The following is a 245,000-nucleotide window of genomic DNA, read 5'->3' on the forward strand; positions in this document are numbered from 1 at the left end:
AACCCCTTCAACTCTAGTGTCCCTATTCTGGGTAAGTCTTAATAGCTGAATATTCTGTGAAAATAAGCAAACATTTGGCAAAAATAGCAAGCTCACAACACGCGATATGTCCAAGGTTATTGCAGTTTGGCATTTTTTATTAGGTTTTATTTTTATGAATTTTTAAAAGTGGGGTTGCTAGTTTAGTTTATTTTTGAAAAGGCTTAGTTTCAGTTTAGTTTTTATTAGTTGTAGTGTTAAATGTATTTTTTTAAATTGTATATGGGGTAGTTGTGCGCTTGTAGATCAGGTATTTCTGCTATTTTCTGAACATTTTATCCACCCAAAATATTAGGCTTATGTATGAAGTTTTGACAAAGACAACCAAGTGCATTTTTTGGGTGTGTTTTTATTTTTATTTCAGTTAACTAAAATGTTTTTGTCATTTCGTTAGTTTTAGTTAACTATAATAGCTCTGGACACAAGCTTGTAGATCGGTTATATTCGGCAAAGAGATTTGGTATTGAGGGAAAAAAGGTACCAAGTATAGACCCGTGGGGGACCCCGGTCAACAAAGTATACACTGGATGCTCATAGGGGGCCAACTCTCCAGGCAAGACCCCAGCCCGGTCCAACACACTTCTCCAGCACTGCCTGGGATCGCTTCTTTCACTTCTGTCCGTAGTAATGAGACCAACTCACTGAGCACACGCCTAATGGGGATACCAAGCAAACACTTTATAAAAATGCCCATCATTTATCATCTGCTACACGCGTACAAACACTCTCAGTTTCAGACCACTTTCCACTGCCAGTGCCGTAAAAAACTTGAATGTGTTCTTTTCTCATGCAGCTGAAGCGTTACGAACGCTGCAATCAGCGACTGCGAGCTTGCGCCTAATGTGGCCAGAGAGGATGTGAGGCCAGGCCAAAACATGCGCGAGGCAGACCATATCGAATTAATGTTCATTAAATGTTAAAGCAGGGGAAACGGCCAGGTTAATTCCTGCTACTGCGTTCTTAAAGCCTGATTAGTCTGACGAAGCCACACGAGGCCTCTTGTTTTAAAGCCAAGTGCGGTGTAAGATGTGGTGTGGGGTGTTCGTGTCAGTGCAAAAGAGAAGACCGCTCAAACAGGCTTCGCCAAACCAGACCACATGCCCATAAGCTCCACACATCACTAGTCATCAATCATAGTCTCGTTAGAGAGACTTTCAGACAGAATATTATAGCAACATATTGCATAGAAATACCATCATATGTATTGATAGGCCAAAGGTATATTGTTGCAGATTTAGATTTCAGGCTCATATGGCTCGCTATTGTGATACCGTGAGATGTCTGGACCTCTGTATGTCCTGCCTGACCATCTGTGGACCTCTTTCACCTTTGGCCTTTAGCAAAGGTCAACATAGGTCATGCTTCTCAGGTTTGACCTATTCTTTCAGGCGAGTCAATGGCTTCTGTCCAGTTCTCTATCTCAGAAGCACATAGAAAGAACATTCACAGCCTTATGCCTAATTTATGTGGTATGACGTTGTCCTGTGCCGAAAAATAACAGATCTACAAGCTCACAAGGCGTTGCACCGCAATGCACTGTGAGCTTATAGAACGGGAGTAAAAATCTGCCTTTACCCTAACTTGTTAAAAATTTGATGAAATTCACACTTCATAAACTTTTCTTTGTTTTGTTTTGCACCGACAGAATGGCCGGCCTGTACTCGATAATAATTAGACAACTGCAAACATTTCATACTGCCGTGTTCTAGTGCAATCCCAATAGGAAAAAAAGAACAGAGAATTACATAGTAGAGCTGAATCTATTCAGAAAGATATCGCGCAATATGTAGATCACACTACGAGAGGGGTGGCAAGGGGCCACGGAGTCTGAGAGTGTTATACAACAACCAAGCAGAAACCAAAACAACTCAGCAAAACCATGCCAAAGTTGTCCGTGGAAATTAGACAAACAAGCAACCCAGACGACAGCTAGGGGAAAACACTCAAGGTTTTCCCTTCCTCACTTCGGTTTCTCTCTCTCTTCCCTTTCTTTCTCTCACCCTTACTATTTTTTTTCCCCTTTAGCCTTAATTGCAGTTTACAGGGAAGGGGGAGGGGGGGGGTAATCACTTGTGAAACAGGGCGTGTTATTTTCTTGCCCAGAGTGTGAATCCTAAGCAGGCCAATCGCCCAGGTCTTTCGCTCCATCTCTCCGCCGGCGGAATCCTAATGGCTGGCTGGATGGATGGAGAGAAGGAAGGAAGGAAGGAAGGAAGGAAGGAAGGCAGGAGAGCGAGGGAGAGAGAGAGAGAGAGAGAGAGAGAGAGAGAGAGAGAGAGAGAGAGAGAGGTGGGGGGAGAGAGAGGGAGAGGATGGCTGACAGCGGGGCTTGACATGGGCATTAAATCATGCCCCGAGGAATCCTCCATCCACGGGCTCCTGACAGCCTCGCTGTCATCACGGCCAGGCTACTTCCTATGCCTCTTGACAACACTGGAGCAGAATTAGTCGCAGCATCAGATGTAAATTGGCGCTGTTCAAGGATGATAATGAGCACCAAGATACATGTCGGTGTCGCTGACGGAACGCCACAGTGATTGGCTGTCCCTAACACAACACCCCTGCCGTTCCATTAGGTCCTAATGGTATTCAGGCCAGGTGAGGGAGAGAGCTGGGAGGGCGAGGGAGGGGGGGGGGTGGGGTGGCGGGTATGGATGGTCGCGCTAGAGGATGGACAGAGAGAAAGTTTCCATGCTGTGTTGATCAGTTTGTTCCTATGTGTGTGTGTTTGTGCTGTGACAGTGGGGTTTGTGCAAAGGGCCCTGTGGCCAGAATGGAGGACATTTACAGAAGGGTGAGGCAGTCACAACACCTTAGCTGTCCACTCGCTGATATGCTGTCTACAACTCTCATCTCTCTCTCTCTCTCTTATCCACCCGTGCACTTTCTCTCTCTTTCCCTCTCTCTCTTTCCCTCTCTCTCTCTCTATCGCTCTCTCTCTCTCTCTCTCTCTCTCACACACACACACACACACACACACACGCACACACGCAGACACCAAACACAAAGAAATCACTCTTCTAGTATCAACTTTAGGATAATGCACCTTCTCTTACTAAGTTTGAAAGCTCATACAGAGCTTTTGCACATTTCTTTTAGTACATAAAGGTATATACTGTATATATAATTCCCCCCGATTTTGGTTTTGGTCCAACGGATCAGATGAAAACAAAGCATGGTTATCACATCAACATTGTGTGGCACGTCGTATTCTAGTGTCACACACTAGAACAGTGCACATGACGTGCCTGTCCTTGAGAGTGGCATCAAACGGCATCGTCCCCCTCTGACCTTGTATGAGGAACGAGCCTGAACGACACCCAATGAGCCACCTTGCTATTTCTCAGCAGAGCCCCATTCAGTAAATCTGCACCAGCCACCTTCCAGCACCACCCCCCCCCCCCCGCCCCCCCCCGTCACTGCGGCACACATGCATGCCGGTGTGTAGCTTGCTAACATAATGCAGTAATAGTTGCCAACGTGCCATTTCCCCTGCCCATGCTGTGGATAAGCCAGCGAGAGCCTGCCCTAGATGCATACATTTCCCATAATGAGGCAGGTGGCCTCGACAGACGGCTCGGTCGTGTGGGTGACACGGCGTACACCGCGGCTCTGGGCATCTGACTGACAGACAGTGCCAGTCCCTTCCCTCTTGCTCTCTCTCTCTCTCTCTCTCTCTCTCTCTCTCTCTCTCTCTCTCTCTCTCTGTCTACCTATCTCTCGCTCTTTCTCTCTCTTTCCATTTCTTTTCTCGAATTTGTGCAAGGGTGTGTGTGTGTGTGTGTGTGTGTGTGTGTGTGTGTGTGTGTGTGTGTGTGTGTGTGTGTGTGTGTGTGTGTGTGTGTGTGTGTGTGTGTGTGTGTGTGTGTGTGTGTGTGTGTGTGTGTGTGTGTGTGTGAGTGTGCCTGTGTGTACGTGAGTGCAAATATGTGTCTATATGCGGGTACTTGTGGGTATGTGTACTACATGCTACATCTGTGTGTAATGTTGTGTATTAAACTGTATCTGCAAAATGTGTCCATCGGTAAGTGTGTGTGTGTGTGCGTGTGTGTGTGTGTGTGTGTGTGTGTGTGTGTGTGTGTGTGTGTGTGTGTGTGTGTGTGTGTGTGTGTGTGTGTGTGTGCGTGCGTGTGTGTGTGTGTGTATTTCAGCTTCTCAGCAGCTTCTCTATGGGGTTTGGGTAAATTCCTTCGCTCCACAGCAATTTCACATGAAGATAGCTGAAGGTCATTAATTGAACTGCCGCTGCTCTAACTGGGTAAAACACACTGTAATTAAGAGCGGATAAATAATTGATAATGTATTTTTTTTTCTGTAATTGGCCTCCTCGTTACCATTCTACGTACTGAATGCTAATTGATGCTGGGAGTTAATTATAATTTCACTAAGAAGTGAACAGGCTTGCCAGAGAGACACACCTACGGTTCTCCCATGGCCAATTCCTATAAACAACAAGGTCGGCCCCCCCCCCCCAAAAAAACACAAAACAGTGGAAAGAGAAGTGGACAGTACGTGGGGCAATGACAGATGCCCTACTAGCTGCCTAATTGGAGTATTTATCAAGCTAGTGTAGGAAGTACTAAATGGCAAGGATTAAGCCAGAGGCCCCAAGCAAGAGGAATCATTAACAAGGATTCCCCAAGGCCCAACTAAAGACTCAGAATTAAGTCTCCAATCTAAATGTACTGTAGTACGTCTAGTCACGGCAGTCTCTTACAGTTTAGCCGATAGCTGTTAAAAAACATACCATGCAGCTGTGTGGATAAAATGAAGGGTAGCAGCACACTACAGATAGTGACGTAAAAATGTGTTTCTGCAAATGCTTTATAAACCCAAAAGCTGCTCAATCTGTTTTTTTGTATGTTGCAAATGAGAATGTACGTGTGAAAGACATACACAGATAGATAGAGAGAGAGAGAGAGAGAGAGAGAGAGAGAGAGAGAGCACGAGAGAGAGAGAGCCAAAGAGCAAAACTCCCCATCTACTCCTTGCACAGTCAGAACAGAGAAAGTCATATTCTTGTGTCAGGCTCCCTAATGGAGTCCTAATGTGTCCAGCAGGGAACAAAGACTAGAGAATCTACTCCTTTTCTCATACTGCCTAACAGGACCCCTTCTGTCTGTCTGTCTCACTGACTGAGGCGTCCTCTTACATGCCTGAATTAATTTACTACAACAGGCCAGTCACGGGGCAGCTGTGTCAGCGTTTCATGAGGATTGTAAGAATTGTGGATTGTAGAAGTGGTGGCCTATGGGGCCCGCATGTAGTCTGACATCCCTGTCAAGGAACCAGTAGCTGAAGGAGATGCTCCTCCGCTCTTCTCATAAAAGCCTGTGTGATCTATGTGATCCATGATGACTATCTGAGATGGCTTTCAGAGCATGGAAACGCTAGGAAACATGGAGTTTTGCTATGGCAAGCATTGTCGCCACATCGCAGTGCAGAAATAGACTCGTCTAACGCCAGGGAAAATAACAGGGGGGCCTTGTTATGGAGCAGTTAGCAGGAGAGAATTAATCGACAAATTTACAAGTTAAATTCCGGGGGGGGGGGGGGGGTTATTCTTGGTGACTGATTTTGCCTCTATCTTACCTTACTGTCTGTACATGATAAAATACCATCTCTGTTCCTGGAAAGGGCTCTGTTCCAGCATTGGTGTTTCAGCGCTTAGACAGCTGCATATCGTTGCCACACTGTAATGCATGTTTTTTTATTTCTTTATTTTTTTTTGCATGATGTTGTTTGTGTCTTTGAACATTCCCTCCCCAGCGTTCCCCCCGCTGATTTCTGCATGTTTAATGTATCAGTCATTCAGTTGGGGAGTGACTGGGATGGCGCCGTCTTTTAGAAGGGAAGAGCTCTCTCTCTCTCTCCCCCAACCGCCTCGCCAGGTGTAAATGAAATTGACACGCCTTTCGATCTGTGCAGGAAATATGTTATTGGAAGAGACATCTCTTATTCTCCAGAACTTTACATCACACGCCATCTTGGCCAAGCGCTCTGATCGAGATCCCTCAGTGGGGTAAAAGGGGAGGGGAGACATGTGCGCGCGCGTGTGTGCGTGCGTGTGCGCGCGCGTGTGTGTGTGTGTGTGTTACTGTGTCTTTGTCTTTGTGTATGCAAGTGCATTGGTGTGTGTAGAACTGTATGTTTGAATAAGTCAAGACAAATCGATTGACATGGGAGAGTGGAAATTTATGGAAAAAACAGGAGAAGTAAACTTCTGTGGAGTTTGGACCAAGATGGTATCACTATTATGTAAATGGTAGAATTGTGGGGTGTGTATATTATAATATCATACAAGTCACACTTGCATAGACAACAAAAGAAAAACAAGTGATATTAAGGGGCTAATAGCACCAGATCAGGTCTGGACTTTTATCATTTTAGGGGAAAGGCCACTTGGCTTTTGTTTTTGATTTTTTTAGGGCAGAAAGGCCAAATGCCTGGGCAGCAAGGCCATCAAATAAAACAATGATTTTAAGTGCATGGACATAATTCATTTATTTTAGTGTTAAGGGTTAACGGTTGAGGATAATTTTATGTTTAATTCATAGTATAACAATATCAGTGAAATAAATAAATGAAAACGCTTTTTATTGGGGCGGCCAGATAGCCGAGTGGTTATAGGGCGTGTACCGGGCTCAAGTGGGCTCAAGTGCCTGACAGCGAGTTCCCAGTTCGATTCCCTGCCAGCTGGACATTTTCCGCATGTCACTCCCCTTCTCTCTCTCCGTGTTTACCGTTCCTAGGCTTAAGAATTGAGCCTAAATTACCCCACCCGAAAAACAACAACAACAACCACATGACAGTATACATGATCAGTAACAGTAAAGGCAGAGTCTGTGTTTCCTTATTTGTCAGAAATCTGTTAGAGGAGGAGAAAATGGTCAAATCAGCTAGGACAGCGCAGGCGTGGCATCAAGGCCACTGTGGCCACATGGCATATAATTGTTAGAAGGGCAATTGGCCAAACTGATTCCTGCCCTGAACCAGATAATAATACGACTTCAGTCAGATAATATGGTGCTTACATCAGTAGTAGTTGCGTGGCTCACACATCCTGAAAAGCAACATCCTTGCAGCCAGACTGAGGTCTCTCATACTCTATAGTGTTGTGACCCTGGACTCTGGATCTCCAGCCAACCCACCTGAGATCTTGGCCAGAGGCCTGAACAGTCCTGTGGGGAACAGGCAGGGAGGCAGGTGAGTTAGGCAGGACATGAGAGAACTGTGGCCTTGGAAGAGAGACACTAGCTTGGCCCCAGTCAGGGTGTTTTGGCCCAGGACGTTTGAATACAGGCTCTTTCATCCTGCACATCGTCTGTGTCAGTCCAAAACCGTTACTTTTCAGGAAATGGAAAAAATGAATGTGTTCCAATGGATCCAATGGATGTATTATTTAGTAGTCACAAGCTCTTGTTAATACTTTTCAATGGTTATAAATACTTATATAATACTTATTTCAACCTGGCGTTCCTAATTTGGGCAAGTCAATATCAGAATTGTTCAAAATTAGCTACTTTTTACAACAAAGTATAAAATAGGGCAATAAAACATAAAAAGAGGAAATATGGAGATACAAGGTTTCTACCCGACAGCGACGACATATTGGCCCCTAATACAAACACTTCTTCTTTTGGAACCTATCAAGGCTCTTCGAGATGGTTTCTGGCCCCGTTCATCCAGTTTAGATGTGTTCTTTCAGGCCTGCTGCATGTGAGTTTATCTTGGACCAGCTTGATACATTTGAACGCAAGCCTGGCCTGTTTGAATTTGAATGCAACTTGGCTCAATCCAAGGCCTCAGCCTAAGCCCCCCCATACACACACACACACACACACACACACACACACACACACACACACACACATCACCCGCACACTCTCTCTCTCTCCCCCCCCTCCCTCCCTCCACTAAGGGACTGCCAAACTGGGCTGATTCAGAGATGCTGATACAGTAGAAACCAGCGTTGTGACTTTAATGAGCACACACACACACACCACACACACACACACACACACACACACACACACACACACACACACACACACACACACACACACACACACACACACTTCCACGGAGTGGCTATTAGGCACACAAAAAAGGGGGAAACTATTTGAAAGTGAATTTTAGATATCCGGTCCATGATGCTTTGCCTGGGAGTGGCAGTCGAGTCGTGGTGCAAGCATTGCACCCACGCTTACAATCACACACACACACACACACACACACACACACACACACACACACACACACACACACACACACACACACACACACACACACACACACACACACACACACACACACACACACACACACACACACCTCACACACCTCGCTGTCTCGGCTCCGGTTACTCTCGCACACAGCATGAATGATCAAAAGAGGCCAGCGGCTGCCGACCATTATGCCAATGACACTTTGAGTAAGAGTCCAGAGAGCGCAGCGACATGACAGCCATTAGGGATTGAAAGTGGGACTTTAAAGGAGGGCTGAAGGATAACTGTCAGTGAGGAATCAAAGGCAGAAAGTGAAATCTTCATAATATATCACACCAGAACAGCGAGTGAGTGAGTGAGCAGATGCTCTCTCTGTCTCTCTCTCTCTCTCTCATTCTCTCTCTCTCTCTCCGCTGCATACACACAAAAGTTTCCACATAGGCCGCTCTACCATTCACCCCCCTATCCCACACCGGGAAAAAAAACACACACACATGAAACGGGCCAGGAACAAAGGGCTGATGATGTGAGTTCAGAGAGCGCCGAGTCTGTAAATGAAAGCGAGTGGCGGTGTGGGGCCATTGTGCTGGTGGTAGATGGATCATTAGGGACCTAACGGGGTTACAGTCAGAAAACTGAGGACTATCGATGGCTAACAACTGCACCCAGCTCAGATCCAGCTGACAAATGTGACTGAAACAGTATGGAGGTTCAATTCCAACTCGTGGAACATTCTCTGTGGCAGTTACAAAAGCAGAACAAGACTCAAAAAACTTTTTTTCTTCTTCGAAAAAGTGCCAGCAAATCTTTTACTGCGACCGGTCCTATCTTGCAGTGTATCTGACAATGTTTGAAATTGGAACACTAATTTGAGAATCAATTTATCGGAAAATGAAGCCTTCCGACTTTGATTTGCAGAGTAATCCTTAAAGTTGATCAAATCTACAGCGAGTTTGTGTGTGTGTGTGTGTGTGTGTGTGTGTGTGTGTGTGTGTGTGTGTGTGTGTGCGTGCGTGCGTGCGTGCGTGCGTGCGTGCGTGCGTGCGTGCGTGCGGTCTTAGTCCTTCTCCAGTCAGACCGCTATCTGTGCAAGACTGTTGCTGGCATTGACCAAACAGCTCAGCCTGGCAGAAAACTGCCTCTAATGTGTCTCTCTGTCACATAATCAAGGATTTTACCCTCTAAATCTTTGATCTGGGAGAGACCTCTCTGATGGGATAACCCTCCACTCTCACTCACACACACACACACACACACACACACACACACACACACACACACACACACACACGACACATGCATTACATGCACTCTTCTTGGATAGGCCCCTGTGATCTCGCTCCAATTAATGATGTCAAATGAGTGTGTTTACAGGCTCATTAGATCACTGCCGCAGAAGCGGAGCACCGCCCTGCATCAGCCTTCACACACCCACACGCACAAGCACACACACACACACACCACCCAGACCAAGGCTTTCACCATCTTGACATGGCCCTTGGAGGGAGGCCTGATGGCAAAGCACCAAAGCACTACTGCCACCACGGTTAGAGCTAGTGGCTGTGTGGGAACACCGCAATGATGGCACACATCCACACACACACACACACACACACACACACACACACACACACACACACACACACACACACACACACACACACACACACACACACACACACACACACACACACACACACACACACACACACAGTCCAATCTGGGCCAGATTGGAGACCACTCAAAGCATGTTAGGCTGCGGCCAAACAGAGTCTCTGGAGACCTCTGTATTCCAGGGAAATAGGCTGAGGCAAAGGCCTGGGGACAGACTGACAGGTGGGTGAGCTAGCACACAATGAAGAGGATGGATGGATGGATGGATGGATGGATGGATGGATGGATGGATGGATGGATGGATGGATGGAAGGATGGAGAGGGAGAGAGGGATGGAGTGATGGAAGGGTAGAGGAAGGGATGGATGAATGAATAGAGATGGGTGGCTCATGGATGGATGGATGAGGAAGGGAGGGATGAATGGAGGTTTGGATGGAGAGAGGGATAGATGGATGGATGTATGGAGGGACGGATGGATGGAATAAGCAATGGATGGATGAGGAAGAGAGAGATGAATGGAGGGATGAATGGAGGGGTGTATGGATGTATGTATGACTAGAAGGGTGGCTAGGTGGATGGAAGGATAAAGGGATTGGATCAATTGATGAATAGACAAATAGATGACAGGGAAAGAGGGAGAGAAAAGGAGAAAGAGAGAGAGAGAAAGAGGGGATAAAAGAGAGATGCTTATCCTGCCAGGGCACACCAGAGCCCATCGCCCTCCAATCCAACCCTTCTGTATGATTTATTTATGAACCAATCAGTTTTTGCCTTCACAGTAGCTTGTTACCATGCAAAGCAGCATCTAGCCCCTCACACGGCCCCTCGTCGACATCTCCCGCGCAGAGATGCCGACTCTGTATGGACCGAGATCAGTGTGATCCACTGCCCCCTGCAGGGCTGGAGGTCAGCCTCTGGCTGAGAGCACCGGGGCCTGGGACCTTCACCCCAGCCTGACGCCGACACTCCACCAGCGGTAATTATGACACTAATGAGAAGCGTGTGAATCAGAGGCTTACAAGCGGACTGAGAAAAGAGCTTTGACACCCGTCCTCAATTACAGAACACACCGTCTTTGTTGAGCCCAGAGACGAAGGGATTTGAGAGGAGGAGGGCAGAGGATGAGATGAGCGGGGGCTTGTGTGTGTGTGTGTGTGTGTGTGTGTGTGTGTGTGTGTGTGTGTGTGTGTGTGTGTGTGTGTGTGTGTGTGTGTGTGTGTGTGTGTGTGTGTGTGGGGGTGTGTGTGGGGGTGTGTGTGTGTGTGTGTGTGTGTGTGTGTGTGTGTGTGTGTGTGTGTGTGTGTGTGTGTGTGTGTGTGTGCATGTATGTGGGGGGCTGGATACAGCCTCTGTAATTCATATTTAATATCTGCATCTGTGTTCTGCAGCACCTAGCAGGCCACTGGTGATGCAATTGTCCCCTTAATTGGATAGTGATGATTGTTAATGCATGAATCACGCAGAGATACATTTCCCATTCAGAGCTGTACCGCACCAACGAATGCGAGTGCGACTAGATCTGAAATAATAGGTGTGCAGGGCACACAGAATATAGTTTTGTAAGTCCTATATGGCTTTTGTCTTTCAAGAAAAACCTGCCGTGAACCCATGTGTGTTTCTTGCTATTGTTACTTGCAGGGAGAAACATTCCACCTGACAGTGCATGTCTGTTGGAGAAGTCAAGCAGGTGGCTGGAGGAGTGAGTGGTGCGTCTCACTGCAGAGTGTCATCTCCTGACAGCGTATGTGACATGGTGACCTCAGCTAGAGTGACATAACCTGTGGCAGAGATCGCTGGCTCAGCATGCCCTCAACCATACAGTCACTCGACACATCACAACACACCCCCTGGGGAAAACATACACACGCATGTGTGTGCGAACACGCACGCACGCACGCACGCACGCACGCACGCACGCACGCACGCACGCACGCACGCACGCACGCACGCACGCACGCACGCACGCACACACACACACACACACACACACACACACACACACACACACACACACACACACACACACACACACACACACACACACACACACACACACACACACACACACACACACACACACACACACACACACACACACACACACACACACACACCAAGAAGTGACAGTGACAAATACCTCACTCAGACATCATACTTGGCTCCACCACACACACACACACACACACACACACACACACACACACACACACACACACACACACACACACACACACACACACACACACACACACACACACACACACACACACACACACACACACACACACACACACACACACACACACACTTGTACATACAGTACACACACACGCGCACACATTCACATGTACAGTTGCACACATATACAGAAATGCAGTTACAGTAGGAGGAGTACGTGCAAAACCACGTGCACACTGCACACACTGCACACACAGAAAAGCACACTGGCAGCATATTACTACTCTATTGAGATTTAGTAGCACTATTTTCTCCTTCCGCTGGGAATTTGATAAGCAGGGAAATCTCTGCATTTTTCTCATTTGCACAACCCCCCCTTTCTGCCACACACACACACACACACACACACACACACACACACACACACACACACACACACACACACACACACACACACACACACACACACACACACACACACACACACACACACACACACACACACACACACACACACACACACACACACACACAGCTATAATTCTCCTTTGTCTTCACATACTTCACAGCCAAATCCAGTGTTGGTTTAACAAAATTGAAATTGAAATCTGAGTAAAATTATCACTCAGGATTTTGCTGTGTATTCTTCACCAGTCCTCTTTGCATCGTTTCTTCAATGTAAAACGTACAATTTTGAAATATATAAATAAATAACAAGAACCCAAACCCTTAACAGTGGCAAATGTCCCATCACAGTTCTTTCAAGCTGTGACTGGCAAGCACAGATAGATCTCACATGAGTCCCATTAACAGATATAGTGCCGGGATATTTTTATTTATTTATTCTTTTTTTTGTGTGTGTGTGCGCGCATATATAGCCTGCATGTGTATGCTTTAGCCTGGACGCCTTTTTTTTCTCTCTCTCTCTATCCTGTGGTCCTCTCTTATCTCGTTACACACTCTTCGGGCTTTGTGGTTAAATTATGTATTAAGGTCAATGTCAAAACATGGAAGATGTGTAATCTGTAGGGAGTTTCCTTTTATTCATTATTACAGTGAAGGCTGAACACAACTGTCAGGCAGCCATGGATGTGCGCAGCATGGAAGCTTGTGTGCTCAGCAGGGCCCCCACCAAGCCTCTCTCTCTCTCCCTCTCCCTCTCGCTCTCCTCCTCTCTCCACCTCTCCCTGGGCTCAGCAACCACCACCCCCCCCCCCCTCCCCTCCCCCCTCCTCCTCCTCCCGGACGGACCCCTGATAGATTTACACAGCTAACCCGTCTCACTTAAGGAGCTCTCTCTTCTACAGTGCCAATCTGAGAGCTGTCAAGTGCACCTATACGGCAATGTCATAAATCTGAAGGAGAAACGTGTACGCCAGAGACCAAGGGGGAGAGCGAGAGAGAGAGAGAGAGAGAGCTAGAGAGAGAGAGAGAGAGAGAGAGAGAGAGAGAGAGAGAGAGAGAGAGAGAGAGAGAGAGAATGGGTGGAGGAGGGGGGGGGGGATGTCATGCCATCCACTTGTAGTTTAGGGAGTTTGTCTAATCCAGAATCATGTCAGGATACAGTGAGGCCTAGGCAAGCACTCCTTCTCTCCCTCCCTCGTGTATTTGTGTGTGTATGAGACCAAAAAGTGTGTGTGTGTGTGTGTGTGTGTGTGTGTGTGTGTGTGTGTGTGTGTGTGTGTGTGTGTGTGTGTGTGTGTGTGTGTGTGTGTGTGTGTGTGTGTGTGTGTGTGTGACAGAGAGAGAGAGAGGATGTCAATGTCTCATGTCTGCACTCTTTGTTTTAATTCAAGGTAAACTGACATTATGCATTGACAGGACAAGCTATCATCTCCTTGGATTCTGCTGAACTCCAATGGGATTTGGAATCTGGGGGAGGGATGGGGTTCTCTCTCTCTCTCTCTCTCTCTCTCTCTCTCTCATGATCTCTCTTCCATCTCACAACACCTCAACGCTTGACCCCTTGTTTTCTCAATTGCTGTCAATCAACGTCACAGGTCCTTTAGCACGGCAGACGTGCACTGACAGCCGTGGCGGAGCTGGCTTTGAGGTGTGTTGTTGGTCGCCGTTAGCCTCTACAGGGTTTGTGGATCGCTGCCTGTTACGGCTCACGGGGGCAGCAAACAGTTTGATGAATCTGGCCGAGCCTCCTTGCAGCCTGTGTAATTATTTTCCGATTAGATTAATTTGGTTAGGCTTTAGTCGGCTTTTGCAACACCAACAGCGTACCTGGGAGGGTACCACTCAGTCATGTTAACCCTTTACACAATTATCTTAGTAATGTCTCGCTAAGTGCCGTTATTATCAACCATGCTACCCATGCAGTCATGCGCCAATGAAGCAAGCACATTTACAACACAATCGCACGCATCAGCAAACACCTGCAAATTAACCTACACAGCGAAGAGTGTTAAAGGGACACGAAACCCTAGGCCGATTTTGTAGTTTGTTTTCCTGTACAGGTTAAAAACCACATAAGTGAAAAAACATGGAAGGTTAGTGAGCTAATTAAATTAACAATGGGTTTTTTACTGTAGATTTATGTGTGCCCAGAGCCATGGGTGTGCCAATGCGCAAGCATAGACAGTAGTCAGCAGTATTGTTTATCCACCTAAATCTAATACACCCATTATTAATCATATTAGCTGCAGTTGTGTTGCATTACAGTGTAACTGCCATTAGCCTCCAGTAGTTTTTAACCTGAATCAGAAAACAAACGACAAAATCAGTCTAGGATTTCATGCCCCTTTAAAGGACGATTTCGTTTTCTATTCTTAAAAAAAAAAGAAAAAAGCCAAACGATGATGTCACTGGTAGGCGGGTTTCTGAAGACACAGACCGAGTAGAATTCTTTTTTACCATTTTATCATGAGCATTCGTGAGGGCCAATTATACGAAGATAGGTTGAAAATGGGTGAAGTCGTCCTTTAATTTAACTCTGAAAGTGTACACTCTGGATTTTGGTGAGTACACAATATTATACTGTACAATTGCAATGGATAGAATGACATAGGGGTTTGGGGAAATACGATGGGAGAAGAGGAAAGGCAATTTCAGAGAACAGAGGACAGCGGTTCTGTGTACACTCAGTGCAAGAAAATGTAAACATATATAAAAGCTGAAAAAAGGTGCACAGAGTTAAAGAAACAGACTGCAGGTTTTACAGTAAGGTATTGTTCAGAGGAAGGCCAAGGTTAGAGTGAATATTTTGTGGTGATGATGATACAGATTCAGAATGAGAGAAAGATCGAGGAAGAGAGGTTAAGGGTGCATGGAGGGCAAGGTTGCATCGCTTTTGAAATCCGCTCCCCCTATACTCTCTCTCTCTCTCTTGCTTTCCCTGTTGCCTCTCTCTCCCGGCGACTACATCTCCCCGCTCTTAACCTCACGTGTTGTGGCAAGGAAAATGCCTCCTGACTGGTGGGGCCTAATTACTGGCTCCTTGCTGACCCGCGCCGGGCCAGGGCCTCATCAGAACACTGATTCAACATGAGCCCTGCGCCGGGCATCACCTCACACTAATGAATACTAATGAATAATTATCACTTGGCCGGCTGGCACGCCGGCCCACTGCAGGGACACATGCTAATACGCCCTCTTGTCGAGGCCCTTACCCAGAAAACAAACATACACCCCCCCCCCCTTACAAGGCTACGCAAGGATACATGCCTCCGTCCATGGGGACACTGGGGTGAAACTGAGGAGCGGCTCAAGGTTAAATAAAAGTAACGTTAGAACGCTGTGGTTATGCGGTTTTAACCTCAGCAAGGACTGGCGTGAACTGTCATAGTCTGTTATAGCATACGCCTGGACTGGCAATGTCGCAGTTAGCATATGGTAGGTTATTCAAATATTTACTGTGAATTGCCTTGACATGGCGGCCATTTTGCTCTTCCAGTACTTCATAATTGGGGTGGGGTTTCACACACCCCAGGTATGATGTAAGAGCAAAATGGCCGCCGTGCGAATATGGTCAATGGGAGCCCAAGTATGTAATAATAATAATATGTAATGTTGTGGTGATATTATCAGGCATGTCAGTTAAAAATGCAGTGTAAACAACTGGAGTTTATACATCATTCGTTCTCCTTAATGCAAAATGGTTGTGGCAGGTTGGTTATTGGATGTCAACTCAATGGCTCAGTATAAATATTAGTATCTGACAGATTTGATAAAATTAACCTATATTACATAGCAGAGGTGTGTCTGGGTTGTGTTTGTGCGAATGCACAAGTGTGTGACGTGCGCGTGTGCACGTCATGTCTGTTTGTGTGTGCAAATGTGCTTGAATGCAGAGTGCATGCTTTCAAAAAGGCTTTTGTATGGGTTCTCCTTGTGTGAGAAAATGTAAAACTTCTTGGTGTGTTATTTTTCTCTCCCCGCCGTTTGTTCTTTTGATCTGTGTGTACATTATCTCCAGCTCTTTGAATTTCAATTTCCCTGTCATGTAAGCTCTTTTCATCACAGCCGACGGTTGCATCTCTAATAATATTCAACTTTTGGGTCACAGTGGAATGCTAATTAGATTGCTATTTTAATTAATATGTCCCTGCAGGTTTCCATATCAAATCAGTTTTAACAGTGGATCGTGCACTTTGAGCCAATAAATTACAATAACACCCCAAAATAAAACCACTTCAAAAAAGGGGGGGATTCTTAAGGTGTACAGCAGCAGCACTCGTTTGAACTGTGTTTACATAAATTTCTTATTGTTGCCTAATAAACTGCATAATATTAACCGCATTGGGATGCAACTGAAAGTCTTTCAATGAGCCATAATGGATGTTTCTATTTCTGCTAATACATCCATACATGAACCTGCAAGCTAGATAAAAGCTACAGCTTTGCTGGGTATTTTCAATGGCAGTATGGTGTTAAATGGTGGTAAAGATAAGTGCAGGTGTGTGGTAACATTAGAAACCACGTTTAAGTGCTGCTGGTAGCATTTCAGTGCTTATAAGTATTTGGCTCTGTATCAAAGTGTATGAGGAAAGTGATTTGTCTGTCTGTGTGTGTGTGTGTGTGTGTGTGTGTGTGTGTGTGTGTGTGTGTGTGTGTGTGTGTGTGTGTGTGTGTGTGTGTGTGTGTGTGTGTGTGTGTGTGTGTGTGTCCGCAGCCTACGCTTGTTTTGTCCTGCAGCTCTGTGTCCCATTCATCATGTTGAGTGGGAATGGAGAGGCCTGGGATATGAGCACTGCTGTATTCCTCTCATAATCAAAGGTCACACTGGGGGCCCTGTGTTGAAATTGCTTTACTTCACACAGCAAAGAAGATGCTTATGTGTGCATGCCAGCCACACACACCCACACAACACACAACACACACACACACACACACACACACACACACACACACACACACACACACACACACACACACACACACTCAAATTACATGCCTTGCCAAAAAGCCACGGCAAAAATATTGTCTTAATGGAAAGGCTAAACTTGCTAAACTGTGTGTGTGTGTGTGTGTGTGTGTGTGTGTGTGTGTGTGTGTGTGTGTGTGCGCGTGTGCGTGTGCGTGTGCGTGTGCGTGTGTGTGTGTATATGTACAGTATAGTATGTATATATATATATTTGTTTTTAATTCATACAATTCATCACCACATCTTTTTTGTCTCTTCATTCACATGTTGTTTTTATATTTTTGACTTTAAATACTTTTTTGCATGGCATTGCACAAATCTATCAAGTCAATAAGAATTAAAAACTGCTCCCTCAACTACATATCCCCCAAAACACACTCAGTTTTAAAGTAGACCAGTGTGCCTCCTTTAGTACAGGAGAGAGACTGCCATCAGCTCCTCGCTCAGGAAATTTGATATTCATGGATGGATAGGGAGGGGGCAGAAAACTATTTGGATGTTTATTATACTTTAAAATGAAGTGATCCGCATTTGGCTGCCTGCGAGGTAATTATGTGAGGGAAATCTTGAATTAAAGATGTAAATCTTGACACTTTAGCAAGGGGTGGGGTGGTAGGGGCGGTGGTAAGGGACAGTAGTCTCCCAGGCCTGGATTATTCTTAGCGTATACCAATTAACACCATGTATCTTCTTTTATGTTCACTTCAATTAAGAGCCTTTACAATTTCCTCTAACAAAGTTCTTTTCTTCTTCGTAGTTAGAGAATGTCAGAGATTCTGATCAAAGGCGTGCGCCGCTGTCCGCGCACGCAGGTAACGCTGCTTTGCATAAAGAAATCTGCATCTCGTTAAGAAGGTTTTCATTTCATTTTGCATGCATTAGAATGCAAGGGAGGTGCCGAGAGCCCAAAATGGGGAGTATGCGTGGCACGTGAACCTAGGCTACACAAGCACAGCACAACATTCAGTGCTACGGTAAATTGTAACATTGAACTGTCTATTAAATCTTGGAACATTTGAACTTGGCAACATGATGATGATCTATTTTAATGATTTTTTCCCCCAGTTGTTGGCCGTTCGGTTGAGGAGCGAAAATAGAAGGACGAGCTATGCAGAATCGGACAGTGCAAGATTTCAGAAGTCTTCTGTTACAAGCCGTCGTTGGCTATTAAAAGTGTTAATAACATTAAAGATTGCACACAGCAGATTTAGCACCCAATAACTCTGGCGCTTGAAGTAATCGGCCTGATTTATGTGGGTGATTTTCCGTGCAAGCGCCCACAAAAGCTGTGTTTGTTTTCCACATCTCCATCTTTTAATGGGCCTGCTGGCCAGACCTGGCCTAATAGCCCTCTCCTCTCCGCCCGCTGTCGCTCTCATTTGTTCCTCAGCTTTTTCTACCTTTGTAATCCTTGCCTTCACCGACAGGTCTTACTGTTCACAATGGATGCCAGGGTTGATTGAGAAATTACCCGCTGCAGGCTCAACTCTGCATCTGTTATTTTCTTATAACTATTAAGAAGTGTGTGGGCGTACGTGCCTGTGAGTGTATCTGCCTTTACAGAGCAGGTGTTGAAGGTATTTTATGCCATAGGGATAAATGGTCTCAGTATTGCACTCTATAAAGTACACGGTATACGGTATAAAACCTGTTTACTTGCGTGGGAATCACTGCCACTTAATTACATTACACAGCCAACTATCAATAAATCAATGAGCAAATGAACTGACCAGCTATGAGGAATCACCATTCAGTGTGTTTCTGTATTATTCTATTGATGTCCCACTAACGGCTGTCCTGGAGATATTGAATGCTATTTAAGTGATGTGCTGACATCATAATAAAGGGCCACCACCACGCGCTGGCCGGCTGTGCGGTTTGTGAGCTTCAGGCTATAGAGACAGACGGCCTCCAAAGAAGAAAAGGAGAGGCAATCCTCAAAGTCAATACTACGACCAAGTGCTCTATGTGGTCGCATCTACTAAGCATAATAGCACTACAAATGGCCTGCTATACAATTTGGGCCTACACATACTTGTACACAACACAATGGCATGGGAATAGCTACCATTTAGAATTGTGATGTAATTACAAAACATTATTATACAGGGTGAGAATTTGTATACAAACTATTAGCTATCTATTTTTGTTTTTGTATGTTTTTAATAAAAATCTATGTAATATTGGTCTTATTTGGCCCACACAGGAATCCCAGATTTGTCTATAATGGAATAAAATTAGCAATGCATAAAGTGTATTTTTAAATCTACACCAGTGAACGTTCACCTCAGTGTAGGTATATCTGACAATGCCAGAATTTATCCATCCACAAAAGTTGGAACTGTTGACTAATTTAAACATCAAAACATTTCCTTTGCTGCTCTGCCTTTGTAGCTGTGTTTTCATAACCCCAGTGTCTCACAGCATTATTAACAAAAATCTTTTGCACAGCCTTGCATTTCCAGTGCCAATAGTACAACGTGAAGACGCCACACGGCAGAGAACATATAGGAGAGAAAGCCATCTAGTGTTGAAAACAGGCAGATGCACTAGGAAACTGCAAGACCTTACACTCTACTATAGCCTTTGCACACCATCTTCATTTGATTTTAAGGACCACCGATGAGGCATGTTTCAGTTCAAAAACAATGAACAGAAAGACCAAGAAAGTCTTGATTAACAACAGTTATTCGTGGTGCCATCATTAAAAACAAGTTCTCCTCAGATGCTTTTGTTCTGTGGGACCAGACGTAGGAGGAACACTAATGGTCAGTGTTCAGAATGCGTCGTTTCAACCCACACAGAGCATACAGTAATAATCACGCCCTGGTTTAGCCTAATAGCTATCCTGCTGTGAGAGCTTAACCTCTCCCAGGGACACTACTGAAATAACAAGACAGCTCAGCTGCTGGAGACGGGGGTCCGCCACTTCTACGCTAAATCTTTCTTCGCTATTTTCACTGTACCCCATTTACAGTTCAATTGCAGAACATTGTGTTTGCGCTAATATATGCAACCTAAATAAACAAAGATAATAAACAAATGGTGTGCTTTTGTGTGCATAGTGGGAACATGAATATGTATTTGCTGAGTGCTCAAACAAAGACACAAAGGGAGGCCCAACCTGTTGTTGGCTCAGCCCCCTTTACGCCTGCTGTGAAAACCCTGCTCCCTTAATAATCCTACATCATTATGACAATAGATGTTAGGCATAAGCCAAGCACATATACAGTTGCACACGCACATGTGGATACACCATGCATGCACTGCATCACATCTTGGTAGCATTTCACCTGCATTTCACCTGCAAGTTCGACTAATTATTTTAGAACTGCGCCATCCCAAAATGAATGATAAAAAAAAGGCAAATCTAGAAATATGGTACAACAAAAATACAAATTATTCAGCAGCAGTATCAGTCCGATTTTGCAAAATGTATCCTATCAGACTCTCTTGCAGGAGACTTATCTTCTAAATTCTGTGCAGGTATCAGCCCCTGTAGCTGTGGCTCAGACCCTGTGAGGCAGTGCGTGCACGCACGCACGCACGCACGCACGCACGCACGCACGCACGCACGCACGCACGCACGCACGCACGCACGCACGCACGCACGCACGCACGCACGCACGCACGCACGCACGCACGCACGCACGCACGCACGCACGCACGCACACACGCACACACACAAGCACACACGCACACACACACACACACATCCCCAGCCTTATAACCTAATTGCTTTTCATTGATCCTGTCCATTCAGGTGGCCACTGTTCATCCTTTTCCAGGGGTGTCTCCCGAGTGCTCACGTCTGCTCTAAGGTGAGAAGTGTGCCCTACGTTTCATTGCACGTATAACAATTTTTTTCATGAAGCAAGGCAGAGACGTGAACAGGAGCAGGCCTTGTTCCAACTCTCCATGAAAAGGTGCCATCAAAAATGTTATATGAATACATGAGGGTGTAGAGGTACGTATAAGCGTGTACTGAAAATGTACATAGGGCTCTGAGTACTAATGCAGTCACCTATACCGCTAAATCCTGAGGGTTACTTTAACTCTGAGGACGGGTCCATTTTTGTACTCTCACTTCTACAGTGCTTTGTAAATATTTTACAGATATCTTTTCTAGGCTGTTGTAACTTCCTATGCACCCAGGAAAGGTTTGTGTTCCCCCCATAGTATGAACCACAGGGCCGGAGCTGTGGTTGGGCCGCAAGACAGGCATTCTTCATTAACCAATAAGAGAGACAAGCGGACAGTCAGTGTCTTGGACGGGAGACAGTGAAGTAGTCAGCCGTTGTTTGGGTTGGAGGACAGACAGTAAAAAGCTCATCCTGTAAGGTGAGCCAGTCCAAGGATTCGGGGCTGAAACCCAAAACTGTTCCTGCAGATCGTGTGATGTCACATGAGAAGTGAGGGCCAGGCCAGTGTGTGTTGGCAGGCGCACAGGCTGGAAGGGTTCTGAAGGATATTTCATTTTTCTTTGACTAAGACCGCAGAGCATATACCTACTACAATACATTTATTAGGCCTTTTTTTCCTTTCTTCTTCAACGTACCCTGGACCTGACCGGTCCACAGCTATTAAGCCCGAGTTATACTTCGTTGTATGACGGTGCTGTGAGCATAAATTAGGAATTAGCCTCACACACACACACACACACACACACACACACACACACACACACACACACACACACACACACACACACACACACACACACACACACACACACACACACACACACACACACACACACACACACACACACACACACACACACACACACACACACACACGTATCATAATGTCAGTTTAATATGCAGTCCATGGTTGATGGTGGTATCAGATCAACGGAGAGGGTTTCAAATAAGACATGGCTGCCGAGACAGACAGAAGAACGCTCTCTTGCGCACATTAAGAGAACGCTTCCCTTCCCCTTAAGATCATAGTTATTCCTTTTTGATGGAGCCATTTAAAAAATAATCAATTGTCTTGTGATGCTCATTAGAAATATTAACTTTAAATGTTGAGTGGGTTGCTTTTTTTTTTGCTCTAACTTGTGGGACTGGACTGCTTTGAACGTAATGGCCTCATTTCAGTAACTTAATGTGTTATTATACTAACCCGGTCTCTGGAAAGAACTCTGAATTGTAACCTTGACTACGACTTGTCTGATAGCTAAGTTGTTCACTTTCTCTCTCTCTCTCTCTCTCTCTCTCAGGAAGAGTGAAGCGAGTATCTGCTGTTCAGACTTTCCATTTTTCTCTTATAAAGTAATTATCATTAGAGGCTGTGACTAAGGTCAGTCAGTTATTTTATTGATAGTATTATCTAGAATTTGAGAAATGTTGTGCAAAGATTTAAGGAGGCCAAATATGATTGTGTCAGTTACAAACGTATGAAGTTCAATCATCACATTATGCCTTTCAAAAGAAAACTTGACAAGTGAGATTAAAAAAAGACCTCTAGAATCCTTACCTAGTAGCATAGACTTTTAGATCTGCCTTGTAGAGTGACTTCTCGCCTAGCTCCATTAACATCAAATAATGTACAGATATTACATACTGTATATACACACAGACACATATATACTGTGGTGTGTGTGTGTGTGTGTGTGTGTGTGTGTGTGTGTGTGTGTGTGTGTGTGTGTGTGTGTGTGTGTGTGTGTGTGTGTGTGTGTGTGTACCACTTTTTTTACAGAAATAATGTTATATCTGTTGTACACTGTAAGTAGGTAATCCTCAGCGTAGCTTCCTGACATTCTCCTGCTTTATACAGCTCCATTCCTGAAGTAACAGCCTTCCTACATGCAGACATGCCGAGTGCCGACCACTATCACATCACGCTAATGTGATGTAAAAATTGAATGATGAAATTCAAGGAGGCCAAATGAAAGAGAAGCCGGTGAGCGTGTGCATCTTTGACAAAGTATAGTATGCGTGTGTGTGTGTGTGTGTGTGTGTGTGTGTGTGTGTGTGTGTGTGTGTGTGTGTGTGTGTGTGTGTGTGTGTGTGTGTGTGTGTGTGTGTGTGTGTGTGTGTGTGTGTGTGTGTGTGCGTGTGTGTGCACTCTACAGGCCTGCACGTGAGCTCATGTGTGTTCAAAGGTGAGGCCTTGGGTGATAGAGCATAGGCTTCTTTTACCTCCTATAAGTACAGACGAGGATAAAAGCCAGCTGTAATGACCTTGGTATAATGAAGGCCTGCTGATTTCCATGATTTTCCTGCTTTCATGCCACAAATTTGCTATTCCATGGGAGGGTAAAAAAATAAAACGAGGGGTCTTTGTCTGGCAAAACTTTAGCGACCGACAACATTAGCTCAGAATTGAACACAACCTCTGGTTCCCATGTTCAAGTCATTAAAGAAAAGATTATTATCTCCAGGCAAATTAATAGATGAAACACATTTTTCTAAATGGATTGCTCTTTTTTTTTTAAGTTGACCAATTTAAGTGCAATTTCCCTAATTCGTGAAATTATTTTTGAAAGTGATGTAATGCCTGTTCCTTTTTATCTTGAAAGCAAAGGCTGCATCTAGTCTAGGGCCTCTCAGTACAGCTAATATGGCAAAACGAAATGAAAGGGCTTCAAAAGAGGCTTTTCCACTTGGAGCTCATGTGGTGCTGTGGCCGACCTCCAAATATGATTAGACTGTGGTAAATACAACAATAGAAAACAATAAACAAGTGGTAATTGGAGTGATCTTCGGTTCCGACAAAAAGCTCCCTTGATTTTCCGTGAATTGTGAGCAGTATTAGTGTTTGTGCACACTCTGCCTTTTTTGAGGATATCAAAAAAGGTCCAGCTCATGCCTGACAGGACCGTCTCATAAAGGCAGAAATTAAGGTCTATGGCCTGATTAATACTTTGTCATAAGATGGTGTCACTCACCGAAAACAGCCGATCTACAAACTCACAACACGACCATGTATAAATTAAGCATATCAGGGAAATTCACATCCATTCAGCTTACTAACCGACATGACCTCACTTCTAATTCATGCTTGCTGTGTGCATGAAGTGAGGTTAATATGGTTTTAATAGGCTTACGTGGTGGAGTGAGTGTGTGCATTTCTCCATGCAAGTGTGTGTGTGTGTGTGTGTGTGTGTGTGTGTGTGTGTGTGTGTGTGTGTGTGTGTGTGTGTGTGTGTGTGTGTGTGTGTGTGTGTGTGTGTGTGTGTGTGTGTGTGTGAGAGAGAGAGAACATTTATGTGTATGGTAGTGTAGAGAGAGCTTGAGAGAGAGAGAGAGTGAATGAGAGGCGTAATGTTAACGCATCCCAGGTGAAGTGTGCCCCCTACAGGTAGTAGTTTATATCTCCACATTTTCATATCCTATCCAAGGCAGTGCAGTACAAAAAGCATGGATTTCAAACAGTGTTATCAACGTCTAGGTTAAGCTGTATCGTGAAACGACATATTCCGCATCACATGTGAATTGTGCAGGAATGTCTCTTGAGCATACAATAACATTGTGATGTGGGGGGGAAAGAAGAGCATAGGTTGGCACACTTGCATCCAGGAGGTTTTCCTGCTTGGCTCTCCATCTCCACAACCAGCACATACTACCTCTTTCATTAATATCACTCCCGACCCAGCCCCCCCCCCCCCCCCCCCCATGCCCTAAGTTATACTTTATCGTATGAGTGTCACGCAAAAGTAGAGGAAAATGGCTGATCTATAAGCTCACAACATGTCACATTGCAATGTGTTGTGAGCTTGGAGATCTGTTATTTTTGATTTTTTTTTTAAAGGTCTGTCTGTGGGTTTTTATAAATGATTAACTAATGAAAAGTATTAACAAGACAACACTGGATCCATTGCAGGTTATTTTTTTCTACTTTCTGTAGCCGGTTTTGGACATACAAGGTTTCTGCCCGACAGAGACGATATGTGATAAGAGAGAGAGAGAGAGAGAGAGAGAGAGAGAGAGAGAGAGAGAGAGAGAGAGAGAGAGAGAGAGAGAGAGAGAGAGAGAGAGAGAAAAACGAAAACTCTCCTAAGACCTCAATAGGCTGAGGCATTGTTTCTCTTTTAAAATCCTCTCAGATGGAAGAATCAAACTTCAGAGAGCCAGTGATGTGTCTAATGAAAGTGTCTCCTCCTCATGCCGCGTCTCCATTTCGCACAGTATATTAGGAATCTAAATGTTGACTGAAGAGGGTTTTGATTCTTTCCCTGTGATTAGCTTAAGGAATAAAAACAGCATAGCATGTTTACAGTGTAAGCCATGAAAGTGCCATGAGAGGGCTCATCACTATCCTGTGCCATCTTGGGAAGCAGAAAGTGAGGTTCTGTGTTTCGTACCACAGTTCAGTTGAAAGACATATCAAACGGAAAATGTTTAAGGCTGGAATCAAAGCAAATTCATGGTCAAAAATATCCTTAGTTAGACCGGCATTGTTCTTGTAAATGTATTACTATTACTTTTTCATTTCAACCATGCTTGGCTAATATTATAATTTGGAGACATGGGAGAATATTTTTATTATTATTTTTTTTTCCTTGAAAAATATGATGGCTCATAATTTATGAAGCAGGTATGACACATGACCTTGTCCTTGCAATGTGCATGTACCAAAATAGTAATTGTTATTTTTGTACAACATATATGGAGCTATCAAATCACTAAAATCTAACAGATCTAACAGATTACAGTATATGGAAAGTTGTTTCATGAGGAGACGAGTATCAACACTTCCACTTCACACAGCCTAATATACTGCCATACTCATATGCTACAGTATGAGCTTTAATATTACTACAATCTTTATTGTTTCAGATTTTAAGTCGTTCCATACTCCTCCACAATAATGGATACGCAGACAAAAAGTTAACTACAGATACATCAATTACATCAAACAACCAATCCCATAAACTTCAGTTAAAACTGTTAATTAATTAATTATTTCTCTGCCATAGTAGATAATCAAATCACAATGTTTATGTGTGAGCTTGTGCTTATGTGTGTATTCTTTACACTGAAATTTGAAAGAAAGAAACAAGTATTGAATTACATTTGTGTAAAATTAGCTGCCATTTCTTTAACTTGTATAATGTATTAAAAAAATATATATATATATATATATATATATATATATATATATATATATATATATATATATATATATATATATATATATGGGGGGTGGGGGGGGGGGAAACTGAGACACATATTGGCGTTATTTTGCTCAGAGATCAAACGTTGCAAAGCTCAAAGAAAAGGAAGTTATACGTACACTTATAAAACCTGGCACAACCTAGAATCCAACCATAACCTATTGCCTATTCTACTGTACACAGAACATGATCCAGTCTAAATAACTCTCTACAGTAACAGAGCAGCAACACAACACTTTCAACTTTACTCACTCTCCTTATTAGAGCCGATTGCTTATTGCCTACTTCACAGAGAGTCCATATAGCATAGCTGACAGCAGTAAGGCAGAGCTGCACATATGAACTCCTCACTAACACTTTCCTACGCTAACCAGCTGTCCCCCTGTGGTTTCAGCCTCGGCCAAACCTTTGAAATGTCCTTCAAGGCGTGAAAAAAAAAAACATGCACACAGCTTTGGGTAAAATCCTATTTGTACACTGTAATTACACTTTGAAAAGTTGCAAAGTTTAAAGTTTCAAGACCTTCACTTTTTCTCCTCGCATTTCTGATATTGATTAGGGTCTAAAATACATGTAAGGCTCGCTGTTGCAAAGTACAAAGAGGTTTCTGATTACGTTCTGTGCCTCGGAAAACTTTGAATGTTTCAGATTTTGCTTACTGCTGTTATCAAGGGAAGCAATCAGGAGAGTTCAGTCGATAATTTTCACAACCGTTGCAGACAGTGTTCATTTGCTCTTAACACAAAAAGCTACAGGCACTTTTTGAGCATAATATGTACGTGTGAGAGACCTTGGGTGATAAGCATTCTTTAAGACTAAACAACATACAAATGAACAGAACATAATCTATTTATGGTATACTGTATTGCATAAATTGATTTGTGGCAGATAATCAATTCAATCAGTAGCCTATAATAAAGATTTATGTTTTTGATTGGGCAATTTGTATTAATTAAAACATTTAAACAAACCCATTTTGGGGGAAATAAACTGAAAATGTAATGTAAGTAATAAAAAAATCCTTCAGCAATATGTAATACTGTGTTCCTCTTTCTTGCTAGCAATTATTTTTGTCAGAGCCAGTGTCACAGTTTTTAAAATGCTGGACATCTAATTTAGGAGCGACGCTATTTAATTTGAAATGGACTTAATGCTGTACAATTAACACCTGAGTGTGTGACAACAAACCCTGCTCCACAAAATGTAGCCACCACAACTGACTCTCAAAAATATTATTAATCATGAATAATGAATAAAGCAAAAAATATATATGTCTACAACCTTTCAAAATGAATTGAATGAATCTATGAGTGATGTATGTATATATGCTGCTGTTGAGGTATCAGACCCGGTATGACGTGTCGTGAACAAAGGAAAAATCCTTTCCTCTTGCTAGCAGAAAAGATACGACTGTGAGTGTCATGTATGGTGCCCATTATTTGAACTGACCTCTCACGGTGAAGCTGTCTATGGGATGCAGTGGGGGAGACACGATGTCTGGGCCCTCTCCTCTCTACGGTAATCAATAAGACTGTCCAGCTCCATACTCACTAACCAATTCTAGCTGCCTCAATGTGGGGAGAATAAGAGAGAAGAGAAGAGAAAAGAGAGAGTGGGAATCAAGCACAGATGTATCATTGTTATTCATGCAAAGAGAAGCAGGATCAAGTTTATAAGAGGCTAAATTGAACACACAGGACTAGTTTCCAGGAAAATAACTACTTCAATGAGTTGCAATTAGGGTATAACTTAAATCTGGATAATGGATGGCATAAAACAAACCATGCTAACAGAGGAATGCAGATGACATTTGAAATTTTCAGGAATAAAGGAAAACATGGGTGCATCCAATTGTGTAAATTAAAATGAGGTGTGTGCGTGCGTGCGTGCGTGTCTGTGAGAGAGAGAACTGTGTTCCAGTATTGCCTTCTAAAACTTTTCTGCGCCCAGTACAGTACTTGACTACACACTGGTCTATGTTAACTATCCCATGGGCGTTTGGAACCATAAACACATGTACACTTTGGTCTCTGAACTAACCTTACATGGTCCTTCAATGTTACTGAGCTGAGGATGGATGTCCCTTGTTTTGACTGCAGGAGGGGAGGCTTCTTCCACTAACAGACAGACAGGACTCCAGCTGTAATCTGTAACAAAAATACACGCTGCAAATATTACAGCTTTATGACATGAAGCGGTAATGCTGACAGCCGACTAGGTATATAATTCAACAACAAAAAAAACAAACAAACAAACAAACCAACAGCAACAGGAACAAGGTGAGCCTGGAGGAAGTGTGCACTGCACCATCCATCCATGTGGGGGAGGTCTCCAGTGTTGCAAAGTCTACTTATTATGACATTTTCTTTTCTTTCTGTAAAGTCGCTTGTAAATATTGGTAGTTACGGTTTTTTTGGGCTTGTTTCTAAAGGTAAGTGTTTAAACCAGTGGTTCTAAAACATGTTTGACGACCCCCCCCCCCCCCCCCCCCTACACACACATACAAGATTTGAGTTGTTAAAATGTTTCAAATATATTCTACATATTCCACTTTTTTCCAAGATTAATTTTGAAAATAGCAGATCTACAAGCTATTATTTTAAAATAGCCGATGTATTTAGGTTACATCGCTTCTTTTGGGCTTGTTTTCAAAGCTTTGATTGATTGATTGAATACTTTATTAGCAGTTTGCAAAAAAACAAAGCACAGGAAAGTACAGTTCAATACAATGTCTGCTAAGAGGATTTTAAAAACCAAGAAAGCCTATGGCTTGTTTCCATTGGGGTCCTTTGAACTCAATTCATCGAAACATTTAATGACAGACACATATGGTATAATTAATGGTATAATTCATCATCAACAACAACAACAACAACAAACAAACAAACCAACCAACAACAACAGGAACAAGGTGAGCTTGGAGGAAGTGTGCAGCATCCATCCATGTGGGCGGGGCAGGTCTCGCGTTAGTAGCGCTTTGGTTACCAAGGGAACGAAAACTTGAAAATGTGCGCCTCACTCACATCAGTGTTGCCAGGTCGGCTTATTATAAGCGACTTTGGGCTTCTTTTTCTGTAAAGTTGCTGATAAAAATTGGTAGTTGCGGATTGCATTTGTTTTGCTTGTTTCTAAAGTGTACTTGCTTATTTGGGCTTCCTTCCAAAAAAAATATCTAAACCAGTGGTTCTCAAATATTTTCATGAAAATGTTTTGTGACAGGGAGCATTTGTGTTGTTACTAGAATGTTAAAAAAAGAAAAATCCAAATATTCCACACTTTATTGCAAGAGTTTTTGAAAATAGCCCATCTACAAGCTCCGTTGTGAGCTTGTGGATTGGCTATTTTCAAGTGGCCGATGGTTTAAAGTGCTCATGTGGCCTAGTTGCTTCTTTTGGGCTTGTTTTCCTAGACCTGGTTGCTTATTTGTCTCACAAGATATGGCAACACTGCTTGAAACCTTGCGCCTCACATCCGTTAAACCGGTAAAAGGAAGAACGTACCGCCGCCACAAAGAACCTGCTGACATGATATACAGGTATTTACAGTCATTGGCGACATTAAGGCTATACGTGACTGGACTGTATATGTATGAACATGCATGTGAATAAAGTCACTAGCTTGCGTTACTCGCTCTTCGCTGTGTTCTGGAGTTGATGCACCATTAGCCCGCTAACGTGCTAAGTTTGCTAGCGTTAATAGCCTACTGTAACTGTAAACATTGCAGTCAGACTGTTGTTGTTGTGGCTCCCGTGGTGTCAGACTGTCAGTGTCCACCTTGTGTGGTCCGTGGACCCCCCGGTACAAGTGGTTATTATAACCGAACCGCTGAAGGGAGGTAATATTGTGCTTTCTATTTAATTGAATACACAGGACCACAATGGAAACAAGCCCCGATTTTACAATGATGTTAAAATGTGTTGTTATCCTTTTAGCATCATTGTAAAATCGTACCTCGTACCATCGATCAGGAAAGCCAGTGTGTTAACGTTAATGTAGTTATTTAACAAGACAATCCAGCAGACAGCCACATTCAAGAATTGAGCCCAGACATGTTTTAATTTAAACCAACTGGATCACATACAAAATACCGAGTTGTCTTTTATTCAATGGATTTGCTTGATGCGTGCATATTGTTATATCGTGTGTATTTTCAAGATGTAGTATATTCTGCAGAAGGTGGTGAACCATTATGGCTAGATTGCTTAAGTTGAGAATCGTTGTGTTCTTTCCACAGGTGCTTCTTTGGTCCTACGTGATTTTCTCTCAACATGCCATCACCACAAGTCCTCCAGCCAGTTGTTAAGATGAAGGTGGATGAACTCTTCCTCAACTGGTTGTCTGAACCAGACACGCAGGCCGTCCTCACGGGATACCTCCACCTCATCAAGACTGGACAAAAGGTTGATTTAAGCGGCGGTGAAGCCAAGGACAAAGGGTCGGGGACCTTCGGTGAGAACAACAATGTGGCCACCTTGAGGGGCCTGGCAGAGAGGAAGTCCACCGCTACGAGCCCCACCTCTGCCCACACACTGCCCTCTGGGAGCAGCAGCAATGCCAGGGTGATGGGACCCAATGGCAGAGCTCTACGGAGGTCCGTCAGCACGGTCACCCCAAAGAAGGTAGAACTGTCCAGATTATAAACGGGGGGGGGGGGGAGTGGATGGAATGATGTAAACACGTTTTTATGTGGTAGTGATCAGATCCTTATCCATTGTAAATTGGCTTTCAAAAGGAAAAAACAAACATACATGATATACAAGTGTACTATCATACATGATACAAGTGTATCATCACACAATCAAGATATAATCACAGCAAACTACACCTGAAGGGCAGGGCAAGAACTTGAAACAAGGATAAAGGGAATATAGCAGACAGAGCATTACACAATACACAATACATATTCTGGAACATACAGTATGTACCAGATAGTACAACATAATTATGTAGACTTACGAGGCTAAACCTTATACAAACTGTTATGAGACCGCTTCACAGGTTTAAACAAGATTCCAGAGAGCTTATGCCACAGAGAGGGCTTATTATACACCTGAGTTGCACTTGATAATAAAAGCGACAGGGTGTGGCTAACTGTCAGTTTGTGCCTGCTGGGACGGGTGTGCTGTCGCCGGTGGAAGTGGCTGCGACTCAAGGCATGTGGAGAGATCTCCCACTGTGTGTATAATGTGTCATCACAATCTGTTGATGCTAAAGTACTGTATTGTGCACACAGTGCATAGGTAAGAGAGAACACCGTCTCTCACCTTCAGACGAGCCACCTTTTTGACTTTGAAACGGGAATGGGTTTTGAAAACAAACACCATTATCTGCCAACTACTTGGCAGCTATGCTGAGATATCATGGTCTGTTGTTCCCTCACTCCTGCCAGTCAACCCATTTAGACCTGGAAAAGCCTATGTTGTTATACCTTTTCAATCCGGGGAAAGCATCCGTGTTGTTTTAGATATCGCTGCTGTCGGGCAGAAACCTCTTATCTCCATATTCTTAACTTTTTGTGTTTTTTTCGTAAATTAACGCCCTACTTGATCATCCTACAGCGTAACACAAAAACATCAAAAAGTAGCAGATCCGCAAGCTCGAAAACGTGGCACAAAGCGACGAGTTTTGAGCTTGTGGATCTGCTACTTGTGCTGCTTTTGAATTTGAATCCTGAAAAGTTAACAGTTTTGGACATACTGTATGAGGGTTTTTCAGAAAAAATAGGTTAGGATTTAGAAGGCGTTTTTAAAAAATCGGCCTCAAGTCTAAATGGGTTAATCCAATCAAGCATTGCAGACCAAGTGGTGCGAGAGATACAGAGTCGATAATTAGCCTTTCCGCTTTAGTTAATTAAATCAATTGAATGATTTAGCTGTTTGTGTTTATAGTCAGCAGATTCCAGCTGTAAATGCTCTTGTCAAACTATATATTTCCCCTATCTTGCCACAAGGGGCTGCTGAGTCACTTATAGCAAGCAAAGGGTGGTAGATGGCCATCCACGCCTTCCCACCAATGGCCTGGATGGAGCCTTCATGTCTGTAAGCATATGTAGAGAGACTGACAAATACTTTCCATATGCTTTGGATACACCCATGAATCAATGTGGTTCTGTATGGGAGGAGGGAGCACATGAACGCAGGCTATCCCTGGCACTCTAATAACTCCCCTTATTCTTTTGCACATGGTCTGGGGCCAGCAGGACCAACCAAGCCTGCTCTGATCAGGGTTCTCCAGAGGTAAATGGGATTTTGTCAGGGACAGCTTCAATTATAGACTGTTAGAAAACCATTAAATGCTCAGTATGATTTGTACTGCTTTGTGTGCATGGTCCTCCAAGCTGGGAGAGAAGGCTATCAGTGTGGTCTGGTGGAGGTTGGTGAAGGCCTACTGTACTGTATGTGATGACAGTGAGACAGCCAGGCAGCTGGTGGCATGCGCCCTCTGCCTCCTCCTCACATTCTACATGTTGTTGACACGTTGAGGGCAGGCCAGAGGAGGTGTTGGGCTGGTCACCGGTTCTCCTCCGCTCTTTCTCAGACCCCCAACACCACAGCTTGGAGAACCGGAGTTTGGCTGTCAGCAACAGTGCTTATCCGAGTGTCACATGAGACCCGCAGATCGAGTGTACAGACCAGTGTCTAGTTTTTGTGTATGTAAAATAAGAAAAGTGTCTATTGTATTTGTATGTATAATAAGACACTTGTATGTATAATAGACCAGTGTCTATTTTATGTTTGTAAATTAAGATCAGTGTGTATTTATTTGTGTGTAAAATAGACCAGTGTTTTTTTTTATGCATGTAAAGTAGCTCACAAACGTAGTTGAACCCACTAGTCTTTTTGCATGCCGTTTTCACTTTGAAAAAGAAATGGCCACCATCATTAGCTCATCAAAGTCTAGGGGGTGGTGGTGGTGGGGGGGGGGGATTCTCAGAAGATCCCCTGTTGAATGAGTGACAGCCATAATAGCCTGACCACAGAAGTCAGAGAAACGTAACAGAAGACCAGTGAATTGCTACAGCGTCATTCAGACTCTGTCTGTGGATTTCAGATCGCTGTCTTTCTCATGAGGGACATCTGTTGGCAATGAATCTCTTGTCATGAGCTGTCTCACTTTATGTCTGTCTGCTTAATGTGCGTCCTCATGGTGAAACGATAAGAGCTTTGACAGATGCAAGAGAGCTTTTTGATTTCCATGTCCCCTTCTTTTCCTCCGGGCTCCTCACTGATCTTTGGCCCCATTCACTGTCATATGGAGAAACTGCTGGACAGTTTGTGTATTCCGCTGTGGCGGGCAACGGTATGTGCCCACACTGTGTCACTTCATATTAAAGGGATCGTGATCTAGCATAAAGTAAATGTTCCTATTTAAAGACAGCCAAAGGAATTCCTGAATACAAATGCATTCTTCAAAGGATTAGTTAAAAATTCAATTAACGTCATACTGATGCTGCCGGGAACAGCTGGTCCGACTTTGACACCAGACACCGATATAGATAGCCTTCGTTCCCTTGTGTTGGAATTATATACTCAGAACTGAGCCAGAGAGATGAGGTGTGGCATCACATTCATCCTCTGTGTGCTTCAGTGAAAACTACTCCAATCAGATGCTCTCGTCTGAATAATTAACCCATTAACACATTTACCGCCGGGCCCGTAGTTCTACGGGCCGTTAAATCCAACGGTTAAGCGCCGAGCCCGTAGTCCTACGGGCTGCGGTCTTTTCGCGCATGCGCGGTCCGGGTGCACTTTCGGAATTTTTTTGATCCACTTCCGTTTCCGGTTTGATGACAGGAAATAGAATTATTTGGGACGATCACGCCCGCTCCCATTCTACAGACGAAACTGAAACTCAATTCTCTTCCTGTAGTTTTTTCTCCTCGCATTTCACTGTTTAACGTAATCCGCTCTAACTCAAACATGGATGCCCCGTTTGACACGCGATCTTCACTGGGAGATACAGGGAGATCTCGCGGATGTAAACAGACCGTTCACGGCTCAATCTTAAAGGAGAATTCCGGACATTTTAAGTGTTATCTTTGATGTGTCGTTACTCACCTACCGACGTAAACAGTGGCATTGTTTATTTCCAGATATTCCCCTGTCGTCATATTTTCAACCTCCTCCGTTGTCATAATGGGAGCGCGTGTCATAGGGAAATTCGTCTATTATAACCGATGCAAAGTTATTTTTTTCTCTACTACTACTCATTGTGGAGTCTGATGATAGTCAAACATGCAGTGAAAGTTCCTGAGAGGCTACCGCTAATGACGAACGAGCTAACGCTAGTTGCTTGTTTCTCTCCCAGAACCTGGCAACTTGGTGTTGCCATGTTGAGAAACAAGCAACTAGCGTTAGCTGTGTTATGACAACGGAGGAGGTTGAAAATATGACGACAGGGGAATATCTGGAAATAAACAATGCCACTGTTTACGTCGGTAGGTGAGTAACGACACATCAAAGATAACACTTAAAATGTCCGGAATTCTCCTTTAAGGATTTTAACAAGATCTATGGCGACATGAAAAAAACAAAAAAACAACAAAAACACCTTGGCACTGGTGAGTACATTATGAGATTAACCTCTGGCGGTGGATGTGTTAAGACCTGAGGCCGATTCTACAAATGCCTTTTTAAATCAGTGTTTTTTTTTTAATTACAAAAATAGCAGATGTACAAGCTCGCAGCACGGCACAAAGTGACGAGGTGTAAGCTTGTATATCTGCTATCTTTTTAACGCAAAAAAAATTAGGATATTTCACTTTCAAAACATTGTTGTGTCATTTTATCGTCTACTCAGGCTTTTGTGAGCCTAAAGGTCCTTACACACCGGCGAATATGCGAATATACGCAAAATTCAGACTCGTTCCGAATAATTAAAAGACGCTTTTTCGCTTCGCGAAACTGATGTGGACGCTTGCATTGACATTATAAGGTTTTAAAAAAAAACGTATTTATTCGCATGAAGAATTCGCCCCGGTGTGTAAGGACCTTAAGAGTTGCTAAATTCTTAGTATTTAGATATTTCATATTCATTTTATCAGACACGCCCCCTTCCTATACAAACCCATTATAACCTCAAACTCCATTTTTAACATGTCATATTCATCAAAAACACCCGTCCTTGGTTCTGGTGACTCACCCTGCCCTCACCCTGCCCCCTAATACGCGAGGGGGCCGTATTTTTTCCATTACTTTTTAAATTTATTTTATTTAATCTTTTTCATTTTCCAAAAAGAGTGTTAAAAATAAATGAAAAAAGTAATCGAAAAAACGTATTACGTATTAGAAAGACAATATCAGTCACCAGAACCAAGAACGGGTGTTTCCGATTAATCTATCATGGATAAAATGGAGTTTGAAGTTACAAGTTGTATAGGAAGGGGACTGATAAAATGAATATCAAATATCTAAATACTGACTCAAGCAACTTAAAAACTGTCCGGGGTGCTCCCAAAAACCTGAGTAGATGATAAAATGACCAAATTATTTTTTTGAAAGTGAAATATCCCTTTAAGGGCTGATCAATCACTCTTGATAGGGTCAAATCGGTTACTAACTAATGATGGTTTTCAGGGCTGCCTGCTATGCAGATCGACAACACTTACAGTATGACTGGCTCTGTGCTGATTGCAATAGGTCACACATAGAAACACGGTAGACCTTGACCTATAGTTCTTTGATTGCATTTCTAAGAAGATTGACCTTGATCTTTTAATTAAAGAACACACTTTAGGGCTCATCACACCATCCTGGAAACCGTAATCTAAGTGTAATGACATTGTAAAATCCCTGTCGTTAATTTAAGGACCTACAGGTGAATTCTTACACTCTGTGTTAAATTAACACTGAGCATGTGGAACCTACAGTATGGACCTACAAGTCCATTTTTACACTCTGTGTTACATTAACAGTGAACTTTGGGAACCTATGGACCTACACGTCCATTTTTACACTCTGTGTTAAATTAACACTGACCACGGGGGACCTAATTAACACTGAGCATGGGGAACCTAATTAAAGACATTATGAAAAATGTCCTTGTATCCTCCTGTGTGGATTTCGCATCCCAGGCTATTTTCTCAAGGTGGCTTTTTATAACATGCTCGCTTTGTCGGGCTCAGCAACCTTGAAGCTATTTGAAGCTGGGGTTAAGGGTCACAGTTGCCTGACCTATCAGAGACACAGAAGTGCTAAACTGTTTCCCGCAAGTGTTTTTTATTAGGGCGCCTTGTTCACTTGTGAGTGCAAAATAAGCTTTGTCTTTCAGCAGCACCTCAGCAGACAAATCACAGTATGCTGTTAGCCGACAATCTAGGTATATTACAGATATTTTGGTTGTCTACTTTTGTTGTTCCACCAGATAAGAAAAGATAAGATTTCAACATCTTGACTTGCTGAGTTTTCACATGTACTGAAACTGAACACCCTCTACAAGAAGGATTATGTATTCACAAAATCCCAGTGTGTCTCAATGCTTATTGATAATATGCTATTGTTGCCTCCACCAGTCTGTACGGCCAAAGGCTGGAGACTATATGTTTTTGTCCCTGTCTGTCCCTGTCTGTCCGTGTGTGTGTGTCTGTGCGGAGCTTATATCCTGCACCGTTGGACTGCCTTCCAAAGTTTGCGGGCCCTGGTAGGCAACCCAACCTGCACTCTGAGGAACGCACTTTTCTAGCATTGTATTTCTTATTAGTATTTGATTATTCATTTATTGTTTCGGCCTGGCGAGAGAGTATGTTTTTCATCCTGTCCGTCCGTCCATGTGTCCGTGTGTCCATCTGTCTGTGAACAGCTAATCTCCGGCACCGTTGGCCCGGTCGCTGTGAAACTGTGCACACACACTCCCTGGATCCCAATTCAGAACCTCTGTCCCAAATTTCTCACATGGGCCTGTTATAGCGCCACCAGGAGGCCGATTTGTGCTAAACACATTTTCTGATATTACTCCCACAGATTTTGTCCAAACATCACGCAAATCGTTACACAGTATCTCTATAGTCATGTGATCAAGATGGAAGTGTCCGATATTTCATATTCCATCCTGATTGGCTAATATTGGCTTCCAAAGTTTGCAGGATAGGTCCGTTTGAACAAAATGCCTCAAATCATGAACGCAATGTGCGATTTCCGTGAAATTTTGCATGCACATTCCCACTAAGCCGAAGAAGAAATGCTACCCTTTTCACATTGGCCTATTATAGCGCCACCAGGAGGCCACAATAACCTACCTGACCTGGCGGAGACCTGTGCTCCGAGGAGCACTTTTTCTAGTTATTCATCTGTGATTGGAATTGGACCGAAAACGTATAATGTCCAAATATGGGGACACGGGTGGAAGGTGGTTTAAACATTTCTGCCTCCATGTATCTGTATACTGGACACATTTTATAGCCAACCTCATGGTACCTGTGTTAGGTGGCTATGATCTTGCATGGTCACTCATATGCAAACCAGCTGATCTGCTCACATCATGTTGTACTCACTGGCCTTTACTCTAAGCCCGCGATGTTGCCAGTGAAGTAGACCCTATTTTTGGCCTGAGTTCGTATGTATTCCAAATCCCTATCTCAGACATCAGATTGGGAAGGATTGAGACAGAGCTCTCTGGATTTCAGTATTGTACTAGTGTGCCCATGTTGTTTACCAGCTCTCTGTCTCTCTCGAAGTACTGTCGGACTGCCTACATAGTCTCTTATTCTTAATAGTTATGCTGCAATGCGATTGCAACACTAGAATCAAGAATCAAGAGGGGTTTGTATTGTCAGAAAATTTAAGAAAATAAAGTTCAAAGTAATTGTAGAACGGCAGGTACGGAATCTGTAGAAATGGGGAATGTGCAAGAAGGCAGAAGAGATAAATAATGTACATTCATTTCACTAGTCTATTTCACTTGTCTATGTAAATTCTACATGTAACATTTTGAGCAGCTGCTCAGGATTCTTACAGATTGAATGCCATTTGTGTTTTTTTTGTTTTGTTCTTTTGTTTTTGATCATGTCCTCATTCAGGTTTCTGACGGGGGGAAAAAAAACAGTTCTTGAGCCCCAGGCTGTGAGACACCTCCAGTGCTTTCCACTGGTCCAACAGTCCATTACTGGGGTGGTGCTTGCTTGTCCTTCATACAGTAATCCTTTTTGCCCTCTTCTCAAGCAGCTGCTGTCGTATGTGTCCTGCAGGGACATAGACTAGAGAGCTCCTGGTGGTGCGCTCGGCCGACCTCACCACCTTCCGCAGCACTCGCAGATCCTGGGAAGAGCTATTTCTATACCATATAGTGATGGCCCCTGTCAGGATGCTCTGGGTTGTAGCAGAGTAGAAGCATTTCAGGACTAACGTAATGAGGCTGTCTACTGTATGTCACTCTGTGTCGACAATGACTCGATACACTGCAGCAGCATCATTTCAACTCAATATCTGACACATGGGGCAATTTGGTGGTCAAAGGTCAACAACACTGAGGTCATCTGGCAAAGAGCTCAACTATGCACGCCTCTTTTGTTGTTATTTGGAGTTTTATTGATGATTTGGGAAAAGCCCGGCTGGGGGACAACTTGTATTGGGTTTCTCCCACCCATCTATAGTGTATTTATTTCAGCTTTAGCTGTCTATCTGGACTGTACTATACTGTACTATACTGTGTGATATCCATTGATGCTAGGCAAGCTGGATTGAATCTGTACTTCTGTTCCTTACTTCCTTTATTCTCTGTGAACTGGGGTTTCTGCAAATAGCTCTCTGGGTCTGGCTGCTGGAAAAATTACATCTAGATGTGCTGCTGGTCACCAAAACCAGACAGTCAATTTCATAATCTCATCTGTTATGTAATAAACTGACACATGGCTGCACTCAAATCAGATTTGGAGTGTTCGGCTTAGACACATTGCGAGATCACACACTCAAACGTCATATTTTCTTGTGCTTTTACAGTGAATGCTTTGGAGTCTGGCCTGTACATCTACGTAGATTGATAGTGGCCTCTTAGCATGCTGTTGTTTGGATATAGCCTGTCAACAATGACCAGTGAATCACAAACAAATCAGACAACAATTTAATCGTGAGCGTGATGCTTGTTGGAGTTTGTCCAGTATGTCTTTTTTTAAGGGCACATGATTCATACCATCCTCTTCCTAGGAGGAGTTTCATCTCAAAATCAGAACCTTTGTGTGTGTGCGCACGCTTGTGTGTGTGCATGTATGTTTGTGTGTCAGTCGGTCGGCTGGCCTCTTCCACAATGATCTCCAATTCACAGCCCAGAATGCTGCTCATATGATGTGCACTCGTGTTTGAATCCACAGAGAGTTATTATGTAAACCAGCACATCATTATCCCTGTTGTGTGATGACGCCTTGCTATTTTCATGGAATAAACCTCATATTTTCTTTAGTCTAACAAACACAGACTGAAGGGTGTTACGGCACATGATCTTCCAGGTTTACTTTGACCCCCAAGCAGCTTGCTTTTCATGGAACCGACGAGCTTTGAGGGCTGTTGGACAACAAAAGGCAGATGGCGTGAAAAAGACGTCACACATATAGCTTATCAAGCATGTGCAGTATCCTGCATGGGGGGATAACAGGAACTGGGTTTGGGCTAAAACCAGCAGAAGAATGTGGACTCTGTGATCCCGTCGTCTAAAAATACTTATCATTTAAGTCCGGGTGTGCTTTTCTCTTCACACCCACATGTTTACACTCATACAGCGACGGTAGCAACACACTGCCTCTGTAGTGCCAAACATAAACATACACACATGCACGTACGCAGGCACACAGGTCACATTTGCATGTAACCTCAATTCTGTGTGTACATTTTTACACATAAACTTAACACACACGTGTATGGCTTTTTTCTTCATAATTAGATGCACTTGTAGAAGAACAATAGATGTTCCAGTGCAGGTCTTTCCCCTGGGCCTATAGGCATTCAGCCAGGACCTCCTCTTCCCAGCACCCCACCAATAGTGCAGTTAGATCAGCACGTTTATGGAGAATTGATGTAATTGCTGTCAGTCCAGGACGGGAGCGAAGGGAGGTAAAGCGGATGTTTGTGTGCCGACTAAGAGATATACAGCTTTGTTTTTTCAGATCTGGTTTCTATTCTTAATAGGCACTGACTGGTTCAGCCATCAATCTTTTGAATTTGACACTACCCATAGCGCCGACTCTGGCCCGTCAACTGTGATAAGAAGACGACCCAAGCTTGCGAACAGGAGGCAAAACAAAGGGAAATGCATACTGTTCTGCATCCAACATGGGATTCTGCATCCAAGATGGGATATAGAACTGTAGCTTTTAAAACGTTACTGTTGTTTGCTTATGATGATTTGGCTTCCGCTCTTGTCAGCTTGCATTATCCAACAGGAACAAACACATAGGCATACACATAGGTACATTTCTATGACAGCCTAGTATGCTATTATGAATTCCATTTGGATGTGTAAGACCAGGATGGGAGTTTCAGTTTTACTCTAGCATATCCACCATTTCCAATGGCGTATAGTGGAATAACTTATAAAAAAGGAGAAGAATAGCTTGAATTGTTCACAATGTCAGCTGACCGTGCTGTCCCGAGGAGAGGGGAACAGCTTGCTGGGCCGAGAGGCAGGACCTGAGTTTTTCTTCGATGCGCTTGGTAATGTTGGAGCCGTTTCAGAGGGGAAGCTGGCGAGCAAGTGTAAGCGCTGTATCATCTTGGTGTTCAGCTGTGTCCCCTTCAGCGGAATCTGCGGCCGCCGCAAGCCGCAACAACAGGTCTGTCTCTTTACATAACCTTCTTCTATGAGCGCTGAGGAATGCAAACTGGAAAGGGCAGATCCACCACACACACCCCTCCCACCCTGTGCATTCACTCACTCTCTCTCACACACACCCTCTCTTTCTTATCTCCCCAGTAGCTTTGAGGCTAGGGCTCCCTGACCCCAAGCAGTGTGTGTGTGTGTGTATTTGTGTGTGTTGTGTAGTGACTGGGACAGGACAGCAGGCAGAGCTGAGATTGCACAGCCAGATCTGGACTGAAAGAGCGAGATAGAGAGACACACAGTAGCAGCTGCAACCCTGCATTAAGGGTCTCATTCTGACAGAGGACAAATAGAGGGACGCAGCTAGACAGGACTTCTGCTGTTGCTCCTGCTGCAACTGCGACTACTATCACAGAACTTCCAACTACAACCGTCTGCTTTGTATAACTGGGAGGATAAAACCAGATTGTGTGGGTGTGGGCGCGCACGCCCCGTGCTGGTTGAGGATGAGGATGAAGGAGTTGTCCCTGCGTCAGGACCCTGACCTGAGGAAGGAGTTGGCCCTGTTGGCACGCGGCTGTGACTTTGTCCTGCCGTCGCGCTTCAAGAAGAGGCTGAAAGCCTTCCAGCAAGGACAGCAGGCAGGTTTTCATTATGATAGTGTCTCTTCCAAAGTGTCCCAGTCCATTTAATGTGGACAGACTTGAGTGCAACTGGTGACTTAATTGTCAACTTTCTCCACAGGCTGCTAGTATTGGTCTCTCGTTTATTACAGGTCAGGATGCTGTTAATGTTTATTATGACTGCAGCTTTAACATAATGTGTACCGGTTACTGGGTATTATGGGTACTGTAGTTGAAGAGAAGAGCGGGGGAATTGGCTGTAGTTCTAATTTACTTGGCATTTGACACACAGAAGTGTGTGTGTGTGTGTGTGTGTGTGTGTGTGTGCAAATTGGGCTTATCAATAACCTAAACGGATGTTTTATGTAATGCCATGTAAAAACGACAAATGTGTCATCCTTTGTTTTTGTGTTTTTCTTTTTTTTTGTCCCAGCGGCGGGTGGTTAGTCTCAAAATTCTCCAGCCACTTTCACTGTTTGTCTACCTGCCAAAGTAGCTGTTAGTGAGTGGATAAACTTACCAGCCTTTACCTACCAAGTCCAAATACATAAGCATTTGAATAGCTCAAATTCTCACTATGGTTGTCACCATCAACTTGAACATTTTATTATTAATACATTTACTTTTCTTTGGGGTCTCATTGAGTTTTGCTTCACAGAAAAGGGACTTACGACTTTTTACTTTAGCTGTAGTTTATCAAAGAAAGTTTTGTCCTTGACAACTATGTTTGTGTTTGACCGCCTGACCGAGTCCGGTCAGACTGCATCATAGTGAATGTGTGGAATATCACAGGGATTAGCAGCTGTGCTTAGGGGCTCTGCTAGTGGTTAGCATGGGGGGGGGGGGGGGGGGGCACACTCCATGCTGAGCAGCAGTAGATGTCTATGTCCTTTTATAGCCATGGCTGACACCCCACCACACACACACATACACAGGACAGTGAAGGGCTGTGGATCAGCTGCGTTTATCATCCGGTGCATTACACTGAGCAGAACGCCACACAACTTTTCCAAATAATCAACATGGACACACGCACGTGCACTGCACACCATACAAGGTTGCCTGCCAGATGGAAGACATGGACATGGATGGATTCAGCCCCCTTATATGGGTGTCGTCTCTGTAGCCTACAATTACAGATGAAATATTAGTTTAGGCAGTGAGCTACAATCCGCTGGCATGAAGATGTGTGCGTTTATCAGATCTAACAATAGGTGATAACTGGGTAGGTTTGAGTGGCACCTTAACAAACAAATGACATTTTTATCTACTAGCAGTGGCCTGTGCAAGTGTGTTTATGTGGTTGTTAAAGGCACAGAGAACGATCCAGTGCACAGATTCTTTAATCATGTAAATAGTCTTTGGGCATGAGCTAGAATGCAGCAGCCAAGATGTTTTTTGGCTGGACAGCAGTAGTGGGCCCAGCCCTATAAACACTGCATGTTCCTGTATCCGTCGTTTCAAATTAAAAGCCCTCCAGCATTTCATACACGGTCCAGACATACTAGGTTTTGACCTAGTCTTGTTTAGCAACTAGCTAATAATGTGAGACATCACTACACATGCATTTGGGATTTGAATATGTTTGTGTGTGTGCAAGCGTGAATATGAAAAGCCTGTAGCTGGAACCGTAGTGCCTCTTGGCACACACATGGTGGAGGCTGTGCCATTGAATCTCCTAACAGTATGTTTGCTATGCTTAGCAGGTCTACGTAAATCAAACTGGTATGGAAGTAAATTGATCATGACAGCTTAGGCCCTGGGCTTAATGTTATTGCATGATGTCATAGTTGTTAACCATTGAAAAGGAAAGATTGGTTTCCAGTGTGGTGGTTGTGGAACTTAGTGGCATGCTTTGCGCACCCGAAGCCCTTGTAGGCAAAGCTGTCACTTTGCGTCCTGGTTGTAGTCTGCGTTCGGGACGCAAAACACCCAGACACACACACACACACACACACACACACACACACACACACACACACACACACACACACACACACACACAATCACAGCTGTGCACAAGCGCTGGCATACGCAAGGTTTTAAGTTACCAAGGGCTGCGGCACTTTGGAATGACATTCATAGGAGTTAGTTGGGATTGAGATGCACAGAGACAGGGAGCTGAGAGAGAAACCGAGCTGGTCTGTGGATCCAGTATGAGCCCTTGTACCTTCTGTCTACGGTACAAACTTAAAATGTACACAAAGCACATGACCGCCTTTCATCTATCTGTAAAGCTGTCATGAGCAACTGCTGTTTGCCTGCAATCAGGCCCTTTATTTAAACCCAGCCATGGGGGCTCCGCTCATTCTCCTCTTGCATTCTCTCTCACACTCTGATACATGCATGTCCATTCTTGTCATAGACATGGACAATGTGGTTATCTAGTGATTTGTTATCTATCCTCTCACTGGAGGATCACACACACATTCCTCTCCCTCTTGAGATTAAAGCCAAACTGGACCCTGTTTGTTTGATCATGATGTCTGGGTCATCCCTTTGTTCCCCAGGTTCTATGTTTCCCACTTACCTTAGGGTTAGGGACATAGATACCCTCCCATGATGTCTTGACAGTATTGCCCAAGAGTAGTATGCTAAATGACCCATTATGTTGTCTGTTTTGACCGCTGTGTAGGAGCACATGTGCTGAAGTTGAGCAACGCCTTCTCTGTTGCTTAATCTAGAGTCAGTAGTTCACTGTCTGTAAGCTCCTGGTTGATTGTGTATTTTGGAATGCTGTTGGGTATTCTATTGCCAACCTACCAATCTGGGAACCCAGAACCAAATAAGAATGAAAAACAGCGCCCTCTGCTGTTTGTACTATCTTACTTGGCTCTGGGACAATGGCGACGTAGCACCCGTGCGCAAAGGAAACCGGGGTTTTGGTCTGCCTTCAGCTTTCACTTCCGGTGGTGCCACTATGTTTTCATTCCCACTAACAATATTTCTACACGGAACACTAACACCACTTCTCCCAGAGAACATGGATCGTTTTGGTTATAAGCCCACTTGTTTCTATGATGAAAGAGTAAGTTAAAATGTGAATATCTTTCCCTGGTTTTGTCTGCTCCGCGGACGCTATTGTTAAATTAGTTTGGGTTTGTTTCGAGGGGGAAAGATCGACGGACACGCGAATCCCGCCCACTACATTTGATTGGGTAAAGCGCGGCCTGCTTCCTGATCTGAAGGCACGCCCACTTGTAGCCCAGTGCGTACATGTTATGACGAGCCTTCACGACAGATTCCAACGCAGAGCAGAATCTGTTCTTGAGAGATTACCAACCTACCTACACAGTAAAACCCTCAGTGTTGATTTATCCATTTGAGTGTACAAATGGACCCATCATTGTTACACTCTTGCCGATAAATTAACCTTAACCTTGTGGTACAGGTCAAATACAGACTATATCTCAGATCACATTGCTCATTTGCTCTCACCAAAAGCTCTCTCTACTATCCAGCGATATAGGAGCCTGTCTTTTCCTCAGCTCTTCATTGACATGATTTGCTGAATAATGCCATTCATTAGTCAGAAACAAGGCTGTGTGTAGCAGGCTGTGTGTAGCAGTCTATCAGTGGGCCAAAATAATAGTAAATGGTCCATTCTGTACCTGCCAATGTCAGTTGACACGTCTTAATTGAAAGCCATTACGGATAAATGGTTAATGGGCAGGAGTGGCGGGGGAAATGATTTGCAGAGCAATCATAACTCTTCCCTAATGGATGGCTGGGGGTTAGCTGCGTGTGGGTCATGAGTGTTTACTAGAGCTAGCTAACGCCAGCTTTAGCACATGCTTCTGTGTGGATGCGAAGTGTTAGCATATGCTAGTATCAGTAGCTAACACAGTTTGTTTCTGTCACAACCCCCTCCCGTCCCCCACCCCTCTCTCTCTCAGGCCCAGGTGAAGCCGGAGGAGCCCGTCACCACAGCACTGAGTGAAAGCATTCCAAAGTTCTACTTCCCGCGTGGCAGGCCCAAAGCCAACCTCAACACCGACAGCCTCATTTCCAAGATCGAGAAAATATTTTCCCAATTCCCCAATGAAAGGGTCACCATTCAGGACATGGGGCAGGTTGCCAAGGTGAGAATGTGATTTGTAGCGCGCGGGGGGCTGCCACCGCCACCCGGCAAATTATTTTCATTAGCGCTATTAGCCCCTTCTGACTTTATGAAATGTTTGCTGCTTTTAACCCCATGGAAAATATTATGGCTGGTCCCCCCTGAGGAATGCAGAGCTATGACCTGAGGGGAACCTGCACGTACAGAGAAATGACAGCAAGCGTTTTCCTCTGGGAAGATTTTGAATGAAGCGACGCAGCACTTATCAACCATAGGATACTGTGTCATTGTTCTGCCTTCTCTCGTACTGCTGTATTGAAAGAAAGAGATTATGCGTGTGTGTTCATCTACAAACATTTTGTTTTCTTCTCTCTTGTACACAACTTCCATTCTCTCCCCTACACGTCTCCACAGGGCTGCGAGTGTCCTCTCTACTGGAAGGTCCCATTGTTCTTCTCGGCTGGAGGCGACAGATCGGGCTCACTGTCCGTTCACAAGTTCGTGGCCATGTGGAGAAAGTAAGACAATGGCTTCTCTCATGCCCAGTGCACCACAGAGACACACATACACATACACAATGGCAGCAACTCGTTGGTGACCTGAAAACACTGTGCCGTTATCTTCCATTATGACCACTTATTTTTTCATTTGTAACAAAAGGAAAGAAAAAAAGAAATCACTTAACAGAAGTCACCAGCAGCCTCGAAGGAACCACTTCTGTGCATATACTGTATATGCATAAAATAGTCAATTCAGTGCGTCTCTTTCTGACAAAGACAAGAAATACCACAGGGCTTGTATAGTGAAGGCCTGTGCAATGGGTTCTGTACTGTATATTGTTGTATGCAATAGTCATGCTGTTGTATTAAAGTGGGAGCCCCCCAAGAGAAGTGGTCCTGCCTGGCCTTTTATACAAGCTTGTGACCGAGTGAGACGAGAAGCCATGGCAGAGACTTGCATTATTTCAGCATCATTCCCCTAACGCTCTTGAGCCTGTAATCGCCCCAGCAACAATTCAGAATCCTAATTTTGGAATGCATTATGTACCAGCACTCCCTCTTTTGAGCTGAAATAATTTCAGACTTATGCTCTTGCATGTAGAAGGTTGGGGGGGTAATACAAGGGAGGACGAGGGAGTAATCCAGCAAGCCATCTGTTCTCTCTTTTCCTCTCCAGAACTCTGCAGACCTGTCACGATGACGCGTCTAAATTTGTGCACCTCTTGGCCAAGCCTGGCTGTAATTACCTGGAACAAGAGGACTTTATTCCATTCCTGCAGGTACAGGCTAACAGCACACCCATGGAGAGGGCTAGGCTTGGCAGGATGGGATGGGAGGGTAAAACCGGACTGGTGGGCCTGAAGTTAATTTTCTAATTGTAAAGGTGGTGGACTGGTGTGGTGACTGTTAATTCGGGGTGCACCCGGTGCAGCACAGGAGGTATATCTAAGGGAATTTTACTTAAAGCTTATGCCTAAAGTAAAATTCCCTTCTAGTCTTTGGAGGGGACTGTAGCTCAGCAGAAATGAATGTCAGTTAACCTCCTGGTTGGGTAAGATGTATAAATGGCTCTTGCAATCAACTTTCAGCTCGGACCAGCAATTATAACATTTTATCTCATGGGAAAACACGGGATGCACTTTAATCTCTATATTATGAATAGCCAAATTGACTGTTAAGTCCTGTCATGCAGATTTTGCTGCGCTAGCTGTTTGTATTCCCTGTCTGTCTGGTGAGCTGTTGGTGAGCCCCGCAGCCCTCCCCACACCTGATTCATTTTCATGCTGGCAGGAGTGGCTGGGCCGAGCCAGCCGGCCGTTAGCATACGGGCAGAGATGCCTTCTGGCACACGCTGTTTAATTTGTATTGTGCTGCCCGGCAAAATCGCCTTTGACTGTTGTGATGAATGAAAGGTGGATTGCAGTGGAGTAGATTTGACTGTCCCCGCCTGTTTCCTCAGCCCTGTGATTTATGTGTTTTTCTATGATTTAATTTCTCCCAGGAAGAGTCAAAGAGGCACGGCGGCCCGCCCCAAAATAAAGCCTTTTAATTTCATTGCCGCCTTCGCATTTGTGTCAACATTTCATCCCCCCCCCCCCACCCCCCGCCCCAGCAGAAAGGAGAAAGGGTTGGAGGCGGGCATAGAGTAAGGGAAAGAGGCGTGAGGGAGTTTCATGGCAGCAATATAGCTATAGTTCATTTGAAATGCAGCCCACCACATGAAAGACCCTGGGTGATTGTGGCACGGGAAAAGGGAGAGCAGCCACTAAGAACAGTCACTGCAGGCCTCCATTTCTCTGCCCACTCAGAAAAGGTTAAGATCATCCCTGAAAAAACCCTGTCCGGTCCACTGTTGCAGACTTCAAAAGTTAACATTCGAATTAGACGGCCTTTTTTACATCAAGGCCTACGATTTTTCTACACAAAGCTTAACGTAAAAACCAGATGGTCTGATGGATTGATCTAGATGGACATTGACAACTGTGGATGTTTGAATAAGTACCCTAAGTTCCCATCCCACTTGCGATCTTTTTAATGTGCACCATCAAGCACAAAAGGCAGACAGATGTGGTGTGTCTGCTGCTCACTCATCTCTCAGACTCGGAAGACTTCCAGTAGAATAAATGAACATACAGTATGTATTTGTTATCGTTATTGGGCACAGGATTCTGCTGTCCGGTCTGGTCCTTTTCCTTTTTACAGTTTTATTGTAGAGATGGGAGAGACAGAGTGGGCTGACTTTTGGCACTTTTTTTTACTAAGAAAGGGTAACCCACAACCTTCCAACCCACCTGAAACTTTCCAGAACCTGTGAAGTTCTGTGAGTGTGTTTTTATTTACGTTTTCATTAGAACCAAAACCACCCATGAAGGTGGATTTAAAAAATAATAAAATATAAATAAAAAACAAGTTGATCAACAAGCTCACTTGTAGATCGGCTATTTTTTTTATATTTTGAAAGTATAACTTCTGAGTTGTGGTTCTGGGTTGCCAGAGCTCCCTTAGGGTTAGTACCAGCTCCTGTGCAGGGCCCAAATTATGTTCTAAGAACCTTATCTGAAACCAAGCCGTAAGCGTATAGAAACAAATTCAGAACCTGTGAAATAAGTTACATGGCACGGCACGGCTCGCTTAGTTCTTCAAGTCGAAATGACACATTTGCCTTCCTTTCCTCAGGATGTGGTGAACACTCACGCTGGCCTGGCCTTTCTGAAGGAGGCTTCCGACTTTCACTCGCGCTACATCAACACGGTGAGAGAGACCAGCAAAATAACACTGTAAAATCTGCAAAATCAACACTGTTCATTTAACTCGGAGGGTATGAAATGGTCCATTTCTACATTCAGAGTGGTAAATAACTCTCAGGATTTTGCCGTGTACACTGAGCAGGAAAGTGATGCCATTCCATATGCATTGCCTGTGCCTTTACTCAGCAAATATCTCTAGCAGATATCTACAAATATTCGTTCCATGCAAATCACACCGTATCGGTGCCCTTTCCCCAGTGCATTCCTACATGGTTGTGCTCGCTTGGCAGCACGTTCGAACTGAATACAGTGGTGGAAACTAAGTACATTTACTCAAGTACTTAAGTTGAGTATTTTGATACATTATAGTACTTTTACTTTAGTTGAGTATTTTGATACATTATACTTCTATCTCAGAGGCAAATATTTTACTCCACTACAGTTATTTGATAGCTTTAGTTACTAGTTCCTTTGCAGATTTTGATTATCAACAGAAAAAATGCCTTATAATTCATAATGCTATATTATTTTAGGTTAAGCTACCCAGCCGCACATACAGTAATCGGCCCCACCTTAACCAGTTGCCAGATTAAAGGGTGTAAGTGATGTGAGTGCAAGTGGAATTTATTTCTTAACTCATTCACTGCCTGAATTATTTCTGGCCGCGTTTGCCCACTGCCAGAGATTTTTCATTGAAAACAAAGTACTCAGGAGCCGAGATACAGAATTTTTAAGTTTTAAGTTAACAAGGAAGTGGATGGGAGTCTAGATCTTCGGGGGAAAAAATACGTTTTTTACATCCTAGGCAGGTTTGGTAATTGGAAAAAAATACGTTTTTTACGTCCTAGGCAGGGAATGAGTTAAGTAAACGGAAAATACAATTTCAGGTTGGGACTTGGTATGAGCTGGAGAAATGGAGAGATGCCTTTTAATAACGAAACACTGTAGCAATGATTGCTATCAATATATAGAGCTATTTAACTAAAACAATAGTACTAACACCCCTTCAAAATGATGAATACATTAATGCATTACTAATTACAATACAATAATATGATTGAGAAATTGGCCTTTCTGCTTGAAGGAGAATTTCCCCCCCACGTTATTCTTACCTTTATTATGACGTTATGATATCGCCCGGAAGTGTCGTGAAAGCGCGGCTAACGGTCGAGGGCATTCAAGAACAACAAGTTGCATAGTGTTCTCTCACTGTAAACATCAGATCTGTCCAGGAAAAAAATATTATTTTAATTAAAATACGCGATTTAAAGCAAGAACCATAGGCGCAGCTTTTTAACTGTGGCTGATCCGTTATGGAATTTATGTACTGTACCACTCGTCCTAGGATATCATAACGTCATAATAAAGGTAAGAATAACGTGGGGCGAAATTCTCCTTTAACTCTTTCAGTGCCAATAAAAGAATTATTGCGAACTTTGCCAACTTTTTTCTTTTTTATTTTCAAAGAAAAAAATAAGTGCTTAGGAAGCGAGATACAGCCTTTTTCAGTTATAGGTTAAACAAAGAGTGGATGGAGCTGCAAATCTTCAGATAATGATACCTTGGGTTCTGAACACTTTTTTCCAAACTCGGGATTTCTCGTTCTGGCACTGAGGGTATAACCCTAAAACTCGGGATAACTCGGGGCTTGGCACTGAGAGAGTTAATGAGTATTTTTACATTTGGTACTGTAAGTATATTCTGATGTCAATGCTTTGGTACTTTGTGATTACAGGACTTATAAAGCAAAACATTTAGCTACTACCACTGACTGGTTATGTGTGATTTATCAGGTGATCCAGAGGATATTCTACAATGTGAATCGGTCGTGGACTGGCAGAATCACACGCTCCGAGCTCCGGAAAAGCAACTTCCTTCAGGTTGGACATCACGCTATAAAGACTTGCAGTATACAGACAAACCCCTCTCCTTTGTGGTGTTCTTTAGTTTGTTCATGCTGGTTCCCATCTGGTTGTTGTTTGTGTTGCGGCTATCCTCAGTTAACACATGTAAAGGGCAAGATCTGCAAGAAATCTAAAATGATCGCTCCATTGACTAGAAATTGATCGTTCAAAATATGCTCCTCATTGACTTACTCTGTACAGGGAAGTTCTTTTAGCTCCTAAACGAACACAAACAAAGCTGATTCTGACAATATAGAACATCACTAAACCCGGTACTATATACTACTTTTTATTTTCATCAAAATGTTTGATATTGATTTTACTATTTGAAGATCCGGATCCACAGATCCAATCCTAATGAAAGGAGCCGATCCTAATGAAAATGGCAAAATCAACAGGAAGTTGACATTTTTATTAAAAAAACGGTACTGGGTTTTGTGATATTTTATACTGTCATAATCCGCTTTGTTTGCGTTCGTTTACGGGGTAAAAGACTGACTTTGAGAGATGTTTCACCGTACAGTGTAAGTCAATGAGGAGCATATTTTGAATGATCAATTTCTAGTTAATGTAGCAATTTTTTTCTACCTTTGGAGTTAGATCATGGCAAGGTTACTACACAACCCAAACCTCGACCAATGTGGTGTAGCCCTTGTAGTATAATTTCATTGTCTTTTTCCTCTTTTTATTGAGGTACATTTATTCATTGTGTCGTTTTTGTTTTCTTTTGTGTCTTTGTAGGGTTTTTTATTTTCATGCAGGGTGCTCTGGGGGAAAACATAATTTCACTGTGCTTGAGCAAAATGGCCAGCTGCGGGAAATGGAACCATTAGTTTTCTAAAGTTAATGTCTTCCTCTCCAGAATATAGCCTTGCTGGAGCAGGAGGAAGATGTCAACCAGTTGACGGAGTTCTTCTCTTATGAACATTTCTACGTCATCTACTGCAAATTCTGGGAGCTGGATGCTGACCACGACCTCTACATAGACCAGAGAGACATGGCGCGACACAATGACCAAGGTACGGTACACACACACACACACACACACACGTCCATCCCACAATACATAACGACAGGAGTATGGTATTTATATAATAATTCTATATAATAAGCCTTCAGTGCAAAATCTGGAGTATTCTGAGCGTGTGCAAACATAACCAAATAGACCCATGCTTTAAGTGTCCATTTTGTTACATGTGTACACTCTTCTACAAAGTTACAAATCAATTTGTCCTCTAGATCAATCTAAATTAAGTGGCTAAAAAGCTTGATTTGATTTAATCAGAAATCTCTGCCTCCTGATACATCTGGATAAATCTAAATTGAGTGGCTAAAACTGGGTGGAAAGTAACAATTCTAAAATAAAAAAAATGCATTATTCAAATACACAGCGCTTCTTTTGAAAACAATTCCAACCATACACTCCATATTTTTTCCTGCACTCAGGAAGAAATGCCTTGGTGAACCATAAGGTATTGAACACTTAGCAAATCAGCTCATCACCCTACAATGAAGTGTAGCCACTTGCGACCAGCAACATACTGTACCTTCCAGTGCCGCTTTAACCTCCACAGAGAACCAGATAAGTTGGGTTTACTGTATCAGGAGTTGGTGCAATGGTGACAAGTAACTTGTTAGTCACTGCCAAGTATTTGAAATTAAATTTAGTAAACGCTTCACATAAAAATTCCCAGCAGCTGTTGTCTTCTTCTATGCAACGATTCTCATTTATCTGCCAGGTAAGAACCGAAAATAAGTATTTTTGAATACCATTAGGTCTAGTCCACACACACTTGGGAAAAGGGACGTTTCTCTCCCACACACTCCACACCACATGTTCTTGGTTGATGGGTCCATGAGTGCAGCAGGGGAAATGAGACACAAGATCAATGGGAGAGCAGTGTATTATGCTCTGGCTGGGTGACGCCATGTCTGGCACAATTACTACCACCGAGTGGCCAAAAATGATGAACAGAATATTTATGGTATTGTCAAGATAAAAACAGAGCTACATTTTGCAATGACGTTGGATTTATGATGTGTGAGAAGGGAAGTCTGAGAGAGTTGTGCATTAAGCTGAAAGAGCTTAAAAACATGGAATTCAAGTGCTTGTATCGTAAATGTTTTCTCTCCACTATGTTTTCTAGCCATCTCCCACAAGATGATCGAAAGAATATTCTCAGGAACGGTAACAAGGTAAGTGACCATGGTCTTCCCTTTTTAAAGGATGAACGTGTCATACCAAATGCTTTGGTAGTGAATTAGTGAACAATGTTGAAAGTTAACATTGATCATCAACGTGCCTCGTCTTCTCTCAGGGACAGGCGGGTGTACAAGGAGGGGCGTTTGAGTTACGCTGACTTCGTCTGGTTCCTCATCTCTGAGGAGGACAAGAAGTCAGATACCAGGTATGCAAACATTGGGATAACCACTTGATTGTTAACTAGTATCTCTATTCTGGGTGGGGGGCATTTGCTGAAAATTGCAGCTCTACAAGCTCACAACGTGTTGCGAGCTTGTAGATCAGATTTGGTGTAGAGGGGGAAAAAGAGCAGACCAAAGTTTGAGTGTTTAAAGCTGCTGTCTTTAATGTACTGTAGTGTTTCTTTCCTCTTTTGGATAAACAAGATGTTGATACGCACTCACACTCTCCCCGCCTGTTCCCCCTGTGTCTGTCCAGTATAGAATACTGGTTCCGTTGCATGGACGTGGATGGGGACGGGGTGTTGAGTATGTACGAGCTGGAGTTCTTCTACGAGGAGCAGTGCCAGAAGCTGGAGACTATGGCCATCGAACCTCTGCCATTTGAGGACTGCCTCTGCCAAATGCTCGACCTCGTCAAGCCAGAGGTTGAAGGTCAGGCCCGCTCAACATGTGTACACACACACATAATGACACATTGCCGATGACAGTCACAACACGTGTCCAGGCCTGATCATCCGCTTAGAAAATAGTAATCGATGAAAGACTGATTGATTCATCTGTCCTGGCTGGCTCTGGATAGGCGTGTCACCTACACACTGTCAACGATCTCCTCCCTCCAGCATTTAGGCTTTACCAGTATGCATGGCAGCAGAAAGAATCTGACCTTTTTAGTGGAAGCAGTGACACGCCGTACCAACCGAGTTATAAGCATGAAACACGAGACATAGCCACACCGCAGGGTATTTTAGGCCAACATTTTCTGGTTGAACACTTAGCCAAATCGAACCTGTGACATAGACGTAGGCTGTGGACGGATAGGTAAAGTGAGGGCCGACATAAAGTTTACCCATTTTATACCCCCACTCCCAGGTAAGATCACACTGCGGGACCTGAAGAGATGCAAACAGGCCCACATCTTCTTTGACACATTCTTCAACATCGAGAAGTACCTGGACCACGAGCAGAGGGACCCCTTCTCTCTTATAAGGGTAATTAACTGACTCCACCCACAGGGCGGCACCTTATCTTGAAGTAGGGCTGGGCAATTAACGGCCCATGTTCATATACACACACACACACACGTGTGTGTTTTCCATATATATATATATATATATATATATATAGCGAATCAATATATAATTGACTAAAACTATTAGTCTGATTAACCACTTAACCCGGTGTTATACTTCATTGTACAATAGTGGTGTACAAAAATAGAAAAAATACCACATCTACAAGCTGGATCGTGACACGTGAGCTTGTAGATTAGCTATTTTCACACACAAAAAAAGGTTCTATAATTGCATTGATCATAATCGAGGCATAAGTTTTAATTAATGGTGATATTGATTTGAAGTCATCAGTTCACAAATGTATCTGACGTATTGTCTTTTCAACGTGTTTTTTCTAAGGAGATCGAGGTGGATCGCCAGGAGATGTCTGACTGGGAGAAGTACGCTGCAGAGGAGTATGACATCCTGGTGGCTGAGGAGACGGCCGGTGACCAGTACAATGAAGGGTAAGACTTGATTTATGGTCCTCCAGTTAGGAATCACTTAATCGGGAGGGTATCACTTTCTCTTCAATCGAAAACCTAAATCCATGTGTTGATGCCAAATTACTATTTTTATTTTATTTGTATTTATTTTTTTACACAAAATAAATAATATAAGGAGTTGAAAAATAATCAGTAATCGACTTTCAAAAATGGCGATCTACAAGCTCAAATGCATCGCAATGCGTTGTGAGCCTGTAGCTTATGTATGACAGTAAATATAAAATAGGGCAGTAAGTATAAAATAGGACTAAAATAATTTAGTTGATTATTAAAACATTTATATCGTTTATATTCATGATATCATTTATTCTCGATTATTTGTTTAAAAAAGTGCAGTAAGTGATATTGTTTTGCTAAAATAAGTGTTAAATAGCTCTACAAAATTCTGATAGCAATCGTTGCTATTGAGTGTTTGTTCAGTAACGGGTCTCCTTGTCTCTCTTTAGTAAACCGAAAATGCATTTTCAGGTCGGGATACCAATTTTATCCAACCAGGAGAGAGAAGCCATACTGCATACAGTTTAAAAAAGTGAAATTGCAAGTGATGACGCAAGTAGACACGCATTATAACACAATAAAATGGAAGCTGATAAATGGGTGCTCTCTCCTGTTTGACTTAAATTGGCAACCCACCTGAAAATGTATTTTCTGTTCATTAAAGAGCTGGAGAGACGGGGAGACCCCTGTTATTGAACAAACACTCTATATAGAATATAGAGCTTTAACCTTTTAACAAAAAAAAAAGTTTTGTTTTAACCAAAACATTTCACTTACACTACATTTAATCAAAAAAGTAATCGTTAGAATAATCACTAAGACAATCGATAGTCGCAGCCCTAGATCCAGTGATGGATGAATCCATTGACAGCTATGTTATGTGGTGCTTTTAGGAACACCACTGACTCCTAATGACAGACTGTTCACAGCGGGCAGGTAAGGAGACATAGGGTTACAAGCAGTGGCTAAACTCTCAACCTCCCCCCCTCTCTCCCTTTGCTTGTGAAAGGTTTAAACCCACTCCTAGCCTCTGCCCCACTGCCTGTCTGCTCTGAATAATATGGGCTATTAGTATATATGATGATGGGTAAGAATCAGCATACAGGAGCTGGGAGTCTGTTTAGAACTGGACTGCCACTTTCTTCGTTTCCCCTGCAGTTTCTCCATGGAGTTACCCCTGCACCCTCTCATTGGTTTTACCCATGGTTTGTTTCAGTCACTTGGCCATAAACAGACCATGTATCTCAAGCTAGTTTCAAGATTTTCATACCGTACTGAAAGGAGCGGAATCCAATGGCTTCCTCAAAAATCCTAACAAACTACAGTATGTTTTGGTATGTCCTTAAATGCGAAGCTTCTGACTGTTACAAATGTCTCACAGTCCTTGAACGTTACATGGTCTGCTGGAAGTTTTTTATATGATCCATCATGACAGACATATTGACCCCTCATATTGTTTCCTATCCGCCTCCTTGATTTAAAATCAATGTATTTTTGTTGTCTCTCTCACACACACACTCCATCATTGATCTCTGTGTGTCTGTACAGGTACGATAACCCTCTGAGCCCCATAGGGCAGCACATCTCCAGCGAGCCGGATCCGAGAAGCAAGAAGCACTTCTTTGAGTTCCCCAGTCCACACTGCAACCTGGACCTGGACGACTATGAATACGAGGATGACTATGAATGACCTTCCTCAACCCTTATTAACTTAATCACGACCTTGCTCTGCAACGGACATAACACATACGGCAGCGCTAAGGCAGTTGAACGCCACCAAGCCTCAGTCAATGCTACACCAGGTTTCAGGTTAAGTTCCCATCCAGTGAGACAGGAGGACACACTTGTCCAGGAGCAAACTTTGCTGTCAAGCCAGAATGACACCCTTTATCAGAGATGTGGGAATGGGGGGCGTCTGGGTGGGCGCAGGAGTAAAGTTCCTTCTCACCACAGTGGAGAATGGGTTTTCATTCCTCCGTGGTGCCTCCGGCTTGGCCCGGGCGCTCTAATGAACACAATTGGCCATGTTTGCGGGTGGAAAGCTTGGCAGGGGAGGGCGATCTGTCGCTGCACTAGTGACTCCTACTGGTTGGTCGGGTGCCTGTTCAGCAAGGAGCAGAACTGGGATGAATAGCGTGTTCCTCTGCACGCTAGTTAGGACAAGGCTGACAGATTTTCTTCAATTCTAACATTTGTATATCTCTGTCCGTCTTTGCCTCCCAAATATCTTCTGAATGCCCCGTGTTCAATGGTCTTGCTACTCCATACATGTTCAAATTCAAAATATAAAGTGTTTACAGTCAAGCCACAGATGTGGCATAGAGTCGGGCTGCTTGTGTTCTATAATATTCCATTTTGTTGCAATAAAGAGGTGTTCACACCTTCTTAAGTGTTCAGTGGATATTTGGGAGGTCCACCAAAACTGACGAAGATATACAGTGGAAATGTCAGAATCGGTAAAAAACGAAATCTGTCAAGGCCCTCCCGGTGAAACTCCTCACTATCGGGTGATAAGAACAGCTGCCGACTCTGTATCAGAGGAGATGCGGTTGTCTACACCCTTCCTAGCTCAAGGGTAGGGGTTGGCAGTGACAGGGACTATACACATGGGAGGAATTGCAATGACTAAAATGGGGGGGGGGGGTGAAATGGCCTTCAAACTACCGGACAAGCAGACATAATGTTGACACTGATTACGGGGATGGAGGAGGTTGTGCAGTCTGAGCACTAGTTAGAACACTGGCTGGAAGCTGCTACTGTAGGTTGAACTGGGCCAACGCTACGTTCACACCCTGCGCTAGAGCTCATTCAGGTACAGTAGTACATGTGTATTATTGGACCGCCACCATGTTAATTTGAATACTTAACATTTGAGGATCTTGGCTAATCTGACATTCCAGATAATAATAATAGTACTCAGTAAGAATGTAAATGCTGCCATGGTTTGATTGAAGGAGACCACTGGAGAATACTGAAGGTGCCAAACTAGACAGTTGACCTGCTGTATACACACACACACCCACACAGTAAAGTTGGCCACTGCCCACACATGAAGTGTCTGTTTTGTGTTCATTAATAGAACCTTATATTTTGCCAGATATAAACTTCAGTGTGAGAAATGGTTTTATATAAATTGAGATATTTATTAATAGATGTAAATATGTATTTTGCGCTTGCTGTGTTGTAAATTAATTGGCCAATTTTCTTTTTCTATCTGAGATATGTTTTACAGGAAAGATGGAACCAATTTTTCAATGTTTTGTTTTGTTCAAATAAATGGTGATGAAGAGATGTGTATATACTGTCATTATTGGTAGGGACTCGATAGATATCCATCAAAAGTACTGTCAATTTTGGATGTTGCAAATCCACACATCTAATTGTTACTTTCGGCGAGCACCACAGTTGTACGCCAGTATAGATGAGGCTTAGCTCAACACTGAAAGTATAATTTGATGCCCAATAAGTACTTCCCTTTTCAACATTACTATTACTCAAAGCCCTGCTATGTGTAATGTATACCAAAAATTGCAACTCTACAAGCTCACAATGTGTTTAGAGCTTGTAGATCGAGTATTACCACGGGACACGGTCATACGAGTACAAATCAGGCTTTAGAAGCCTGTTTGTGCAGTAATGTTTTTAAACAACCCCCACTCAGGCTACTACAGCTAAATGCATGCGTAAAATTACTCAGGACAGACAAGTCTTGTTTGAACCGTCATTTATTTACAAAAGTACTTTGCCAGAGAAAAATCATTTTTCTTTGAGATGCTAGAATTAGAAAACAGTCATAGATATAAAGAATATTTCCTGATATGTAGTGTTCAGATCACTAGTCTGTATTTATACATTTAAATTTGATGTATGGTCTAAGTGGAATGTGGGATACCATGGTCAGTCGTTGCCGCATCAGTAACCAATATAAATGGATGAGTCCCTTTTTATTCTCCATTTTAAATCATGGCGACTATGCAAGATGAAGCTTGGCACATGCCTCTTAAATATTAAAGACTGAATACCAGAGAACCAAATAAGGAAAAGGAATTATCACTTAAAGGTAGGGTAAGTGATTTGCGTTGGTTAAAATAATTGTTAAATAGCTCTATATTCTGATAGTACTCATTGCTATAGAGTGTTTGTTCAGTATTAGGAGTCTCCTTGTCTCTCCAGCTCTTTATAAAACAGAAAATGCATTTTCGTTTCAGTTTCATTTCCAATTTTATCCAACCAGGACAGAGAACTCAATCAGGATACAGATTAAACAAGTGAAATTGGAAGTGATGACATTAAGAAATGAGCATGCAAAATTGGAACTGGAACACTATACAAATTAAGCTTAAAAATGGGTACTTTCTCCTGATTGGCTGAGATTTTGACACCTACCGAAAAATGTATTTTCTGTTTATTAAAGAGCTGGCGACTCAGGGAGACATCTGTTACTGAAAAAACACTCTATAGCAATGATTACTATCAGAATATAGTATTTTAACCTTTTAACAAAATACTTTTTGTTTTAACCAAAAAATATCACTTACCCTACCTTTAAATGTACACCCAATAAATATCTATTTGAATGCAAATACTTACATGATCAGAGTGCAGTTTTATTCAAGTTTGACCTAATTATGGGTCAAATTTATTTTAAAGAAAACACTGCACACTTTGGGCCAAATGTAAATTCAGCACCTTCAATTATTTACCATAATGTTCCATGTAATACATATCAAAATAACTGTAGAGTTTTAACTATTTGTTTACATGATCAAAAGCTTGCATCAATAGAGGTCTAATAAGAGGTCTGAGAGCACATGAATTGCATTAGCAGAGCTACTGCCCTGACAAGACCAAATTAAATTCAGACCACATACTCTTACAAAATAACACATGCAGAATTTCCCAAGCTAGGGATGATAAAAAAGAAAAGAGAAAACTAGTGCGGTAATGTCTACACAGAAGAGCTGACAACCAGATGACAGGAAGGCCAGTCCTCTCTGAGACACTGTACATTCCCTTGGAGATGCTGTTCAGGTTCTGAATACCAGAGAACCAAATTATGAAAAGGAATGATCCTTTAAATGTACACCCAATAAAGAACCATATTTGAATGCAATTACCTTTGAATGCAAATACTTGTAAGCAGAGTGCTTTACTGTGAGTGTTTTACTCCAAGTCTGGCCCAATTATGGGTCAAATGTATGTATAAAAATCAAGTCCACACTTTGGGTCAAGTGCAAATTCAGCACCATCAATTGTTTACCATAGTGTTCCATGTAAAATACAAATGTATCAAATCAATCTGTAAAAAGGGATTTACTTTGCAAGACCTACTGCCCTGACATGACCAGATTAAGTTAAAATAACATATTGCAACATTTCCTGTGTAAGGGATGATAAAGAACTAGTGACGAAATGTCTACAAAACATTGGGGAGTTGACAATTAGTGGACATGAATGCCAGAACTTCGAGACATTCCAAGACGCACTGTAACTCCTTACCCACCTTCAAAACCATAAAAGAGCACCTGTCTGGTCCTAGAAGAGCCCTCTAAGCTTAACACCATAAATGACCCCCCCGCCCCCCATGTTTACTGTACATATACATTCATTGCTACTAGTGTTGATTATGTCTTGTTTATTATTGTATGTCTTTAAATGTCTTAATGAATTTAATACACAGGACCACAATGGAAACAAGCCCCTAGGGCTTTTTGTGTTATCCTTTTAACAATCATTGTAAACCTGTAACTCTGTACAAATTGCAAACTGTTAATAAAGTATTCAAACAATCAATCAAAAAACTGTCCATTCCTTTGGAGATGCTGTCGGGGTTGAACGGACATTGTTGCCCTCTTCCGTCACACATCTACCTCAATCTCAATAGTGTCAATGTCCACTTCTTCATTAGTGCTGGTTACAGTAATGTCTGAACTCTCCTTCATTATTGGAGGCTCTGTGGTGACGGGACACTGATCCATTTTGTTGATCTTCTCAGGGGGGTTGGAGACAGACCGTAATGAACACGACCTGCGAGGAGACAAGTTTGATTAGAGTAGATGCTCCATTAAAGTGCATTAGCTTCCTTTGGTTTATAAAAAGATAATATAGTTAGGGTCAAGATGGCACTGACGGTTCGGTTTGGAACTGTTCTGTGAAGTAAGGTTTAAGGTGGTACTTAATATCAATATGACAACTGCTCTTCAGCCTCACCTTGAGCTAGCAGTGTGTTTCTTACTTCCTTTGCTGATGGAGCTGATCGGGCTGGGGGACTTGGACCCTGACACAGGAAGAAACAATGATTCAGTCACCGATTCATTATCACAAAGACACAATTCTGACTTCATTCTCATTCGTTACCATCTAAAAGCAAGTTCTGACGAAGATATGGCCTCTTGTCAAAGCTGACGTAGGAGCTGGCATCTTCCCCCTCGGCTACAGCCAACAGAGACGCTCGGTAATAGATTAGTGGCTGCCAATAGTCCTCCTTGGGGCTCATGATGTGCTCCCCTGTGTGCTTCTGCAGGTAGGTGAACCTGATTAGAAAAACCACATAAATAAACAAACAATGTTTGAGTGCTTCACATAAACACAGATACACAAAGACACTACAGTATGTACTGAAAGAAACACTTACACTGTCTTCTTGTCTGGTTTGAGCAGTTTGCTAGAGAACTCGCTCAGAATGAGTAGGTAGGAGAGGTAAGGAGGAGAGAGTCTATCTGGAGTCTGGACAAACCCGTGGAACACAAATTCTATACCGTTCCTACACACACGTGCACACGCACACACACACGCAGAAAGGATTTGTGATAAAGACACCCAGTATAAAAATGACATCTTATTAGATATTGAGAGTTCATACACTTACGTGTGGATCATGGCCACGGATTCGCGGTACTTGACCAGGTCCCCGAAGGTGAGAGCGAAGCGCCTGGCCAGCTCCTTGATGCTGGAGAAGGTCTGGACAGCTGGGTTGGCCCTGCCACCACTCTGCTGCTCCTGCTTCAGACGCACAAACATCTAGAACAACAGGAAGACGTCAATACATCCAGTCAGCCTCTCTCTCAGATGCCACACTGTGTGCTGTTGATTGGAAGAGGTGCAAGAGAGAGTGCTGGGTCAGTACCTGCTGCAGACAAAGCACCAGTGTGTGAGCACTCTCGATCTTGTCTGTCTGCCTGGTGCGGTACATAGTCTCCTTTATGATGTCCCCAAAGTCATTGTAATGCTGTAGGATGGACACAAAGACGAGAAGTATACACATGGATTAATTAACCCCATGAAGCCTAGTGTCCCTATTCTAGGGTGAGCATTTGGCGAAAATAGCAGATCTCTAAACTTACACATTGTGAGTGTGTAGATTGGCGTTTTTGGCGAAGAGATTTGATGTAGACTTGTATAGTATATATGTCACAGGGTGAATGGAGAACCAGGTAGATTGAAGACAGAGCGCTCGTTTTTAGGCACGGGGCTTCGGGGCGAGGCGGGGCTTTTCGAGATAGGGTTTATTAGCGAGGCTCGCGAGGAGGAGGAGGAGAAGGAGGACGCGGCACTGCGAGGCGGGGGTTTATTACGTGAGGCGAGGAGGAGCTCCTCCTCGCGAAATAAACCGTCCTCCTTCTGAGAAGGAGGACGGTTTATTTCGCGAGGAGGAGCTCCTCCTCGCGAAATAAACCGTCCTCCTCCTCCGAGGAGGAGGAGAAGGAGAGCGCGGAGAGGCGGGGCTTTGATGTGCCGACGGGGACCTGTCTTTTGTTGTTCCCCCCCACATAGCAACCAGGAAGCTACGCTAGGGGAACGCTGAACACGCGTGCACACGCACACGCTTGTCCACGACGGAGGCGCGCCGACAAGTGGAGCTTGAGGCCGAGGAAGCGCGCCCTCGCGCCTCCAGGCGCGAGTGCCCGCGCTGACCGGCCGATGCTCCACTTGTCGACTCAGCGCCGTTTGAGTTGTAAACCGATAGGGACAGAATAGTTCTTTTCATGGATCACTGTGTGTGTGTGTGTGTGTGTGTGTGTGTGTGTGTGTGTGTGTGTGTGTGTGTCAGGGAGAAAGTAAAACAAAAGCCAGAACACAATAAAAGTATCTTAACAGTCCTGCTTTCAATAAACCAAAAAAAGCATGAGCGCGTGTGTGTGTGTGTGTGTGTGTGTGTGTGTGTGTGACTGTGTGTGTGTGGTCGCAGCCATATATGTTTGTGCACAAGCCTGGCTTGTGGCTCCCTCTAGTGTTGCTTCTACAGAATTGCTGGGTGGGTGGTAAAAACGAACACGCCTTCTTCAATCTACCTGGTTCTCCATTCACCCTGTAACATATACACCTAGGGGACTCCGGTCACTGAAGTATATACAGGTAGGGTTTAAGTGGCAATGCTTCTTTTATACTTATACTTATAAGACATGAGTATATACAAAGTTTTAAAAGTTAATAAAAAATAATTGTTTATTATATGAAATATTTATATTTTACATGATGAAGATCCAGTAGGATCGAAACGTTGAACAGCAATAAAGTGGAGCTGAAAACCAGTGTTACAGACTTTATTATTTATTACTGTTGATAATTTTTTGTCCAGCACTTGGGTGAGAGATTGGATGTCCATGCACTATCGCCTATTTTTAATATACAAAGCTTTACCTTATATTCCTGTGCCTCGGTATCATGCGACACCATGCAGCAGTTACCTTCATGTAAAACGAGTAGATCCCGGCTGCCGTGCTCATCTCCAGCACTCCGTGCACTATGAGTTTAGAGTAGGCCGCGAGCAGGTTTCTCCGTCTGTGAAGGTCCTCCAGCTTCTTCTCCACTTCAGAGTCTTCGCTGACTGAATGAGGCAAACCGAAGGACCGCCGTGCGGAAGACAGAGAAGCAAAGACAGAAAGGAGGACAAATAAAAATATGAATTGCAGAGGGGAGCATGCAAGAGAGTGAAAGGCAGAGAGAGAGTGCACATAGGGTCATTTATTTTTTTAGATCAAACATGACAAAGAGCACACAGAACAGAAAAGAACAAAAGGACAGATGCGAGAGTGCTTTAGTTAGTTTGGGACAATGGCTTTAACAGGTGGAAATCAAAGATAACATGAGCGTAGAGTTATGGCTGTGTGTGACACCATGTGGGTTCAATCTGTCACAGAGCTAATAAAATAGGCTCAGAGGTGAGCCAGAGCTAATGGCATTTTCTCACGGAAAGAGATTGCCCTCATTTCATGACTTAACTTAATGTCTTTGCCCTCGCAGTGATCCCCCCCATCCACCGGCTAATAGAAAAGACTGTGTCTATATAACATAACCGTTATGAAGCAAATCTAATAAAACAATAGCTTTTTATTATGTTATAGCTTTTTATATTATTTGTATGTTCAAAAACCAATAATCCCATATTGAATTTGTTTGAACATTTAAGAGATTCCCATCAGGACGGTTATTGACTTCTATGAACTATCTGTATTTGGATGTAATATGTCTCAGAAAGCGGAGCCTGTACTAGATATTAAATATGGTTTAAGTTATAGTCAAACCATCGATGAATTCATAAGTTCACTGGAAGCACCGCACAAAAATAATACCCATTTTTCTTTATTTTATTCCAACATATCAGGTCATGACATCACTCCCTGCCCAGCTCGTTTCTTCCATTTTACAAGAACTCACTCAATTTACAGGCTGCTTCACTTTACATAACAAAACTATAATATATCCTTTCAGCCAAATAATTAATTCTATTCCATCTGCGTTTGCTAATGATATTACAGGGTTTTCCTTTGTAATTGAGGGTCAATTGTTGGGTCGGGTTGAAAATCCAACCCCCAGTTCATAGTCAGTGGGAAGCTCTGTTGAGTTATTAGCCACGTCTGTGGCCATGCATTTAATATCTGCATGTATTTACCACGGTGAGCTGCGACAGTGAATAAATGCTTTCCTCATTGCTGCGAAGGGAAAAAGAACTGTGCTCAGAGAGAGTGAGATTGCCATCTGCTGGGCAACAACACAATGTGTGTGCCCTAGCGTTACACCCTGTTGGAATAGCAGTTCATAGCACTGAATATGATTGTCAACACTTTGAAACAAGTAGATATTTAGAGAACACAGTCTTGAAAATGTCAAATCTTCCCTGCATAGTAGGGCTCACTGAAATAGGCTTTATAATACAGTGGGAAATAAAATTTAAGGAAAACTCAATTTGGTGTCCTGACCTGAAAGTTCAAGAGTAATGATGAAAATGAACAAGCAAAATAGGTAATTTCCCACCTACTGTACCTACCGGTAGTTAAAGGGATACTTCACTTTCACATAAAATAAACATTAAAAATAAATATTAAAAAAAAATGAAAGAAGTTATGGCAAAATAAAGGCCCCCTCACACATTAGTAGGACACTCTAATGCGTGAGGGGGCCATTACTTTTTTCATTTATTTATAATATATTTTTTAAATGTTTATTTTATGTGAAAGTGAAGTATCCCTTTAAGACCCTTGATTTTCTTGTTTTATAATACAGTTCTATTGCCAACATAGAAGTTTCATTATAACTAACGCTTCTAACAAATCCCATCACACGAGTGACACTAAAAGCACTTTAACCAAAGTTTAAGTTGCACTTACGTGTAACATGAGTCACTCACTTACCCCTGTTCTGGCCATTGCTATCTGGGCTGATGAAGACTTGGTCCAACGTGAAGGTGGACAGCGCCCTCTGCAGTTTGGGATTGGGAGTGTAGCGCAGCGGTCCAAAGGACGTGGGCTCAAACACATGCAGTTGATAGTTGTGGGCTGTCAGGATGTCACACAGGCCCAGGAAAGCCTGACTCAAGAGAAAATGGGAGACAGACAGCGAGAGAGAGAGGTTAGAGCGTAAAGATGGCATCGATAAGAAAGATACTGTATACAACGATTGTAGTCCGATTTTAAAATGATCCCTGTCAAGATAGATTAGTTTTTCCTGATGATCTAACATAAGCCAAAACTGTATTACCATGTTACCATTACCATAATGGACAATAAAGCATTCTGAATCCTCATTATATGAGAAGAAAAAAGTGATATTCCAAAACAACATTACGCGTGTGTATCTTTCTTTCTTTTTTTATCTTCATACCTGCTCCCTCACATTCATGTTGACGTGCGTGAGACAGCGATAACACTTCTCGCTGAACACGCTCAGCTGAGTCCTTTGGGCCACAGCCTTTTCCTAAGAACACACACACACACCCCCCCCCCCCCCCCCCCCCCACACACACACACACACACACACACACACACACACACACACACACACACACACACACACACACACACACACACACACACACACACACACACACACACACACACACACACACACACACACACACACACACACACACACACACACACAGTGTAACAACTCCCTAACTAAAATAACTGTGGAAAATCAAATATAATGCAATGGCAATTTACCCTGGAGGTCAAAGTTACTCCGCTGGTGTTGAGATTCCAGAGCATGGAGAAAAACAGACATCTCAGTGACTCCAGCAAGATCTTCACACAGAAGGGAGGGGGAAGCAAAAGTCGAGGGTTCAAGAAGAGAACTCCTTAACCAATTTGATGACATGAACAAGGGAATGTATGGCAGATCTACATTTTATCACAATTGTTAATCTACACTAATTGACTAACACTTAAAGCTGTCATCTGTAAGACTTATGTCCTAGCTCAATGTATTTCAAAATGTTTATGTCAAGGACTGCTGAGCTAAGATGTCAAACCTGTTCATAGACTGAACTGAACTGTGTTATAATGCACAGACTGAACTGATCTGTGTTTTAAATGGACTCTTCTCTACTTTTTATGCACTTTATCTCTTCTATGCTCTAATTCTCTATCTTTTAACTGCATTGATGAGCCTGCATAATTAAGAATTTCACCCATGTTACCTGTAATATGATGCAAAAATAAAGTTTGATTCTGAGAGGCCACCTCCAACTACCACAGCTGTGTTAGTTACTGTAATTATATTGTATTAACATACTCTACCATACAGATTGGTTAAAATAATATTTTGTTCACTAAAATGGTTATGGATTGCAGCAATAAGTGACAATGGCAGTGGCACTCACAAAAAAAATTAATTTAAAAACAGGTTTACAGACTGGAAGTACAAGTCTGCAAACCTGTAAACCACTGAATTTAAGGTCACTTTTTCCAGCCTAAAATGACTGATGGTACCTCAGGTGGTACTCCTCCCCAGGTGCTCTCTGCGGAGAAGAGAGGTGTCAGCAGCTCAAACAGCTTCAGCTTCAGGTCCTGGGCACTACCATCACATACAGGGACACACATTAAACAATGCAATACTCATCACTGGAAGAACACTTTCACACCGTTCACCTACAAGTACAGTAACAAGCAAACCTTACTTGTGAAAAGCACAGAGTTTCTTCAGTGTAGCTAAAATGTTCCCCGTTTTCTCCTTGTCTGCAGAGAATGTGCCATCCTGTGACAGAGAAGTAACTGTGAGAAGTCAACTCTATCCATGTGTAGATGACAAATATGTCTCTATAACACTCAATTCGGGATGATGTCGTGCAGTGTATTGGGTAAGCAGCCTACCGTCAGTGAGACGTCTAGAAGCGTTGCCAGCCTGTCAACCCAGGACTGCACCAGGGAGTCTCTGGCAGTGCTGGCAATGAGGTGCCAGGCCTTCTCCTCCCCACATAGGCACTGGTATGAGCGGGCAGCGGCCTCCAAGACACCAGGGTGCGTGTGGAGGTCAACAACAGCTCCCATCTTGGCCAGCAGGTCTAATACCATCTGGAGGAAGACATGGGACTGGGACATTTACTACCTCTCACCAGCAGAGGGAGATAAAGTGACATTCATTCTGTAATATACTGGACAGTGGCAATACTGAAGAAAATATCACAAAAACATGATGTAACTCCATATACTGATGTTATCTGTATATCTGCAATAGTTAACCCGTTGATTAAAACTAATAATGCAAATTGTTGCGAAACTAATGTTTATGTTATCAAAGAAATTATGATAGGTTCATCTACTGTATGCTGCATCAACCATTTGTAATCATTGGATGTTTGTTATTCAGAGACAGAAAGAAAGAAAGAGAGAGGCAGACCTGTGTGTTTTCTGTGGCAGGACACTCTGGAAGGAAATAGTGAGGTATCCTCATCAAGGAGGCCACCATGTCGGAACTGTGGGAAAACTGTCAACAACCACCAAACACCATCAGCTCTTTCCACCCATGACAGCATGACCAACTCTAATCAGTTCAGCCTGGAAGGACAAAAGCCTCCGGCTCCAGCGCAGAGGTCCAGATCAGTGGTTCTCAAACAAACAAGGACCCCTAAATTGATATGTGTTTGGCGGACCCTCATCTGAAAAGGTTTTGTCGAGACCCCATAGGGAAGATTTGTGAAGATTTTCGAAATTATTAATAAAAATATATAAAATGGGGTTAAAATTGTTAAACTGATTTTGATGCTATATTAACACATTATGTTGGGGTCCCCCTGGAACCCCTGGTGGTCCCCCGGACCCACTGGTCTAAACACATTGTCAATATGGAAACAAGAGGCTTAATCCTCTCCTTCTGTTTCTTACCTTGGACAGCATCTTGGGAAGCACTGACAAGAAATGTTCAGTGATTTTGCTACAGTCGTCCATCTGGTTTTTTTTCTCTTTGGCACTCATTACCTGGAACACAAACATACCCTCATGCAAGTGCATGTGCATGTGCAGATACATGTGTACACACACACACACACACATACATAATGACACCACTGGAAGTTCTTCCACCAGGGGTTCCGCCTTGTCCTCGGATTAATAACTCATGCGCCTTTGCTCATGGACTACTGGGATTTCTGGCATCATCATAATTAGAGGCCTGCCAAGGCAAACTGCCGTAAATGCTTTTCATTGTGGATAGAGTAGACTGTATGTTCCTCTTTTTACTCACTGTAGATTTCTGTCCATATTTATGACAGAGTACACACGAACAGTAAGTCATTATAGGTGAAAATCATCAAAAGTCTTTGAAAATAGCAGATGTGCAACGTGACACGTCGTAAGCTTGTAGATCAGCTTTTTTCATTTTGAATAGGGCTCAAGTGGTTAAACAAAAGTAAATAGAGTTGTACACATTATATATACATGTTTATAATGTGTATAAATTAGTGTTTTATATTACATTTTTGCTACTTTATTGTATAATTAAAGTTAAATGTTCTTTTCATATATTGAAATGTATTTGTTTGCTTATACGTGTTATACATGTTACATTTTTAAACCTGATTAGAATTGATTTTGCACTTTTTGACCAAACATAGTGGTCTGGGACTATCCAAAATTGGGATCGGCTATCAGATGCAAAACTCTGCTCTAATTATCTCCCACTAACAGACGTTACTGGAGCAATTAGCTCCAACTAACCTTTTTGGCTCCACTCCGTCCAACCAGCACAGCACCCTCGGAGGCCTGCCGCACCGACGCCACCAAGATCTCTACAACCACAGCTTGTTCTGCCAGTGTCAGAACTAGTGGGCCTAGAAGGAGACCAGTGAATGTGGTATGACATTTAAATTTTCACAAACCTGTGATAAATAAGGGGACACATTCTCATTTTCTATTTCAAATTCAACTACTTTGCAATGAGGCCTATTCATCAAAACACACCACTGAAATAACTGTGGACACTGTGTAGACTGTAGAGCATTCTGGGCATTGAATTGTCTTGCTTACTGAGTCTTTCTGACACAAACATTAAGGAAAATAAAATCAATATGACTTAATAGTCTCTGTTGTTTTTAAGTCACATTAATTGTCCATACACTGTTATACATATTTTACACAATATTTCATATATTTACATGATATTTCCTATCATTTGATATATTGTGTGTGTGCATTTGTTGACCTGTGTTTTCCGGGGCGGGGTCCTGTAGCAGTATGGATGTGATTGTTGACCAGTCCTTCAGCAGAGCTCCAGCACAATCCCACAGGCTGTCCACTAGATACACCACATGTGTATGGAGCTGGGTGCGCGCACGCACACACACACACACACACACACACACACACACACACACACACACACACACACACACACACACACACACACACACACACACACACACACACACACACACACACACACACACACACACACACACACACACACACACACACACTCTTATTTTCTCAAATGTTTGCCTATCTTCACTGAATGTTCGCCCAGAATAGTCTCATCATGGTCTCATAAACTCAAAAAGGTTTCCTGTCAGTAGTATGTCCTTTCAGACACATCATGCTAGGCTTTGTTGCGTGGACTTGAGCAATCCAGTGTGTGATGTGGTTCCCGTCACTCACCTCACTGTCCTGGTAGAAGCGCAGCAGTGCCATCAGTTTGGTAGTAGTCTGTAGAGTATGTGTGTCATTCTCATTCCCTCCATCCTCGGCTTCAGGCGTAGGGGATGAGATGTTGAGAATCCTAGGAGAGACCAGTCATATTGATGCTATTAATATGCTAAATATGTTATCTAATAGTACATAAATACTATAATAAAGACAACGATTAAAGTTAGAAAAGAAGCAAGCTAAACGATCATTTTGATTGGAATCATTGGAAAGGTATGCGCAATGAATCATGGGAGTAGTTCCTTCATTCTTAAAATATGTACACAATCTTGTACCTTTTTTTGCGTTTTCCAATTATTTTCAATGAACAGAATCAAATGTTTTAAGGTCATGATTCACCAGGAGCCTGGTTGCCTTGATTCCAGGCATACAACTAAATAAAATGATTTTCTGAAACATCTATAGTGAAATTTCTATCTGTGGAAACTGCGCCAGTAAAAGAAATGTGAGCGACTGCTACTCTCTAGAGAGCCATGAGTGAGCATGAGTCACCAACATGCCCCATATACCATGTCTGGTATGTCTTCATCAAGACATGGACGCAAAAGCTGAGGTGTATTTCAGTGTGCTTTGTCTTATTTACTCTTGTTTCCTTTAATTTGGCACTTACATGTAGGTCAGCCTACCTTGAATAGAGAAGCTCACCAGCAGAGGTTGCTAGAAGGCGCTGTGAGGAGTACACAAACTGAAACAGCTGCTTGTAGTCCTCAGGACTCAACACCTCGTCACACGTCCTGCAGGAAAGAGGGGATAGATAGATAGATAGATAGACAAAGTGAGGAAAAATAGAGGGGAAATTTAAAAGAAAAACACTAAAAGAAACAGCTGGTTACCTACTTGGAGATAAGTACCAGAAGCTTCATGGTCTGCACTGCGACCTCATTGTCCTTATCCAAGGTCATCGAGATCATCCGATCCTGCAGAATAGATCATTTACACAATGCACAATATGTACTCAGTACTCACACACATATAATTTTTAGATGTACACGCACAAATCTCATTAAGATTGGTTACCTTGAAGCGGTTGCTGAACAGGTCTAGTTTGGACAAGAGCACAGGGTCTCCATATAAGCCCTGTAGACCTAGCACACATTTCAAACGTACTTCTGGTTGCTGAAAGAAAACGTACTTTCGATCAGTGAAGAATTACATAAACTTTAAACTACATAGCTTTTTATTTAATAATAGAGCCTGGGGAGCTTAGAGTACAATGTTCAAAATGCCACTAATGCAACATTTCACTGTGTGACTCTTTACCTTGTCGTTCAACATCCAGCCCATGTATTTGAGGTAACTGTCATTAAGAAAAGCTGTGCTGTAGAGTTTCATCCACACGCCCAGCTCCTCCATACATATGGAGCGGATTTCTGTCAATACATCACTGTGCGTGCGCACACACACACACACACACACACACACACACACACACACACACACACACACACACACACACACACACACACACACACACACACACACACACACACACACACACACACACACACACACAACACACACACACACATCAAACTTAAAAGGCAGACAATAATGTGTGCATGTGAAACCGAAGGCTGAACTTTGACATGTCAGAGGAATAGGCCTTTACCGGTATCTCTTCAGGAAGACACCTTTGAAGATGGTGTCCATCATGTTTTCTATCTCCACCATCTTGTTCTGGAGCTAAACAAACAGAGCCAAATACCTAACACGTCTCAGTCACAACTTAAGATGTCTCTAATTCGCCATGACTCGCATAAAGAGAGACATAGCCCTACCTAAATCCCCCTTCCGAAACTACGTGCAGGTGTTAAGTGAACATAATAAGTGAAGGTCTTACCTCTGTGATCTTCTTCTGCATTTTGCCTAGTTGAGGTGTGCGTCGTCGTCCTTTGGTCTTGGTCTTCCCCACATCGTACAGTTTCTGGCTGTTCTCCACACCAACACTCAGACTGAGAGCCACGCCAACCAGAGAGCTCACCAGCTTCACCGCTTTGGAGCAGAGGTTCAAAGAGCACGGTTGTTGCATCCATTTTACATTTCTCACTTCTAGTCACCCATTTGATCTGCCACCATCGCTGTATGCCAAAACTTTACATGAACCTTTCTCCAGCACCATTTTTTCTAAGATATATTTTTGTCCTTTTTATGCCTTTATTTGACAGGACAGTAGGCTGACAGGAAATGGGGAGAGAGATGGGGAGTGACATGCAGCAAAGGCCGTCGGGATCGGGAGTCGAACCTGCGACGCGCTGTCAGACCACTCTGAGCCTAGATGCTTGGACCGCTACACCAGCGATCGAGGCCATTCACCAGCATTTTTTATAATAACCCATTAAGCCCCGAGGCCGATTCTACAAATTCTCACACTATAAAGATTTTTCAGAAATGGTAAAAAATAGCAGATGTACAAGCTTGCAGCTCAGCACGAAGTGACGTGCTGTGAGCTTGTATATCTGCTATTTTTGAATAGCCAACGCAAAAATCGAAAATGACATAGATGCTTTCCCGGTTTTAATAGGTTAAGCGGAACCCAAACGAAGTGCCTAAACGTAATTAAAGGTCATTAATGAAAGCTCACCAAACTTAATCTACAGGTATACTTATGGTATCGTGACAGCGATGATGGTAAGACCCATGGGCAGCTGGACTATGTAATGGGAAATGGCTTCTGTTTTAAATGTGTGTACAGTATGTGTGTGTATGGCTGAGCAATACATGGAATTCCACAAAATAATGGATAATATTATTCATTAAATATATCTATTATATTGTGGAATTCAATGTATTGCTCAGCCATATGCACAAGCTGTAATATTTAAGGATATTGGGATATTGGGTCCATAAATATCACAATTCACCATTTTCGGTCTGATCAAATAGTGCTAGTTTGTGTATATTCTATTACCTGCTAGGGTGCAGGTGTGTCTGAAGGCTCGGACGCAGGAGTCAGACAGCTCTGTGAACAGGGAGATGAGGATGCTCATCAGGTAGTTGTCAAAGATGACGCTGTGCTGACATTGAGACACCAGGACTGACACAAAGTCACAGAACTCTATGTGGAACCAGCGGCCGTCTGGCCCTGGCTGGATCAGAGGGTACTCCACGTTGTCCTATATTAGAGATACACCGAAAGAAATCCCCCACAAGGAGTGTGTTAACTAGAATGAGAATTAAGGGTATCACATTTGAATTAATTGTTCCATTTTAATGAACATGGGGTCCTTAGGGCATTAACGAATAGTGATTTATGGTATTCGAATTATTCGACCCAAAAGTATTCGAATATTCGATTATTCGATTTGATTATAAAAAATTAAAAACTTTAAAAAAATTAAAAATATATATATTTTTTTTTTTTTTAATTGCATTGATGACTTGACTCAAGGAATGCGAGTTGACGTCACACCAGAGCTCACAGCTGCATGTCTGCTCTAGAAAAGCCACTAAAAAAAAAAAATGCTTTTTTTTTTTTTTTTTCGAATAGTCGAATAGTGGTTTGATAGTCGAATAGTCGGTTTGATATTCGAATATTCGAATATTCGACTATTCTGTGAATGCCCTAGGTCCAATATGAGTGTGGTTCCATGTGGAATTCTAACATTTCGATGATGCCGTCAGACATGTCCAAATATAGAAGGGTGGAACCGTGGCGGGGTGTCGGTGACACATTCTGCATCTATTTGTCTGTACTTTTCATGATTCCATTTGACTCAAGGCATCGTATTGCAGGAGAAACTAGCTCCTATAGAGACATGCTGTAATGACAATATTGGGCGTACTGTATATATGCACACAGCTTTTAAAAGTGGATTCCTGGCATATCGACGACGTCCTATTAATGACGTCATCGCAAATCTGGGCATGTTTCAGCCCAAGCCGAGCCCCTTTGACTTCCATTATAAATGTTATTATTTCAAAACATGTGTGAACATTTTGGGATATACTAAGTCGACCTACTACTGGCAGCATGCACACGAAATGTGGTGCTGATTGGTCCTGTGGTTTGTGAGATTACCATCCGGACAAACCATCTACGTCTGTATATGGCTTTAAGAGCCATGGCGTAAAAAGAAACGATGATGATGACAAGTGGTGCAGAAAGTTTGAAACCTGACTGTGGTACTGACTATGTCCATGGGCCATGTGACTGTGAGGATCCATGGGAACGCCAGAAACTTCTTGTACTGTACACCAGCATCCTAAAACACATAAATACATACACACATTATATAGCCACAGTTAGGAGAGTCATTTCAGTATCCTATGATTGATAGACGATGGACGGATGAAAGAGGTCTTACTTCATCCAGGCTCTCCACCATCTTGCTCAAGACTTCACTGTCCTGTCTGTTCTGACACATCTCTGCAGTCACCACACCTGGAAATGAGAAACATATAATTAAGAATGTGTGCGGATATCACACACACACACACACACACACACACACACACACACACACACACACACACACACACACACACACACACACACACACACACACACACACACACACACACACACACACACACACACACACACACACACACACACACACACACACACAGTAGATAAGTGCGTGTGTTTGTGACACAGTGACTGCTTACCTTTGCAGCCAGAGCACTGAAAGAAGAAGCTGATGAGGTCGAGTAGTGCAGTGTCTCGGTCGGACTCATAGGCCTCGATCCAATCATCAACCACTGCCTGTATGATGTCACATATTCACACATTCATCATCACCAACCAACCTGACAGTAGAAAATACTAAGCAAACTGGCTCATATTTACTTAGAAGACTGCTGATCTTGGACAGTGGTAGGCAACAGGCAGCCCAAGGATAGATTCTGTATTTGGACACTATAGCCTATAAGTGGGACTGTCAATACGATATTGTATATTATTTACAAATTATTATTTTTTTTACATGATTTGTAATATCGTACTGTCAGTACCACATATAGGCTATAATGTACAAATACAGAATAAAACCATGCTTGAAGAATGCTTACACTTATATCCATGTTGAGAGTGAATAAGACAATCATGAAGGCAGCGGGGTGCACTGTGGCACTGAACCCCTCATAGGGCAATATCAATAGGTAGGACAGATCTGGACAATCACTACAGCTTTGCATTGATGAACCAGGGTGGGATGTAAGCATAGTTCTCTTTCCATTTATCTTTGAATGCTCCGTTTTCACTGTCAACTTTCATCTTTAGATTTTTGGATGACAAAACCGTAGCTATAGCAGGTTAAATGTTTAGCTAACACCAGGGGTGTGAGTGTGGACAGTAGAGTTGCACTAGGCCTAGGGCCTAATTTTTTACTTTCATGGCAATATAGTTATGATTTGATATAAGGCGGTCTGTCGCACATTCCAGTTCTTAACACATTGGGTGCCAAAACCGTATATATACTTCTTTTCAAAAACTGACGTTGAGTGCCAAAACCGTATATATACTGTTTAAAAAAATAAAATAAAAAAAAAAATCTTTTTTTCCTTCACAGCACCAGGAGATATCATTTTTCGAAGATTTAGACTCCAATCCACTTCCTGGTTAACTTATGACTTCAAAAACCTGTATCTCGGCTCCTGTGTACTTTTCTTTTTTACAATTTGTTTTTAACTATTTTCAACTGGCTGCAACTACTGTATGGAACGGATTACCGAATGTTTTTAATTTTTTTCCCCCGATTGTACGAGACCTCTATGTGTGTAATGAGGGGATCACCGTGAGGACGGTGATCACTGAAAATATTTTGTGACTACTTGAAAAAGGTTCAAAAATGGTTAAAAATCCTGGCACTCAACGTATAATATTTTAATAAACCTCTGGCACCCAATGTGTTAAATTAGCCGTTGATTATGTTCTGGCCAGCCAACTAGAAAACAAATTGGCCCACGGCCAAACTTACTTGGTGACCCTTGGTTTAGGTTTTCAAATTACAATGAATATGACGGGGAGTTCAGATAAAGCGCATGTCACTGATCACCGATCTGTCTCATGCACAGGCATATCCTGTGCAAAAATCCAGAGTGTTCATTTAACTCAGAGTACAAATGGATTCATAAGAATACATTTTTACACTCTAAGAGTTAAAAGAACACTACCCTAGTGTTTATGTAGTTAGAGAATACACGTCTTCCTTTACCTGCATGGCACTTCTGCCCATGGAGACAACCTCAAACAGGGTGACCGCCTCAACATTGCTCTTTTTGCCCCGGCCGCTTTCTGCTCTGCTGACACCGCCACGGCTGGTCTTGGCACGACCGCGTTTGACATTTTCAGAGCTCTCCCGGGCTCTTTTCTTTCCCCTCTAAGGGGTTACAGGGAAATTGAGATTATATAGTTATACAGAAGAGTGTCACGTAATAAGATAAGAAGAACGTTTTACCATGTCATTTACTCCAGAAAAAATAAGCCACCATGCAGTAGCATTCCAGCAAATTCGCCCCAAAAAGAAAGCTTCTGCATGTTGCCTTATTTAATAATTTGTCACATAACTCAGATTTAGCTACGTGATTCACACATGAATGATCTGACGTTCCCTCTAGCTGATTGTGGACCTGCTGGAAGACATTAGGCCTCATGCAGCAACATTCTAAGTTACTATTATATTTTATTAAGTTATATTTAACTTAATTTTCTGTAAAGAGAAAAAATGAGAGAAGTGAACTCCAGATGCACCAAATGTTCTTAACGTCCAAATTGTGTTTACCCAGGAGTGCTGAATGAATCTCTGTCGGTCATAAATTGGAGGAAGCATGGCCTTTGTTTGTTATTAGCATAGGTAACGCCCCCCTTTTGTGCCATGTGCAAAGAATTTGGCAAATGCCCACAAAATAGAGATAATTTCACTAGTGTAATTGATGTGATTTTCCAGCACATATAGGGAAATCAGAAACCCAGAAATGACTAAATATTAACATTTCTGTGATGCTGTAAATGCTGTGTTAGTAGTGGGGCACACAATAAATGAAATTAAAATAAGAAGCTGCATGCACGCAATATCATTGGTCGTAATTGGGATGAATCGATCCCAATACTAATTATTTAGTCTGTGCATTTAATCCAATCTTCATAATTGTTCTAAAACAAATCATATACATTTTATTAAATAATATTGATAAATTCTTAACTTATGTTTCCTGGCGTTAGACAAAAACAATATGTGGACTGTTTTTTCCTCTCTTATCTCAGTACAAGTGCTCAATCTTAGAATTCGCTCTTACCTAAGAGGAAAAAAAACAAAGAACAAACAAAAACAAGAAAACATTGCTGAATCCCCATAACAAAATAAGAAGAAAATGTGGATAAGAATAAAAGTAAAACGAAATGCCCATTGCCTCACCAATGCACATTCCAAAAATAAACTATCAACAAAATCGACCACTCACTTCCTAAGAAAGTGTGAACACTCCTGTGGAAGACCCATGGAAAGAATCTATTCTAGTCAGTCAATCATCACCAGACAGCACTCACCACACTCTTCTGCCTGTTCTCATTCCCACACTCATCTCCTGAATGACTGACGGTTCCAGAGGGGTTCCTCTCAACACCAGGGTTCTCACTGCGAAACCAAACATACTAACTTCAATGAAACACGCTTTGCCAACATTTACAGCAGACAGAAATTGATGAACAGAACAATGATTCTGACACAAACATGGAAACAACAACAAAAAGGGGGGGGGGGCATGTATATCCTTACTTCTGCTCAGAGGATGCCTTAGCTGCAGCCTCCTGTATCATCTCTCGTCTCAGATCATCCTACAGGGCTTGTTGGTATCTCAAGGTCTGGTGGATGTGTTTGTGTTGTTCAGTGCTGGTCTATCCCAGGAATTATTTCAAGTGGAGACGGAATTAGCATTAGACATAATTAAGCTGCAACACACTATTAAAGTTTAATACAAATGATGATACATTGATGTATACAAAGACCTCTTTCTGTGAATAGAAGAGGTATGGAACCTTGTAGCTCTGGTCCCCATAGTGTTAGAAGGAGTTAGGACCAGAACTAGGAAACTTGGTAGTTGTGCATACAGCTATGACACATTGTACATATTGCAGGTTGCCCCAACTTAATTTAGTTGCTATGACATCAGTAGGCTACTATCAGTGGTGTAAAGTAACTAAGTACATGTACTAAAGTACTGTACTTAAAGGGATATTTCACTTTCCCCGCAAAATTGGGTCATTTTATCGTCTACTCAGGCTTTTGTGAGCCCCCCAGACAGTTTTAAATTGCTTGATTTAGTATTTAGATATTTCTATTTCCAATACAAACCCATTACACCTTCAAACTCAATTTTTAACATGTTAGATTCATCAAAAACACTCGTCCTTGGTTCTGGTGACTCACCCTGCTCTCCTAATACGTGAGGGGTCGTGTTTTTTCATTTATTTAATTAATTTTTTTATTGTATTTATTTTTTTCATTAAAAAAAAAAACACGGTCTCCTCACGTATTAAGAAGGACAATGTCTGTCATCAGAACCAAGGACGGGTGTTTCTGATGAATCTAACATGGCTAAAATGGAGTTTGAAATTACAATGGGTTTGTATAGGAAGGGGGCGTGTCTAATAAAAATGAATATCAAATATCTAAATACTGAATCAAGCAACTTAAAAACTGTCCGGGGTTAAAAATCCCTTTAAATACAATTTTGAGGTATTTTTTATTTTCTTCAGTATTTACAATTGTCAGTACCTTTTACTTAAGTTCTACCCCACTACATCTCAGAGAAAAAAACTCCACTACAATTATATTATATACTTTAGTTACTAGTTACTTTGTAGATTTTGATTACTACAAAACAAACTAACCACTGACTTCAGCCTTATATATATAGTTCAGCCATTTGAAAATAGCAGATCTACAAGCTCACAGCTTGTAGAGGGCTATTTTCAAAAGATTTTTTAATACATTTTGAACTTGTGAAATGGGACATTATGCACAATGAGTACTTTTACTTGATTGTTGATGCCAATAGCCTACTTACTTTTATACTTATACTCAAGTAGACTTTGAATAGCTGACTATGTCTTGGAGTACTTCTACATTGCTGTATTGATACTTTTACTTAAGTAACAAAAATGTGAGTACTTGTTCTACCATCACTGGCTACTATAGGCTAAAGTAGCCAACTAAATCCAGCATCTGAGCAATCTTGGATGCGGAAAGAAGAGCTGACTACTTCAGTGTTCAGTGGGCTATCAGGGGGGTACTGAGGCTGCAGGATCAATGCTTTTTCTGTCGTTCTAAAATGTATGATGATGTATGTATTCTCAGCTGAATGACACATGTCAGAGTCCGCACAGGCAGATATAGAAGAAGACACACCATGTACACTACAGTACCATCAGCTGACATAGACACAAGACAGACTATAAAGAGAATTAAAACAAACTCACGCACATTAATGGAAATCTCTGTACGAATGGAAGTCACACGTGCAGCGACATCTTTATCTAGTCCTCTGACTTCATATTATTATTATTATCCTTAATTTCATGTTCGTATGCGACGCGATTTATTTATTTTCCCTGTTGACATGCAGCTTGTGATTTTATTTCTTTTATTTTTTTTGCCCCAGCGTCCATAAAGTTTGTGGGAGGGACAGCCGAACATCCTGGTATGTTTGGATCAAAGCAGTCTATTGGCCGACATTTTCTCAAGGTCTGAAAGCCCAGTATAATGATTGGATAAGTCTGACTATCACTCAGTCTCAGGGAAAACTGTACCGCCTTCAGCTCCAACAGGGCAACAACGTCCAGGAAAATGTCTGGACGATGAGATCATGGATGTGTGAGCGCGACACACACCTCTCCTCTGCTGTGTGGGAATCGGGGTTGCCATGTCCGCTTATTATAAGCGACTTTGGGCTTTTTCCCCCCCCTGTAAAGTTGTTTGTAAATATTGGTAGTTGCGGGTTGCGGTTTTGTAATGCTTGTTTTTAAAGTGTGGTTGCTTATTTTGGGCTTGTTGTGTAATGTTGTTTAAACCAGTGGTGTCAAGGACCCTCAAATTCATATATATTTGTCTGCAGACCCCCCATCTGTAAATAGTTGATGCCAGGGACCCCCAATACAAGATTTGTATTGTTAAAATGTTTTTTTAAATGTTGCAAAATGACCTCTCTTTTTTTTTCTTTTTTTGAAAATAGCAGCTCTACAAGCTCACAACGTGTCGTTGTGAGCTTGTAGATCTGCTATTTTCAAATAGCCGTAGCCTAGTCGCTTCTTTTGGGCTTGTTTTCATAGACCTGGTTGCTTATTTCTCTCGCACAACTTGGCAACACTTTCTGAGACGAGAGACATACCTCTCCTCTGCTGTGTGGGAATGCCATCATGCAATAGCACTGTTGCTAAGCAACGGTGAACAACAAACATCGCTGATTTCCCCCTTTCTGAAATATGTGACAATCCAGAACTGTAGGCTAATTGCTGGTAAATGTAGCAATAATATCTCACCAACAAAAACCTAATTGAATGCGAAGAATACGAAAACGCTCACCCCAAAACACAGTCGCCCCGGGGCAAATCCGGCGACCTCGGAACAGTCGCGACCTGGTATTCCTAAACGTAACCTCAGTAAACTATGCCTAAACCTAACCTTATTCCTAAACCTAACCTATGCGAAAGCAAGCAGCTAATAAATTATGACGCCTAGTGTGAGATTCAAACACCATTTGTGAGAGTCGAACAAAAGGCAGGAAGAGCTGATCATGCATTTAAAAGTGAGTAACCTATTGAAGAATTCAAATGCCACATTTAGTCAAGTAATGTTCATGTTAAATCATGGCAATTGCATGAAATAGAGATCTCTATTGCATACAATTTTATTGTCATTTTGGTAAAAATACAGAAACATGACTCAAGTGTCATTGCAGGGAATTACAAGGCCTAGGCCTACATCAATTTTCACACAGTTCAGATTTCAGATTGTGTAAATCCAGTATACAATCCGTCATTGATCAGTAATGTTAGCACCTTTTTATGACATAACTCCTGGGGTGAGCTGTCTAGATTAGAAGACTGTGTGTGTGTGTGTGTGTGTGTGTGTGTGTGTGTGTGTGTGTGTGTGTGTACACACCTGGATTATTATTTTCTTTCTTTTTTTCACATATTGTGAATATTTCTCTTTAGAACTCTAACTTTGTACTGGAAGTCAGCGGAGGTCAGATTGGGCTGACACTTTGCCCAAATATGGAGATGACTGATGTCATAGTACTGACATCTATGTAGATGACTGACATCATAGACTGGCCATTTGACGTCTGCAGGGGCGGACTTACCGTTGGGCTAGGGTGGGCTGCAGCCCACGGGCCTCCAACTGGGGGGGCCTCCGATTTTTTTGGAAAAAATAAATAAAAAAAGAATATTAATATTTTATTTTATTTTTTATGATCAATTTTTTTTTTTTACGATCAAATTGGACCGAAATAACCGAATTAAACCCGAAATTAAAAGAAAAATAACCCGAATAACCCGAAAAATGTTCGCGCGCGCGCAAAGGGGGCAAGCATGCGCGCCAGGGGGGCCTCGAAAATTACTCTAGCCCACGGGCCTCAACTCCTATAAATCCGGCACTGGACGTCTGAGATCCACATGGAAGCCTCATCGTTATTAGACCCTGTGTTGTTTGCAGTCAGTTCAATAGCACATTCCTTCATTTAGATCCAGGAGACCCCTGGAACCCTACTGCAACAAAACCACTTCCAAGCTGGTTAGATGGGACTATAGGATTAGTCAGGACAAGAACTGGGACACAAAAGCCATGGGCAGGCTAAGGTCTTCTGTCAGCTCCTCTGGTAGCGATGACACAAGTGACGTTATGGTCTGAGTTATTTCCAATATCCTTTAAGGAACACACATAGATACACATCAGTTTAAAGTTGCACTAAATACAGTCAGGCAGAACTATACCAAGAGGAAAATCTGTTTTCTACATACAATATTTTGATTTTCTATTACCAGCTGATGTAGGGTGCTGCCAACTGTGGTTCCTGCTTGGAGCCTTCCTCTGTCACCAGAGACTGTTTCATCTCTTTGAAGTTGGCCTCAATGTCTTTCTTCATTTCAGACAAACACCGGATTCCTCTAAACGAGCAGATTATGTGCTGCAAGAAAGTTGAATTTAGAAATACATGGTGACTGACAGGTAAAGAAACCTTAATACAGACATGGAAAAGATTATAGCTCAATATATTTTCTCACATAGATGACTGAGAGCTGGTGGGCAATGTATTTGTGGCTTCCAAGGTGCCTCACATCCTCCTCTAGCTGTTGGCATAGGACTAGAAGCTGGTTGAGTTTGGCAATGTGGGAGAAGTATTCTAGAACACAGATGGTATCCCATTCAACACACATTGCAACCTTTATTATTCCTTTATGAACTTTGTCATCATTACACACAATGCCATTTCCCAAAGGCCCACATCTCCTATTGGCTTCTTCCAATTCTCTTCCAATTCAAATGTAAGATAAATTCACCAAGTAAAACATCTCATACAGTATGTGAACATACAGTCATTGCCTATTGACTTTGTCGTTTTTTTTCTGGCATCTCATGCGTGTTGTACCTAGTTGATTAACAGATTTTGAATCTGATTCTGATTCTCTGCTGCCTCCGATTGTACCAAAGATAATTTCACCCACTTTTTTTTTTGCACTTGTAAACCTGTGATGTGACAATAAAGTTGAAGTTGAAGTTGAGATGAAGATTGGAATGAACTTCAAAAATCATGACGTTGTGTCCTTCCCTGCCTTTAAGGATAAAATCAAGTGTCTCCTCAATTACGTAACCTGTAAACCTGTGTCACATGTGCTTGGCCTGCTACATGTTTGTTGTTTCCTGTTCTATCTTGTTGGTACCGCACCTTGCCGTCCTCTTAATGTATTTCATCTTCATTCTTTCTTTTGTAATACATATTGATTTTGCAATGTGTTGTTATTTTAAATGATGGTTGTCAGTTAATTTACCTGGTTAAAAAAGGATATATAAAAAAGATTGGATAAGTTTAGGACACAGAAAGGTGCTTTGGTATCTCGAACATTGATCTTGGAAGGACTGACTGAGAATACTTCTTTACGATAAAGCATTTGAGTTCTTCCTCTTAAAAAAATAAAAAGGAAACATGCATGACAGGACTCAGATATGTCTCAGACTTGATGTGACAATGTAGATAGAATTTCGCTATGAATTCACTATATTGTGTCAGTCTTTATACGATTCTAGCAACCCTCTGGGTGAGTTGTGTTCCTAGTTAAGTAATGAAGGTTTTGTCAAGGTTCATTGTTTTATCTTCCTGAATACCAGACAATCTGGAGACAAAGGTTAACATTAGATCTTTATATGAACCCCTCACCATCCACGGGTGGTCGCTCCAACATGTCCACTGGGCTACCTTGGATGAGGAACACTTCCACGCGGGGAAACATGGCCGACAGACCAACTATATCCAAGTAGTCCTAGTGGAGACACATTTATAAACAGCCTAATCATTTCACCACCAGTGTTTGACAGTAACCTCACCTGTAATCAGTTGTCTTATTTAACTTACTATATTTTAATGCTTAAGCAATCCATGACATGGCATTAAAACAGTTGGACTGTAATTTTAGATGTGTAATACCTCCAGTTGTGGCATAGGCTTTGGTAGATGTTCAAGGCACTGCAGCATTTGGTCAAGGATTTCTGCTCCTGTGTGGTCGTAGCACAAATATTGTTATTCATGTGGGCCCTTTTCAAGTTGTGCTCAACAATACCATTGTAGATGAAGGGTTGAAAATGCACTGGAGATAATATCATAAGGGTTTTAAGACTCTTGCTAGACTAATTTAGGGTTCTGAACCAATTAATTTTCAGTGGAAACACTCTGAACGAATTCAAAATTAGGCGGGAAAAAAATTACGGAACCGGTTCAACCCCGGTGGAAAAGGGGCCACTATGTGACAATAAAGACAAGAAAGCCCCCCCCCCCCCCCCCCATAACAAAGACATAAAATAAAATGCTGACCTTGAACCTGGAAAGTGTCTGACTCCTCTGGACTGCAGTCCTGGCTCAACTGCTCCTGAAACTTCAACATTAAAGTTGGTGAATCTGAGTATATACATACATGCGTGTGTAATGTATAGGCTATATATTTATGTGTGTGTGTGTGTGTGTGTGTGTGTGTGTGTGTGTGTGTGTGTGTGTGTGTGTGTGTGTGTGTGTGTGTGTGTGTGTGTGTGTGTGTGTGTGTGTGTGTGTGTGTGTGTGTGTGTGTATGTATGTATGTATGTATGTACTGTATGTATGTATGTATGTATGTATGTATGTATGTATGTATGTATGTATGTATGTATGTATGTATGTATGTATGTATGTATGTAGACTATAGGCTATATATGGCGTGCGTGCGTGTGTGCGTGTGTGTGTGTGTGTGTGAGAGAGAGATTATTCTACTATTTGAAATGACTTGCATACATAGACTATATGTTTGTTGTGTTTTGTGTCATACCTGTTGAACCTGTGCCCTGATGAGGAGGTCTAGTTGTCCACACAGACACAACATCTCCAGACCCACCTGTTCAGGACTTAACTGAATGGGCATCAGAGGTCTCTTCAGCTGCAGTTCAACTGACCACAAGTGATACAAAACAAGATATGTCATTGTCAAGCATGTCAGTGCCAACGGCACTGACAATTCCCCTTTCCGCCTGCCTCACACGTTCCAATGGGCAGTGGTGGGAAAAGTACTCAAATGTTTTACTTAAGTAAAAGTATCAATACTGCATTGTAGATATACTCTGTTACAAGTAGAAGTCCCATATTCAAAATGTACTTGCATAAAAGTACAAAAGTATTGGCATCAAAATATACTTAAAGTACCAAAAGTTAAAGTACTCATTGTGCAGAACGTCCCAGTTCAAAATGTATAAAAGATATTTTGAAAATAGCGATGTGACGCAATGTGAGCTTGTAGATCTGCTATTTTCAAATGGTGTTTGGTAATTATAATAAAAATCTACAAAGTAACCAGTAACTAAAGTTTTAATAATTGTAGTGGGGCAAAAAGGACAATATTTGCCTCTGATATGTGGAGTAAAAGTAAAAGTAGGCTATAAACAATTGGAAATACTCCAGTAAAGTAAAAGTACCTCAAAATTGTACATAAGTACAGTACTTAAGTAAATGTACTTGGTTACTTTCCAGTTTCCACCACTGCCCACGGGCTTCGCACGATCAGTAGAATTTAGCGTTAAATCATTCCATGGCATGAGATCAATGGAGAAGAAGAGTGAACGAATGAGGAGGACAGAGGAGTATCTGGACCGAACTGAAATAAGGTGCAGCCCGTTTCTGTGGAGAGAATAGGGGGAACCTCATCTTATGTGCCTATTCCGCCAGAATGAATAACGTTATTTTCAATATAATAATAATTTAAAAAAAATTACATGGCACCATTGTCTTAAAGTAGAACAACAAATGCATAAATTCAGTCGGCGACGATGAGACTTACCTTTAAATTTCTCGTGATAAACGCAGGGATGGGAGAGCGGTTCAGAGATGCTTACTGCCATTATGTGACCTGCTGGGTGTGAATGATTGATTATCGCAGTATTATGACGATGAGCTGAACTAAATACATAAATGAGATCCTATGCATCTGTGGTTTACGTCTAATAGTTCTTGAAAAATAGGAGAATAGGCCCTGAGTTTTGTAGTGTTTTGTCGAAATCTGAATCGTAACTATTTTGTTGTCTATAACGCAAGCGGGGTGCGTTCAGGAGCTAAACGTTCAGAATGGGCGAAGCGGATGCCAATAAAAAGGTTTTCGCGCGCACAATGCAAAAATGCATCAAGTGCAGGCAAACGTAGCTCACTGAAGAAAATGTTTAAAATCCCAAAACATTGAGGTATATTCACGTAGGCACTTGATCGCTTGGTGAATCCACATGTCCACAGACTCCACCACACCCATTGCAACAGATTCGCTGTCTTGAACGCCTCCCTGATAGAAGCCCACCCGGCATTCAGAATGATGTCATGTTTTGGACCACAGGATGCTGGAAGGCACCTGTCCTGAATCCAGTGGTGGAAAAAGTACTCCCATTTTTTACTTAAGTAAAAGTATCGATACTGCAACGTAGAAATACTCTGTTACAAGTAAAAGTCAGGTAATAAAAAATTACTTGAGCAAAAGTACAAAAGTATTGGTATCAAAATGTATTTAAACTAACAAAAGTAGAAAGTAGCTATTTATGCAGAATGTCCAATTTCACAAGTTTTCTTATATAAAATGTATAAGTCTTTTGAAAATAGCAGATCTACAAGCTCGTGACGCATCGTGAGTTTGTAGATCGGCTATTTTCAAATGGCCAACATGTATACAGAGCTTAAGTGGTTAATGTATGTTTTGTAATAATAATCAAAATCTATAAAGTAACTAAAGTTTTAAAATAATTGTAGTAGAGTAAAAGTATAATATTGGTACTGGAGTAGAAAGCACTGAAAATTGGAAATACTCGAGTAAAGTTTAAGTACCTCAAAATTGCACTGAAGGCGAAGGTCAGGTTTAGGCTTGGTTTATTAAATAGTAATCAAAGACAGACAAGGAGTCTCTGATTATTCACTCAGGACTCAAACGCAGTCATAATAAAATACAGCTGGTTTATAAAGTTTGTCACAGTTTTACAGTATTCAAAGTGACAGCTTCAACTGAAAAGGTTGAGGTCTTGACATAGTAAAGGGAAGAAGACATTTAAATAGTGTGCTACCAAAGAATATATCCAATACCACAATGGTATTGATCTGGCATTATAAAAAAGAATGTGAAGACAATTTCTATCAAAAATCTAACTCAACTGCGTAGGATTCTGTTCAACACTCAAATATACAACAATATACATCTTTTGGTTAACAACCATATTTTCAATTATATAATCCTCTCTGGGAACAGAAACACTTTTATATTCTTTTGCATCAGTTGTTGCATTTTAAGATACACCTCTGTAGCAACAGTTGTTTCTTTGAATGACATGTTAGCTTTTATCAAGAATAAATGTGTTTTACAATTCTGCATAATTCACTGGCTTTTATTATAGGAACTGTACATCAAGTCCGAAGTCCATTGGTTGAAGCAGAGAGGGGGGATATGTTGCATTATGACATCTTGGAACTCCAGTTATTCGTCACCTTTACTCCATCTGACCCTGGGAATGGAAATATCCCTGGTGAGGGAGCAGACTCTGTCCCACTGGGCTCTGGTATCAGCGGATGCTGTGTTCTTGCTACTAGCGACCACCACCAGGGGGCAGTATGAGGTTGGCCATCAGCTCTTGAACAGAGGCGAATATTGTACATTCACCTGAGGGGGGAAAAAATATATATATTTGTTCTTTTGTCAACAAAGACGAGTAACATCAGTGTAAAATTGTTTGCCAGTAGGCCCATTTAATTTGCTCACATTTCTGTTGTGTCAGTGCTAAACAGCAACCTTCTCATATTATGTTCATTCATTATAATAATAATAATAATAAGGTCACAGTACATTTATACATAAGTGAAATTTGTCCTCTGCATTTAACCCATCCTACCTGTTAGGAGCAATGGGAAAGTGCCATTAATAAAGCACCCAGGGAGCAGTTAGGGTTAAAAGGGGCATAAAACACTAAACCCGTTTTTTGTTCTTTCCATCTTTGCAAATTGCATTGTGGAGAGTGAATTGTGCACATGCCAGTGTGAGGCCTCACCCTGTCTGGCGGGGTGCAGCTCGTTGAACCTCCGGAGGATGTTGGAGACCATGAGTGCTGCAGCCCCAGAGGAGCTGTGCTGTCTGGGGATGTCAGCCTGCTGAGTCAGGCCGGTGGCCATGTCGTACACGATAGGTACGATGATACTCACAGGCTCCTGGGGCACAGGGATACGCTGGGTCAGCTGGAGCTGAGGGACAGAGCACAGAGGACACAGGGTGAACACATTTTGAAAAGAGCTCTTAAACACAGTAAAATCCTCACTTTGTTAAAGCCACAGTCCGGTATATTTATGTCATTTCTGGGGTTGGAACCCAGGTGGAAACGCAATTTCTCCCCTGCCCGCTTGGCCAGGGGAGATATTGCGTGTTGAGCTTCCGGCAGTACTACATTTTTTAACCAGTTGTGCTCCTACCCGAACACTGGGTTTAAATTTCTCAATATTAGACAAGGGAGGCCACCTCCAACGACCGCAGTTGTGTTAGTTATATTGTATTAACATACTCTTAACATATACTGTAGGTCAAAATAAAGTTGTATTCACTAAAAGAAGTTCTGGACTGCAGTTTTAATTTAACAGAGTGTACAAATGTAAAAATTGGTTTTACTGTGTATGCAACATACACCCTTTACATTTATATTTAATTCTCATTGCTGATTTAATTTCACGGCTGGATATGAAGATGCACAGTATTCTTCACAATAACGATTATTATAACATGCGAGATGATATGTGTACAATAGTTATATTTTTATCAGGGTAGATGCAGCTTTTTTTTTTTTATCTTTCCAGCTTAAAACAAAATATATTGTTAATTAATCAAACTATCTACAGTTGTGCAGAATCTGTAATCTTTGGATGTATATAATGTAATGTAGTGGTGCTGAAACGTACGAAGAACAGCATCTTGGACTTGAGCACCACAGCGATGGTTCCAGGAGGGGCAATGGGAGGTGCACTGGGCGGGATAGTCAGACAGAACTGGACGTTCCACTTCAGTTGGCTTGCCTGGTCTGGGAACTGCAGGGACGGACAGGGACAGTGTGGGGGGGGATAAGCAGAGAATTATACACTTAAAATATTTACCAAAAAAAGAAGAAAATATGTGTGACCATACAAGGCAACAATCGCACATAGCGCCACTGACCAGCTCGAGCTTCATGATGCGTACACAGTCTCTCAGAATGTTAGTGGGAGCCCCTAGTAGCTTGGTGAAGGCATTCAGTGTGTTGTACTTGAAAGGAGGACCAGCCACCTGCAGCAGAAGACACAAGGGAATGAATGCACAAAGGTGAAGTAAAACATTTAGGCTAAAAGGATACCACAAAAAGGTCCTGGGGACTTGTCCTATGTCATTGTCTTTTTGTCACCCATACACTTATTTGTTTTGAGACTATTTTAATCTCAATGGGTTTCTTACTGGTTAAATACATTCAAAAAGAAGGTCAGACTTCATTTACACACAAGGTTAAATTCAAGAATGTGTTTGTGTGAGTGGTCATCTGGTGTGGAGAACCAGCACCTACCCGTGTCTCAAAGAACTTCTCCAGAACCTGTAGTTCCTCCTGTGACCAGGGGCCAGCGTTCTCCGGGGTGACTTTGAGCTGCAGCGTCTGGTAGTTCTTTGGGTTTAGAGCCACGCGACACTTCAGCACCTCCGTCTTGAACATGATCACGCCTGGTTCGTTGGAGTTCACGATGGACAGCTGCAGGAGGGAGGGATGAATTAGCAAAGAAACGATGGAAAGTTTAAGAAGTGGATGAATAGAAGGAGAAAGAAACTCTACATAAGCACTGTTGAGCTGTGCCACACTCACATTGGGCTCTTGCTGGATAATCCTCTGCAGGTGGCGTCTCATGATGACAGAGCCCAGGAAGCGTTCCAGTGGAGAGCAGAGGTAGCTCCCTGCCAGACCCGGCACCAGGCAGGGCGTGGGCGAGGGGAGCAAGAGCACGTGCAAGGCATTGTGGGTGAGGATGGTGGGGATAGAAGCAGCCCATGGGCGCTGAGGTAGCTTACGGGGTGGAGGCATACTACTGGGCATGACCTGGGAACCTGAGCAAACAACACACACACATTAAGTTAGTATGCCATCAAGATGCTGCTGGTAAATGAACCTGTGTGTTTCTCATCTCATAGTTTTGTCTGAGGACACACAAAAATAATCCGCAGGCATATCTGTGATGATATGAGGTACGGAGAGAGCAATGCTTACTGGTCCCAGCACGCGGAGAATGAGGGTCAGGGATGGGCGAGTGGAGAGATGCGCTTCCAGGGGACATTCCATGCATACGTGCGGTACCTGGGGAAGGCCCTGGGACCTGGGGAGAGCCTGGCCACTGGCCCCTCTGGCTGGGAGACACCATGGCATATGGAGAACTGGGATCTAGAGCACCTGGGCAAAAGGTAGTCATCATCAGCCACATGGACTTCACTTACTACAACACAAGAAATATCCAAATGCATGCACTACAGTGTGCCCACTGTTGATCCACTTGATAACACCTATTGTTGTGGGCTAGCTAACTTCTGTGTGGCACTGCCCTAAGGCCAAGCAGTGACGAGACAAAATATCACTAGTTTAGATAGTGTCAGTCCATTCCTAGCCAGTCCTTGCCCAGCCCAGCTGACTGCAGATTAGAATTAACCCCCTTGTCAGCTCTTTCTGCAACCCTGCCACTTACCGTGGGGGCTGGCAAAGCTTGTCTGGCCCATGGCTATCCCCAAAGAGGAAGGAGACGGGGTAGGACCAAAGGGAGAGGGTGCCCTCAATGCTCCACTAGGGGAGCCAGAGGTATGGATGGTCCCTGCACACATGCACACCAAAGGGCTCGTCAGACTCTAGTAGAAGTTTGACAAGTTCCTCGCAAACATGTACACAACATCATGTACACACACTACAGCTGGGCAGCGGGCGGTGGCTTTTGGCTGGGAGAGTGGGGGGGGGGGGGGGGGGGGGACTGAGACGGTGCGGGGTGGAAGGAGCAGGACTGGCTGCATGCTTTCTACCTTCTAGGCAATGAGGCGTGTGTCCAATGTTTATGACATAAACACCTGATTCTCATGTTACAATCAAAAAGGGCACACACTTTCATGCATTATCTCTTATAATCTTTGACTTTTATACACATAAGTAGGACGAAGTGGCTAAATGTTTTTCTTATCATCATCAACATAGACTACAAAAAAAATCCAAGAACGAAAAATGCATTTCTTAAAGTATAGCCATCTTGCCAAAACAAATATATCCCGGAAATCATAGAACTCCATTGTTGCATTGTTACTTATGCATTTTCTGGTCTTGGACATTTCTTAGGTTGTGTTGACAATAAGAAAAAAACCTATGCCGGCCTTATCCTTTAAGCAAGACAGGGTGGCTGATGAGTGTGAACTGAAGGACTGAAAAATAGAATGATTTGATTTATGGTGGGCTGACAAGCTCAGGCGGCAATAAATAAATAAATGAAATGCATAGCACATGGCACAATTCTGCCTTTTAATATACAAACACACACGCAGACTTCCTCTTCAGTCCGTCTAAAAAATAAAATCCCAAACAAAGCTCCACGTGGTATCTTTACCTGGCGACTGGGTGGGCATCATGGAGGGTGATGGAGCTACGTTGGTGTGGTAAGGTGTTGGTGGCGACGTGAGTGGCGGGTAAACCCCTCCCGGACCACCTCTCATTGGCTGCTGCTGGGCTTGCAATTGGTTCATCAGGGTGTCCATCACGTCTGCGCCGGCCATCACCGGCGAGGGCGGATTGTCATCTTCGTTGACGGAGCGTCTGCGAGCGTCCTGGTTGCTGTCCACAAACATGTTGAGGAATGTCTGCAATGGAGGCAACATAAGCAAGAGGAGAGGAAAATGAAGAACATGATAAAGACAAAGTTTAAGGTGTAGCTTGCAACACACAATGCCTGCTGTGTGTAAAGACGGTCTAGGAAAAATGAGAGTTATGCATATAACTAAGGTTCTATTTCATTCCTGATGACCGCCAGAGGCAGTGTTTTCAACACCTGGATATCCAGGTGTTGAAAACACTGCCTCTGGCGGTCAGAAGGAATGAAATAGAACTAGGGTTAACAGGAACAGACACTGAGCCCCGTGTCTGTAAAGGCATTTATCTCCAGGTCCCTTCGGTAGAGAGTCATCGCCTATCCAAGCTAAGATACAGCACTTCGTAACTCTGACAATACCTTGAGTCCTGGGGCCGGGTAGAAGCCCTCTACGATCTTGGTGTTGTCGAAGAGGCTGTAGGCACCGTCTCGAATGGCCACCACCCCTCGGCTTCGGCAGTAGATGTCTATGCAGTACATGTTGCGGAAGGCCAGGCGGATGTGCGTGGGTGACTGGGGTAGGATGGAGAAACACTGGTAGGCTGTGTTTGTGCGCTGGGTCAGACCCAGCATGGGCACTGTAGGCAGCTTGTTGATGGCATTTAGAGGGGCCTGTGTGTCGGACAAAACCTGGGGAACACAGTGGACGGGAAAGTCAAGCCTATTAGCAAGGTCCGACAGAAGGTATAGGGGGGCTAGACAGGGAGAGTACAAGTCATGAGTCAACAGTAACTTGTAGTTCCTTGACAAAATATTTACAGTGTAATTTTCTCTGCAAGAAAGTATGAATACGCCTGACATGAAATCTCACTTTTTCATTGTCTTTGGTCTTTTTTGGGGTTCTTTGACATAAATTCTATCCAAGAATCCCAAAAATGTAACACAGTTTGCTTTGACATTTAGCCTGCGGACTGTTGCGGGATTTTCGCAAAAGTCCCAGCCAATCCCATCCACAAGGGAGAGAGCAAAACGGCTTCCATGTTTGCATGTATGTGTGTGTAATGTGCACAATGTAATGTGCACAATGTGGGGGATTTAGCCGGGTGGGAAACATGGGGGAAAAATGTGAAAACAAAATGCCTTCACTGAAAAGTCCCTTGCAGCAGCAGAACCACACCCATGTGTACCTGCAGCAGCTGTACGACATTGGGACTCTTGTTAAACATCTCCTGCAGCTGGTGCAGAATGATATTGTGACAGTTGGAACAGCCAGAGTTGGGCCCCACTGTGCCCAGAGCCAGGTGGAAGCGGTGGGTGCTGGAGTTCCACTGGATGGTGACCGAACTGCCTTTGGTGCTGCCGTAGCACAGCACCAGCTTCCTGTAGTTGTAGAGCCGGATCTCAGAGAACAGGCTCAGGTACGACGGCATGTCTGGAATCATAATTGTGCATAATGTTTTGATTAGTCTTTTCATGGTTTGGTATTCATTCATTCCATTTGACGATGTGAATAGTTGTGCACTTGTCTTTGATGTATTGACTTGCACAGCTGCCTATGTTGATTTAATCTCAATGACTCTTCCCAGGTTAAATATAATTAATACATAATTATATATATATAAAAAAAGCTGTGTGCATCCAAGCATTTAATTTCCCTATAGACAAATGAGCAAAGTTAGTGATCTACAGAACTTGTTAGGTCTGAACAGACACACACCTGGTAGCGCTCGTGAGAAGTCAAGGACACACTGGTAGAGCTGGCTGATGGAGCTCCAATCATTGAGGAACATCTCCACCACCTTCCTCCCGCCTACTGGCTCTGACAGAGGGTTCTCATAGGTCAGGTATACATGCCGCGTCGAGGCTGATTGGACGAAAAGAGGGATGTCACATTTAGACGCTGAGACAATGTGTTGGAAAACAAAAGAAAAGTAACTAGAAACCACACAGTCAGAACTCAACAGGTCCTGATAGTCAGAGGTGAGAGCTTTGTATGTGTATTTATACACCTTGCTCCTTGCTGTGTGTGCTGTTTAGAGGGCAGTTGGCCAGCACCAGTTCAGCCACCCAGGTGCGGTTGTTCCTGCCCTGCAGGCGGAAGGTGCAGTCCAGCAGGGAGCGTTCTAGAGCTCTCCTGGTCTCCTCTCCTACCCCTTTACTGGGAGGGATTCTAGGGAGAGGGAGAGATATGCAAAGAGATTTTGCGGTCAGCATATTTTCAGCAACGTTTCTTGAAATAGTTTGAAGGTGTTGCTTGTGTGTGTATTAACTTGAGAAGGCGTATAGCGTGACTGCATCCGTCTCCCTCCACCTGGACTCCTTGGTTGGGGATCTCCATGCTGGACAGCTATACACACACACACACACATCGACAGATACGCACATTAGTCTGGTGAACCATGAGGAGGGAAAATTAGATGCAAGGACAGATGTGTTGATGTGAAGACGATGGTGAGGAAGATGGTTAGAGAATAACCTTATACACCCGAGAGTGAGAGGAAATGGGAACCGGAATTGATTAAACTAGTTCTTATCCAAGAAAATCGAGGAGCTTGTTCAAGCGTAGTCCAGTCAGAGAGAGAGAGAGATATGGGGACATACCTCTGCTCTGAGGCCAATGAAGGGCATGTTGGTGTCACACATGGCCACTAGGTGAGCAAGCTCCTTGTTGAAGGCACACATCTCTCCAGATCGCTTGGGCTTCTTTGGCTCCAGGGCCCCCTGCTCTCCAGACATCTAATGCACAACACACAGAGAAATGTAATCTCAACATACAGAACATCAAATGAAGCTAATTCATACTAAGCCACCGATAAATCATAATACCAGTAAACTGACTTTATCCTATAATCTTCTACACATATCTACCTTCCTCTTTGTTCCGGGGCGGAACCCTTTCCCTGACATGGTGTCTTGGACAAGTTGCTCCACGTTGGGTTTGAAGTGTTGCAGAAGCTGGGCACATGGAGGTCCTTCATCGCCCTCCAGCTGCGACACGGAGAGGAAGGAGTACTTGTACTGTAGGTCTGTAGGACAGCCAGGCACATCCAACATCTCCACAACCTATGGGTAAGGAGAGATGACGAGTGGGAAGGAGACAAAGAGATTAGAGAAAGAAAATAAGAGAGAGAGAGACAGATGATAATTGAACCGAGGAAGACAGAGATGATAGAACCGTGGAAGACAGAGATGATAAAGGAATAATGGAAAAGCGCAAGCAAAGGTGTGATTGTGTTATATTTTGTAAAGGACTGCCATTGATTTCATGAATCATGAATGAGGAACTCACAATATAGTACTGTGGTAGTCGCGTGAGCTTGATGAAGAGCTTGTGTTTCGATAAGCTGCCTACAGGATGAGAAGTGGCATTGGAGAGGTGGAGGATATCGGTGCACACGGTGGGGAGGTGCTTCACAGACTGTCGACAGCGCTGCTCACCCAACCACAACCTGGACAGAGAGAAAGAGATAAGATTCTAAAGAATTTCACATTTCAAATTCCTATCCGTCTATAATTTCAGGGGGTGAACATACTTAAGCTGCTGTAGCCAAGATATAATACGCTTCATGTCATCGTTGACGGTCTTCTCGATGTCATCCAGCATGGACTGGTCTGTAGAGAGAGGATTTTTAGGTTTAGTGATGAAAAACATACCAATGCTCAGTTAATTTAAGTTTTTCTTTTGCGTTTGCTCTTTACCTACCTATTCCATATAGCATGGGCTGGAACATCCCTGAATGCAGGTCTACAAAGATATGCAGGCACTCTGAGCGACCACAGGGCTCCAGAATAGGAATGACCAGAGTCGGTAATGCTGTCTCAATAAAAGCTGAAATACAAAAAAAAACAGACAAACAATAAGAAAACACATACATGCATCCTCCTCTCTGTGTCCCATGTGCATTCATAAATTATATCTTGGAAATCCCAAATGTCACATGTCTTGGCACTGGCACAGCAATCTTCTGTTGACAAGATAATGCTGACTGGCCTATGGAGGGCAGGGCTGTGTAGCAAATATCTGAACAATCCTGCATATAGAAAATCTTATGTCTTATGTAAGCTTATGTCAAGCAATATTTTACACATTTGTTACAATGAGATATCTTAATTTGTTGTCATAGACAAAGGAGATAAGAGTTCACTATAGAATTATTCTACTGTAGAAATGACAGGAGTTTACTGTAGACTCTTACAGTTATCACTCGGATTGCTGGCCTTTAGAATAGCCTTCAATTCCTGCAGCTTCTGATGAGAGCGGGCATGTACACTGTCGATCAAAAGCTTCTCTATGGACAGGTGATCAATCTACAGGAGCAGGACAAGAAATAACAGTCAAGCAAGACTTATTCAAAATGCCCATATTGTACTTTGATGTTCAATGAGAAACATCTTTATCACTGTTCAATGCACCTTCATGGCTCTCTCCATGAGTTTTGAGTCACAGGCAGGAAGAGGAGGCTCATGGGATATCTGTAGCGGCTTGGAGACATCTGATTCGTCGATCTTGATGGTGACTTTGTGCACTGCAGCAGTGCCTGTTTTCCTACCCAAGACTTGTTGACTGAAAGGTTGAAGAGAGAAAGAGAGTAAGACAGGAAGATGAGATGGAAACGGTACCGTATACAACCAACAGAATAGTTTTTTTCCCCCCATATAATTTAGTTCCATCTTACCTCCAGACGGCGAGTGTGAGGTATTTGGCAGGCAGGTATCTTTCCACCTGCACCAGGTCTCCCCAGCGCTCTCTGTACAACATTTGGGTCTGGGAGTGGAGAACTTCCAGTTGAAGAGATAGGCAGAAGGAGTCTTAACACAGGGTTAAGGAAGATATAAGGCATAGGAAAACACCAATACCCACACACATCACACCCTCTATATTCAGAACACACTCATCCACAGACAAACACATTTCCCACACACACTAATACCCGGTTTGTAAAAAAAACAAAAAAACACCACCCATTAAAGGGCTATTTGTGCTGAACACAGGCAACTCTTTGAGAGGGTAAGCTGCATCACTAGGTTTGGTGCAGGGGAGGCAGAGCTGAGATGCTCTGATTAGTATTGGGATTAGCATGGCCATGCTCTGCTGCATGCTTGATTAAGGACTTTGATGTTAGCATGAAAGCTAACAAGCTGTTGTTGTTTGCCCCCTGCACCTGATGGACTAGTAAGCCAATGCACAGTTTGAATGCACGCATGTACTTTCCGGGGTAAAAAGGGAGGAGCCACGCCTGTTGCTGCAAGAGAGTGTCTGTTCCTTTGTCTGTTTATTCCTGATATGCCAAGAATGCCATGGCATCCGGCCGGCTCTGTTGAATGAAGCAATAGTGAAAAAACGAGACTGACTTGCGAGGCTAGCCACTGAGACGTGTGGATGTGGCCAACTGATGTGTAATACTGTCCCACTGATTCAACACGGAAACTACACTCCCTGTAAAATGTGACAAATGTCATGATAATACAAGCGCTATGTGATGCTTTCTCTAGTTGGCATGGCGGTAGCAGTACTTTGTACACAGTAAATTCCCATCTGTGATTTTCCTGAAGTTGCCATCTAACAGAAATCACTTTGTGTTGATGGGCTATAATGATGGAAATGAGAATTCAGAAGGAACTCTGCAGCTGTGTGGCTCATTAGGATGCAGTGTGCGTTAGTGCTTGACCAGTCGATACTCTATAAGCTCCAACATACACAGGGTGGCCTTACTGCAGCAGTTCACATTAGACTGGGCCCCGATCCAAGATGCTGCAGGGCACAAAGAAACTGTTTATCTGTGCATGTGGGTGTGAGCACATAGGTACACACGCACACCACAGGCACAAAAGCACATGCACACACGCACATACACCATACCAGGGTTTCCGCTAGGCAATTTTCAGGCCGGCTACCTTGACCGACAGGATTATATTTTTCCGGTCAAAGAATAAATTAATCGTCCATAATATAATTAACGTCACATGCGTGTTTGCAGATACGTGCACCCAACTAATCATTACACCTTGTTACGTTGTATAATATCCAAGACCCATAAGAGTTCGGGTCCCTGTCATGCGCCCCCTGGCGTGATCACAGACGCATTACTTATACTTCCAGGCAATTTCATTGGCTGGACTGGACGTCACCTGACCAGGATGGCCCTGTCCCTTGTTACAACTTACAAAAGGTCAGCGCTGATCAGCATGAGAGAAAAGCAGCCGTGTAAAGCTTGATTTGTGCTTCGCCGCAAGACGGTGTTGTGTATCGAAAATAGCAGACATACAAGCTCACAACGCGGCACGTTGCGACGTGTTGTGAGCTTGTAGGTCTGATATTTTTAACATATATTTTTAACATAACATATATAACACCATTGTACAATAGGCTGATCTTTCAGAGAACTGCAGCGCACAGCAGCCTGCTGGGACAGGTTTTAATGGTTGTAAACTACGTATTGCAATGTTGTGTTACTTTATCCAAATAATAATATCAAACATAGGCTTAAATGATAAAATAGCCCAATAACAGCATTTTCCCAGTCGGCCACGGTGGCCGGTGATGTTTATAATTAACGGCCAATTAAACATTTTATCGGTCAATGGCCAGTATATACCGGCTAACGGAAACCTTGCACCATACACAGTGAGGAGGATACGTAAGCAGTTGTACATGTCCTGCAGGGGCTTCTCATCTGCAAATAGTCGAGCTTGCACCAACTCATGAATGAAGTTCACCTGCATGCTGTGCACCAAGGCTCGGCCATCTGTCAGTAAAGAGGAAGATAGATGGTTGGAGGAAATGGGGTGGTTGAAAGATTAACAGAAACTTTTACCACATAAGCCCTGTGTATTTAGTTGTATTACGAATAGCAAAAATACCCGATCTACAAGCTCACAACGTGTCACGATGCGAGCTTCTAGATGTGCAATTCTTGAAATAATATATACATTTTGAAATATGGGAATTCTTTTAGAAATGTGTGCCTATGATGACATGCACAAAATAGGGATGCTAGGGTTAATCAGAGAAGTGAGGGAGAGTCAAGAAATTAGCAAACAGAAGGTAGTGGTGTCTAGGCACCCCAAACACACTCCTCGTTCCCAGTCTCTCCTTGGCTTGTGTGCAACAGAGTTGTATCCATCTCACCTCCAGTCTCTTTGTCCTCCACCAGGATCTCCAGCTTCAGCAGCCGCCAGGGAATATCTGGGTCATCTCCCATTACTGTCAGGGTGGCCTCAAACTCCCCCTCCACACGGAACTTTACACGTCCATTAGCTGGAGACGCACACAGACACAATTTCAAGGTTCTCATCATAGTTTTCACCTAAATGTGTGCTGACTGACCAGACTTGCCAACTAACCTTCCAACAGCACAACCTTGGTGCTTTCACAAGATTTTTTTTTATAAATAATCATCAGTAACACTTTATAAAATAACTAAGTGGTCAAAAGTAAACAGCTAGAACAGACAAGTAAGTTTCGAATCACTTTACTCTGTAATGCAGCCTTTAAAACCCAAATCCCAGATGATGTAGTCTCATATCACACAATATCGATATATTAACCATCCCCATAATATGGTGTGTACAAAAGCGACTTACCCACTGTGAGGTTGGCTAGCTGGGGAGGCAGGTCTGTGGTGACGAGGCGGTGTCGTAGAATCTGATTGAGCTGGTTCAGTGTAGTCTGTTTCTCAACCTTAGTAATGGGGTCTGGAGGAATGATCTTATCCTATATTCAAATGCACACAAAACACTCAACAGTAAGCTGACAAACTAGACCACTTGTATAATATACTAATAATATATAATATATAATATAGTTACAGTAAATATAATAGTTTGCCTTAACAACTGTAAGTCAAGTCTGGTTATTGACTAATGGGCTATTTGTATCTGCAATTTTTTTCTTTTTTCATTTAGCAGTTTCCATTCGTACACAGCAGGTAGGACTGATCTTACACAGACCCAATATAACACATTTTCCAGTCATTCTTTGCAGTTTAGTTCCAATTCTGGCAGTTTTAGCATATTGCCTTCTTCCTGGTCTGGTGAGAACTGTGTGCACTCCTTCCCGTGCCTTCCATTTACTGTCAACTATGTGCATCTAATGAACGCCACCAAGTATCCAAAATAATACTGCAAGCTATATCAGCACAAAATAATATGACATGTTGCCAACAAGAAACAAAAACAGCTCCTACATTAGTGGGATTGTATGAGGAATCCTAAAAAAGTAGAAACTTACCCTTATGCATGTGGGCAACCTAGGATAGGTTCCTGTAGTGAGAACGTCAATGGCGAAGGGTATGGCAAAGCTGGGTAATCGGGCATGTACCAGAGCATCTCTGGCCAGTGATGCAAGCCTGTCAGCTGTGTCCACAAAGAGGAAGGCCTGCTGGTCCAGGAAGCTGGAGATCATCTGTTATAAATACATGGATACGACAGTTAGAAATTGTGAATGGACAGTGTGTTGTGCTAACTGTTAAACTGATAATCGGCTGGTTGTTTAGAACCGGACTCAAGAGCCACTGTGAGGCCTAGCTGGGTTGTACGGCCAGCTAGTCGTCCTGGTACTCTAGAGATAGTTAAGATGATCTTCGAGCGTCGCTGAGGACACTGGGTTGTCAGGATCTCCATATATAGGCCAGTGCTGGCAAGTATGCCCTGAATGTTCGCAACACTAACATTGCAGGCTCTTACTAAATTATATCGTATCCCTATAAGAGTTGTGAATGTTGGAATACATGGCTTCAATAGAGAATATACTACAAACAAGATTTCGCTGTATGTAGATTACATTTTTGTCTCGCCCCCTAGTGGACTGGAGGTCCGGGGAGAGACATATGAGTAAATTTTTCTAAGTGTGGCCAGAACCAATCAAATCCAAGTTTTTTGTAACCAACCACCCTGTGCTTGTAAAAACCAGGGTAGCGCTCCTCCCCTTGCAATTGACATTGGATGCGTCCCCAAATCACTGCTTATCAATGAATCGATTGATATAGGTTCATCAACTATCGCTTCATGATTTAAGCGATAGTTTGCATCCCTACCATTAACAGATTTATCATAGTGTTTATGCCCCATATAATGTGAAATCATCCTACAGTTGGGAGTGCGAGACACCATAGGCAATAGCTGTATGCTGTATTTTACCCAACCACAGATCCACTAATATTGGAGGTAACAATTAAGTTATTTGGGATAAAAGTGAGTTAATGCATGTTAGATGGATGAAACAGCTCCCACTTAGAAACTCACTTATTTGGGGATCGTGATTACCAAGAAATAGAGCTCCCTAAATGAACTGAACTGCACTCCTCCTTGACAAACTCCAGAATAATGTTCAGTTTTGGAAGAGACTACCATCTCTTTATAGTCACAGTGAATGCAGTTAGTTACAATATTTTTTCTTCCACAGTTGCAGTATTGTTTTTTTCAATACACGCTACTATATTCCTTACCAAATCCTTGCTGCAGATGGAGAGGAGGGAGTGCTTCCCCTATTCCATTGGCGCGATCAAGGGAGTAATATATATATAGTATAGTATATAGTTATTTTTTCCTGTATTCTCATAATTTTTGTCTCCGTCTGTATTTTTATTTCTGTATGGTGTTTTTTATTGTAATTGGGTTGATGTCTTTGGTTTGTAATTGTATGTTTTTTTCTTATCTAAACAAAATGTAAATCCTAAAAAGGTGATGCTGATCATTTATCAAACACATACCGACACCGTATATGCACATATGTACTATGCCCTTATGCTCTTTAATCTTAGTCTTGTTTTATTTGTTCACTATCCATGGAGTTGACCAAAATATATTTCACTACCAATAGTTTTTAAGGGCGTTATGTGACAAATAAGGTTGAATTTAAATGTAGGGTAAGTGATTTTCTTTGGTTAAAATAAGTGTTAAATAGCTCTATATTCTGATAGTACTCATTGCTATAGAGTGTTTGTTCAGTAAAAGGAGTCTCCTTGTCTCTCCAGCTGTTTATAAAACAGAAAATGCATTTTATTTTCAGTTTCAGTTTAATTTCCAATTTTATCCAATCAGGATAGAGAACTCAATCAGGATATAGATTAAACAAGTGAAATTGGAAGTGATGACACTAAGAAATGAGCAGGCAAAATTGGAACTGGAACACTATAATATGAAGCTTAAAAATGGGTACTTTCTCCTGATTGGCTGAGATTTTGACACCTACCGGAAAATGAATTTTCTGTTTATTAAAGAGCTCTATAGCAATGATTACTATCAGAATATAGTGCTTTAACCTTTTAACAAAATACTTTTTGTTTTAACCCAAAAATATCACTTACCCTACCTTTAATGTAAGATAAGTGAATATCTTGTGGAAAGTATTGTTACGTACCGCACATTTCTCAACTTTCCCAGCATTGCTTGCCCATTTCACCAAGGCTAAGAGGCGCACAAAAAGCTGCCTGGTACGGCTGGCAAACTGGACAATCTCAATTTTCCTGCAAGGAAAAAGGGGTTTACATCAACAACAACAAATATATATATATATAGTTTAACAGAATATGTCATCAATAATGTGTGTTTTGGTTCGTAGAGAAAGCCTACCTCTCCATGTCCGTTTTTCTGGGAAGTCTGTAAGGAGGAGGACACCAAATCATCATTATCATCACATCACGCTCAGCAAAGTTCAGTAACAGCCTAAGGTGTCTAGTTGACCAGAAATTATATTTAAAAGGCTTTCCAGTTAACATGCTCTGAGGAGTACAGTTTGATACCATGAATTCTCATAACTCAAAACTCATTTACCAGACACACTAACACAAATGAAACTATTAGAGGAGTATTGACAAATCAATGATCATTGATTAAGACGTATTCCTTGATCTCATCTATAGATAGTAGTTATTCTAATCTAGCTAGCTCATTGGTTGTGACCTCCCCCTTCGTTGCAGCTCTCTGAGCTCTGGGACTCAATCTACAGTAGTGGGGGAGGTCACAGATGGGGGCTAGTTGGTTGTTCACGTTATGTTTTTGTCATTTGATTCGTTTTGCTTAACCACAAATGCTAAGAATGTTATTTAGATGTAGTTTAGAGTAGTACAGATGCTAGGTTTGATGTTTACCTGGTATCCTAGCTGTTTGAAGCTCTACATTGTTCTCTCTCTACTTATGTGACTATAGTATTTACCCTGTCGTTTGTTGACTAGGGTTCATGCCATTTACTGAAGTCGCTCTGGATAAGAACGTCTGATAAACTGTAAATTGTATAACAAACTGTATCTACCAAACTCTTGGATCGGCAAATAACCCAGCAAAAAAAAAAACAGTGACTGGGGGAGACACTGACAGTACAGTGGAAAAGCATACACAACGTTTTATACATTTGCAGTAAGAGTTAGTTGGCTGGTTAGCTTAGTTACCCATCTTAGCTTTCACGTTTAGGCCTAGGCTACTTACAGTTCAGCTAGCAGGGTGATTTCGTGGTAGGTCCTCTGAAGTAGAAACTCAATCAACAGGCTCAATCGGACGCCCTGTGTGGCCGGGGCCCCGGGTGGAGGAGGCTGGGGACCAGAGGTTGGTCCCCCAAGCGGGACCAGTTGCCCATCTGATCCGATCTGCACTGGAGCCATTTTACAATGACAATACGGGAGCTAAAGCGATGCACACATAAAAAAGAAAACCAGCGACTCGTAATAACTTCCAGTGAAAACAGGTTTCACGTATTCTACAACATTTCTTCTTCTGAATAAGTTTCGCTGGCCTTTGTTGACTTGTTCGATAGAAAACGAGCTAAATTCACCCTATTCAGTAACTCATTACGAAAAACGCTGTACAACCGCCATCTTTGCTGTCGAGAATGATCACAAGTCTGCCGGTGGAAGGGAAAACCCGGACATGGAACCATTTACAAGTCAACTCCTTCCTGTCCCTGACGCGGTGCCTCTTCTGAGTCTTCTCTGCTCTTCTCTATGGTTGTCTGTAATGTCTGGCTTTAGCATGATTGTAACGCACGGCATAACGCATGATAGCCTACGTTACAATGCACATAGTCATCTCAAATTCCGCTATTACCACCCCCACTAGGATATTTTGTATATCCCCTATTCATTGTTTTTAAAATCTCATATAAACTATTAACTATGTATGGATATCTCAAGTCCAAACAGTATGGCAGAAAATGTGTGTTATCGTGTGGTACCTCTTTTGTAACCCTTTTTTTCACCTGGTGCCAATTTTCTAAGTGATCCTGGGCACTACACTCCCCCCACCAGCCTAGGGAGGTCAGGGCCGAGCTCATGCCTCCTTCAATGCATGAGAGCCAACTGACCTTCTTGTCACCTGACAGGGGGGAGTTTCCCTGGTTGGACGTAGCGCGTGGAAGGAACACGTTCCCTTTCCCTCCATCAGGCGCCCCGGCTGTCCAGGGGGAGGCAATATAGTGACCAGGATTACTACATGTTTTTTGTGAGGGTATTAACTACCCTATGAGACACGGGGAGAACATGCAAACTCCACACAGAGTAGGCCCTTTCGCCAACCCCACCTAGGGTATGGGCGCTGATGACGCGGAGGAGAAGACACGCCTTATTACCTAGTTGATCATGCATTCATAATTTCAGTCAGATTTAATTTACACTTAATTTAAGATCTATTTTTCCCTGAGAAGCTGAAGAACGAGTTGGGGGCAGCCAAGGAAAAACAGACTGGAGGGGGGTGGGGTAGGGGGAGGGGGGCTTCACACCTGGATGATGCCATCATCTGTATACCTGCTCCACCTGTGGTTCAACAACATTGTGTGAGACTGAGTCATGTTCTTTGACTTATCCAGCACCTTAAACACATCCAGCCACTCTACCTAGCTGAGAAACAGTGATGCAGGTGGAACATGGCCTGGTGGTCTGGATTATAGACTACCTCACCACCAGCAGACCACATCATGCAGGGCAGCCTGTCAGATGTGCTGGTGAGAAACACCAGCACACCCCAAGGAACCGTGCTGTTCACCCTCTACACCAGTGGTCTGGGGACCACCAGTGGTCCTTGAGGGGGTTCCAGGTGGTCCCCAGCTAAACGATGGAGAGTTGGTAACCAAATGGACCCATAGATCTTTAACTCTTGAGAGTGTAAAATAAAACCAAATGGACCTTTACGGTTCATTTTGTTAATACACATTTGTTTACAAACACTCTGATCTGTGGTCTAAAGATAAATAGAGACTTTTATCTTAGTCGAACGATTAAAAACTATCCCATTCCCAATTTGCATGTATTTGAAAACATATTTACAACAAATAAAATGTATGAACGGCCAAACAAAGATCAAGCAAATAGTTGCGTTATTGAAATATTTTATTATATTTTAGTTCATGCTGGGTGAGTGAATATAGAGTAGGCCTATAGACCATCACCATCATCACTGTTTGAATGTTTGTAAACAAAATATAAATTAAAGTGTTCAGAAATTAGCCTAGTTTCTCAAGCTGTGTGGATATTTAGAACAAAGTAATTTATTTCTTATGGTCAATAACAAATATCCTAAGTGATGTTAATAATAAAATAAATAAATAAGGTGGTTGTATAATACTGCACTCGGACATAGTCTACCGGACATAACGTTTTGGTTGAGCCAGGTGATGTCATGTCATGATGATTCGGTCTAAAATTGGGGGGTCTTGAAAACTGACCACCCCCCCTCTCCTGAACTCTTTAAATGTCTCGATGAATTGAACACAGGACCTTAATGAAAACAAGCCCTGAGGGCTTATCTGAGTTATCCTTTTAGCATTATTTTGTATAAATCTGTGCCACCCTGTCTTGTTTTTGCAAACTGCTAATAAAGTATTCAATCAATCAAAAATGTACACTTTTTATCGACCGTCGAGTCTAATGACCGAATATCAATCCATTGCAATGCCTATCCCCTACGATAGGAGGCGGCAAAGTCAAAATAGTCAGGGGTACTAGCTACGAGCTGGGCAGCTTTCAAGGTTTGAATTAAACAGCGGAGACGAAATCCTTGCTGGACCCGGAGTCAAGCGATCGTAATTGTAGGATTTTTTTTGTCCAATCCACTCAGCTCGTGTTCCATTTGCAGGGCTGTTTTCGGTTGCAGTGCAAACTGGCTCACTGACAGACTAGTGTTGACGGTTGGAGATCCGAGAGACCGTCTGGTTTGTTAACTATTTGTATCACACTGCGCTTCCGCCATGTTGAAGTGATTCAAGTTGTGTGACCGACTGACTGACTGCTGGGACAGAAGTGACAAGAAGCCCCAGCAGAGATCGGACTAGATACAGTCGGGGGGGCTTGCCTTGCTTATGCTAGCGCGCCGGGTGACGCAGGAAAAACACCCAAAAAGCGGAGGAAAAAAGAAACACAGTCGGAATCATATTGTTCCAGCAACCCGTTCGCGTCTCAGAAGAAGGAAACAGTCGATGATATAGGCCACGTTTATGTAATATCACGACGAAACCATCATCGCTCAAGGCTGGACATATAGCCCGTGAATAAAGAGGGGGAAGTCCTATCAAATTCATGGTGAGTTGTTAGCTTTACTAGCGCGATAGCCCTGTCGTCGCACGGCCATGTCACTCAGCAGATACGATGCCGTAATAATTCACAGAAGAAAAGTGTCGACGTGACGAGCGTCGACACTTTTCTTCAGTGAAATATTACGTCATTTTCCACCGAGTGATATGCTCGCGCGGCGAAATATAAATTAGCCTTAACTAGCCTCGAAGCTAGAATACGTATACCAAGGATTCGTTTTGTATGTCACCGACATGCGGAAGTCCTTAAAGAAAAACAAATTCCGCAAGGGCCCGGCTGCACACTTCCGATTGTTTGTGATGTCACCGCATCATCCTTGGTATCTTTGTCCTAACCTCGGTAGCAGGCAGGCTAGTGTTGCTAGCTCCCTCACACACAGCTCTAATATTAGCGTCAGCTGGTAGTGGATGCAGGGCAAAACGCTACGGCAACTGACCTGACTGTTATCAGCCAGTCGATGACAGCATTTCCTCCATTAGGTAACATACGTTGCAATTTTGTGTACAATAACATGACAGTATCGATGATATGAAACTGTAATAATGTGCTGTTTTAACATCGCAACCTCGCAACCAGTCAGACCCAGGTTAGCTGGCTAGCTTCCCCGATGACAATCTGAACTAGCCAGACTAGTGTTAGCTATATAGCTGTTAGCTGGTAAATGGACCCCGGCGCTGTCTACAAACTGACAATTCCATGTTTACAAGTTGTCTACGTTTTAATTGTCTCACGCAACATTGCAGTCAGTGTTGGTTTGCATTGTGTCTGTGAAAGGTTTAATACAAGTTGTGCTCTTTTGTCCCAATCATTGAATTATTATGGATTTCATGATTGTGTCTTTAATTGATTTATATTACAAAAAAATATCGCTGCCGCACAGGCGAACACTTTTCAATTCTATTTCGGGAAGTAGACGAAGCCCCCTGTCTGTCAATAGCAATGGTTATTTGACGTTAGCTGTGTGGCTAACTGGTTTGATAACACACTTGACAAAACGGCATCAAGTAGTGGTTTACGTTGAATTGAACCGCAATGGTGATAGTTAGCAGTTGTCACATGACGGCACACTATTTCATTTAAGGTGCAGCGTGAGCTAGTTAATGTTACGCCAATAATGGTGAAATCATTTGCTTGATTCAGTTATGACGTTTTGTTTCGCTAGCAAGCTAACGCTAATCTTAGCTAACGTTAAGGCTTATAACTTATACTTCGTCGCGCAACCGTGTCGCTCGGCAAAAATGACGTATTTTCCAATGAAAAACGTCGCGTCGACACTTTGTTTCAGTGGAAAACATGTCGATTTGATCGAGGCTCACGCGAAGAAGTATATAAATTAAAAGCCCGACGGTTCCAACCCAACCAGGGTCGTTGCTCGTTATAAAATGGTGTTGTTAACAACGCCACAGTTGGTTAACAATGACATAAGCTCAATAGTTGACGCATATATATAAATATATAAGGTGTTCACGGTCAATAAGCGATAAGTGCGTGTCCGTCAACTCGTTAGCCATTGAGCATTGTGCAGCATTTGAACCAAGTGTAATGTCAGGCCTGTCAGACCGTGGCCTGTGTGTCTGTGTCAATGGAACAGGCTTCGGACGAGGCCTTCTCTCCTCTGCTGTCTGTCTGGGCGGATCGCCTTGCAAGCCCAAAATAGCCGACCTACAAGCTCACAGCGGGTCTGATCGCGACGCGTTGTGGGCTTGTAGATCTGCTATTTTAGGCGCGCGGCACCGGCGCGCAACTAAGTATAAATCCACAGCACAACATCGGCTACCGCATCCAAGTGCAGGCGTTAACTAACTCAAATGCCAGCTGCTAGTCTAGCAATCTTATTATGCAATATTACGTTTTTCTTTCTTAGACTCTTAACGTTATGCTCTTTAGGTCAGTTATCTAGTCAGAAGGCATTGTAAGCTAACATAATGTAGATGGCTGATTTTAAGCTAGGCTCACAGGGGTTTTATTCCATTTTATCCCCTTCACATGCCGGTTCGTTCTAACGGCAACCTTACTTATCATTGGTGCTGATATAGGTCATGTCCTGTTAATTGCACATTATTGATGAATTAAATACATGGTTTCCTTTGGGTTTAATAACCTGCCCCCTCATATAACCATCAAGTGGCTAGGTAGCAGATTGTTTATTGGCTAGCCCAGTATCTCAGCTCATCGTTGTAATAGCTTGCTTTTTGTATAATAACCCAAGTTGTCCAGTTGTCCTACCTGAGATGGTATGCCTTAGATAGGTTTTATGTCATGTCATGTATTGACTTGGTTCATGGTTGCAGATGCTGATCTCAGCTATCATTGGATACCTGCAACACAGTAAATGAAAACTAATTGTTTTAGTAATACACATGACAACAACAAACTATTAACTGTTGCTCTCACCACAGGTTATCAATGACAACTCCATTCTCAGATTAGAGATGTATGCCCATGTAACTAGTAGTAGATTGTACATGATCTTATGCATGTTTTATATTTATTAATAGTTCATTTTGCTATTGCTAACGATCAGTCAGATGGCCAGGCCAAGTCTTCCATTTTATGTTTTTAATCTTATTTTTACTCATTTTTATATTACTACTTTTTTATTCTTGAATCTTATTCTTAACTGTATCTCTCTACTAGAGTTGGACGGTTTTCCAAAAAGTCCCTCAAAAATACAGTGGTATACTGTTTAATCGGGTGCTTTTTTATTTAAAAACAAATGGCATGGGGCTGGATGCAGCTGATCTAGTTCCTGAAGTACCAGGCTGCACTGCAAATTCAAACTGCATTTCTTGGGCCCTAGTTGACGTCTTGAGTCTTAATTACTTTCACAAAATGTAGGATATAGCACTAAATAACTGAACAGCATTTATATTGTGAAACAAAATGCAGTACCTGTTACAACAGGTGTGTTTGTTAACGACCTTGTTGACAAGTTAGTGACAGACCTGATGTTTTCCTTTCAAAAGTTCTCTTTAGTGTTTATTTCACAGATGAAAACATCAGATCCATGGATGCATATGTCAGTGTTATTTTCTTTCTCCAGACTTGCTTTATTTAACAACTTGATGGTTGAACAACCGGTTGAACTATGTTGTACTTTTCTCATCTATTATATCTCTGCTCAAAGTCAAAAATGTAATACACGATGGAAACAAGACTGTCCTTTAAAATACAACTGACATATGAATATGCATCATAGACGAGACGACCCGTTTAATCCATTATAAACTTCACATTGCAGCAATGGCAATGGTAATGTTGCTAATTGTTGATGCTTTGCAGCTGTTACAGGCTGAAACTGAAACCATAGCTCCTGACTTGTGTGGGACCCTATCGTAAATAACCTAATAAGGGGGAAATGCATGCCGTTTGTATTGTATTAAATGTTATGACGGGTTTGAAACTACCGTCCCCCCCAACCAACCATACTCTCTACTCTTACATGCGTCTGTCCTGTGATTTATGCCTACTGTGGTGCTGCTATGACACCTGCTTTTCCCCTCGAGATCAATAAAGATCTATCTAACTCTTTATGGCTAACACAAACTAGCTATTTATTTATCCGCCAATAATACAATCATTGTATTCCATACTAGTTTCAATTCACACAGCTCAGCCTTTCCCAACCAACTATTGCCCTGTAGAGGACCAGCCGTGCAGCTGCTGTGGTCATAATTTGTTAGGTCTTAATCAAATGTGAAACCTTTCATCCTTACATTCTGAAGTTTTTATTTTATTTACACACTGCATTTGTTGTATGTCTGTCTAGTCTATGAAACATGGTTGCTCACTTCTGTTGTGTAGGCCTATTTCCAGCCATTTATTGATATGGTGGAACAGTGGGGAAGCAACGGGTATTTCTGGGCAGAGGACTGACAACAGTGAGGCTTTTAGCTGTGCACAGTGAGAGGAAGAGTAAACAATGCTCATCATTATGGCTGCTCATGGCCTTATGTGTCCTCTGGGGCTTGACTTTATAAGGGGTCAGCTTGCATATTATGATTGTCAACTTCATTGAACCTTTGAGCTTGCTATGTGGGGTGAGACCATGGTAGGTTTAAGCAATGTTTCTTTCGTATTTATTTTTTGGGTTAAAGGTTTTACAAACAAGATTGAGATGGATACTGACATTAACTAAAGTTAGTCTGCTTGCTAGCCGATCGTTAAGTGCATGGGCTTGTGTGTAAGACAAAAATTAAAAGATGACAAATGACTGTTCCACTTCCCTGCCAACCAATTCCATGGTTAATGCAGGAAAACCCCCATCTTGCCTGAAACTCACAAAGTCATAGCGTTTTCACTTTGTGGTGTCCTGTAGTTTGCTGGTCGTGGTCACTGGACTGTCTAGGACAGAGTTTTTTGGTTTAAGCTCATTATGATTACACCACTGCCCCCCACCCTCAACTTCCATCACCTCTGGAGACCACACTAAAAGTCATACCGTTCTTTTCTAGATAAGTTGTATTTTGAATATATTGCCATATATTCATGGAAGTGCCCACCTATTTTATGTCTTATAAACGCATTACATAGCAGCAACATTACATTCTTAATAGTAGGGTTTTAGTTGTTAGATTCATAATTTGATTCAAGTTCAAATTAATTGGATGTGAAATGAGTTTGCAAATTTATGACAGCACTGCACAAATTTCTTTTTTAATCGACTACAGATTCCCAGAATCAACGGTAAACAGTAGAAGTATTTTACATTGTATGCATCCTAAACGGGGAGTTTTGACTTTAGTGATTAAAAGAACAAAATGATCATTTTGTTGCTAATTGCCGGTGATAGTGGAACATAATGATACGCTGCAAATCAATTTATTGATTACCCTCTTGTGACATTGAATTTGAATTTCTGGCTAAAGTGTGTTGGGCCAATACTAAATCATGCGTCCTTCTTCCTGGTTGTTTGATTTATTTGTAATTGTACAACATGAGAATGTAGCTACCTTTATTAGAAGTTTATGACAAATTACATACCAATCATATAGCAGGCACAGATAGTATTATTTACTATTATAGGTGGGTCCCTGACTTTGCCAGGCTTGGTAGTCTGTGTGATGCCCAGGTCTAGTGTTCTGTCGGTATGATTTACTCTTTGTCTGAACTCAATGACAACACCTTGTGAGTGTTTGAACCATGGATGGTAAAAATGGGCAGCTATTCTGAGCTTGGGTATGGGTACATGGTTTGGGTTTGAGAAGGTTTTGCTTAGTGGTGCAGTTAGCAAAATTGCTCACTTCCTTGTAAGACAACTTAATTTTCTCTAAAAGTAAAAAAACAACAACATAGTCTCAGGTGCTAGCTGCCTATTGACTAGCTCCTCCGCTGGAATGGTCTGTAAATGCAAGTTAGTGCCGCACTGTCCCTGAGGCTGAACATAAACAATATAGCATATGCGCAAACGTTTCATTTAGCCCACCGTTCTGTTTATACCTTCGTTTTTGGGCCTCAGTTTGGTTTCAATAGTTTGAAAAAGGCAATTTTGGAAATATTTCCATAATTAATTTATTAGCCAACAAATAGTTTTCACATTTCACAGTTATTGTTTTCAAGGGGAAAAATTAAAGGGGAATACCACTCATTTTCAACATTGAACTACGCAGGGTGTACTTTTGGCTGAGGGGGCGGAGCCAAAAGTACACCCTGCGTATGTCAATGATCACATGACCTCAATCAATTATCCAGTTCTAGGCAACATAAAAGGGGGGGGGGGACTTTTTTCTTATTTCCACACAACATCTCTAAGGTGTATTAAAGACATAGTTCAATGTTGAAAATGAGTGGTATTTCCCTTTAACCTAATATGTTACTTTGCCTTTCAGTATTTTCAAAGGAAAAAACTAACCGTAAGTTGCCGACAATAAAACTTGTTTTGGTTTTAATCTCTATAAGGATTTACAAATATTATCTCTGGGAACACATGGGGGGAGCAAGCAGTGCGATTCATCAAGCTGAGGTGACGACTCTGCAACAAGCAACACTGCCTTAACAGTGAAGGCAGAGGAAATCTTACAATAACGGTTGTTGTGTGAAAAAGTACATTTGTAACACAAAATTTACTTCTTGGGACATTTTAGGCAAGAATTCAATGGCGTAGATTTGGAATATTTGCTGATTTTGGAAAACAAATGCCTATTTGAATATTTGGCTCTTTTTCGGAGGTGATCGAAACTTTTGCATCAGGAGTGGCACAGTGAATAAGCATATTTAGAGAACATATATAAAATTCATTGACAACATTAAAGAACCACTTAGCCTAATGCACACAGCGAGTTAACAAGCTGTAGTTTGAGCCAATCTGCAATTCAATAACACTGGTCTGCACACCAATGGTGGATAAACTCCTACAGTAACTGTATTGCTACGCACTTAGGAATGATCCATCCTAGGACCCTTTTAAAAGGCAATGGACAGATGTGACGTCATCCCAAAACCCCCAAAAACGGACGTGCATCCGCCCCAATGATGGGATCTTGAGAAAAAGGTTTTTACAGTGGTCAAAACGAGCCATTTTCGACTGGCGATCTCTCTGCAATGGCGGATCACGGTAGAAATGTTATTGTTCCAGTCTTTAGACTGGACTCTTGGCCATCGCCCCCAGACACCGCTTGTTTTCATCCGGGTCCTCGTTGTGGCTTCTGCAGCTCTAAAAAGATCGCCAATAAACAGTAAAAAACGCTGGCAATGGCTGTACCCTGTTTTTAAAAGACCTCTGGCACTCAATGTGTTAATAATGAAGTTAGTTCTGAAATACATAACCGTTTACATTTCCAGCATAAGGGTAAAGATATGATTGATATTTGATAGAGATGTACCAATTATAACATTCCTAGTTTTCTCAGTGTAACTTACCAACACAGATTTGTTTCCCATTTTCTTTCTATAACAAAAAAATATATAATTTAATGGATTTTTAAAATTTAATTGTCTTCAATTGTTCATATTAAAACATCGACTATTAAATAACGTAAATAAATAACTTGACAACAGTAAATTTCTAACAGAACTGTATTGCTTTTGATTTAAATGAGTTTGTCAAATGAAACATATTTTGGCATAAACGCAATTACTAGGCATTACTAGGCCCTCAAATAATTATTCTACCAGACAGAAGGCACACATTTTTTGTGTGATTAAAATGTGCTAAATATCAATAGTAGTATGTTTAGTATTTCGTTTGGGGTTGTTTAATGACATGGAGGTATAATGTCTTAGAGCTGTTAACGAATATTCCATATTAAAATATGAGAAAATAAAATTAAGGTTCGAAATATATAATCTGCCTCGCGAGTTCTCGCAAGATTCTGGGCACCTGTGACCTTTAATAGCAGCTGGTGTCGTGAGATCAGAGAGACATCAGCTTCAAGTTAAACTCTGTTTATATCTCGTTGTACGTCGATGTCGCGCTTCCAATGCGAGCCAATCTACAATCGCACAACGCATCATGGATGCAAATCATGCAACACATTTTGGGCTTGTATATCGGCTGTTTGCCACAGGACACTGTTGTACAACAACGCATAAATCGGGTACGCCGCTCCTTTGCTGTAAACACAGACTCACCGCAGACAGACACAACCACTTGCTCGGTAGAGAACCTTTCCACCGCAGCGCTGTACACACATTTAATCACACAACGTCACTTTAATTGATTCAAAATGAAAACGTAGGTCAAGCTAAAGCGGGCGACCCAGTTGGTAGTGATGGCAGAATGCATGCTTGCATCTGAAGGTCAGGAACTGTACATCCCATACCCCCAGATGGATAGCTTGCATGGCTGTTTCCTTGCGGACACGTGTCTATGGAAAACCCGGTGATGGGGGTGGGGTTAGGCTTGACGGACAATTGTTCTGCAATATTGAATTATGTCCCACAAAAATACAGTAACACTCGATTTGAAACCTCTGGTTCCCCCTCCTCACCTTGTTTGACTGGATCCTCAAGTGAGGATGTTCTTTGAACTCATTTGCAAAGGTAAACTGACTGGGGGATGTGGAAAGTTGAGATTGTGAATTTGTATGTCACCAAATAATAGCTGATAGGCCTAATAATTGATCAAATCAAATGACATACATTTTCATAACAATCTATTGGCAAGGATTGTGAATTAAAACAAAGGAATCAAATTGATGGGAATCGTTTTGAATCGAGAATCATTTTGAATTGATAAATCTATTTTGAATCGAATAATGACCCCAAGAATCAAATTAATTTGTGGTTTACTAAAAGATTCACACCTATATTTATGATAGAATATATATGTGTGTATGTATGTGTGTGTGTATATATGTTACAGGTAAATTGGCATTCCAGGTAAATTGGAAAAGGGGCGCTTGTTTTCACCGCCCCCCAGGCAATTCTGTAGAACCAACGCTAGAGGGCAATGCAAGCCAGACATGAGTCCCACACCACACACGCACGCATGCACACGCGCACAAACGAGCACGCACACACGCATGCGTGCACACGCACGCACGTGCGCCCACACACACACACCCGCGAACAGCCTTATTCCATGCAGTTGAAGCAAAGGGGGTGAGCCTGAGGGGGCGGGGCTGGCGGGCTATGTTAGTGCAGTGAGTGGCAGTTGGGGCAAACTATAGAGGGGCAAACGCAGTCCCCACAACATCATTTACGATTCTGTGCCTATCGGTACATAACTCGGATGGCGCTTAGTCGACTAGCAGACCATCGGCCGGTCGGCGTGGGCACTCACGCCTCCTTGGCCTCAAGGTCTGCTGAGTCAGCGCGCCTCCGTCATGGTCCAAAACTATACTTTATCGGCAAAAAAAAGTAGTCCACAGTTGTTTGAAAAAGTACCCCAAGCGGGAGTCAAACCAAGACTCCCAGTGGTATTGGATGGGGAGTCCAATGATTATCGAAGTGCGCCACTAAGGCCGGTGCTGAGTTTGGGTATTCGGGCTGTATTAGAATGTGACGTCTAATCGTTAGCTATTATACAAAGCTAGCAGCTAATGTAAACTGGGAGCTGGCTAGGCTAGAGCACTATAGCTTCCTGGTTGCTATGTTGTCGTCGTCGTCCTCGCATCAAAGCCCCGCCTCGCAGCCCCGCCCGCGCCTAAAAACAAGCGCTCCCCTTCCAATTTACCTGGAATGCCAATTTACCTGTGATATATACATATATATGTGTGTGTGAATATGTCACAGGGAAAATGGCATTCCAGGGAAATTGAAAGGGGAGCGCTTGTTTTTAGGCACGGGGCTGCGAGGCGGGGCTTTGATGCGAGGACGACGACGACAACATGGATATACATGCATACCGGCCTCAGTGGCGCACTTCGATAATCATTGGACTCCCCATCCACTACCACTGGGAGTCTGGGTTTGACTCCCGCTTGGGACATTACTTTTTCAAACAACCGCAGACTACTTTTTTTCGCCGATAAAGTATAGTTTTGGACCATGACGGAGGCGCGCCGACTCAGCAGACCTTGATGCCGAGGAGGCGCTCGGGCGCGCCTCCAGGCGTGAGTGCCCGCGCCGACCGGCCGATGGTCTGCTAGTCAACTAAGCGCCGTCCGAGTTATGTACCGATAGGCACAGAATCGTAAATGATGTTGTGGGGACTGCGTTTGCCCCTCTATGGTTTGCCCCAACTGCCACTCACTGCACTAACATAGCCCGCCAGCCCCGCCCCCTCGCCCCCTTGTGCTTCAACTGCATGGAATAAGGCTGTTCGCGGGTGTGTGTGTGTGTGTGCGCGAGCGAGCGCGTGCGTGTGTGTGTGCTCGTTTGTGCGCGTATGCATGCGTGCGTGTGTGGTGTGGGGCTCATGTCTGGCTTGCATTGCCCTCTAGCGTTGGTTCTACAGAATTGCCTGGGGGGCGGTGAAAACAAGCACTCCCCTTTCAATTTCCCTGGAATGCCAATTTCGCTGTAACATATATACATACATATACACGCACGCACACACACACACACACACACACACACACACACACACACACACACACACACACACACACACACACACACACACACACACACATACACACACACTTACTGTATTTATATGCTGGCAATATGACTGAAACAAAACCTTTTGACGTACCTTGCCCTTCACGGTTGGTTCTAGTTATCATCGAAATGTAAACAAAAAACATAACTTCACAGGTTATGGAAGATTCTGGTTTACCCTTTGTGGTCAAAAAGCGACATTTTGTGTGTCTCTTAGGAAAGAACATCTTTTAACTGCATGTCAGACCACCATTAGATCTTGTTTTGAGGGTATTCTGTATGCCAATCACCGCTCAAATCTGGTCTGGAGCTCACTGCTCGCAGCTTCTGCACTGAAACGAAGGGATGACAACATTTAGCTAGGATTACTATCAGTTAGGCTATAACAAAAAATGTGTTGTGCTTCACTTTTGGTTAACATAGAAGAGGCATCATTAGGCACAAAAACACTAGCTTCAATGTTAAAAGTATCAATCTGCTTTTAACAAGCTAGTGTTTTTGTGCCTGATGATGTTGATTACATGGAAAAGTGACAGTACCCTTTCACTGATTGTCATACTCACATTTAGCCAAGTTGTGCTTGGGAAGTTCCCAGCTGATCTGATGGGAATAGACCCAGAGTCAGCTATCTGGAGTAAGTGGAACAGGTTTTTTAGCCTGGCTATGTGGTCACCTTTGTAACCCCTATCATTCCCACTTTTGTATGAAATTCATAATGCTTCCCCAGTAAACTGCACATAGGTCACTAAGGTAGTTGGGGAGGGAAGATGGCAAATAACCAAATCCCAGGCCAGCTGTTAGAATTACAATTGATTTGGATCCCACATCCCAGCTTTGAAGACCGTCAGACATTTCTGACCATCTGTTTGTTTACTTGGCTTGTGAATTTCACATAAACCAGCCTGTGCACTGACCTTTGCCCTTCTTCCCTGCTCCAGGTTATGCAATGGTCTCAGCGGCCGATCCAGATCTCCAGGTGCTTGTGTCCCTCTCTCTCGTGTTCAGGCTCCCATCCCTCCGCTCTGCGGCTGAGGCGGCTGTGATTTCCCTTCTGGCCAGCGTTCCCTAAGAGGCCAAGATTGCCAAAATCTGCCCCGTGGCGAGCATGACGGCCACCACGCGTGGCTCTCCAGTGGGAGGCAATGACAGTCAGGGCCAGGGCCAGGGCCAGGCGCCCGATGCCCAGAGCCAGCCCCCACTGCCACAGAACCAGGTCAGTGTCATCTCGACAATCAACACTCCCAACATCAGCATTACCTTACGTCACCTGTCCATCACTTACTGTAAACTATCCTTAAGAACTCCTTTCTGTTTTCCGAGAAGCCATTTCTCTTTTCATCTCTACCCTCTCATCTCCCTTTGTGTAGATCTGCCCCACCTTTGTTTCTCATATTTATTTTTGTATCCTTTTTTCCTCTCTGCCAGTCGCTACTCTTGTCCAGCTCTTTTCTCACCATCTGGATTTTCACATGGCTGTGTGTATCACTATGTGTTACTGCACCAACGGCCACAGAACAATGCCATCAGCACCTCAGCAGCACCACAGACATGTAATTTAATTAACCTGCAAAGGGAGGAGAAGGAATGGTGTGCGTCTGTCTTGCTCCCTAAGACTGTAGACACTGCAGCACAGGTTTTGAATTATTCCTCCAACAGCTAGTGCTCATACCTAAACGCACAGATGCCCAAGGAAAGGAATAAAGAGGGAGGGAGTGGAAAAGGGTGAGATGTCAAGGCATCAATGAAGAGGCTCCTGAGTGATAGATAAAGGACGTTTGTGTTCATGCGGCGCACATCCTTTGTGCGTGCGCATGTGCACGGCCGCCGTCGGTTAGAGATGAGCAGTGCCGAGACGTGAGAGGCAGGCTGCCTATATAGGTCAGGCAAGCAGAAGGAGCCTTCTCCACACACCCCCACATTTCCCAAGTTATGCAGCTCACTCTCTGTGTGTCTCTTCTGCTTGCGCGTGCACAGCTGCTGATGACACCATCGTTGCTCATAGAAGATCAGTAAACTCAACCATAGGAATCGAGGACTGGCACTTAAATGCACATCCTCTCACACATACTGTACCTCACACCGTCTTCTCTGTTGACAACACCCCAACATGGCCCACAGACCACCACATTTATACTTAACTAACACAAGCATGGTAGCCCACACATGTTTGGCTTTGTGCAGTCCAGAGCTTCTCTAGGGAGAGTGGGGATGAAACAAATATTAACACAGCAGCCTGAATAACGATAGAAGCATGAGGAAGATTTTTATGGCTCCATTTAATGGCCGTTGCTGTTTTTAAACACACAAGAGATGAGATACAGGGCTTCTTTTGGTCGCATATGCGCCTGAAATGTAATGTGTCACCTCAAAATATAATTGGGTGCATTTGTGCTAGTGCAAACTTGTTGTGGTGCGATCAAAACGGTATGTAAAGTGAAACAAAAAGAGCGCTCCTCCCCTGCCATCTGCCAAAAAACAAACATGCCTTCTCATGTGACATGACATTAGCGCTGGTGCTATAGTAGCGTGGAGAGGAAACGAGACGCTATGCTGAGGTCAAGAGGTAATCGTAAAGTTAATTGACCTGAATATGAAACGGTATGCCATAGCGCAAATAGAGCTCCGTGCTATTGAGAGAGTTATGACAATACCATATAAAACAATTGGTGTTGCACAGTATTTGTGACTTGTAAGCTTCCATGGATTCCGTCCATGGATGTGCATCTGTCTGTCAGGACGCTAGTGAGGATTCTGACCAATTGACCCTTTGTCAAGTCCCGCCCGTGGTCCCGCCCCTTTTCGCTCTCATTGGTTGCTGTTGCTTGGTTGAAAAATATCTCTCCAAATCGTCTCTCCATCCAATACCATTGGAAAATTTGTGTTTTTCAGTTGCCTCGTATTGATTTCAACTTGGCCTAAGTAAAAAGGAACATCTCAGGTGAAGTATAGTGACTCAGCATAACGTGTTTTTCCCCCCAAAATTTGTTATTTTTTTAATTATTTGCAAACTCGGCATAAATAACCAGGGGGAGGCGGAACAAGGCGGGCCTGCTGGTTGGTCTGTCAGGAACCAATCAAAAGGCTTACAATGCAATGTGTAGTCAAGCAGTGTTTACACACGTCACCTTTTATAATATAGGCCTCAGCTCACTTGGAACCTGGACGTCGGGAGTACTAAAAAAGCCCGGAAGAAACTGGTACCAGGTACTTTGTCCTAATAGAAAGGCAAAGAGCTGTGGTGTGTAGAGCTGGGACTATGCAATGGGACAGAACTAAGTATATACAACAAATTTATATATTGCCTTATTCTCTTGTTCTGATTGCTCCAGACGTCGTCTCCAAACTCGTCCAATGAGAACTCTCCAGTGAGCCCTCCAGATGATCAGGGGGGCCAAGGGGATGCTCCCCCTCAGCTGGAGGAGGAGGAGCCAGCCTTCCCTCACACTGACCTGGCCAAGCTGGATGACATGATTAACAGGTACACACACATGCACTTAAATAAGTGTCTTTTGCTTGTGAGTCTGTCTTCCTATGAATTCACATGGATGTTTTGCTTTTATCGCAGGCCCCGCTGGGTTGTTCCAGTTCTGCCAAAGGGAGAGCTGGAAGTCCTCCTGGAAGCTGCTATAGATCTTTGTAAAAAAGGTACAGGTCGGGTGGCTGATTGATTGAATGTTTTATTAGGCATTATGTAAAAACGGCCCAAGTACAGTTAATAACATTTTGACTAAAAGCTCAGGCAGTTTTCATGCTCCTTGTGAGTTGCGAGGACCCGAGCTCAAATCGGATTGATAAACTAACCCCCTTTTTTTTATGCTGATCATCATTAATTTGTTTGAGCAAGAGCTAAAGAAAGAAACAAATCTATTACCATGTGGCATGTTTTATTGAATTGACATGTGAAGTTTCTTCACACCACTCAAGCTGAACAATATCAAATATGACTTTAGAGCAAGACGTAATTTAAATGTTTTTATTAGATGCTCTCATCACTGTCTCATTTAACTTTGTTGAGCGCTCCTCAGTGAATGCATCTCTGAATGGTTTCTTTTTTCTTCTGCAGGACTGGATGTAAAGTGTGAGGCATGCCAGAGGTTTTTCCGGGATGGTCTGACCATCTCCTTCACTAAGATCCTGACAGACGAGGCAGTCAGTGGCTGGAAGTTTGAGATTCATGTGAGTGTTCTCAGTTCAACTCCATGCCCTGGTACTTTGAGCTATGCTAGTCTCTATCTTTATTGGAGTATGATTCCATTTCAAGAATATCAGCTTTACAGTCATACATGTCTGGTCATTTGATGGTATAATTAAAGCCAGCTGTTGAATAAATATTGCAGAAATGATTGTTTCAAAGATTACTGTTGCAAATTCTATGTAGGTGGGGTTAAAAAAAAACGGCACAGACTGGAGTCTTTAGACTTTGATCCTGCCTATAGATAACCACAGAGCACCATGTTTCCTCGGCATAAAAGAGCAAAGGGTCTTGGGAGTCGTTTTTTGTTTGTTTTTTACATAAACATGACTTGGCAAAAAAAATAAAGATACAGCGGAGGTTCATAATGGAAATCTGAATTTGCTAGTAGACTTATTGCTTTGTCCGGGATGATTTCATCCCCGTTCTTTGTTATCTCAGTGGTTGTATTGTATTTAGTTCTCCAGCATGGGAGTCTGCAAATTGGGTTTTCTGTTTGGCTTTTCTCAGAGCAGAAGGATGCCCGGCATAGCCATGGGTGATCAATGATCTTTTTGTTAAAAGTAGTTTAGGCTTGGCTGAGTCCTGCTAAGATTGACCTGCCAAAACTTTAGCAGTGAAGCAAGGAGTCATACTGTGGACACCAAAATGTTTTACTTTGTTTATCTCATCTTATCCATGATTTTTCTTTTTTGCTGATGTTGAATAGGATTTAATTGATCAAATCTTATTTTAAGTGAACCATGACATTGTACCTACAACTGAACTCGGTGACTTCTTTGGTGCACCATATCTGCTCTAGTTCCTCTTATTAGTAGACCCACCCAATTTTTTTTTGAAGGAAACCAAATGCAGTAAGCTATATGTTTGAAGCCTCCCCAGCCCCCCAGACAGCCATGTTGAGTCATCGCCATATTGATTTCACCTATCTGGTTCCTCCAGAGCTGTGTCCTAGTCCTACACATAAGAGCGAAAGGGAACACTGGATACACATGGCTGTAAAGAGTATTTTTGTTCTTCAGTTGAATATTATTGTTGAAGGCTGTACTAGGTTGCTCGGCGATAGTCTGTAATAGAAAGACAAAGGATGGCAACTTTGTGCTCTCTTAGTGTAAGAGAGTCTTCTTTTAGTCTTGACTGACTTTGTCATAGTGTGTAAAGGGATGTTATCACGAGGTTATTTGGTGTCATGGCTAATGCCCCCTCCCTCTCATAGAGGTGTATCATCAACAACACTCACCGGCTGGTGGAGCTGTGTGTGGCCAAGCTCTCTCAGGACTGGTTCCCTCTACTGGAGCTGTTGGCCATGGCCACCAACCCCCACTGCAAGTTCCACATCTATAACGGCACGCGGCCCTCCGAGACCGTCCCCGCCGGGGCCCAGCTGGCTGATGACGAGCTCTTTGCCCGCCCCCCGGACCCTCGCTCACCCAAGGTGAGATGCCGCCACATAAACATAATGCTAGGCACTTGATTTTACCCACATTCAAACAAAAGGTCATGCAATAACTGTTGTTCAGAAATGTCATTTGGGTTTTGGGACACAGCACTTGAGTTTATTTCGATCATATCCCCCAATTCTTTTATTATACTCGGGAAGTTGGGAACGATGCAAGTTGCAAATGCTTGCCCCACCCATTTATACAATATTGTTCTACCCATTGTCAGAGTACCCGTTGTACCCCTTTGTCTGTGTGTCCATCTGTGTCCCTTTGATACCCATATATGGGCATGCCTGACACTGAACTAGGCCACCTGTCATGTCATATTGATGACATCAGTGTACTCCATATTTGGGGATATATACTGTGTGTGTGTGTGTGTGTGTGTGTGTATGTATATATATATATATATATATATATATATATATATATATATATATATATATATATATATATATATATATATATATATATATATATATATATATATATATATATATATATATATATATATATATATATATATATATATATATATATATATATTATATGAGAGAGAGATATAGGGATTTGCAGATTTATCTATGTTTTTGAGCGGTGCAACCGCTCCTATAAGAGGTTTTAGGACCCATCCGTGGTGAAAGTTTTTCTTTCCGTCGTGAAAATGTGTCTTTCGCTGTGACGCCATGCTGTGGAAAACACGCCCATAGGCTGAGCTTTGCAGGACGTGCTGTGATTGGCTAGCGAGACACATGATGAAATTAACTTCAAACTTCGCAGACGCGCTGTAATTGGCTAGCGAGAAGCATGATGAAATTAATAATAATGTAAAAAATGTAAGCACGTCACTTCGCAGGACGTGCTGTGATTGGCTACCGAGATGCATGATGAAATTAATAACTCATAAATGGCACCGCTCACTTCACACTGGGTGTGATTATTTATATATTTTGGAGATCCACTGATTCGACTGACTTTCCACTTGGCGCATCACACCCTCGGGTCCTCGCCGATAAGCACGCTGAGTTTGAAGTCGGTCGGTCCCATATATGCGCATGACCATATGAGCGTAGCGGTTGGATCGCCATTTCAGAACAACCGGATCTCCATTATATGCCTATGATTGCATGGCCATATCGGTTGAATCGGCGGTTCTGGACAACCGCCTTTCGATGCCGGGCACGGCATACCCTCGGTTCGTGTCAGCCAGATAGTTCTTGAGATACGTGAACTACAGACGGACACATTTACAGAGATTTGGCGCATTTACTTTAAGATTATTATTTTATTTTATTTATCCGTTCACTATCCGAGAAATATAAGCATATTCTAAACAGTTATGTTTAAAGCAGTCCAATTTCAGCCTCATATTTGCTTTGATTAACTCTGTCACTGCCAGATTAAATAAATAAATCACCCACTGCCAGGGATTTCTGGTTTTCCTTACCTTTTCAACTAGTCATAGAATATGTATATCCAGTATGATCGATCCCCCGACGGTTGCTAAACACGGAGGGTTTCACTGTACTTCCACGAGAAAAAGAAAGTCATCGCGATCCCCCGTTTGCTTGTTACAGAAAAAAAGATACAGCCGTTTCCCCAAATACGCTAAGCAGGAAAATAATGGTGGTGGAGATCTTTCGATCACGTGATCTCCTGGATCTGTGTGACTTGAGGATGAAAATGGTCACTCATTAGGGGTGTGCCGATATATCGTCCCGCGATATATCGCGATACGTTTTCGTGACGATATGTATCGTTTTGGAAAAAAAAAATATCGTTTTGAAAAAAAAAAAAAAATGTTTTTTTTTTTTTTTTTTTTTTTTTTTTTACAATAATAATAATCAGGCATGCAAACAGCCCCGAGGTGAAAAGGGTGACAACATGTTGTTTTTTTTCGGGTCAGGTGTCACACTATTGCCCTATTTGGATTCAAAACGGCTATTGTAGCTGAAATACAAGTTTGCGTCTGAATAATGCAAAAACAGAATTATTTGTTTGCATTTTTTCTCCCCCATATATTTTCATAATAAAAAAGTGCGTATCGTATCGTATCGAAATCGTATCGAAGTTGTGAGCCAAGTATCGTATCGTTTGGTGAAATTAGTGTATCGGCACACCCCTATCACTCATGTGTTAGAGAACAGTGCCATCTAGTGGAAAACCACTGAAAACGAAAAAGTCGTAAAAGTTGTCTTTGGCAGTCTGAGCCTTTGGAAAAAAGTCGTAAAAGTCGTCCTTGGCAGTGAATGAGTTAAAGATAACCTTTGCGGAACATGACTGATAGATTTGTTTGCTTTTGGTCTTTAATGGCAATATTTTGCAAACGGAAGAAAAGCTTGAAAGAGGTCTTTAATAACTTAGATTCTGGACATGAGGCGAAATTGCTTGCAAATGTCTGCCATCCATCTCAGACGAATCTTATTAAGCCAGTCCAACATGTAACATGCTGTTTTTAGGCTTATGTAAGATTAAGTGGCATTTCTGGATTGTCCTGAGGGGTCTCCTGTGTTATTGCCATGGGGACAGATTTCTGACAAATGGGCACTTTCTGCATCTGCAAACCAGTTGTCTGTCTGTCTTCTTATTGGACTATGAATGGAGTATATATAAACTGCAGCCTGGCATTGGGCTTCCTTCAGAATCCTTCTGTGAGATGGAATACAAATTTTAAATAATTAAAACCAGAAAAGCTGACTACGACTATTAAAGTACAGTAGTCGGCTACAACATTTTGTGAGCTTATAGCTTATATTTTGTCATATGACGGTGTTGCTCGCCGAAAGTAGCATATCTACATGCTCACAATGTGTCGCGACGCAAAACGCGTGGACTTGAGATTGGCATGACGTCAATGGAATCGTTGTCATTTAGACATGAGATTGCATAGATGTTTGAATCGTGAGATCATGAGATCGTGAATGTATTTTGAGTATTCGTTCTGCCCTACCCGCAAGTCTCCAAATTATACACACTTCTGTCTTATCGTATGACATTTTTTATTTTTATGTCCCGATTACCATTTCCGAAATCATAGAGCCCCAAACCAAAAGCACATTTTGGCAATCTCTGATGGCATTTTGGAAAAACGGATGCAAGTTAACCATTTTGTTTTATCTTCTGCTCTCTTTCTTTTAACAGGGCTGGTTGGTGGACTTAATAAACAAATTTGGCACGTTAAACGGGTTTCAAATGCTGCACGATCGCTTCATGAGTGGACAAGCACTGAACGTCCAGATCATCGCCGCACTTATCAAGTGAGTTTGCCTCAGTGAATTACAATTTGGACAACATTGTACACAATGTTTATGTGCTACCAGAAACCAGACTATGTAGTCTTTATGGGCCAACTGTAACTTAGTAGTTTCGTCTTTCCAAGTCCTGACTGTGTGTTTTGCCTCTTTTTACAGGCCTTTTGGCCAGTGTTACGAGTTCCTCACATTGCACACAGTGAAGAAGTACTTCCTCCCAGTCATCGAGATGGTCCCCCAGTTTCTGGAGAGCCTCACGGATGAGGAGCTGAAGAAAGAGGCCAAGAACGAAGCCAAAAACGACGCACTGTCCATGATAATCAAGTCTCTGAAGAACCTGGCTTCACGAGTCCCAGGCCAGGAAGAGACTGTGAAGAATTTAGAGATTTTTAGGTTAAAAATGATTCTTAGGTGTGTATTCTGACCTCAGTATAAGGTTACAGTCTTTATTGAAAACACAGTGATGAACATCGTCATGTTTGACCATGATAAGTAGCTGATTACATTTCGCTGTGCACATCTTTTCATCCCCCAGGTTATTGCAAATTTCCTCTTTTAATGGCAAAATGAATGCACTAAATGAAGTAAACAAGGTGATCTCCAGTGTGTCCTATTACACTCACCGGCATAACCCTGAGGAGGAGGAGTGGCTCACAGCAGAGCGCATGGCGGTGAGTTTCCCCAACTTTTTGCCTCCCCAGCTTTAACCTAAAACAAAAAATAAATGTCTTCCTCTGTCACCACAGCCACCCATCTGACGCCACCGTGGTCTCAGTTTAGTTCCGCCTTTTCACTCCGACAATAATACCATAAATAAATATTTCTTTGTAAATTGATTCTTGATCGGCCACGTCCGCATTGCGATGCATCCATGAATCGACATGACTCGGTTATGTCACTGTTTAGAGCTGAAATATTTGCTGATCATCTGAAAATATTGGTGTCACCTGGGGAAAAATGTATCTTGTATTCCCTCATTGAATGTTCTATCTCAGGAGTGGATCCAACAGAACCACATCTTGTCCATTGTGCTGAGGGACAGTCTGCACCAGCCACAGTATGTGGAGAAACTGGAGAAGATCCTTCGCTTCGTCATCAAAGAGAAAGCTCTTACCATGCAGGACCTTGATAACATCTGGGCTGCACAGGTACGTCGTGTTTAGGCACACAGTCTCATACAGATGGACAATATGCCTAAGCATCATGATTCATGTAGCGCAATTATCTCCTCTCCTTAAATGGCAATTGTTGTATTTTTCACCCACAGCTATGGCCTACAAAGGCCATAGCTGAATGGAATGGGTAGAGAGCCCCATTTGCTTTATATACACAGATTTGCAAACAAAAGAGCGTCGGAAACGGTATCCCAGTCAATGACGTTTATGTCATTTGTTCTTGTTTAGTAAGAATTGCAAGAGTTATGACAGTATACTAAGTTTTTTAGCTTGCCACAAGCTGGTATAATATGACTGTCATTTCTTGTTGAGGCTTGTTTCATCATTTTATGTTACTTGTTACCGCTATAATTATAATATAATTTTTATAAATTAAAATGATAGATTACATATTGGTGCTCCAAAGATTTTTCTGGTGCTCCAACATTTTTGTGCTACCAAGTAAAAAAATAGTACATTTTGACGGGAAATTACAACTATGCCCTTTTTCCCAAATACATATTGTGTTTGGCTGAAAACATTCATCCAGTTGTCTCGAGGAACATTTATTGCACTGACATCCCACAGGAGTAGAGTTGTCTGGAAGGGGGTGTGTGTTCTTGGCTCCGGAGTTTATTGTTTCACTTTCGGGGCGGGCAAACAGGGAATTATAACTACTTTTTTTTCTTCTTACAAATACAGGCTTAATATTATTCTATTTGTCTGAAAACATGATTCCAGTTGTCTCCAGGAATATTTTTTCGCACTGATGGGAAAGTCAGTGTGATAACACCTACCCTTCTTAGGTGGCCCAAATTATGCAAAATAAGGGCCCATGTTGGAAAGAAAATGACAAATTCCGCTTTAACACCAGTGCATCCAGACTGTCACTATGGTGGTATGGTTAAGATGTTGACCCAGATATCCTGTTGTCCCCTCTCCAGGCTGGCAAGCATGAGGCCATTGTGAAAAATGTCCATGACCTCTTGGCCAAGCTGGCTTGGGATTTCGCTCCTGAGCAACTCGACCACCTCTTTGACTGCTTCAAGGTGAGACTCTTAGATGGAATGGTAGATTATAGAATCTGGGCAGTGGATTTTTGCATTGTAATCTCAGAATAGCTTCCATAGAACACAAATCCCATCTGTTGACCTGGCCTCTGTTCTGGTGCAGGCAAGCTGGACCAACGCCAGCAAAAAGCAGCGTGAGAAGCTACTGGAGCTGATCCGGCGCCTGGCTGAGGACGATAAGGATGGCGTGATGGCCCACAAGGTTCTCAACCTGCTGTGGAACCTGGCACACAGCGATGATGTGCCTGTAGACATCATGGACCAGGCTCTTAGTGCCCACATTAAGATTCTGGACTACAGCTGCTCACAGGTACAGCCGATCCGTGTATATATTTTTTTGGTGGCAGCTGACATCCGAGGGCTGCATTCAAATCCTCAAATATAGATGATGATGGTTAGGGATGTGTGACAGGCCCCGCAAATCACTTTTGTTAATACTTAATTGTCATATATTATTTATATATTATATTATTTTGCTTTTTAAGAGCAACATTATACATGACAGGAATATGGGTGCAAAATGGAAATGTATTAAAAAAAAAGGTAAATGTCTCAATTAAGAATATATTTTGTTGAATAAACTAATATTATTTTGTAAACATTTTGTAGTGGCAGCCCCACTACAAAACTAATAATCCGAATATCCGCGCACACCCCTAATGAAGGTCGTTTGGTTTTCACTTACAGGACAGAGACACCCAGAAGATCCAATGGATAGATCGCTTCATAGAGGAGTTGCGCACCAACGACAAGTGGGTGATCCCTGCTCTCAAGCAGATCAGAGAGATCTGTAGCCTGTTCGGTGAAGCTCCACAGAACCTTAGGTAATGTCCTAGAGTGGAACCTACTTCATTCAGTTGTAGAAGCGAATGGTTGAATAAGCAGAGAGAGGGACTGCTTAAGCAGACATTGAAAGGTGGGTTCTGATGGATAAACTGTGAAGGGAAAAAATATCATACTGTACAGGATAATACCTACCATTGTATGTAACTCAGCATGGCATGTTTTTCTTTTTTTCACATAGAGCTTGTATATCTCTAAAGAAAACAAAAATACAGCTCAGCCTTCATTTTTCACATATTTGACCAACTGACATCACTGCCATTAATCACATTTTGAGTGGAGCTGAGGCATGTCAACTCATGATAAATAAGCGTTTTTGTCAACAGTCTGTCTGGTGACCTCTCCACTTTTACCATATTCACACCAATGCAAAATAACAGCAATTAACAGCTTTGACTGATCAGTGTTACAGCTGTTACAAATAATTTTGACTTGGTCTTGGACTGATCTAGTGCTTTTCTAGTCAATATAGCAAAAATATGTAGCATACATACTTGTTGTTTTTTCAGAAAGAAAATGCCAATTAACATACAAACGATCTTAGTGGGGTAAGTTGAGAGCTAATTCAGGCCTTATACCTATTTCTCAATTGTATAAAAAGTCTACCTTATTTACCCAACTAGTTAATGCCACCTTTTATCATGAATCTGCTTAAGCAATCCTCTTTCGGGCTTAATCTCAGATGACTCTGACTCCTTGTACAAGATTATTTGATCTACCACGCTGCATGGTATAATATAGTCTTTTGAGATGGAGCCCGATTTTCCTTGATGCCAGCTCCTTCCAGCTCCAATCACTGAGGGCAAAGTTTTGGGGAATGTTACTCGGGCACGCTTACTGACATTTTGCTAACTCGGCAGCTTAAAGGATATTTCACTTTTTCCCATATGATATTCAGTGTTTTTTAGTACTCTTCTGATAAGCCATGTCCTGAGGAGCACAATGTAGCCATTGTCAGTAATAAATAAACAGGAAAAATACATTATTTTGTAACAAAACTGATTGTCACTGGTCATTTGAAACGTACTGCTGTTCCCTGTATGACTCACTTATTGATAGTGATGATGAGTCATGAGACTATTTTTCCTGTTTCTTGGACTACTCTAAGGCCAAACATACTTTATGAATATCACATGGAATAAAACTGGAAATGTCCTTTCATGATATAATGACTAAAATTCTTTGTGCCATTTGTTGTGCTAGACATGCTGCACACAACATATACATTCACACACAAATATGGAATACCAAAGCTGCTTTCTTCATGCTTTGTCAGATTCAGACAAACAAGAAATCACCATCGGGTTTAAATATAACACAAACTGTAGCCAAAATATTAAGTAATGGCAAGATGCCGTGACCAATCACAGATGCTCACTTCCCCTCTACATGTTTATTTCTTTCACCATCAAACATTCTGTTCTCTCTCTCCAGCCAAACCCAGAGGAGTCCTCACGTCTTCTACCGTCACGACCTGATTAACCAACTGCAGCATAACCACGCTCTGGTCACCCTAGTGGCTGAGAACCTCTCTGCCTACATGGAGACTATGAGGCAATTCTCCAAAGGTAGGCTGCCAGGGCATGACGAAGATCACCAGGCATACAGTTGTATGGCTAATATCTAAGGTTTGCAGTACATCCAAGTGGCCTGATTAGCCTAACGGTCTGCGTCTGTGTTGTTAACGTAGCGGAACAGGCAGAGTTTGACCCTCAGACAGTGAGGACTGGGAGCCGCTACAGCCATGTCCAGGAAGTACAGGAACGCCTAAACTTCCTGAGGTACAGAAAGATCTTTACTCTCTTCACACTCGATGTTCATCCAGTTATCCAAGGTTATAAAACTGCTAAACCTGTGCATGAAAGAAAAAAAACTAAAAAGGAAACGTCTACCATCATCAAAGAAACTTCATCTTCTGATCATTCTTTTTTTTTTTTTTTTACGTTTTTTTTTTTTATGTTTTCATAGCTGGAGGTTTAGACAAGCATTACAGCTGCACAGTACTACAACCATTTGACAATTCCAACACACATTTCATATTTGTTAACTGCCTAATAAGGGGTTCTTATTTGTCCCAGTTTTTATCTGATCATTCTTATATAGTAAAAAGAAAAGTTGGTTAAGAATTCTGTCATAATGGATAGTTTAGATAAGCCGTTAGTATTTATAACGTGAAAATACCATGTTAAAGATTAACTAAAATCTAAGTGAAATTGGAAATTAACAGAACTTATGAAATACTACAAATTACCAACACAAATACAAATTTCTGTGTTACGTCAAAGGTGCTCCAAATGTCATGTAACTGAAGAATTCTGATTTTAAAGCTTGTGAGTTGATGTGTGTTCTTGGTATGTTTTGACAGGTTCCTACTGAAGGATGGTCAGTTGTGGCTGTGTGCCCCACAGGCCAAACAGATCTGGAAATGTCTGGCTGAAAACGCGGTGTATCTTTGTGACCGTGAGGCCTGCTTCAAATGGTACTGTCCACTCCTACCATCTTTTCCCAAACACTCACTTGAATTTGCTATCATAAAGCATCAATTAATTGATCTAGTCGGTCGATCCCTGTCCTGACTTTTAAGGTTTTCCTATTTTGCTCCCAACAGGTACTCCAAGCTGATGGGTGACGAGCCAGACCTTGATCCGGATATCAACAAGGACTTCTTCGAGAACAACGTTCTGCAGCTTGACCCGTCTCTGCTGACGGAGAATGGCATGAAGTGCTTTGAGAGGTTCTTCAAAGCCGTCAACTGCAGGGAGGGCAAGCTGGTGGCCAAACGCAGGGCCTACATGATGGATGACCTGGAACTAATAGGCCTGGATTATCTCTGGAGGGTAAGGGACTGAAATTAACTCATTCTCTGCCATTGACGTGTTTTCTTTCCAAAACCCACACAGCCATTTACGGGTTTGACGTGTTTTGGTCTTTTCAGTGTTTTCTCACTAGATGGCGCTCTTATCTAACCTGGGAGTCACCATTTGACTCCCAGGGAAGCAAAGCAGCAACACATCACAAAAAAAAACAGCCCGTTCACTTCCATGTTAAAGGTTTTGGAAAAAAATATCTTTCGCTGCTTTGTTATTTTTGGGCGAAAACCACCCCTCATTCAACTGCCCATATCTATGGAATGAATTATCGCGGCGGCACAATTGTTTTTCTCCGAGTCTACGAGACCCCCCTGCGTCTCTTAACACATTCGGTGCCAGAATTTTATAATAACGGATTACGTTCGGTGCCAGAAATTTCACCGTTGAGCTGCGCGGCGCTGTTTAAGCTGTAGACTCCACGACGCGCATTCCATGTGAAACAAAGCATGCGTGCATTTTGCACGATGGTCCTGGCTAACGCCTGGAACGATAACATCTTTCACGCGGGTCACAATGGCGCAGCGATCGCGCATACAAAATGAGTCGTTTTCCCCAGCGTAAAAAGTTTCGGAGTTATAGGGGAGAAGGAGATAGAACGGAAGTGGATGGGGAGCCATGTTTTTTTGGCACTGTGATCTATAAGGCCCTTCCTTCTCAGAATCACCGTGGGTGATTCCAGAGCTGCTCCAGCCCCTCCCGTGTGGAAAAAAACGAAAAAAACAAAAGCGACTGAAAACACGGTTCAGACCGTGTTCGGCACCGAAGCGCTACTCTGTGCAAGCACGGTTCAGACCATGTTTGGCACCCAATGTGTTAAGCGATCTGGATAGGCGGGTGGATTGTTGTGAAGAATAATACTCTATGATTTTTCAAAGGTTAGCGAAAACACTCGCTGGCAAGGGCAGCATAGACTTATGTTTTTTTTCTGGCAGCTAATGAGTTAAAACCAAGGGTACAGCCTCCTGATCTGAAATTGAGTCCATATAGGAAGTGAGTTCATGTGACAGTTCATATGAATGGCCTGTAGTTTCGCTGCTTTACCCCTGCTGGTGTCAGAAATAATTTTCTCTCAATGCAAAGTGGGTGGGTTTTTGACTAACTTTAGACTTGATTTTATTACCTTAATTAACATTGTCATAAATACTATATGCTTCCAGTCGCTAGTTTAAAGTCTTCTTTCAATCATCATGATATGCGTTTTGGTAAATTATGGTCCCATTTATTTTAAAATTGACGATAAAGTAGGTTATGCTCTAAGAGGGGCAGGATGATTTGATTGACAAGCTACACAACCAATAGCATTCATTTAGGGATTGATTTCCGGTCGTTTTTTTGTATATATTAACACATTGACCGCCAGAGGTTAATCTCATAATGTACTCACCAGTGCCAACGTTTTATTGTTGTTTTTTGTTTTTTTCACGTCGCCATAGATCTTGTTAAAATCCTTAAGATTGAGCCGTACACGGTCTGTTTACATCGGCGACATCTCCCTGCGTGTACCAGTCCAAACCACGTGTCAAACGGAGCCGCCATGTTTGAGTTCTGACCGTTTATGTTAACATGGGAAATGCGAGGATGAAAAACTACATAGGTTTACAGGGCTTTTTGTGTACGACTTAGAATGGAGGCAGACGGGAAACAAAAAACGGGATCGCACTTCCGGTCGACTTCGGGTGGTGTTACACTGAAAATGGTCCCCCTAGAAAATTGAAAAAAAAAAAAAAAACGAAAAAAAAGAAAAAGCACCACAGCCCGTAGGCTACGGGATCGGCGCTTAACCGTTGGATTTAACGGCCCGTAGAACTACGGGCCCGGCGGTCAATGTGTTAAAGATGACGGATTTCAAATAGCTGAAAAATCTGCTTCATTTACGGTCTGTAGAAACCAAAAGGTGTGCTTTAACACCACAGATGAGGAATTTAGAGTTATCCTGCTACTCTGACTGAATTTTTGATCAGTTCATCAAATCCTGCCTCATCACGTCAGGAGCTGCTGGAAGTAATGGTTTTACTTGGCATGTAATATACTGTATGTCAGAGAGAGAGAGAGAGCTGCTATCCTCGTTGAGAATTTCCGTTTGATGTATTTTTCTGACCTACATTGTCGCAGTCCTTGTATGTGTAGAAACCAGGCGGCAAGCATCTGGTTTTTAAAATGAGGAAGAGCCGTTTCCCCTGCAGTTCTCATTAATGGCCAATGCCGCTCCTGCTGGCTGCAGAAAACTGCAGTAAACAGACTTTACACTTGATTTTATTACCTTGGTGTACAATAACGCCTAAGTGGTTAATTCATTTGTTGATATGTACATATATGTACATGTTTTTGTTTTTTTTACAAAATAATAATAATGCGCTTTTCAATTAGTCAATTAATTGGAAAAGTTATCAATATAATAATGGCTAAGATGATAACCAATAGTTGCAGCGCTGTTGGAGACTTTTATGTTGAATGGTGGCTGTGGTGTCCTACATGGCCGATAACGTTGGCAGTTCTGTCCTCTGTGCCTGACTTTTGTTGTGCCATAGTGACTGATTGAGGTTTTTCAAATGTGTCAGAATTATCATGATCTCTGCTGGAAGCAAAACGAGAGATTATCTCCCCCTCTTGTGCATGTTCTTGAATAAAGAACGGAATCAAATGAGCTGTACTGTGGCCAAACATGTAAGACTGTGGTTATACTGGGCCTCCAGATGTGTTTGAATCTGTTCTATCTCCTGCAACTGTGTTCTTAGCCATTGCTGTATATAAATGTTAATTTCTCTCAGTCATCAGTAAGTGTATAAGTGAGTAAGTAGGTCTGAGTGGCTTATTGTCGGTATTGGCCTAGAATGAAGGTGTCTATCCCCTTTTGCAATGCGTTAGACCCCTTGGAGATGGATTGCTCAGGTGGACTGCATCACCTACCATCAACAAACGGTACACTACTTAACGCATGTCTTGGTTACCCAAGCTGTAACTTACCAGTGTGCCAGTTGCCAGTGTTTGGGATCGAACCCAGAACCTTGTGGTCCAAAGGCGAGTACTCTACCTACTGAGCTACCCGGACCCAAAGTCTCAGTCATCAGTCCTTGTTGAATATGGGTAAAATGACAAGTGGTTAGCACTACATTGAAGGCGTGGTCTGCGAATATTGTGAACTCCTCCTTTTAACATCCTGAAGTGCAGTTTAGTTATGAATCATTAATTTCACTGATATATTCCATAATCTATTATGCTTTCCAGTGCCTCAGTGCTCTCTCACTGTGCCAAGGCCTGTGTTGTTGGCCTATATTGTGAAACATATTAGTTGTCTTCTGCCTGGTGCTTTTGTTTTCTATTTTCTGTCCTGAGTGGCTTATAATAAGGCTATGGATGATGAGTCATTGCTCTACCTGACTCGAGTGTCTCAGACCCACACACATACATACATACACAGACACACACACGCAAACAGACTGGCTCCGACGCTAATGCAGAGGTCCAAAGGGCCATTATTAATGTCTACTCTAACTGTTATTCCCTCTGCACCCCCAGGTGGTAATTCAAGGAAGCGACGACATTGCCAGCCGAGCCATAGACCTGCTGAAGGAGATCTACACCAACCTCGGACCAAAACTACAAGTCAATCAGGTGGGAAAGACTATTTGTCTATTAGATGAGCAGCTTCTTCCCTTTTTGTCTCTTGCTCCGTTATCCACTTGGGTTTCTGTCTCTCGTCTGACCAGGATGTTTTTCTCTGTCTTAATTAAACAGCGTTCACTGGGTCAAAATGAGGGGAAAAAAAAGATGTCTCCAGTCATTTGACATAATGAAACAGGTTCTTGTTTTGACGGATGCATTTGCTCTGCAGGTGGAGATCCATGAGGATTTCATCCAGTCGTGTTTTGACCGTCTGAAGGCGTCCTACGACACCCTGTGTGTTCTGGACGGGGACAAGGACAGCATCAACTGTGCACGCCAGGAGGCCATCCGCATGGTCCGTGTGCTCACTGTGCTCAAGGAGTACATCAACGAGTGTGACAGCGACTACCATGAGGAGAGGACAATACTGCCAATGTCCAGGTATAAGGGCAAGACATGGAGTTGCTACTGTATTTGACTGGAAAACAATATTTTGTTTAGCCATATCATTTTGCATGCAAATATCTATGCCTTTCTGCCAATAGCACCAAGAGAACAACTCTTGTTCATATATTGTAGTTGGTAAATAAATGCTATTCCTCTCCAAACAAACGCTTGTAATCCCACTGTTTCTTATCCCCTTTCTCTTCCAGGGCTTTCCGGGGGAAGCACATCACATTGATTGTGCGTTTCCCCAACCAGGGACGTCAGGTGGATGACCTGGACATCTGGTCTCACACCAACGACACCATTGGCTCGGTGAGACGTGGCATCCTCACCCGGATCAAGGCCAACGCCACGCACACCAAGATAGAGCTCTTCATTGGTGGGGAGGTGGTCGATCCAGCCGATGACAGGAAATTGATAGGGCAGCTCAATTTGAAGGATAAAACGGTGAGAATGATACAATGACCCTCGTTCTCTACACCTTTTGACTGTGTGAAGGAAGGTGCCTTGATAGGCATTATGTTGTAAAGTTTTGTACTTTGTTTTTATACCATTACATATAAAAATGGGTCTACTGAAGTTGATTTGATGGATGGATAATTCTGACTCTTATCTACTGTCCTAATTTTCCCCAACCATGTAGTGTATAATATGGCCTTAGAGTACTTTCTGTAATCATAGCTGAAGCTGAACATAAATTCATGAAATGGCTAGAAATAGGTGAAGTGTTGTCAAAAGCACAGTGATGTTTGAGGTTTACAGACTTCTCCTGGTCACTGCTCATAAATATTTGACTAAATATGAAAACTGTTCAAATGCACATACTTGATCCAGCTCTAATGAAAGTTGACACTTTATTGTTGCCGTTTCATTAAGTGATGGTAGTCCTGTGTGTGGTTGTGTGTAGTTGATCACAGCCAAGCTGACCCAGGTGAGCGCCAACATGCCCTCCAGCCCGGACAGCTCCTCTGATTCCTCCACTGGGTCCCCTGGTAACCACGGCAACCACTACAGCGATGGACCCAACCCTGAGGTCGAAAGCTGCCTGCCCGGTGTGGTAAGTTTAAACACTTATCTGAGTTAGTAGTGTGGCTTTGTCTGGTTTTGGGTGCGTGTGTGTGAACAGCAGTGGTGTAACGCTGCCTTATTTTCCAGATCATGTCGCTGCACCTGCGCTACATCTCCTTCCTGTGGCAGGTGGCTGACCTGGGCTGTAACCTCAACATGCCTCTGCTCCGAGACGGAGCTCGGGTACTCATGAAGCTCATGCCCCCTGGTACGCACGTATGCACTCAGTCAAGCTAAGCACCACCCATACACAAATACTTTGTAAGCTCACTGTCTATGTATGTGTGTGTGTACTTAGATAATACTACAGTGGAGAACCTGCGTGCAGTATGTCTGGATCATGCCAAGCTGGGTGAGAACAGCCTCAGCCCCACACTGGACTCCCGCTTCTTTGGCCCCTCGCCCTCACAAGTGCTCTACCTCATCGAGGTGAGTCTCAGTCTTCGCAGCAGTTTAGTGTGCTCTCCTGGTACTATTACAACTGAGCATTTCTTTACCTTTATAGCTTTATTTGTAAAACAAAATGTGTAAATATAACAATAGACATGATTTCTTACCTTGCAGCTCTCCTGTATTTATGCCTATTCAGTGTAGTTCATTAAACAATATATCAAGAAGAAAATAAAGAAATAAAAAGTAAATTTGTGGACCAGACTTCAATATAAATTCTCAGGTCTTTCTATACTTCCTTAAATACACAATTCAACTTGTAACCTCCTGTGTTTATGTATGTGTATGTCCTGAAAACAGACGTCTGAATAACCCCTCCCCCAAATACTGTTTCCCAGGTTGTGTATGCCCTGCTGATGCCTGCCAGCTCCACGCTGGGCGAAGAGGCCAGCGACTTCCAGTACAACTTCCTGAAGAGCGGCGGGCTGCCCCTGGTGCTGAGCATGCTCACCAGGAACAACTTCCTGCCGTCTGCAGACATGGAGACGCGGCGCGGGGCCTACCTCAATGCGCTGAAGATCGCCAAGCTGCTACTCACCGCTGTCGGCTTCGGTCACGTTAAGGCCGTGGCTGAGGCCTGCCAGCCCAATGCCGAGGGCAACATCCCCGTCTCACCGGTTAGACCACATACACAATTCATACAGACACATACCTGTATAACAGGTTTGAGTCCCTCATAAATCATGCATCATCTGGCTTGTTGTTATTATCTGAAATGTAAAAAAAATAAAGGAGTCAAAAAGCCCTGATGGCAGCCTCTAGAGGCTTTGCTGCTCATTACACACAATTGGACCAAATTGGTTGGAACCATTTCCACTAGATACACTTTGCTCTCTCTTGTGGGGCTACAAGGAAAATAATTCCAAATAGTTAATTTGACATTTTGGCCCCTGACACTGGACGCTACATCATGTGGTTCCTTAATTGGTTAGGGTTCATCCACTATGCAAGTACACTCAGTAGTACGTTTCGTGGCAATCGGCCCATTCAATTTTGAGAAGTCTTGGGCAAAATGTAAATTTTGGCCTAATGGTGTTCCATGGTGGTTCCATGACAATCCAGCCTTCTTGAGATATGTTGTTTGAGATGAGCCGACTGATTGACAGACATAGTCATCCTTAAAGCAAAAAAAAAGCACAGACTTCTTGTTGACAAGTTTGCATGCTCTCTCCTTCTGTCCACTGTCCTATGTAATGTCTAGATTAACCAGGCCACTCACGACCAGGCCCTAGTCCTCCAGAGTGCCCTGCAGAACATCCCCAACCCCGCCTCAGAATGCATGCTACGCAATGTAGCCATCCGCCTAGCCCAACAGATCTCTGACGAGGTGAGACGAGAGTTCTGTGTTTATAAAGCTCAATCTGGAATCCACGTTTATTGTAGAGGTTAACCTAGCATATCAACGAACGCTGATAGCATTGACAAGTTATTCAGCTAGAAGGATAAACCTTATGTTGGATAATGTATTTATCCTTTAAGTTGATATGTGAGCTAAATAGCTTCTTTCAGACATGGATGAAATGGAAAACAACTTTGCAATGTTGTGAATATGCACGTCTCATGTAAGTGGGAGAAGCCACTTTAGAGCAGCTTACATGCTCAGCACTTAATATCAGTTGAAGAACCCAGAATGAAAATAAATGTAAGTGGGTGAGGACTCAAAGCCTGGTTAGGGTTCAGAATCAATTCCATATCCATAAAAACAGTATGTTAACATAAATTAATGTCAAATGCTTGCATATCAGAATAGGAACATGGCAATGGTTGAGTATTGGTAAGGAAAGTACAAGTTCATGAAAATGTATTTGTGTACAGTGGCATAGCTTTCATGTGGCGGTTCTGTCCTCTAGAACTTCTTCCAGGCATCTAAGTACATCCCAGACATCTGTGTGATCCGGGCGGTACAGAAGATAGTATGGGCGTCAGGCTGTGGTACAGTACAACTTGTCTTCAGCTCCAATGAAGAAATCAGCAAAATCTATGAGAAGGTAAGAATTCAAACACATCTATTATTATTGCTTTGAATTTGGTCTAATTGATTTACATGTCAGGCAATGCACCCTCAACTGCCAATGAAACTAACTCAGCGGCTACATACAGATGACACAAACATATATCACTATTACTGTTATTATAAGTGATAGAATTAGACGTGCAAAATACATTTAAGAACATTGTGTTTGGTATATGCACTTTCTTAGTATACATTGGTTCCGTTTAGTTGCCTGCCATCAGCTCATTCTGAAGTGGTAATTATACATGTGCAGAATAATTGGGCTTAGATTGTAAGCTTGCTGAGATGTGTAATTAGCACCTGAGTCGGTGGAATCACACCGTGGTTTTATGTGTTGACCTGTGATTTTCATTTACCGCCATTCACTGGATGAAACGCAACAAATGGAACACACCGCTCTTGTTCGTCTTTCACCCTGGAACCCTGGTTCTGCGAATTGATTGGGGGTGGAAGACGACAACAACAACTTGATTACAGTCTCCGTTTCCTCAGTTGTGCATTCTATATTCATGTGCTGCTCTTTTCAGACGAATGCGGCTAAGGAGCCAGATGGGGAGGATGAGCAGGTGTGCTGTGAGGCCCTGGAGGTAATGACTCTGTGCTTCGCCCTCATGCCCACGGCTCTGGACACGCTCAGCAAGGAGAAGGCCTGGCAGACCTTCATCATAGATCTGCTGTTGCATTGCCACAGCAAGTATGTACAGAATAGCAGCCTGTTTTTCTCTACCAGCCGCTTCCAACAGGCAAAATGAATTCAACAGGCAAAATGAATTCCTCATCCTCTATGGACCCACTTAGCAAGGATTTGAGTGACGTTTGGTACTGTGTGCTTTCACCCCAGGTCTGTGCGTCAGATGGCCCAGGAACAGTTCTTCCTCATGGCCACCAGGTGTTGTATGGGACACCGACCCCTCCTGTTCTTCATCACACTCCTCTTCACTGTGCTAGGGGTGAGTTGCTGTAGAGCTGGGCCTTTTGCCTGTGGTTTGTTAGGATAATGCATTACCACACATTTTAAAGTTTCCACTGCTTCCAACACCATACAACTAAATGTCTTTCTGTTTTCTGTGTGTGTGTGTCTATAGAGCACAGCCAAGGAGCGTGCCAAGCATGCAGGGGACTACTTCACCTTGCTCCGACACCTGCTAAACTACGCCTACAACAGCAACATCAACCTGCCTAATGCAGAGGTGCTGCTCAACAACGAGATCGACTGGCTCAAAAGAATCCGGGTAAGATGGGCCACGGTCAATACCTCTCCTAATTGTGTTTCTCCGGATAACGACGACAATGATTTGGCTAATGCCACTCTGTGGTGATGGATATTGATGTTAATTAATGTCACACAGGATGAGGTGAAAAGGACAGGGGAGACAGGCGTGGAGGACACCATTCTGGAGGGCCACATCGGTGTCACCAAGGAGCTGCTGGCCTTCCAGACCCCAGAGAAGAAGTACTACATCGGGTGTGAGAAGGGAGGAGCTAACCTCATCAAGGTACAAGTAGTAACAAATCCTCCTGAGACCAGGATTGAAAACTCAACTGCATCTCCTGTCCGTACTGTGATTATTAAAGGAACAAAATACATCACTATTTAGGGCTATGCGATATATATGTTTATGATTAACACATTAACCGCCAAGAACGTAGTCCTACGGTCCGTTAAATCCAACTGTTAAGCGCCGAGACCGTAGCCCTACGGTCCACGGTCTTTTCGCGCTATTCACTTCCGGGTTCACTTTAGGAATTTTTTTGATCCACTTCCGTTTCCGGTTTGATGACCGGAAATAGAATTATTTGGGATCCGGTTTTGACGATCACGCCCGCTCCCATTCTACAGACTAAACTGAAACTCAATTCTCTTCCTGTAGTTTTTTCTCCTCGCATTTCACTGTTTAACGTAATCCGCTCTAACTACAACATGGATGCCCCGTTTGACACGCGATCTTCACTGGGAGATACAGGGAGATCTCGCGGATGTAAACAGACCGTGTAGAGCTCAATCTTAAGGATTTTAACAAGATCTATGGCGACATGAAAAAAACAAAAAAACAACAAAAACACCTTGGCACTGGTGAGTACATTATGAGATTAACCTCTGGCGGTCGATGTGTTAAAATTAACATTGACAATTAACAATTAACATTGAGAAGTCTAACATAATTTTATGATTTATCTTTAACCAGTGTAACAGAAAACAACCATCTAGATTCCATCTGTAGCTTCTGCTTTAACCAGTTATTCACAAGTCAACATTAGGTAGCATATATATTGTTGGAATTGTGTAATCAATAGGGGTGTGCCGATATATCGTCCCGCGATATATCGCGATACGTTTTCGTGACGATATGTATCGTTTTGGGGGGGGAAAATAACGTTTTGAATTTTTTATTTATTTTTATTTTTACAATAATAATAATCAGGCATGCAAACAGCCCTGAGGTGAAAAGGGTGACAACATGTTTTTTTTCCGGGTCAGGTGTCACACTATTGCCCTATTTGGATTCAAAACGGCTATATATAAGTTCGCATGTCTGAATAATGCAAAAACATAATTATTTGTTTGCATTTGCATTTTTTCATAATAAAAAAGTGCGTATCGTATCGAAATCGTATCGAAGTTGTTAGCCAAATATCGTATCGTATCGTTTGGTGAAATTAGTGTATCGGCACACCCCTAGTAATCAAGGAACTTGAGAGAAATGGATACTGTATGGATACAAATGGCATGTCAAATATTGTGACAGCACTTGTAAATCATTTGTATTTTGACTCATCCTGTGGGTTATCTGTCCTTCCCCCTTTCCAGGAGCTGATTGATGACTTCATCTTCCCGGCGTCTAATGTCTACCTTCAGTACCACAAGAGTGGGGAGTTCCCTACTGAGCAGGCGATACCTGTGTGCAGCAGTCCCGCCTCCATCAATGCCGGCTTCGAGCTGCTGGTGGCCCTGGCTGTAGGCTGTGTCCGCAACCTCAAGCAGATTGTCGACACCCTCACAGACATGTACTACTTGGGTAGGGACTGGTATTTTGCCACTTATCCATTACTTTTTCTAGATTGCTTTGAATCTTAATTATCTCCACAGGCCACTGGCTTCCTAAATTCACCATTGGCTTGCACATTTTTTACAAGTCAAATAGGACTTTTAAAATGGAAGCATGGCCTTTTGAATGGTGTTTAGTTACCTGCCAAAGTCAGCTGGTTGAGTAGACCCAACTTACCAGCCACAGTTAAACATGTACCAGAATTTGGCTGGTGGGTGGCGTTAATCTCCCTGGCTATAAGCTACATGTCAACTGAAATTTCTTGCTAACGGAGTGCTGCGATTTAAAAAAGGTCACGCTTGTCTGCAGTGATTTTGCTCCTCTGCATCTTAACTTTGTTTACTTCCTTTCCCTCTGCCCTGCTTGCAGGCTGCGAGACACTAACGGAGTGGGAGTACCTGCCCCCGGTGGGGCCGCGGCCCAACAAAGGCTTTGTAGGTCTGAAGAACGCCGGAGCCACGTGCTACATGAACTCTGTCATCCAGCAGCTGTACATGATCCCTCCCATCCGCAATGGCATCCTGGCCATCGAGGGCACAGGCACCGATGTGGACGACACAGACATGTCTGGAGACGAGAAGCAGGAGAACGAGGTAGTGTGTTTGTGTGTAGGAATTCATACATGTGGTTAAGATGATAATCGTCCATTTTCAGCTTCCAGTGACTTCGTAGCCATCTCTGGGCTCTCCAGTTGTCTTTGCCAAGACCCAAAGTATCCCAGAGTGATGCACAGCTGTACATCAGTGTTGTCATTTATTTGGACCCATCTAGCAAACTCTAGCAAATAAATTGCTCATTCTTTGGCTAAATTCCCAGTTTTTCAGTGGAGACTTAGATGGAGACATGCTTGACTTCATCTCCATGCGTGTTACCTCCACAGAGTAATGTGGACCCCCGTGACGAGGTGTTCAGCTACCACCATCAGTTTGATGACAAACCCTCTGGCAAGTCAGAAGACAGAAAGGAGTACAACATTGGCGTCCTGCGCCACCTACAGGTCATCTTTGGGCACCTGGCTGCCTCCAGGCTGCAGTACTACGTCCCGAGAGGATTCTGGAAACAGTTCAGGTATTTGAGGGACTGGGATCTGTTCTGAATTGGGTCGCTGTTTTTAAATACTTCTTACATTACAGCACATAGCAATGCTATATTTTCCCATTTGATACCCAGGTTATGGGGTGAGCCGGTGAACCTGAGGGAGCAGCACGATGCCCTGGAGTTCTTCAACTCCCTGGTGGACAGTCTGGACGAGGCTCTGAAAGCCCTGGGTCACCCCGCCATGCTCAGCAAGGTGCTGGGAGGCTCCTTCGCTGATCAGAAGATCTGTCAGGGTTGCCCCCACAGGTGAGAGGCGAACACCGCTGCCAGTCACCATCTCGCATTCAGAGTTATTTAACCATTATGTCAGGGTGGTGGGAAAAAACCCAGACAGCCTATGGGTAACAGATAACTCAAATATTTGTTTGCCAGGTATGAGTGTGAAGAGTCGTTCACCACTCTGAATGTAGACATCAGAAACCACCAGAATCTTCTGGACTCTATGGAGCAGTATGTTAAAGGAGACCTTCTGGAGGGAGCCAACGCTTACCACTGTGAGAAGTGCAACAAGAAGGTGAGAACTCAAGCACCACGTCCTCTCTGGGTGCCACCCAGTGCCAACATTGATGACACCCATAAAGCACAGAGGGATCAAACGCAGCACACATTCAGTTTTACCCAGACAAACTGGCACAAAGGCAAACTAATGAAGGGTAGAAAAGCCATTAAGGACTATCCCATGTTTCAGTCAACTTGTTTTGGGGGATTTATTCATGGGGATCCAGTGCAATGTCATGTCTTGAATACATGTCAAAGTATTTTTTTCTTCCTCCTTCAGGTGGACACGGTGAAGCGACTGCTGATCAAGAAGCTTCCGCCCGTGCTGGCCATCCAGCTCAAGCGCTTCGACTACGACTGGGAGCGAGAGTGCGCCATTAAGTTCAATGACTATTTCGAGTTCCCGCGTGAGCTGGACATGGAGCCGTACACGGTGGCTGGTGTGGCCAAGCTGGAGGGTGATGACGTTCACCCGGAGAACCAGGTGATCCAGCAGAACGAGCCGTCGGAGCCCACGCCACCCGGCAGTTCCAAATACCGCCTGGTGGGTGTGCTGGTGCACTCAGGCCAGGCCAGTGGTGGCCATTACTACTCGTACATCATCCAGCGCAATGGTGGCGATGGCGAGCGCAATCGCTGGTACAAGTTCGACGATGGTGATGTGACTGAGTGCAAGATGGATGACGAGGAGGAGATGAAGAACCAATGCTTTGGCGGCGAGTACATGGGCGAGGTGTTCGACCACATGATGAAGCGCATGTCGTACCGCCGCCAGAAGCGCTGGTGGAATGCTTACATCCTGTTCTATGAGCGAATGGACTCGCTGGATATCGAAATGATCAAGTACATCAAGGAGCTGACCATCTCGTCCAGCAAGCCGCACCAAGTCAAGATGCCATGTGTCATCGAGTGCAGCGTGCGCAAGCAGAACGTCCAGTTCATGCACAACCGAATGCAATACAGCCTGGAATATTTCCAGTTCATTAAGAAACTCCTGACCTGTAACAGTGTCTATTTAAACCCCCCTCCAGGTACATAGAGCTGTGTGTGTGTGTGTGTGTGTGTGTGTGTGTGTGTGTGTGTGTGTGTGTGTGTGTGTGTGTGCACCCATCCACACTTGTATTTATACCTCTTATCAGATAACCCACAGACCCTTCTTGAACTTCATGGCAGTGATGCATTATTTGATAGATATTTCAGTAGCCCCAACTTAAATTCATCATTGTATTGCCAATCTCGGACAGCTGTTATTTGCCTGGGTGATATTTCATAGAGTTGCTAGCAGAAGTAACCTGCTTATGCAGGGAGCTGGAAGAAAGCCATGGTAAGCACAGGCTACTGTGGACTGCACTTTCCCTACATCTGCGTTTAACGTTAATATGTCCCCGTACATTATTAATGGAGCCACGGACCTAAGGTGCTTCACAGGGAAATTAACTATGAGGGGGTAGTCATCGTGTAAAAGCTCTTGGTTGGGATTAAATGTATCAGCTCATCAAAAATGTATAGTGTGTGAAAGCCTGTTATCAGGGCCTTGTAGACAAATATGGTGCTCCTGTAAACACCTAGATAGACAGACCTTTATTGATCCCACAAGAGAAATTCAGTGTTCCCACGAGAGAATAAAGAGTAAGCAGGTAGCAATGCATGAGTATTAGGAATAAAGTACCAGAAACCAGGAGATTGAGGTAGACAGTCTGGGATTTGCTGAGCTATTAAGGGGTATAGTTATACATTTATTCAAAGTGCATTAACAGTATATTAACAGTGGTATTAATGGGTATTATAAATATAGTAAAAATGTTCATAGAAATAGAATATAGAATAGTAATTTTGAACAGTCAGTTGGATAGTGAGAAATATACAATATATGCCTGCATTTTCTTATTTTTTACAGTACGTAGCGTATACAAATGCCTCTTCATTTAGAAGCGGTGAAATGAAGTAAACATTTGGCATCTTTCATGGGGATGAGATTAAAAAACCCTGTTCCACTGCATGTCTGAAACATTACATTTGATGTTGATTAGTTTTTCTCCAGAGCCAACCGTTTAATCTTTCTCTGAGTCAAACAATTGCTGCTCTCTGGATATCCACGTCATTGTTTGCAGTTAGAAAGAAGCTTCATCCCTGTAGAGATTCACTGGTTAATGTAGAAAACAGAGAAATGTCTATGAGCTGTTATAGGAGTTGATAGATTTGGCTAGGTTAGGTTGCAGTTCAGAAAGGAGACATTCCTTCATTTCCTTACTTAGATTTGTGCTTGTTAAAATATTGCTGTGAAGTGCATTCTGCTTTAATTTAGCCCAGGTTATTTATTCCCTACCAAAATCTGTTTTGGTAGGACATCACAAGCAGTGAGGAGGACAATGTGTTGGAAAAGGCTCAAATGGGCTGTTGAACGTGGCCACAGAAATATTGTGTGAAATGATAATTACAGTGCTAGATGCTGGACATGAAAAGTAAAAATACAAGAAAAAGTTACATTTTACGCATCTGAAGAGCTTACGTTTAAAACGTCATACGTACATATGTAGTGATATAAAAAGGCTATTGAACGTGGTGCTAATGGTTTCATTTTTAACAGTTTATCAAGATAAACATTTTTATCTTTTGAGCATCCCACTATATGTTTTGCTGAATAATGTGTGTTGTGTTGCTGGTGTGTGTTTTCATTAGGACAAGACCATCTTCTGCCAGAGGCAGAGGAGATAGCTATGATAAGTGTTCAGCTGGCTGCTAGGTTCCTCTTCAGCACAGGCTTTCACACCAAGAAAGTAGTGCGGGGTCCCGCCAGTGACTGGTGAGTTATATCTACCGGAGAGGTCTTTTTGTCACTACTTCCGACTTGGTTGTAAATGTCCTTCGCTCTGTGACACTCTTATCTGTGGTCTTATAGGTATGATGCCCTCTGCGTCCTGCTGAGACACAGTAAGAATGTACGCTACTGGTTTGCACACAACGTCCTGTTTGCCTACGCCAACCGCTTCTCAGAGTACCTGCTGGAGTGCCCCAGTGCTGAGGTCCGGGGTGCGTTTGCCAAGCTCATCGTCTTCATCGCACACTTCTCCCTGCAAGACGGCCCCTGTCCCTCCCCCACTGCCTCCCCTGGACCCGCAGCTCAGGTTTGTTCCAGGTCCTCCGGTTGCACCCAGATAATTGTGGTTTGGCTAAACTCAAATCCCATGCTCTGATCTGTGATGATGTCTAATTACAATGTGGACTGTTGGATGACGCTAGCGGATATGGGACTGAGATCAGAGCACAACACCTACCATAACACACAAACACATATTTTATCATCTATAAATAGCATTAGTCTCATTACCAATGATGACACTTGATCTTATTGGTTACAACTGTAGCTGATTGTAACTGCAATTATAACTCATAAAATATGACTTGGAATATGATTAGAATATGCATTTTAATAACTCGTAAGCCATGTTGTGACGCATGTTGTTTCTCATGCGTTTGTGTAACAGGGCTGCGATAACCTGAGTCTGAGTGACCACCTGTTGAGAGCCGTACTCAACCTTCTCAGGAGAGAGGTGTCGGAGCACGGCCGTCATCTGCAGCAGTACTTTAACCTCTTTGTGATGTATGCCAATCTGGGTAAGGGCTCCACAAACATGTACACACACACACACACACACACTTGCCTGTCAAGTTCATCTGCTCTACATTTCAGTCAGCCTCATTCTGCCTCAATGGTTTATATGAAAATCGTTAGAACCAGAATAGTTTTTCCACCTCAATGATTTGCTTTGTGTTTTTGTATTCCACCATCTTTCCCATACAGGCCTGGCCGAGAAGACACAGCTTCTTAAGCTGAGTGTTCCTGCCACGTTCATGTTGGTGGCTTTGGATGAGGGCCCTGGTCCTCCCATTAAGTACCAGTATGCGGAGCTGGGCAAGCTCTACACTGTGGTCTCCCAACTAGTGCGCTGCTGTGACGTCTCTTCGCGCATGCAGTCCTCCATCAATGGTATAAGTCCGTTGTCTGTTTTTGGCCATACGAAAGTTGACACAAACTGGAGCTAATATTAGTTGTCCTAGACATTTTGGAGAGGAGTGCATAGATCAAGGAACGCCCAATGAGGATCTTTCATCCTTGCTCAGGATCAAGTGACTGACAAAACTAGCCACTCTACGCTTTTATGCCATGTAGGCAGAGCTTGGAGCTGAGGGCATCCAGAGTTGAGACCAAGACTTTATTTATGGGTCCAATAACTGTATGAAAACCACTCATGCTGTCACACTCTACTCCCTTTCCTCTGCACTTATTGTCTGTCTCTCTCTAGGTAACCCCCCACTCCCCAATCCATACGGTGACACCAACCTAGCAGCGCCGGTGATGCCCGTTCAGCAGCTGGTAGCAGAGATCCTGTTTGTGAGGACCAGCTATGTAAAGAAGATCATTGAGGACTGCAGTAACTCTGAGGAGACAGTCAAGCTGCTGCGTTTCAGCTGCTGGGAGAACCCACAGTTCTCTTCCACCGTTCTCAGTGAGCTGCTCTGGCAGGTATAGTGTTAACATTTTAATGGAAAATAAATATATACACCCAATTATTTTATAATAAATACCCCCCAAATTATATAGAATTTGGCTAGATTTTAGATGGAAAAACTGTAAATGTCCAACACTGGCCCTGTGTAGTGCATGCTGTCTTTATTAACTGCCTGCAAAAGCTTGTGATTGGGATGTTCATGCTATGTTTTTGGTTCAGGTGGCATACTCCTACACCTATGAGCTGAGGCCTTACCTGGACCTGCTGCTACAGATTTTGCTCATAGAGGACTCCTGGCAGACACACAGGTGTGTGTGTGTGTGTATGCTTGTTTGGTGACTCGGCGGATCACAGGTGCCCTCTACAATTTTCCACTGTCCTGACTGTGATTCTAGTACATTAGTAATCTCTTTTCTCTCTCGTGCAGAATCCACAATGTGCTCAAGGGTATCCCTGATGACAGAGATGGGCTTTTCGACACCATACAGCGCTCCAAGAACCACTACCAGAAACGGGCCTACCAGTGTATAAAGTGCATGGTGGCTCTCTTCAGCAACTGTTCTGTGGCCTACCAGATCCTACAGGTGCACATAACTCTCATAGAGGCAGCTAATTGTCCATATTCACACGGTAGCCATTTTGCACTTGCATCGAGCTGGGGTGGGGTTTTCCACTCCTGAATATGACTCAAGGACAAAATTAACATCGTGTGAATATGGTCAATCCTTCGTTTATGCACCCGCAACGCTATGCTTCTGGTGCAGCCTTTCCAAACTGATAGGATATGGAATAACCTGTGTGTGTGTGTGTGTGTGTGTGTGTATGTATAATTGTTGATCTACAGAGTAATGGAGACCTGAAGCGCAAGTGGACATGGGCAGTGGAGTGGCTAGGGGACGAGTTGGAAAGGAGGCCATACACAGGGAACCCCCAGTACACCTACAACAACTGGTCCCCTCCCGTCCAGAGCAATGAGACGTCCAATGGCTACTTCCTGGAGCGCTCCCACAGCGCACGCATGACATTAGCCAAGGCCTGCGAGCTCTGTCCTGAGGAGGTAATGGTCTGTCTGAGGCCACCATCGTTCACACAGACACTTCATGCTCCAACGCCACCTATTTTAACATCCAAAATGTCCTTTAGCCTAAATTGTTATGATTATAAAGATGCACTCAAAGCAATACAGTACTTTATTCTTGCATGTCACTATTGCATGCATAACATTAAATGGAGTTTGTTCGCATTTATTTCTTGCAAATATAGTCTGACCATTTGGTAGCCATCTTTTGATTTATTTTTTCCCCCCGCTTGCTCTAATGTGTTTTTTATACTATCGTATGAGTCTTGTGATTGGAGTGTTGAACAGCTAAATAACAAAATTCTTGAGTTGAGGTTATATCTAGAAAGCATTGATTTCCTAAATTAAGTACTTTTTGCTATAGATAGGGCTTTGAGTTTTCGACACTTTTATTTACAGTTTATTGGCCCCCTCAGATGTGTACAATTGATCATTTTTAGTCTTATAATTTTAGGTTGACCTTGTTTTTTGTTGCAAAACTTATCTGTAACCTATTTTATATTTGTGAAACGGAATAAGCTCTTTGTAACCTGATTGATTCTGATCGTAATTGACAGTATGATAATTGCCGTTAGTCTTAATATTGGTCGACGTAAAATTTGATAACTAAACCAGACAGACTTGTAGCGTCTATTGACACCTGTGGATATGCAATATTAACTGCCATTTCAAAAATAGTGTCACTTAACGAAGCACGAGGTGGTGTCTGAAGAAGGCGCCGCGATGCAGAAAACATCCTTGCCACAGCAGCTTTTGCCAGGGGAGAGGACAGGACAGCAGCATCACACTGTAAGACTCATATACCCCAGCAGCAAGCTTCCTCTGCCACTGTTGCCATCCTACGTCCTCTCTCCTTGTCCACTAGTATAGAAATATGAAAGAAAGGTAGCCAGTCATTGTTCGCCTGACTCTGCTAAACATGATGGCTTATGTACAATACATTATAAGCTCCATAAGAAATAGTATTTTTACAGCTTGGACAAGCGAGGAGACTTTTTTGTTTATTTCATGTCCTATTGCTGTCCAAAGAATCCATTTAGTTTGTTCTGCCTCCCCAACACACTCAAACCAGTGTAGCCAACAACCTGCACGACTGATCGAAAACTCGAAGCCTTGGCTATAGCTTAAGAGGAGCTAGGATCAATTAACATTTATTTCAAATTGAAGCTAAAAGTACTGCAGGATTTTTGTTCTGGAGTCTTTTATGGTAGCCAATATCTTCACATTCACTTAATATAATACTGCACACTCTTTAAATGCTTCTTTGTCGATCTGTCAACAAGTAAACCGCTGATGTGATCACCTTGAAATTGACTATCTAAAAATAAGTATGCAAAGTAAAGATGTTCACGACTTCATGTATGAGGTTTGAGGGATCTCAGGAGAGATGAGGACAAGATTTTAACCACATTTTACTAGGGTGGTTGGTTATCATCACTTCTTGTCTGTAATCTTAAATATTAATAGAAAATTCCTTGCCAATGAAATTCAAACCATATCCAATTGATTGTAATGAGCTAGAACAGAAAGCAGCAGAGAGGCTAACAGAAAAGGATGGTACCTAGTGATTAGAATCAATTGGTTTACCTTTACATATTGCAGAACGTAATATCAGCTTGTCCCGGTCAAAAGTGGGAATCTTTTTTCCATTTGTCTTTATGCCATGTTGTACTGTGTTCATTACTAGATGTTGAAATGTGTGACAGCAGCATACATATTGTAACTTATTACACAGAAACACTTGAAGCGCACTGGTTAATTAAATCATGCGCAATATGACATTGAGACCTCAGCCCACATAGTCTGTAGAGGATGTTTGATTTGAACAGAGAACATTGTATTGCATTCTACTGTTCCTGTCTACGTAGAATGTGGATATCCTCATCATTAAAAGCATAGCTCTCTCATATCAAGTGGCTGTTCTCTGGTGTAAAATACACCAACACACATAATTAAGTCGGTCATTAAAATTTTACCTCATTAATTTGATATAACACAATTGGACTTTTCCACTTAAATCTCGCACAGGAAAATAAACACAAACATCTAAAACATATATGAAAGCACTCACAAGGCATTTCAGAGAGTGACCCATTTCCATTTGATTCACAGCAGTAGTAGTTTTTTTGTCTAAAGGATTGTAGATGTTTCAATACATTTTCATAATATGTAGTGGATAACGTGATCTCGTACAACTCCCAGGAGCCTGATGACCAAGAAGCACCTGAAGACCAGGACTCCTCCCCACCAGAGGACACCTCTCTCTACCCACACTCTCCTGGAGGAACCACTCCGTTTCAGCAGGTAGACTCACAGACCACAGATCACCATAACGTTTCTCTGCCAATTTACAGAAGATGCAGATCATTACTAAAACAATTTAATTAAAATAAAAATAAAACCTGTGCCATGTTGGTGCATTTAAATTTGAATTGGTCTTTGGCTTATTTCCGTTTGTTTGTTTTATTCTCCTCAGCAGAACAACCACCCCCATGGGCAGCCTTACACAGGGCCTGCTGCCCAGCACATGAACAACCCTCAGCGCCCAGGGCCTGCTGCTGCACCAGCGTCGGGCCCTACCCAGACCCCGACCCTGACCCCAGGCCCTGGACCTACTCCTGGACCAGGCCCACGAGCACAAGAGAACTGGGAGAGCACCGAGGAGGTCGCCCCTGCCCCCGCCCCCGCCTCCACCGCCTCCACCTCCACCCCAGCGCCTGCCCCACCTAAGGAGTAACGTCCCTGTCCCACCCCACCCTCTCTGCTGTGCCTCGAGCCTCCATCGTCCTGCTCTCCCTCCTTATCATCCTCCGGTTGACAGAGCTCCTCATCGGGACACTCTCTTGCTTTCTCTCGCTGTGCCCCCAGGGCAGGGCAGAGCCACGCCTCCCAGCCCCTCTCTAGGCCACCTCTGGGAGTCTCTCCTCCATCAAGCCTGCTAGTCGATAGTCAACCTGGGGAGGCGCTCTTCCCTGGCCTGGGGATGCCTGCCTCTTCTGACTGGGGCCTGTTGGTGTCTGCAGAGGCGGGGGAGTGGATAGAGCGAACGAGAACAATTTTACCCAGACCTGACGATGCTGATGCGCTTGTCTACATGATGAAAAGGTGTACATAGTATGTTAATGTCTTTGACTATTCAAATCCCCCAGTAGCATAACTGTGTCTGGTTTGCTGTTGGGAGATCTAGCAGATCTGATGGGAAAAAAAACAAAATGGATACTATAAACAAACAAACAAAAAACGAAAAAAAAAACTCTGTAAGAAGACAAAAAAATCCCTTTTGTTTATCACCCATGCTCAGCAGTGAGGTTTGGTCTGCCATTGGACGGTTACTGGTCATTCAACTGTAGGAGGAGGCATTGTTATTATCATAATTATAATATTATTATTAAACTCCTTGGCAACCTTATGACCCATGCCAAATCAACTCACAACACTGTGGTTGGTTTTAGTGTGAGACGTGGAATGGTTGGGTGAACTTTTACGGTGTTTGGTTGATGTGAAAAAGCGGTGATGCAACATTGTTCTGAAACTCATTGCCTTTCTCTTTTTTTTCTTTTTTTTTTTCCTTTTTTCTGGTAATTCAATCCTTTTGAAGCTCTAGTTAATATGCTGTAACATTTAGCATGGCTTCTCACCAGAATAGTGTAGCCCAAGGGAAGACTTGTGTTCATAACAACCTACAGCTGTCGTTCCTAATCCACAGCTCCAGAGGGGACTTATCCTTAAGTCTTTTTTTTGTTTTTTTTTATTCTTCATCTACCCCTTGTACATTGAGGGCGATACTTTGAACCAATGTATGACTAAGTGGCTTTTCAATTGCACATTATTATGATCCTACAACTTCACATTCGGCAGTCAGTTTTTGGTGGGCTAGACAGCTTAGTTTTCATTGATAGGAATTCTGAAAAATGAAAAACACATTATGCAACAGAATTGCTACACCAGACTACCTGGTGTATGAATAGACTGTGTGGTTTGCTTTTCTGTCTCTCCCATAGGCCCTAGTCTTAGACAGACTTCTTGCCCGTCGGCTTCCATTCTGCCATGGAGCTGGCCAGTCAGGGTGTCTCTCACTGTAACCAGGGTGACTTCTCCTGAGCAGCAGTGTCTCGAGACTCCCTCTCCCTCCATGGAGAATTGGTTACACAGCAGGGTTGTACCATAAGAATAGCGGCTGGTTAGTCATGTTGCAACTTGAGCTAACGTGTAATTCTGTAGGAGTAAAAAGGTAACCATCAGTAAATACTGTATTTAATTGGTAACTTGAATGCGTGTATTTTTTGGATTTCATTTTATTATTATTTTTTGTCAAAAAACATACCAAATACTCCTGCAAATGAAAATATTCTGCCCACCGTATTATATTTAAATATTTTGCTCTTATTTTATAGAATTTATTTTGTTGTATTTCACTAAAAAATAGAATTTGATTTAAGAGGAACATTTTTGTCCTTGTGTTATTTTTAAAGAAGATATTGACTGTACAGAGTTCTGCGCCCTGTTTTTTGCCGACTTTTGTTTTGGCCATGGTGTGACGTTGAATTCTGGAGCTACAGTCGCGATGTGAACTTTCACTTTGTGAGGTTTTTTGTGCACAGAAATATAACAAAAAAAAAAAGCATTGCGCCCTTAGCAAATAAAGAACATGGAATCTTGACTGCGTCTCATTTGTACTGAAGCATGCAGCAAATTAATCAGAGCAGGTTTCCATTTGCAGAATTGTTTAGTTTATAATCATATTTCATCACAAAGTGCATTCATATTAAGTTGACATGGTAACAGGGTGAAGTATGAGTTGCTGTGAGGTTCTGTTTTATAATGGATTGAGATGAGTGTGAAGTTCATGATATACAGTATGGGCTGGCAAAGGGATATGCATCACTATACTTTTAAATTAAAGTCAATGGACACCATGTGATTATGTGTCATTTGTTTAAGGGTCACTTGGGATGGCGGGCAGAACATTTTAAAGCTAGGACAAACAATGTGACTATCCTTTCCTGTATTCTATAAAGCATAGTAGCATACCATATCATTGCTGTCGGGTGGAAACCTTGTATGTCAAACTGTTTCTCAGAAAATGGAAACGACCATGTTCCATTGGATCCAATTTAGTTAGAAGTGCACTGGTTCAGTATTTATAAAACATGCACAACGACGGATTGAGCTTGTAAATCGGCTACTTATGTGTGACACTGTAGGGCAGGGGTCTTCAACGTTTATCAGGCCAAGGAGCCGAGAGAGATGAAGCAGGGATCCCCACTACATATTGGATTCATGTTAAATGCTTTAGAAATGTAATGACTTCAACCCTAAATACTTTGTAAACTTGGCCTTTGGCTCGGTACTTGGTCTGCTCTTTTTTTTCCTACATCAAACCTCGTTGCCGAAAATAGCAGATCTACAAGCTCAACGCATCTGCCATCTTTGGCTAATGTTCCCCCCAGAATAGGGAAGTGAGGGTTCAAGTGGTTAATAAAAAAAGTCCCCATCACACTAAGATTTGGCAGCCACCCTGCAGGATCTCTGGGGGGGGGTCCTCAGAGAGATCCCCCGTTGAAGACCCCTGCTGTAGGGCATTAATGAAAAGAAAACCTGGAGATTCAAAGCTTTCTGCCTGACGGCAACAATATACAATGAATGTACATGGGTGCAGTGTTTCCCCTCGCCAGATGTTGAAGGTGTGGGGGAGGAATGCAGCACGTGCAGGAAAAAAAATTGATTCTCAAAATGCATATTTATGCTCAGTCTTATATAGTACAGTGCACAGTCTCCAGATTTAGGAAATATATACTTTTATTAGACAAAAGTATACAAATCAGTCAGTCACACATCAACTAGTGATGGCACAGATGGCATCCTGCCTGAGAGCATTTGAGCCTTATATCAATTCATTTGAATATTGATATAATTTATTCTGTAAACAAAAAGGTCGTATTTTAAAGGGTAAGACCACTTTGGTAGAGGTATGGGTTGTGTAGTTACCTTGCCATGATGTAACCCCAAAGGTGGGCAAGAAATCAAAAATAATTGCTCCATTGATTAGAAATTGATAATTTAAAATATGCTCCTCATTGACTTACATTGTACGGTAAAACAGCTCTCAAAGTCACTCTTTTAGCACATAAATGAACCCAAACATAGCTGATTCAGGCAATATAGAGCATCACCAAACCCAGTACTGTTTTATTTTTTAATAAAAATGTCAACTTCCTGTTGATTTTACTATTTGAAGATCTGGATCCGGATCCGCCGATCCAGTCCAGGTTTTCTACTTATTAAAAATAGCAAAATCAACAGTAAGTTGACATTTTTATTTAAAAAAAAAAACAGTACTGGGTTTGGTGATGTTCTATATTGTCTGAATCAACTTTGTTTGCGTTCGTTTATGTGCTAAGAGTGACTTTGAGAGCTGTTTTACCGTACAATGTAAGTCAATGAGGAGCATATTTTGAATTATCAATTTCTAATCAATGGAGCAATTATTTTTTATTTCTTGCCCACCTTTGGAGTTACATCATGGCAAGGTAACTACACAACCCAAACCTCTACAAAAGTGGTCTTGCCCGCCACTGTTTAATGCATATATAAGGGAAACACTAGGTGGCATAGTAATTCTCATAAGCAGTCAACACGTATCAAGCCTCATCTAGTGAGTACCCTTATAAATATAGGATACAATAGGATACTAGGCCTTGAAATACATTGTGTATTGTGAAGTTCTAGTAAAATACTGTTCCAATTCCAAAGCGTACACCTGTGGTAGTTTATGGTAGGTGAGGGCCTACCACATTCTGGGTTGCTCTGATGCACTGCAGTCAAATATTCTATTAGGGCTTTTATCGTTACCACAACGGATATAATTGTGCATTCTGGCTCCTTTCAGCAAGATGTTTGGCAATGTTGCTCTGGAAAATGCTACAACTGATGAGACTGAATAACATAAATTGACACTCCTGAAAACCTTTTAACTATCACATCACCATTATGGCATGAATATTCCATAGAGCGCTAAATAAAAGCTACTGAACCAATATTACATTTCAACATGTATCCTTACATTAGAACAGACTTTTTGGATTTCATTTTTATACCAAAAAAACTATGCCACATTGACACCGGTTGGACTGCTTAGGTCAAAGGTTTTACTATGGTTAAAGGGTAACATTTCCTCACATGACCTTGACGCATGTGGTGGAACAGAAAGAGCCCAACACTTCAGATTATTTTAGAACAACTTTTTATTATCAAGAAATCACAATTAGTTCTCCTTATCCTGGACGGTCTTTGTTCCGCGCAGTCTGCCTGTACGACGGGCAGCAATAAGACCGACCTTGCGACCAGCAGGTGCGTCCCTCCTGATGGTTGAGGGCTTACCAATATGCTGATGGTTACCACCACCGAAGGGATGCTCAACAGGCTACACAGGGAAGAGAACGACATGATGCAAATGGTCAGTTAAAGGGAATTCACAAGGAAACTAATTTACTTGGACTGAACATCCTCACATGAAGAAAAAATCATCCATTTCCATGTTCTATAGCCTGAGAATTGCAGGTAATGTTGCACTTTTTTTTGTTTAACTAGACTCAGATAATGAATAAATGTGCTTTTCAAATGCCAATTTATTTTAGTTTTTCCCTAATTGATTAAATCACTTTTACTCAACGATTGACATGAAGTAAACCAGAAATGCATGTCCACTTACGTTCATGGCCACACCACGGACACGAGGCCAGCAGTTTCTCTTAGCCTTGTACTTGTGGTAAGCACGACCAGCCTTCAGGATGGGCTTGTCAATACGTCCACCGCCAGCAACCACACCTGGTGAAGATGAGGCTCAACCATTACTCACAAAGCACAGACAACAGGCTGTGGAACATACACGAGCACAAATACGGATTGTTTTATCGCTACAAAACGTGGTAGAGACATATTCATGAGCGTGTATTAGCTTTGTAAATCTCGGACCATGTGAATACGATTCTTTAGTCAACGATTCAATGCAACATAATAAATCTTAATGGACATGGAGCTCACTGATTCTCTCCATTTCCATTGGACATTTCTCAACCTAGCCTTTTTAATAATAATGGACTTAATCGATTGGTGTGATTAAACACAATCCTGTACTTCCATTTTCCCTTTTTAGTCGTAATCGAGGCAATGTTTGAAATAATTGTGATTTTTAAGTCATATCGCCCAGCCCAACCATGCTGCAGTCAAATCAAGTTCAAAGGGAAGGTCCTTACCAACAACAGCTCTGTTGGCAGAGCCAATGACTTTCTTGGAGCCAGAGGGAAGCTTGACTCTGGATTTCTTGGTCTCTGGGTTGTGGGAGATGACTGTGGCGTAGTTTCCGGATGCCCTTGCCAGCTTGCCCCTGTCACCTGGCTTCTCCTCCAGGCAGCAGACGATGGTACCCTCAGGCATCACACCAACAGGCAGGACATTGCCAATGTTCAGCTGAGCTGTGGGACGGACAAGTGGGATGAAACAATTGCTGTTAGTGTGTGTGTTACCCAATACAACAAAAAAAAAAGACAGACATGTCATCTCCGGTTTACTTCCTGTATCTGAGTGAAGTAGGTGGCCGCCTTTCTAAGAGACCTGAAGCAGGTTAGAGTATTAATTCCATGGGAGAGTGAATGTGAACACAGTTCAGCTTCTGAACCATTCTTTAGCCCCGTAGTCAATGAACTAAATATTGGACACAATCGTCAAAAGCCACACTAAAATGTTTTTTTTTCAGAGAGACAAATAAGGAGAAAATCTACTTTATCATCGACCCGTCTCTGTCCCAGCAACACTCTCGCAGGATCTAGCACCAGTAGACATAAGACGTTTGTGAGATCTGCTGTCAGACAGCACCCACTTAGGAGTTAGATTAGTGTACCATTTCGCCTCTAGTGGCTCCAATTGGGATGGTCTATTTTTCTAAATCGACCATCTCTGATGTTACTTTGAGATGACAGGGAAAACATTGATCGGGGTAGATGCCATCTTTGTGCATACGAAAGCCTAGTGAAACACCACAATGTCTGGTTTAGGCCCTTACCCTTCTTGCCGCAGTAAATGAACTGTCCAGTGTGGATGCCCTCAGCAGCAATGAAGAGCTCTGTCCTCTTCTTGAAACGGTAGGGGTCACGGAAGGTCACTTTGGCTAGGGGAGCGCCACGGCCAGGGTCATGGATGATATCCTGAGGGGGGAGAAGTAACCAGGGTAAATAACCTAAGATACTGACATGAAGACCAAGTCAGATCCGTCTGCGGAGTTTAATTAAGTATAAGATTCTGTGTGCATTTACTAGTTACCTTCACAATCCCCTTGATGTATCCATGACGTTCAGCGAAGTCAATGTGACGGAGTTTAGCAGCACCCTTCCTGTGCTTCACGTGAGCTCTGAATACAGAGCCCGCACCTTTTCTCTGTCCCCTGATCACACGTCCCATCGTGTACTAAAGAAAAAGACATGGCAGTTTTAAGTCTATGACTGCATCACTCAATCCTAGGATATCATAACTCATTGTCAGTGGGGACACTGTACCAGTACTACTGTGCACTGTAACTTTGAGGTGATGGTGGGGTGTAAGATCTATTCTCTATCAGATATACAGTAGTGCAGTTCAGTGGTTCTCTCAACTTTTACATTTCAAGGACCCCCCTTAACGGTTCCATTTGTATACTGTAAGAATTATAGACTTGTAGGGGTACATTTAGATCCCCTTCAAAGAACCCCGAGAGTCCCTGGACTCTAGTTTGGGAACCACTGGTTTACTTGAATAACATAATTTATACCGATGCTAACATTAGCATGCAAGTTAAGCTGTGAATCACACCAGCTTTCATTGGCTCCCTTTTACCACATAGTTACGTTTACCTAGCATCTACCTTGCTACACGTAATGATAATTGTAAACAGAAAGCCAGTGAGGGAGCTGGCATGAAGCACGATTCACCGCTTAGTTAGCATGCTAATGTTAGCATTGACACAGAAACTCTGGCTCATAAAAAAGGCACAATTGTAAAATAATCACTTTAGGAATAAACGACATATTATTCGGCTAATGTCTAAAAAATAAAGTTAAGTTTGAAGGGGAAAGTTTATCAAGAATAGCCAAACCGGTCTTCTTGCTATCGCTTCCCACGGATAGTACTACGACATGTCATCACGGAGTTACACACACATATTAGACATCAAAATAAGAACGTGATCTTTAAATAGTAAGTGAGCCGTACTCGTCTGACTCTGTTTTGTATAATCTAGTGGTGATTTTGGGTGGATGGACTTTAAATTAACATGATTTAGATTAGATATTGTACAGAGAATAAGGCCGAAGCTCCCATACCTAAACTCCGTTGACGGAAAGAGGAAGTGGAGGGGGACTAGCGGCTGTTTTCTTCCGGGGAACGTGTCAGGGGATTATGGGAAATGTAGGCAATAGGCATTGAGACGATTGAATACTTTATCATAAAAAGGCTAATAAAAAGGCGTGTAAAGTAACTAAGTACATCTACTCAAGTACCGTACTTAAGTACAATTTTGAGGTCATTTTACTTTACTGGGGTATTTCCAATTTTCAATACGTTTAACTTCTCCACTACATCTCAGATGCAAATATTGTAATGTTACTCCACTACAATTATATGAATTAATTATATTTCCTCCGAGGTGGAAAGACTGGTGATGCGAGGTTACAATTATATGAAAACTTTAGTTACTAGTTACTTCGAATATTTTGAATATTATTAGAAAACCACTTCAACCCTATACTTTGGCTATTTGAAAAAAGGTATTTTTTTAATGCATGAAATGGGACATATTGCATAATGAGTACTTTTAATTTTGGTACTTTAAGTATATTTTGATGCCAATATTTTTGAACTCATACTCAATTCTCAACTCTTACTCAATTTCGAATACCGGAATTTTACTTGTAACAGAGTATTCCTACATTGTGGAATTTAAACTTTTACTTAAGTAAAGAATGTCAGTAGGCTACTTCTTCCATCACTGGGCTTTTATGCCTAAGTTATTGACAGGACAGGCTGACAGGAAATGGGGAGAGAGAGAGAGAGAGAAAGATTATTGATTGATTGAATTGATTGATTGATTGAAAATTTTATTAGGCAAAAGAATGCAAAACAACACAGTTACATTTATAATACTTTTGTCTAAAAGGTCCGACCAAAAAAGTCCTTGCGGACTTGTTTCCGTTGGGGTCCTTGAATTAATTTCATAGACATATATAGTAGCAACCAAACAGTTCAAATCAACATAAAAATACAGAGAAAAAATACCACTTTGTACAAAAAAAAGCAGCATGAAAAATAAAAAATATATACAAAAAAAGGGGAGGGGGGTCGTCTGTCTACCGGGAAACTGGTACTACCTCCTCTTATGGCCAGAAAGTTTTTAGGGCTGTTAAAAATTATATTATAATTATTACATTATAAAAATGTAATCTACACCTTATTTAAAAAATAAATAATAAAAGTTCTACCGATATTATTACTTTCTCTTTAAACATCTCAAAACATTATTAATGCGACTATACTCAAATAAATGTTTTGCAAGTTGTAAGGCAAGTTGGACTTGCCAGACATGCTTTTCATGAGTTAATTACCATGAATAGAATTAGTGGTGCCACCTCTTCAATTTCAACCACACCTCCTATGTCTCCCAGTGTCTCCCCCCATAATCAAGGCCCTGTTAACCTATTTTACCCCACCCAGCTCTGTTTACACATTTTGCTATTCTTTATTATATTTATGAATTCATGTTTTTTCCCCCACATGTGCTCTGGCAGTATAATCATGTTACATGATTATACTGATAACTGATTATACATGATTGATTGAAAAGTCACCGAAAGTTGCAACGTGACTAATGTTTACTGTACATATATTTCTTAGTTTTGAATGAGTTTAGTTTTTCCATATGTGCTTTGCAATATAACCATAATGTTTCCCATGCGAATAATTCCATTTGGAATATCTGTCTGTCTGTCTGTCTGTCTGTCTGTCTGTCTGTCTGTCTGTCTGTCTGTCTGTCTGTCTGTCTGTCTGTCTGTCTGTCTGTCTGTCTGTCTGTCTGTCTGTCTGTCTGTCTGTCTGTCTGTCTGTCTGTCTGTCTGTCTGTCTGCAGAACCTGAGCTGTGGATTCGGATGGCAGGGGTCTGTATTGAGAAAGGGGGGCCCTGCTGCTGAGCTCTCAATAGAGCGTCGCAGTTCCCGCCCACTTCCTGTTTTTTTTGGTGCCGGAAGAAAAAACTCAATGCATTTTTCCATTGACATTTCCAAAAATATTTATATCTATTAATTTAAGCCTCGAATCAAGCCATCACGAGATGACATGAATCATGACCATAAAACGTTTTTTTCTGTGATTTTATTTTATTTTATATTTAATTATATGATATACTATATTTAATAAATACCCTTTGTTTTGCCGTTTTCAACAAAAAAAAAATCACAGAATCAAACGTTTATGGTCATGATTCATGTCATGATGGCTTGATTCGAGGCTTAAATTAATAGATATAAATATTTTTGGAAATGTCAATGGAAAAATGCATTGAGTTTTTTCTTCCGGCACCAAAAAAAACAGGAAGTGGGCGGGAACTGCGACGCTCTATGGTGTGTTGACATTGCCAGATCATTGGCAGATGCATTGGCATTGTTTAATACTGTGTAAAAACGTTTCTGGTAACACCTCTTCAGTTTCAACACCACCTCACACTCACTGACCCATCAATGTCTCCCTCCATAATAAACGACCCCTTAACACCTCCCCGGTGAGTGACCCTCCCACTCTCCAGCTCAGCGCATCATCAAGGATAGGCACCACCACCACCCCAGCTACAAACTGTTCCTACCTACACCTACAACGACCACCACCAAGGAGGCTACCGTATAGGGCAGAGATATTCAACTGGCGGCCCGCGGGCCAAATCCGGCCCCAGCTGAGCTTTCTTGTGGCCCCTGGAACACATTCCACATTCCAATGTAAAAATAAATGTACAAAATTATTATTAGATGGTTGGTTGTACAGAATGACCATTTTGAATGTTTTTCATAACCGTTAACCGAAGCTCATTAATAGTTAACCAACCAATAGTCCGATAAGAATAAAACGTAGGCTACTGTTTAGAAAGGTTTGGGACTCAGGTGACTCAGGTTAATTACTGTAACACCCACCACTTACTGCATTTGCAGTCAAGACACTGCTACAAGAACCCAAATGCGGGTAAATGTAATCTTTGGTGAGTAAATTGTGGAGACCATCCACCACTCTGGGCGGTATGTTTCCTAATATACTACTGTTGATCTGCTGAGCTGCGTGTTGTTGTAGCACGTCTGGGGTAGCTAGATTAGGCAGGGGGCCACAAATTACTTGAAGTTGGGGGCCAGAAGACCGCGACAACACACATGAAAACAAATGTTCATAGTTAAACGAGACCATTGAGGAATTTGTAACTGGTTGGTTAAAGGGTTCACTTATTAATTATGCTATTATTTTATTTATTTTTTGGTGCAAAGGTACAGATACTGTATCTTACCTGAAAGATATTTTTACTCCAGTAAAAGTTAAAGACGCCCCTAAGAAAATCACTTGTAAAGTGTTCAGGTAGCTCATCGTATGTACTAAGAAAAAGTGTTAAGATGTATTTAAGTATCAAAAGTAAAAGTACAAGTATCAAAAGTAGAAGTATTAAAAACCTTGTCATGGATACGATGAAACCAAACAGCCAGAAATGTTGTCTACTTCTCTCTACTCTCTGAATAATCTTTCAAGTAGTTCAGCTGTTTCTTCAAGTAGCTATATCACTTAATTTCAGTGGCATATCAACATAAGAAAGCACAACAGATGAGTTTTGAGTCCATTTCATCCATCACATGGCATCCATTTGTAGCTATTTCTGAGTTTCGAGTGGCTTTCAAATCAATCAATTGGTTAGTTTTGAGTGGATTTTGTTTGATCTTTTTGTTTGATCTTCCATCTTCTACATCTCCATCCACTTGTAGGTTTTACACAGTATGATTCATCCTCAATAGTGCCCTGGGCTGAATGATGGTCTAACTCTCCACTATTAATGAAATGTGTCATAAGAGCTCTTATCAGCCGGATGCTCAAAAACTAAAAAAAGCCAGAACTTTTCCTTCATACGAACATGGAAACACTTCACCTTGCCAACCTGGCTCCAATTCTCTTCTCACAAAGACGAGGGACCCGCGCACAGAACACTGACATATCTACTTCCTATTTTCTCAATATCCAAATCAAACCTGTGCATTATAAAGGACTGGCACAGAAATGATCCAATCAAACATCAAAAGCCATGAGTGCAGTATGAAGCAGGCCCTATTAAGTTACCATAATAGACATAATATGTCCATTGTTGTGTCCCATATAGCACACACAACAAACAGTCAAACGGTTAACCACAAACACGGTTTTGTGGCCCCCGACTTCAAGTCATTTTACAATTGTGTCCCCCTGCCTAATCTAGTTGAATACCCCTGGTATAGGGCAAGACCACCAGGTGAGGTTTCCTTAGCCTGGGACCAGACGAATCTGCCAGTGCAAAAAAAAAAATCGCCCTTGGCGATTTGGGTCTGGCAACGCTCCATTGTGAATCCATTTCCTGCTCCAGAAGTCTGGGGTGACCAATCAGGGCCCAGTATTCAAATATGGGAGACTGTGATTGGTAGTTAGTTGTAGGTCTAACCAATTGCGTCCAGAGCCATTGTTTTGATCCCACCCCCTTGGAAAAAAAACTTCCTCATAGAGGCACCAGACTCATATCCACGCACGCTGTGATATAGTCTGGCTACGCGAGGCTAAGGTTTCCTTACAGCTCCCACCTGGCTACTATCAGATTGTTGAACAAGACATGACCACCGCCTGTCATCAGGCTGGAATTGGTGTGGATTTTACCTGTGAAAGATGACCGTGTGGACTGTGTGGTTGAAGTGAACCTGACGAATGATACTCTGTTAGTCTGTTTGCACCCATGTGCAACACCACCTACCGAACTGCTTGCACCTTTGTGTCTAACCTTATGCACCTTATGTCTAATCTCATGTACATACTGTACCAGCTGGATTATGGTGTGTAGGCTATATATGTCGATTTCTTCCCTGAAAACAACAAAAAACGATGGAGCTTGCACAAAAACAAATTTCACCCACTTCTTTACACCTGTAAACCTGTGATGTGACAATAATAAAAAATAAATAAACAATCTGTCTGTCTGTCTGTCTGCCTGATTATAGTTACTTGTTTTCTGTAGTCTGATTACATAATTCTTACATAATTACTACCAAACCCTTAATGGCATGGTTTGTTCAATACATTGTCATTGTCTCCGCCAGGCCGAAAGGCGTGGCAGAGACTATGTTTTGCACCCTGTCTGTCTGTCCGTCCGTCCGTCCGTCCGTGTGTCCGTCCGTCCGTGTGTCCGTCTCCCCCTCCTTCTGGGGACAGCTAATCTCCGGCACTGTTGGCTTGATCGCAGCGAAACTGTGCACACACAGTCCCTGGATGCCAATTCAGAACCTCTGCCACAAGTTTTTCACATGGGCCTGTTATAGCGCCACCAGGAGGCCGCTTTTTGCAAAACACATTTTTTGACAGTACTACCACTGATAGTCATGTGATCAAGACAGATCTGTTTGATTTTTCATATTCCATCCTGATTGGCTAAGATTGACATCTAAAGTTTGCAGGAGCGGTGAAACTTTGCATGCACATTCGCACTAGGTTGAGGAACAAATGCCACCCTTTCAACATTGCCCTATTATAGCGCCACCAGGAGGCCGATTTTTGCTTAACATTATTTTTATATTACTTCTACAAATGTTGTCCAAATATCACGCAAATCGGTACATATTATCTCTTTAGTCAAGTTATCAAGACGGATCCGTCCGATCTGTCCGAACCTACCTGACCTGGCGGAGACCTGTGGGACCAGACCTTTTTCTAGTTCTAAAATATTTTGTGACCTGTGGGACCAGACCTTTTTCTAAATAATATTTTAAGTCTGATGACATCACATCTACACCTATGTTCTACCTCCCTTAAATGACAACACAGTTTGACAATCTTGACAAAAGATAACTTGCTTTTACTGAAAGTACAGTTTTAGTTAGAAGATCAGGTATCTGACTGGCATTGAATGAATACACAAATAAATAACAGTGTATAAGTGAATAAATATTTGTTGTATTGTATGTCTTGTTTTGTCCAGCAGGTGGGATCATAAGTCATTCCTCAAAAGCGTCAATGAAGCTATACAAAATCAAAACAACAGGTATGATAATTAGACATCAAAAAGATATTGTGTTCTGATGCTTGCCATAGGAAAAGAAAAACTAGAAATATCTAAATAAAGCACAAGAAACTCCAGGAACAAGAAACTCCAGGAACACTCTGCTGAATATGCTGGCGATTGGCACACTCTCATTCCACCTTATATAACAGTCAGCTGGACAGGGAGGGACTAGCAACCAGTTGGACAACATTCTTAGAGAAGGCAGGTGTTAATACTGCTCCACACTGTAGGTGTGTACGGAAAGCACACAGTGTACGCTGCCAGTGTCAGATCAGTTATGACGTCATTTAATATACTCCTATGCTCAGTGATTCATGGTGAGTCAGAAAAGAAACCCATTCATGTTGAGTCTTGCTCATGATATGGCCAAGCTGGGCCTGATCTTCAATTTCAGAAACATTGACTTCCGCTCACACCCATATTTGATTATTTGGCAGCAACTTTATCTTCAATTACACGATAGGATAAGATGTAAGACAACACTTTAAAATGTGTTGTTGGTACATGGATTAAACTGAGTTTGGAGATTATGAGCCTCACAGACTGGTTGGCATCTGAAGCCCCCATCCAATTACCTCTGGTATACTTGATCCCTGTGACATATGGTCACTATACCACCCAACACACCACCCCCCTTCCCCAAATGACTTTACTGCACCTATACATACACATGGCCTGTGTAAAGCTTTGGCTAAGGACATTTGAAACCTATGATCAGAAGCCACACCAGATGTCTTGTCCAGTTTCCAAGCAGCCCAGTGGAAGCAGGAATTGTGTACACATACATAGGCTGGTGTGTTTTGGTGTTATGACTTTAGACTAGTGGTTTCAACTTCTAAGGGGTCCCCAGTAAAATAAGGAACAATTTAATTTCTGTATTATTAGACAGGCCAGAAGAGATTATGTATAAGAATGACTATTCAGATAATGACAGTAATTCTGTGCTAAAACTAATTTAATAACAATAATCTTCTCTGGAGGTCATACTGGCACAAACTATTTCAAATCAGGGTCTGCAGCCTAATTATCAATTTGGGGGTCCTTGGTGGTTTGAGAACCACTGCTCTAGACAGGTCACTGCGATAAATCCCTTATTCCCTTATTTAATTATTAATTTGGGATATACACAATATTTTTAAATGTATATATTTTTGTTTTCTCAAATCTACAGGCGTAAAAATACGTGTTTTCAGGATTTAGTTAGTGGTGTGGAGATTTGTCCAATGTTGTGTCATGTAAACATGAAGTTGGGTTCAATCAACATACAGTTTACAGTAACTAACAGCTGCAAAGTCCTTGTATTTTCTGTGTTGGCCTGAGAGGTGTACTGTGAGAGGCAGTGGTGTAAAGTAACTAAGTAGGCTACATTTACTCAAATACTGTACTTAAGTACTTTTACTTTACTGGAGTATTTCCAATTTTCAGTACTTTCACTTCTACCCCACTACATCTCAGAGGCAAATATTGTACTTTTACTCCACTACAATTATTTGAAAACTTTAGTTATTACTGTAGTTACTTTGCAGATATAAGTATTATATTATAAAACATATATTCTTCAGCCCTATTTTATACATACGCTATTAGAAAATAGCCAATCTACAAGCTCACAACTCGTTGTGAGCTTATAGATTGGCTATTTTCAAACATTTTAGTAATTTTACTTTTGGAACTTTAAATATATTTTCATGCCAATACTTTTGTACTTTTAATAAGTTGCATTTTGAACACAGGCCTTTTACTTGCAACAGAGTATATTTATATTATGGTATTGCTACCTTTACTTCAGTAAAATTAGTACTTCTTCCACCGGTGGTTCAATCAACTTACAGTTACAGTAACTAACAGCTGCAAACTCAAAGTCCCTTGTATTTTCTGTTCTCGGCCTGAGAGAGAGGTGTTACTGCGAGAGGTTGGCCTAGCAAAACGGACCTATCGCGATGTTTGCCCTGGGAACTTTAGTGTAGTGTCGGTTATCTCGCGGTAACCCAGCGTTCGGTCTCTCATTCCACCACGGTCAAGACAGCCAGAAGGGGGGATTCAACTCAACAGCTCCGACACAAAAAAAATATTCATTTGGGGAAACAACCCGAAAGGATAATTTATTAAAAAAACAAGCAAGATTTGTTTAATTTATTTATACAAAGTAAACGTAACTTAACACAACCGATTGTTAACTTAAAAATCCGCGTTTTCGTTTTTATTTTATTTTATTTGTTTCTGGCTAACTGGGTCGTGCTAACAAAGAAAAGCCTTTTCTCTTCAGAAAATAATCCCCCACTATTCTCTTTAGTTATGAGTCATGTGGTCGTCGATAATTCACACGGTCTAGAGCAGCAGGTAAGCACTTTTATTCCAACATATATATATGTATTTGTTTATTACATCTGAACTTGAATACTCTTTAAAACAAACTAATTTGAAACAGCGGAAGATATTATATCACAGGGCGATTTTTGTCGTGAGGGCTTTGCTAGCTGCTAAGCCGCTAGCCAGCCGTGGTGGCTAACGGCTTAATGCTTTAGTCGCACCAGCGTTTTATTCGACAAAAGACAGTCTGAACTGTCTTTATTTTTCAATTAAAAACGTATCTTTGGGTCACGCGACGAAGTTTTAAATGAATCCTTAAGGTAAATGGTTAAAATGGTGGAGGTTGTGTCGCCGTCGAAAAGCTTATGATGGCGGAGCTCATTATATAGCTGGTTTGCCAGATAATTAGGTCGACCAATCTAAAACGTGATTTGATTCATTTTTCACTTTAATAACAGCCAATCAATCCCACAGAGACGTTGATGATTTCGACGGTATCGTTTACTAAATAATACTTAAAACGCAGCAGTTTAATGCACGTTCGCGAGCATTTTTGGATACCGGCCGGCGTTCTGTGTAGCATGAACTGCTAGGCCTTAAAATACATGATACAAGGATTCGTCAGTGACGCAAACCTCACGCGGAAGAACTCCAGACCAACGTTGCCATGTTGGCTTATTATAAGCAACTTTAGGCTTCTTTTTATGTGAAGTTGCTGGTTAATATTGGTAGTTGCAGTTTTTGGGCTAGTTTATAAAGCGTAGTTGCTTATTTGGGCTTGCTTCTAAAGTGTCCTTATTTGGGCTTATTACGCAATTTTAAATGTTAACCAGTAGTTCTCAAATATTTTCATGTCAAGGACTCACATTTATATGTACTTGTCTGTTGGGCCCCATCTGAAAATATTGTAAGCCAGCGACCCCCATACAAGATTTGTGTTAAAATGTTTTACACATTTTCTAAAAGAGTGCGACGCATTGTGACCTTTTGGTTAAATACAGTAGGTTTAAAGTGCTCATGATGTGACGTAGTTGCTTCTTTCGGCCTTGTTTTCCTAGACTTGGTTGCTTATTTATCTCGCTAACTCTGGCAACACTGCCCCTGAAACTACGCAAGGGGTCGAGCCCGCCAGGGCCCCACGAAGCTACAGGCTACACTAATTTCCGACTGTTTGTGACGTTGCTGACTTATCCTAGGTATATTCTGGTACAAGGCCCCTATGAGCATGAAACGTGGCGCAGGAAAAAAAAACGGTTGCGGCGAATTTAGTTCCTCTTTGGCACCATGCCGGGGAGACAATAAGTAATATATATTTTATTTTTGTACTAAATGTTAGGTAGGTATATGTTTAGCTCGCTGGTTGATATTTTTTTCCGTCGGTGCGAACAATTTAGTTTGTTTGTACTCATTCTGTCAAGTCTGAGATAGCATAAGATAGGTGGCACGTGATTAAATGTAATATAGTTACTTGATGCAGACGGCGAAGGCCTGTTCATCTGTGATGGTTGATTTAAGCCGAGACCCTACTAAAGCCAAATGTGATTGCAACAGGTAGATGCTTAGAAATAAATAACATGACTCTGAAAGACGACCATTTAACAAGCCATTTAAACGGCAATGTTTAATGTTTTTTTTTAGTTATTAATGCGGTCTTCATTCTGAACCTACACATTGCAACTCAGAAACAAATTAACACTTTCTAAAATGGCTCCTTTTTCCCTAGCTTGCTGTCCTAGACTTGAACTCTGCTGACGGACAGGGTAGAGGCACTGGCAGTAAGTATTGATCTAGTCTTTGCTTAACAAGTGATAGATGAAATCCATTAAAATATGCCCAGTAAAATTCGTAACATTTGCTCCCAACTTGAATGATCTGTCAACCAGAACATTATACCTCATTTGATTTTGATAAATTATTCCTGTTGTATTCTATATCCTGCAATAACCCCTATTTTTCCCTTACACACAATTGTTTTTGATAATGCTGAACAGTATGTAACACAAAATGTTTTCTCTTCTCAACCCCAGGCCGTTACATTCCACCTCACTTGAGGAACAGAGATGCTTCCAAAAATGGTGAGCTTTATCTCTAATATCTTGTCAGCCACACTCGGACCATAAACAATGTTTTAGTTCACTTGTAGCTTTATATTCTCTCTACGGTGAAGCACAGTAGCAATAACAGAACAAAATTCTGATGTGACATTTAATAGTTTCTTACTTGGATGAATGCTTAGGCATTCCTCCTTCAGATGTAAGACCAAGTCAGGAAAGTGTCAAATTGTTTGACAATAAATTGTCTTTGCAAATGGAAGTGCCGGTTTGGATGATGCACTGCCTTTGCTGCTACTTGAGCTAAAGACTGCCGAATGAGTAAATTGTATGAGTTAGTGTGAGAGACATGGAACGTAAGCCACATAAAGTTGATTTTGTGACTGAGCATCATGGCGTGCATTGGCACAGGTAAATTAGGACAAGTGGTGCATAGGCTTGAACTGGATATGGCCTTGTTGCTCACATTCAGTTGATCACAAATGAAATTATGGAAGTTGGCCAATATTTGTTGGCCTAAAGTAGTTTAACAGAGATCAGAGATCAGTATTTATCCGTTTCCCTTTCATTTCTTTGGGAGATGTTGACTTACCGTTATTGATTTCAGTGTGGCAGTTATGATGGCTAGAATGAGAGGACAAGAAAGTGTTAGGTTGTTAATCTAATAAAGGCATGAGCATACCCAAAATCATTCAACCGCCAGTCTTGGTTGTTGCATGTGTTGTACGCCGAAGTAGTTTTGCCTCTCTCTTATCGACATTAAAGTGAGATGCATTGTATCTCATGCATACTCACAAGTCTAGGCCATAATCTCAATTTGCACTTTTAATATCAGAAATCATGGTACTGACTGTCTTTGTGGCATTACACACTTGACTTTTTTTTCCCGTTTTGCTGTTTTCTTATTCCACAGCAGGAAATGGTTATTCCGCTGGTAGACAGTGCGGTTATTCTGTGGCACCAGTAAACCTCTGTAAGTCCCTTCTGTCTGCTTTCGCTGAGGGCATCCTGCATTCCCAAATGCATGAAATAGCCATTTACACACCAGCAAAGCCAGTGTGAAGGGGGAGAGGGCTAGTTTATATACACACTCTACACTTAAAGGTCAAGACCACTTTGGTTGAGGTTTGGGTTGTGTTACCTTGCCATGATATAACTCCAAAGGTGGACAAGAAATCAAATTGCTCCATTGAGTTATATTTTATCCTGAAACGGCTCTCAAAGTCGTAAACGAACGCAAACAAAGTTGATTCAAACAATACAGAACATCACAAAACCCAGTACTGTTTATTTTTTAAATAAAAATGTTAACTTCCTGTTGGTTTTGCTATTTTTATTAATGAGAAAACCCGGACTGGATCCACAGATCCGGATCTTCAAATGGTAAAATCAGCAGGAAGTGGACAATTTTATAAAAAGAATAAACAGTACTGGGTTTTGTGATGTTCTATATTGTCTGAATCAGCTTTGTTTGCGTTTGTTTGTGCTAAAAGAGTGACTTTGAGAGCTGTTTTATAATCTAAGTCAATGAGGAGCATATTTTGAATTATCCATTTTTAATCAATGGCGCAATTCTTTTTGATTTCTTGTCCACCTTTGGAGTTACATCATGGCAAGGTAACTACACAACCCCAACCAAACCTCTACCAAAGTGGTTTTGCCCTTTTAGCTTGTCAATGGTCTCCTGGTTAATTAATGAGCTTATCTTTGCTGGGATGCTTGCACAATTGTGAGAATACTAGAGGTAACAGGCAGTTGAATGTTAGTTACAAAGGGAACATATTTTCAAGGCCAGTTAAAATTAGCCAGTAATTACTGACGCATGAAGTTTTAATATGCATTTTCAACTTGGTTTGTGGAGGAGACTGGGGACTCTTTGACACTTGATTATGAATTAATTCTTTATTGTATGCAACAGGAAACATTTTTCACACGAAAAACACATTTTTCATGTTTCTGAAGTTTCTTCTAAGCAGTACCCACAGCCATGGCAGGCAGAGCGTGAGCAAAGACATAGACATAGACATAACTATACTCCTGGATGGGATGACTGTAGGACTGGTAAAACATTTATTAGTCAACCTCAACACCCATACTGCATTAGTAAATAATCTCAACCGTTTTTATAGCTTGCTTCCTTACCTTTACTTAGGTTACCCAAGACTGGCCTCTCAGGAGCTTGCCTTTTACCATGCCTACAGTGGGGGCTGGCCAAACAGATGTGGTATACCTTAATGTACCTGCATGTCATGCCAACTATTCAGTTCATCCTAGTATATAGAAATGGCCAGGCCTAAATGAGTGCATAGACAAAATGCTTTGGCCTGGCTACTTGTTGAAAAAGAACCATTGGAACTTTGGTCTAATGCAGTCATAGTTGAAGCTTGCATTTCTAGTTGCTTGTGATGCATGGTGATGGTGCTTTGAAGATTCTGCATTGCACCAATAGTATGGCTGTCTTACTAATGACAGTGAGTCACAATATCTGCAGTTGGACGGTATCAGCCTAGTGATTATTAGCATTGTCTAATCTTCATCCACTTCCAAACTTTAATTTTTGGAAATAATTGACCAAATCAGGCATTTTACGTAATTTAGGAATATAGAAATTCACAGCACTGTTTTACAACTATGTTGCCAGGTTGTATCATATGCCAGCACAGGCATTTCTGGACACTGATCAGGTTACAATCTGAACCACCCTTGGTTTTCTATCTGCGCATGGTAGATGCATACTGTTGGACGTACAGGAAAGTTGAGGAGGAGATGTTTTATTTGGTTTTAACAAAACTCCACATTGGAAGGAACCTGGCACAAAACCGGACTGATCAGGAAACAATCTGCATGTCAAATGCTTGATTTCATGTGCTTGGATTATGTGTAGAACTAGCCCTTCTGTTTTACTTGAATCCACCTCCAGTAGATTTTAATAACGGGCAGAAGCTGTGAACAGTGGTCAGTGATGCCGGAATGACTTCTGTGACTCATTTTTTTCAGCACATTTCAAATGCAGGCACCAGCACTCCCCCTCAGTGCATAGTGTGCATTAATAGCAAATTGAATGAGCTTAAATATTTTTGGACTTGGCTGCCATTGTTGGTCTAATCTTGATGATCTGGTTCGGTGTGGAGTCATTTGAGATGCTGCCTATGAATGCCTGTTAGCCTCTGATCCGCCATCGTGTAATTTAAAGCATTTGGCTCGTGTGTGCCTGTTAAAACAAGTTACAAGGTGTTTTCCTTTGTGTGTGCACTTGTAGTCAGCACTGCACTGAATGCACCGACCTGTTGGCCCACAGGTACACATTAGATGTTCTTATCACAGACCTGAGAACAACCTCATCATGCCTGCCTGGTCCCATCCTCTAACACAAGCATTCAGGCGAAACTAAGCCTTGTTTGCCTGGGAATGTCCCCTGATGCTGCTGTGGCATAGTCTCAGTTACTAGGCAAGCTTCACCTTGGTGATTGTCCCCCTACCAGCCTCTTCCTCAGCCCATGCTGATAACGGTGTGGCCAATGATGGGAATGATGATACAGCCAGTGTGCACAGCTGGGCAGATCGTTGTGGTAATTGTCCCTCTACGGCAGAGAAGTCAGGGGCATAGCCTGATTAATCTTTTGGGACAGACATTTCCACAAGTATAAAACTAGAAAAATGTGCCCCTAGGAGCACAGGTATCCGCCAGGCCAGGTATCTTATTGTGGGCCAGCAAAGTTTGGAATCCATTCACAGGTGGAAATGGGCGTGGCGTATTTGGGGATTTGTGTAATAATCCAAGGAAAAAAATCTTTTAGAATTTTATGACCTGGGAATGTGCCTGTTAAAGCGCCGATTTGAAAAATGTAGGGCGACTTTTCTTTCTTGGCCTAGTGGGAATGTATGTGCAAACATTGGAAGCCAATCAGGAAAGAATATAAAAAATCGGACAGATCCGTCTTGATCACATGACCATAGAGATAATGTGTACTGATTTATGTGATGTTTGGACAAAATCTGTAGACATAATATAAAAAATGTGTTTTGCAAAAATCGGCCTCCTAGTACAGATCCTAGTACAGATTTGCGGCAGAGGTTTTTACGCGAACTGCTTTTTCCCATACTGTTGGGAAGACTCGCCCCGAAGGGGCGAGGCTTCCCCTATTGGGCGGGCGCACGGGCGGGGACTTCTTTCCTCTATACACGAATCCACGGAGCGCTGCCCTGCGCGCAGCCATTGCTGCTGTGTCAACGCTCCGCGAACGCGACACCGCAGCAATGGCCGCCTACAGGCAGCTACAGGCAGCGCGCCTGTGGATTCGTCTATATTAGAAGAGTTAGGACGTCACATTCTAATTCAGCCCGAATACCCAATCTCAGCTCTGGCCTCAGTGGCGCACCTCGATAATCATTGGACTACCGATCCACTTCCTCTGGGAGTCTGGGTTCGACTCCCGCTTGGGACAATACTTTTTCAAACAACCGCGGACTACTTTTCCTCATCGGCCTCCAGGCGCGAGTGCCCGCGCCGACCGGCCGATGGTCTGCTAGTCGACTAAGCGCCGTCCAAGTATGTACCGATAGGCACAGAATCGTAAATAATGTTGTGTGGACTGCGTTTGCCCCAACTGCCACTCACTGCACTAACATAGCCCCGCCCCCTTGTGCTTCAACAGTATGGGAAAAGGCAGTTCGCGGTTTTTACATGGCCTCCAGGAAGTGTGAATGCAAAGTTGTGCGTCAAGTCGTCCAATGGTGCTGGAGATTAGCTGCTCACAGACTTAAGGACACACGGACACGCACACACAGACGGACAGGGGTGAAAACAGTTTCGGCCGCGCCTTTGTCTGGTGGAGACAATCAATAACCATACCTCTGTGATTGAATGGGGACTTCTAAGCATCAAATTCTCCTAATTAGTTTTTAAGGGAATTAGATTTGCGTTCTTTTCTTTGTGTGTGTGCATGTCTTCTGATTATACAGCATTTCTTAATTTGCGGGGAAAGATATCCCTTGAGAACATGAGACATGAATGTTTGAGAATATATTGTTCTTGTGAATCACTAGTGACACAATGTTTCCTGACGGGGAAGAAGCCTTATCATTCTGCTAAGCTTTAGTTTTATTCTAGAGTTGTGTAGCCACTAGCCAACCAATAAATTGGGCAAAAAAAGTAGAATTTTTAATCTGGCCCTGAGAGCAATAAAGTATCCCCTTCTTCTGACACACCAGATAAACAGTTCTACACTACCGTGCAACTCTTCTCCCCTTTTCATTATGTTCTCGCCTCTCTCCAAAGATTCACCCGGACAAGACGGTGGACGCAGCAATGGATTTGTGAACGGGTACCAAAACGACAACCGCACGAACGGGGGCTTCGGAGGACGTGGTGGACCCCCTCGCAATGATAGAGGTGGGCGTGGCAGCTACCGTGGTAACGGGGGCGGCAGCTCGTTTAATCAGCCAATGCAAAATGCAGGTGGGGAGGCCTTTTGTGCCACTCTGTAACTGTAGCCATAGTAGTAGCATAGATTTAGATGGACAATGGATTATTTGACCCCCACCCTCAGTAGCTAAGCTATATTTGTACATGTATTAAGGGTAGTTTAGACAATTTATTTATGATAGTTCGCTGCAATTGCTGCTGGTCACCTAAGACGAAATAACCGTTGGATGGTTTGAACGAAAGTGAAGTTGTTCTACTCGGAACGGAACATGCTCTCATAGGTAAGAAGACTAATTTGGGGCTGTCTTTTTATTTTGCTGTATCATTGATCGTCTCTCTGTTAAATAGCAGGGTTTGGAGGAGGTGGCTGGGGAGGAGATGCTCAAAGAGATGCTGCCTATAACAGCTTTGGGGGACGAAACGATAGGGGCAAGTCTGGCTTCAATGACCGCGGGACAAGTAACAGAGGAAGGTGAGTCAAGATTGTGGTTACCCCTATAAATACATTTAAATAGGGTCCTCTTTGAGCGAGTGGCTTAATTAACATCTGTTGAATTTCTTTATGCAACTGCATGTGTTGACCTTGGTTTTGTTTATGTGCATTGTAGTTACCAGCGTGGGGGCTTTGGTGGTGGCGGAAACAGCCGCTGGCAGGAGGACTCCAGAGATGAAGAGGATTGGTCCAAAATTGGTGCAACCAATGAGCGCGTGGAAAAGTAAGGCCAATGTTGATCAGGAAAATATGTGTATATAAGTATCTAACTAAGGGTACCCTAACTAAGGGTCTATGAATTTTGGATGAATATTGGCATCAACCACTGGCATTAGGCCTAGGCCATATTGGGCTGTATTTCCCATGGCTGACAAGGTCCTTGGTAGGTGGTTCTGGGACTGGCCCACATGCTGAAGCTGCAACAGCTAGAGCAACCCTGTCTTGTTAGCCAACAACAGAAGGTAACTTACCAAGGTCATTGCTCTCATCACGGACCTGGAGTGGCGGCTCTGAAACAACAGTGTCAGCAGCAGCAGGGAGACTGCCTGTTGATTAAGAAGGTCTTAATCTGGGCAACTCAGTGGCCAAGAGTTCTTCACCCTGACATTTCATCTAGCTGAGAAAGTCATCTTGTGAGGGCTTAATGCTAGCATCCCTGTGGGAGGCAAATCGGCCACAACCACGGCCAACCCAGTTGACCTTTCTGCCAGCAGTATGCAGCTGCAATTAGAGACAAAACATTCAGTCCACAAGTAATGGACCTCCTCTTTGGGACCAGAGGGGCCCAGCAATTTTTGCAATAATCCATGGGCAACAGCAGCAGAGTGAGACACTCTTAATACTACTGATTATGTAGCCATAGCAAAAGAGCGAGAATCACTCAAGCTACAGTGTCAAGTACATATGTACTTGACACTCTTCCTGGGGTCCATTGTCTTGGACCCCAGGAAGACTAGCTGCTGTTGAGGCGGAAGCTAATGGGGATATATTCCAAATAAACAAACGGTATTAATGCTTATTGATTATATGTACACACGGTAAAATGTTACTAAGCACTCACAGTATCTTGAATAGCAGTAGCGAGTACCAGGTACACATTATGAAATAGCAGTCAAGCACAGTGCTCTTAAACTGTGATAAGTACACAGTGGTAGTATAGGCGTATCTCTGAATATAATGGGCCAATTATGCTGCCGCAAGTCAGTACTGAGCAGTGTTAGAACTTGACATGTGTTTTGGCGCTCAGTTAAGCTGGGACAGGTAGGCACACACCTGTCTCGTATTGTTATTTTCTGAACATACCAAGTACGCGCAGTAATGGGTACACAGTATTCCGTCCAATAACGTCAAGAAAGCATGCTCTTAATTAGGCTGTGCAAACGAGCGCCACATTTCTGGTACATAGACTGTCTGCGTTATGGTGAAACCATGCAAAAAAAATAGTTAAACTTTTGGAGAGGAATGTTCATTAACATTACGTTTGATCCTCCTGGTGTGTCTGACAGCACTGTCATTGTACATGACTTAAATTGAATGTACAGGGTTAAAACATGTTCTGTGGTAGCGCCCTGGACATGTACCCATGCACCTGCGAGTGCTAGTCGTCAAATCGACCTGCACCTTCAAAGACGAGAAGATAAAGGGAGTGCTGGGCGACGGGTGCCTATATAGAATTGGGTAGCCTACTTCACCCAGGTCACAACGTGACTTTGTTGGTATAACGTCTCGACCTATATCCAGGTGTTGAAAACACCGCCCACTGGCATGAAAGAATGAAGTGGAACCTTCTTCTTTGACTCTAACCTTTTGTGAATATTGTTTTCCTCCTCCAGTGAGCTGTTCTCCGGGAGCAACAGTGGGATTAACTTTGAGAAATATGATGACATTCCTGTGGAGGCCACTGGAAACAACTGCCCGCCCCACATAGAAAGTGTAAGTCTACGCTCACGCAAGAGTTCTAATCGTTTTTAAAAAGGTTAATTTTCCAGTATTATTGATTTATTCCTTGGTGGGTTTGATCTAAGTGCAATGTTTCAAGGATATTGGCGTAGCAGCAGAGGTGAAGTTTAGCTTCAATCTTGTTTTCTGCACTGACACTTGCAGAAGCACCAGAAGGGCTCTTGAGGCCCAAGTACAGAAATGAGTAGTGCAAATGTCTGTTATGAGTTATCTCAAGATTTCTGAAAATACACTTTTATTGAACATAATGTAGTATAATCTTAGCTTTATGATGTTTCTTTAACCCTATCCCTAGCCAAGTAACATAAGTTAATATCTCTGAGGGAATCTGTCAGTTGTCTTTGAGTGGCAGCATTTGGGTTTATTTCACATGTTTACTGTAACATTACTGTGCGATACTCGCATTAAATAAATAGCAGGACTATTCCTACTATTCCTTGAACTAATGATGATCCTTAATCAGCATTGCTTGTGTCATTGTTGTCTACATTGTCTTCCTTATAATTGTTGTTCTAATCTTATCAGTTAAGGGCAATATTTCTTGTTTATACTTTACTTACATGTGGGAATTGACCCGGATATGAAGCAGAGCCATCTCCTTTACTTCTGTACAATTATTTTTAAAAAAACAGCGACTGTCCTATTTCAGCAGCAGTGTTGGGTGCATGTTTCTTAAACACTGACATGAAACGACCAGTCTGTCATACTGATGTGTGTGTGCTTATGATTTTAGTTCCATGATTTGGACATGGGGGAGATCGTCATGGCCAACATAAACCTGACAAAGTACACTCGGCCCACTCCGGTCCAGAAACATGCCATCCCCATCATCAAGTCTAAGAGAGACCTGATGGCTTGTGCCCAGACTGGTGAGTTAAAACATGATGCATACTTTATTGTTTTATACCTGATAACAGAAAGTCTTGTCACATTCATGATTTTTCACTTGCTGTTACTAATTGTAGTACATTTGTCGACACGGTATTAAGCTCAGCTTCTAGGTGTTTTTCTATACACTATGGAAACAGAAACACAGCTGTTGGAACAACTCCTGTGCTTTAGTAATTCTGTTAAAGTGTTATATTTTAAGGTGGTGTTTGAATAATTAATGTACTCCATGTTCGTCCCCTGCTGTATTTCAGGTTCTGGTAAGACTGCTGCGTTCCTGCTACCAGTGCTGAGTCAGATCTACACTGATGGGCCTGGAGAGGCCCAGGCGGCAAAGAACAGTGGCCAGGTACGGAAATCAATCTGTTATTATACACATTATTATCCTTTTATTTGTCTTCAATTTATATAGTTTTGACACAATTTTCACTCTTAATCTCCAGGATAATGGAAAGTATGGACGCCGTAAGCAATACCCCCTTGCACTGGTTCTTGCTCCTACCAGAGAGTTGGCCTTGCAGATCTACGATGAGGCGAGGAAGGTAAGCTAGTATACTGCTGCCTGACAGTTGACACTATGCGCAAACATACACAAGCAGTCTGTCATAACGGGTGTATAGCTTAAAGCCTAAGTATGTTTCTTTCCCTTCCCCACTCTGTAGTTTGCCTATCGCTCCAAGGTGCGTCCCTGTGTGGTGTATGGTGGCGCTGATATTGGCCAACAGATTAGGGACCTGGAGAGGGGCTGCCACCTACTGGTGGCTACACCCGGGCGTCTGGTGGACATGATGGAGAGGGGCAAGATCGGTTTGGATTACTGCAAGTGAGTCTAGATGTTTCATCTAAATGTGCTTATGCTACTAGTAGACGAGCGAAAACCCTTGGACACATCTGTCCTGCTAGTTACTTGAAGCTAGTTAGTCCATCAGTTAATATGGTGTCTGTGTGTAATTACCTGCAGCTACCTTGTGCTGGATGAGGCTGACCGTATGTTGGACATGGGCTTTGAGCCCCAAATCAGACGTATCGTGGAGCAGGATACAATGCCACCTAAAGGCATTCGCCAGACCATGATGTTCAGTGCCACCTTCCCCAAGGAGATCCAGGTACATAGATGGGCAAATAATCCTTCTATTAATTATCTAGCATATCGAGAGAACCGATCGATCGACTTCAAACACGGGTTGCATAGGTGGCTTTCCAGAAGCGCCCACCCAACCGATATGCCCATATATGGGCATATGCTGATGACGACTGGTATCTCCATATATGGGCATCAATAATGGGCATTCTTGTATATAGAATTAACCATTTTTTTCACATTAATTGAATACCTTAATTTTGATTGACTTAGCTCTTGGCACGTGATTTCCTTGAGGACTACATTTTCCTGGCTGTTGGTCGTGTTGGCTCCACTTCTGAAAACATCACCCAGAAGGTGGTCTGGGTGGAGGAAAGTGATAAGAGGTCCTTCCTTTTGGACCTTCTAAATGCCACAGGTGAGACAAATATGACAAATAAGATTTTTTTTACTTTAAACAAATAATGCTAAGCTAATATTGACATGTCTACATCCTTGTAATTAAGTGTATTGACTAGTCTAGAACCCAACGGCAAAGAGCTGTCCTGTTTACTAGACATAACTCAAATCTAAATGCAGTAATCCTTGTTTAGTGGTTAGCAGTCAGGCACTCAAACAAAACCATGTTTTATTTAAGGGGGTTTCTTCTCATTTGGGTCGTGTTTTTAAGGGGTTGCTTCTCATTTGGGTCTATCAAAGCTGTTACAGTTGTATTAAGCAGCCTAAAGTTTACTGGACGGTTTGGTTTTATCTAGTCATTCCCAGTGATGTTCCGGAAAATGTGCCAGAGACCCCAGAGAAGCCTGGTAAGTACGAGCATACTGTACTTAAGTCTGACCCACAAGCCAGAAACATCACATTCCACAACTCACTCCCTGCTCCCTTCCCACCCACCCACCACCCCCTGCTCCCCAACTGAAATGCCTGCTCAGTTTTTGTTTTGTCCCCTCTCCCTTCTCATTTGCGGTATTAGGACCTAGAACCAGCGGTTACTAGTCTCTTGAGACAGACTGTTGACTCACACAATTTTCAAACGCTTCCGTCAGACTGTCTGTACATTGAGGCGCTGAAAATGCGAATAGGGGTGTCCGCCTCCCACCTCACTCTCGTTCAGCCTTTACAGTCACGTGAATCAAAGTAGTCTCTGAAAATATAGCTTGCTGCTTTCCAGAAATTGAAATATAAAAAATGTCAAATATATTTTAGTGAACAGAAATGATTAACCGATGAAAGCTTCCGTTTGCGGCTTTCAGGAGGCGTGGTTGTATTCTATATAGCATTAGAAGATTGTGGAATAGTTGTCTGGCTTGAAAGATTAAGCTGTAAGTAACACTTAAGCCATACATTAAGTGCAATCTGGGATTGCATTGGAATGAAGTATTATCCTGGTCATTACCCCTTTGAAAAAGAGACGACCTTGTTAGTGCAGCTTTCCTGCATGGGAAGATTTTCAACATCAACATTTGCTTCTGCTGGCTCATCATAGACGCATTGGTTGGTTGCCCGTAGAAACAAAGCCCCGGTTTCCATGAGTCAGATGGCTGTGACAGATTGGATATTGGCAAGGATATTGCTAGTTCTCAGTAAACAGGATACTCTCATCAAACGGTGTAGATCCGCTTGGACCTCATAACTACCGGTATTTAAAAGTCCAGGAAAACTGCCATTATTAGATCAAAGACCAAACCAAATTGATTTTCATATTAGTTGCTTGGGATGTCTCCAGTTCCCAACACTTAATTCATGTTACCAGAAGATGTGATCTCTTGCTCGCAAAGAAATTAGAATATTTTGCTTTTATTTGGATGGATACTGGCATTTTTTTTCTTCATATATAATCTATGATATGGGCAGCCCTGGCTAAAGCATTCATTAGTTATCTCCATGTTAACAGACTGCTGGAGATGGCTAGCTTTGTGTCTGTGTTGCCATGCATAATTTCCCCACATCAAAACCGGATCTGTCAACATGGCCACTCAAATTGCAACCCCCAGGGCTAACAAGTCTCAAACAATTACTAGCAAAAATGACACGATGGGACTCATGCCACACTCCTTTAATGTATATAATCCTCCACTTTTTAATGTATTGGGAGATGTACATTGTTTTAGGCTGGGGTCACAGGGGTGCTTTGTGTAAGTTTGAAGGGTTAACGGAAAACGATTCTATTTGACCTGGAATTGCTGATCCTACCCCACCTCTGCTCCATCTTTTTCTCAAGCTTTATTTAATAATTAAGTAGCTTAAAAGATGTTATGTGAGGACAGTAATTTATATATATATATATATACACACATATTGGCTATATGTTGAGAACTTATAGATGTATAGAAGAAGTACGGTTAATGGTTGTTAGTCAATGCAAAGCTTCTTTTGCACCCACTGTCTACGTTTTCAGTTGCCATTTCATTTTTCACCATGGGCTCACAGCAGCTGGCATTGTAGTAGGGGTGTGCCGATACACTAATTTCACCAAACGATACGATACGATATTTGGCTCACAACTTCGATACGATTTCGATACGATACGATACGCACTTTTTTATTATGAAAATATATGGGGGAGAAAAAAAGCAAATTTATGCAAACAAATAATTCAGTTTTTGCATTATTCAGACGTAAACTTGTAGCTTTTCAGCTACAATAGCCGTTTTGAATCCAAATAGGGCAATAGTGTGACACCTGACCCGAAAAAAAAACAACATGTTGTCACCGTTTTCACATCGGGGCTGTTTGCATGCCTGATTATCCGCCCAGGCGGACAGGTTTTCTGATTAGGTTTAGGCATTATTTCTGTGAGGTTATGGCATAGTGTTTGTGAGGTTAGGCATAGTTTTAGTGAGTTAAATGTTAGGGTTTAAGCGCAATCCTGGCGAAACACCAAGGAAAGACGGAGTCCCGTGGCTGCTTCTCAATTTGTTCGCACTTGCTCTTCCTCTCTCTTCCTGCCTGTAGCCAAAGCGTCCCTGACGTTGGTGTTCGTGGAAACCAAGAAGGGTGCAGATTCCCTGGAGGACTTCCTCTACCGGGAGGGCTATGCCTGCACCAGTATCCATGGAGACCGCTCCCAGAGAGACAGAGAGGAGGCACTGAATCAGTTCCGCTCTGGACGGTGCCCCATCCTGGTGGCCACAGCTGTATGTAAACCCCTCACACAAATGCAGTCTATGTGTTCCCATTCTTGTCCCAGGGCCAGACCTTGATTTTAAATATTCCAGGGCCAGACCTTGATTTTAAATGTCTCCTTGTCTAGGTGGCTGCCAGAGGTCTGGACATCTCCAATGTGAAACATGTTATTAACTTTGACCTGCCCAGTGACATTGAGGAGTACGTTCACCGTATCGGCCGTACGGGACGTGTGGGCAACCTTGGTAAAGAACTTTTTTTTTTGTAATGAGTCTTATGCACAGCTTTATTATACTTTTTTAAACTTTTGAAACCTTCTTTTGTGCTTCCGGTAAAACTTTTTATTACAATTGCCCCATTATTGTTTGTAGGTCTGGCCACGTCGTTCTTTAACGACAAAAACAGCAACATAACCAAAGATTTGCTGGACATCCTGGTTGAGGCTAAGCAGGAGGTTCCCTCTTGGCTGGAGAGCCTCGCCTACGAGCACCAGCATAAGTGCACCACCCGCGGGCGCTCCAAGAGGTACTTGCCTGTTACTGTTCGACATTTCTGTACTTGTAATTACTGGCACATAGATACACGTGTGCCAGCCTGGAGAAACATCAGTATATATTAAAAAGTTTATTTATTTTGTGTAGATTCTCTGGTGGTGGTTTCGGAGCCAGAGACTACCGTCAGACGGCTGGAGGTGGTCCTAGTAGCTTTGGTGCACCGGGACGTGGCGGGCGCCCCATGGCGGGTGGCCATGGAGGAAACCGTGGCTTTGGCGGAGGTAAGACATCAACAATATATCCGAACTGAAAACATGATGTTAACAGTCCAGTCAGCTGTCTAAAAGGAGAAAAAGGCATTATAATGTAACAGTCCATCTGCTCATTAACACCTCATCACTTCCTGGGTTGATGACTGACTTCTGTCCTTTTTCCTCTCAGGTGGTGGTGGCTTTGGTGGTGGCGGCAACTTCTACAGCAATGATGGCTATGGTGGAAGCTACAGCACCGGAAGTTCGGGGCAAGACTGGTGGGGCAACTAGTCGCCTTAGGAATAGGTTGCTATGCCAACCCCATGGAAACCACATGTTAACTTTAGCCAGACAATAACAATCCCCCCTACCCCTGTGTAGCTTCACTGACACACAGTACATTACCAACCCTGATTCTCTGCCCATGACTTCTTACAAAACAGAAGTGCAGCGCGATGCAAAGGAACGTCACATGCACGCGCGAACCCACTGGAGACTGCAGAGATTCGCACACCTCATTATAGAGAGTGAGCATGGATGCTGACATGCGTTGTCCGATAGCAACCTCGGACTTTCATTGTAAAAAATACTATACTTTTTTTTTTGTCTTTCTGGGGGGAAAACCAACAACTAATTGAATAACCTGAGGATCACTTGTATGTTAATGTACTGTGCCTTTTGAATTTAAACAGGAAATCTATGTTGTCATTTCACCAAATGAACTTGGCCAAGAGCTCTGAATTTGGTAGTATTGTTATTTTGTTATTTGGTGAAAAGCATTAGAAATGTAAAATCAGCTTGTACTTAATCAAACCTTGGCAAACACTGGGGTGTTGTGGCTCGTGCGAGGCATGATTCCATTTGAACTTCAAATTTATTGCAGGGACATCATGTAGCCTTTTTCTACAGTCAAACAGCAAACGGAGCCATCACTGTCTGATTCCATTGGGACAATTCTCAGTGAAGAAACCATAATCTAAACTTAAGGGACAAAAGAGTTTGTTTACTGTTTTTTTTGTTTTGTTTTTGTTTGTTTTGGTTTTTTCGCTCACTCTATCCTGGACAGGCTCCTTTTATGGACATGGTAGTCTTTGAAATAGCCATTCCTATTGTGATCTTAATCAGCAAAGTCATTAAGCTCAGTGCCAACACTCGCTGAGGTTTAAACGAGAATAATCGATGCTGGAACTTGTTACTCCACATTTCCCAATTGACTTGACAGTGTTACGGCAGCTAGTATGTTAACAAAGTGCTAGCTACATTAAGTGGGCGGTGTTTTTTGTTTGTTTTATTTTTACTTGAGACATTTTTAGTGCATACATGCACAATTGAAAAACTGAGTCAGTTTTTTGATTTTTATGAAATGTTTCTTTACAAATAGGTATCAAAACAAAAAATGCCTGCCATGTTGAAAGTGAAGTTCAAAATGGCTGCATAAGGACCACAGCATCGGCGGCATCGGGAGGGCATAGCGGGGTGTTAGCGTTTGCCGATCTACCATTAACCGCAAGGCCCATACGGTATTCTACGCATGCTAGTGTTTTGTTTTTTGGTCAAGGAGAAAAGACGTGAACTGAGGCTTAACTTAATTACAAACGTTTTCTCTTTTCAAGCTGCGTTGGAGGCATGGTTCATCTTTAAGAGACAGACATTAGAATGATCACTGAGGTTTATCAGTTCAACAGCAAAGGCCGGAGCAGGGCAGATCAGCACTCCGACCACTGGGGTTACGGGGAGGGGGGGCGGGGGGTAGGCGTGGGGCGCAGTTTACAGTGCACCATTTGTCAGTGGCTTTGGGTTCTATTGCTGCACATTCTAACTGTGGAGGTGGCCAAAGATAGGCGAGTGTGTCCACTTCCTAATGGGGACACAAGTACTGTCAACTCCTCTGGGGGTTCATCTGCTCAGACTTGTATAAAAAAAAAAGCTCTGGCTCAATTATGCCAGACCAGGCTTTTCCTCTAAAAGAGGAGCAGCCAATGAGAGGAGGAGGGATTTGGGCATTTCAACCTTGAGTGCTCGGTGTTTCTCCTCAGGTGTGTTGTGCCTTGAAAACTTTTTTAGAAATTGAACTAAAAGCGGATGCACTGACAGTGTTGAGAACTTTGAGATTGAATGGTGCTACTTGATTTAGGTGTATAGGCCCTTGTACGTCGTGCCCATCGAGTTTTACAGAAGTTATTTTATTGCACATCTAGAGTTTTATATAGATGTCTTGGATATGTGTCCTTAAGCTTCCAAATATTGTGTGTGAGGAGATTGTGAAAAACGCAGCTTGTTTACAAAGGGGAAGGGTTCTCAACGTTAGACCAGGATTTATTTGGGACCAGGGGATTTAGCAGTTGGGGGAATTTAGCCATTTGCACACAGATTTCTAGATTCTACTTTTGCTGCTAGTTTTGTGTAATTTATTAAGCATTTTTGACAAATATTTATTTTTGTAAGCCTCAAAGTGATTCTTTGGAAGTTTCAGAAACTTGACCAAAAGACAGTACAAAAACACTGGCACTTGAATGTTGAATGTCACCTGTATGCGTGAAATTTATATATTTCGGGGTAGTGTGAGCTTTTTAATGTTTAAGACGCATTGGACTCAGTAAATAATATCCACAGCTGTTTCAAGGCCTCCTCAGGGCCAATCATCTATTAGATTCCCAATTGGCCATCAAATTTGAAATGGTTGGAACAAACATGCCAAGGTTTGGAATAAAGTTGTTAAAAGAGCAAATAATTTCCTAAGCGTATCAGTGCAGAAGTGTTCGGATTCTCCAAGTGTGTGCATAGTTTATGATTCTTTACTCTAATTTGACCTGATAATTATTTTTCTCCAGTGAATGTCTGGCACATGGCAATCTTTAAAGAAACAAACATGTGGTTTATTCTCTATTGTTGCATTTGCATATATGGCATCTCTTGATTTCTCCCCGAGTATGGAGCAGGTCTCCACTGCAATGGTGATTTATATGGCAGCCCTGTACTGCTGTTTGGGATGAAGTGAGCTCTGTGCACAGGCTGTGCAAGGCAGAGCTCTACCCAAGACTTGCTCCATGCTTAAAAGGAGAACCCAGAGCTCTGTAGATGTAGACTTTGCTTTCTGTACTAGCTTAGAAGCTAATGCACTGCATGGGAAATACTCAGCTGTGCGATTATTGTATGATTTTACCAAAATAAAGTTTGAATGCAAAAGTATCTGGAAAAATCAAGCATGTTTACTATAGATGTGCAAAGGACACTGATGTAGCAGGCAAGCTTTTGCCTTCTGTGGCTGCATGGTGGATAAGCAGCAAAATCAAATTTGGCTTAGATTTGTTATTTTCAAAATATATAAAGATTTCATTTGTAAACCCAACTGTGTCTGTGGTTTTATTTTGCCAGGAGCTTAAATAATGTGATCAACTGATATTGTTGACCTGCACTTGCCACTGTTGATCGAGAGCCCAAGTTAGGCTCTCAATCTGAAAACAATTGTAAACGGGGAGGCTATAATAAATGTCTCTAGGAAAAGCGGGAGGGGGCTCGAACAGGATGTTCTGTAAGAAATGCCATGAAATATTGGTAAAATATACATTGCAAGTATTTTCAGCATGAAAAACGGGCATCTGTGTCCCTGCATGCATCTGCCACGGCGCATAGTATGTGTTCCACCTTCTGGGTCATAGTGAAAACCGTGCTAACTCAAATCTTTTTTCCTTTTTATTTTTTACTTGCACCACTGTGTTGAGTAGGACTCATAATCGCAGTCCCTGAAACCCATTTAACATCAGTTGCATAACTTGAGATGTGTCTGCATGAAAAAGTATGACCATTCTTCTGATTGAAAGATGGTATACATATATTTAGTTTTATTTTAACTTAACTTTTGTACACTGCAAAACCCTTACCTATATTAATCACATTTTAGTGTAAAAATATACCTATTTTTTGCCGAGTTGCCAAGATGTCCATTTCAAAGGCATTTAAGCAGGATTATAGCCCAACTACAAGGGTCATATTCAGTCTTCTAGAGAGCTGATGGTTGCAATATGTTAACAGTGACCTAGATACTGCTCTCCACTACCACACCACACATCTCGTTATTGACAAACTATCGATCTACTTGCTGATCCACGAGCCGTTTCAACATATACGTTTATGAGAAGTTCCCCCTCTGTTTATATTTGGCAGGGTCAAAGTGAATGTGTAAGGTCTTTATTAAGTCTTGTGTACAGGTAGAGGTATACATTAAGGGTCAAATGTATTTTAGTTTGGCTCCTCAAACATTACCAAGAGAACTCTGTACTGTATGTGTTTGTTGGATAGCACAGTAATCTGAGTGCTGTGCCTTAGTTCCAGGCCTGCCTCTGGTGTTTTCCCTGATCTGAGTGCTGCTTTACCACTTTAATCCTGCCAACCGCCCATCTCCCTTCATCTCCATCCAGGGGATTTGGCTACCATTAAGAGATGGCTTTTGTGAAAGTGTGTGTGTGTGTGTGTGTGTGTGTGTGTGTGTATGATTATGATTAAACAGCCCCAACCCTGACCCTAAGCCAACTGCACATACACACAGTAGCTGAAGCACACACTTTTCTCTCACATGAAATTTGTGTCAATCACACATCCAGTGAGCTTGTTCAGTTATGTCGTGGAGAGTGAGTTGTGACATACACACAGAACGTGACATTTGGACATTTACTTGAATAACACATGGACACAATTGTCAGGTACGATCTACAGGTAAGCGCATGCTTCTCAATTTCTCTTCCATTTGGTGATTTTATATTTCAACTGCTTTGAAGACCTTGAAACTTCTGTTTAATCCGAAGTGTTTGCAGGCATTCTGATTTGCAGTGCTTTCTCTCAATATTTCAACTGTTTAGCATTAGATCCTGGGGGGTTTTGTGATCAAACAACCTGAGAAGAGGGTCTGGGTAAAATAAAACTAGATTCACGTAGGAACCAAGCGCTACACTCTCCTAGTAGAAAAACTAATGTATTACTTTTTTCTTTTGGGAGAGGGAAGAGTGCGCACCTGTATTTTTCCCAAAATGTTGAAAAATCTAATATTGGGAAAATGTTTTAAAGTAAAGTATACATGATTAGAACATGCTTAAACATTCTACAATTGAGGTCTAATATTTCTACAATAGCTACAAAACCTGTATATCCAGTCAGTTTGGGGCATAAACAAGAAGTTGAAGGATAAAATGAAGTCTGCTAATGATGTACCGTGCATGTTCACATCATGTATACTTTACATTACTTTAGACCGTTTTCCATTTAGATAATTCACAATTATTGTCATAGTTAGAAGTGCTACTGTGCTTTTTATGTCATTCCAGATCTCCTTTAATCCTGGCATGTCCCAGATGAGAGGCTACAGGGATGGCTCTCATTGCTTTCACTGGTTAGTCTCAATCCACACTGCTGTTCAACAGATTCTCTTTTGTCAACTGCAAGACTGCCTCAGGCCTAAATGGAGAAAAGGTTCTTCTTAAGGCAGACATTTGATTACAACATTTGGTTGAGGGTCAGGAAATGTGGCAAAGTAAAGTTCCCCATGAAAAATAAAGTGTTATGTTCCATATACTCTGATGGCAATACTTCACTGATCCTTGAAATTAATTGTCTGGACCATTTTTCCACCATTGTTATCGTTGACCAGAATTAAATAAACATGTCCCTGTTGGAAGAAAATATTAAGATTTCATTTGACTGAAATGAGAGCCCTTGTCTAGAGAGATTGATTGATCAAATTAAAAGGCAGGGCTCCAAACTCCAGTTAACATGAAATGAATGAAGGGTGAAATCCCAGGTGCAGACAATGGCTATTGTTGTTGGGCTAATCTCTAATGTAAGCTGTTCTTTCTTAATCACGCCATCATCATTTCACCACGTTTAGCAGCTGGGAAAGGGACAGTTGACCCTGAAAATAGCCCATCAACCCGCCAGTCAACGTGATTAGACATCAAATCATTACTCCACTATGCCCTCCAGCTGCTAGAGACTTTTATATAAATTTTAACCACGTCCTGTCCCTATTTTTGTTATTATAGGTGAAATTGTTTTTAAAATATTTAAAAATATTTTCAAAAAATCATGGTTCATGAAGCTCAAATAGCAGATGTACAAGCTAGCTCACAATGCATCTTGATCTTTTAGATAGGCTATTATTTTGCTGTTGTATGACGATTCTTGACAAAGTATACATAGCTCATATATTATAATATGATGATTTAAGTGGTTAAACTGAGCGGGAGTGAATCATTTCTCAGGGTGCTCTGCAGTGTGTAGTCTGTTCCCTATGTACAAATGCTGTATGCTTACCACTGTACATGTAAGTATAATTAATGAGCAGAACCAGACTTTTAGTTAACCCTAACCAAAATGTAATTGTATATTCTTGTATCATTCCCATTAAAATATTATATTCTGTAATTTTGTCAGAATTCTACTGTATTTCAATTCAATTCTGAGCATAAAGGTTTCTTATAACCCATACATATACTGTCAAAATAAAGTATAATGTATGTTCAATTATAATCAACTACACAATTTAATTGTATTTGAATCATCATCAACTGAATCTGACAACTTTGATTTTCTGGAACAAGTTAAGCGGTGAACCCTCACTGACAGTATAGTGCCAATATAAGTGAAGACATGGTGAACTCTGAAGTCAATGGCTTGTATCATGCTAAAACCTTAAAATCAAGTCAGTGAATCATGAAAAGTAATCACAATACTTACAGTAGTTTTACACAAAATGATCAGCATTCAAATAATAATCTTCAGGCTTCAACTTTTTTCTCCATCCCTTCTCTCTTCCTTTCAGTCTCTTTGCTGTGCCTGCTGCCCCAGGCTGCATTGACACTGTGGGCATGTGTGCGTGCATGTCCAGCCTTGTGCACCTGCACCCAGGAGAGGAGCTGCAGTGTCCAGTGTGACCGATCGAGCTTGAGTGAACTGCCCAGAGAGTTTCCCTGTGATGCCTCCTCCATCAACCTGGACATAAACAGTCTCAAGTTCCTGTCGGAGAGGGCTTTCGGAACCTTGCCCTCGCTCAAGTCCCTCTCCCTGGACCACAACAACATCTCCTTTATTACACCCGGAGCCTTCAAGGTCTGAATTCACACCAGATGTAGACATCTGTCTTAAAGTCCTTGTGCCACAGTCCTATTTCCTCGTAGATAATGATCCTTGGGCATTACTGTTTTTTATCCTGATTATTATATGATATCTTTTACATAAAGTGTACATTTAAGTGTTAAAAAGCTGTATTTCTGTGGACACATCCAAAAGCTTATTAACAATGTTCCATGTGGGTCTCAGATGTCATGTGGCCAGTGACAATCTATGAGTTCCGCCAGTCATCTATGTAGTCAGTAATTTCCACATTTGGGAAAGGTTTCAGCTCAAGCCAGACTTCCAGTAACATTTTAAGATTTTAAGATTTTAAAATAGCAGATCTACAAGCTCACAATGCGTAGCGATGCGACGCGTTGTGAGATCGGCTATTTTCAAATACACAAAGTTTAAATAGGGCTGAAGTGGTCAATGCATGTTTTGTATTAATAATAAAAATCTACAAAGTAACTAGTAACTAAAGTTTTCAAATAGTTGTAGTGGAGTAAAAAGTACAATATTTGCCTCTGAGATGTAGTGGAGTAGAAGTGCTGACATTTTTAAATACTCCAGTAAAGTAAAAATCCCTCAAATTAGTACTTAATTACAGTTCTTGATTACATGTACTTAGTTACTTTCCACCACTGGGCCATAGAAAAAATTGTGGAAATGGGAAATACAAAAATACATATATTTTTAAAAATCGTTTTAACCACATTTTAGCCATGTGGTTATTATTATAAACAAATCATGGCACTTTGGTCTTAATCACTTATCCCTGTTATGAAATTGCTATATTATGGTATTGTGTGTGAGATTCAAAATGCCTCAAGGCTTATACAATACACAAATATGCAAACTTTTATCCTGCAGGGCCTGACAAATTTGGTGGAGTTGAGGATTGCCCATAATGAATACATCAGCTACCTCCACACACGCACCTTCCAAGGGCTGAAGAAGCTTGTGCGGCTGGACGTGTCCGACTGTAACCTGTTTAACATCCCTGACCGCCTCTTCTTGGAGCAATATGCACTCAAGGAGCTATATATCTTCCAGAACAAATTCCGCCGGATCCCTGGGACCTTCAGGGGAATGGAGAACCTCACCCATGTCTACCTGGAGAGGAACAATATAGAGGCAATAGCATACACCTCCTTATTGGGCATGGGGAACCTCAAGTAGGTGACACAGAGAATGGAATGTGTATATAGTCAGAGTCAAAATTTAAAAAAGTTTTTTTCTACAGTCAAACTCATTTGTTTATAGTTCTAGTGAACTCTTTATTTCCCTTCTTCTCGCATTCTGTCCCAGGTACCTGAACCTCCAGGAGAACAAGATCTTTGTGATCCATGACAATGCCTTCAAAGACCTGCTGCGGCTAGAGAACTTCTATCTCAATGACAACGACTTGGTTAACCTACCGCGGGTTGCTTTTCAAGGCCTGACCCGCCTCAAGACGCTCAACCTGGGGGGCAACCTCCTGCTCAACGTGACCAGGACCTGGTTCAGTGACTTGGTGGAGCTGGAGGTCCTCTACCTGGACAGGAACCGGCTACTTTTCATCGAGGAGGGCTCCTTCGAGAACCTGACCAGCCTGATCACCCTCCACCTGAACGGCAACAACCTCACCGTCCTGCCCTTCCCCGTCTTCCAGCCAATCTACTTCCTGGGGCGCCTCTATCTCTTTAGGAACCCCTGGGAGTGTGACTGTTCTCTTGAGTGGCTGAAGGAGTGGATGGAGAACTACAAGCTTGTACGGGACATACCCTGCGCCTCGCCCTCCTCTGTGGCAGGCCTGGACCTCGCCGAGGTGGTCTTCGCCAAGTTTAACGGTACATGCGTGGACCCTGGAGAGCTTAACCTGACCACAGCCTCCTCTGAGATCCTCTCCACCACAGAGAACCGCTTCAATAGCCTCATCTCCAAGCTGCTCCAGCAGGAGCAGCTCCTCAGAGAGGAGCTGGGGAACGGGACGGAAAGCCTCCGCAATGGCACTCTGGACTCCGACTTACAGCTATCTGCAGGGGCTGGACGGCTGGAAATGCAGGCAAACCAATCATTACTATGCTGCTTTATAGTGTGGCTCATCTTGGGTTTTGTTGGTCACTCGGATGTCTTTGTTTATGTTTCTGTCACATGAGAATTATTTGTGGAAACAGGGCTGGCAACCCTGGACTTTATGCTCATATGTCTTTTTAGCTTTTTTCCAGTGCTACTGGACGCAGAACATGTATGATGATCCGATTCAAATAAGCACTGATTCAATATCTGGCTATCGATGCGAGTCTACCCTGCCGAGGAGAGAGGAATTTGGGGGTGTTTTTCTCTTTTAAAGAATAGGCAAGGAAAACGTTTAAACTTTAGTTAGCCAATTGAGACAGTCATTGAGAAGATTTTAATATGTAAAGACTCTTATAGACAGATGAGTTATTGAGACAAGGAAATTACCCAGGTTATATTTATATAACCTAACATTCGTAGATATGAGAGATCAGTAGCTGCTTATTACTTTTCTCCCTGGTTCATAAACCACTGTGCCGAGCTGTACAGTACTGGGTATGTTTGACAGAATTAGTTTCTATATTTATAGAGACACATTGGTCTGAGCCTATAGACTACTGATGATATGATGAAAATGTACCTTCATTACATAAAGCCCTCAAATGAAAGTAGATTTAATTAATGTTATGTAACATACAGTGTGTAGCATTACGTAGTCTTTGATGTGGTATTTTTTCCCCCTCCGTTCACATCTATGTGTCAACGCAAAGAAGATAAGCGCAGTTGGCCCGGTCATTATCTCCCAAACAGATGTCCGCTCTCTCTCTTCCCCACGTTTTTATTCATTCAACTCAACTGTAATGGAGGTTTTGCAGCTTCTCATAGACGCGTTAATCTTCTTATTGCATGCAGCTCATGTGTACTCCTCATGGAAAGCGTCTATGTGCTGGGATATGGATGGAATGCCTTTCCTACACGATGATCACGCTGGATGTGGAAGATGTGATTTTCATATGGGGTTATGGATATTAGAGGCCAACAGGACAAAGCACACTGGGCAAGACCTAGCCGGTTGAGTGTCTAAACGGAAGTACCGGAATTTGGCGGAAGTACCGCCCAAGGAAATGACGTTGACGCTTTACAAATCTGTTTATGTTCTCCGTGAATGAAACGAGTGTTGTGATTGGTCGAAAAATATAATTTCCGGGGGAAATACGTACGACGGAAGTCCTGCCCCTATAGACACTCTCTGCATTAGGATCGTGACCAGGCTTTTTTCTTCGCAGATGAGTAAAGGCTGGGAACGAGGCTAGTGTCAAAGCACTTCAGCCCTCTTTAGGATAATACTGTTGTTTCTTTTAGATGTAGACATTTTATGAATTCTGCATCATTTCACACTTTGATTATTATATCTACTAGTATATCTAAACGTGTACTGACATAGCCTGACACTCAACCTGAATTTTCATTTCGTTTCACTCCATTATTCAGTCTGAAAGGCCTCTCATTGCAGCCGATTTCTGAGATGGGGGCGTGGCCAAAGTGGGACTCTTTGGCAATTGGTTCATACTGGATTATCCTGTATTTTTTGTCACCGCCAAGACTATGTTTTACCCGTCCGTCCGTGTGTCCGTCTGTGAACAGATAATCTCCGGCACTGTTGGCCTGATCGACGTGAAACTGCACACATACTCCCTGGATACCAGAGCAGAATCTCTGCCCCAAATTTTTCACATTATAGCGCCAACAGGAGGCCGATTTTAGCAAAACACATTTTTTATCCTACAGATTTTGTCCAAACATCACGCAAATCGGTACACAGTATCTCTATAGTCATGTGATCAAGACGGATGTGTCCGATTTTTCATATTCTATCCTGATTGGCTAACATTGGCTTCACATTACCTGCCAAGGACGCAGATATGCGTTCTATTTTCTAATTATTATTTTTTTGGAAATTCCACAAGGGGCGCTCTAACACAGCTTAGGAATGATCCCTTGTCACTCAGAGAAGCAGTAGACGGATGTGACGTCATTAAAGAAAAACGGACGTCCGTCCGCCCCAACTATAGGATTTTTTGAAAAACACTTCTAACTGAGATTATTTTATTTGTGATTTTGGAGCTATGGCCCGTTTTCAACTGGCCATAGCTCCAAAATGGCTGCTCGCGGTTGGAATGTTATTGTTCTAGTGGATACACGGATCCCTCCCCCAACCCATGGAGACTTTTTTTAATTTTTATTCAAAGATCGTCTATTTATGGTAATAAACGCTGGCAAGGGGATAAAAAAACGATGTTTAATATATTTGCGGGGTATGTGTTAAGTTTGCAGGAGTGGTCATTTTTGAACAAAATGCCTCAAAGCACATCCGATTGCCGTGAAAGCACATCCCACAAATAAACATATCGTGTCTGTGCAATAACGTCATCAACATTAATCCCTCAATTTCGACAGATTCCACTCACCTTTATAATGACTGAATTAAAAACATTGCTGGCCCACAATCTACCTGACCTGGGCCCTATTCCTCGAAAGGTGAATTAGAGCTAAAGCCTGGCTTTAACCCCTATCCTGGCTTAATTTAGCCAGGATTAGGGCTGAATCGGTTCCATGAAAGCTGAATTATCTTGAAGATTAGTTTAGCCAGTTCACCCTGGCTAAGTTTAGCCATGACCCGATTCCACGAAAGAGAATTGAAGCAAGCCTACCTTTGTTACCATGGCAATTTAGCTGTGAAGTTAGCCTGGTCAGGAGCAGGCTAACAGCCAAGCTTACTTAATCCAGTGCCTTGTTCTTCAAGTTTTTCCACAGTTAATTCAAAACATGTGTTTGTATATGGACTCATTTTAATGACCCTGCATTCAAATAAAATGAAATAAATACAATAAGATACTCGAAAATGTGCTCCTCGGAGCACAGGTTCCGCCAGGCGAGGTGGTAAAAGAAAGTACTGTTCCTGATTAATCCTGTCTTACCTATTTATATTACATATTGTGATGTCACGTGAAGCTTGACCAATGTTAGCTGTGAGCGGACGGACACACGGACGGACAGAGGGTAAAACATACTCTCCACCATGCCTTCGGCCTGGCGGAGACAGATTACTGAAATAGTGCGTGACCATGAATCATAATTGTTTCACAATGACTCATGTGATATGTCATTGTCACTCTGTTAACACTATAGTTCATATTGTTGCTAGATGTTTGATAATGTATGTATTACTGATTTTTTTAAATGTTATAAAGAATGTCTGACATGTATATATATATATATATATATATATATATATATATATATATATATATATATATATATATAAATTATTAGTTACGGGTTTAAAAGAGCCTCTTCACTGAATGTAAGTCAATGAGGAGCATATTTTAAATTATCAATTTCTAGTCAATGGAGAAATTATTTTTTATTTCTTGTCCACCTTTGGAGTCCCGTCGCGGTCACCCCCCTGTCCCCGGGCGTCACACACACAAACACACACACACACACACACACACACACACACACACACACACACACACACACTACACACACACACACACACACACACACACACACACACACACACACACACACACACACACACACTGTGTGTGCTTGCAATACTTTGCCACGCTTTCTCCCTGGATCTATTTATTGCGGTCGCGTTTCCTTTCTTGCTTAAATACATTTTACTTCCTTGTATGATTTCATGAGCTGCTGCAGTGCTGCTATTCAGCCACAGAGAAGAACGCCGCTCTGGTTTTGGGCTCCAATGGAGCCCAAAATCCTTGAACTTGACCAATCATGGAGCCGCTCCATGATTGGTCAAGTTCAAGGATTCTGCTATCGACTTTCATGGTCTTTTATAGAAATACATGAAGCCTGGCTTCATTATCCTGGCTCGACACAGCCTGGCTTGACAAGGCCTAGCTCGACAAAGTCGCTCCTTTTCAGCCTGGCTTGGCGTTCATGGAACCGAATAAACCAGGCTATACGGACCCGACTTTGTCAAGCCTGGATTTGATTTAAGGCCAGGCTTATTTAATTCACCTTTCGAGGAATAGGGCCCTGGTGGAGACCTGTGCTCCGAGGAGCACTTTTTCTAGTTTATCCTGATGTTGTGTATTGAATCTAAGTTGCTTGGTCTCATAGCTTTATATTATCTATTTTTCTAAATAAAAAGACTGCTGTTGAACTTTGACATGACTGCTAAGTGAGTCCTTTTAGCTTTGGAGAGGTGTCGAGCTTCTTCAGCAGTGACCTATAATCTGTAGTAATGTGAGATTAAGTTCACACAACTGAAATGATGAGAAGGAATAGATGATGCAACCTGTGGTAGTACAACCCATCCCTTTCATTGTCTCCACCGGGCCGGACGGCCAAAGGGCAGAGACTATGTTTTCGCCCTTGTCCGTCCATCAGTATGTGTGTCCGTGTGTCCTGGTGTCTGTGAACAGCTCATCTCCGGCACCGTTGGACCGATCGGCGTGAAACTTTGCACACACACTCCCAGGAGGCCATGGAATATTTTTCACATCAGCCTATTATAGCGCCACCAGGAGGCCAATTTTAGCTACAATTTTCCTATAGATTCTGTCCAAACCTCACGCAAATCAGTACACATTATCTCTATTGTCATGTGATCAAGGCCTATAGACTTTTCATATTCCTTCCTGATCGGCCACGATTGGTTTCCAAAGTTTGTGGGATTTGCACAAATTCTGCAAATCATGAACGCAACTTCCGATTGCCGTGAAACTTTACGCACATTCCCACATTTTTCAATTTGGCCTCATGATGGCGCAATAACAGGCCGATACAAGGATGTCAGGCCCTGTCACAGGGATGCCAGGCCCTGCCATTCAGCGGTATGAGATGGGCCTGATGTGACAGGGCCTGACATTCTTATACAATTCTACATATAATCGTAACATCCTTTTTTTTCTCTCCCTGGGAAGTAGGCTAATAATTACATAATAATCACATACTAGTCCAGTTTAATGTAAAATCCGATATTTGGAAATCGATGAGATGTTTTCTAAATTACACAATAAAAACAAAGCTTACATTTTAATTGGGTGTGAGGGGCGGTAAGGGACCGGGGGCCTATTTCTCAAAAGCAGAATTAGGGGTTAAGCCTGGATTTAACACCTATCCTGGCTTAATTTAGCCAGGATTAGCAATGAATCGGTTTCATGAAAGCTGAATTATCTTGCCAGATTAGTTTAGCCAGTGCACCCACTGGATAGGCAACCCAGGCTGGTGGAGAGATCGCTGTGGAGCATTCTTCTCTAGTTAATTGTGTAGTTGTAGTAGTCGTTGTGTCTGCCACACAGTAGACGACAGTGTGTATTTCTCATGAGAGTTGTGTCATATAACACACACAGCCTGTGTCTGGGACAAACTGCAGCAGACCAGGCACAGCGCCTTGCTGCAGACAAACTCATTGAGGTCACAGACATTCTATGTATTCAAGAAACTTTTCTTCCTAAACAAGACATGGACAAGCTTAACTCTGTTAACAGTAAAGTCCATGGGGCAGATCTGAGCTTGGGTCTGAGCTTGGGTCCTGTGCATGGCAGAATACCTGGAGGAGTGGTTATAATGTGGCATTTAAAAATATGACCCCCTGATAAGTGTGATTAGACTGTGGGGAGTAGACTGGTGTATAGCAATTCAAGTTGTTTACAATAACAATGTTTTTATAATTGTAAATGTATACACACCATATGAATGCAATAGTAATGACGATGTATATCTTGAAAGGCTCGGTTTCATAAGCGCATTTATAGAGGAAAAATAATATACATGTATTTACATAATGGATGACATGAATGCAGATATCAGTGATGGAAAGTCCATGTTTGGTCAGCATTTGATTCAGTTCTGTCTTGACAATAAGCTAATTTAATCTAGTCCTGCTACAAGCAGCTAGCTTTAAATAGACACCCCCAGCGATTAGTCCCCATGGAGACTTGAATTCATGTATATTTTTTTAGTTTTTGTCGCATTCCTAAGCCAATAATTTGATGACGGTTCCGGTAGGAGACACAAAGAGTCTCCTTTGTGTCTCCTACCTGCCTACCAGCTGCCTACCGCGCTGGTCATCAAATTATTGGCTTAGGAATGTGACAAAAACAAAAAAATATCCATGAATTCAAGTCTCCATGGGGTGACTAATCAATAGAAAAAGAAATGTTTTTCCGGGTGAACTATCCCTTTAAAAGATCTACATCATGAATTCAAAAAATATATATATATATATTTGATATCATATTGTTTATGTCCCTCAAACGTTTTTCAAAAGGCCTAAATCAAGCCTCAGATATACTCATTCCAACTAACTTCTCTCTGGCTTATAAAGCACTTTCACCTGCAATACCACATTTTCCTGTTTGGCACAGGGCGCTATTGAGCCAGTTTGTATGCATGTTATCTCCTGGTTCTGTGTGGAAAAAGTAAAAAAAAAAAGAAGAAAAATATATATAAAATATAGCTGCAAGCAGCAATAAGCGGTTTCGAGGGATAAGGCAGAGGCAAGAAGAGGCAGGCAGAGAGAGAGAGAGAGAGCGAGAGAGCGAGAGAGAGAGAAAGAGAGGCAGTTAGAGAGAGAGAGAGGGAGGGAGAGAGAGAGAGAGAGAGAGAGAGAGAAGAGAGAGAGAGAGAGAGAGAGAGAGGCAGTGAGAGGCAGTGACAGAGAGAGAGTGAGAGTGAGAGAGAGAGAGAGAGGCAGTTAGAGAGAGAGAGAGAGAGAGAGAGAGAGAGAGAGAAAGAGAGAGAGAGAGAGAGAGAGAGAGAGAGAGAGAGAGAGAGAGAGAGAGAGAGAGAGAGAGAGAGAGAGAGAGAGAGAGAGAGAGAGAGAGAGAGAGAGAGAGAGAGAGAAAGAGAGGCAGTGAGAGGCAGTGAGAGAGAGAGAAGAAGTGAACATGCATTAATTAACAAAGTCATGATTTTTGTTCAGTAAATTATATTTGGACTGGTTAAATTGGGGTTTGAACCAGGGACCTACAGACTTGCGGGTAGTCAGTGTAAAGCATGGGTTCCCAAACTTTTCAGCCCGCGACGCCAAAATAAGGCGGCCATTGACTCGCGACCCCACCTAAACCTGGAGGTAATTTATGCACATAAACTTGCACGTTCAGTGCGCATTTGAAATGTATTAAAATGGTAAAACGTACTATTTGTAATCATTTTAGGTTGTATTTCATCGATTCTGTTGATATATTTTTTTTATGACCCAAAATAATTTCGCGACCCCACCGTCAGTCTCCCGCGACCCCAACTTTGGGAACCCCTGGTGTAAAGGATAATTCCTTTAACAGGTCCGTTCATGGAAGTCCTTGCGGTCTTGTTTCCAATGAGGGCCTGTGAGCAATTAGGGGTTAAGAGTCTTGCTCAGGGACAAATTTCGGGCCTGGCCTGGAATCGTACCTGGGGCCATAGACATATAAAGGTAGACGCCTCCTTCGGCTCTGAGGCATTGGTATCTCGGGCGCCATTTTAGCGTAGGAAAGCTGTGGGCAAGCTTCCCTGTGTGTCACAGAAGGGGGCGTTCGGTAGGCCAATCAGAGCCAGGTGGGGGCGGGCATTTTTGTAACCCAGCTCTTAAGCTCTTAACCCTTTAAAAGGCAGCAGCTGCGCAGCATCTAATTAGTTGGAACTTGGCAAACTCCACACTGGATTTGTGCAATAATAAATCGTCTTTTACTGATTTACAGTTTAAACAGGTTCCTATGTTCCTATGCTTTTGGCTGTCTTGGAGTATTTGTGTTATATGTTATGCTTTCAGTGCCATTAAAATATGGAACACACTCAACACAGACATTTCATTTGTAGTTGCTGTTTTTGTCATTTGAGAAAATTCTCAAATGAACAATTATTTCAGTCTTTCAAAGTTGATAGCTCTGTTCTGACCTGAATAGCGAAAATAAGGATGTGGGATAAAGGCAATTCTGCAATGTGGCCAGCATATTTCATGTAGTCTGCCACTGGCAGACTGCCAGTGAATGGAGACAAACATATTTTGTGACTATTTCTGTTACTTGAAAGTATTTTGGTTTGAAAATATGCAATTTAGATGTAACCAAATATAGGCATATGCCTACTGGATCCATCCATAACTCTTAACCGCTTGAAAATAGGTTGAAAATTCAGGGAGTTGTGATGATTTTAATTGTGGGGAGACCGTCAGCTTCAATGGACATAAACGCATTAGAACAGTGGTTTTCAACCTTTTTCATATCAAGGTCCATTATTTATTCGCCATTTGAGCCACGGAACACCGTTTAATGAGCTTTAGCCTCTCACACCCAAAACTTAGAATATGTTGTTACTTGTTATCGATCGATAAGATGCTGTCAAAATAACAATTCGTTACGTTCTCTAATTGTGTACATGTATATAAGTAATGCAGATGTTTAACAATTTGACTCTTGAGAGTGTGAAATGCTATACTCAAGATTTAAAGATCTATAAGGGTCCATTTGGTTATCAACTCTCCATCATTTAGCTGGGGACCACCTGGAACCCCCTCAAGGACCACTGGTGGTCCCCGGACCACTGGTTGAGAACCATTGCACTGACAAGTCCCGAAAAAGACGCACTGTGATTGGCCAGTAGTCAACACACTGTGAGCGCTGTGATTGGCCAGTAGTCACTTTGAGTCTCAGTTTGCCTACGCTAAAATGACGGCCGCGATACCAGTTGCTCCAACGAACTGCAGAGGCCAATGAGGTATCTAGGTTTCTATATCTATGCCTGGGGCAACCAGGGCCTTTGACTCCCTAGGCGGGCTCACTAACCACTCAGCTATGACCGCAGTACTGACTGAGCCATTGGATAGACAGAATTGGATTTCATATGTGGTAAGTTATGATACAGCATGGGTTGCTTATTATATACATACAAGCTCATAACGCGTCACATTGTAGATCGGCTGTATGTGGTTACTGTAGGTGTTGTATTAATAATCACATCTGCAAAGTAACAAGTAACTAAAGCTGTCATCTGCTGTAATTGTAGTAGAGTAGACGTAACAAAAATGGAAAGTAAAGTAAAAGTACCTACAAATTGTACTGTGCATTGTAAGCACTGGTATTGGTACTTGAGTAAATGTACATAGTTACTTTTCACCACCATTGAGGAGCCAATGACTGACAGGCTAGGTATCACCAGGTGCACTGATTGCTAGAGTGCAGAGGAACATGGGTTGATATTAATGGTCTTAACTCAAAATGTATATATCACACAGCTTAGATTTTTTTGATTAAATCGGAGAGTGATGTAAAAAAGATCTGTAGTGTAAAAGTTGCACGTTCATCGAATGTCAATGTATAAAGTTTCTTGTGTCTGGGTAGATCAGTTGGAAGAGCTCTTGACTCTGAACTGCAAGGTCATGGGATCGAATCCTGGCAAAAGCAACACAGCATATGAGTAATCTGGTTCCCTGGTTTATAGAGCATTGTTACAGGTATAGACTCATTTGTTTGTTAATGTTGCTACCCTTTAAATGGCCATGGCCAATAACGTGGCATTGGTCACTTAAAGTTAAATATTTGAGAAACTACACATTATTTCAAAGAAAAAGCCACCAGGACACTAATGAGTTGTGACAGGTGTAATTGGTGATGAGTGAGAGCAGGTGAGAGGGGTGGATCCAATCCATGGGAATAGAGGGAAGGTTGCTGACTAGATGACTCTTTTCCCACCCTCCCACCCTCACGCACCTTAACCTCAGTAAAACAACGACCTAACCTCAAGAAACACTTTGTAAAACTAAGAATTCCAAATGATGATCACGTCAACACATTGTTGGGGACAGGGATTGAACTAGCGACCTATGGACACACAGGCTGCCTCTCTTCTCATTGAGCTAGAGATATGGCCTTCCTGAAGGTGTCTGTTGATATCTATAGCTTTTTCCGTCCGTTATGAACCAAGCCTCTGTTTCACTAACTACTCTAGATCACTGGTTCACAAAACATTTACCAATAAAGTTTTTTTTTTTGTCTCCTCGGAATGGAAACTAGTGAAAATAGTCGATCTACAAGCTCACAACGCGTTGCTATCTGAAAAGTTGTGAGATTGTAGATCGGCTATTTTCACAAGAAAGTATGTCATACATAAATACTCTCAAAAAAGCATTTCATGTTATTAAAAAAAAATGCACATGTCTGAATTAACAGGGTCATGTTTTGTACAATGCAATGTAAATGTAAACTGTAATGAGTGGGATTTGAACCAGGGACTTTGTAACATGAGGCTATTCTTTATTGATTGAGCTATTTAATCCACAGCCTCAGACAGTGAGAAAGGAGAATCCAACAAAACAAAACAAAAGGGCGAATGAAGTACATCATACATTGAAAATAACTACTTTCAAATAAGCATTTCACGTTATCTTCAACAATTGCACATGTATTTATTGATACAGTCTTGTTGTGTGCAATGCAATTATAATGAAGTCTACATGAGGTGGGATACAAACCGGCGACCCTGTGGTCTCAAGGCAGATGATTAAGCAATCAAGCCATTGAACCAACAGACCTCAACTGGTGAAAAGGGTAGTCAAACATGAAAAGGGTGGTCAAACATTTGACACAGTTTCACGCAAATTGCTCAGAAATCCTGGGTTTAAATGTTTTTCAAACTGCTCAATATGGCGTAAAATCTAAGGGCGGAGCTTACTGGTCAAAGTGATAGATATGTTCCTCATGAGTCAAGGCACATGTGTAAGCAAGTTTCACGGCTGTCGGCCAAACGAGGCATGACTTTTGCCTGTTTAAAGTTTGCATGTTAAAAAAACTTAACGTTTTCACTTATGGAAAGTCCGCTTGCTCACGTTTGTTGGCATAGGTCCAAAGTTCATGTGTAAAACGTTTCGTGCAGATTGCTCAAAGATCCCAGGAGGAGATAGATTTTTACTGTTTTTCATATAATTCAAAATGGTGGGAAATCTAAAGGTCAGAGGTCAAAAGTCATGAGTATGAAAGTTGTTGGGCATGAGGAGACGCATGTGTGTATCGAAGTTTCATGGCTGTAGGTCAAACAGGGCATGAGTTGTACCTGTTCAAAGTCAATTGAGTGAAATAGCGCCACCCTTTGGCCGATAGTTGTGAGTTTAGTTTCTCAGCCGTTTGGCATAGCCCTCTACCATATTGCCAAGTTTCGTAAAAAGCGACCACACGGTTGGGCCAGAACTGAAAGAACGGCGGAAGAAGAAAGCATACAGTTTCAATAAGGCTTCGAGCCTGATAGGCCTCGAAACCTTAATAATAGCTTGAATTTATATAGCGCCTTTCATAAACCCAAGGACGCTTTACATCAGAACAATGAACAACTAACAGACAAATGAACAAATGAATGGTTAGGATTCGAACCCCTAGACTCTGTGGTGGTTGACAGGTACTTTACCCCTGAACATTTACAAATGAGACGTATAATGAACCTTCCTCCAGTAATGTACAAGAGCTCTCTGTTACGCCTGATTTATACTTCATGGTATTGTGTCTGAAAATAGCAGATTGGTTCAAGCCTACATAAACATATGTCATATTTAGTTTGACAGTAATAAAACATGAGTGGATTTCAAAATCCAATCACGTGGCGATCAGCTTGTCTGATTGTCTGTACCTTGAGGCTACTTGAGGCTAATACTGTATATGACGTATACATGAGTTCTGGGGACCCCCAGGGATCCTTGAGGGGGTTCCAGGGGTTCCAAATCAGTTTATATAGCAAAATATTTTACTCTAATACTCTAACTGTTAATGTAAATTTACATCAGTTATTTGAAAATAGCAGATCTACAAGCTCACAACGTGTCATACATGTTGCGACGTGTTGTGAGCCTGTAGATCTACTATTTTAAAAAAAACGTGTAACATTTTAACAACACAAATCTTGTATGGGGGTCCCAGGCACACAATCTTTTCAGATGGGGGTCCGTGGCCAAATACGTTTTAATTTGGGGGTCCTTGACATGAAAATGTTTGAGAACCACTGGACTATGGTGTCTATGACTTCAGTACTATACTATCAGTACTGTGTGAGTCTGCTTGTATAGCAGCCATTTTGCCTGCTATTGTGCAGCCAAAATAGTACTTGGAACACAGTCTATGATGTCACTATGACCTCAGTACTGTGCATGTTGGTCTATATATCTCTGCTGTCGGGCAGAAATCATCTACTGTATGTCCTAAATATTTATATTACAATTTCAGGAATTCAAAACAAAACGTGTGTTTAGACCAACACCACACTGCCTCATCAAAGTTGGTATGGTGACTTTATACATTGTCAGATACTTGAATGTGTCCTTATATTATCACCAAATACAGCTCAAGCGGAGTTAGGAGGTTTTTGACCATAAATATGGTTAATATGTTTTTTTTTGTCTGACTTCGTCATTCTAATCAATGATGGAAAAAACAACTAACTCCACAAGTTGGAGTTAGGTGGTTTGACCGACAGTTTGAGGATCCAATGGAGTTAGGAGGTTTAGTCAGAAGTGCTTTTTAATACTTTTCATTGGTTCAATATTTGTAAAACACATACACAGACATAAAGGGTGTTCAATAGCACTGATCTATAAAAACTAAAAATGATATTATATGCATTTATATTATATATTGCTATCCAGCGTTACCCAGGTTACTGCACATTAGTTTGAGGTTAGCTATGATATCAGCACTGTGACATCAGGCATGTTCATATTTGGTCATATGTGTCCAGAGACACACAGAGACACATGCAGACTTCAACTTATTTGTCTGCTGTCTGGCAGGAACCAGCTAACTCCAAAATGTTCATTTTTCAGGCAATGAAAAAAATAAACAAAAGTGGAGTTAGGAGGTTTTGTTCATCATTGATAAGAACAGCTGAATGGACCTCCAAGCTCACAATGAGGTTGGAGGTCAAAAGGGGGTGGAGCCTGGAGTCAGCAAAACCAGCTAACTCCACCCCCCCTTTGCTGGAGTTTGCTGGTTTAGCAGAAAGTTTGCGGATCCAATGGAGTTAGCTAGTTTTGTCAGAAGTACTTTTTAATACTTTTCATTGGTTCAATATTTTTTTTACCAACACACAGACGTAAAGGGTGTTCAATAGCACTGATTTATGGAAAAAAATGCAAAAGCGGAAAAATTGAGTTAGCTGGTTCCTGCCGGACAGCAACGAATAAAAGAACCTCACAAAATCTTACTTTTAAGACCAGATAAAGTTAGGGATTCATATTAATTCTACATTTTGTATGAATGGGGTTAGGTTAGTTGCTGCTAATATACAGTACACACACAATTCTATTTTCACATAATTATTTTATTCACACTTATTTTTCCAAATTGGTGACATTGTAAGGAAAAGTCTAACCAATGTGATTGACAGGACAGATGATCAGAGCAGCAGAGTTTTTACTAATATTATTATTATTATTATGATGAGGATTAAAGAATGAAGAATGAATAGTTTCTCAGTGATACTTTTGGATCTCGTGATACTTTTGTGTGACGCTTTAGTATGATCTAGTAGGGCGTTAATTTACGAAAAACACAAAAGGTTAAGATAAGATAAGCGGTTTCTGCCCGATTATAAGGCCTGTATTCAAAGTTTTTCTTGAGTAAAAGTTCAAACATTTTGGCATCAAAATCAGTACCAAAGTAGAAGCACAAAAATGTGTCAAACTTTATCGAAAATAGCCGATCTACAAGTTTCGTCACAGGTTGTCAGCTTGTAGATCACCTATTTTTGAACAGCCAAAGTACTGTATAAAATAGAGCTTAAGTGGTTATTGTATGTTTCGTAATAATAATCTAAATCTACAAAGTAGAACTAGTAACTAAAATGAGCAAATAATTGTAGTTGAGGAAAAAGTACAACATTTAGATGTAGTGGTGTAGAAATATAAAGTATTGAGAAATGGAAATATTCCAGTAAAGTAAAAGTACCTCAAAATTGCGCTTGTACAGTAGAGTACTTGAGTATATGTACTTTACTTTCCACCACTGCCAATAGAATACCAACAGACCAACAGTTAAATGGCTTGATTTGAAATAACAGTTAATGAAAAATAAACCATATATCAGCCCTTCCATAAATACACATTTGTTGTCTTTGTTGAAAATGAACATTTTCATTTAAAACTGATGATTAAATTAGTCTAATCAGTGTGAATGACAGGAGAGATGATCAGAGGAGCAGAGTTTTTACCACTTTCATTGTTACATGGACTGGAAAATGGATAGAGTTTCTCAGTGAAGGTGCAGCCAGTGAAAGAGTAGAGATGAACTCTGGTCTCCACATCATAAAAGGAGACCAGACCCTCCTCATAATCCACAAACACTCCCACTTTCTGGACCTTCTGTTTTACAGGGAGGAGGACAGGAGGGCCAGCAAGAGCCATGTACTTATTTCCATTCAACTCTATAGTCCAGTAACCATTGTCAGGGCTCAGTAGGATTCCCCCTTTCCTGTTGATGGACTCTCTGGCCACTCCTAAATACCAGAGAGTCTTCCCTTTAACCTGAACCTCATAGTAAAACCTTCCTGAGGAGAAGCTTTGTTTTCCTAAGACATGGAGGTAGTCAGAGAATCTCTCTTTGTTGTTTGGGAGATTCTTCTTTACGTTTCCACAACTCACTTGTTTTCCATCCTCAGACAGGATGAGCCAGGGATTTGCTGTATCAGGGTCCAGAGTTACATTCACAGCATATTTCTGGATCCTCCTCAGCTCAACATCACGCAGCTCCTTCTCCATCTCTTGACTGAGTGTCTTCTCCAGCTGAGCCACAGCTGTCCTCACTGTCCCCACATATGAAGACTGATGGACATTGATGTTTGTCCAGTCCTTGGTGGGTGGAGGGGTGTTGATGGATGGGAAGTTCTGGAGGAGGTGGAGGCGGTCTTCAGTGTGTGAGAGCTGCTTCAGCTCAGCGCTTCTCTTCTTTAACTCAGTGATTTCCTGCTGCAGATCTTTAATGAAGCCATCAGCCTGTTTCTCTGTTGTTTTCTGCTTCTCTTCAATCACATCAATAACCTCAGCCTGGCTTCTCTCAATACAGCTCATCAGAGCAGTGAAGACCTGCACACTGGCTGCTATCTCTCTGTCTGCATCTTTCTTGCTGAGCTGTACTGAGTGTTTGACCTCCTGAATCTTCACTTGTCTCACCTGGATCATCTGCTGAACTTCAGCCTCTGTCTTTCCCAGCTCAGCCTTCTTCCCTTCATATGCCTCTTCCAGAGATACCATTTGATGTAACTTGTGGTCTGACTCTGTGCAGAACTGACAAACACACATGTGGTCAGTCTTACAGAACAGCTCCAGAGGTCTGTCATGTTTCTTACACAGGATGTCTTCCAGGTTCTTTACAGGGTCGATTAGTTTGTGTCGTTTTAACCGTGTGACTCTGTGGTGAAGCTCCAGGTGAGTCTCACAGTAGGAGGTCAGACACACCAGGCAGGACTTCAGGGCTTTCAGCTTGGTCTCAGTACAGACGTCACAGGAGACATCATCTGGTTCAGCAGGTTCCTGTTTTGCGGTGGAATTGTTTTGCAGCTTCCGTGTCTTCCTGAACTGATCAGCCATCTCAGAGAGGACTTTATTAACGGAGGACTTTGGTCTCTTATCGAAGGTTTCGTTGCATAGTGGACACTGACACACATCACTAGTGTCCCAGTAATGTGTGATACAGGTGTTGCAGTAGTTGTGTCCACATGGTGTGGTGATTGGATCAGTGAACACCTCCAGACAGATAGAACACAGGAACTGCTCTTCAGAGAGGAGAATGCTGGCACTCGCCATTACTACTGTATACACTGAAAATAAACATGGAAAGAAATGTAATTCTTGAATGCTACTACTAAAAGCTTAATAGTTATGAATCTGATCTGGATCATCATAAATGAATAGAGCGCAATAATGTTGGCACATAATGTAAGGGAAGCCTGTCGTTTTACTAACTGAACAATTAGACTACAGGATTTCCAGGAAAGTGAAACTAAGGGAATATCATGTCTGGATACAGTTTAATATTTTGTAGTTTTTTTTTACAGAATAGTAAATCCTTATCTCATGTACTCACCGTTCTCAATATTTCAGCAAAAATCCTGTTGATCAAGGTTTTTTAGTAGAGAGCGTGTCTGTGTGTGTTTGCATGAGCTACATGAACACTTTAACTTTCACTTCAGATTGCTTCACTGACTGAGAGGCTGCTCTGTTGCTGCTGTTGTGTTAACCCTTCACAACCTCCACTCTTCTCTGTACTTCATCTGTTCTCCCTCTGCTATGGTTTAGTGCAGCGACCCACTGATGGGCAAGTGGACCCCCAAATAATTTGCAAAACATAAAGACTTTAATGATAATATAACATTAACATGAAGAATGTTTGTTAAAAACAATGTCATGGTATTATTTCTTTAAAACCTTGAAAAATGACTTCACAGATAAGTAGGATAACTATACTAAGTTAGTTCCATTGATCCATGCTGGAAAACAATCAGATTGATTGATTGTTAAAAAGAACATGATATGAAAATGCACGCGGCCCCCCCATCTGACCACTTAACGTGATGTTAAGTGGTCAGATGATGGGTGGGCTGCGAACGCTTTTGATGCTTTCAAGTGGGCCCTGATCCAGAAAAGGTTGACAACCACTGGTTTAGTGTTATTACAGGGGTGAAATAGGCTCTCTCTATTGAGCACACCAGACACTTTCCAAACAACACCTGACAATAGGGCTTTTTTTCCCCGTAAATGAATGCCCTACTTGATCATATACATATCATCATATGTAACGTCAGAGAGAGAGAGAGAGAGAGAGAGAGAGAGAGAGGGAGAGAGGCAGTGAGAGAGAGAGAGAGAGAGAGAGAGAGAGAGAAAGAGAGAGAGAGAGAGAGAAGAAGTGAACATGCATTAATTAACAAAGTCATGATTTTTGTTCAGTAAATTATATTTGGACTGGTTAAATTGGGGTTTGAACCAGAGACCTACAGACTTGCGGGTAGACAGTTCATGAAAGTCCTTGCGGTCTTGTTTCCAATGAGGGCCTGTGAGCAATTAGGAGTTAAGAGTCTTGCTCAGGGACAAATTTCATTTCATCGACACATTTGCGGGTTTGGCCTGGCATATTACCTGGGGCAACCAGGGCCTCTGTCTCCCTAGGCGGGCTCACTAACCACTCAGCTGTGCCGGGAGAGGGATAGTCTGGTTACCTAACGTGCAATCACGATTCAGCAGTTCCTAATTCCCCCATAAGATGGGAAAGCTACACTCTCATTGACTGCTGTTTTCAAATCACACCTCATTTCCATTTGATGGAAATGCTCGATTCTAATTAGCTGGGGAAAAGATGGAGGTGGAGATAAAGAATTTGGAGACACCTGATTCGTATTTCTGCAACCAACCAGCAAGCGTTCCTTCCAGCTTCTCGCATCTTTTTTTTTTCAAGCACAGGTGTGTTGATTAGGCTACAGCTGAACTTATGGTGAACTCTGCTTGCAAGTTGCTATGACATCAGAGGGGCTCCAATGGAGCTGAAACCTTGCCCTTTTCCAGTAAAGCGTTTACTAGCAATTGTTTCATTCATGTCTTTGTATGTTTGAAAAGAAGATGTGTATATTTCGCTATTGTTCCCCAGCTAAAGCTGGGGAACAATATGGGAGAGAAGCTGGAAGCAACGCTTGCTGGTTGGTTGCAGAAAAACGAATCAGGTGTCTCCAAATTCTTTATCTCCACCTCCATCTTTTCCCCAGCTAATTAGAATCGAGCATTTCCATCAAATGGAAATGAGGAGGTGTGATTTGAAAACAGCAGTCAATGAGAGTGTAGCTTTCCCATCTTATGGGGGAATTAGGAAATGCTGAATCGTGATTGCACGTTAGGTAACCAGACTATCCCTCTCCCGGCACAGCTACAGCTATGGCCGCAGTACTGACTGAGCTACTGGATAGACAGAATTGGATTTCATATGTGGTAAGTTATCATACAGCATGGGTTGCACAAGCTCATAACGCGTCACATTGTAGATCGGCTGTATGTGGTTACTGTAGGTGTTGTATTAATAATTACATCTGCAAAGTAACAAGTAACTAAAGCTGTCATCTGCTGTAATTGTAGTAGAGTAGACGTAGAGACCACCGCTGAATAATTGATTGATTGATTATACTTGCATATTGTTTTTATTAACTTTTTCAGTTTTGTAGTCAGTGTGTGTAGTGTTGTTGTTAACTTGTTTCCCCCGAGTACCGAATCTCGCCTGCCCTAAATGTAATTCCTGGGAACGCCACTGTTCCATGAGCTGCTGCAGTGCTGCTGTTCAGCCACAGAGAAGAACGCCGCTCTGGTTTTGGGCTCCATGATTGGTCAAGTTCAAGGATTCGACTTTCATGGTCTTTTATAGGAATACGTGAAGCCTGGCTTTACCATCCTGGCTCGACACAGCCTGGCTTGACAAGGTCTAGCTCGACAAAGTCTCTCCTTTTCAGCCGGGCTTTGAACAGACTTTGTCAAACCTGGATTTGACTTAAATCCAGGCTTATTTAATTCTCCTTTCGTGTAATAGGCCCCTGGATATTGGATATGGGGCACTGGCCCCAAGATCCTTCCCAGTGGGCACAGATTGATATGTCGTCACCACGCAGAGATGGGCAGTATTTGAAATACATGTATTTTAAATACGTATTTCACGATCCAACCAATATGCCCATATATGGGAATTCCAAATATATGGGCATCTGATGATATCAGGGATCTCCATATATGGGCTTAAAAGGGACACCGACAGACGAGTACTCTGACAGAGCCCCCCACACTATGACTCAGACATATTGGTCGGATCGGCAGTGCGATGTCTAGAGCTGTTTACATGCCGTTTACATTTTTTGCCAAATAAAATATTCAATCAAAAGAGGGTTGAACTTGGGACGCGTAAAAATCCCACACTCTGCTCTTGCTCAGCATCATCAGTTTTATTCAAATTGACATTTTGTCAATCAGTCGAATAAAACTGATGCTCCTGAGCAAGAGTAGTGTGGGATTTTTGTTCATAAAATATTCTTTTCATGATTGCTTGATTTATCACTGTCCAACGCATCTGAACAAAGTGGATGTGCGAATATTTTCTTTGCAAAGTCATATCTAAGAAGAAAATAGCATATCTTCAGTTGCACAGTGTTGGCAGAGGAACACACTCTAATCTAGTTGGTTAAGTGCTTATAAATATTGCATCTGGGGCATCGGGGTGGCTAGGGATTAACCACTTAAAACCCAGCATCCGTATTGTGGGGAAAGCTTTAGCTGAAAATAGCAGATCGGCAAGCTCACAACGAGTCAGACTGCATGCGCATCTTTAACTCCAGTGTGAAACAGGTGATGATGTATGGATCTGAGACTTGGAGAACAACAAAACATACATCAACACCTGTCTCAGGAGAATCTTACACATCTGGTGGAGAGACAAAGTAAGCAATGTGAAAAGAACAAGTCAGGATCCCATTGACTTACAAATCCGAAAGAGAAAGTGGAGTTGGATCGATCACACACTTAAAAAACCTGCAACAAACATCACCGACAAGTCCTGAAATGTAACCCCCAAGGGAAAAGGAAACGAGGTCGCCTCAGTAACAGCTGGCGAAGAAGTGTTGAGGCAGAAATGTCCAAGAGTGGGCTCAATCTCGAAAGAACCGCTAAAAACCGAGTGAAATGGAGGACATTTGTCAACGGCCTATGCACCCTAGAGGAGCAGAGGCTGCTTCTTTTCTTTATTGTTCCCTGACCTCTGTCTTCTTCAATATGCGTACACTTCACTACACTCCTACCTAACACACATTTGGAAGATACGTCTTTTTTCTCTTTTAAAATTATCGCCTTCATAAAATAGTCCACCCAACTTCAACCACTTTAACTTTGGCGTCCCAATTTTGGACATGTCATCATAGGCACAAATTAAAAAACAAGTGAAAAATGTGGAATATCTTTTTTTTCTAAAAAAGATTTACAAGCTAACAAGCTTGTGCGCTTGTAGATCGGCTACTTTTGTGTTTGTGGAATATAGATAAAAGCAATTGTTAACAAAAATAAATATTCAATATTAGCTGGTTAAAAGTTGTACAGCATTTACTCTGTGAATTATTAAGTGCTGTTAATATGAACACCAATGTGTGTGCAATCTGTGCATGTGTGTGCAGGGAAGAAAGGAGCCTCACAGTGTTTAATGTTCCAACACATAAAAGGAAATATATTTAAAAAATTGTTCATACTTAATAACTTTTTATCATTGCAGAGTCATTTACACAAGGGCAGTCTGTCAGTCTGTCAGATTCATATACACGGTTATTCAGATGCACAAACTGCCTCCTCTTCATTTGCAAAGTTATCACTTTGCAGAATGTAGTGTGTGTGCACACCCCTTTTCCAAACAGATACACAGTTGCAGAATAAAAATCAGAATTTTTACCTTTCATTGATTTAAACAGAATTGAAAACATTAATACTCTCGGACAACACATTTTCTGAAATGGCAAATGAGGAAAAAGGTGGAATCCCTTCTCCCTAATCTTCATCTTTTTTGAATATGACAATTCAGAAATTGAGAAATGTTCTTCTTCTTTTTTTTTTTTACAAACACATCTCACTACATGGTCGATCATTATAAATTGGTGGTTTAGAAATGTCGCCCACAATGCAAGGGATGTGCATAGGTGTCAAGACAATGTCCGGGCTGTGGTGCTGCTGTAGTAGTAGTAGTTGTTGGTTAGCTTTCGTGCTTCCCTCAATTGAGTTCAGTCTTCCAAACATTTGGAATGTGTTTTATTTTCTTCTTCCTTCTTTCTTTTGTCTTTTGGAGGTTTTACAGAGGGAGAGGGAGGGGCAACACTGACTGACAGCATGGAAGCTTGCGAATGTTCACATGCATGGTAACCTCATTCAAACCAAACGTTTATGAAATTAGAAGAGACAGTACCTGGTAGAGCGTGTGTGTGTGTGTGTGTGTGTGTGTGTGTGTGTGTGTGTGTGTGTGTGTGTGTGTGTGTGTGTGTGCGCGCGCGCTGCGCGCATGTATCTACATGTGCGGGTGTGTGTGTGTGTGTGTGTGTGTGTGTGTGTGTGTGTGTGTTTTGTGTGTGCACAGCTGTGGTGACTTTGTTACTGTACCATCAAAAGGGAAAGAAATATATTAAATTAACGGATAACAAGATAGGCTCATCCAGATAAGACTGCTACCAAAAGGGAAGGAATTAATAAATAATAAGGGCTGGCGATGGGAGACACTGCAGTGTTTGTGCGCTTTTCTTCAGTCTGGCTAGAGAGAGAGAGAGAGAGAGAGTACCCACCAACAGTGTTTTTCTAGGGAGCTACAGATGCTTAAGAACTACTACACCCAACAGGACTACAGTGCGATGTGTGTGTGTGTGTGTGTGTGGGGGGGGGGGGAAGCGGGTGACACGCAAGGGAGGACACAGTACTGTCTCTTTAAAACAAAACAACTACAAAAATGTCGCCTTGCTAGCTAGCACGAACATGACGATATTCATTGTTTTGTTTCACTTTTGTTTTTATACAACACTACGTCTAGGTAGTCTGTAAGGGCAGAGTGTTGATTGGCCCGCTGCGGGTGTTTGGCGCAGCACCCAGAGGAGATTTCGGCTTGGCTGCTGAAAGTTCTTTGTGCAGTACACTGAGGGTTTTGATTGGCTGTTGAAGGTCAAGTGCAGTGTGGAGAGACAGAGCGAGAGAGAGGTTTCTGATTGGTTGAGGTGCATTTTTTCTCTTCCCCATTTCTCAGAGTAATGACGGTAGTTTTTCTTTTTTTTTTACGCATCTCTGGATGGAGAGAGTAGGACAGGAAATGGAGAGAGGAAGGGAGAAAGGGGGGAATTCGAAGGAGGGCTAGTTGGAGCTCGAAAACTCAAAGAAGTGGAGGTGAAAGAGGAGTAGGCCTGGGTGTCTGTAGCTCAGTAGACCCAGGAGACGGGCACCCACTGGCCGGTGGTGCAGACCAGATCGATGGCCTCCTCCAGGTGCCTGATGGTCTCATCGATCTCGTTATTGATGATGGTCTGGTCAAAGTAGTGGGCGTAGGTCTTCTGAAGGATCTCAGACTCCTTCTGCAGTCGCTGGAGAGACTCGTCCTGTGCAGAGGAGAAGACAGGAAAAGAAGGTTGGAGGCAGTGGTTATCAAAGTAGGGGCCACTAGGGGGCGTCAGGGGGTCAATTGGAGAGGAAAATGGAAAAAATATGTAATTGTTACTACATTTTCTTCGAAAATGTCCAAATATTTTAAAAAAAATGGAAAAGCTCACAACCCATCGCGATGCAAATGCAATGCAACGTTATAGATCGGCTATGTTTTATTTTATACAATTTTACAACGCAGCCAGAGGCTATGGCTATTTGGGGGTCCTTGGGACCTTGGGAAACCTGTTGGAGGAACGATAGAGAGCTGGAGGGATAAGAGGGTGGTGCATGGTTGAGGGGCTTCAGACTAAAATAGAAACCCTTCCACAGCCAAAGGAGGTGAATAAGAAACACGACTGGGAAAGCTGAGCAGACAATGCTAATGACTACGACCATGTATTCAATGGAAATAGAACTTCATATAGTGTCAGATGAAGACATGTACGCACACACACACACACACACACACACACACACACACACACACACACACACACACACACACACACAGTTAGCAGTGCTAACTGCTTAATTGCATTCAATGGTTATGCCATATCTATTCTGTCTCGTACTTACTGTCAGCTTTCGACACCACCTGGGCATCTGAGAGGGATGCCAAAAAAACAAACACATGCAGCATGCAAAGTAAACAAGCACAGAGATGGATGAGAGAGGCAAGGAGAGAGAGAGAGAGAGGGGGGGAGAGAGAGAGAGAGAGAGAGAGAGAGAGAGAGAGAGAGAGGAGAGAGAGAGAGAGAGAGAGAGAGAGAGAGAGAGAGAGAGAGAGAGAGAGAGAGAGAGAGAGAGAGAGAGAGAGAGAGAGAAAAAGCAAGCTCTACTGGCGCACACATGCTTGATGACATCACTTAAAGACTTTGAATATTTTAAAACTGTAACATAAAAAAGAAAGAGCTTGCAGTACAGTGGAAAGAGATTGTACACAGCATGGGTGACTGCTGATTATTCACAAATCTAAGAACCATCTGCTGGTGTAGCTAAACATAGAGGGCCATGATTTTCTTTGACTTTCCATTGAAAAACGTATTGTGTGTGTATTTGTGGTGTCTATTCATACCTCATTGATGCCTGGTGTGATGGTTGGTGCCGCAATGAACACAACATATGGGGCAAACTCTGCCGTCCGCAAAACCTTCAGGGCCTAATGGAGATCATATTTACAAGGTCAGTGTTTGCAAATGCAACACAGTTGCACACAAATATGCACACGCGCGCGTGCGCACACACACACACACACACACACACACACACACACACACACACACACACACACACACACACACACACACACACACACACACACACACACACACACACACACACACACACACACACACACACACACACACACACACACCTGAGGTTCTACATCCAGAATGGATATGAGTCCCTGCTCATGGATCTTGCGGATGGTCTCCAGCCGTGTGCCGTACATGGCGTCCTCATGGCTGCCATACTCCAGGTACTCGTTGTTGCTGATGTCCTGCATCATCTGGTCGTGGGACACGAAATAGTAGTTCTTTCCATTCTCCTCATCCTTCTTAGGAGGTCTGGTCGTGTCTGAGAGACATGAGTGGGAGGAACGGTGAGTGATCCGTGTGGAGAAATAACATCTTTTATATTGCAGACATAGTGCATACTTATATACAGTGTGTGTGTGTGTATTTAAAATACCGATACATCTGGGGAAGTCTAAATTAAATGTAGGGGCTAGAACAGCGGAGAAAACCTCAATTAACAAACCTATGCCCACTGATTTGGAACCCAGTCCCGATACGGTCCCAACATGAAGCACCACCCTTAAGTCTTTGCATTGGTTCCGCAATATAGTTATTTTTTAAATCTCCAAGTACTTTCCACCCAGTTTTAGCCCCTACTTTGAAATTACATGTCACCAGATGTATTAGAAGGCGCGGAGATCTACAATTGTCTGGCTACACAAGACACTGACAAATAACGAAATAAATGAATACGTATACATGATTCATCCACTACTCCATATTCATGTATGTATGCATATACACACATGTTTGTACATGTTTGTACAGTTTGTGTGCGTTCATACGTGTGACTTCAGGGTGTTTATGTGTGTTTGTGAGTGTAGTATGTCTTACGAGGGATGGGGTAGGCGAATCTGTCCGGGTGTTTGGTGATGAGTGTGTTCTTGATGTGTCTCCTGCCCACTCCATGGGCACCTGAGGAAGTATAGCCAATCAGACAGACAGACAGACAGACACATTTTCTTGATTCTAGTTCTGACAGACAGACAAGACAGTGAGTCCGTAGTGTATTCTCTTGATTCTAGGACCAATCTTCTATGTGTATCCATTGACACTGTATCCCACAAACAGTGGGGAGGAAGGGCAACCAAAATGCCACATACAGTAGAATAATACAAGAGAATGCAAGAAGTGACGTTTATTTGCTAATAATAGCACTACAACAAATAAAGCGAGTAAAGGCCATGAACACGAAAACGGCTTGGAATTAAGCCATTACAGTGCAACATGTTTCAAGCCGATTGCTCTTCCTCAGGCAGTATCCCTTTTTGTATTCATAACCTTTGTTCTAGTGCTATTTGAGAAAATAAATATCACTTGTTAACCTCTTAACGGGGTATTTCAATTTAGAGCAGTTTTTAAGTTGCTTGATTAAATATTTTGATATTCAGAATCAGAGTTGTACTATATATTCATTTGACAAAGGCCCCACCATCTCATGCAAGCCCATTCAACTTCAAACCCCAAGTTAGACTCATTAAAAAAACGACCATTGATCTCTGACAGACATAGTCCTTCTAATGAATGAGGAGACCTTCATTTTATTAGTTATTTCAGTGTACTATTGTACACTATAAGCAGTGTGTGGTGTGGGGGATGTCTACTTTAAGCAGCTACATGTGGCCTGAATCCAAACGATTGGACTCTGAGCTGGGTGTGACCTGTTGTCATGCCCACACACACTCACACTCTCAGGGTGCATTTGGAAATATGCACAGAGCACTGGAGTGCTCTCTGGGTGTTTGTAAATTCAGTGCAGTCGGTGCGTGGCCATTCTAAAATTCATTGACCGACCCTAATCTGAAGCCGGGTTGACTCCAAAGTCCAAACACTGATGAAAACAACAATGGCGGAAGGAGTAGCCTAATTAATTGCTAAATGCCTACTATATGAAACACTATTTCCGAACACACCCTCAGTGTGTGGGGATGACTGATTTATCATTTGTCCATCAATTAGATCGATGCACACAGGATATTTTCTCTATTTTGGAAAATGTTTAAAAATGTTCTCCTATAATGACATGCCAAAAATGTCTTAAATTCAAGTGGCTTCCCAGCATCTTCTCTTGATATTAGTCTTCCACCTGTACTGACCTAATAAGACTAGTGTTTTCCTCTTGAAAGCAGGGAGCTTCACCACCTCCTCGTATGTGACGAGGTCTAGTTGGTCGAACACTGCAGGGAGAGAGAGACCGGAGAGAGAGAGAGAGAGAGAGAGAGAGAGAGAGACAGTGAGACAACCTGGGGAGACAAGACGGCTAAGACAAAGGCACTGTGAGGAAGTTCTACAGATCGCTAAAGGCTAATTAATACGTTGTTGTATGACCGTGTCGCTCATCAAAAATAACTAATTTTCAAGTGGCACACTTGATAATCAGTTGTTTTCGGTGAGCGAGAAGGTCGTATGACAAAGTATTACATGGTCTACTAGAGGAGTGTCGGACACACTTGGGTGACAATAGTTGTGGAAGTAGGGTCACATGTAGTCATCTAAATTCAACGTACAGTAGGTGCTGAAACCGGATGGAAAGGTTTAGGGAAAAACGAAACAAAACTGCATTGCAGAACCAAATGCAAAGACTTCATGGCGGTCCCACATATTGGGACGGTGATATGATTTGTTTTCAAAGCAGTGGCCATGGGTTTGTAAGCGACAATTCTCGTTGCTGTTGTAGCCCATATATTAAAGGGGCCACACCATGAATTTCATTTTTTTTGGGGGGGGGGGGGGTATTTTTTGGGCTCCCCAGTGTCTCTTGTACCGCAAAAAATATTTTTTTTTAACATTCAGTCATTCATTCTCATTTCAGAGATTTTCAGAATGGGCGTGTCTGAACAGGCCATTTCAGAATGGCAATGCAAGTGACATCACTTGCCTTGCCATTGCATTGATGATGGCCAGACAGAATTGCTCAGTAGCCCCCCCCCTGCCCAAAAGGACGTTTTGGTATTGCAGCTGAAAGTGCTGTATAAGCCAGAGACAATTGACTTGGGATGAGTATATCTGAGTGATGATTTAGGCTCAAACCTTTTGAAAAAGGTTTGAGGGACATACACCATATGATATTAAATATCAAATATTTTTTTTAAATTCATGGTGTAGATCCTTTAAATGTACATTTCTCCAGACATATCAGTAGGCAGCGATCTCTGATCGTCTGGTTACGCAAGACTAGCTCACATGTGGACTTATATAAACTGATGGATGTCAGGTTTATCGTCAAAACTTTGGCCGGGTTCTGTATTATACGGACAGTTGGTAAAGGGCCATGTAGTGTCTGTGACAGAGCGAGATGTGGCATCTCACTGTACAGTTCAGAAGACTTCATTACATCAACTGAGCTGATATTGGCCACAATAGAGAGTAATCCAACCAAGCAAAGGCTTAAGAGTTCAGTTCATAATTTTTCAGGCACACCTTCCTGTGCAGGAGCCATCAAAAGTATTTGATCAAAATAATGATAATTTCATAAGTGGCCACTGCAACAAAACACATTTTTATTTTATTATATTATAAATGTTATATTGGGGAAAGCTTGGTGGAATCCATTTATTTTTCCATTCAGAAAGGTGGGAGAGGAGAGAATGAATGCTGGTTGGTGCACATGGAGCGCAGGTGTCAGAATAAGCAAGTTGAGAAGAGGTCATGTTAGGGAACAAGCATACTACACTCCCTTCGGCCCTTGGATGTCTGCAGTGCGGTTCACTGCACAATGCGTGTTCAACCCCCGTAATATGAGTGGATGAAGGGGGGCTGACATATGAAATACAATACCCACAAGTCACTGTGTTCTCTTGTGAAACAGTTGACACTATCATTGATGCTATCTTACTGACCATCTGGCTGTTACTAAAGCATAAACTAAATGTGCATCTGACGTTCTAATGGCTTTACAAAGTTTGTGCTCTGTATTTAGTTAATACATGTACTAAATTGAGCACATCAGCAATTGACCATCCACGGCAGTCATTTTACTCTTATGTCATACACCACGTTGTGCACATTGTGCGATTATGAGGCAAGACAAAAATGGCTGCCATTTGACTATGGCCAATAACGGTAATATCACAACTGAAGAGCCGCCATTGCTACCGTCGTTTGTAATACTGTCCATTTTGAGCACACATGACCCAACAAATTAGAATTAGACATTAGGAGGATGACAACACACAAATATTATAAACAATTACATACTGCAAAGCCATATAGTTTCAGTTTTCTGTTATTCTGGGTAAATGGCAACAGAAACAAAACTGAAACTGTGGCAGTGACAGCTGATAAGACTAGAGGGTTTTTAAAGAGAATGGAATGAGATAGAAAGGCAAAGAGAGTGATAGGCTAGAATAGAAGTGTGAGACAGTGGTAATGCATGTGTGATATGTTAAGATAAAGGAGGAGGACGCAAATAAGCATTAGACTCCATCACAGTTTGTTACTTACATGCAGAGAGGCCGTTTGATAGGAAAGCGAGAGAGATGGACAGGGGGAGGGGTCATAACATGGTCCAGTTACAACAGCAGAATTACCATACATAAATTGCACACACAGCAAACATACATTAGTTTGAGTGGCCATGCGACACTGCACAACACCAACAATGGTTCAGTCAGGACACTCATCGAGATGAAAAAAAAACACTTATTGCAGTGATATTATGCATTGTATCTGATGGTGTGGCTCTGCCTCCGTGATGCTCCAGAACAAACCTGCACACGCATAACACAGACTTGACTCTGAGCTCACAACCCCTATAAGGCCGAGCCTAACGCAGTTATTACATGGACATGATCATACACACGAATCCCCCATAGGACACAGCCTAAAGTTATGCAGAAATTAAAGAACGTTGATTATATACATACTGTATGAACCTGCAAAAAGTGACATGCTGACATAGTGAAGACCTACGTAAATGCTACTACAGGAGGAGAGGCCCTAGGAGGCTGGGGAGTTTAGTCATGGACAAACTATCATGTGGTAGTGGCGAGAGATCTGAGCATGTAAGAGTGAACCTAGCTCTGTCTTAAATAGGCCACGTTGTTCCGTTAAAATTGTCAGCGTATGAACGTGGGATGGGCTTCCTGAACTTCCCCAATGATCCTCAATAAATGGATACGTATCAATACACAATACAGCCAGTGCTATGGGTAAAGGAATATTCACACTATCTGACTAGTGGTTCCAAGGAAAGGATCTCAATCTCTCGCTACTGTGGCGTCGTTTAGGAGGACTAAAAGATCCCGGTGATGTATCAGAATGTATCATCACAGACAGGAAGTGAGACACGCAGAGTTGGCTAAATGTTCGCTTTATCTATGCAGTTTCTTATCGAATGAGGGTTGGAAACTAGATCACAACTACAGTGAACAAACACATGCTGCAGAATAGATTATATCATTGCTGTTGGGCAGAAACCTTTGATCTCCATAATCCATATGTTCAACTTTTTATGTTTTTTTTCGCAGATTAATGTCCTGCTTCATTGTACAAGAGTGTCACCCAAAAATGGCCGATCTAACAAATGAAAGTATTAACAAGAGCTTGTGACTAAATAATAATTACTTTGGTTCCATTGGAACACAGGTAATTCTTCTTCATTTCCTGAAAAGTCAAGTTTTGGACAAGGTTTCCACCCGACAGCTACGATATCATAGCTGTGATATTGAGTTACAATGCTTCTTTTAATCACCAATGGCTAGATGCAGAGGAGACTGGCATACATGTTATGAACAGAGTGTGCAACTCTGACATGACTACACGTTACATATTACATGCTAAAAAGTAAAGTATAATAACTTCAAATGGACATTAGTCTCGCGTGGCCAGACTGTTGACTCCCACAATTTTCAAATGTTTCTGGTCATACAGTCTGGGACTCGGAAGCTCTGATCATGATTAGAATATAAACCGGATATGAAGCCTCCTCCCCACTTCCGTTTCGTCTTTACAGTCGTGCAAATTTATCCTAATATAAATACAAATCATCTAAGTATATCTAGCTTGCTGCTTAGCAGAAATGGAAATAAAAGAATAAAATGTAAAGATATTTTAAAATATATTTTCGTGAACGGAAGTGCCAGCTTCCTCTCTCGGATTTCGGGAGTTGTAGTTCCAGACTCTATATAGCATTCATTCAGAGATTGTGGAATAGTTGTCTGGCTACGCGAGACTAAATGGACATTGACAGATGTGAAGGCTCTCTATGGCCTGCTGAGCAGACAGTTGACATGCATACCAACCTGATATTAGGCTACATGCGCGCGCACGCACGCACACACACACACACACACACACACACACACACACACACACACACACACACACACACACACACACACACACACACACACACACACACACACACACACACACACACACACACACACACACACACACACACACACACACACACACACACACACACACACACACACACACACACACACACACACACACACACACCTGACACCCCCCATCCCTCAACCCCGGCATATTGATTGGGAGCAATGCAACACTCAACTTCCATAATACCTTGGAGGGAATAAAGCTGCACGTGCGCATGTGGCTGACGTGTGCAAAACATCTTTATACAATTAAATAGCATAGGAAATCCAATTAAAAACAATTGATACCAATTGTACCATACCAAAACCCTCTTTCTCTCTTTCTGCTGAATAAGGGCCTGTAAAGGTCCTGTTGAACACTATACTATGCAGGTTATGTATACAAAGACAGCTCTAAGTGGGCTTGTTTGTGGTCACTCCTGTAAAGAAACCTTGCCCCCTGGGCTGCTGGTCAGGGTGCTAATCTTAGAACAAGTGCAAAGGCCACTGAAACCTAAAGAGTGTGGTAGTCTAGTGATATGCAGACAGGCTGTACTGCCAGCCCCCTGTGCCCAGAACCTCTGCAAGCTAACACACACAGAAACACACAGGGGTTGGAGGTTGCACGTGGTATGGAACAGGTGTGTTCCAGTCAGTGCACTCAGGCCTGAGCAGCCAAACTCAGAAGCCCTCAAAAACCATACCCCTCCCTCTCCCCCTCCCCCATTCCTCTTGCTTACCTACGATCCCCTATCCAAGACTACGTCTCACACACCCCTGAACTTCTTTTAAACCTTAACTCACCACCCATTGCCAAATTATCTTTCCCTGACCGCCTGTGTCATTTAAGCTGTCACAGCCACAGGGGCAGACCAGCAGTGACGACACATTGCTTTGGCCTGCTCTGCTCACACAGCATGGCAGTGGTGTTCATGGCGATGTGCTAGGTGCTGCCATCTACGGCCAAACATGGATACTGCAGTCAAAGAAAGAACGTGTCCACAACTGGTACCTATTACTAATGCTGGGCCTCTGTATTTCATTCCTCACTTTTCACTGAGTGATGGGTATACTTTGAGATAAAAGTATTTTGGCAAACATGGCAATGTGAGTAAACACACACATGCATGGTATTTTCATGGTACTGCACAAACAGATGTTGTCTCAATGTATTTTCTTTCTTATTACTATTTGGTATTGCTATATTATAGTTATTTTTTGTATTGGTGTACATTTTGGTGGCTTTTCTGAGCCTTTATTTGTACAATGGAGAGAGAGAGAGGAAACAGAGAGAGTTACACAAATGGTCCAGCTGACCAGGAATTGAACCGGGGACTCACTGTCAGGAATTAGAGCCCATGTCTTATGTGTCCTAACCATTCAGCTATCGGGTCGCCCCGATGCTGACTCAAGGCTAATGTACGTACTGTAAGTGTTGGTGAGCTGGTCACATTGTCCCTGTGTGACATTCCTGCTACTCTGTACTGTATGTGCTCCTGTGTGTCCACACGTGTGTCAGTTATTCCTGGCATGAAGGTGGGACTGCTATTGGAGCTGTATGGCATTAGGTCCTGTCTCTCTCTCACTCACTCTCTCACACTCACACACACACACACACACACACACACACACACACACACACACACACACACACACACACTTACACTTCATGCCAGTCCTCAAACTTGTCTGCATGCCTTCATGCATGTATGGACAAGTTTGTGTCAAGTCATGGACGTCATATGACATCACTGAAATCAAATTGTCTGTTTTCACATGCACGTGGAACTACCAGAATTTGAATCCAGGTCTGGGAAACCAAATATCTGCCGCTCAACCAAAGGTGAATCCCCCCTTGGCCATGGGAGATATTAGGCTTCTGGTCATAAGCCAGGTTTACTCTGCGACCCATGCATGCATGCATGTATATACATGCGATGTGGTGTACAGTACCTGCATTGTGCTTGGCCAGATACTTGTCTTTGTACTGCTTCTTCTTCTTGCCAAACCAGGTACAGCTGGCCTGCTGTTCCTGTTTGGTCTTCTCCATGGCTATACAAGCCACACGCCTAAAAACACACACACACACACACACACACACACACACACACACACACACACACACACACACACACACACACACACACACACACACACACACACACACACACGGTTAGATGTAGTGTTGCTGACATGGCTCAGCTTTGGGGTTGAGGGATAATAAGGGTTCTGGTTGTTCCAATGGATTTAATGTGGTGTAATACCACAAACAGCACCTGTCTTGGGTGCATAGTGGACTTATGAGATCAGGAACACTACCACAGGCTTTCATAGCACTTAGACGAAGACGAGACGAAAATCCTCCATGGAAACTCAGGGATCTGTGTGTGCATGGGGACGGTTATGCATATTGTTGCTTGCATATTGTGCTTGCATATTGTTGCTGTCTGTATGTCCAAAACCGTACATTTTCAGGGAATGGATAAACCTGTGTTCCAATGGATCTTATTTATTATTTAGTTATTATTTAGTTACAAGCACCTGTTAATCACCTGTTTCTTTGTCAAGTGATCAGGGGAGGCAATCCGGCATTGCTTGCTGTCCTATCCAGCAGTCGTATGGATGATAAAGGTGTTTCACAACCAGCTTGTTATCTGTGTGTGTGTGTGTGTGTGTGTGTGTGTGTGTTCACATACCACTCCTGGAGCTCTGGTGAGGGGATGAGGCCTGCTGTGCCACCCTTTGTGTTCTCCAGCTTGCCCTGCCACCAGTTGTGGTCGTCCTTGGAGATAATCTGAATGATGTCACCCACCTGGAAGCGAATGCCGGCTTCCTTGCAAGGGATGAGTTCGTCCCTGGAGGGGTCGTACTCGAACTGAGCCCTCACGTAAATCTGCGGCGGAGGGGGAGAAAGTCACAGTGGTCAGGAGGGAGAGAGACGGGAAGACACAAGCGCAAGAGTCGTTTCGACAAAGGGGAAGGGCAGAGCAAGAGAGACAGAGCCAGATGGGATGTGGTAGATAGTGTAGGTCCTGTGGGGGTATGGCGAGCGCTAAAGAGCTGATGCAATGACTAAGGTACGACCAGAACTCTTGGACGGAGGGGCGGGGGGGGGGGGGGTTGCACGGTTGCCAGGTTAGAGAGCAGTTTCTAAGGCAGGGCTGTGTCCCCACGAGATGCTCTCAGACACAGCTGGGCTATTAATGAGCCTCTCAACACGCCGGTAATTATGGCACAGGCATTGTTTTGTAGGCTATGTCTGCGACTTCAAAACAACATAAATGACTCTGCTTTATGCGACATACAACGCCACTGTCATTCCTGGTTTCCTCTATCCTGCATGTGATCTGGGCCGTAGAATGGTTTGGCGCAAAACACTGATTGGACATCAGTCAGTGCCGTTACAGTAACACTGACTATTTGGGTGGTGTTACAGTTGATACTTTGACGACGTCTTTATTTTGCTCTGGGCGGGGCTGTCTCTTACCTTGATGGACATTTTATCCTTGATTGGAGGTCTTGGTATGATCTAGGACGTGAAAGCATCACACACATCATGCAGTAAAAAGATACTAAATGTCTAAAACAAAATTGTTGTTACCTAAGGCTGGTTGGGAGGGTATCGGAGGAGTGTGGCGAGATGAACGATGGTGGTATGACTATGAGGGATAGGTAGGTAGGAGTGCCATAACAACAGATTATGGGGACTCTAGCCAATTACACCTCTAACATACAGTATATGCTGTTCTGTAACTGAGACATTACAGACATGATGAAAAACATTGGCATTTTAGCTCAAGCTCTGCAACTGAAAGTTGCCAAGCTGCTTTGCAGGATTGCCTGTAGACCCTTGCGCCCTCCACTGGTAGGATCTGGTAACAATGCAAACGCAACATCAACACTTTTCAGCCTCTGCCATCACATCCTTGTTTCGCTTTTAAACAATACAGGATACTCTGATTTCATTTTAGGCTTGTTGTGTGCAACACGTCTTGGGATTGGGCGCAGATGAAGGGTGATGTTCTAACTAGGAATATATACAGTACACAGTAGAAGCCGGAGTGTCAATTTAACACATAGAGAAAAAAAACTGACCCTTAAATTAACACTCTGGATTTTGCTGTGTAGGAGGCTGCTAGTGAGATGAAATGGATAGACAGTTAGGGTACAGCGTTGAGTTAAGAAAATGTATTTTGAACTGCGCTGAGGAAGAAGTTGCCCATAAGTCCTGATCTAGAGTCATTTAAACCGCATTAACCATTTCTCTGGAAAATAATTCATAAAGTTTCTGGCAGAGGATCAGCAGGTAGGGGCAATTTCAAAGCTCTCCAAATGTCAATAATGCCTGTGCCATTAGTACCATATAGACAGCAGCAGTGAGGGAAGGGAAGGGAACTGTTCCGTCAAAGCTGATAAGACACCCGAGTACACTGCAGTGGTCACGTTTTTTTACTACATTGTGACAATTTTGCCATATTAATAAACCAATTGAACCCAATGGACTTCATGAGTTGTTCATGGATGTTCAAAGTCTCCCATGCTCTGAAGGTCGCCTGCACTAAGACCACTGCGGTGACTTGTGTTTTCTGCTTTAAATTGCGGATCGTGTTCTTGTCTTTAAGGGAAAGGATGTGGTTGTTGGCGACTACAATAAGCTGACGCACACTGCTCAAAGCCCCGAGGCCAGATAAGAAGGCTGGGGGAGCGAAGGGCTGTGGAGGGCATGGTGGAGTATCGGAGGGGGGGGGGGTTACGTTATAGAGGTTGTTGGATCTCTGGCTTGACCACAGACTATGTTCAAACAGACAGATAGCTCTCAAACTTCTCTAAAACCGTTTCCATTTGGCGCATACAGGGGAGTGTAAAGGTCAGACAGAAAAGCTGGGGAAAAAAATCAATGAAAAACTAATTTCCTAAAACACCGGCCAAACAAAAATGTAATTGAGTTCTATCGAACTTGGGAGGTCTCAACTCCATCTTTCTCTTTCTCTGTGACCGGCTCAAAGCTGAGCAGCTGGAGAGCATTTCATTGTGTATTATAGACTCTAATGCATTTTGGAGCCGGTCCAATATCCAATAGTGTTCGTTTAAATGGAGGTCATGCCTTGGCCATCCATACTGAAAGTGCCAGCTTGGACATCATCTGGTGGCCATGGTCTTACAAATCAACACTGTAAATTGAGCCACATTATTTGGATGAACTAAACTCCACCACAGATTAGTGACTGGTTTCTGTCAAACCAGAGGTGTGAGAAGGGAAAAGAGAAAAGGCAAACACACACAGGGACATGTGAGTGCGTGCGCACGCACACACATAACACAAATAACACAATGTGCACAAGAACACAGTGCTGAATTGGGGTTCGGGGTTGTGAGAGGAGCTAATGTGCTGGGGGGGGGGGGGGGGGGGGGGGGAGAGAGAGAGAGAGCGAGAGAGAGAGATCTGTTATTCACCTGTCGACCTTTGGGCTGGATGGTGGACGGCAGATCCTGTGGGGTAAACCATTGACGACATGGAGACAGTTTAGAGGCAGATGGCACATATAGCAGAGATAAAGCAATAACACATTTTATCACCAGAGAGACTCGACACAACATGCAACATTCACTGCACTGTACTGGAAAAAAGAAAGAAAAAAAGACAAGAGCAAGAGATGAAGAAGAGTAATTCTCATCTGTTATGGATCAGATCTGGTAGCTGTGGAGTGAGCAGGCAAGCATAAAGCAAGCAAAGCATCAGCATGACCACAGAGTCTGTGTCTGGAGCACTGGTGAGGTTAACTGAGGGGAACCGAGTAGGCAAATGTACTGCACAAGTGTTTTAAGTATATATCATTTATATATATACTTAGGGCTGTCACGATTATGACATTTTACTTGACGATTAATTGTCATACAAATAATTGCGATTAACAATTTAATTGTGTGGCTTTTTGGCCTTGTAAGCAAAGGTTGCACGGATATGACAAAAAACTTAAATACACAAAGAAATGACTGACAATGGCCAATACCAATAATAAAAATAAATGATGTATTATGGCCAAAATACGCCATATTTAATATTTCATACTAAAGATTTTTAACAAAATAACGAAACGAAATAGATGATCTACAAGCTCACAACGTGTCGCGATGCGACACGTTGTGAGCTTGTAGATCGGCTATTTCCACTATTTCTGAAAATGTTTCAAAATGTATGAACCTTTCTCAACATGGAAACGATTACGACGATTATGCAAAATATTTGCGATTATCTCAAATAATTTCGATTCGGCGATTATGTAATAATTGTGACAGGCCTATAATATACTGTATACAGTACAACAGAGTGTGTCCTCAGTACCCACTGGAACCACCGGAGGGCCTCGTGTCGTGTCAGCACAGGGGCACAGCACGCAGCGGGCTTCATGAGGCACACCAATTTGTTAACTGAGATATCGGACACGAGGGCTTTTAGCTTTAAAAAAGGAACAGATTGAGAATGAGAGGGGATTAACAACACAGGAAACGACTACCTGACGAGATCCTCAGCAAAGTACCAACACTGCTATAGTCATGCCTGATTTGTACTTGCTTGCGCAGTGTTTGTCGCACATCTGAAAATGCAACGCATTGTGAGCATTGTAGATCCGCTATTTTTGTATTTTCAGTGTGCGACACCGGCACGCAACTAAGTATAAATCGGGCTTTAACATAAAACGGGAGAGAAAAACAAACAAACATACAAACAAACAAACAAACAACGAAACATCTACAGAGACACTGTTTGGAGTGACGGACGGACATGGACAAATAGAAATATCACGGGACATCAGGATAACAAAATGAAAAGACACCAGTGGAGACAAGAGACGCACAAAAATAAACTGATGGTTGTGAGAGTCTGTCTGGGAAGGGCAGTGTTTTATTTACTTATGCTTGTTCTTTAAGGGGGAGGGGGCTTACCAAGATTGAACTGTTAATGCTGGAGTGGCCATTGGCAGGGGACTGTCTGGAGGTGGTAGGGGACTCTTTCTGAAATAAGACACACAGGTCAGCAACATACAGACGGCACACACAGACGCACACGTGGTCACTCACTCAAAAACGCGTGGCACGGGCATACTGTACACTTACTACGTACTCACATATATGTATACACACGTGCCGGCTCACTTGCATGTACAGACACGCACACACTTACACTGGTGTGATGGTTCCCCACACCGGGCATCAAAGGGAAAGCTGTTGCACAAAATTATAGATCCTTCTCAACGTTGATGGAATGAATTCATCAACAAGACATGGGACGCTACACCGTTCATCCCTGGAGCCTGCACATCCTTATGTCACCACAGGGGGGCAGTAGTTTAACACCACAAACAGCATTTCTGTCTTGGGTGCAGAGTGGACTTATGAGATCAGGAACACTAGGCTTTCATAGCACTTAAGACGAAGACGAGACGAAAATCCTCCATGCAAACTCTGTTTTCATGGGGACGGTTATGTGTGCTTGCATATTGTCACTGTCTGGCACAGACACCTTGTATGTCCAAAATACATTTTCAGGGGATGGAAAAAATAACCTGTGTTCCAATGGATCTAATGTAGTTATTATTTCGTTACGAGCTCTTGTTACTTTTCATTGATTGAATATTCCTAAAACCCACAGACAGACTTAACCAACCTAGCGTCCCTATCTTAGGCATGTCATTATAGGCAAATATTTTCAAACAATTTCTAAAATAGCGGATCCACAAGCTAACAACGTGCCGTGATGTGACCCGTTGTGAGCTTGTAGACTGGCTATTGTTGCACGGCACTAAAATAGGCCATTAATTTATGAAAACATGTAAAAGGGTGATATTATGGAGATACAAGGTTTCTGCCTGACAATGACAATATAATGTCTGTGCGTATACCATGTATAGTTGTGTGCGCACACAGAGCGGAGTGTTGACCTGGAACGGGGGGAGTGGGTCCGGTATCTTGGTTGTGAAATTGGTGTGCTGAATGTCTGACCCAGCCCCAGCAAAAAACACAGCAAAACACACACACACACTTTCTCCCATCCGCAACTACACAACATACTTGGTTAGGCACACATACACGCGCTCAGTAACTGGCCGAGCAGTTAGTAACCAGATCAGGGAGTTGGGAAAACAACGCCAAGGAGGAGGGAGGAGAACGGGAGCTGAAGAGGAAGTGGGGTTGTTACCTCACACGAGGAGCCCTGCTGCGTCCGGTAGCTTGGCACTATCTTAAAAGTGATGCTGCCTCGCATCTCTCTCTGTGGACAGAAAGTACACAAGACTTGGTGCCTTATCTTCAATTCAGCATTTAATGTATTCACTATGATCTGCACACACTGTGACACACACTGTGACACACACACACACACACACACCAGCATCTTCTGTAGCTGCTCAACAGTCTGATTGGCCACGCTGATGCCGTTGATTTCCCTGATCTCATCTCCCACATGCAACGTTCCTGAGAAAAACAAAGAGGAGGAGAAATAAATCCGACGACCAGTAAAAAGCACGGCACTGTCCCTCTTCATTCCACTCTAGGACAGAGAAACAGCCCTGAACACTGGAATCACCCTGAAAAAGATGACTTTCTTTAAAGAAATATATTTTTCTCCCAATTTAGTCGCTACACAAATTCCCATATTCCCCACTCAGTTGTCAGAATGGTTGGTCCTATAGGGGTAGTATTGAAACCACATGCCACCTCCCATAGTCATGGAAGCACCTGGCGCTTCTTTTCACATGCCAGTGAGGAGCTTCACGATAAGGACTTAGCATGTGTGGAGGAACACCCTATTCCTCACAGCTGAACAATTTACAGGAGCCAATGGTGCAGCGACAACGATTGCCCTCCCCACACAGCTTCTATCCTGCGACCACGTCCGATTGTGCTCATATTGCCACGCCGGAGGCGATTCAAACCCATTAGTACTGTGGCGGTGGGAAGGAACTTTACCCCTGCGCCACCCGAGTGCCTATAGATGATCCACTTTCTAAAGTAGCCATTAATCAGCTGTCTGGTTAGCACGCAGACACGCAGCCATCGCTGTGTCCAAGGTGTGACATCTGACGACAAGGCCCTTGTTTTCCTGAAGTTAATGAAAACACACACTCATCTATTGCAGAGGCAGAGGTTTATGTTGCCAAGATCTGGATGCTTAACAAGAATATGACTATTTTCCCACTGAGGTGGGTGTGTGTATATGTGTGTGTGTGTGTGTGTGTGTGTGTGTGTGTGTGTGTGTGTGTGTGTGTGTGTGTGTGTGTACTGATCACATTGTGATCAGTACATGTATACAGCCATCTTCTGTGATGTGGCTTCAGAAAGGTCATTTCGAGGGCAGCATTCATTAGGGCACAACTCAATGTTGGGTCCTTGAGGGGTCCTTGAGGATGTTTCAGGGTGTTCCCAGAGAAATAATTGCTAGTAAGGAACCAAATAGACCCTTATGGGTCTGTAACTCAGAGAGTGTACAAAGGGACAAAATGGACCCTTGTGGGTCCCATTTGTACGCTCAATTAACACATTGGGTGCCAAAACCGTATATATACGGTTTTGCGCATACTAACGTTGAGTGCCAAAACCGTATATATACGGTTTTTCCTTCACAGCAACAGGAAATATCACTCCTACAAGATTTAGACTCCAATCCACCTCCTGGTTAACTTATGACTTCAAAAACCTGTATCTCGGCTCCTGTGCACTTTTTTTTTTTACAATGTTAATTTAACTATTTTCAACAGGCTGCAACTGTGGAATGGATTTCCGAATGTTTTAAATTTTTTCCCCCCGATTGTACGAGACCTGTATGTGTGTAATGAGGGGATCACCGTGAGGACGGTGATCACTGCAAATATTTTGTGACTACTTGAAAAAGGTTCAAAATCTTTAAAAAGTCCTGGCACTCAAAGTATAATATTTTAATAAACCTCTGGCACCCAATGTGTTAAGATAAGCTAAAAATGTTTATAAAATGCGGGTCCGTGGCCTAATGCATATTAGGTATTCAGGTATCAGAGAAAAATGATAAGCTAGAAGTGTACCTTGTCTGTGGATCATCCCTCCGTGCATTATCCTCGCCACGATGCAGTGGTTCAGATCGTTCATCTTCAGCGTAATACCCTACACACACACATTCAGAGGCCTTGGTTACATTTATTGCAGAAAAAAAGAAATCAACATCAGTTCATCTCCATGTTGATGTCTGTGTCTACATTTGTGTGTGTTTGATGTATTGTGCACCATGGGTTCGTCCGTGTTCTTCTGGAACTGGACCAGGCGGACTCTGGTGACATTCTCCAGGTCCATGTCTCCGTTGGCGCTCTCCGGGGAGTCTCCGTTCAGGTAGGGGGAGGTGGGTGGTGGGGTGACCCTCAGAGCCTCGTCGCTGTACACCTCATGGGCCACCACGTCGTGGGTCTGCAGTAAGGCCTGCACGCACGCACACACACACACACACACACACACACACACACACACACACACACACACACACAGAAATAGTGTTGGACTTGACATTCCACAGCATCAAAATGCGGGGGTTTCAGTTGTCTGTTTGGATTGCTTTCTGCTGTTCCTCTAAAGCAGAACACCTTTTCCGTCCCTCCGAGCAGCCTTTTGCGGTAGTGCCTTAACAGTGGGCCTGCTGATCCCGCTCACTCCCACCCACTCACGAAGCTCACTCCGCTGACACACGCACGCACGCACGCACACACACACACACACACACACACACACACACACACACACACACACACACACACACACACACACACACACACACACACACACACACACACACACACACACACACACACACACACACACACACACACACACACACACAAACCTGAGTGGCACTTTAACAAACCAGTCGGAACCTTTGAAAGAAGCAATCAAAGCGCAACTGCCACCAAACCGCTCTCCACTGTGTCTTGTACGTGCACACACACACATCACGGATGCTGTTTATTCCCAGACACACATAGTTGTCTCACACAAACACAATACACACACACACACACACACAGACACACACACACACTCACGCACGCACAGAGCAGATCAGAGAAGCAGAGACATGAAGGCAGTGGCAGCGTTTCTAACTCCCATGTCAAAGCACATCACCCACAGAGTGAAACTCTCATTCCAGCACACACGGGAGGTATGTTTATGTGTGCGTCCTAATGAGTACAGGGTTAAGGGGGTTAACTAATCCCTCCATGGTGCATATATGTCAGTGTGAGAAAAAAGGAAAGCAAAGTAACTCAAGACAAGCAAGAAAGACTTAAAGAAAAGCGAAAGACGGGTTGAGAGAAGCCAGAGATAAAAAAAATAAAAATCTACAGATCTTGCACGAAATGGCTCACGAATGGCTTGTTAAAAAAAAAATCGGTATCCGAAGTGATATGCTAATCTCAGTAAGACAGTTAGTTAGACGATGACTTCGTCTAACTAACACAACTGCAAGCAAACTATTCAGACTCTTGCTAGGTTTGGCTTTGTAGGTTTGAATGAAAAGAAAAGACGTGTTATTTTAACTCTGAGAGTGTACAAATGTAACCAAATGGACTCTTACCGGTACATCTGTACATATGTACACTTAGAGTTTCAAATGGATACATTAACACGGAGGATTTTACGGTGTAGCTTGTCGGTTTGCAATGTGAAAGGCGTTTCCAATTTACAGTAACACTGCAGAGTGTAGATGGAAAATTTGTGAAACCGTTGGACAACTCCTCCAACAAATGAAGCAGCGATGTACTGTAGCACGATAGCAGGACAGACAGACCAATAGAGCAATTGTGTAATCAATTGCACACAAAAGAAAATGCTCGCGCATACACACACACACACACACACACACGCACACACACGCACACACACGCACACACACAATCCTCACCATGTTCATTGGAGTGGTCGGCTGCTGTTGCACACACAGTAAGCTCTTACGGGAGGCGCAACAGAGCTAACACAGACATACTTTCCTTTCCTTGTGCGAGTGTGTGTCTTGGAAAGTAGTACTACTACATGACGGCGCCTCGATTCCTCCCTCCCTCCTTTCTTTCCTTCCTCTTCCCTCTATCTAGGGTACGAGGGAGCCAGGCCCCTGACCCGGCACAGCACATTACATCAGACACACATGACTGACCCCGACCCCCCCCCCCCCCCCCCGCTACACCGTCAATCCCTCTCCACATCATCTCTTCCGTCCTCCCTCCTTTATTTGAGCCTTCTCTGATCCTTTCACTCCTTGTATCTTGGTTTTGATCTCGGTTCACTCTCCCACTCGTTTAGCACTCCTCCTTGACTCCCCGACGATGACTCATCCAAGCCCTGCGGCAATTTAGGTTACTTTCATCACCCCGGTTCTCTGATAATATGGGGAACGCTCCCTCCGTGAGGATAATGAAGGGAGCATTCCCCATAGTGAGACAGCGAAATTAAATTTTGAAAGAGAACAGCAACAGAACAATTCATTCACTGTTGCTCGTTTTACAGAATTACATGCTTAAAAGGGGAGGAGGAGGGGGGGGGGGGGGGGGTTTGGAAGCACTCTTGAAAGAACGGGAGGTGCTCAATGTTGCGAGGCAAGTAAAGTGGAGCGAGTGGAGTTAAGCGGTGACCTCGCATATTATGGTTTTCCTTTTTCCTGTTATATACTTGTCAAGAAGCTTCCGCTGCCTGCTGCAACATGGAGAAAGGACATAGACACATATACACACACACGAATACACACACAGAGTCTAGACTCTGTTCCTCACCCAGCACATGAGGCTCTGGAGAGAAGTCTTCCCCAAGGGGAGCGCAGTGTTTGTTGGCAGAGTTCCGCCATGTCGCCTGCAGCCTCCCAAATGGGGAATTCTAACAGAAATAAAACCTAAAAAACTAATATATACTGTACATAAACAACCCTCGTCTTGTTGAGTTCATGTCCCTCTATCTTTGCTCCCACCACCCCTCTTTTTCTCCTCGCTCACTCTCTCCTTTCCTCAGACAGAGCATGGGAGCAGAGAGTGCACAGGTATGGTATCAGCTGCAGAGTGATTACTGAGGCCAGCGGTGTGTGCTTAATGGAAGTGTTTGGATTCTGTCTGGCTGAGTCTGGCGAAGAATGTCATCGTCAGCAGCCCTGAACATTGCTTAGGGGCCTACTACACCCGTCTGAGAGCTGTGGCAACATGACGGCCTTGGATTATATGCGCGCGCGCGTGCGTGCGTGCGTGCGTGTGTGTGCGTGTGTAGCTCTCTTGACCTACCATGAAATGAGGCTGGGTTAGTATCCGTCTGAGTTCTTTAGCGTCGTGGTTCTCTGGATAGCAGGAGATCTCTTCCAGTACCTGAAGAGGCACACAGACAAAACACATCAAAGACAAAGCATATGGCTAGACTCATCTTTATACCTGACCCCACACACGCACACACGCACACACACACACACACACACACACACACACACACACACACACGCACACACACACACACACACGCACACTACCTTGTAGACTGAGAGTTTGCGGAAACATCAACACATACTGAGAATCGACCTCAGGGTCTCTCTAAAGCCTTCTCTAATCCCACCTCCCACATCAACGTAGTCAATTAAGAGACCAACGTGGATACCATTCAACCAATCAGGAATCTGGTCAAGTTCAAGCACCACCCCCTGCCCTTTTGACGTGAGTTGATTTGGTGTCATTTCAAGTTATGTTGCGCCTGGCTGCTGAATGTGGCATTGTAGAGGTGAGGCCTCAGTGTGTGTGTGTGTGTGTGTGTGTGTGTGTGTGTGTGTGTGTGCAAGTTAAGACTTTCTGGTCTCCCAGCATGCTCACTTAAACCCCTCCAAATGATCCAGAATGCAGAGGCACGGTCTTCAACCTCCCAAAATGTCTCTCCTTTTCCCTTCCCTGGCCTACGGTTGGTGCACACACCCAGTACAAAACACTGGTGATGACCTACAAGGAAATGAAGGGCATGGCCCTTACCTCACTTACAGTACATCAGATAAAACACAGCCTATTCGTCCCTTCCCTATAATAATCTGGTCAACAACACCACACGACCTAGACTCTTCTCTCTCCTGGTTCCCAAGCTGTGGAATAAACTCCCCCTCTCACTCAGAACTGCAGACTCACTCCCCATTTTCCACCGCAGTCTTAAAACTCACCTCTTCAGACTCCACCTCACCGCCTAGCACTTTTCTCTCCTTGTATCCCTTCTTGTCACCTCTTTTAATAGATGACTAGACTTGTTCATGTGTCAGGATATGTAGATTTGTTTTCGCTTGACCACAAATGTTAAGAATGTTATTTAGATAGCATGTTGATTAGACAGATGCTAGATTTGATGTTTACCTTTACCTCTACCTAGTTAGTGTGGTTGCCCGGGCAACCAGACTATAGTAATAGATCATCTTTATTCTTCTAGATACACTTTATTTTGAACTGTATGTCGTAGAATAAAAATCTTTTTTCCCCTGGATTCATTGGGTCATGACGCAACTCCCCATATAGGCCACGCCCATTTCCGTCTGGATAGATTTTCCGCCATTTAGAATTTTCTTCAAAACACACTTTTAGCTCCTCCTCCCACATATTTTATTCAAATTTCACAAAAATCGGTGCACGTGATCTCTGGACCCATGCGATAAACATATCCGGCATTTTGATAGTCCTTACCGTTCGTCCGTAATTGGCTTCCAAAGTTAGTGGGAGGGGCCCGTTTTACCAAAAACGCCAGAAATCACGAACTAAACGTCCAGTCAATCCCAAATTTGAATCACATGTCAAGGGTGGTTTACTCAACGAATCTCCAAAAGCATTTCCACTTTGATCCATAGGGGGTGCCACAAATGCGCAAAATGTAACCGTTTGATGCAAAAACATGATTTTTGGGGGGATCAGTTCTCTCAAAATGAAATAAAAGTGATATCAGGAGTGACGTGACAATATGATTGGCCCGTTACATTTGTGGGAGGGGCCTATTTCCTAAAATCAAAACGGCACGTATCACGAAGGCAGGATCCGATAGGCACCCGATTTGAATGGCACGTCGCGCGGCGTCCGACGGTATTCCTCCCGGCGTATCCCTCGAGTCCCGGCGGCCGCGACCGGCGTCGCCGCAACCACACTTCCCAGAATTGCGACGTGTCTAGTTGTAACTATATATAATTGTTCTCTTAGCATTCTACTTACGTGACCATTTACCCTGTCATTTGTTGACTAGGGCTCATGCCATTTACTCTGGTCTCGCACTTATAAGTCACTATAAGAGCAGAGCGTCTGCTAAAAGCCTAAATTGTTATTGTAAATTAACATTCAGGACACAAGGGTACGCTTCAGTGTCTGTGTACAGTATGTGTGAAATTTGGATTGAGAAATTACAACATACTCCCTTTCTCTATATCGTGTGTGTGTGTGTGTGTGTGTGTGTGTGTGTGTGTGTGTGTGTGTGTGTGTGTGTGTGTGTGTGTGTGTGTGTGTGTGTGTGTGTGTGTGTGTGTGTGTGCGCGCGCGCTGCGCGCACACTTGTGCGCGTATGCAGGTGTATGTGTGTATTTGGTCACACGAATGCCATTCAGTATCTGTAATTTGCAATTGGTCTCTTCCACTCAACTCACAGCCAGAGCCAGCACTGACCAGCATATAAACAGGGATGCACTATACCAATTTAGCTACATGAGCCTATCTTCTGATTGGTTCACACACCCAGCCTCAATTGACCCCATTAATGCATGAACTTGAAAATCCTCCAGATGTCCAGGAATGACTCCATCCATCCAGATAGAGATCCAGTGACAATGGATCGCAGACGACATAATGCACCCCAAAGAGCTCAGGTGATACCAGTATGCATTAAAAGCCAAGTCAGCTAGTTTGTCTTTGGTTCTGTTTATTGGTGTTGTGAGGGTGGTAGAGAGGTGTGAACAGATCTCAGGGCTTACACATTCCAGATGTTTCAAAGCGCCACTTGCTCCGTCTTGGGAGGAAATCTTGCCGGAGGAAGACACAGGAAGAAGGGTTACACATGTTGTTGACTGTCCTGGTTAGAGAACTCAAGGGTCAAGGTTGAAAGGTCAAAAGAGGATAGAGGTCAGGGGGAGAGTAAAAAAAAAACTTCCCAACACCTAATCTATGCCAGCCAAAAAGAATTAAGCCATGACGTGTGGGAGAGGTTAGTATCTATAGCGGAGGTAGGTAACTTCAGGCCCAAAGAGTTTAAGGTCCTAACAAAAACATATTTGAGAGGTCATATAAGATGTGTTAGGTGCATGGTTAGAACAAGTTAGTTATCCTTGAAACAGCTCACCCCTGCTCTACTGGGTCAGAAACCCCAGAAGGCTACAGTGCGATTGGCTCAAAGCATTTCAGTTTCAGCCGGAGGGGATCAATACACAGGAGCAAAGCAGTGGACGAGGAAAAGACCCTACAGAAAATCAAGAATAGATGAAAGAAGTGTTCGCCTGTTGTGAAACGATTTCATAGCAGCACTGCATTGACTATAAAGAAAGCTTAGGAGCGTGTTTGTAGTGCTTAAGTGAAAGTGAAGCTCAGTTCTGAGCAAAGAAGGAAAATGTATAAAAGACATTTTAAAAGAACTCTCCCCGACACCCACATAAAGCCGTAACCTTTACCACATCTAGTGTGGCTCCATCCACAATCCTTCTAGACTGCTTTAGGATGGAAAATGTGAACCAAGTCTCTGCTCTAATACCAGGCGGAGACTCCTCTGACACAGCGTTCTAGAGCTGTGTTAATTAGCCAGGCCTATTTGACATGAACCAAAGCCACATAAAACAAAGCTGGGCTCCTCCTCGCCAAGCTTTCACAGTATTAACACAGCTGGGATTTAAGACAGCAGACCTCCCTATTCAGACTTCTTTAATTGCTCCCTCAACAAAGCTAATAATGTAAACATAATATAAGCTGGGGGGCACTCGCTTCGCACACTCACACGCATGTACAAACATACAAGTGTGCATACAAGCACAGGCATGGGTGTACACACACACACACACACACGCGCACACACGCAAGCACGCACACACACACATACACACACACACACACACACCACAACAACTATAGCAGTTTCTTTCACACACTATTTCACTTCTGTTCTCCGTCACACTCCTTTTAAGTAACGTGTCTGCTTCCTCCCCATAACCTGCATTACTGTGTGAGCGCAATGTGTGGTAAACACACATCTCTAATCTAACGGTGCGTATACGTTTTAATGGTGTCAAATCCTGGACTCCACAATGGGAGTCCTGTGTGAGAGGGGAAAACAGTCTACATCACACTAATAGCTCACAAATACACCCATGGAATGTGTGTGTGTGTGTGTGTGTGTGTGTGTGTGTGTGTGTGTGTGTGTGTGTGTGTGTGTGTGTGTGTGTGTGTGTGTGTGTGTGTGTGTGTGTGTGTGTGTGAGAGTGCATGATTTTGTGTATGTATTGTGTGATAATACACATTTGACACATAAAATAGCATCTCTAATGATAGGTCAAAGAAACAAGCCAGATCTGTATTCATTCATAAATGGGCCCATACACTGCTCTAACAACGGGACTTAACCCAGACACACGTCTGCTCATGAACAAGCACAGAACACTAGACTAGATTAGACTTAATAATTGCACATAAATAATATAGCACCTGCCTGCTCCGATTCTTCATATTGTCGCTGTCGGGCAGAAACGTTGCATCTCCATACGGTATTTAAACTTTTAATGTTTTTTTTCCCTAAATGAATGCCCTACTTCGTCATACGATTACTACGGTGTCACACAAAAGTAGCAAAAATAAAACAGATCTACAAGCTCACAATGCGTCGCAATGTGACATGGATCTGCTATTTTTTATTTGTTTAATAAGTGAAAGTGAAAGTCTGTCTGTGGGTTTTTAAAAATATTGAACCAACAATAACTAATAACAAGAGCTTGTGACTAAATAATAACTACATTGGATCCATTGGAACACAGGTTATTTTTTTATTTTTCCTCAAAATTAACGTTTTGGACATACAAGGTTTCTGCCCAACAGGGACGATATAAGAGTGGTTGCTGGTGCAACATTTTGTAAAAAATATAATATAGAGGGGTGACCAATAAAGACTAGCTTGCCATGTGCCAGCCAATGGGGATACAGAAAAACAATCACATGACCGTGTGGCTATCATTCTGTTTGAGCCGGATTTCCAAACGTCACCAATTACGTAGGCCAATCAGGAAGTGACTCGAATTTGACATTGAAAGTCTCTGTCCCGCCCCGACCATGGACCTTTAGATTGGGAAGCCACTGGTCCCGCCCCACACCACAGACCAATCAGAAGCCGCGGCTCCTGGGTGCCCATCCCGCCCTGCTCCGCCCCAATAGCATGATTTCCAGACTGAGAAGCGAAGTGAGAAAAATAAATCAGCCGAACGGAGCGAATCAGTCTGGATTCCAGGCTACAGTGGACCCCCATCTAAAAGAGTTTGTACCAGGGACTCCCATAATTTGTGTTACGTTTTTAATTTTTTTTCGTATTTCAAAATATCTAAAAAATAGCAGATCTACGCGTTGTGAGCTTGCAGATCGGCTATTTCTGAACAGCCAAAGAATGAAATACGTTTGAGGTGGTTAAACCTATTTTGATGATACAGCATATTTGCTGAGGACCCCCTGGGGGTCCCCAGACCCCACTTTGAGAGCCACTGCACTATGAAGTATCCGTCCAAACCAAACACCTATAAGCCGGCTATCAAAACCTCAACTCTCTGACTTTCAGCTCCAACGTCAACTTCTCAGAAATGCAGGGAAAACGGCTGGTTCTCACCGGTGGTGTCTGCGCTTCTCTCAACCAATAAAATTACTTTTGAATGGGTTTCCTGGACTGAAGCAGCGTGAAGCATGCCACTAGAAACCCTCCCACCATGGAAATGCAAGGCACCAAAATCAGCGTTTATGGGTATTCACGTGACAGCTCAGAAAGCCTTAGATCCAACAGTGATTATGAAGCAGTAGGGGTGTAAGTATATTCTTTCCCGGAATGAAGCATTCCTGTAGAGCTGCACGCACATTATCCCAACTTACCCCCGAAGAGACAAGGAGGCAGCAGTGCAACAACGCTAGGTGTTCCAGCAGTGAAGAGTTAGAGGTTTAGTAATCAGAAGTGGACAGAGTGGGTTAATATAGGCTAAGCTTTGAGAGAACAGAGGTTCATGACAGAACAGTGTGACGTAGTAGGTTAGGTGCTCAGAGAAGACAGAGGGGTAAATCTGCTCATCATTAAAATAGACTTACTGACATGACCGGGGAGAAGTAGAATACAAAATGTGCTTGTCTTAATGTGGATGTTTGTGAGTTCTATCTGTGTGCAAAGTGTCAAGAGTGTGTTTATGTGTTTATGTGTTTGTGTGTGTGTGTGTGTGTGTGTGTGTGTGTGTGTGTGTGTGTGTGTGTGTGTGTGTGTGTGTGTGTGTGTGTGTGTGTGTGTGTGTGTGTGTGTGTGTGTGTGTGTGTGTGTGTTCACCTCTTTGGCTCTCTGTACAGCATCACTGCGGGGGTTTCTGATCTGATCTGAGGACTTGGTGTTGATTTTGTCATACAGCTGAAAAGAAAAAGACACAGACAATCAATCAATCAATCAATCAATCAATCAATCAATCAGTGGAAAAGTGAACAGTGTCTGACGTGGGGTAGATGAAGTAAAGAAGGTGTTCTATTTACTACTAGACCATCCTCATACCGACATACTCAGACCAATTCAGACTCCCCCTCACCCCTAGTGCTCCTCTCTCCTTGAATCCCTTCTTGTCACCTTTTTTCGATGGTTGCTACTTTACTGTAGATGTTGGGTACTTGTTCACATGTTTTTCTTAGTTAGATTTGTTTACTCTTGACCACAAATGTTAAGAAATGTCTCTAGAATATCTAAAGATTTAGGGTTCATTGTTTACCTGGTATTGTAGTTTCTTTGAGGAACTAAATTGTTGTCCTTGCACTCTACTTATTTCACTTCTGCCTTCATTGATAGTACAGTGAAGCGAGACAGGAAATGGGGAGAGAGTAGGGGAGCGAGTGACATGCAGCAAATCCGCAGCTGGGCTCTGGAATCAAACCCGGGACACGCTGTCAGGCATCAAAGCCTATGCGGTACGCACTTTGCTACCAGTGCAATTATACCTTGTTTGTTGACTAAGATTCATGCTTACTCTGATATTGCACTTGTAAGTCTCTCTGGAGAAGAGCGTATGCTAAATGTAAATTGTAATTGTAAACTAGAAAAATGTGTTCAGGTCTCTGCCAGACCAGGTAGAAGTAAATCTTAGGCGATCGGACGCTGCGTTCATGATTTGAGGCATTTTGTTCCAAACGAGCCACTCCTGCAAACTTTAGATGGAATATGAAAAATCGGACAGATCTGTCTTGAATTGATCACATGACTATAGAGATAATGTGTACCAATTTGTGTGATGTTTGGACTAAATCTGTAGGAGTAATATCAAAACATGTGTTTTGCAGAAATCGGCCTCCTGGTGGCGCTATAACAGGCCGATGTGAAAGATTTGGGGCAGAGGTTCTGCTCTGGCCTCCAGGGAGTGTGTGTCAGTTTCACGTTGATCGGGCCAACGGTTCCGAAGATTAGCTGTACACAGACAGACGGACGGACGGACGGACGGACGGACGGACATGGGCCAAAACATAGTCTTAGAAACTAAACGTAGTCTTAGAAAACATAGAGACAATTAACACTCAGGAAGTTTCAGTGTTTGTGTACTGTATTTGTGAGAATTGAGGAATTATTTAGGAAGTTTCAGTGTTTGTGTACTGTATGTGTGAGAATTGAGGAATTATTTATTTGTAATTGTAACAGTGAGTGAACCCAGAATACGCTGCCGGCTTTAGATGCACATGCCTTTCAGGGATTTGTTTGCATATAAAATGTTAAGAAAGGGCTCTTGTTGATTTAGCTCTCTGATGGGAGTACAACAGCCTTTTATAGAGACATAACGGCACTGACTCACAAGACCACTCAGCGCCTCTGTTTACAAAAAGCCAGCTGACTAATGAAACTATTCAAACTGAACCGTCTTGTACAGCCTTAGTTTGTTGTATGTGTGTCTGTGTTTGGATTCTTGTTTGCAGAGTCCATAATGGACTCCCAGAAAACTGAGAGTTGCATTCTTTATACACAGTAAAATTTGCTAAAATAATTCTGTAGAACAGTGGTTCTCAACTTCCAGGGGGTCCCCAGTTAAATAATTGATAGTCGGGGCCCAAATGGACCCTTACGGGCCTGTAACTCAAATAGCGTATAAATGGAACCAAATATACGCACACAGGTTCCATTTGGGCCCTCACTCACAGAGTTATAATAATACTGAGGATTTTACAGTGTAGACTGGGGTCCCAGAGATAAAGATCGTATCAAATGGGGGTCTGTGGTCTAATGCATATCATCTAAGGTTCCTTGAAATAAAAAAGGGAATCACTAGTGTGAAAAAGCACATTTGCGCAGACTACAAACGAAAGGATGACTCAAAACAAATCTAGAATCATTGTCTGTCTGTGGTATTTAACAGGTGATGTGATTTGTCCATAATGTGGCTGATAACTCTCTGACCAGCAGACAAACACATGCTTTGTGAACACACACACACACACACACACACACACACACACGAGATATTTCAACACAGCACAAGGGGGGCCAAGCATCTTCCGCTTTCACTTTGAGCAGAGCAACAGCAGCACTGTCCCAAGACATGTGATCAATGATAAACACACAGACGGCAGACACATTAACAACACTACATTAACAACACAACATTAACAACTATGGCAGAACATTACATGTTTATTTGCTATATTAAACACAAGGGAGTGAAATATCCAAACAACTTCATAACAATGGTTGGGGAGCAACTCAAGATTATTTTATAGCAGCTGGTGTTAACTGTGCTGAATAAAAGGGCCGTTGGCAGAAATTAATATTGTAAAATATAAGTACATATTTAAGAGATCTGGGTGACTATGGTCTGTTCTTATCACCATGATCTGTGATAGAGCTTTATCCTTCCTGAGAGAGGACAGAGATAGTACTGTGGATGTGAGTGGCTGTGTTATGACATGGAAATATGCTGACTATGGGAGACTGTGGTCTATGTCCAGTGGTGTAAAATAACTAATTACATTTACTCAAGTACTGTACTTAAGTACAATTTTGAGGTATTTGTACTTTACTTGAGTATTTCCAATTTCCAATACTTCTACTTCTACTCCACTATACATCTCAGAGGCAAATATTGTACTTTTACTCCACTACAATTATTTGAAAACTTTAGTTACTAGTTACTTGCAATTATCAATTATTATATTATAAAACATACATTAACAACTTTAGCCCTGTTTTATACCTAAGCTATTTGAAAATAGCCGATCTACAAGCGCACAACGCGTCGCGTCGCGACGCGTTGTGAGCTTGTAGATCTGCTATTTTCAAAC

The 245,000-nt window shown here is 42.6% G+C and overlaps 10 protein-coding genes across 33 annotated transcripts in view; 4 read left to right on the forward strand and 6 right to left on the reverse strand.

The window, feature by feature from the left end:
* Positions 1-30,017: 30,017 nt before the first annotated feature.
* On the forward strand, positions 30,018-58,398 carry ppp2r3b (protein phosphatase 2, regulatory subunit B'', beta). 4 transcript variants are annotated; one of them, XM_080456821.1, is made up of 15 exons: positions 30,018-30,089; positions 30,789-31,173; positions 45,816-46,001; positions 46,394-46,497; positions 47,156-47,258; positions 49,156-49,230; positions 51,020-51,106; positions 51,993-52,149; positions 53,278-53,326; positions 53,449-53,538; positions 53,811-53,986; positions 54,425-54,543; positions 54,967-55,073; positions 56,003-56,045; positions 56,658-56,789. In XM_080456821.1, the coding sequence occupies exons 2-14, from the start codon at positions 30,823-30,825 to the stop codon at positions 56,019-56,021; spliced, it is 1,623 nt and encodes a 540-aa protein (XP_080312947.1). In that variant the 5' UTR covers positions 30,018-30,089; positions 30,789-30,822; the 3' UTR covers positions 56,022-56,045; positions 56,658-56,789. The 4 variants fall into 4 exon arrangements, with proteins under 4 accessions (XP_080312947.1, XP_080312945.1, XP_080312946.1 ...); XM_080456819.1 differs by lacking the exon at positions 56,003-56,045 and having other exon boundaries at positions 56,658-58,398; XM_080456820.1 differs by lacking the exons at positions 30,018-30,089; positions 56,003-56,045 and adding an exon at positions 30,253-30,389 and having other exon boundaries at positions 56,658-58,398.
* A 102-nt stretch (positions 58,399-58,500) lies between these two features.
* On the reverse strand, positions 58,501-80,120 carry LOC308105884 (cohesin subunit SA-2). 4 transcript variants are annotated; one of them, XM_080456816.1, is made up of 32 exons: positions 79,948-80,120; positions 78,241-78,359; positions 78,012-78,099; positions 76,681-76,845; positions 75,134-75,230; positions 74,830-74,906; positions 74,656-74,727; positions 73,434-73,638; positions 72,366-72,517; positions 72,135-72,208; positions 71,786-71,909; positions 71,543-71,641; positions 71,363-71,442; positions 71,152-71,259; positions 70,478-70,598; positions 70,026-70,143; positions 69,542-69,654; positions 68,711-68,803; positions 68,226-68,312; positions 67,700-67,900; positions 67,507-67,583; positions 67,319-67,403; positions 66,551-66,631; positions 66,210-66,302; positions 65,741-65,915; positions 63,797-63,936; positions 62,236-62,337; positions 61,978-62,129; positions 61,744-61,872; positions 61,467-61,642; positions 61,320-61,386; positions 58,501-61,136 (listed from the first exon to the last, which is right to left on the reverse strand). In XM_080456816.1, exons 2-32 carry the CDS (start codon positions 78,279-78,281, stop codon positions 60,968-60,970), a joined length of 3,561 nt encoding a protein of 1,186 aa, XP_080312942.1. In that variant the 5' UTR covers positions 78,282-78,359; positions 79,948-80,120; the 3' UTR covers positions 58,501-60,967. The 4 variants fall into 4 exon arrangements, with proteins under 4 accessions (XP_080312942.1, XP_080312943.1, XP_080312941.1 ...); XM_080456817.1 differs by having other exon boundaries at positions 66,222-66,302; positions 79,944-80,120; XM_080456815.1 differs by having other exon boundaries at positions 79,944-80,120.
* A 3,762-nt stretch (positions 80,121-83,882) lies between these two features.
* LOC308073288 (uncharacterized protein) lies at positions 83,883-86,097 on the reverse strand (the record flags this gene model as incomplete). Its single annotated transcript, XM_080412166.1, has 5 exons — positions 83,883-84,002; positions 84,167-84,234; positions 84,551-84,611; positions 85,035-85,153; positions 86,037-86,097. 5 exons carry the CDS (start codon positions 86,095-86,097, stop codon positions 83,883-83,885), a joined length of 429 nt encoding a protein of 142 aa, XP_080268292.1.
* Positions 86,098-87,170: 1,073 nt separating this feature from the next.
* On the reverse strand, positions 87,171-103,860 carry med14 (mediator complex subunit 14). Of its 2 annotated transcripts, XM_080412755.1 has the most exons (29): positions 103,475-103,860; positions 102,623-102,649; positions 102,411-102,516; positions 100,281-100,454; positions 99,635-99,764; positions 99,180-99,308; positions 98,689-98,796; positions 96,727-96,859; positions 96,464-96,614; positions 96,247-96,358; positions 95,754-95,879; positions 95,584-95,662; positions 95,340-95,499; positions 94,919-95,113; positions 94,652-94,786; positions 94,321-94,397; positions 94,060-94,220; positions 93,768-93,914; positions 93,238-93,482; positions 92,471-92,740; positions 91,853-92,102; positions 90,956-91,078; positions 90,487-90,666; positions 90,088-90,326; positions 89,797-89,976; positions 89,418-89,525; positions 89,165-89,290; positions 88,270-88,459; positions 87,171-87,884 (listed from the first exon to the last, which is right to left on the reverse strand). In XM_080412755.1, the coding sequence occupies exons 1-29, from the start codon at positions 103,645-103,647 to the stop codon at positions 87,811-87,813; spliced, it is 4,308 nt and encodes a 1,435-aa protein (XP_080268881.1). In that variant the 5' UTR covers positions 103,648-103,860; the 3' UTR covers positions 87,171-87,810. The 2 variants fall into 2 exon arrangements, with proteins under 2 accessions (XP_080268881.1, XP_080268882.1); XM_080412756.1 differs by lacking the exon at positions 90,956-91,078.
* A 2,159-nt stretch (positions 103,861-106,019) lies between these two features.
* On the forward strand, positions 106,020-153,846 carry usp9 (ubiquitin specific peptidase 9). 9 transcript variants are annotated; one of them, XM_080412748.1, is made up of 48 exons: positions 106,021-106,554; positions 117,489-117,763; positions 119,880-120,028; positions 120,116-120,195; positions 120,614-120,726; positions 121,959-122,177; positions 125,326-125,441; positions 125,595-125,846; positions 125,971-126,106; positions 126,431-126,583; positions 127,534-127,638; positions 127,763-127,969; positions 128,347-128,483; positions 129,012-129,050; positions 129,937-130,070; positions 130,193-130,283; positions 130,868-130,981; positions 131,111-131,339; positions 134,889-134,984; positions 135,205-135,416; positions 135,629-135,869; positions 136,330-136,479; positions 136,578-136,698; positions 136,789-136,919; positions 137,279-137,557; positions 138,142-138,267; positions 138,791-138,928; positions 139,482-139,648; positions 139,796-139,904; positions 140,040-140,186; positions 140,304-140,450; positions 141,764-141,971; positions 142,371-142,594; positions 142,882-143,069; positions 143,172-143,345; positions 143,472-143,613; positions 143,878-144,628; positions 146,277-146,400; positions 146,497-146,722; positions 147,083-147,212; positions 147,400-147,585; positions 147,902-148,122; positions 148,328-148,416; positions 148,536-148,692; positions 148,953-149,165; positions 149,865-149,975; positions 151,389-151,490; positions 151,666-153,846. In XM_080412748.1, exons 2-48 carry the CDS (start codon positions 117,656-117,658, stop codon positions 151,921-151,923), a joined length of 7,950 nt encoding a protein of 2,649 aa, XP_080268874.1. In that variant the 5' UTR covers positions 106,021-106,554; positions 117,489-117,655; the 3' UTR covers positions 151,924-153,846. The 9 variants fall into 9 exon arrangements, with proteins under 9 accessions (XP_080268878.1, XP_080268874.1, XP_080268877.1 ...); XM_080412746.1 differs by having other exon boundaries at positions 106,022-106,554; positions 151,663-153,846; XM_080412747.1 differs by lacking the exon at positions 106,021-106,554 and adding an exon at positions 106,926-107,045 and having other exon boundaries at positions 151,663-153,846.
* Positions 153,847-156,412: 2,566 nt separating this feature from the next.
* Positions 156,413-159,453, reverse strand: rpl8 (ribosomal protein L8). Its single transcript, XM_080457053.1, has 6 exons — positions 159,429-159,453; positions 158,505-158,648; positions 158,248-158,389; positions 157,442-157,660; positions 156,898-157,013; positions 156,413-156,609 (listed from the first exon to the last, which is right to left on the reverse strand). Exons 2-6 carry the CDS (start codon positions 158,640-158,642, stop codon positions 156,451-156,453), a joined length of 774 nt encoding a protein of 257 aa, XP_080313179.1. The 5' UTR covers positions 158,643-158,648; positions 159,429-159,453; the 3' UTR covers positions 156,413-156,450.
* An 8,079-nt stretch (positions 159,454-167,532) lies between these two features.
* ddx3xa (DEAD-box helicase 3 X-linked a) lies at positions 167,533-186,953 on the forward strand. 3 transcript variants are annotated; one of them, XM_080413135.1, is made up of 19 exons: positions 167,533-167,866; positions 169,560-169,611; positions 169,864-169,911; positions 175,166-175,345; positions 175,664-175,784; positions 175,921-176,028; positions 177,638-177,737; positions 178,498-178,633; positions 178,907-179,001; positions 179,096-179,194; positions 179,315-179,475; positions 179,614-179,758; positions 180,007-180,151; positions 180,489-180,539; positions 182,689-182,870; positions 182,987-183,104; positions 183,231-183,384; positions 183,501-183,634; positions 183,795-186,953. In XM_080413135.1, exons 1-19 carry the CDS (start codon positions 167,822-167,824, stop codon positions 183,893-183,895), a joined length of 2,175 nt encoding a protein of 724 aa, XP_080269261.1. In that variant the 5' UTR covers positions 167,533-167,821; the 3' UTR covers positions 183,896-186,953. The 3 variants fall into 3 exon arrangements, with proteins under 3 accessions (XP_080269261.1, XP_080269262.1, XP_080269263.1); XM_080413136.1 differs by having other exon boundaries at positions 175,166-175,279; positions 175,661-175,784; XM_080413137.1 differs by having other exon boundaries at positions 175,166-175,279.
* Positions 186,954-188,965: 2,012 nt separating this feature from the next.
* Positions 188,966-193,738, forward strand: nyx (nyctalopin; the record flags this gene model as incomplete). Its single annotated transcript, XM_080412167.1, has 5 exons — positions 188,966-188,987; positions 190,416-190,702; positions 191,579-191,883; positions 192,017-192,752; positions 193,619-193,738. 5 exons carry the CDS (start codon positions 188,966-188,968, stop codon positions 193,736-193,738), a joined length of 1,470 nt encoding a protein of 489 aa, XP_080268293.1.
* Positions 193,739-206,091: 12,353 nt separating this feature from the next.
* On the reverse strand, positions 206,092-208,861 carry LOC308106112 (E3 ubiquitin-protein ligase TRIM21-like). The gene is made up of 2 exons (XM_080457147.1): positions 208,780-208,861; positions 206,092-208,513 (listed from the first exon to the last, which is right to left on the reverse strand). Exon 2 carries the CDS (start codon positions 208,497-208,499, stop codon positions 206,859-206,861), a length of 1,641 nt encoding a protein of 546 aa, XP_080313273.1. The 5' UTR covers positions 208,500-208,513; positions 208,780-208,861; the 3' UTR covers positions 206,092-206,858.
* Positions 208,862-212,903: 4,042 nt separating this feature from the next.
* The window catches only part of caska (calcium/calmodulin-dependent serine protein kinase a), a 143,985-nt gene continuing 111,888 nt past the window's right edge, over positions 212,904-245,000 (reverse strand). The window contains exons 12-28 of one of the 7 annotated variants that reach the window (XM_080456609.1): positions 242,026-242,103; positions 238,454-238,501; positions 235,770-235,850; positions 232,750-232,938; positions 232,551-232,629; positions 230,882-230,967; positions 230,693-230,764; positions 229,441-229,509; positions 227,950-227,985; positions 225,983-226,024; positions 225,192-225,388; positions 224,449-224,564; positions 218,266-218,346; positions 217,004-217,084; positions 216,247-216,449; positions 215,947-216,030; positions 212,904-214,825 (exon numbers count right to left, since the gene is read on the reverse strand). In XM_080456609.1, the coding sequence (XP_080312735.1) occupies positions 214,649-214,825; positions 215,947-216,030; positions 216,247-216,449; positions 217,004-217,084; positions 218,266-218,346; positions 224,449-224,564; positions 225,192-225,388; positions 225,983-226,024; positions 227,950-227,985; positions 229,441-229,509; positions 230,693-230,764; positions 230,882-230,967; positions 232,551-232,629; positions 232,750-232,938; positions 235,770-235,850; positions 238,454-238,501; positions 242,026-242,103 (1,719 nt within the window). In that variant the 3' untranslated portion in view covers positions 212,904-214,648. The remainder of the gene's footprint in view (positions 214,826-215,946; positions 216,031-216,246; positions 216,450-217,003; positions 217,085-218,265; positions 218,347-224,448; positions 224,565-225,191; positions 225,389-225,982; positions 226,025-227,949; positions 227,986-229,440; positions 229,510-230,692; positions 230,765-230,881; positions 230,968-232,550; positions 232,630-232,749; positions 232,939-235,769; positions 235,851-238,453; positions 238,502-242,025; positions 242,104-245,000) is intronic. The other 6 variants (XM_080456611.1, XM_080456612.1, XM_080456610.1 and 3 more) reach the window with 6 other exon arrangements.

Source organism: Gymnoscopelus braueri (genome assembly GCF_963280865.1).
Source record: "Gymnoscopelus braueri genome assembly, chromosome: 18".
Classification (NCBI taxonomy): domain Eukaryota; kingdom Metazoa; phylum Chordata; class Actinopteri; order Myctophiformes; family Myctophidae; genus Gymnoscopelus; species Gymnoscopelus braueri.

Bases quoted from the DNA above. Each gene is read 5' to 3' on its own strand.
- ppp2r3b (XM_080456819.1), top strand. From the start codon at position 30,823: ATGCCATCACCACAAGTCCTCCAGCCAGTTGTTAAGATGAAGGTGGAT. The intron at 47,259-49,155 runs GTACAGGCTAAC...TCCTTTCCTCAG, and splicing joins ACTTTATTCCATTCCTGCAG to GATGTGGTGAACACTCACGC. The intron at 55,074-56,657 runs GTAAGACTTGAT...GTGTCTGTACAG, and splicing joins GGTGACCAGTACAATGAAGG to GTACGATAACCCTCTGAGCC.
- LOC308105884 (XM_080456816.1), bottom strand. From the start codon at position 78,281: ATGATACAGGAGGCTGCAGCTAAGGCATCCTCTGAGCAGAA. The intron at 75,231-76,680 runs GTAAAGGAAGAC...GACATCATACAG, and splicing joins TGGGCAGAAGTGCCATGCAG to GCAGTGGTTGATGATTGGAT. The intron at 68,804-69,541 runs GTTAGTTGGAGC...TTTGTGTTCCAG, and splicing joins GACGGAGTGGAGCCAAAAAG to GTAATGAGTGCCAAAGAGAA.
- med14 (XM_080412755.1), bottom strand. From the start codon at position 103,647: ATGGCTCCAGTGCAGATCGGATCAGATGGGCAACTGGTCCCGCTTGGG. The intron at 95,114-95,339 runs GTGAGTTCCTCA...CCTTACCCATAG, and splicing joins GACTACCACAGTACTATATT to GTTGTGGAGATGTTGGATGT. The intron at 88,460-89,164 runs GTACGTTTCAGC...TCTGTCCCTCAG, and splicing joins AGTCCAAGATGCTGTTCTTC to CTCCAGCTGACCCAGCGTAT.
- usp9 (XM_080412746.1), top strand. From the start codon at position 117,656: ATGACGGCCACCACGCGTGGCTCTCCAGTGGGAGGCAATGACAGTCAG. The intron at 137,558-138,141 runs GTTAGACCACAT...TGTAATGTCTAG, and splicing joins GCAACATCCCCGTCTCACCG to ATTAACCAGGCCACTCACGA. The intron at 148,417-148,535 runs GTGTGTGTGTGT...TCTCTCGTGCAG, and splicing joins GACTCCTGGCAGACACACAG to AATCCACAATGTGCTCAAGG.
- rpl8 (XM_080457053.1), bottom strand. From the start codon at position 158,642: ATGGGACGTGTGATCAGGGGACAGAGAAAAGGTGCGGGCTCTGTATTC. The intron at 157,014-157,441 runs GTAAGGACCTTC...CATCTTCACCAG, and splicing joins TGCCAACAGAGCTGTTGTTG to GTGTGGTTGCTGGCGGTGGA. The intron at 156,610-156,897 runs GTAAGTGGACAT...TTCCCTGTGTAG, and splicing joins TCCGTGGTGTGGCCATGAAC to CCTGTTGAGCATCCCTTCGG.
- ddx3xa (XM_080413135.1), top strand. From the start codon at position 167,822: ATGAGTCATGTGGTCGTCGATAATTCACACGGTCTAGAGCAGCAG. The intron at 175,785-175,920 runs GTGAGTCAAGAT...TGTGCATTGTAG, and splicing joins GGGACAAGTAACAGAGGAAG to TTACCAGCGTGGGGGCTTTG. The intron at 178,634-178,906 runs GTGAGTTAAAAC...GCTGTATTTCAG, and splicing joins GATGGCTTGTGCCCAGACTG to GTTCTGGTAAGACTGCTGCG.
- LOC308106112 (XM_080457147.1), bottom strand. From the start codon at position 208,499: ATGGCGAGTGCCAGCATTCTCCTCTCTGAAGAGCAGTTCCTGTGTTCT.